The sequence below is a fragment of the Melozone crissalis genome, unplaced genomic scaffold (genome assembly GCF_028551555.1).
Source record: "Melozone crissalis strain CALT ecotype California unplaced genomic scaffold, PUWL_Pcris_2 ptg000023l_1, whole genome shotgun sequence".
In the NCBI taxonomy this organism is placed as follows: domain Eukaryota; kingdom Metazoa; phylum Chordata; class Aves; order Passeriformes; family Passerellidae; genus Melozone; species Melozone crissalis.
In genome coordinates, this window is record NW_026535801.1 from 11,799,654 (window position 1) to 12,088,011 (window position 288,358).

The 288,358-nt window shown below is 43.4% G+C and overlaps 2 protein-coding genes across 2 annotated transcripts; both read right to left on the bottom strand.

Annotated features, from left to right (window-relative positions):
• Positions 1-12,393: 12,393 nt before the first annotated feature.
• On the bottom strand, positions 12,394-22,719 carry CAVIN2 (caveolae associated protein 2). Its single transcript, XM_054277942.1, has 2 exons — positions 22,327-22,719; positions 12,394-14,926 (listed from the first exon to the last, which is right to left on the bottom strand). The coding sequence occupies exons 1-2, from the start codon at positions 22,717-22,719 to the stop codon at positions 14,144-14,146; spliced, it is 1,176 nt and encodes a 391-aa protein (XP_054133917.1). The 3' UTR covers positions 12,394-14,143.
• A 31,908-nt stretch (positions 22,720-54,627) lies between these two features.
• Positions 54,628-180,072, bottom strand: TMEFF2 (transmembrane protein with EGF like and two follistatin like domains 2). The gene is made up of 11 exons (XM_054277500.1): positions 179,812-180,072; positions 178,345-178,454; positions 172,403-172,532; positions 169,631-169,657; positions 107,557-107,653; positions 87,315-87,463; positions 86,126-86,185; positions 62,722-62,845; positions 61,062-61,220; positions 56,283-56,369; positions 54,628-55,880 (listed from the first exon to the last, which is right to left on the bottom strand). The coding sequence occupies exons 1-11, from the start codon at positions 179,990-179,992 to the stop codon at positions 55,784-55,786; spliced, it is 1,221 nt and encodes a 406-aa protein (XP_054133475.1). The 5' UTR covers positions 179,993-180,072; the 3' UTR covers positions 54,628-55,783.
• Between the last annotated feature and the right edge of the window lie 108,286 nt (positions 180,073-288,358).

The following is a 288,358-nucleotide window of genomic DNA, read 5'->3' on the forward strand; positions in this document are numbered from 1 at the left end:
GGAGGCAGAGCAGTGAGCACAGGCAGAGACTCAGTGTCAGACCTGTGCAGGCTGGGCTGGGTTACAGGGTGTGCTGTGCCATGGCCTGGATAAAGTTCATCCTGAGCTGTGTGACATGGCCCTGGTGCTGGAAGCACCAAAAAAACCCCCAAAACTGAGGATACAGAAGTGATATAATTTATCTACAGGTATTAGTATAGACATGGTCAATACCTAGCTGTCTATTAGTAACAACAAAACTAACTGATGCCTGTAAGTGTGGTTCCTGTAAAGGGGGGGGTGGGGGGGGAATATGATATAATACACTAAAACTTGTAGCTAAAAGTCAAATAGGACACCAGAAATTTGAGCCTTGTGTCACAGCATGGGAAGTTTCTGTATTTTGAGGCACATTTCTGCACCACTCTCTCTCCAAAGTGCAGAATCTTGCTTATCTAGGCTCATGCTGTTTTTGAGGATATAAGTTTATTTTGTTGTCTGTGTAAATCACAATAACTTTACAAATTAAAATTACATTAGCAGGCTTAAAATTTGGGTTTTTTGGTCTGCTTCTAGCTCCTTTTGGGAAGCCAGCTGCCAATGCTCACTCTACCTGTTTGTCTTCTGACCTGAAAAAGCTGGTGCAAAAGAAAGTTTAGCTGGTGTAAAAGAAAATAAGCTTCCTCCTGCTTTCCTGTGGTGTCAATGGCAGAGACCTGCTCCTTCAGTGGCAGAAGGCATGGGGTGAGTGTGCTGCTGGGGCTGTGATATACCTAACCAGCTGTTCATCTTCTCTAAGTGAGGGACAAAATCACCCAGAGGAGCAGTGCCTGTCCCTGAGGCAGCGGCTGATGTGGATTTATGAGCCTGTAGCAGACATAATCAACCTATTTAGTTTTCCCAAAGCAGGAAGCAAAGCTGTCCTGTGGGAGCAGACCTTCTGTACCCTTCAGCAAAATCCATCCTGCTTTCTGGGTGATTCTGCTCCATGGGAGCCAGGAGCTGGGTGTTGTGCTGCTTCAGCTGCAGGAAGGTTATTTACCTGCTTGTGGAACAAGGTCTGCTGAGGATGCTCAGGGCTTTACATCACCTGGCAGCTATCACAGCCTATCCTAAACCTTTGGAAATAGGTTGCTAATGGAACCTTGCCTGCCTGGGGAAAAGCCTGTACTCATCCTTGCTTTTTCACTGCGTTGGGCTCCAGTTAGAGCCAGTTTTTCTGAAAAAGTTTTGCTTACCCCTCCTCAGCAATGACCTGTTTGAGCACTTCTCCCTGAACAGACAGCAGTGTCCAGGCACAGCCAATGCTGCTGAACCTGGGGCTGGTTAGGGAGAAAGAGAGCGCATGAAATCTATGGCAAACAGGGCACAAGTGAGCTGTGCTGGCTCCTACTGTGATATTTCCTCCTTTGAGGGCAGGGCAGGCTGAGCAACAAGGGCCAGGGCTGAGCTGGGGCTAAGGGGAGTGTGTGTGCCTGGAAGTGGCTCCTGAGAGGGAAATCTTCTCCTTTTCCTCTCATGAGACTGGGGAGCACAGGAACTGCTCTGAGAGCAGCACCACTGATTGTTTGGATGCTCACTTATCACGGCAAGGCTGGATGCAACCCTCCTGGGGGAAACCTGCCTCTGTTCCCACTATTTACTCCGGATTGTGGCAGCATCTGAGAGCCACAGGCAGAGTTCAGAGCCCCCTGTGCAGGGAATTGATCCTGAGCAGGGTTGGGATGGAAGGCGACAGTTCCTCAGGGACTGGCTGCAGTTCAGTGCTTTTCTCAAGTTTTATGGAAAAAACAAATTGGTTCTTAAAAGAGTGTTGGAGCTGGTGGTATTTATGGCCAGCCTGGACAATACAGACCCTTTCTGCATCTTCCTTCAGAATGTGAGCAGTGGAAGGTTGAGGCCTGAGAAAAGGAGTTTGTAAGCCAAATTCCAAAGGCAGTGTCGAATTCAGGTGGCATGTTTTGGTGGCAAGTCCTGGCATTTTAGGCAGTACCTGTGTTTTCAGGAAAGTCTGAGGTAAAAAAAACAGGTTTGAGAAGATGTGGAAGTCATCTTCAAGGGGGAAATTGTTTGCTGTCTGTTGGAAGATCTAGTAATAATGTGTTTAAACATTTGCATGGTGCAGGGTAAAGAAGTTGGTAAATACCAACTGTGTGAAAACTTCCACTGTTTTCTGTTAAGTGTGACTTTTTCTTACCCTCCTTTTTCTATTTTATTTTGTTGGCTGAGTTTGGTTTTGCTTTTCTTTTTTACCTTTTTAATCAAAAGAACTCTCTGGGAATTACTGTAGATCTTCTTCAGAACTCCTTTGTAAGACACTGTATTTTTTTGTTTGTTTAATTCATGCTGAGAAGCAGCATAGCCACAGGAAGCACCATTAATTTCAAGGAACCAATCAGCTTTAGTAAGGCTATTAGTTGAGATTACTAGGTGAGAGTTTGTGCAATATTGAAAGTGCCAAGCTATTACCAAATTTTACATTGATTTCTCCAATTGTCATATTTTTTGACAAGTGTTGTAATTGTTTACTGGGAAAGGAAATGAGTATTCATGTTCCTTCTTTTGCTGCCTCTCTGTTTTAGAGAGAGGAGCAATTCATTATCTCAGGGATAGAAAACAATTAAAGTGTTGTTTCCTTAATGACTGCATGATAATGGAGTAACAAAACTCAGACCCGCAGCTCCTACCAGGGTTCTTGGGAGGGAGGCAAGTGCTGTGTGCAGCTGAGCTGGCACCAGGAATGTCTCATTTCTCCTGGGCTGGGGCTGATTGAAATCTCCCTGCAAGCCACTCTGTTAGATATGCTTATGCACCACTGAAAGAAATGCAGGCAGTGGTAGAAAATACCACTGCAAGCACATCCTGAATGTAGGAATACTTAATTTGTAGGCAGAGCTTCAGTTATGTGGCTGAGAGCCAGTTTTTTATGACACAGGCAGCAGTGTTTGTTTAATGTGTCCCTTATCAAATCCCAGAGCTAATATTTGCCTTAGTCCTCTATGAAGATAAACAGGAACTGTTTGAGTGAGAATTAAGATATTGTGTGTCATACTCCTCAGAACTGAATCTGGGTATTTTACCTTGAATCCAAAGAAATGTCTTGCAGATGTGAATTTACACTGCTCAGAGCAGGCTCTCTTTAAAGCTAGTTTATGTGGTTAAGGAGGTTATAGTAATGAGGTTTTCATCAAATGCAAAGCATTCTGGAGTTCCTTTGAATCCATCAACACCTTTCAGGTCAAGCTCTTGGTCCTGCAGGTAGTAGAGAGGGGGTATTTTGAAGCAACTTGTAGAGGACTTCTGCATTCCTGCAAAGAGGAGTTCTGCAATGCCAGCCTGTTCATGTTCATCTCCTGTGCTGCACAGCACAGGCAGAACTTAGAGTTTCCTTGCCTTCAGTGCCTTCATTCCAAAACTGCATTCAAAAGTAGAATTATTCTCCCTCCACAAATTCAGATTTGAAGACAAGCAGCAGCAGCATGAGGGCTCTTACTGTGGCTGGTCAGGATAAAGTAAATAAATGAGTGGTAAAACAAATTATTCCTGGATGCCATTGCTGAGGCTTGTCAGGACCCCACCTTCCCCATTGCCGCTCCCTCAGAAACAACCAGTTCAGTCAGGTGGCTGCAAAGTTTAACACAGCATTGTGAAAACACCAGTGAAAACCAATCTGTTACTGCAAATCATGGTGGCAATGCTAGTGAAATGCAGGGGGCAGAAAAGGTAAGGGACTTAGAAGGCAGAGTCACAGCAATGCAGCTGGGGAAAGGAACAACAAATGATCACTGCATTACAATAATATGTAGCAGGTTTTCCCTCACCAAGCAGTATTTTTGTAGTATTCAAAGCTGAACAGGAAAATCTGAAAATATCATGAAGCTATGAAAAGAGGATTTTTGTGCAAAAGGAAATCTGTAGTAATGAGGAAAAATAGCATCTCATGCTAAGGGCAAGCTTTAACTATTGAGATAAGAACAATAGCAACTGTTAATGCTGATAATCATGAACATTTGAGGTTTTCAGGTTCTTGCCAGGCTCACCACAAGCTTTGTCAAGCTAAATGCTGGGAGGAAGCAATGTAGCTGGAGCTTGCTGGAGTGCATTAGGTGGAGAAGAGGAAACCTTGTTTCCTGACACGTAACTTTTTCAGCTAATGCCTTTTTTGCTGTTTTTGGCCAGCTGCACTGTTGAGTGAAAATAATATTTGGTTGAAGAAAGATGGCAGAGCACCCTGATAAATATACAACCTTCAAGAATAAATAGTCTCCATCCCAGTGGGGATACAGGAGTAAGCTGAAGTCTCTTTATTATCTACAAAACGTAATTATTTTGTGCATCTCAGGACTATCAGGAAAGCATCTTTCCCTTTCCCCCACCTCAGGCCCCTGTGTTGATGTGGATGGCACAGCCATGGCAGGAGAATTCTGCTGGTGATGAATGTGCCTGTGAGCTCTGCCCAGGGCCCCAGAGGATGGGGCTGAGTGCCACAGAGGGGCAGGCACATGCCTTGCTGCTGAGTCCACGGGCAATATTTCATGTGCCTTTCCCTGGGGGATTTAGACTAGAAGAAAACCCCTGCAGACTTTAGCTGATCCCTCCTCTGCTCTCACAATTGAGCGTTGTGCAGAGAAAATGAGAGCAGACACCAAGCTCTGTATTGTAGTGTGATGATCAGGAGCTATAGAACCAAAATAATCTTTCAGGTTGCCCCGCCAGGATGGCATCAGAAGGAGAGTTTTGCCACACTTCTGGCTATAACAAAAGTGTGTTAACAGATTTCTTTGTCCTGTTCTAAATTGTAGCCTGAGGATCCATTTTGGTTCAATACTTGGTGTAGATCAGGCACTAACAATGCAATGTTAGTGCATTGGAGGAGCAATGTTATTCCATTGTTAGGAGCAACAGTGGATTAACTTCCCCTGCAACTGCATTGTTCCTGCAGGCAGAGTCCCTGTCTGCACTGCCTGGCAGGGCTGTGGAGGCAGGGATGATCTCACCCTGTCTGCATTTTGAGCTGACCAGGCACCATATGGATGCAGTTATCCTAATGAGAGACGTGGCATTCTTGCTTGGGGCAGCATCTGACATTTACCATGTCTTCCAGTTGGCTGGAAGCATGGGCACAGTGAGCTGGGGCCTGGCTCAGTGTGAGCACTGCCTCTGCCTCAGCAAGATTGCACAAAACTGGGTGTGCAAGACTCACAGAGTGATTCTGTGAAACTGTTATAAAGTGAAACACTCTCGGTAATATGAAATTACTCCTATTAGAGCTGCTGCTTGAGTAGGTTATGTGTGATCAAGAAGCACCAGTTCAAGTTCTCCTGTCCCTGATTTTCTATAAACACCGATTTTGGTAGTCTCCCACTGCTGGCATAGGTTTTGACTACTGTCACATCTTGCAAAAGGGAACTGTCTGAAATTGTTTTGTTTTCAGGCTGGAGGCTGAATACTCTGGTGGCACAGGCACTTTAAAAAATACCAGGAGGAAAACTTTTGCGGAACTTTTTATTTATTAGTTTATAGAGTGAGGTATAAGTGTGCAGATGTCTTCAAAATCAAGGAGCTTTGGATGCCAAGTATTTTTTTTAGGGTTCAGCACATTAATCCTTATATTAAATAGCAAGGATGGATATGAAGGTGAGCATACAGATGTACGTGTGTGATGTATATTACACAGATGTACACATGAATGAGATAAATTTCTTCCTCTAAATGCACCTCCCCCTTCCTCTCTTCTGTAGAAGATTTTCTTTTCAGGCACTGAAATTTGACAGCAGCAAGCAAATAAGTGAGGAGACATTTTCCACTTAAGGATTCAAACCTCTGTCCGGGTTTTTCCTTCTGTTTCTTCCAAAGCTTTTCATCATTTTCTCCCCATGTGTTCTTCTTCTGTGCAGGAAGTGATCCAAGTATGGTAATTATGAGAACCCCTGTATCTATTAACCTTGCATCCTGTAAGTCATTAACAAGAATTCATAGTACAGCCTTCCATTTTATGAGAGAGTTATTGAGCAAATGGAGAGTTTCTGAAAAAGTACATTAACAAGAATTAACAAGAATTCATAGTACAGCCTTCCATTTTATGAGAGAGTTATATAACAAATGGAGAGTTTCTGAAAAAGTACAATAAAATGACAGGCAAAACCTTATGAGATGTTAGGAGTGTAGCAGGAGAGCTGCCGCTTTATTTTTTGAGGAATGACTGGTGGGAAGGGTTCTTGGGCAGGTCTGTTCTGGAGTTAGAGCAGAACCTGGCTTCCCCTGTGCCAAGTGGCACCACTAAATAAAGAAACTGAGGAAAGCCAGAAGGAACAGGCTGTTTCTCAACAGATCCGTGAGAATGGAGCAACTCCCACGGGAGGCCAGGCACGAAGGAGAGAGAAGTGGCCCAGCCAGCATGGCTGCCTCATATCTTAATATAGCCCAGCTTCTTGGCAAAGCAAGGGGGTGAGGCCCGGGGGAGGAGGAGAGCTGGGTGTGCTTTCCCCAAATCCTGCTTGCAATAGGAGAGAAATCCTGCTGGCTGTGCTGCAGTGAAGCTCTGGGGCACAGTGATGTGCCAGTGAAATCCAGCTGTTGGAGGTGCACTCCTCAGTGCTTCCAGCAAGCCCTGCCTGCCCCTTGTCTGCAGGAGGCCAGTGGGGAAGGACCTAAGTCTCTGGACAGGAGGAGACCCCATCCTGCTGTTCAAGCACCTCTCCTCTTCCCCTGACCTCTCTGCCCCAAGCCCTGGAAGCAAGCAGACATGGCAAATGTGATCTGGGAGCTTGCACTGCAGACCTGGCAAGGTGCTGTCACCATCGTGGGTTTCTGCAGGCTCAGGCTGAGCTATTTTGGTGTGAGATGTTGCTTTTGCTTATTCCAGACCAACTTTTGTCATACAAAAACTCGAAGCAAAATAAAAATGATTGACTACGTTGCACAGTAAAAATCACTTCTAGACCTAATCCTGGGCATTGCTTCAGCAATGCATTTTGGCAGGTAGAGAGATGATAAATATTGAGCTCTTTGCTCACAGTTGCTGTCTCTTACATGGCAGCTGTCCCACAGTAATTTCTGATTCCCTACTCCCATTTCCATCTTATTGAGCTGTAGACCCTGTTGACCCTTGTTTTTCCTTTTTCCCGTTTTTGTTGGTGCCTCTTGGTTCAGTCCCAGGCTTTGTTCTGGGCACTCTGCCGGTGTTTCTCAGTAGCCTTTCAGCTCCTTCCTCCAGTTCCCCACCCTTCCTAGTGACTCCTTCCTCACACATTCCCTTCTCTCATGCACTCCCCACTGTTCCACTCCTTATCCACATTTTCCTACTTTTTTCTCCTCCTACACACTTCTTGTTTAATGCCTCCCTCCACTTCTGGCTGCATGTCAACTATTGTATCATTAAAAATTACTGAGAGCTAATTAAAATAAATATATCCCTGATGCATTGTTTTTTAGGACTAGATTTGTAGGATCCTACCAGTCTACTTCCCTTTTTAGCAGAAGAATTTACAGCCACTTCAAAATCCATTAAAACCTTTCCAGGTTCTCACCTTATCTGAAGCTGTGTGTCACATATATTTCATATCTATGATATAGGTAGTGTTTAATAGGTACAGTATGACATGATTTTGATTCAGTTGAGATCTCTGTGCCTTGAGCCTAGCCCAAGAATGTGTATTTCTGTGTCCTGCAGCTTGCTTTTCCTTTGAAGAGTTGTGCAGTGGCACGCACAGGACACACAGGTGTTGTTCTAAAGAGCCTCAATGTGCCAAAAGAAACCTCCTTCTTTTCAGTTTTACCCAGGACATGTCACCCTTCAGCTTTCAGTCATAACCTGCTCTCTGACTGCCAATCTCCAGCTACTGCCAACAGGAAAGTGGTGAACCTTGCAGGGAAATGAAGGTTATTTAGAGAAAGTGACACAGCTCTCATAGCTTTCACTGTGGCCATGTGGAAGTGACAACCGACCCTGCAAATGCAGGCAACTTCCCTGTGTTCATAATTTGTTTACCACCAGTCAGATGTTCTCAGTGTCCCTTTTTCAGTGTCTCTGGCAGTGCTGCAGTGGATCAGGGAGCAGGCAGGGAGTTAATGCAGCTCATGTTGTCACCCTCATGGGGCTCGTTTGCCTACAGGCATGTCAGAAGGAACAAGTAATATAAGGCCATATATAACCATAGCTGGCAGCACTCTGAAAGGATGCTGAAACTCCCTTTAAATGGATAGTGTAGGACATCAGGAGCTAAGTAGCTGAGGAATAAGATAAATTTCCTTGAGCAGTGCTGTGTTTCTGCAGTTGGGCTGTGCCTGGTACTTGATCTAAATGAGGATGTGTGTGGTGTGCAGTGCAGTCATCCCTCGTGTGCTATTTGTTCCTAACACTGTCTTGCCCATCTCCAGTATCCACCACAGTTCACATCACCTGCACTTCCACACAGCTCAAGCCTGATGGGAGGGAGCAAAGAAGGCAAAGCCAGTGTCTCCTCACTGCAGAAAATGGCATAGGGGTTACAGTGACTTTCTGCTCCCTACCTTCAGGAATTTGAAGGTTCAGGGTGTTTTTCCACAAACCTTGAGGGAGGAGCAGGGAAGCCTGCAGTGTGATTGCTGCTGTGTTGGTTGGTGTTCTGCTCTTTCAAGCCTGAGCCTGCATGTGCAGCTTCACACTGGAAAGGCCAAGAGCAAGCCACGTGTCCCTCTGTTGGTGCAATCTGGGCTTGGTTCATCTGCTGGGGATCACCCTGCAGAGCAGAGAGAGACATGCAAGCTTGTTCTGTCTCTCCATTTTGGATTTTGGCTGAATGTGTGTGTCCTTGAATTTGCTAATTGTGTGTTTCTAATTATTCTCCAGCAACAGGCACTACAGGTTTTCTGAGCACTTTGCACCAGGACACAGCAGTCTGTGTTGTAAGGGAAATGTAGGACAGCCACACACACACACAAAAAGTCATGTAATCTCTTGTGATGATCCAATGTGATTATCTGCTGAGATATTCCAGGGACCTGTACGGACATGTTGTTCCAAGGCCAGATTTACACTGAAGGGAGTGAAGAGTATCACCGTGATTATGGAATTTGGAGGGCGCATTGCAGCTGTGATCTGAGGGAGAGGAAATGTTGGAGAGTTTAAAGCCATTGAGTGGCAGAGGAGCAATGCTGGTGTGCAACCTAGCTGCCAGCCAGTATAACACAGTTCCCAGTTTGGATCAATTCCAGCTCTCCAACCCCAATTTACTAACCTTGGTGGGGAAGGACACGAGTCTTCTTCTGGAAGGTCAGTATTATTTAAGGTTATTGAAAGTGAGTAAACCTGTTTCACCTTTATGAAGAAAACATTGCTGTGGAGTTTTTAGGAGGCACACAGTTATAATGAATAATGAATGTATGATACTTGGTGTAGTGTTTAGCTCAGCCTGAGAGAGAGAAAATAATGGAAGTCTCTTCTTTCTGCCTGGGTGTTCAAATGAAGGAAAATCAAAGCTGTTATACCAGAGCTATATATCAGCTAACATATTTTAGGAACTGTGGAATGATCATAATTACAAAAAAGTCCTCCAGAGAGAAATTATGAGTCATAGTTTATGTTCTCTTTGGTGTTGCTATGGAAAAAGAGGTTAGTGCCAATGGTCATACAGCAATATTAATCTCTGATCTGAAAGAAAAATAAATAACAATCTCTAGCTTAACCCAAAGCAGATTTATTCCCAGTTACTGCAGCACAGTCCATTAAAAGGGATAACCACATAAGAAAAATTAAAGATGACGTTGATTATCAGTTTTCAACATGCAGTTAGGGAGAGCTCCTTATTTGAATTCAGACTCCCCCAAATGACTCGGTGGAGTGAGAGGAAGGGGGGAAAAAGGCAGTTTGATCAAAAGGAGGGCAGGAAAGATCAGCCACCACTGACAGCTGCAAGTATGCTGATTAAAATTTCTTTATGCACGCAGTTAGACCCAGCCCGGGGTGGAAGCTGGTTCAGTGCAAATCCTGAAACAAAACGCTGGCAAGGGGCAGCGTGGGGCGGTGGAAAGCGGCTGAGAGCCTTTTTCCGTTTGTTTGGGTGAGTCAGGGAGCGGTGGATGCCTGGGTGCTGAGTCAGCACCTCCGGGGCTCTGCCATTCTCTCCTGCCCCTCGTTGCCTTGCCGAGGCTAAACCCCGACCAGCACCGGAGCCAGGCAGCTGCGGGATTCGCTTTGCTATGGGGGAATCCTTTTCTTTGCCCCTGGAAGATGACCTGACACCTTCCCCTTGACTCCCAGAGTGTGTGTGTCTCAGTGGGTCACCGTAGAATTTTACCCCTGCCTACCTGATGTTTGCAAGGGTTGTAGCTGTGCTCTCTCTGTCACAGGCAGCTCCCGACAGCACAGATCTTGCAGTCAGAACTTTGCTTGAAATTTTGCTCACAGTGCACCCTGCAAAGCAGGGCAGAGCCTTCCTTTCTGCCATGTGCTGATGGCAGGAAAGCTTTTTGTTGGGTTGATGAGCTAAGCAGATTGGACTGGGGAGATACAGGGATCTCATGTCCTGCATCTGTGCACACACAGCTTACTGATGATCCCAGGAGCTGCATGTGTGGCCCAAAACCATTGTGTGGCTCAAAGCATCTTTTGAGCCAGCTGAAGGCTTTTCACTAACCTTCAGGGTTGGACTGGCCCCTTGTGAAGAGTCTGACCTCGAACAAATTGCCACTACTTCACTAATTCTTCTGAGCTTACCTCTTTTTTAAGTGTGTGACTATCGGTCATCACTTGTGCAGCTGTTTGGCATTACAGCCTGCAGCAACAAAGGGTTTGCACTGCATCGGTGTTAAGGGCTGCCCAGGTGTATTTTACCTTCTGATCCTTTTCTTCTCCCCTTTCTTCTGTTAAAGAGAATATGCTTCACTCAGGCCTGTATGATGGCTTTCACTGCACTCCCTTATTTGCCAGTGAAATGGTCCAGAAAACCCCTATCTGGGCCTTTTCACAGAGGAGCTGGCTCATGGGTTAGCACGTGGGGGTCAACATGGGATGCTCTTTGCTCTTTCCCCTAAAAGGGGACAGAAATGTCAGCTGGTTTTGTGTCGTTGAAAATGGAAGTATCAGCAGCTGCTGAGTGCTGCTAGTTTAAATATTTATACCATAAGGGCTTTATCACACCCTTTTTCTTTGTGCAGAGCTGCCGCCGTTTCCGGTGGAGGTCAGACTCTGAATCTGTGCAGCAGCTTACAGGTCAGGTCTTACAAGGAATTCTGGTACAAGTGGAGCTCACTGTTACTGAGTTAGGAAGTGTAAACAAGCAGTTTTTAAAAAAAGTAATTATGTAGACAAACCTGTCAGCACCATCACAGAATACTCGTGCATATGCCTGACATCTGCCAGCCTGACGAGATCCAGGCACATGCCTGAGATACTTGAAAGAATGCAGGGCTGCTGGTCCCACAGCCTGCAATCCTCTACAATCCCCCCTCAAACAGTAATTTCTGCAGACTGATGTTTGCAGTCAGGCCTTGAGAGTGGAAGGCAAGGGGAAAAAACAGCTTGGGGACATCTTGAGAGCCTGAGCTTGCTTCCTCCTCTGGTTTGTAAGACAGCGCAAAAGCAGACATTCATGAGTTGAGAGACTATTTTTCTCTCTTGCAAAGCATGCTTTCTTTTGTTGGTTAGGATTACAGACCCACCTGTCCTTGTACATGTGCAATTGTGATAGAGAAAACATTTAATTCCAGTCCTGCAACTGCTGGCTGTGTGTGTGTGCTGTATTCTGAAGTGAGTATTTGAGTTAATTCCCCCAGATGCTCAGGATCTGCATTTCCAATGGTTTTGCTGGATAGCATTGTAATGCTCTTAGAACACTGTGCATGGGATTCATTTCAGCATCTCTGAAACTGGATAAAGCATGGCCAGGGGTATTGTTTGAATTAAAGCTTAGCAGGACAAACAAACCAGCATATCTGAAAGCACAATGTAAACATGATGCTGGGGCTCCTGGTTAGCACGTCGTGGCTGTGGGAGGTTGACAGCTGCTGCATAAAGGTTAAACGTGCTTTCTTTGGTCTGTCAGTAAAATTAAGCCTGCTAAAGACTATGTGGCACTCCAGAAGACAAGAGTTTATCTGTGTGCATAAACAGAACATAGTCTTCAATATAAATATGCTTTCAGGACTATTTAGGGTATTAGGAGTATGCTGCAGTACAATAAAAAGATGCAGATTGAGCCAGGAGATTTTGGAAAGTGCCTGAGTATTTTTAGATGGGCTAGAAGTGTCTGGAAAGCAAAGCACTGGTGTTTGCATTGCTAAATAACAGCACAGGATGAGAAAGAAAATTGTATAGATACAACAGGGACATGAACAGAAGTAATAAATACTTGACCTTTAAATTTCATCTTTGCCAGCTTCTCAGACTGCTTTCTCCCAAAGACTGACATGGCTGTGTTTTATATTATGCTTTTATTTGTCATATTCATAGTTAGTTACAAGTAAAAATTATTGAAATCCACTGTAGTTAATACAAAATAAAAATATAGCTGCACGAATTATGCCATGATTTTTCTTAGAAACAGTATCTTCTATATGATACCATGCACTTAAGAGCTTAACTCTTAACAGTACTTGCCTACACTAAGCTCTGACTAACTTCCAGTGTGATTTACTGGTTACAGATATTATCCCTGTGGAGTAATACCTGTTAATTATTTCATAATGGTACTTCTGCTGTAGCTTGTATTTCCCCTGTAATGTGTGATTCTAAACACAAAAGGAAGCAACCTTTTAGTGCAATGTTAAGTATCAGTAGAATTTTTATGTATATAAAAAAATAAAAATAACCCACTGCATAAACAACCAAGGATGTAAGGGAACTGTTGTGGATATTGTGCTTCCCTTTCCTCCCTTGCCCCTTACCTTTAAGTGACAGGAATGAACATTCATAGTGAACAAACTGCCTTTCAATTAATTTTGAAAAATTACAGACTAGTAATTTTGAGAGCAGGTGGGTGACTTTGATAAAAGTTACCAGCAGAGAACCAAATCCTGTGGCTTTGCAGGCTCATACTTAGGTAAACTCATCCCTGCCATGAAGTTCAATCCATAACACATTGTTCCCTTTGGACATGCCTGAAAGAGTATTTCACCTTTTTGAAGAAATTGTCCTTACATCCCTGTAATTATCTAACTTTCCTGTGTAGATATAGCTCTATATATGAAATAATCTGTAAAAAGATAAATTATGCTATTTTCAAAATACTCTGAGATACAAAGTTGTGCAGGTGCAAAATTTGATAGTATATTGCTATAAAGACTATTAATTAATTAGTGTTATCTGAGTATATATACTTTAAGCTGGGAGTATAGATTGAATACTGTGAGGGGTTATTTTTTGCTTGTTTTACATTTCATAGCATTTCATATTTTCTTCAGGATACCTTCATGTTCCTATGAAACACTTTTTTCTTTTCAATTTCTGACCCCTTAAAGGTACAGCAACTGGTCACACATTCATGCTTGTCATTAATGTATTTCCATAACTCTGTTAGATTGAAAAATACCTTTTTTTTTTGCCCCCTCCACTTAAACAGAGTGATTTTTTTCTAAATGAGTAGCAAGTGACTACTGGCAAAAATCTTTCTCCCACTGAAATGGATGGAACTGGGTTTTCAGCTTTGCCCTACAAGTACTCTGCTCTTTTAGTCCTATGGTTCTGTGGAGCAAAGCACCGAACAAACTGCACGTGTGTGCACAATTACTGAGGCTGTTAATGCTCACAGAGCATGGCAAGGCAACTGAAATCAAACATTGCCATTGGTATTCCTACATTGACATACAAAACTACTCACAGTGCTGGGAAATACTGGGGGGAAGAGAAGAGAACAGAAATGCTTGGGTCTTGGCTACTCTCCATGCGTTCCTCTGACCTAACTCTAAGAACACCAGCTGATCAGCTTGCTTCTACCAGACACCCTCTCCTCCTGTTAGTCCCTGACACCAGCTGGCAGCATCTCTAAATTCATCAACACCAGTGACTCTGCCTAAAACAGAGCACGTTGCAGCTTTAGTCGTTGACTTTGCCCACTCTGCATGCAATAAATTATCGCTGCAGAGGAAAGGATGGAAGAGTCGCTCCTCCTGCCTGTGCAGGTGAAACCAGTTCCTCCCCTCAGGAAAACCATGTGTGTCTGGCAGGAGAAAGGGGGGCTTGGGCTGCCTACGCTGTTTGGTCCACCTGCAGGACGGCTGCTTGGGTCGTTTCTTCATCAGACTGCTCCATCTCCCCGCTAAATGGGTTTCTCTCATCCAACAGTTTCTGGCTAGAAGCTTCTAGAGGCACGCCGTACTCTTCGTCATCTTCCACGATGGACAGCTCGATGTTGTTGTTCATCGAGGCCTTCCCTTCCCCTGCGGCCTCCTTCTCCGGGGCGTCGCCGGCTGCCTTGCCCTGCTCGGCCAGGGAGGTGCTGGGGGTCATGTCTGAGTGCATGCTGGCGAAGGACACCTCGTCCTCGTTCTCGGCCTGCTCGGTGCTCGCCGTCTCCGAGGGCCTGTCCTCGGCTTCCGCGGGGCTCTCCCCCTCACGGCCTTTCTTCGTGCCGAATCCCACTTTGAAACCCGGGCCCTTGCCAGAGGAGGATTTCTGGTGATGCACAGTGAGTGACTTCTTGATCTTCTCTCTGCGTTCGGGCGACACGATCTTTGTGCTGATCTTGTTCATCTTCTTCTCGATGTTTTGGCGGGAAAACGCTTTCTTCAGGCTGTCCACCTTCTTGAGGCTGGATCTTTTAAGTTTCTCAGCTCTTGATTCTTCTGTTTTCTCCTCTGCGCTGTCATCCAAGTCATCTCCCTCAGGAAACATTTCATCATCTGAACCCAACTCCACTGTGTGCAAGGTTTCTTCCAGTGTTTTGTTCTCATCCATGGGCTCCTCTTTTCCTTCTGTAATGCTGGGAATGGGCTCTTTTGCAAAAACACTGGCAGGGATCTCATTTTCCTCCTGAAAGAATTGACAATATTTGAGTTTCATATTTCATGGGATACAAATTTAACAAAAAAAGCACAACCCTGAGCAATTATTTTCCCCCTCCCCATGATGAGATGAATGCTGAACGTTTATTGGTTTTTTCAATACATTTAACCAGTAACAAACCACTCAAAGCCCATTGAACCATTAGCTGGTAAAGTTTAAGACTTATGAGCTGTCAGCTGGAAGACTATCCTTTCAAAGTGACTTGGGGTGTATGGAGAATGGAAATCCTATTCTTTTAATTTATATTAGATACTCTTCAGTAAGAGTTTAGCTGTCAAGTGGTACACCTGTCCCTGGGGAGAAGGGAGGGTGTGGTGGGGAGGGAGGTTGTACTGAAGACCTCCAAAAGTCACATAACCCCACAGAGCTCTCAGTTTCTTGAGCCAAAGACTCAGAATATCCCTGCAGAGGTGTTGCATACATCTGGGAAGTATCTCAAATGGCAAACACAGTTAACACTTTTGCCATATTCCTGGAAAATATGTGTTGCTGTTAGAAATGGATTGCTGATATTGAGAAGCCATGAAGTTTACGGTGTTTAGAGTATATCCTGTTTTACAGCTGTTTACAGTAAAAAAACCCAAACTAATAAATTTTGTTGGTAATTATTGAAATTTGGATAGGACAACTGCTTGAAATGTAAGGATACAAATTTATGGTATACAAAAATAAAAAGACACTATACCACATAGAAAATAGGAGATTCTAGCTAACAGGGAAAGTATTGCTTTTTAGAAACAAAACCAAGAAAGGACACAGAAAGAAAGAATCTAAAACCAGAAGCGGCTGAGCAAGGGCAGGAGCTGCAGGTCATAACGAGGGATGTCTGTGCCCACCGAGTGCACCAGCTCTGCAACCCCGAGCAGCTCAGAGGCAGCACAATGAGCACTCTGTTCTCTGCAGGTTCTGCAGGCATCTATCCATGCAAAGAAAATGAGGCTCTTTGCACACTCCCTTCCCCTCTCAGCACTTGGAGCCTTGGATCTGCATAGTCTTTACTCATTACCTTCTTTATCGCTTTCAGACAGAGTGCATGCAATTTCGCTTCCTCACATGCATTGCGAGGATTTTCTTTTCCCTCCTCCCTCCACATTTATCTTTAGATACAAAAAGCAGTAAGTGCTGAGTGAAATGGTTGTAATAGTCTCAGATCTGTCCCCAGTGGGCCTGAGTGTACAGTTAAGGGGGAAAAAGGCCACATACACTTTTCCAAGTTCATGCTCATTATTTCAGGACTGAGCATACAGCTGTGATCACTGCAGAGAATAGTGTCTTGGGTTAAATTTGCTGTCAAGGCTGTTGTACATGGCTGCTGTTTATTCTGGGGATGAGGAGGCTCAGGGGTGAACTTATTGCTCTCTACAACTCCCTGAAAGGAGGTTGTGGCCAGGTGAGGGTCAGGCTCTTCTCCCAGGCAACCAGTGACAGGACAAGAGGACACTTAAACTGTGTGTCACAGAGGGTATGTTGGACATTAGGAAGAATGTCTTTACAGAGAGAGTGATTAGATGCTGGAATGTGCTGCCCAGGAAGGTGGTGGTGGTGTCCCTGGAGGTGTTTAAGAAAAGACTGAATGTGACATTTGGTATCGTGGTCTGCTTGACAAGGTGGTCTTGGGTCACAGGTTGGACTCAATAATCTCATTTCCAGCCTAATTGTTTCTGTTATCCTGTGATCCTATTAAAAACTAGGACTACTTTGGTAGTCCTTCTGGAACCCAAGACTATGCAATAGGCAGAATAATAATACCACATTTATATATATATACACGCAGAGTGATTTGAGTGTGCTGGTTAATATCCCATGTGGATATAAAAATGAGAAGTACAAAAGAAATGGAGCTGGTTTGACAGTTTGCACGTGCTTTGTTCCTGTGTGTTTTGCACAGCTCTCTGGGCCAGTGGCCTCAGTCAGATCCCCTGGCACACAGCTGTACAGGCCCTCTGCCTGCAGGGGAACTTCAAATGAAGCCCACACTCGTCTCCCCACACCTATTCTGTTGCTGCAACTGTCAGCAACACTGACCAAGATAACATAGGAAACCTGCACCAGCTTAAAGTGAAACCAGCTGTTAACTGCTGTACAAATATTTATATTTTCTCTCCACTGCAGTTAATGAAATGTGGATTACATGAGTGGGTGCAGCGTTGAATTATTCCCCAGAGCACGAGAACTCAGGATAAAACATAATTTTCATGTCTAGCGCATTCTTTCCAAACCTAGGTAATCACACGCAGTTTTAGACATCTGAACGTTCAGGTGTAAGTGCCTGAGTGGTACAGAAAGCTCTGATTTTAATGAGTAGAGAGGTTGGTTGTTACTTTTTAAGTATTTTATCTAGGAAAGTGGTGTCATATGAGTTTAATCACAGTGCAGTCGGAGCCAGAGATGGGTCTGAAAGGTCCTTCTCAAGGTCAGTTTGGCTCTGTCTACAGTATTCATGTTGAACTGAAGTGCTGCATGCAGTCTCTAGAATAATAAGGATACAGGTTTGGTTACAATTTTTATCAATTTTTTGACTGAGTAGAAGAAAGAGTGTCATACTACTCATGTTTATAAAGGGAAAAAAAAACCCAAACAGAAATATACTGCATAATAATGAGGTAATGACTGTATTAAAAGCAGATCCTAGGTGGTCCCTGGCTATCAGGCAGTACTGGAATTCAAGTGATCAGCCCTCTGTCTAAGCTTCCTGCATGGCTCTGGAAAACATCAGCTTCTGGGCATCCATTTGTGTGCTTATAAAGTGGGAATGACATGCTTCCTATGCCATGCTTCCCAAAGACCTCAGGATTACAGGAACCATGAAAATGCAAATGAAAATAAATGAAGTAAAATGCTTTGGAAACACGAGGGTGCTATAGCAGGAATGCTCTGTGGTGGAACAGACATTTCTATTTCAAACATGGTTACTGATAACACCTTGTAAGTGGGCTATTGATAACTTTTTGGGCTTACAAGTTTATGTGACAGCTGTATTTTGTTTTTGATACATTTTTAAGCAGGCTGCTATTTCATTTAGGAAGACTAGAACAATACACTGAAAAATGCCAGCTGTTACAAACTGCATAACTATTTTCCATGCCAAAAGAAGTAGAACTTTGATCTTTTCTTCTTGATCTAATCTAAAATTCTAAGAAAGCAATACATCTTTGTATTTTCCACATCTGAGTTCAAAAACAGCCCTTGCATTTTTTCCTCAGATGGGCTTGACTGTAGGTAGCTAGCTCCTCTGAATTTTATTTTTCCATGTAGCAGATGAATAGAACAGTGGAGGTCCTCTGCATAAAACAACTCTTGCTAACACTAGTAATACTTGCATAGTTAAAATCAGTGCCTTCCTTGTGACATTTATCAGCCATCCCTGGGAACTTCCTGCAGGTCAGAATTGCATCCTTATCTTTTACAAAAAGGAATAAGATCCCTAAGAGTCTACTACAAAACTGGGTGGCCTGAGTCAACAGGTGGCTAATTTACTCAGCAAGTGCTGATTCTCTGATGCTGCACGAGGGAAATCAATCTGCTTTGGTTTGGTTTCTTTTGTTATATTTGCTGTACGAGGCCATGACCTTCAAGGAGGAGAGAAGGCATTTTCCCAGCCCTGCTCCTCTGTATGTTGCTGTTACATGCCCAAATGATCAGTAGCCTAAAACTTGTTTTGCTGCACAAAATAGGTCAAAACATGACAAATCCTCCTGAAACCAGCTCTGGCTATTTTCCTTTGGACAAATGCAGCTCTGCAGGCTTGGGTGTCACGGTGGAGTGAGGGAGGGCAGGAGCAAAGTGCCACCAGCCCATTTGCACATCCTGGACAGGCTGGGGTGGTGGCTGCACCATGCCCTGACCTCCCACAGCACAGCTGGACCAAACCCAAACAGCTGTGGGAGGTATTTCTGTCATTAATCAACATCAGAGTATTCTCCCTGCAAGGCTCCAGCGGGGAATACAGCATTATCAGCTTGTAGTTCTTGTGGTTCCCTCGCTTGTTCATTTCGGAGCTTGTAGTTGCTTTTGCAAAAGATTATTGCAGTGATCTGAACAGGAAGGTACAATAAAATGGCTAATTTTTGCTGCCCTCCTCTTGCTTCATTTTAGGATGAAGGATTTACCAACAGCAAAGGTAAAGGACTGAAAAGGACTTGAACATGAGTGTGCTTGACCCCAAGCTGCAATTTTGACTTATTTCATCTGTCCTATTTCCATGACATTTGACCAGTAATCATGATGTTTAATTGAAAAATTAAGCATGAGCCTTTTTTTATCTTCCATTCTGCTTTTGCAGCTAAAAAAGCAAACAAAACCCCCACCAAACCAGAACCAAAAAGCTGGTCATGTGGCGAGAACAAAACAGAGGGGAACAATGCCAAAGCTTAACAAGGATTTTTAAAACAGTCACTTCAGTGTTTTGCTGAATTGCTGTGTCATTTATAATAACTTTTGCATCCTCAAATTCTTGGAATGGAGCTCCCTTAAAATATGCCACCAATTAAAGAAATATATGCAGATGTTCTAGGGAGAGAAAACTAAGAGCATTTTAATGGGAAATATGTAAATAGGTGAACTTTTCTAAACACAGTTCATTCTCAGTGCAAATGCAGAGGGAAAGCTGATGCTGGCACGTGGCAGCACAACTTCATAAAATGCAGAGCTGGAGTCGTGTGTTTTGGCTATGCTCAGTGCTCCCACCAAGTATCAGGGAGTTTAGGGTATATGCTGAATGCAGAACTGAATCACTAATGTGAATTTTTATTTTCATATTGAGGTGTCTGCCTGAGCTGGGGAAGCTGCTTCTAATGAGGAACAGGCTCTGTGAAGTTTGCCATTGTTTTTTTCCAGTGGAAAAGAAGGATCCCCCAGCTGAAGAGGAGTCCCATACATCCAGATTGCCCTTTGTTTTCACAGAGACCTGGCGTCAATATGGCTTCATTATGTGACTTCTCCTTCCTGCAATTGTTTGTCCATGGACTCCTGTGCAAGGCAGGACAGAAACCCAGCCAGCCTGCTGTTTATCCCCTGTGCAGTTATCCTAGCAAGGAGTGGCCCTGCTGACTACCAGACTGTCCCTCCTGCAGCCTGAAAGGAGGGACAGTCCATGCTGCCATTTAACTGCAGGGCACTGCCAGGAGCAATTCAAAGTTGGGGTTTTTTTAAAGCAAATTTAACTGCAATGTTTCTTTTTTTGAGTATTGTGCTCCTGATCTGCACTGGCTTGGGACTGGTTAAGTTCATCATCCTGCACTATGGTGACATATTTTCTGGTGAGAGATGGGAACTGAGTCACCTAAATCCCTGTAAAAGCTGTGGAGAGCAGACCTGCTGTCCAAAGGCACCATCCCAGGGAGAGGCAGAGGATTTTCTTTATCTGCTATACTGGGGCACAGGCCTGTGCTGTTTGCCTTAGGTTTGTGCACTATTAAGGAAAGGTTCACAGGTTTCAACAGGCCTTAGCTTACACTCCTATTTAGTGTCAGGAAACGAGCCAGCAGGACTCTGCTTTCCCCAGGAAGAGTTTGAGGGTATTTTTACTGCTGCTTTCACCCAGTGCCTGCAGACTGCTGCCAGTGGAAGATCCCCACCCAAGCTAACCCCAAATGTCCTGCACACACAGAGCTCTGTTTGTCTTTCCTCTCTGCATTATGTCATCCTAAAATAGTAAATATTGAGTTCTCTGGAGGAGGACGCTCCTTGCAACAGCATGGCCTTAATTCTCACACTCAGAGGTATGAGAAATGTTAAAAATTACCTTCCCCCAGGCCTTGCTGGTGCACCCACCCCACGGGACAATGTCTAGGTCTGAACCTGTCAGTTCATTAGCCACTCATTAGCTAACAGGGCCTGGGAGATGGCACAGCCATGGATCCTAAATTGCTTGCAGAACTGCAGAGAACATGTGTCTTTTAATTTACCCAGTCTCTGGAATAATTTCCACATTCCTTCTGGGGTGGAAACACGCTGCAGCTCCTCCTCTTCTGGCCTGACAAGCCTGGACTGTAATTTGGGAGAACAATAAGCAGGGAGGTGGGGGCTTCCTTTCTGGGGGAATTGCCTGTGCACTGACCAGGCCTGCCAGCTTTTTACAACCAAGCACTGCTCTCTTATTTTGGGATTGTTTAGGAAAAAGCCCCAACAAGCCAAGGAGCAGAGGCAGCGGCTGACAGAGGTAACACCCAGCTGACAAGCTCAGAATGGTGAGGTGCCCAAGCTGTGGCTACCACAGCCCAGCATTTGCTCCCCTGCCCTCCCTCAGTGATTTGTGGAGGGCTGTCTTTATTTCTTTTAAATATGTGAAAGTCCTGTCCTGTGTTTAGTTAAACTCACGGCGTGCTCTATCCAGACCATTGCTTAAAAAGGGGAAAATATGCAAACTGCTGCTATCACTGGATGGACTGCCAGGAAGCTGAGATTTTAAGCTGAATTTTTAGCTCATCCCTGAATGGGCCAGATCAGTCCTGCAGAGTGAAGCAGGGCATGAGGAGATAGGGAGATGCAGCCCTGTCCCTCTCCTGCTTCCAGAGGCAGTGGCAGTTTTTAGGGGCATTTCTACTAAAAGTTTGCAAAATGGGCTCTCGAGAGTTTGGAAAAACATAAGGGCCCTTCCAGTTTACTTAAACCCCAAAACACACAATAAAACAAACCCTTCCCCAAACATATGCTGGGAGTTCGTAAAACACGGCTTTCCCTTCATTTGCAGAGAAGAGAAGGTGGCAGATTTCTCACGCATGCTAAGAGTTAGCAAAACAAGGATTCTTTCCTCAGGTTCCCTAACAGTTAGTAAAAGACAGTTTTATCTCCAAGACTGCAAGAGTTAAAGAGAATATTCTGTTTTATTTCCAAAGTTTGCTAAAAGTTAGCCAAAGAAAGGAAAAGAAAACAATGGAATAAAAGAAAGTGTTTTCCTCATATTCGCTAGTTGTTAGTAAAAGACAATTTTATCTCCAAGGCTGCAAGAGTTAAAGAGAATATTCTATTCTATTCTATTCCTTCACAAAGTTTGCTAAAAGTTAGCCAAAGAAAGGAAAAGAAAACAAAGGAAAAAAAAGTGTTTTCCTCAAGTTTGCAAGAGTAAAGAGAGACAGCTCTTTTCCTAGGTTTCCTAAGAGTTAGGAAAACATGCTTTCTGCACGTCCACAAAGAGGAAAAGCGGGCGTTTCTCCTGCATCTGCTAAGACTAAAAGAGGGCGCGTTCCCCAAGTTTAAGAGTTAGCAGGAGACTACTCTTTCCCCAAGTTTTCTAAGGTGAAGAAGTTTTTCCTTCCACATTTGCCGAGTTAGCACAAAGCCAGCTGCGGTGTCCGAGTGTGCGCAGGGTTAGCAGGCAGCAGCATCAGGGGGCTGTTCCCGGGCCGGGATCAGAGCAGGGCTCTCACCTGGAAGATGAGCACCTTGAAGCGGTCTCGGCGGAGCAGCTGGGCGTGGTGCTGCTCCAGCCGCCGCACCTGGTCGCACTGGCGGTCCAGGCGCTCCCGCACGGCGCGGGTGTGCGCGCACACCTTCCGCGACTTCTCCAGCAGCTTCTCCACCGCCTCGCCCGTGGCGCCGTGGCTGCGGCACAGCTTCACCAGGTCCTCCTGGATGCCCCGCACCGTCCCTTCCAGGCCCCGCTGCCTCTGCTCCATCTGCCGCTGGTTCCCTTCCACCGTCTCCAGCATGGACACCAGCTTCTCCAGCAGGGCCAGCACGGTCAGCGCGTTCACCTGCCCGCCGCCCGCCTCGGCCGCCGGCAGCGGCGGCACCGCGCTGCCCGCCGCGGCCTCGCCCATGGCTGCACGGCCCGCACCGCACGGCCCGCCGGGGCCGCTATAAGGGCAGCGCCGAGCCCTCCCCCGGGGAGGATTCGGGCAGGGCCCGGCCCCGGCCCGCCCCGGGCAGGGCTGTGACCGCCCCGGCAGCGCCGAGCGTGTCCCGGGCCCGGGCAGGGCTGTGACCGTCCCCGCCAGGGCTGTGACCGCCCCGGGCAGCGCCCAGCCTGCCCCGGCCCAGCCCGGCCCGGCCCGCGGTGAATTGGATGAGCTGCCGGCCCTCGGCAGCATCAGTAGATGGCAGGAGATACCGCGGAATGCAGCCCCTCTGAAGGAGGAGAGGGAGAATGTCTTGGTGGTGATGGTCCCGGGGAGAGGTTGTGGGTGTAGACTGGAGTTCAAGCTAGTCTGAAGGCCTTAAACTAATAAGGATAATTAAAAGTGTTTAAATTATTGCTGTAATCAACAATACGATTATTACAGTAATCGTATGTCGACATGCTTTTAAATAAAGCACGCTTTTAAAAAAAGTAAATTACTACTGTAATAAATACATCAACTATTACATTAATCACATATTAATGTGCTCTGACAATATACCATATACAAAATACAAAAATATACAAAATACAAAAATATACAATATACAAAAAATATATCAGTACATTTATTCTTATATCAGCATCCTGATGATAGTTTGTAATAATTGTCGTAATAATTAACAAACTTATGAAACATTTACTCATGGTGAATCGAATCTCCCATAATTCATTTCATCCTGTGCAACACCAGATAGGGTTTTTTCGATATTAACAAATAATAATGTAAATATTTTTATCTCCTCTTTTTTTTATTATTATTACAGGGCTTTAAAAATAATTTAGGTGATGATTATTCTATTCTATTCTATTCTATTCTATTCTATTCTATTCTATTCTATTCTATTCTATTCTATTCTATTCTTTCTTGGTTTTGTCAGGTGTTGCATGGAGTGCTTACTGGGTGGAGGGAATGCCAGGAGCTTGAATTCCCTCTACATCCCTTGGGATGTGGAGATTAGCTGGGCACTCTGATTGTCCTGCCCAGATTCTCCAGGCTTTCTTCAGTAAGAAGGAATCATAAGGTTGAGCGTGGCTGTTTTGGGGGAACAGTGATAAACTGGGTGTGGTGGCAGGGGCACTGTGTTCCCAAAGACCAAAAGGAGCTATTTGGCATGAAGAGATACCAAGCTGTTTGTTTAGAATAGAGCATAACTTCATCTATTATCACCAGGGAAAATGTTGCAACATTCCATGGACTTGGGTGTTTCATCCTGTACTGATGTTTTCGAGCAGTCAATATCTGTCTTCTCTCCTTTACATTTGCTTGGAAACAGGACTTCTTGCTGCAGCACAGATGTTTCCAGTGCTTGGTTATGTAGGATTCTAATATTTGGGTAGCTGACATATAACATTTTCTACTATTTGGCCAAATATGCTTTATGATTTCCCTACATCCTGCAGGTTAAAAGCATCTATTTGGAGTCCAAATGACCATGATTTCTGTCCTTTCCTTTGGATGCAGACGAAAAGAAAAAAGCATTTTACCATGAAAAGGAATAAACCTAATGACTGAAGAGCTATGCAAATGAGTTACCCATTTCAAATACTGTGTGCTTGAGCCCCTGAATGTTCTGCAATGTTACCTTTTTCTGGTCCTTGGTTTTTTTTTCTCCCCAGTCTGCAACTTCTATTCTTCAAGTTGTGGGAGCTTGAAAAATGCATTTGTGAGTGAGTTCACTTTGGAAAAAAAATCACCGAGTCTGCCAGAGCTGTCCACAGGGGAAACTATGCTGAGACTGTGAACTATGCAGGCTGAGAGGGGAGTGGACATATTTTAAAGGCACAACCTAAACAAATCCCTTCTGTTTGCAGGAGCCCTCCCTGGCAGCAGCACCTGATCCGCCCTTCCCTAGGAAGGGCATGTTTGTGTCTCCAGAGGGCTGCCAGTGCCAGCCCCTCGCACACAGCATCCCGCCCGTCTCACTTCCTCTCTCCCTCCCTCCCTTCCTTTTGCCTGGGACAAAGAGGAGGAATTTTTGCAGAGAGCAGTAGCTTACCTTGCTCTGGCAGGGAGCAGCCTGTGTCCATGCCCAGCTGCATATCTTTCCTGTGGCAAAATAGCTTTTTAATTTTCCAAATTAATTTTTTTTTCTCCAGTTTTGCTGGGCTGTAGTGAAGCCCTGGCCTGGCTGAGGTCCCAGCTGCTGGCCAAGCTCTGGCTGCCCAGCCCGTCTCTGGAACCTGTCTCCTCCAGCCTTTTTGCATCAACCTTCTGCTGTACCTGGCACAGATGGATGATGGAGGAGAGAGCTGCCCTGTCTATGGAATCTAAAGAAACACTCTTCTGACTCCTGCTGTGAGCCTTCTGCAAGTTTTTGAGTGTTTAAAACTCCCAGCCATGTGTGCATCCTACGGAAAAGTTGCGGCACCCCAGGGGAGCCAGCACCAAACCCAGTTTGGGTTCCTGGTCAGTCCTCTGACCCAGCAAAGCCAGGGACAGCAGCCCTGATGGAGCTACAAGGGCCATGGACACCCATGGCAGAGGGTTCCTCAGGGTCCCCATGGCTTGGGAAGAGGTGCTGTGCTGTCCCTGTGCTCCATTCCCAGAATTGCTGCTTGGGCCATCAGCCAGGGCTGTGGGGAAAGGAGGTGTGATGGGAACAGGAGGAAAGGTGGCCCCAAACTGGTACCTGTCCCATTCTGCTGCTATATTCCAGCTGAGGGCTTTGACACCAGCTGTCAGCTCTGATTGATGACTACCTGTCACTGTTGTAACAACACTGTCAGGCTGCTGGGCTGCCAGTGCTTGGAGGAATTGGAGAGTTTTTATGCAGGTTTGGGGTTTTTAATTTTATCGATTAATTTGGCAGAGTAGCGGAGGAGGTTTTTTGCCAAGTTTCAATACAGATTTTACTGGTGAGAAACTTTCTAGGGGAAAACATTTTACATTTATTTAGAAAGAAGAAGCATTAAAGAGATTAAATTTATCAGGGTCATCCGATGTAAGTCAAGAGTTCTTTTCATGTAAAATCAATATGCGTGAATTATACGGACAAAAATTGGAGGTTAACTCACTCATTACTCACGTGGTGCTCAGGATAATAAATGTTTGATGCTGGAGCATTACTGATAATTTATTAGGCATGTAGTAATAGGTAAAACAAAATGACAGGAAAGGATGGAGAAGGGAATTAATAGGGGAGGGAAGAACGGCAGGGGCCATACAGGTCATTGTCATCGTATTGAATTTCATGTCCAAGCTACCAGTGACTTAAAGAGATGGTGTGAGGCCATCTGACTGCCCAGGTGAAGGGCTGGCTAATGGGAAGAGCTGTGGAAGGTGTGGGAGGAGAGTCCAGCATGGGAGGGCTGGTGCCTTGAGAGGCTGATGTATGCCTCGCTTGGACAGGGCAGAAAAGGGGATATGGATGGGACATGGCTTGGGAGGAGGTGATGCTGCATCTCATGCACCAGAGCCAGCAGTGTCTGCACCCAGCAAGGGCTGAAGACATGAAACCTGGTTGTCTGCTGCTGAAGGGCTTCTCTGAGGGCTGGGTCACAGTGCCATCTCCCTCCTGTCAGCCTGCTCCATCTGTCACAGTGATGCTTGTCATGCCGCTGGCACCTCTGCTGCTCAGCCAGGGCTGTTGGACACTGGTCAGAGGCTTCTGGGGAAACAGAGGCTGCACTGGCTCGTTTGTTAAATGTTGAATGTGTGATAATTGAGTGAGGTTTATGTTATTAGGCAGTGAGACTAACAATGCTGATGAGACTTATTCCAGTGGAAGACATTTCCCCTCTCAGCACAGGTTGTTTCTTCCAGGGACAGCCCAGAGAAATTGGCCCATGAACCCCTAATGTTGCCTTTTGGTGTTTCTTTTAAAGAAAGTAGCATGTCTGTTATGAGTCAGTGTCACTGGAAGCACCCTGTTTGTGGTGCTCTGAAAGCATTAGGGAAGAAATGTAGTGGGTTAGAGAAGCAGGGACTGATGTTCTGCGTTGTCTTTGGGTTTTGGACCAACACAAAACTCACCCCAGGCTGCTGATGGATGCCAGCAACTGCAGTGCATTGTGGACCAGCCGTCCTCTAGCAGTGGTTACTAGCCCTTGAATTTTGGGAAGGTATCAGTATCTCAGATGTGATGTAGTGTTTTGTGTAGAGGAGCAAGCACTTGAGCTGAGGAGGGGAAACCTCTTACTGCTCCACAGCTCCTGGGGTGAGGGATTCAGCCCAGGAGACTGTATGCAGCCTGGCAGGTCCATGGAATTTTTAGCATGAGGGAAGCCCACCACCCATGGACAAGGTGGATTGGGATCTGGGCAGCATGTGGACTTCTGCTGGAAGAGAGGGAGCTTGGTGGAATTGGGGCTGGAGGAAGAGGATGCAGCAGCATCCTCAGCACACTGGCAGTGTGAGCCTTTGAGAAGCAGAGAGAGGCTGTGGGTGAGGCAGTGCCTGGCAGAGGCTCCAGGAGGACACCACCCCTCCTGCAGCACTGTTCCTGGGGAGCAGGGCCCTCCCTGCAAGGGCTCTGTGTGTCCCATGGCCACCCAGCCTGCTCCCCACAGAGGGAACCCCAGTGCCTGGCTCCCAGCTGGTGCCTCTGTGCTCACAAGAGTAACTGCATTTGGAGAGCCCACTGGTGAGAATGGGGAATCTCTCTCTGCTAGGAGAAATTTTAATATTTGGGGAAAGAGAGAGATGTGGCTGTCTGGCAGGAAATGTATCAGCATAGAACAACATGAAACTGCAATTTTACTCTCTTGTGCAAATGGTATCCGGTAGAACTTAATATGCAATGAAGAAATCCACTTCCACTTTATCGGCCAGACTAAATCATGTTGTGCACAGGAGACTTCCTTTTGCTGTGTGCCAAGTTGTAATGATTCTATGCAGACTTGCAGACAAAGGAAAAAAAAAAGCCACATAAAAATACCATATGTGCCAGGCATTTTCTGTGTATTTCCTCAGACATTCGAGGAGCACAATAATAAACTACGTGTTTGGTTTTTGGTCTTTTTTTTCCTTTGAAAAGCAAATTAAGTTTTGTGAAGGGGGGAAAAATAGTTTCCTTAGCTTCAGATAAAAGGGAATATTTCAGCTGCTGGGTTGGACGTTTCTGCAGCTCGGACAAAAGCGAGGTCAGGACACCAGCAGTCACAAATGGAGCAGCATATGGCCGGTCAGCCCGGCCCTGCCAGCGCATTGTACTCCTCCAGCAGATATGTGGGGCACGGAGCAGGGGGAGCAGCTCTGCTAAAAAATGATACAGATGTGATATTAAAAGGACCTGAAAAATGGCAGGAGCTGCAGGTTGGGCCGTGGTTACCTACAGGGAATGAGCTGTGCCTTTGGAGCAGAGCTCCAGCTCCGTCCTGGACACCTGCTCCCGCAGCCGAGCCTTTGTGTGGCTGGGAGCATCTGCAAGGTTACACGGACCAGGCAGCTTCAGGGAAGGGGCTTTGCTGTTCCTGGTAAAAGCCCTTTCCAAATGGAGGGTGGGCTTTTAGGGAGTGTGACTGAAATGCTCACCAATGTTTTAGCTTCCTTCAGAAGGGCTGTGTTCTTTGGAAGAAAATGCTGTTTGTTTCCCCCAGTTTCAGATATATTGGAAGCTATATATGGAAACAGAACTACTTTTCCCTTTCACTTTTGGATATTTCTGGAAAAAGGGGATGTAGTTTTCAGTGAAAGGCAGGATAACCTGTGGGGATGTAGTTTTCAGTGAAAAGCAGGATAACCTGTCTGCTTCTTCTTTCCCTCTTCAATAAAAGAGAGTAAAAATTAGAAAGCTTTTAATAACTTGAAGCTGAATACACATGGATGCTTTCTTCTAGGATAATTTTTATTACACTATGTTCTCAATGGTTTATTTTCTTCTGAAATTTCTCGAGGAGCATTTAAGAAATCAGCTGTCTTGGAAAGGACAAGAATAGGCCACTTCTGTGAAGATTCACAGTGTTCTTGTGGAGATTGTTTGAGGTGATGCATCCTCATAACAGAGGAGAGATTTTAATAAATAGTAAATAAGGGATTATGATGACTATTGTACTTAAAAGGTGCAGGCACACAGTTTGTGGTGGTTGGGAGTGGGGCTGTGGCCCAGCATCATCCCTAATAGGCTACAGCTGTGAGCAGCAGGTGAAAGCAATGAGCCATGGAGTGCCCAGGGGCACTGACCAACCACCACAGGGAACAGAGGGCACACAGGTGCACTGCATCAACAATCAGAGGTATTAAAGTTTGGGCTAAAGAACAAGCAGGGCAGATGCTTGCAGCCTTCTGAAGTGACATGGTGTTGCTCTGTACGGGCTGATGCCTGAAGCCTTCTGAAGAGGTAAGGTGTTACTCTGTTTGAGTTGAAGCTTTCTGAAATTGTGTGATGTTGCTCTGTGTATTGTGGCTGTCTCAGCTGTGGTATATGCTGTGACAAAAAGGAATTGTGCCTCTATTGAGAATTTTTATTGTTGTTGTAAAGCTGAAAGAAGAGGTTTTCCTACTTTGCACTCAGGTTGTTTGGACTAGGATGATAATGAAATAACATTTAATGGAAGCAAGTAGGGCATTAATTATGTGAAAAGCATGTGAATGGAGATCTGTTTTCTGCAGATAATTGAGGAGACTTGAGTCACTTTTGGCCTGCAGACACACCATCATTCATATCCTTTGAATCTTTTATTTGAGATGAGCTATAATGGACTTGGAATCTAGAGAGTGTCTTTCGCTCATTGCTGAGGCATCTGTCATGTTGTGCTATGCTACTTCATGTTGCTCTGATGACATGGCAGAAGATAACAGCACCATGCAAAGCCGAGCGTGATAAATACGACATGGCATGCCCAAAACAATACTTGCTTTTAGTAGATCAGTTATCCTTTAAAAGCTAGTATTTAGGTTTGTCCTTAGATAATTCAATAGCTCCCATCTCTGGTAGGAATGGTGTCAACCTGAGTTATTGTTTGTGATGAGCAGCGCTGATGGGACGTGATGGCATGAAAAGGATGAAAGAGCAGCAGGCTGCGGGTGCACGTCCCAGAGCTCACTGCTGAGTACCTGGTCAGGGCCAGGTTCACGGGGCTGGGCATGGCAGCAGTGTGAGAAGGAGTCAAACAGGATCTGTCACAGGCCAGCTGGCCTCGCTGACAGCCTCTGCCCACCACAGCACTTTGGGTTTAACGTCTCCTTTTACAGAGGTCACCAACAGAGTGCCTGCATTAAGGCAGTGAGAGAAGGAGGAAAGAAAAAGCAATTCCCCAAAAATATGGAAAAATCATGTGAACTGGTTAAAGGAGGAACTGAAATTAAATTGTTAAAACCCAAAGTTTGATGTAGCTCTTGCCCATGCAAACTGCATTGGTGTGATCTGACAGGGCTCCAGGGAGAAGCCAGCTCAGCCCCTGGGAGAGACAAGGTCAGAGAGCATCCAAAAGTCAAAAGTGGGGTGCATCCTGGACCTCCAGAGTTACTTCCTCTTCACAGAGGAATGTTTTCAAAACTATTTATTCTTATACATGAAAATCAGAAATCTATCTGGAAGAATTTGTGGTATTTGACAGCATTTTTTCTCTTCTCCCTCTCTCTCACCTGCACTCTTCCCTTGCTGGCTTTTATATGCCCTGTGCATACTGCTGTCTGTTCTTGATAGTAATTATTTTCAGTGATTCAAAACACTTATTAACTTAGTTTAAAAAAATGGCATATTTCTCAGAGCCCCTGTTGAGGTTAGAGGAAGAAAAAGAAGGTTAAATCAGGTACTGAGCATCCACGGTGCACAGTATTAATAGCTTATTTATTACTTCACAGGCATTAAGCATTTTTATTCAGAGGTATTGAATAAGCAGAAAGTAATCTACATAGCAAACAGCTAAAATGTCAGGCTGCAAATTAGTTTGTTTAGGCAGCAAGCACTGAGGGTTGCAGAGTTGCCCTCTCGTGTGCTGTCGTGCTCTGTGTCACAGGCAGTGACCCCGCCTTCAAATCACAGCCATGAGCGGGCTGAACTTGGTTTTTAACCCGGGCACAGTTCACCAGGAGTTATTTACATTGCTGGCTGCAGGACTGAGCCCGTGGTGCTGCTCAGGGTTTCACATGGCTGCCTGTTGGTGCCCTGCACAACTTGCAGCCCACCCCAGAGCTGTGAGCCTCCTCCTCTGCCATCCCAGAGAGTCCCCCACTGCCTGCACCAGGAGGCTGCTGCAGCCCCCAGATGGGTGTATGCATAGCCTGGTTTTGTTTTAGCTCATGAGTCTTTAGCTGCTAAAGCCTGACTCTGTCCACAGGCTCCAGGCGGTCTTGCCAGGCTTTCTGGCAATATCTCAGACAATTCAGGGTTGCAGCCACACAAAGGTTACTCCTGCTGTGAGAAAGGATGGTGGAGAGGTTGCACTGGGTGCACTCTGCTACTCCTGATCCTTTGCCAAAGTCCATTTTGTGTTGCAGTGTCGAATGTGTTTGAGCAAGTTCGTGGAGAGAGTTCTGTTCTGGGGGTGACAGGGAAGTGCTAGGGTAGCCCATCTTCCAGGCTGGCCTCTTGCTGTGCATCAGATCAGCCCTGAGATCTCTGTTTAGGCTGCCAACACATAGATCAGTTAGTCCCTGCCATGCAGGGTACCCTGAGGAGGAGCCCAGTGCCCCACAAACCAGTCTGGCCCTGCAGAGCATTTCCTGTCTGCCACCAAGGAGTCACCAAAGAGATGCCCTTGTCACCAGCACGCAGCTGAGATGGATGTGGAGCTATGACCCAGATGTGTAGGACTCTGTCCCATAATTAGTCCTCCAAACCAAGCAGCTGCTGGGCCATTGCTTTTCACCGGGCTCTCACCCTGCTCTCACGCTCACATGGTGCTGCTTGAATCATTTCACTAAAAATTCCCCGAGTGACGCAGAAATCCGTGGCAACCGTACCTGTCCCTGCCTGCTCAGTGCCAGCTGCAGGCAGGTCCCACAGCTTCCCCTCTTCATCTCTTCTGCTCTTCATCACTTAGGAAGGGAGGGCAGGGAGAGCTCGGGGATTTAGGGCACAGGAGGAGTATGTAGGGATCTCACATACCTAAGAGATTTCCTGAGTATAGGATTTTGGTTTTTGGTAGTGCGGGTCTATCATAAAGGGACCTCATCCCTCAAAAAAAACCCCAACCCAAAACAAACACCAAAGTATTTTTTCCCTCTGAATCTTCTGACAGCATTGTAAATTGCTGAAGGAAGGGTTGCGAAAATCAATCTTCATTTGGGAAGGGCTTTTTCTCCTAGCATGCTTTTTCCACAGAATCTCCCTTTCCAGATTCCTCATTGCTTGCCAGGAGCAGTAGCCACAAATCCAATACTGAATGGGAGCAAGAAAGGCCATAGCAGGGGAAAGTTGTAATTGAAGAAATAGAGCAGCATGTTTTTGCTTCTGTTTTTTTCTCCCCTTAGATAAACTCCCTTTCATAAAACCTATAGGCCCGCAGAAATAAACATTTTTTTTCCATTGGCATTTTGCTTTAGCGAAGTTTGTTCTAAAAAGTACAGAAGAACGAAACAAGGCTGTTTCCTTGCTGCTAAACATGTTTGCCCAACCTCAGAGCTTCACTAATAACTCTGTTTCTTAGCACTAGGCATCATAGCAACTATTCTGCAGTGTACAGTGCTGCAGTGGGCTGGTTTGTTTGTTTCTGAGTGATTTCCAGGCATCTGAGGATACCACGCTGGGTTAAGGCAAGCAAGATGCTTTTAACCTTCATGCACAGATTGAAAAAAGCTGGCTGCTCTAAATGAGCTACATGTAGATCCAAGGACTAATATGAATGGAAATCCTGGCTTCTTTATCTGACTTGAGTTGAAAAATACCATTTAAGGGACTCAGAAAAATGTCTTTTCCTCTTGGACAACACCCAGCTGAATGGGAGACACAAGGGAAAGAAAGGCAGGCTAAATTCTGCAATAAAACATAGCACTCTTTCCATCCTCTCTGTTCCTCTTTTCTTTTTAGTGCTGCTAAATATTTTCCCCCTGTTTATCATCACATCAGCGGAGGGCTTTGTGTAGTGCGACAGCACGTAATTCAAGGAGGCAAGCAGCATTCTTTAAAGCTGTGTGTTTTCCCAGGTTCAACATTACTGTGTGCCAGACAGCAGGTCTGCACCTTCTGCTGCTCTAATGAGCTTTGAGAGGAGCGGGCAGACAGAGCAGAGCATGGCTCTCCACCTGAATCCTCCCTACGTCATTTGCCAGATCCGCGTTTGTGCGAGCCCAGTGTCCACGAGAGCTCTCCATCCTGAGATGTGGGAGTGTGGGTGTTAATAAAAATGAAGTGGTTTAAAAATAAAAGAGAGAGAAAACATCCCCCGCTTCTGGCCAAGTTGCACTCAAGGTGTGTGCCGTAGGGATGAGGCAGGAGGTTTGCAGTGGTTGTTGGATGGTTTGAGAACTGCAGATCCAGACTAAAGGAAAAAAATATCAAATTTTCTCCACTTTATACCTTTGGCAAATAATTTCACATCTTCTCCTGTTACTAAATATAGTAATAAAGATTAAGATTTAAAGATTTAAGAGCTGATGGTAGGAGCATATGAAATAGAAGGTTGTGGGAGGTTAAAGAAGTCTTCTGAAGTCCAATTTCCCGGATAACTTTCCTCTCACAAAAACTTGGTTACCTTTTGAATAATCCCCTTCAGGATGTGTTTGCTGATTGCTATCTGCCATCTCTCGGTGCTCCCGGGGCTGGCAGGCTCCAGTGCTGTGCCTGGTGCCCTGGGGCACTGTCCCAGCCCCATCCCACCCCCTCTCCTGTCAGCAGTGCTTCCCCTCCTCTCCTGCTGCTTTAGAAGGACAACCCAAGTATTGCAAGGGCTGAAATCCCTATCTCGCTCTGAACTGGCTGATTTCCTTTGCCTTTTGATAATTAATTAATTAGGAAAAGGTTAATTCTGCACCTTCCAGTACTTTTCCTCCAATATCATTCAGACCATGGTTATTTTTCCTTTCCCCTCTGTCTCTCCTGTAAGAGTGGCTTTTTGGGATTAGTCCATTTCTGGTCTTGACATTTTTTTGTCTGTTGCCTTGCACGTCTCTATTTAACAGCATATTACCCATGTCACTTCATGTGAAATCCATGTAATTATTTTTTGGGTTTGAAAGGTTTTTGCTTTCAAAGGGCAAACACTTTTCAGCAGTCTTTCCAGGTGCATTAAGATAGGTGGGAACTTCCAAACACAGTGGGAGGGGAAGTTTCTCCATCAGCAGTGTCTAGAAGTGCTAGCTGGTGTCCCTTGACACTTTCTTTGTGGAATTTGATGGTTGTCTGCAGAGGCTTTTCAGCAGCTAATTTTAAAAGCATCTTAAATAAATCTCTCCTTTAGTTACAAAGAGAGAATACCAGGTAGGGACAAAATGTTTACAATCCATTGTGTGTGCCCTTCTAGAAAAAATTCAAGGTAAGAAAACAAAGTTTGAGAAAATGTTAAGGCCTTTTTCAAAATATTTTTTTCTGGATTCAGGGTTTTCTTTCCTCATTAGAAGTATTCATCAAATTCAGCATGATGTCACCAGTTGACCAGATCAGTGTCAGGTGTCACCAAAGGCTATTTGTGTCCCCAGATTCTGCTGGGTGTGGTCCAGCAAAATCAGGGGCAGTGATGTGTTCTTCCTTGGCAAATCCTTGCCCTGTGTGCCAGTGTTATTAATTTTCTCTGTGCCAGCAGCATGGGGAGCAGCGTGGTGCAGTCAGTGAGTGGTGCTCAGCCAGGGCAGGACACCCAACCCTGGCTGGTGGCCAGAGCATGGTTGCAGTCACAAAAGATCTTCTGACATACCTGCTCTTTGTGAGCAAATATGACTGCAAAACGTGCCACAGACAGGGGGATAATCCTTGTTTGAGGCTCCTGGTGGGATCAGAGGTTTCACATAGGAGGGCAGGTCTCAGTCTGGTGAAGAGCAGTGCTGTCTAACGCTGTTGGTTTTGCTGCTTCTCTCTGCTATGATTGGCATATTTTGTCATCAGGATATGTTGATATGGCCCAGGATAAAACTTCATCTAAGAACACTTAACACATACATAGAGCAACCAAAGGCATGGGGATGTGGGAGGGCAGGTCAAACCAGTGTGAGGACCATATGTAGCACTTGTGGGGGCTTTGGGGTTCCAGTAACCCACAGGGGGATGATGTTTCCAGTGGTGTGGGTGAATCTGAAGATGTGGAAGGTGTGTAACACAGAGTACCTGTGCAATATGTGATATACAAATACATTCTGCATCTATTAGACCAATCTCTAATAATCTCCTGTGTAGAGCACACAACTCTGCCCCAACCCTGCAGTCCCTGGAGATCACAAGGGTGAGATAAGGACATGGTCAAGAGGTTCCTTCATTTTCTGTCTATTTTTGATAGGAGAGGGTTGGAAGTACTTCAGCTGTGCTGCTGAACTCCTGGGTTTGAGCCTGATGTTTCTTAGTATTCTGGGGTTTTTTCTTACTTTATCCAAGTACTGATTATGGCAACATCAAATACATCAATTTAACACCAAGCAAACCTGTTCCATTTGTGCAGACCTGGGAGAAAGAGAAAGATAAGATCCCCCTTGCTATTCCTGCCCAAAGCAGGGTGGACCACCCAGTGCAGCATTTGTCCAGCCCAGAGTCCCCAGGCTGCCCTTCCCCAGTGCTGATTCATTGGCATGGATGGAAGAGGCACTGCTGGCAGGGAGCAGCAGGTTGTGTCCATCAGGGCAGCCTGCTGAGGGACACAGCGTGCTGAGGGACACAGCCTGATCCATTGGCATGGATGGAGGAGGGATTGCTGGAAGGGAGCAGCACTTTGTGTCCGTCAGGACAGCCCTGCTGAGGGACACAGCCTTGCTCTGCCTTTCACTGCAGCCAGGGGTGAGGAGCAGGGCTGGCTGCACCTTTGGGGTGCCCTGGTGTGAGGGCCCCTCTGTGTTCCTTGTGTGGCCTCTGGCCCAGAAGCTGTGGCTGCCTCAGCAGCTGATTGTGCTGGGGGGAAGAAATTTGGCTCCCTGAGGGGGAAATGACATTGATCACTCTCAACCAGTCTTCTAAGTGGCACTTGGTACAGCAAATACATTTAAAAAACAGTATTTTTGAAACACCAGCACTGTAGATATTGTATTCTTGCCCTACCAGGGTCATTTTGAGGAGAGCAGGGCCAAGGCCCCAGGCCGGCCTGCAGGCATGGCTCCATCCCCTCGTGCTCTCTGTGCAGCACATCCTCAATGTCACTCGCCCTCTTCTGAAGTTACTTTTGCACTTTTAGGCATTTTAAGGATTTTTTTTTTGTCCTTCAGGCTTCCACCTCCAGCACAGGACTTGTCAGCTTCTGGGACATGGGCTGCAGACAGCTCCAGGCTGAAATGCTGCCCACTTCTCCTTTGATCTCGTGCCGGGCTGTCCCTGAGTTGGGGCTGGGCTCCAGCAGCTGCAGCACAGGCAAACCAAGCCATGGCTGGGGCTGGCAGGGACCAAAGGACTCTCCTTGGTGAGCAGGCTCGGTAAGAGCAGCCCTACAGAAGCCTGAAAGGCAAGGGGACACAACTAACCTTCAGGGGAGTTCATTTATTAAAGTTATTTCCAACCAACTCCACTGCTGCTCTTGCCGAGTGTGGTGCTCCTTCATTAGTGAGTGAATGGCTGGGATTTCATTTTGCCCCTGAACTGGTTTTCCAGACCCCTTCTTGAGAAAACAGACAGAATTCAGACAAAAGTGACAGTTTTCTAGATTAAATTACTTCCAACTTCTTCTTTTTTACTTCCTTTAAACAAGAGCAGAGTCTCTGAAGGCATCAAAATGGATACTTTCTGCATTTGAAACCATTTGTCCCTATTAACTAACATAAACATATCTTTAAAAGTCATGGCTGTTCCTGATGGAGTATTATCACATATTTGTGTTGAGAATTTGGATTTTGAGGAGGGAAGGGCATTTTATGCACCCAGAACCTAAGAAATACACCCAAACCCCACCACCCAAACCATGTGTGTTCCCTTGAATACATTTCCCACATTTCCTGCAAGGTCTGTTGTGAAGGGGAGCAGTAGCCAGAGACTGGCTTCATGCACCAGGAAATCAATTTAGGGCAGCCAAATATTTCTTTTTTCCTTGGAAAGTGGGGATGCTTTCCTTCTCATCCCTGGAGAGCACAGAGCCAAGAGAGGGTGAGCAAACTGCTGAGCTGGGCTGCAGGGCAGGGGCTGGACCTGCAGTCCTGGGAGCCTGGGGTCTGATGGGATTAGCCTGCTTATCTGCTTTTCTGCCTTTCAGTTGGGATTTAGTTAAGAATTTCCTGCATCTGCATCAGCAAGGAGAAATGGCTGTTCCTGGGATTTGGAAAGGTCAGCAGCAGGCCAAAGATATTTAAGCACGGAGTTTGAGACTTTCGAGGTGTTGGGAGTGTTGCCTTCTGGAGCAAGGCAGGCGACCTGGTTCTGAGGAAACGGCACGGCAGCCCTCTCACTAGGGCCACTCGGGCCAATGACACACGCAGACATCAATGTGATGGACGGTCAAAAGGCGTTTATTGTCTCATCTCTTGGGTTTTTATAGTCTAAGGGGTCTCTACGTCAATGTGGGTCTGTCTTTACCATCTATGGTTAGTAAGAGGTGGACTGTTACTGGGTAGGGGATGGAAAGTTACTGGAATTTGGTTAGGGGGGTTACATTCCTATGTTAGTTTCTTATCTATGGGAAGCAGATGGTCTTATCTAAGGGGAACAGAGGGTCCTGGCTTTCCGTGACATCGCGAGATCTTCCGCAGCGCCTTTCCCTGTCTACCACATCTCCCCCCCCCTTTTCACAAATGAATGAGGTAGTCATATACATAGGTACTGAAGTGAGGTATGAGGTTGTAACTGGACAAGGGAAAGGAGTCTTGGGAAACTTGAGTAAGCTTTTGCCGGACAAGTTCGGAGGATCTTGTGACTGACGGTGTTCCCTGGTTGAATTCTCTGGTTGATTTCACAGCAATTGTCGTCGGCCTAGGTACCGGATGTTGGTCCGTTCCAGGCGGGTGTGAACGAACGAGACCAGCTTGTTCAGCAGGCATGGTCCGAAGGTGACTGTTAGAAACCTGTCTATATTTCTCTTTTGTGGATCCGGCTGGGTCCCTCAAGTAGATGGTGCACTTCTTCTGAGTGGTACAGGACCCTAGGAACAATCTGAACTTGGACACAGAAGTCGTTAGAGTCATTGAATTTGGCAAGGAACTCACAAGGACTCACTCCGGATCGCTGGCAAACCCACCTCCCAGATGCGGATGGGACTGCCCACTTATTGTTTTTCCTGTTAGGCTTGACCATTTTGGTGCAGATGTTGCCTCCCCGCTTAGCTAGGGTTGCATTGCCAAAGCATCTGCCTCGGCCTGTGACTTGACTCAGGGTGATTCCTTTGCGAGGGGTGTCCCATCTGCACTGGTGAGGGGCGTCGGCTGAGGAGTAACTGAAGGGAGTGTTTAAGGCGACTCCTTCGTAAAAGGGGGGTTTGACATCGTAACAAAGCCTGCAGGATTCGGTTAGGTTAGGGTTGGATTCGTTCGGGGATACAAAGGTAGCTTCTAACATACGAAGGATTGGGTCTGAGTCTGACTCAGTTAAGCGGCTCATCTGAAAGGTTTCCGCTTGACCGGTCGGGACTTTGCTGACCCCTGTGGGTAAGGTTTTGGGGTAGGTTATGTTTCTCCCTTTCGGCACGCTTTTAATCGCTTTGTTGGGTCCGACTGCTCGGGGTGCTGACGGTTGAAGCCTGATAATTCGCACGTTCTCCCTCTCTTTTGACCCTTGAAGGACTACCGTCCTGTGGCCCAGCTAGGGTGATCTGGCTGCAAGACCGTCCTGTTGTAATCGGTGCATGCCTGAAATCTAGGGATTTTATGCTGGTTTCGATGGAAGTTCCTGTGAGAGAAGAGGGGTATTCTGCAACCGATGGGTGCCCTGGTGAACTGTAGGAATTTGTGTGGCTCTTGTGGATCCCACCCAGGCCCCGATGGCCTGGCATCTGTAACTATGGTTTCGCAGCCCCAGTGCCCACAGTGTCCCCACCCTGGGTGATTGCAGTAGCTTTTCCCAGGGTTTGAAGCTGGGCACCAGTAGGATAGGTACGAGTGTTTGACGTGTGGGGAATAGGGGTGTACCTTTGGCTGTCCTGGAAACCTGTCGGTGATGCGGAGCACGGTGTGGCGATTTCTCTGAGTGCTTTGCCCCTACTAAGGTGTCGCATGACCCGCCTGAAGGGCTGATGGGGGTAGTGGTCTGGGCTGGCTTGCCCTCTGGCAACAAGCCCCAACAGCAAAATCCCACAGAAACTCCCTTGGTGCTTGGGTCTCACCCGTGCGGGTCTCTCGGGTGCTGCTTGGCGGCTTGGTGGTCTGTCGCTTTCCTCTGGAATGGGGATGTACGCGTCATGAGGACGTCTCGCGAGCAGGTCCTGTAAACAAATACTCGCAATTCTCGTCAGTCTCATTCTGCTCGCCCTGAAGGTCCGGTTTAATCGACTTAAGTGGACACCACCTGATTTTGCCGTCCTTTTTGACCGCTGCGTACCCTCGCCCTGTGAGCATCAGCCTCCAACCCCGTTCCCACTCGCCTAGCTCGTTTCTGATTACCACCTGCGGGCCCTCTTCTAGCGTTCGAGTGACCCAGTGTTTTTGAACGGGACTGTTTGTTTCATCTCCCCTAGGGGATTGATTCAGTGCCAGCAAGGCGGTTGCCAGTATACGTGCCTGATCTCCTGGGGGAATGGCATTGGCAAAGCCCTCTGCTTTTGCCAACACTTCTATCTTGGCTTTCATGGTCTGGTTTGCTCTCTCAACTATGGCCTGTCCGGTACTGTTATATGGGATGCCTTGCACTAGCGTGATACCCCATTTCGAGGCGAATTCCTGTACTTGTTTGGATTTGAAGTTGGAGCCGTTGTCCGTTTTGATCTGCTTGGGGATGTCTAGCCAAGCCATGGCTGTCAGCCAGTGCTGGATTGTGGCTTTGGAGTTAGTTTTGGGGTGCTGTGTGGCTATGATCGCTCCGCTATGAGTGTCTACTGTCACTGCAAGCCATGCTCGGGGCTTCAGCAGTTCGCACCAGGTGAAGTCCGACTGCCAGATTTCTGAGGGCTTGAGACCTCTCGGGTTGACTCCGTAGGACCAAAGGGGTGACTTCTGGCAATGAGGGCAGGTGGCTACCACATGTCTGGCGTCCGCCGTCGAGATTCCGCATCTCTTCGCCAGTGCTTTGACTCCGATGTGGAGCGACTCGTGCAGTTGACGGGCTCTTTGCAAGGTCCCAACGCCTTTTGCTGCGGCGTCCGCTTTGTCGTTGCCGATCTGGAAGTAACCTTTGACTGGGTCATGGCTGTTGATGTGGATGACTGACGCGGTGCCCTGTCGCGAGGAGAGTGCTTCTTCCAGCATTAGGGCTGCTGCTGATGTTGACACTCCTGGTCCTGCCATGGCTAGGCTGAGCCTTGCCACGAATATGGAGTCCGTTACGATGTTGAGGTGTTCGTCTTGGAAGAGTCCGCACGCCAAAACCACTGCTGCTGCTTCCAGCTGTTGCACTGACCGCGTGGGGTCACACGCTTTGACGCAGTGCCATTGCTCTCCTGCCTGCCACACTGCTGCTGCGGTTGAAGTCGTGGAGGAAGCGTCTGTGAAGACTGTTGGTCCCGGCTGCGGTCTGTCCTTGACCTTCGGCGGCATGCCCATGTCGACTATGGTCAGCAGCTTGGTCCAGGGTGGCTTGGAGGAGTAGGAGATTTCTCCTCTGAAGCCGGAGAGAGCAAGGGCCAGGTACTCTGATTTTGCGGCTGACTCTATGGTCGGCTGCTTGCGAAATGGAAGGTGGATGCTTGTCGGCTCCGTCCCTAGGTGTTTCAAGGCGAGTCTCCTGCCTTTCATGATGAGGTTGGCGATGCACTCGATTCCTGGGGAAAACGCACGAGCGGGTCTTCCGAGGACCACCCATTGGATCGGTCGGGCCTTTTCTGCAAGTCCTTGGGCGAGTGCTCCCACTCCCCCCTTCGGTGTAAAGTGGACGTACAGGTCCAGTGGCACGGCTGGATTCCACCTGGCAAGCGTGCCAGTGGCCATTTGGTTTTCGATGAAGTCGAGGGAGCTCGTTGCTTGCGGTGTCAGCTTCTTGGGTTCCCAGGGGTTCTTTCCTTTCAGGAGGTCGTACAGAGGGTCCATGACCTCGGGAGGAATCAGGACGATGTTGCGAAGCCACTGCAGCGATCCCACCAGGCGTTGCACGTCGTGGAGCGTCTCGATGTCTCGGTCGATCTTCATCTCGGGGGGTGTCACGTGGGAGCTTGTGATGCCTACTCCCAGGAAGGTCACGCAGGGTCCTCTCTTGATCTTTGCGCTCGCGATCTCGAAGCCGTTGGCTTGAAGGGTTTCCGTGACTGTGGTCACCAGGTGATCTACTTGGCTTGTCGATGGTGCTGCGACCAGGATGTCGTCCATGTACTGGATGATGGTTGCGGTGGGGTAGGAGTGTCGGACTGGCGTCAGTGCTTTGTCCACGGTGATTTGGCATATGGTGGGACTGTCGACCAGGCCTTGCGGAAGTACTCTCCATTGGAAGCGAAGGTTGGGCCGCTCGCCGTTCCGAAATGCCCCCGAAAAGGCGAATTGCTCTCTGTCCTCAGGGTGCAGGGGTATTGAAAAGAAGCTGTCCTTGATATCCAGTACTGCACATGGCTGCCCTTCGGGGATGGCTGAGTTCGTGGGTAGCAGTGTCTGGACTGGACCCATGGGTCTGGTCATCTTGTTCACCTCTCTCAGGTCGTGGACGAGACGATAGCCTTGTCCGGGCCTTTTGGGGACCACGAATACCGGGGTGTTCCATGGGCTGGTGGAGGGTTCTATGTGACCCTTTTGCAGTTCTCGATCGACCTGTTCCAGCAAGGCTGCCATTCGAGGCTCTGTCAGCGGCCTCTGCTCAACCCATACAGGGTCTGATGATTTCCAAGTCAATTTGATTGGCAGCGGGGGGTGTACAGCAGTGGCCCTCGTGGTAAATTTGTGATCCGAAATCCGAGCAAGGAGAGAACGTCCCTTCCTAACAGGGGTGGAGAATTCTGCAAAATTGACTGCTCCCTGTGGGGGCATAGGGGTTGAGGGTCCCCTGCCCCACTGGGGGTTGCTGTAGCTGGGCCGTCTCGCATTTGCAGCGGGAGGAGGCTGAGTGTGGCCCGCGCGCCCCCTCCCTCTCCCGTTTCCCCGGGGCCGGGATGCTTGGAGTGAGGGTGCTGCCAGGGAAAGCTGTGCTCGCTGACTAGCTGTCCTTCCCCGGAAGCCTGGGCTAACACGGTCGTCTTGCCATTCCTGCTTAAATGCAATCCGCCCCGCCCCATCAAAAGCATGCGGCTTATTTGCGTAATATCAAAATTGAGCAGATCGTTATTGCTAGAAAGGCCGTCCTCAGGAGTGGGTACTACAACTGAGTTGATCCCTATTTCTGAAATCCCTTTGGCTTCTTTTGGGTTAACTGGGGTATATGCCCTTTGTTGGTTCCCCCGCGCTCCGGCAACCCCCCCTGGGAAAGCGTGCATGGAGGCTGCCGGTGCCCGGTCCCCACAGGCTGCTTTTAATTTTCCCCAATCGGTGAGTTTGTGTTGCGATTGTTTCCCGATATTGTTTAAAGCTTTATTCGGTTTCGCTCGAAACCGCATTAATTCTGCTCTCTCGGTTTCCGAGTCCCAGCCGGGCTCGGTCGGCACTTCCGAGCTGTCTGAGCAGCTGTTACTTGACTCTGAGCCGGAAGCTGAATGCCGGTACACTTCCGGCGCTCCGTGCCGTTTTGTGCGGCTCCGACCCCGCTCCTCCCTTTGGGGGTGGTGCCGCTCCCTCCCCCTGGGGTCTCCCCGCCTCCTGCCGGGGGAGGTCCTTGCCCTATAAGGACCTAATTTGAATAGAGCGCTCTGGTTGGTCTGACACTCTACCGCGGGGACCGCCCCCCCTCCCCGCTCGCCCGCGCATGCGTTGTTAAGCAGCCTGACGGTATTTCCGCCCTTCTCCTCCTCCTTTCTGCCCTCGCCATGTGGTTCGGCGCCATTTTTAAACGCACATGGCGGGGGCGAGTTTTTACCGATCCCGGCAGGGTCCGACCATCCGGCCGCGTTCCGCGCCTTCTCCGCGGGTCCCTGCCAGAAGCATCGCGCGCGCTGCTCTGCCTCTTCTGCTGGATCGGCGACCGGCGGGGAAGGGACGGATAGAGAAACTGCGGTTTTCTCGGATGGTTCCGCGGGGGGGCTAGGACCCGGCGGGCTCCGTGGGAAGGTCGGGGGGTCCCCTGGGGGTTCCGGGGGGTCTCCTGGGGGCTCCGGGGGGTCTGGGCTCGGGCTCGGAAAGGGATGGAACGCGCCCGGCCCCCGCATGTTCCCGCCTTCAATCCGATCGCTCTCTGAGGCGGTTTGTGTCGCGGCCCCCACCCCCAGCTTTGGTGTGGCTAATAAACCTGTACACGCGGCTTTCCGCGTCTCCTGTTCTTCTAACGTCTCGCGTAGGGTCTCTTCTACTTTCCACCACGCTCTGAGGTTTTTACCTCTGCCTGCGGACTTAGAGTCCTCTGCTGAGGCGGCAGTGCACTTCTCCCGCGCTCCCGAATATAATATATTTACCGGACGTCCGATCGTCCCCAGCTCTAGGAGCCTTGCAATAGCAAGATTAGAGTTCCTGAGCTCACCTTTAATTCCCCATTGCTCATGAGCCTGACTTACGACCTTCGCTGTGGATTCCATGGTCCACGCTGGTCCGGAGGCGTCCCTCCCGCCGTAGTCGGACCCGCCGCTACAGCCGCCGCCCTCTGACCAGGAGAATTCCCGTTCCCCGGGCACTGCAGCAGTCCCGGGTTTCGGCACCAGTATGTTGCCTTCTGGAGCAAGGCAGGCGACCTGGTTCTGAGGAAACGGCACGGCAGCCCTCTCACTAGGGCCACTCGGGCCAATGACACACGCAGACATCAATGTGATGGACGGTCAAAAGGCGTTTATTGTCTCATCTCTTGGGTTTTTATAGTCTAAGGGGTCTCTACGTCAATGTGGGTCTGTCTTTACCATCTATGGTTAGTAAGAGGTGGACTGTTACTGGGTAGGGGATGGAAAGTTACTGGAATTTGGTTAGGGGGGTTACATTCCTATGTTAGTTTCTTATCTATGGGAAGCAGATGGTCTTATCTAAGGGGAACAGAGGGTCCTGGCTTTCCGTGACATCGCGAGATCTTCCGCAGCGCCTTTCCCTGTCTACCACATGGGAGTGCATAGGCTGGAGCCAAATCCTAAAAGTAGATCGTTGGCATGAGGAAAGGGCTGGAGGGCTGTGTCTGTGTGCATGTGTGAGCAGCAGGGGTGTTCCCACTCCATTTTGGGCTGGCTGTTTGTCCTTCCACACCACACCTGCAGCAAGGGCTCGGGTCTCACTGGGTGTGTGGAATTTGGGACACCATCCTCCCTCTGCTGCAAAGTCCATGACTTTTCCCTGACTTTTCCCACCCCAAAACTCTGCTTTTCCCACCAGCCAGCATCTGGAAGGTGCCTGCTTTGGAGAGTTCCTGCTCTGCAGGCAGAAAAAGCCCCTCGGATTAATGGTCTGCCTAAGAGCTGAGGAGAAAAAAAAAAAAAGAGAAATAATTTTAAGTGTCACATTAAAATGCCACTCCACATCTGAAAGGATCCATTAAAACTTTTATAGAGCTTTTTACATTTGTTTCTCCTCTTTTACATTTTGTTCTGATTCAGGCACTTCTCTCTTATAGTTCTCCTATGTAATAAACATTTTCGCCTCGGTTGGCTCTGCTCTGAGAGGAACTATTTTTGGTGCAGAGGAAAACATGGCACTTCTGATAGAATAGAGTTTTTATTTCCAAAATCACCATTTGCAGGCATCCAGCTTGGGCAGGAGCCTTGGGCTTGCCCCCTGGAGGTGTTCCTGCATGATCTTTCTTAAAAATGTATTTTTTAAGGGATTTGGAGAATGCACCCAGGCTTCACCCTCTGGTTCTTGTCTTTGTTAGAAGGAAAGGTTTCTAAGGTCCAGCAGAAATCCCTGAAAACACTCCATGGCCTCTGAGGAGTCTGGTCTAGCTGAGGATGTTCCTGCTCATTGCAGGGGGGGTCATCGCCTTGCTGACCTTTGAAAGGTCCCTTCCAACTCAAACCTTGCTGTGATTCTGTCACTGGGCTGTGGGCAAAAAAATAGAACTTTCAGCTGTTTAACCTTTGTCGTTACTGTTAAAAATATTTAAATCCGTAAGTGCTTGAGGGGCAAGGACACAGGCCCTGCTGTCTGCAGGGGAAGCCAGGAGCTGCAGGATGTGTCCTGCACCCTGTCCCCTCCATGGGGCTGGGAATGCTCACTCCCCATCCCAGCTGCCTGCTCCTCTCCTGAACCTGCTCCTCATGCCCAGGGTGCTCAGGGAACTGGTGGGGTCAGTGCTGCTTGGGAAATCATTCTAGGGCCTCACATTTAGACTGAACTCAGGTGTCCCCACAGGGAAATTGTCCCCACAGGGCAAAGCCAGCCCCTTCCCAGGTCAGTCACAAACAACCCAAGGGAGCACAAGTTCTGCCATGTGTTGCCCTTTCCTTGCCTTTTGCTCCTTCTCCTGTGTCCCTGACATTGCAGATCCTGCCAGATGGAATCCCACTGCCTGCTTACCTGTGCTTCCTGACTGGGGGATGTGACAGTCCATTATTTAATCCTTCATCTTGTCCTCTCACACAGATAATGCATTTCTGAACGTTGAGTGCTTGAAGCAAAGCACCTCAGTGCCCTGGGAAGGTGTGGCACCCCCGTGGGCATTTCTCAGGGCAATGAGGGTTTGGCCTCAGCCTTGCCAAGCTCCCTGCAGGGCTCCCCTTCTCCCTGTGCTGCCTTGCTGCTGCTGGGGCTTCCCTGCCCCTGCTCTGGCTGCTTGGCACCAGCACACCTGAGCCTTGCAAACCCAGGGCAGACTTCAGGAATGCAAATAATGTTCCCTGTGCATCCAAAGCATGTCTCTAAAAACCTTTCCCTCTTGTTCCTTGTTGCCCTGGAGGATAGTTACTTCAAAGAGCAGCCCTGTTGCCTGGCATTTCAGTTTATCTCATTACCATTGTGGTTGCCAAGCCAGCCAGCTTTGCCAAAAACAGAATCAAGGTTGTTGGCAGCGCTGGCTGGCTCCATCTTCACCCTCTCTGCTGGCAGAGATGCTAATTTCCCCTTGATTGCAAACCCTGCATTCATCTTTTGTGAATAAGCCGTGCCCACAGCCACACCATAATGGCTTTAAAATCCTGGCCCGAGCCCCTGGGCCCCTCTGCTCTGCTCTGCTGCCCAAGGCAGGGCTGATGGAGGCTGCTGGATTATTCACTTGCCACTCCTTTGGCCCAGGGCAGCAGCTGGCTGGCACCCACAGCTGGCGGGGAGCCCAGGGAGGAGCTGGGGGAGGCACAGCCGTGTAGATGGACAGACGGACGGATGGATGGATGGATGGATGGATGGATGGACAGTGGGTGGGTGCAGGGATGTAGCCACCATTCGAAGGTCGTTTGTCACAGCAGGGACTGGTCACAAGAGCAGAGGTGAGAGCTGACAGTTTCTGGCTCCAGGGGATTCCCTGGGCTTCAGGAAGACTCAGAACAGCCTCAGGACACCCTCAGGATGGCTCTAATACAATCTGATTTCCCTCTTGCTGTCTTGAGTTGGTTGCAACAAGCTCTGTGTAAATTTTTTAGAAGTCTTGGGTGCAAAACGCTGAGCTGACAGTGGTGAGGCACAACCTGAGCACTTTGTGCTCCTGCTGGCATTTCCAACATGGTCAGAAAGGGACTGCAGGCTTTGGGGTTGCTGCTTAAAGTCAGTTTAATGACTGAGGATTATTTTATTGTTTTTAACATTCCTAAAATGATACACACCTCAAAAAAAAATTAAAATAATTAGCAAATCCTGGATCTTTTAACCAGGATGGGTGGGTTGGGGTGGACAGCCGCATCCCTGGGCTTTACACTTCTGTTTAGGATAGGCCTGCCCCAAGTGATGCTCTGGCTGTTGCTAAGCAACAAGTGATGCCTGCTACAGCCAATATTGCCCTCCTAAAGGTGTGTTTGCAAGGAGCAATCTGCTGTGGGCATGGCATCCGTTTGCAGGTGTATGGATGGATTTGCATTAGTTAGTGGCAATAAACTCTGGCAATGCTTCAGAGTGGTGTTAACATGGAATACAATGTGGCAGGAGGATCTTGTGCAGCAAAAGCATTAAGCCCTCCCCTTTGTTTAATTGGAACTTAAAGCTGGGATATCTTACTCACCAAGAAAAATTAACAGTGAATCAGGTTACAGAATAAATTAATAAATTAAATTGGGTTAGTTGGAAAGTTTAAGAAGGAGGAGCATTTGTGAGCTGCTTGCATTACAAACACAACACAAAGTCTTGAGCTGGAAGGGAAGGCTCACACAGAAATAAATGTGTGACTGTCCCAGAGCTGCTTTGATTCCCGGTCTTTATCAGGAAAACACTGGACCTGCTCTGACCATGAATTAGCACCCACAACAGGAAAGGCTTTTGGTTGCTCATCTTCTGGTTTTGTGACTGGTTGCCAGAGATTTGCAGGGGATGGGGCTCCTCTCATGGGCCATCACAAACTCCCTTTTTCATCTTCCTGAGCTTCTTTTCCTTCCCTTGCTGTGCTCCACCAGCCAGCACCTCACCCCCGTGCCAGAGACCTTCCCTGTGCTCCTTCACTCCTCACCCTGGGCTCCTCTGCAGGGCACAGCAAACTCTCATCTGATGGCAGCAGGGAGAAGGGGAGCTGGGGCAAAGTATTTTAGCTGTGTTACTTTCAGGTGGTTGCCACATCTTTTATAATTAAAATAAAATCATCTTAGGACTCCTGAAATGAATATTTGGTATAATGGATTCAGAAAGTGATGAAAATGTTTTCATTAAATAGTGAGAGAGGGAGAGAGACCCTGCAAGGCACAGCATTTTATCTCAACTCTCTAATAACATTAATAAACTCTTTAATCTTTGTCACGTTTATGACTTAATGGCAATCCTTAAAGACATGACAGACAAGTTAGAGCTGCCAGGTTCCTTTAACCTATAAGCATTCATATCCTTCCCAAGATTTTGATTAAGTGGAAAATTCCTCTGCGAGGGGCTTTATTCTCCTTGTAGATCCGTGCTCTGAGCTGCCAAGCCCAGGCTTCACTCTGCCTGCCCCAGTGTGTGCCACGAGATGTGCGTGGTCCAAAGCAGCAGATATCCAGGGAGAAAATAGTATGGATCATGTAATCATGGAGCTGCACAACAAGACAGGCGCAGCTGGGGGCTGACTCCAGCCTTGGGATTTTCTTTTTTATTTTTCTCAGCAATCTGGCAGTTTCTAACCATCAAGTTCCTGACTAGAAAAGCTAATTGATATTCCTGTAATGTAAGGTTTTTGCATTTAATCTCCTTTATTTATTTTGTTTCGTTTTGTTAATGTTACATCAAAGTGCAGCCTTTCTTTCCTCTGCTGCTGGGGCTTGGACCCAGAACATCCATTTTGGCAGCTGCCACCGCAGTGAGTGTTCCCAGCTGGAACAGAGGGATGCTCCAGTGGTGGGGTGGGTGCAGAAAAGGGTTGTCAGTGGCAGCTTGGTCCCTCCTGGGGAGCTTTGGCAGGGCTGTGGCAGCTGCATCCCTTCCCCTGAGGCACCTGCAGCGCCCAAACCCAAAGACCTCAATGTGGGACAGGTGTTATTCCATCCACATTTGGTTCACATTTGTTATCTGCTGCACACACAAGTACCAGCTTGGTGAATTCACTCCTGTAAATGATAAGCTGGAGCCTCTTTGGTTGCTTCTCAGTCACGTGCCAGCAATAAAATGAAGAATCGCCCCTCTTTTATTTGCATAATTTTGATGCTGTCAAAAGGAAGAGACAATACTCGTGTAGCATAAGGAGAATTTTTAAATAGAAGCATTACAGTTTAAAACCCTAATAAAGATAAAAGCAAAATAAACACTGGAATTTGAATTTAGAGAATGAGAGAAGAAAGATTAGGCTGAGCTGGTGGAGTAATGAAGGTAGTGGCTGGTAACAATTTTTAATAGCACATTAATGCTGAATTACTTTGAAATTTCTGCAGGAGTCGAGATGACATCCACATAAACACCAAATGAATTCCAAATGATTGGTATTATCATAAAGAGCACCAAATGAATTAATAATGATGGAACACTTAAACTAAAACGTTATCTTCCCTAATCTGTTTTCTCTTTTACACACTGCACAATTCATTTTTAGCCAACTATGACCCTTTCTTTCATTTGTCTTTTAATTTAAAAACATATATATTTATTTTTGCATGGGTGTTCTGCTCCTGCACTGCTTCAAGTGGGACTTGGATTGGTCCATCGTCACAACAGTTTTGTGTTGGCCTCAGAAAATTTCAGCAATGCATGGGAAGGCATCTGGACACGAGCCTTATCTCTGGGAAAATGACTTTGACTAATAAGAACAATGATAATAATAACCATTCCCTCTTGATGGTCCCACATGTGCACAGACCTCAGGGCACCCTTAGCAGCGTTTAATAAGCTAAATGGCTCGCTTTACAGCAAGGCAATATGTCTCCCCTCCCATGGAGGAGCCCAGCAGGAGAAGAAGATGAGCTCGCAGCTGAGATCAGTGAGCAGAGGTCTGGGGCTGGTTTTGGGTGTCCCAGAGCCGCAGCCCTGCTGCCTCACACTCTGTGTGGCCCTTTGTGGTGCTCCATGCCCGTCCCATGTGGCTCCTTGGCACAGCCTGGGCAGGCACAGCACCCCAGCATCGCTGCCCGGGGCAGGGCTGGCCCCGGTGCCTCCCCACGGCCGGGCCGGGTGCGCACGCTGACATATTAGCAGCCAAATGACATTTAGAGAGCACAAGTCTCACTCTCTCCTGCAGGCCAAGTAAATATCATTAGTAATGATATTAAATCTCAAATTGTGCTGCTGCACTATGGCAACCACTCAGCAATTTGCTATTGCAGCTTGTTCCTAACAATTACTTTCATAGACTTTATTTCTTGGAAAACTATTACTGACCATAATCTTCCGTGTGGCATGCTATGAAAAGAAATAATAATAATAATAAATTAATTAAAGGAAAAAAGTCAACCCAGCTTCCAGAGTGAGGGTGTAATGCTGCCACGAGGCTGGCAGGGCAGGTTTTGGATTTTTTAGGAAGCTGGCAGTGCTGGGAGCTGCACAGGGAGCTTGGCAGGGCACAGCTCTTCTGCCCTGTTATTCTTTGTGGCTTTGATGCAGGAAGTGGTGCAGGGAAGTCAGCTGGAGTATCCATCTCACAAATATAATTTTATTTTTCTGTACAAAATGAAGTTTTGAGTATATAGGCATATCCATGTGTGTGTATAGGGTGTGTGTGTGTATACACATATATAGGTGCATATATATTTCTCCATAGATGCATTTATACATCCATTTGTACATTTACACATCCCAGGCTGTCCATTTATGCATTTACACATCCCAGGCTGTCCATACCCGTGTGCACTCACACACAGAGCCCCTGAGCTCCTGGCAGCTCCTCCCTGCAGTGCTGCTGGCTGTGCCGTGCCCCTGGCAGGCCAATGGCCCCACACACGGGCTGAGCTCCTGTGTGAGAAGAGGCAACATATAATTACATTACAAATTAACTTGCAAATGCTGGCGGTGATGTACTCCACAGGAAAAAAAAAAATAAAATCATTGGTTTCGTCTTCTCTGGTGTCTTGTAGCCGGTCCCTCCAGCACGCTCTGCATCTGTCAGGATCCGTGCCCTGGGAGCACTAATCATTTTTATTAACCATTAAACAAGAAGATCCTTTTTATTTGAAAATGTAAAACATGCAGGAAGCACTATCTATAGCCGCTAATTCAGGTCACATTACACGGCAGTGCCTCACCTCTGTGCTCATCCTGCTCCTCCGAAGCAGCGCTGCCGTCGGGGCTGAGCGCCCGCGCCGCATTTCCAGCCCGGATCCCACCCCTAATAATTGCACTTCTTTTCCGAGTGACCCCACGTAAACCGAGCCCCTTTTAAAGCTTCTCTCGTGGCAGGTTTATGAGGCGTTCCTGCACTTTCTGAACGTTTTTTGTGGCTTTTCCTTCTGGCAGGGCGGTGATGGCAGCGCGGTCCCGCAGAGTGGGTGGCGCTGGCTCGGTCACCTCCGTGTGCGGGCACTGCGGTGACAGCCCCAGCCCGGACCGCGGCTCCCAGAGCCAGGGAAAATCCAATGGGAGAGGCACTGACCCCAGGATCCTCCCGGGGTGTCCGTGCTCCCCGAACTGAGCGGAACGGGGTCTCGATTTATTGGCAAAGCGGCGGTGGCGGTGCCACCTCGTTAGCATTATAGAGCGGATTCCTTACATGGTTTTTTTTCATTCTGCAGCTTGGCTGCTGCTGTGTGAGACTGCGGAATATTTTACTGCCTTGTGGCTCGCATTCAATACGGCAAATAAAAAGGAGGAAAAAAAAAGCAGCAAAGTTGACAAAAATCCTGCTTTTTTTTTTTTCCTTCTTACATGCATCTCTGTTTTTAACAGCCCTCCTGCTGTGACAAAACTGTTAATTAAACTGAAACTAAAATAAATTAAGCTCACCTAATATGACAGGCATTTGAAAGCAAAGCATCAGTGGAAGGGCTGGCAGGGTAGGAGCTGCTGCATCTGTTCCTTGTGCCCCTTCTGCTTGCAGGTGCCTGCATTGGTGGCACTGTCAGGGTGCAGCATCCCAGGTGCTGTGTGTGTGTGTGGCAAAAAAAAGAGATTTTTGGCTTCCACGTCAGACAGAGCATAGTGTAAGAGGCTCCATCAGCCGGGCCGTGGCCTGTCGAGACCAGAAATACAGCGACAATATTTGTATTATTTATATTATTAGTAATAATAGTTTTAAGTTACTCTAAAAACTTAATGTGTGATTGCCAAGTGTTTCTCCATCGCCCTTCAAGTTCAGCTGAGGTTGTTGATTATTCTGGAAAAGCCCCACCAACAACAGCGCTAGACACCCTCAGCTTTCCTTACAAACCTGTGGGGGCTGCAGCTGCCTGACGAGCAGAGCTGCAGCCTGGCCACGCACCCATCAATTAAAGAAAGGGCCAGGCTGGCCGAGGCACAGCGCTGGCTTTGATGTGCAGTAATGAAGCTCGCTTTTAATTCGGGCTGTAACTTCCATGCCGCCGCAGAAGCGGGAGCTGGGAGAAGCCGCATGCATAATCAGGGGTGAAAGCAAGGATGCGGCTGCGATGTGTCTGATGTTGGATGAGAGGCAAGATAGCCTTTAATCATTTTGTTTTCAAAGAAGCTTTAGAGAGCTCTTTGAAGATGAGGCTTTTTTTGAGGGCTGCTTCTGGAAAAGAGGAGGCGGCGATAGACGGCACCCGCGCCCACCTGCCCGCTGGGTTAACCTGGGCACGGGACACACCTGGGCATCCCTGCCCTGCACGGCTGGCACAGAGAGCCTCTGCAAAACCAGGGCTGCCCGTGCTGGTGGCACCCTGATGGAGCAGGAACACCTCTGTTCTGAGCTGTTAGAACAGGGTGTCCGGCCTCCCTTCATTAATGATAATATTTTTGTAACGATAATGTTCTGTAAATCATGTCTTATTATCTTTGGATGAAGGGGACTGATAATGAACGTCTGATCAGGCTTTAAGGAGAAGCACCATGGTGGTGAGGTGTCCTGTAATGCAGCATTTGGGATGGGAAAGGAAGGGTGAGGTGTGTATCACACACGCCTCCAAAACGCCTCAGCACTGCAGGCAGTCAGGCTGGTAGCTGCAGGTGAATTCCTTATGGGCTGGGATCCAGCCCAGCATCCCAAGGCATGAAGGTGTTGGACACATCTGACCACCCCAGGCTGGGGAGGGTGAGGGGCTCTGCCAATAGCATGCTTGGCTTTATTTTGAGGACTGAGGTCAGGATGCTGTTGTGATAAATGCATCACACACAAAATAAAAACACAGTTTCTTGCTACAGGAATGTTACAGGCTGTTCCTTAGGGAATGGGTGTGCCAACACTCCTATTTTTACCTCTTAATTTTACCTTTTATACCTTTCAGTGTGGCTTGTGGTAAAACAACAGCCAGGAAGTAATTGTAGGCTGTTGGGCCATGTGAGCTGCTCCAAAGCCATCACACTGAGTGTGGAATACTGGTATTTTCAGTGTTTTTGCACATTTGGTCATTTAGTGTGGTTTTTAAAGTAGATGAATGCTGGTAGTTGAGGTTACTTGCAGTTGTCATTGTGCCATGCAGAGAAAGCCTGTGAAACAGCCCAGACAGATGAATTACTGCCCTCCCCAAGCACTGAGTCTGTCTCCATGGGCATCACAGGCACCTTGCTCTGTGCCCAGGGCTGCTGAAGCGCGCACTGAGGAGAGGAGAAGCAGCACCTCATTTTCACCCCTGTGTGTGACTCCAGGTAGAGGAGCTGGGCTCTGCCTGGGTGCATGGCACAATCCTCGCAGCCATGGCTTTGCCCATGTGCCCAGCCCACCTCCCTGCATCCTCTGTTCAACTGCACAGACATTGCCACGTCTCGAGTTCTGGCCAGCATGGGGGTCTAACAAACACACATTTTCCAAACCCTTCAGAAAAGGAAAAGTCCACATCTCCAAATTTGCTGTGTTTTGTAGTTTCTGCAAATCTCTTTAGTAGAAATCTCCATTCCTGTACGTACAACCCCAAGGCACTGTTATTGTCAGACTGTGTGCCCATGCCAGCGTTCTGACGGTTAAGTTTGAAAGACCAAAAGAGGTGGGACCTGCCCTGTGTGTTAAAAAGAAAATCCCTTTCTCCTCTCTGCCCTCCTGTCTGCATCAGGTATTTGAACACTGGCCTTGCTGGGGAGGTGTGAGGCTTTGTGACAGCCCTGCAGTTGGGGATGCAGCTAATGACACCTGGCAAATGCTGTTTGGGGATTAAATGTGCCACTGCTCCGTGAAAGGCAGGCTCATTATGTTGGGAAGTTTGGAGACAGTGTGTCGGACTCCTGTTTTCACTCCTAAGTGATGCTGTGCTATTTTTGTCCAGGCCAAACTTTGCCTTTTTAAATGAGGTTTATTGATTTAGCTCCATGGCAATGTGTATGTGCTAATGTTGGATTTTTGTATTTAATGTAAGCAATTGAAATAAACAATCCAGACCTGATATTCCCAGTGTGGGGACTGACACTGACATTTGGAATGGGCTCAAAATACGTGGTTTTGATGCTTGTTAGACTCCAACTCTTTGCTTAGGAAGCACAAAGGGAGGGTGTCAGCAGGGTAGGGCTGCGTTTGCCTGTTTCAGCCTGATCCTCAAGCTGCTGCTGAAGTGCTCCTCCTGCAGAGGAGCTCGCTGCCATGGCTCTGTCAGGCTCAGCAATGGAGGGGTCTGAGGAGGGACAGTGTAATGCCACTTGGGCATGAGTTACAGAGCTTGCAGAGTCTCCCTAGAGGGGGTCTTGTGCCACCAAACCTGTGCAGTGCAGAGCTGCTGTGCCTGGCCTGTGCCCCTTGTCAGACCACCCTGGCTGAGCTGAGTGTGGGACACAAAACCTGCAAGGACCGGGACAGAGAGGAGGAGTATCCTGCAGTGGGTTTGAGCCTGGAAACGTCCCTGTGGTGCAGCCAGCCAGGTCACATCTGCTCTCAGCCTCTGCTGTGCACTCCTGCCCCACCCTATCACTCTTCCAATCTGAAAACAAGGATCCAATATTGGAGAGCTGGGGTGAGGGCTGAGGAGCAGGGAGTGGCTGCATGGCCCCCTCTCCTTCTGCCTTGGCCCAGCCTACAGTTCCAGGGAACAGGAGGTCCCTGCAGGGCCAGCACCCCAGTGCCAGAGAGCTGCCCTGTGCCATCCTCTGCCCCTCTGCCTGTGCAAGCACCACTCCCACTCCCATCAATCAGCACAGACCAGGTGTCTGGAGGCATCTCTTGCCAATCACCTTTTATTACCTTTAAAAAGCCAAGAAACCCAGAACAAGACAAAAACTGAGACCGTGTGAACATCATGCAATGGATTCACTTTAAAGCAGGCTGGGGTAGGGAGGGGAAGACCAAAGTCATGTTAGAGGAGCAGTACTGCTGCACCCGTGTGTGACGGCCAGGCTGGGTGGGCTGTCACTGCTGGGCTTGTGGGTGGCTGCTGTGAGTGACCAGATGGATGCTGAAGCAGGAAATGGAAACACACTCATGAGACATCATCCCTGGTAAGCCCAGGTCTGACTCTGACGTGGTGATGGCACTGAGAAATACTCCTAACTCTTGTCTTGGGCACATTCTGCCTGGGCAAAGTCTCTGTGGAGAGGAGCAGCACAGTAACTGCTCTTACAAGGCTCTTTAGCTCAGTCCTGCTACTCAGCTCAGGCACTCAGTGCAGAGGATCTTATCCAGCAGCAGTGATGTTACCCCACTCTGCCCTGCAGTCTCACTCTGCTGTATTCAAAATTCACAGCACAAACTAGAGCAGAATTACCTCCTGGAAAGGATGTGCTTTGGAGAGTTTCAGCTATCACAGAAATAACTTTGCATCTTGTCCATCATGTGGATGTGACAAAACACATGCCCTTATTTTCCTGAGGTATAGCCAACATTTGGGTTCATTACATTTAATGGAGTGGGGTCACCCATAAAGTTATTCATAAGGTATTTTCTGAGTGTTTTTCACCTTCTCTTTGAAAAAATAAATTATATCAGCATGTTCACGAGGTGCAAATGGGACTGGCATTTCAGCTGTTATTATGTTATTAACTTTTTTAACCTAATAATTTTCAATCAAGAGTGAGAAGCAATTTTCACTCACTCCAGTGACCAGAGCTGGAGATTCTGCCAAGTGTTCTTGTAGGGTTCACCTTGACAGACACCTAATTCCATCCCAAATGGAAACGTTACCCCCGACACTCTCATTGCGGTTACCGAGAATTTCCATTTCCCCTTCGGTTACGATTTAATTTAGAAGGCAAAGACTTCCTAAGCTATGGGAGAGTAAAGATAGATGGCATGGGAGAAGAAGGCTGATGAAATGTAGTTGACTCCGGATCTGAAATATTTTATCCCTCCTCAATGTAGGTTAAATTATTCTTCACCTTTCCCACATCCATAATTGTCGCTGATCTTGGACCAACTCAAAACCCTACTACTGAGTTCAGTAGACTCAAAATTGCCACTAGAACTGGAAAAAGAAAAAAAAAGAGACTTGTTAGTGTCCATACACAACATCCCAAGACTATACACAGCTATGAGATACAGCAAATTTAAGAAAGGCAATTTTTTTCTCATCACTGAGTATTTATTATATATAACAAATACATGAAAAAGAAAAAACTATATTGTGTGATATAAATAGTTTATTTACATTACAGAAAAACATCAAGACAATGTATACTATTTCAAATATATCCATACATAATCAAATATAGCTGTAGTACATGTTCTCATTGGTGTAGATTACCACAAATGCAAGGCAACATGTGTAGATCTTGTCTTAATCTTTTGTCTATAATACTGTATTTTGTAGTCCAAGCTCTCTGCAGTTAGTTTTGCCATTGTGGAAACATGCGCTCTTTAAATTAACCTTGTCGATGCTCTTGTTGTGTTGTCTGAACTGTAGTGCCCTGTGTTTTGCTTCTGTCTGTGGATTCTGTTGCTCCTGGGACATTTCCTGGAAAAGAGAGTTGTGAGAATACACAGCTCTTAGCAACACATCTGCTCCAGAGGTGGCGGGGGCAGCAGGGACGCGAGGGCGAGAGGGGCATCCTCCAGCCCTCAATGTGCTTCCTCCTCAGTGAAATGAAACCAGCTGCCACAAAAAACCCCCACCACAACCCCCAAACACATACTGTGAACAAAATTATGGAAAGGGAGATGTTTGGATTCCTGAACCCTGGACACTCCTGCTGCATTGCAATGATCCCAAGCACAGTGCGTTGTTCAGCTTTAAATAATGGGTTTATTTTGGGCGAAGTGCAGATGGAAGATCCATGGCAAGGATGGTCCCATGCTCACCTGGCCAGCGTCCCAGGTCTGTGAAGTGCTTACACAGTGTCTGCAGGGGCTGCCTTTCCAAGCAGCTCCCCTGGGTGTCCCTGGCAATGCTCCATGCTCAGCCATGAGCCAACAGCCACTGCACTTATAGGTGCCTGCACCGTGCCACGGCTGCTTGGCTTGCTGTGGAAAGCACTTGTGCTGGAAAGCTCCAAGTCTGAAATTACTTTGGACAGCTGCAGGGGCAAACCCCTCGTGTCTCAGGAGCTCCAGTGTTCCTCAGCAAGGGCACCTTTCAACCTTTCACCTGCTGTGGGGATGCTACATTTCTCCCTAATGGAAAGCTAATGGTGTGTTTCTGGTTTCCTCTCATGGAAAGGCACCCTCAGGCAGGAAGCATGGAGAAGTTTAATCCCAGGTGGAGGCCACAGGATGTTCTAATCAGCTGAAAGCCAAAGGTGGTTATGGTAAAAACTGTGGGCAGCTGCACAACAGAGACTGAAACACTCTTGGAGTGCCAGGAGAAGAGGCCCCACAAGACTCCAGATGACACTGGCATGGAAAAAAATTCTCTTTGTATGGGGCTGACTTGTTCTTCTGTTACAGGAGGCTTTCAGCAGCAGTAGGTGAAATCCTATGGGTTATGCACTTGGGAGAGAACACCTCAGTGCAGTGAGAGCTTAAAGCACTTGCCTGCACCTCTGTGTCAATAACTAAGAGCACAACATTGTGAAATAAAATAAAAAAGGTCATTTTTCCCCCCCCCCCCGTTGAATGGGAATGATCTTATAGTTCTGTGATGTCAACTGAAAGGTTAAACAGGAGCATAAGAATTTAGGAAACATTTTTAAAAATGCTGGAATACAATTATGTAAGTGTCTAGCAAAATATGGGTCAGACTGTCCTGACTTGCTTCACTTTTAAGCCACCAGGACCACCCCCTCATGAGAAGCTGTATGGCTGTGGGCTATATTTTGCCTGGTTCCTTCCTGGGAAGCAGTGAAATAGGCTGCTTTCATTGCTCCAGGAAAAACCAGGCTGCCTCTCCTGCGCTCTCGGGGGCCAGGGCAGAGCTTTCATTACGGAACTGAGGCAGACTTCAGCCGGTCTGGGATCTCATGACAAACTCATTATTCACTGTGAGCTCCCTGGAAAGGCCATCAGCCTCTGGGAGTGAGGCAGGGAGCTGCTGTTGGCAAGCACAGGGCTGTTCCCTGTGCATCCCCTGGCCACTGTCCCTGCGCAGCCCCTCCTGCCCGGCCCGCACAGCCAGGCCTCCTGGGGCTCTGCAGGACATGGCCAGGGACACTTCCACGGGCTGAGACAGCCCCACCAACACCCAGGGCTCCTCCCTGAGCCCCCAGCATCTGGATTTACAGCCCTTCTTTGCCCCAGCACTTTGCCATTTCATATAGGGTTAGGGAACCAGGCCACGGGGAGCACAACCAGACTGATTTTCTATGAAATGTGGAATGGCCAGGTGGCTGGGGGATGATGAGGATGGTCAGCAATCCCAGGGGATGCAGCTGTGCATGGTGGATACCAACTCTTCCAGCTAGAAGCAAGGAGATGAACATCTCACGGGCACTTTCCCCAAACCAACACTGACAGTATCTACATCGTTGCTTCAAGCTCGAGAGAAATCAATTCAAATGTAGAGATTACTCCAATTAAGATGATGAAAAAGCTTTTTTGAACCAAAAATGCCCATGTTTCAATTGTGCATTACCCATGGCTGGGAGCTTGGGAAGGCCCGAGGCTGCTTACACACAATGCTACAGCATTTACAGGTGGGTGGTGTCTGAAGTGTAGCAGGGGTTCTTAAGGGGAACACTGGTGTTTAACCATCTTTTGAGACTTAATCACCTGCTAAAAGCGAGTGATAGGTTTTCCTTGGTTCTTAACTCTTTAATCAGAAGTCCTTTGTAGTGCACTGTGTGGGGGGTACATTCATTTATGAGCACAGCAGTTCCATCGATGTAAACCAAGTACTGGAGCACAGGCTGCCCTCCCTCCCTCCACTGAAGCTTTGCTCCCGAGCTCAAGTTACTCACAATGTGATTCATAGCAGGTAAAACACGTTATGCATTCATTTTTAATCAAGTTATTTCTTCACATAAATAAGCTGCTGTGACTAAACATTAGGGAAGCACTAAAAATGCAAAGCTGTAAAGAAAACTGCTGAGAATCATTATGACACTAGGCCATACCTATATTATTTGCCATTCTCCTTCACTTTAATCACTGCTTCTTTTTTTTGCTTTATCTCTAAGTTAAAAGTCCTTGGGCAGACTGTGCCTTGCTGTGCCTCTTGGCCTTTGGTTCCCTACTCTTCCACCTCAGAAACTTATTCCCATTGCTGGCACTAGTGATGAGTAGCCAAGCACCAAATCACTTAAACCCCAGTCATCATCACTTCTGTGGTTGCATTTTCAGCTGAGTCCATCCTCTGACTCTGCTGGTTGTGTGGCTACAGAAATGGTAATGATGCCAACTTGGAGGGCCAAGTGCCCAGGAAGCAGAGGAAGGGGCAGGGGCAAACCTCAGCTGTCAGCATCCTGTTTATTCAGATTAAAGTGTCTGTGCAACAATAGCCCCAAAAATAGCCAGGACTTGCTGAGAGCCTTCCAGCAATGGAGGACACCCCCAGAGATTTGCACCACTGTACAGGTAAAATTTTAAGAGCAACACCAGTAATGATAGCTGGAAGATTACAGTGGTAGTTTTGAGAGGCTCACATGGATGCAGTGCACCAAACTTGCTTGTTAATTAATTAGCTGAAGTTGCACTGAAATGAGCAGCAAAGAATTTGGCTGCAATGCCCTCTGAGTGAAGTTTCCTTTCTTTCTCCCAGGAGCCTGGCAAGGTGGTTTCAGTACTTTCAAGAATTCAGGGTGTGGAGTTCAAACCAGTACAGTCAGGTCCTCCAAAGCAGAGAACTTCAAAAACTCAATTGCTCATGCATATGCTGCCACAACGCTCTCTTGTCACGTGCATTTCTCTTAGGCCACTTAAGAGCACACTTCTGCAAATGTATCTCAAATCATTATGCTGGGATGGAGCATGCTCTGCAGTAATTACATGCATTACAGAAAAGAGTCAAAAGATCATAAATTGACTTGGTTACAAAGTGTGGGGGGAAAGGTACTGTCTCTGTATGAAAACAGTGTGACAGATAATTTGCATTACAGTACCAGATCACTCAGAGCTCCGTCTTCATTCTTCAATATGAAGTACTTTGCTCACTGCATCAAGGTGACAAAACTAGACTCACTTGACAAAACAATACACATTTATTCCATTATCAGTTAATACACTACTTTCTTTCTCTCACTACATGCTGTATTTTTGGTTGTTTGAATTACCTCTGTGAATACCACCTCCTGTAATCTACTGCCTCATTTGGTAGTTGCCATTCAGGTGATGAACTCTGGCTAAAAAAGGTTTTGTTTTGTGCCTTTAGGCCAGAGAAGGATTTATGAATTTTTTTTATTCTTTTCTTGGAATAAATGCTCTACACTTGTCTTCCAGCCAGGTAGTGCAACATGGGGACTGAAATAGAGATTTTATTATATATGGAGGTATGATACCTGACATTTTTTTTTAATTTTAAAAAGAAAATAATTTTTAAAAGAGGTATTTATCAGTGCTGCTAGCTGAATTACTTTAACCTTGTGATTTCCAAGAGAAGCCTGTAGATGTTTGACCTTCAGAACCCCAAGCCCTCCCAGAGACAGTAACACAGTCAAGTGGGGGAGTAGAGCAGCACGTGGAGGGGAAGGATTGCTTTTACCCCTCTCATTCTGAACTACCCTGGGGCTTTTTCCATTCACACAACCCTCTGCTCCTCACTAAAGAAAAAACCCTGAGTACATCATATATGGAAGACCCTAAAACATGTGCAGTGCCTTTGAACATGCACTCAAGCGTAATGAAATCATTTAATCAGTGGGGCTGCAAACAGGCTTAAAAGTCTGTATGCTTTGCCTGATTAGGACTAAGGGAATGGGCCCTTAAGGAAACCAGATGGAGATATGATTAGTTTTATTAAGTGTTGATCCAGCTGCTGTATTTATATTTCCCCTGTTTGTATGAACAATATTTGTCCAAGCATCTGAATACAAAATAGAGAACTTCACTTGCTGTAGGCACCGTTGCTACCTAACTTTGATTAAGATGGAAGTAAAAAATCAGTCATAATAATGAAGGAGCACTTGCTGGCTGGACCAGATGATATCTTCTGTTTGTTGGTGAATTAAATAGCATTTGTTATCAGTAGTGTCACTGCAGAAATCGGTATAATCAGCGCACATTGCAGGAAAAACAAAAGTATTTTCTCTTTCTACTGTAAAATACCAGAGATACTGACCTTGTAATACAAAGGACTACAACACAGATGATAGCAATCTGGATGGTTCCAATCACAGCTGCTATTAAGACATACTGAAATCGTACTGGACCTGGAACCACATATAAAACGCTGTAGTCCTTTTTTTCACAGTGTTGTCCAGTATAGCCGGCATCGCATCTGAAATAAAACATATTTGTTCCTCATTATACCTGCTGCTTTCAAAGAATACTGGAAAAATGGTATGTGGAAAAAAAAATTAGTGGCTGAAGCATAAGCTTATGTGTTGGGTTTTTTTTTTTTCAGAATGGACTCCCACAGAGAGTATCAGTGAGTGCTCAACCTCTCAGAGGGAAGACTTGTGGTCCTCAGTGCCACCTAGGTCTGTGAGAGTGAACAACACTGTGAGAGTGTCAGGAGGGGCCCAGGGGACCAAGACATAACTGGCTTCAAGTGGAACTACTTGCACGTTGTGATGAGAACCCATTTAGTTCCTTGCACAACATACTTTAGATTTCTCCTTTTCTTTGGGGAGATGGGGGAGGGTGAAAAGCCATCGAGCTGTGGTTCCTTATGCAGATTACCCCTAAGGAGGTGATAAGCAATCATCCAGGCTCCATATGAAATGTGATTAGATGTTCCTGAAAGTAGATACATCATTTACATTTCGTCTGGTTGCTATAAAAAAACCCTTTATTGATGCTGCAGCCATCCACCCCATTGCTGCCTGCTGCACTGCTCACCAGTTCCCCTCCTGCAGCCTGACATCTCCACTCTGCTCGGTGATTTTGCTTTTACAGTTCTAGCTCTTGCCCTGTTTCCCCTTAATTGCCCAAGCAAGATGTGAAAATCCAGGTCAATGGCAGCAGCAACTGTCAGGAACTGAGACAGATGGCTTGGGCTCCTCTCAGGTGTGTTAGTGGAGCACTAACCCTGATGGGTTAAGCCTTGTGCTTCCTTGCTTTTCCTCCCCTGCATTCCCACAGCTGCCAGCACCTTGAGGAAATGACATTTTTCAGCTGAATGGAGCGCCTAAAACGCAGAAGCTGCAAAGAGCAAAATGTGTCCTGGCTGTTTGTGTGAGCTGGGAGAAGCTGGTTTGAGGTTCTGCCCCAGGGAGAGTCTGGTGTGTATCTTTGTGCTCCCATTCCAGTGTCCCAGGAAAATGGTGCTTCATGTGTAACAGTCCTTTTCCAGCCACCTGGCCGCTGGGTGCACTTGAGAAGCAATATCTGCCCCTGTGCAGGGAGGCATTCACTGCAGGAGCACCACAGTGCTTTCACTATATTCCTCCTCCCTGCCCAAACCTCCTCCAAAATCACCTCCTGCTGAAGCCAGCTGCCCCATGAGCTCCACTCCTGCCCCAGCACGGACACACAGTGGTGGCACCCCTCTCCCTCAGGCTCAGGAGGGCACCTAGTGAGGTCTGAGTGCTCTGTGAAGGGATGTTAAAACCACATCTAAATATAACTGAAGGTTACTAGATGGCTTTACAGTCAATTAACATTGTTCATAACTCAATACACTTTTGGGACTTCGTTGAATAATTTAAGTCTGATGGATTTTGTAGCACAAAGGGCTATGGTTGCCATTATTTTCCATAGCTGATCCAGATTAAGTGTTTCTGTAAGTCAGTATTTCCATGTGTGTAGCCTTCCCTTGCTGGTAGGAGAAGGGTTACCTGCAGGACGGTTCCAGCATGTTTGTGGAGTGCTCACACTTGCCATGCATGCAGAAGCCGTTGTAATGCTCTGGACAAGGGATGTAGATCCCTCTTGCACTTTCTTCCAGTTTATTTGCATTCTCTGTGAACACAGGTGAAGGAGAAAGTTAACCTGACCATGTAGGATAAGGTGAAGTGATGGAAAGAACTCAACATATGAGAGGAAGGAAAAGAAAAAAAAAGAGAGCAAGATGTGAAAGATGTTGTTCACACAAAGCAAGAGCAAGGGTTTGCCCCTTCAAACAGGTTGGCTGATTTTGCCCCTTCAAACAGGTTGGTGAGATTTGCAAGGGTTTTCTCAGTCTTTTATAATTCCTGTCAAGTTACAGCAAACGAGACACCTGAGAAAATAACGTGACTATTCAAAATCTGATGACAGAATAGAACATGAAAAATACCTGATTATTTCTGTTTTATTTTATAGACTGTTTTCTCAAACAGAAACAAGGTTAGGAGAGAGACTCTGGACATTTGCATGTAATACACATTGTACATTTCTTAATTCAACAGAACATATACAGAAAGACAATTTTATGGCTGAAGCAGAGCAGGAGTCTGGAGCTGAAGTTTATCAGGGTACTGCACACCCACGCCCCAAAGCCCAGTGGCCTCCTCCACATCCCACATCATCCAGCACTTTAAACTACTCTGATAGTCTGAGCCTACTTCTGCAGCAGTTAAAGAGTCACTGAGACTGCAAATCCTGGGAAATCCCTTCATGCAGCCAGGAAAATGAAGGCTTCATTTAGTTTTGAAGCAAGTATGTGCTCAACTTCACAGGCTGAAACAGAGTGTTGCCACCATGAACTCACATGAATTTTGTGGGCCACCAAGGTATTAATTAATCTGGGTAACTTTGCCAAATTCTTCCATTTAACCAATGCTAACATTCCTTTTTCTGTGATAGTGTCTTCTAGCCATGATTAATTAAAAACAGAAGAATAAATCTCAAGATGGATGTCTGAGGAAATGTAGCTTGCACGCAAATAAGTTGAAGCATTTTTATCTTCCAAAGGAAGTCCCTGAGTGTTATAAAACAATTGCAATTTGTGTTCTGCCTCCAAGCCAGTCATGCCAGCAGCAGGCATGCTTAGGTATTATCCCACCTCTGGGAAAAGTGTGTGCAGCAGATCCAAGATCCAGATTTTCATAATGAATTTCTTTTCTGTCGCTGCTGTCCAAGGAGAGTTGTAAGAGTCTCTAACCACTTGCACTAATAAAGTTTGTTATATTGTCCTTATGTGGAAACAGGCAAGGAGCAGCTCCCAGCAAATGAGAGTGACAGGCAACCTCTGTGTCCCTGCTGACAGCATTAGCTTCTCTCTCATCCTTAGGATTTTCAGGATCTCTGCACTCTGGACCATAAGTGCATCTCTTCAAATGCACATATGCTGAACACAAGCCTGATTCTGTCCTGGAAATCCCCCCAGACAGAATAAATGTGTGTGATGTGTCAGCTATCAAGGGACTTGCCCATGGCACACACAGAGATCTCAATGTGCTCAGGACCTGTGGGACTCCTTACCCATGTAGTGATCACTTATGCACCGTGCCTGATGGATTTTGGGCATGCTTGACCTCTGCTGTGGCCCACATTCAAATTTATTTCTGTCCAGGAAACTGCAGCAAGAAGTATGGGATCCTTATTAATACACTTTTATTTTCCATGGTGGAAAACATAATGCCATTTCCTTCAAATCCTCCATTACCAGAGGAAGTTTGTTTCCTCTCTGAAGAACAGGAGACGGCTCTGTGTGCACATGCATATTTGTGTGTATCTCTGATTGTTCCTTCTCAGGTATTGAGGTACCTCTGCCGTGTCTGTGCACTCCCACTCAGTGCAAGAATCCCTCCTCTCTCAGATCAGCCAGCAGTGTGATTAAAATGGTATGAAATACTTTGGTTTAATTTTTGTTTTTAAAAGCTCACTCCAAGATGGGAGGAAATTTTAACTTTCAGGAAGGCTCACCTGGGACTTGAAAGGGGGACCAGGACCTATGTGGACGTGCAGATGCCCTCACTGTGTGTAGGCTGTAGGGCTGGCAATCATGTGGGCAGAAATCCACATGTTGTTTTCTTTAACAAGGTCTTTAGCACACTTTAAAGTAAATCCAGGATCATGCAGAACTTGTAATTACACCTCTAAACATAATGTTGTGATGGGAAATGCTTTACTGAATCTAAAATGAGATGGCTCAAGCTTTGCTAGCATTTGTAGGATAAACACTTCATAGGGTAAACACTTCATACAGAAACACTTGTCACCTGTCTCAGAAGAGCCCACAAAACTTAGACACAAATTATCTATATCTCATTTTGACTGATGACTCCTCCAACAGAGTCAGGGATTTATATAAAGGCAGAGAGAGGGAAAACCACATTTTTAGTTTACTTGAAATACAGACCACAATAAAAACATCATTTCGTTCAGACTGAACCTGTTTTCCTGCCTCAAAACAGGTTATTTTTCTCACTACAAAATCCATCTTTTTGGAGCCAGTGTAGAGACCCAAACACCCAGGCATGCTCTAAAAGTCCCTTCATGTTAAAATGGACTGCTCCCATTTCTGGGAGGACCTGAGCACTTTTCAGCAATCCAGCTGTTGATGAGATACTAATTCTTATGAATGCATCACAGGGTTTACATCACCATGAACAAGAACTATAAACTGATTCTAAAAAGACAGGATATAAATAAAAACAATGCTGAGGTTATGAAGCAAACAAGAACTGTACATATTTAAAAAAATTAAACCTAAATTAAAGAAATTAAGACTTCCAGCCAAAAAACTTTGGATTATTTTTAAATTCAGTATTGGATGCAATTTGTACAGTATCACTACAATAAGGAGCCCCTCTACCACCCCAACCTCACACCTACAAAGAGCTAAGCTAAACACAAACCCACTTTTTTTTCCAAGCACAGCAGATCTGTATGCATAAAGCAGTAACACAGACCAATTTCAAAGCTACTCAGGTTTCAGTAAAGTTAAATTCAGTAGCTCCTCTTCACACACTACATTTGCTGCATTGTTATTGGCAACAACGTGGGCAAGTTTTATTTGTGCCAGAAGGACAGACTTGTACCTTTTTGTGATGGACAGGATTTGAGGCAGAAGCCAGCTGCAAAAACTAAAGATTGGACTGACTGGATCACTCTCTCCTATGTCTGGACAAAAGAAATTCCTGCCACATCTCTCAAAATGCTTGTCCTTTTTATTTCAAAAAAGAAATACATCCTCCCCCTCCAGATCAATTGTACTCAAGAATCTTTTTCTTGAAGCACTTTTGTGATGGAAAAAGTCACTCTGATGAAGCCAACATCTTTTGCATTTCTGCAGCATTTTTTTTTCATCTTTAGCCTAACATGACATTTCATATTGTTCCCATCCCTTGTTAGTGCCAGCACATGACATGATAGCCTATCAAAAAAGACACACTAGTCAAAACATGTTATTTTTAAGTGCATGGAGGCCAGATGCTACTTTGTGTAGCTTCAAACAGCTTATCATCTCTCACTGGAGAAGTGTCCCAGCTGAACCCTTGCTCTCCAGCCCCTCTGGATGGCAGGGAGATGCTGAGATGATGAGCTATTTCTCTGGGATAAACTGGATCCTAAAAAGATACGCAGCGTGGCTGACCACCCACTCAGTGATCTTACTTTCCCTGATGGATTGTCTTCTAAAATGTTCAATAAATTATTTAAAGCTATCTTGTCTAAATTCCTTAATATCTGTGCCTGTTCCTGTCTTTCATCAAGAAGGCGCAAAAGAATGATTTCCAATATATTTTGTATCATTTTAATTTTAATTTCTGATTTAGCTATATGGCTTTCCTTCAATCTTTGGAAATTGAATGTACACCACTCAGATTCTCAGGTAACTATTTCAGTGAAAGCTGAAATTCAAAAGCTGGAGCAGCCTGCCTGGTGGTAGGATGTGACTCTGCAAGTGGAGAAAACAAGGCAGCCAGACTCTTCTCTGGGCAGCCCTCAATGGTCCCCAGCTCCCATCTGAGCTAGCATGGACCTTATGTTCCACAACCAAACATGTGCACTGGTGCTGCTGACAAAGGAATAAATCCATTAGTGCCCTTGATGAGGATTATATGAAGTACTGTCTGGAGTGCCCAGAAAATTCTTTCCAGACATAAGGTCCTACAATCCACTTTAGAGAAATTAAAATAAAAATCTAGGCAAAAAATAGGATTTTTGTATCCAAGAACTGACTGTCAGGCACTTAACAATTAGTTCTGCAGGGCTGATAAGTCTTTCATTCTTCTTGTGTGAATCAGTGAGACTTTCTAGGTGATTTCAAGCAAGCAAAGTAGAATATACACAGCCCATAAATTCTGATGTTAGCACTTTGGCTGATGTACAGCAGGTAATGTTGGAGCTTTGGAAATAATATGCCCATATGAGAAAATATTGGCTCACATACAATATTAACACCTAGTGTACAGTCATCCCTGGACCAAGGGAAGGCCTTAAAATACATACAGACACATATATTTAATCAAATAAGGGATGAGACAGTGAATGATGTGCAGCAGAAGCTATTTTGACACCTATCTCCTTGGAAAAAGTGGTTAAGGAGAATTGACTTACATAATAATTTAATCTTTTAATACTGCTGAGGTCAGTCAAATTTGCAGACGGAAGCTCTTGCTGATATTGAAGTAGTGACTCCTTACACATCACATTATCAGAGGACACATGGAGGGAAAAAGGGATTTTTGGGTCAAATGTATGCCTTTAACATTTTCAGCCTCTTTTGGAAGCATATTCCCCTCATACCTGCCTGGCAGGTCCCAAAGAGATGCTGCAGAGCACAGCACTGGGAACCTTCTTAAGAAAGCTCTTCTGCTCTGTATGAAAGAGACTTTGTGTGCAATTCTTGTTTGAAATCAAAACAAACATGCAGAGAGTATCCACCTGTGGAGCAAAGGCAGGGATGCTCTGAGTTTTGGGAAAGAGCTGCAGGTGATTGACTACAGGTGAGAATCTGAACCTGTGGATGAGCCTAGGCATATTTATGTTACTCATCTTCAGTCTTCACAGAGTCAGCAACTGCTGCTCTTTGGATGTTAAAGGGAACTTTCTCAGGCCAGGAACATCTGCAGGAATGGTTCCAAGGTCCAGGAGAAGGATGGTAATGGTGCTGCTCCCTCTGAAAGCGCAGAATTGCTTTAGCAGGTTTGCTGGTACTTCAATAGCATCCAACAGGAAGTGAGATCCCACAGCAGCTTGGGGATGAAGTCCTTAGGCAGGCTTTCATTTCTGCCATGATAAATCCCAGCTCAGAGCCAGCTCTGATGAGAGAACAGAACTTTCCCCTGGGTCTTTGCTGACCAGCTCCAAGGCACATTGTCCTTGGCAAACCTGCATTCTGCCAGCTGCTCTGGGCCAGCCCAGGGGGCACCTTCACCCCTCACCTTCCCTTCTCCTGAAACCTGCCTTTACAATTCCAGAGTGCCTCTTCACAATGAAGGAAATGTGTGCAAGCAACTCGCCTGAAAATCACTGTTTGGGTGGGCGTTGAGTGAGAATTCCGAAGGAAGTGCTTGCTGCTGCTCAAGAGGGAGCTCACCAGCCCACTCTCCCTGAGAGCAAGAGGAAAATGAGACACCAAATGTCAGCTGAAAACGTCTGGCACCACTATGTTGCAGCCTGAGCCTAAATTCCTCCTGCAGCCACTCCAAGTACAAACTTGAAGCTAGCTTTTCTACATAAACTGCACAAAAAATACCCTTCCCATATTAACTGCTTCACCAAGGGGAAAAAAAGAAATGGAACATGGTGAAATAAATTACATTCACTTCTTTTCTCAGGCACAAAATAGGCTTGCTGAACACAGTAATTTATTAATTTTAAATGTCCCTATGCAAATCAGTTCCCTGGAATAAGATAAAATCCATTTTCCTTTTTAAAAATAATCTAGGGCTTTTTATGTTTGAGATGATGGCAAGATGTCCTAGTGCACTTCGAAAAAAAATATTGTGCTCTGTCTTTGCAGCAATGCATCGTAATTATTCAGCCTGCTGCCATAATTAATAATAGAAACCAATGAATTAAGACACTAATAATCCCCAGATGTTCAAATGGAGAACAGAATACTTTCAGCTTGTCAGCATATATATGGGGGCTATGCTATATATGTTAAAGCTGTTGCTGAACTTTGGAAATCAAGAAGCACTTTTATTTACAACATCTGTGAATGTATCTTCCTTCTTTGAGAAAAGTGATTGAAATCAAGCAACTTGTTAATCATTTTCCTGCATACATAACAAGAACATTTGTCTACTCAAAACTAAACCAGGACTGGTTTTTATTTTTTTTTTTTACCCTTGTTTTTCACAGTGTCTGTTGTCCCCTTGAATTCACAGATGCCTTACCCTAGAGATTGTACAGGCCCCTAAACTCCAAGGCTCCTGCATGTAAAAGAAGGTTATACCAAGTAATTATTGCAATACAAGGTGCAATACAACCCAAAGTTGCACAGTGATGTGGGTATGTGGCAGCAAGCACTGCTCACGCCTCTGAACGGGAACACCCAGCAATGTAAGCTAAACTGGAAGAGAAAAAACACCACATGGGCTAATGTGTTGCTCCAAAGCAGCATTTTCTCCATGCCCAGGTGCTCACAGTAGGCTCAGCTCCTCCCTGGGGTGATTGTTTCATTCAGGGAGGCAAGGCAGGCTGCTGCTCACCTTGTCTGACCTCCTCTGCTTCCCTGCCACATTTCAGCCTCTCACCAAGAGCAAGGCCACCCCGAAAGCAGCAGTCACTGCTTTTTGATGCTGCACTCCACCCTTGATTCCAAGACATCCAGAGGAGGCTGATGCACTGCTCCCCCTCTCAATCCATCTTTGATTCCAGGGTGTTCAGGGGAGGCTGATGCACTGGGCTATCCCTGCAGCAGCTCCACAGAGGACCACTGTGAGGTGCCCAGCTCTCCGTGTCATCTGTGTGTCACCTGTCCCCAAGCAATCTCCCCACATTTTTGTGGATGAAGTAAACAGAGCTCTTTAAGGCAGCCACTGCCAGGGCCAATCTTGAGGGCTGCAATCATTGCTAGCTTGTGATTTAATGATGTGGGTTTATCAAAGCGCTAGGTAAAGGGGCCCAGTTTGTGCTGCCTTCTTTTGTGTCAGGATTGAATAAATCTGTGTTAACCCCATTCTTAGAATAGATTAAATCCCTCTTCGTGCCAACTCAGCTACTCATTGTTTTTGGCAAGCTGCTGACGTTCCCTTCACTCAGATTCTCCTGCCTAAGAGAGATGCCACCAGCCCTGTGGGAGCAGCGTCCTCCCCCTTCAGAAACCAGCAGTGTAAAGAAATAAAGTTTATCTCTTTGCACATGATCTCCTTAGGCAGCTCATGACAGAGCCCTTAGAGGATGAGTTAACCTTATTATTATTGTAATTCTGTGTTGAAGAAGAGTTGGTGTCAGTTTAGAGATTTGTGAGGTTCCCTCCAATTAGGCTGCGTGCCTGAAGGCACAGGGGCGAGCGCTGGATCCATCACACGGCACTGCAGGAGCAGAGTGGGTGTCACCCTCTGTGAGAAATTCCTCCCAACAGCTGAGCCCACAGCTTGTTTTCTCTCCCATCCACCTCTCCTCCAGCTACTCATTAGAGTCAGTTTTGGAGGGAGTAAAATATGGGCAGGAACAACCAGATCAGGGCTCCTCTCTATGTCCTTCTCTCTGGAGAAGTCTGAGAGTTTCAATTTACTGCTTAATACCAGATTAAACAGAGATGGAAACACCATCCCAGTATGTGGATGTTAGCAGCAGAAGATGCTTCTTTCAATCAAATTGTGTCTCCTTCAGAGAAAGCGGGTGTGGATCTGCAGAGGATGGCTAGGAAGGACGTTACCAGAGGAATATCTACATTTAGCACTGTCTTTTGGGGCACAGCAGACAGACCACCACCCCATCCCTGCTGCACAGCCCCAGCAGCACACAGACTTGATTCTCACTAACCAGCAGCTCTTTACAACCCTTCCCAGACTAGTACTGCAGTGACACAGCACTATTAGTTAACTTTGTTATGTGATGATTAAGGAACAAAACTCCCCGAACTTGACCGAGCGGCATCCTGCTGTTTCTGCTTTGTGTGCTACTATGCAATTTCTATATCAAAGCAGCCCGGCTACTGCAGCACTCCAGAGCAGCTTATTTATATGTAGATGTGGCTATATGACATTTCCAAATGCCATACATTTGCATATGAAGGTTCCACTTTTTTTCCCCAACTTCAAGTAAACAGTCTGCTGTGATTCCAAAGCAGTGCTTTCCCTCACTTGGAGCTGACTGAGAACCATCCTCCTTAAGCAGCTGAAACCCCCCCTGAAACGATTAATTTTCACAATTCAGCAACCTTAGCTATCAATAGTGTCTCTGGGTGGGTCTTGTGATTTATAGCTGTACCTTTGATACCAAACCGAGCACAGAGAGCAAAACTGCAAGACCTTAAGATTTCATATGAAATGGCTACAGATAATCTGCAATACCAATCAATATTTGCAAATAGGCCTCAGACATATGATGGAAGCTTGTGGTCATCCTAAAAAAGCCTGTGGGTCACATTCATTATAGCTATAAAGATGGTATTGATTTTTGTCACTGATTTTCCACTTGAAAACAAGAGCAGGAGCATGTTGCAGGAGCCACTGAGGAGCTCTGAAACTGCAAACCTAACACAAAAACCACAACCTTATGTAACACCAGGAAAGCCAAGTGGACATTATATATTCAGCTTTCTTGTCAAAGAAGATAAGGCTGAAGCAGATGGTATGTGGGCAAAGTTTCAACCTGAATACATTGCCTTCTAAAAACCAACAGTGCTATGAAAACAGCCCGGTTTTGTGGCATGAGGCCCAAGAACACGTTACCTGCACATGGAAGAGCCCAGGCCTCAAGGTGTGTGCTGTGGAGGGGCTGGAAGAGTTTCCTGTTGGCAATGTGTGCATGGCAAAACACGACTCTCAGCACTTCTCCCGTGCCACCTTGCATGAGCAGTATGAATTATGTGTAATACAGACGGAGCTCCATCCTCGTGTACACTGCAGCTGGGATGCACAGGCAGGGTGTGTGCTGAGGGAAGCACTCCTTGGGCATCACCAGGTGGTGTGGGAGGGCTGGTGGGCAGTAGAGCCCATGGTGGTCACCAGACATCAGCTGTCCTCCTCTCCCACAGCTCAGCCCTGCTCCCAGCCTGAGCTCCCTGCTCCCTCCACATCCCCTTGGGCTGGGAAACACTGAGGTGGGGATGAGCTGCTCCCGTGAGCCCTGGGGCTCTGCCTGCTCTCAGAAGACCATGACAGGCTCTTTCTGACTGTGACAACAGGCACAACAACTCCCAGGAGTCACCTTCGCTTTGGTCTCAGCTTATGGAGTTTCATCTACCCGCCACTGCATTTCTAGAGCACCTCATCCTCCACTGCCAACTGGTAGATAGCATCAACTATGACAAATGGGATGAGGTGCCAGAAAGCTGATAAATACTTTTGATATGGCTCTAAAAATAGTGAAGGGATATTTGTATCCTTGTGACACTTTTTGAAAAGTAGATGGATATGCATGACCTAAGTTTGAAGACGGGTGTCAGGAATATTGATGTGTGGAAGGAGCAGGATCGTTTGGCTGGCGTTGCCCCGGGGGACAGTCGCATGACTGATGATGGCTCCATCTCCCAGCTGAGGGTGTGCTTGTGGGGGGCTCCAGCAGAAAAACGGGAGGGAGCCCATCCAGAAAAAGACCAGGATTCATCTTGCCCACGTAGGACATATAGTTTCCTTGATGGGGATGATGAAATTGGAGAAATGGGGTGCAAGTTCTCTCGGAGCAGCGCTACTGTGCCCTAAGTTATGCCCTTGCAATTCCTGCCACATTAACTCCTGTACCATGTATGATTGAGCCTGGCATGTTCCCAGGAACACACCTGTAAATTTTATCTGTTATTTCCAAACCTCTTCTAGAAATGTGGAAGACAAATACAGTTTCTTCCTTTTCCCTCCAATGTCTAGACTCCAATTCGCACATCCAACCCCAGATGTCCTGAAGTTTCCCCTTCTTTGGCACTTATGCAGGATTGGTGCAAGTAGCAGCTCTTCCAGATTGTAAGGAGTACACTGATAGAAATTGCTTTTAAGCAATTAAACTGTAGATTAACAAAGCATGCTTCAGTTTGTGTGGAGATGCACTTAGAGCCTGTATCCACCCGATCACACTCAGAGAACAGGCACATCTTACATAACACATTTTCCATCCATCCTCACCCCTTCAGCTGCCTGCATGGCTTTTACTGGCAGAAAGATCAGGCAGGCAATCAATGAAACAAAGCAGGAACTTCCTCTTGAGAAACTGCTGCACATAAAAGCACACCCTAATCCAATTACCAGGCTGCTCCCTAATTTCCAATAGGAACTCCAGGTCTGAATGGATTGTTTTCCACAGAGAAGCGGCGCTTGAAAAGGTCTCTGACTTATATTTAGGTCTGCCAGCATGGTGTTATGAGGCTTTACTTTCTGGTTTTACACTTCAAACAATCTCAAAAAATTACAGTTGAAAGCAAATATGAATGGCAGAATTGTCAGAGGTTTGATGGAAGACACGGGTAAGAAAAGGTTACCCAGGTACGTGACAGCGCGGACAAGTAGGTCAGGGATGTCATTTTGGCTACAAGGCGTTTCCTTCAGTCCTTCTGACACTCTGAAGGTTTTACAGTCCTAGTTTTGCACTGATTTCATATTCAGTTTTGATTACTAAAAGCAGTCCTTTTTTCTTTTTTCCTTTTTTTTTGGGGCACATGTTGGCAAGATGCTGCCAAGCTGAAGTGTAACACCCACTTGGCTCCCTTCCCTCTTTTCTTTTTTTCCAAGGTAGCATCTGTGCTTGTAAAAACATGCTGCCTGAGAGGATTCATCCAGGAAACTAAAGAAAGAGCTGCAGAATTTTGGGGGAAGTGTGTGTGAGAAAATAGGAGACTGAAATAAAAATACTTGACTCCTATATGTGGTATTTTTGTACACTTCCTGGATCACATGCCTGGCAAATCCCTTGTGAATATCCTGGTTATTTTAGTTGCCAGAGCATGACCCTGAATGGCCTGTGACTACTCAGAGATATGTCTGTTGTTGGCTAAAAGCATGGTTTCAGCCATACTTTTGTTCAGGCTATTCAGAAAAGTTTTGTTATGCTCAGAAACATTTTATTGGCATGTGCAAACCCGTGATCACTCCTCCATACAAATCAAACACTTGCTGAGGGATGAATCCTACATGGTTTGATGCTATTTTTACTCACCCCTTTGCCCTGAGTCCTGCATTGTAAAACTGTGATGGCAATGGGTCCACACAGTCTACAACCTGGCTTTTTGTATCAGTCCAGCCGTATTGTTCAAATCTTTTGTGGCTGCCCAGAGGGCTGGCTTTCAGCAGACTGTATGTTTGACATTCCTGCTTGGTGAACAGGAGAACATCAAGCAGTGTGCACCCCTTCCCATGCCTGGAGCTGGAGAGATATCCCTTACTAGTCCCAATTTTAGGTGTAGGAGAAAATGGATAAAACAATATAAAATGTCACTGCAGCAAAACCTGCTATTTTACCAAAGATACACTCTTTCCCATCTGTCATGAAACCCTGCAATGGAGGGACAGAGCCAAAACCTTTGCGTGTTCTTGGGTTTGCCTCAAAAGGCTCTAATGTCACCACACAAATTTAAGCTTTTTGCCAATTACTCCAGTACCACAGGTCTATCAGGCAGTAGCTGATCTCTGAGATGCAGAGAGGAGCCCACCCAAGGCTGCAGAACACACTCTGTGCCCATCAGAGCCTGAGGGGCTGCCAGAGACCCCTCCAAGGCACACTGAAGACACGGCTATGGAGCTGTCACCTCCCCTTGTCCGCTCACTGCAAACTCTTCTAGTGTCCTCCAGCTGACTTCCCCATGGACCCAGCCCAGACTCTGCCTGCTGAAATGCACCAACAGCAGAGAGCATCTGGTGGCTTATCTACCATCAAACCCTTCCATCCAGACCCCTGGCCATCCCTGAGTGATGGCACAGAAAGCAAGCACAGAGCTCACCCTGCAATTTCCTTCCACAAAGAGTGGAACAGCTCCTGAGGTCCTGGGATTCATCACTGGTCACACAGCTCATTTTGAAGCACAGACAGAAAAGCCTATTAAGAACATATTTTTTTTTAAATAAATGAATACCTGCATTTACTATTTTTATACACCTGTTATTATTGTGTTGCAGCAGTGCCACAGAAGTGAGCTGTAAAGATGGCATTTGTGAAAATAAAGGGTTTGGTATTTTAACTCCGTGCCCACTCCTAGAGCTAATATTGAAAGCAGGAGAAGCTGAATGGAAAAGAAAGGGCAATTCTATGAAATGGAAAATTTACTAAGAATAAAAATAGACAAAAAAGCCATACAGAGAAATCTCAAAGCCATTAAACTCAATGGCCATTCTCCCACTACCTTCAGCAAGGCTGAAATTTTACCTACTGCCTCTTTAAATCTTATTGACTCTTATAACAGTATTTTAAACCAAACAGCTGACATCCTTCTGCCCAGCCAAGGCCTTTTAAATCACTGAAATGCAGGATGGAAAAAAATCTGCAGTGCCAGATGTGTCTAAAAACAGTCACAGTTCTTGTTGAGGCAATCTGCAGAGGAAAATGGTTAGCATTTATCATGCCTGACAAAACACTAATAGTTTATCAGTTTTGATATTATAGACTAATAACAAGCTTTTCCATGGCTACTTCATTTGCAGAGAGCATGGAGACAGGCTGCACTACTGTTACTTGATTTTAGAACAGTGCTTTTTATTTAATCCTTTCCCATCCTAGCTGGATGGAAGCACACTTCCATTATTAAATGAAATTGTAAACTAAATACTCTAGGGAAGGGGTGGTTTTGATGTATACCTGACACAGTTTTAAACCACAGATAAAATAAGAGGGAGATTAAAACCATAGGGAGAGAATTTTATTTTTCTCCCCTGAAAAATATTTTACCATTATGTAATGCTGTCTAAAATGGCTAAGGCTTGTTGTAACAGCAGCAGGCAAAGCAGTGCATTTTGATTCAGTGCTGATAATATTCTGACATGCACTGGCACAGGCACTCTAATAGCACATTTTGTTTACAGCTGTTGTATTTCCAAGAGGAGAGTTTCACAGTCACTTAACACTCATGGGTACAAGGTAAAATGACAGCCCAAGTGTGTAAGAAGTCACCTTTCTAGGCAGGTAAATATTGCTTTCCAAACCTCAGTTATTAAGAGCACTTCTGCCTGCTCGGTGATACAGAGGTGCTCCTCAAACTGCCAAGGCTGGGTTTATCCTGAATGCACAGGAATGTTTGTATAAACAGAAGCATGGGAGAAGGCACAGCTTATATTCAAACTGCTGCATCTCCCACTGAAATTCATGCTTTCTCTACATCATTTCCCTTTTCCTTCAGAAACAAGCTTCTGCCACTCGTGGTTTCATACATTAAATGTTAATAAGGAAAGAATAGTTATGTTGCATTTCTTGAAAAATCAGTGCAGGGTGTGGCTTTTAGCAGGTCTGTTCAATGCAGAAGGTAAATGCACCTTTTAGCAGGTGTGCTCAATGGAAAAGGTAAATTCACCTTTTAGCAGGTGTGTTCAATGTAGAAGGTAAATTCACCTTTTAGCAGGTGTGCTCAATGGAAAAGGTAAATTCACCTTTTAGCAGGTGTGTTCAATGTAGAAGGTAAATTCACCTTTTAGCAGGTGTATTCAAGGGAAAGAAGTGGAACCATCAGCCCAGTGAAATTGTTGTGGCAAAATATTTGTCTGTTTTTACTTTCTTTACCCAAATCGATTAAACCAGGCAAAATTTGGCACTTGTCTCCATCTGGTCTAATTCTGAAGGTCTAATAAAAATAAATATACCAGCTCCTTCTTTTCTTCTCCAACTGTATTTCCTTTAATTCCACCAGATGCATTTATACTCCTGAATCCAGGTGAAAAAAGGCTCAGGTTACCACTGCACGTGTCTAAATGATCAAATTATCTCGTGTTTGTATTGCAATTTGACATGATGATACTCCTTCTAAAAAAAAGGATGTTTCAGTCAGTTCTAAGTAGCAACTTTCCTTATGGTTACAATTTATTTATTACAACTGTCATATGCTTTCATCTTGTGGTATTTTGATATCTAACATTTCATAAAGAATTCCAAAACATCCCATGAAACAAAATTCTGAGGAAATTCAGTTCTATGAATATTTCAAAATAATTTTTTTTTACATTTCAGACTAGATCAAACACAAATATTTAAATGTCGATGTTTCCTGAAAACGGATACTCTAGCATCTCATTATAACTTTAACTCTCAAATCCTTGGAAAGGCAAGGATTCCTAACAGCAAATTCACAGAAATTTGGCCTAAAATAGAGCTGCTGGGCATAAAAATACACTGTGGTGCTCCTTACTGTCTATCTAACTAATTCAAATTAGTGTAGTGGATGGCAAACAGCTGCTGTGCACCATTTTGAATAGTATCCTTCAAGGATGACTCTTGAGATGATCAAAGTGCCTGGAACCCAGAGGAAGGATGGAACCAGGGGTGAGGGAAATTCCTCCCCACATTCAGAAAACAGGGTTAATTTCCCAGCCTGTTCCTTGAGGAGGTTGATAGAATCTTTTCTTTTTTTACTTTCTTTTCTTGTAGGGGAAGAAAGTAAATACCTTTTCTTTTTTTACTTTCTTTTCTTGTAGGGGAAGCAGGGGAATTGAGAAAGGAAAGAAGATTCTAACAAGAGGGAAATACCTTCAGGGTGTCAAAATGCTAAAAACAGTATTTATCATGCTCCCAGCACGTGGATGAAGTGCTGGGGTTGCAGAGTGTTACCTACAACAGCAGCAGAGTGTGAAACCCAGGTACCGCAGCAGAGTCCCCCAAAAGTGACGTGTGACCCTGCATCACCCTAAGGGTCAGACTGTTGGTCCCACAGAGGAACTGGGCTGCACAGTCCTTCTAGACCCCAAAGGGAGGAGAACTTCAGCTTCCCTGTGATTTCTGGTGTGCAGCAGGTCTGTGACTGTCTGCAGTAAATTTAAGTACAGGTCTGTGAAGTCACTTCACGGCCTGCATTGTTAGCTGGAGTTCACACAGAACTCTGTAATTTAATGCTGGTCTATCTCAAAGGAGGAGCCTGAAAATGGTGAAGACGCAGTATTAGCTAGGTGCCACAAAGTGGTTTAGTCAGATATAAAGAGACCTTTTTGGATAATTGTAAATCCCTTCACAATGGCAGTGCTGCAGCCAGGAATTATGGTGCATATTCCATATATCCATGACAGCCAAACACTGGCTGTAGATCATGTTGTTTCATTCCCATAAACTTCAGAAAACAAAGGTGCGGAAAGACAAATTTTGGAGTAGCTGTAAGTAGAACATAAAAACTAGCATGACCATAAATGCAAACCATAAATGCAATTTTTTGAGGGTGCCTACTCTTGCCATTAGAGGTCATATTTAGGAAGTTGGTATGTGGTTAAAGACCAGTTGAGAAATCAGGCACAAATCAGCTTGCATTGAGTTTTGGGATCATATTTTTATGTGTAAGCAGGAAGGTGTCTTTGTTTTCTGCAAGCTTTACCTTCCTTTCAGCTTGCCCATTCCTCTGATCAAAACACAGATACTGAGCAGAGGTCCAAGAGATCAGTAAGTACTGAAAGGTTCAGGTTTGCTTGTGAAGATGGGCTCCTGTGCTCTAAATAACACCAAGTGTCACAGCTGAGATGGCCACAACACACAGAGTATCGCCACACAATTTCAGAAGGCTTTAAGCATTCACCCATACACAGTAACACAACACCACATCAGAAGGCTTCAGGGATCTGCCCACAGAGAGTAAGACCATCTCACTTCAGAAGGCTGCAAGCTCTGCTCTTTCTTGTTCTTCAGCCCAACCTTTTGTTGCCCTCATGTTGATGCACTGCACCTGTGTGCCCTCTGTTCCCTGTGGTGTTGGTCACTCCATGGCTCATTGCTGTCAATGCTGTCACAGCTGTACCCACTGGGGATGAGGCTCAGCCCCACTCCCAATCACCACAAACTGCGTGCCTACAACCAAACATAAGTAAATGGAACCCTGTGTGCTTCTGGAATGGGACACAAATGGAAGAATCTGTAGAAATGCCTTCATGAACTCAGGTCTGCTCATCTCTATTGCACATAGAATTTCTGTTTTTATCCATAACCTTTAGGAGAACAAAATGTTACAGAAGACTGCTAACATGATAGCATAAGGGGAAAATCAACAAGTAAGGCACACAGCAAGTCTTGGGCAAGCAGAAGTGTTTGGAGCAAGCTTCATGAATTTCTCACAGTACTGATGGAAACCCCACATGAAAAAATATACTTGGATTACAACCTCCATCCTCACCCCACATATCATTTACACCTGAATTCACTTCCAGGAGTTAAATGATTCAGAGATGCTGACAGCAGTAAAAAAGCCTGGTCTGGTTTTGTATTTTTTTAGGCTGCCCATGCTAACACTGGTGTTACAAGTTGGAATTGTTTTCCTTGTTTGTATCCTACAGATCAGATTCTTAGCCTGGATTTATTGAATTTTCAGGCTCCCAAGCTTTAATGCAAATCAAATAGCTTTCTTTATAATGTTCACTCACAACAATACTGAATTTGTTTATTATGGGAAAAAAGCACAAACAAATTCTGCAACTTTTGATTCACATTCATTAGTGACTGAATTAAGGGCTAAGCTTTAGAGGCACAAATGGAAATGTTCTTCTTCCTTGAGCTACATCAGTCTAAGGCAAAAAGATGTCTAGCAGTTCACCTGAGACCTAATTTAAGTTTTAATGCTAACAATTAGAGGTTCCACGAGCATGACACTGGGAAATTGTAAGTAATGAAAAGACACAATTTATCTCATTATAAAACCAAAAACCCCCAGAAATCAAAAAGAACAAGGCACATTTTACCAAGCTTAGCGTGTGCAATTCAAAGTTAGAGGAGAACTCCCATAAAAAGTGAGGTATTCTCTTGAGGCTGGCAGATTAAATGAGCAATATTTCTCTCTCCCTCTCGCTTGTTTTTAAAATCTCCATAAGGCTGTTTTTATTTTGCATGCTCCTCAGGAAGAGACTGTTAGGAGTAAGTGCTGTTAAATCACATAGCACAGAGCTCTGGAGTGCTGCAGTTTCCTTCCTGGCAGGGGGCTTGTTTGTGAGGCTATTATGTGACCCCTACAAGAGTGTGTCTCTCTCCCATTCCAAAAAAATTATGGAGATTTCAGCAAGATAGAGCCAAGCAGCATCTGAAGGTAAATTTGAGAGGGTTCTACAGAAGAAAAGCACTTGGGGTAGCCAGTGTTGCAGTGCCCATAGCATGATAACTGCATTGTTGCCCCAGCCTTTCCTATTTTAGAAATAAAACATCCAGTCTTCCTTATGACTCAGGAAATGCTTGAGTGGGACTTTCCACACTCCACCTTTTACAGCCCTGGAGTTAAATCACAAAAGAAGCAGCTGCAGGTTTTCATTTCAAAAACACCCAGGACAAGTGGAGGTTTGGGGGCGACAAGAGTGGTTGGGACTGACTCTGTTGTCTGCAGACTTGAGTTCAGAAGTAGCTGGCAGTGGGATTTACTGACCCAATAGCTGGCATCTATTACTGCCTTTTAGATTTCCCTCTGGATTCCAACAACACTGGAGGAGCTGCAAGAAGGCTACAGAAGGGCTGGAGACCACCAGGCTACAGGGATCTCTCTGAGGTGTTTGAAAACCTCTCAGAATAATCTAGACTGGGCTTTTTTCCTGTGTTTTGCAGAGCTCATCTACCACCTTTTGAGGACTTTCACTGTGCATAAAACTCAAGTATATTTTCATAAAACCTTTCAAAAAATGCAAATAGCAATTTGTAAATGCAAACAACAATTCAAGCAACATTAAAAAGCTTCCCATTTTTAACAAAATGTATGAATTGTACCATTCTTGTTCTTCCACAGGTTGGAGTGTGTGTGTCGGTGTGTGTGAGCACAGGTGGAGGCCGCAGCTAGACAGCATTCATGCTGCCACACAGCTGTCAAAATATTAAAATCTATTTTTTTTCAATTTTAGTGATTTGATGGAATAGCAGGAAGGCTTTCTACATAATCTATTTATTTAGTGTGAGAACCTCTGAGTCTGAGGAATCGAAAGGCAAGCAAATCTGCATATGCAAGGATGTAATTTCCCTTCACATTTTTGCAAAGCAGCAGATGAGAAACAGTTTCTCTCTAGCTGTGATGGTTGCACAGTGTTCAGCTTTGTGTCTCACTAGCTAATTCCATTAAGAAGAAAGGAGTGCCTGGTTCACAAAGGCAGAACAAAAATGCACCACAGTTTATATCCCATAGCTAAGCTCTAGGGCTTTATTATTCTTCAGCAGTTCAGCAAAAGGCTGACACACCAGTGGACACAAAATTTAATTTAAACGGACAATGTCAAGTGGTTTACACTCCAAACTTAACCTACTTTGAAAATGTTATGATCTGGAGAAGGAATCTAGTCTGAAGTTCTCATATTTTAGTCCGGGACAGGGGAGGGTGAATTAGAAATTGTCACTATAGAAATTCAGCACTGCTGTTCTGATTCCTGGCTACTCTCCAGGCCTGTTACAGACAACGAAGATAACTGTGACTCACTTGTATTTATTTTGGAGTCCAAGACTCTTGGACTTTTGAAGGGACTCATTGAAGAGTCAGCGACTCTTCTTTATCCTTGTAACGTGCGATGGCTGTCATGGCCTTCATCCCACAGCCCTGCCCCAGCCAAGGGAAGATGATGTGTTGACACAGATGGATTTTGCCCTTTTTGGTGGAGCTGTGAGTTTGCTTGGGCAACACATCCATCTGCTGGATTACTCTCCCGAGCAGCCCCGGGAGTGCCAGGACGGCCCCGGTGCCAGAAGCGCTCTGACAAAGATCCAAGGCTGTCATGCAGGTTTGAAATCCCATGGGGAGCCAGGAGGGTGAGCAGGGAACAGAGCAGCCATGAGCAGACGTGCAGCATTTTGTGCTCGTTATCAGTTTTGGGCACAGCAACAGCACTGGCAAGGTGGGCCAAGGCACTGCCTGCAGGAGAGTCCCAGGAGTCCCCAAGAGCCCAGAAGGCACCACCTGAGGCTGCTGCCAAGGGAGAGTGCACTGCCCTCGAGGAACCCAAAAATACAGCTCAAACTGACCACTTGTGGCTGCACATTTTTCACCAGAGGAGACTATTTGGGCTGAAAATGCCTCCTTCCCCCTTCCACCAGTTTCTCTGCGCTGCTGGCATTCAGCTGCTGAGACTTGATCTAATCAATGCTCATATGGGGAGGTTTGTCTGGCCTGGAAGATGATATTATGGAATAGGTCTATCAAATTTGTCAGTGTCTTCACCGACAATTTTCATGAATATATAACATTGAAATATGGCACATCCATGCTGACTTATTCCTTATGGTGCTCAAAATGGCTTGAAAAAAACCCCTCTGTAATTTGATAATGAGAAAGGATAAAGTCATTAGGGGGGTAATTGCTAATATCCAGACCTTAAGAAGAGACTATCAATACTGAAGAATACAAATAAATAGGCAAATGGATTAACAAGATGAGAACCCCTTGATTGCCTGGCCTCTGAATTCCAAAATGCCACCAAAACAGCCTTATTTATGCATATAATGGGGAAATTCAAGAAAACATTCATCATGGGACTTTCAGCTCAGACACTACATTCTAAAACACACATTACACTTCAAATGCTTCAAAATGCTCTTTCATGGAAATTGCAAGATAAAGTGCATTTCTATTGGATTTGAGGGAAAAATCGCACCCATTCATTTTTTCAGTAAAACCAAATTTCTCTGCACAAACTTGATCAAGGTCAACGATCTGCCATTTGTTGAGGAGAGTGAAAATCTCCCCAAGTCTAATAAATACCTTGGGGTTTCAGAAAGAGGAGAGACCAGAACTGCACAGAGGCACAAGCGTACACAAATGGCACAGGTACCTGTGGCAAGGGTGGAACGGTGAGCTTGGAGAGGCAGGACACAGTCAGAAAAGGGCCTCCTACAGCTCACTCATCTCAGGTTTGCTTTGTTGTAAAAGGGGGTACCACTTTTTGGGTGATATTGGTCTGGCACTTCAGAGTGCTGGCATAAATCTTGCCTGTGTAAAGCAAGAGCCCCTAGAAACTGTGGCAATGCAAACCTACTGTGAAGATTTACCCCCCGAAGGAACGAGTACCCTTGGCTTTGCAAACCAAAGATTTGTGTGTTTTTGGTGAGCATCAGCAGGCTGGCAAGAACAGGAGGGAGCAAAGATGCTGATGGAACAGACAGTTTGGATAGTTGGATATGGAAAAACTCAGCTGGGTTTTGGGACTTGTGGCTCTTCGCAGAGCTGCTGCCTTTGGGGGCCCCCATGGTGGGCGTGCGGGGGCGGTTATGGAAAAACCCTCACTGCTCAGCCACCACAGTCCCTGCAAAGAGCATGTGGCTGCATTAGCATAATTGACAACATCAATTATGCCCACTGCTATACTCTCCCCTGGGAAAGGCTGTCCATACAAGCCAATGTTCTTAAAAGTGTGTGGTGCTCACAGTCTCGACGATTTTTAGTGCCGTTAAATGGCAGAGAACAAAGGTATTCTGTGGAAAGCTGAATATTTCCAGGCTCGGGGAAATTGCTTCAGAGGCTGAGGAACTGTTGCTTTTTCACACAAAGCTCCCCATGGTTAGGGCAGCATTTCCTGTCTGAGGTGACACAAAGGTGAGAAAAAAGTAGCACATATCACATTCTTATCACAGCCATCACCGTCATATGTCTGCAGCTGAAAGAACACGAGGATGGCACAGAGCTTCCTGTCTGGCACACACTGAGGCATGAATGTTCACTGAGCCTCAGTTTTAGACTGCTGCCTTCCTTTTCCCTGATTATTTCTGGAAGGCTGTTGCAGCTTTTTGATACAGCAGTCCTGTTCCCCTAAGGTCTCCTGATGGGGTTATGCCCCAGACATTTGGGGGCACTGGAGGCAAGTGGATTGCCCTGCATAAACTAGCAATTATCACCCTAAATGCTGTTACTGTATGTAAAAATGAAAAATTCAAGCCAGAGGAAAAGGTGCCCACAAAATTTAACCTCAGCTAGCACAGGCAATTGTAGCTGAAGTTAAATCAGTGAATAGACCCTGGTGAGACTGCCCAGGGAACACAGCCACCACCCTTGAGAAGCCCACTGGGGCCTGAGGCACACCAGAAGCCCCAAGAAGTGGCTTTCTAAGGAGCAACACTGGTGTCTTCCTGTGCCTGAGGTACCTGCTGGACTTCACTGCTGATTCAGGATGCCTCCATCACTCCCACGGCTGTGGGGAGGAAGGTGCCTTGTGTCCTTTCCACAGGTCTCTGTCATCTCTCACTAGACCATCTGTTCCCACACTCCTTCTGACCTCCTGGTGCTTGGAGACAATCTCCACTACAGACCTGCTCCTCTGTGCCTTGGCTCTGCCCTGTCAGGTAACCCAGATTCCTCCCTCCTTGGCTCCCAACCCCTGACAACACTTTGCTGCAGTCAATTTTCTCCTACCCACCACCTCTCCTCTTGAATGTGGGCTGAAATATCACCTCTCCTAAGCAAGAGCTTTTCTCTTCCTCCTGCTCACTTGAGCTCAAGGTGCCTTCTGTGCTCCTCCTCCTCCATGACCCATGACATGGCTTTCTATTGTCACCACTGTGATCTCCTCCTCCTCCCTGCCTTTCATTCCCTTCTTGTTACAACTCAGGTACTTCCTGCTGTCTCCTCTCGAGCTGATGTGGGTCCCTGCCATCCTAAAGCAAATCCACCAGGCAGCAGCAGTGTAGGACAGGCTGCACACTGAGAAGGGGCTCAGGCCTTCATCTCAGCTTGGGGAAGGCAGTGCTTTCCTCAACTCTCCAGCAAGAAAGAGAAAGGATTTAAGGTAACATTACTTGGCCTTGTTTCTAACTTAAAAGAAATAATTTTGGCCTACTTGCCTTATCTCCTGTCCCCAGTCCCCACAGGACACAACATTAGCCTTTCCAGCCTTTTAAGAAAACTGACTATACCTCCCACAAAAAGCTGAGGGTAATCAAGAGTTTGGAGCAAAGACACTGAAGACTTTTTTCTTTGCACGTTCCTGTCTTCACCAATGGAAGGGCTCCTTGGCAGTAGGAAACACCTGGACCATGGTCCACCCTTGATCTTTTAGAAATTCATTCCAGCATTTTCTTTCCATAGCAACTTCTACCCTCCCTGCTTCACGCTGCAGCAACCCCCAACACCTCGCACTGCTCTGCCTGACCGAGACATCATTTATTCAGAGCTCTATGTTTTAATCATCACACACTGTTTTAAGCAGGAACAGAACAATCATTTCTAAGGCCGGGTACCCCACTGTCACAGGGATGGCACAGGAGATGACCAGCTGGATTAAATACTGCCTCAGCACTGTCCCAGCAGGAAACGTTCACACCTGTGAAACCGTCACCTGGCTTTCACCCGAGCCATGCAGCTCAGGCAAACCCAGCCATCCACACCTACTCTCTCCAAACACTTCAAAACCACAGAAATGTCAGGAAACTGAAGCAATGAGTGCATCACCTGACCCATTTTCACCAGACCTTCCCAGAGGCTTTCGTTCTCAGTGTGAGCTGTGAACATTTGCATGCACGTGTGTGCGCACACACGTTCAATTTCTAAATCAATCCTCTCAGGCAAAGGGTGTAAAAAATGTCTCCCCAACCTCACTAGTATTTACATGTTTTTAATTTCAAGTGCCATATAGGGCTATTCAGCCATTATATTTTACTATAGCTTCTAAATAAATTAAACCCATTTATCATTAAACCCCCCCACATTTTAAGAACCTTATTAACTTCACAGTTAAATGCCGACAGGTAATATCTATTATGGCAGCGTTTCATGGTATCCCAGCAGTGCTATGAGCTGGATTTTCACTTCCTTAAACCTGTATATCATGACAAAAATATGCATAATCTAGTGCACTGATTCTGTAATTTTCAATAATGTCTGCTAATTCTGGCAAATAATTTACAGTACTTATTTCCTCTGTCAAACAGGTGTTTTATGGCCAGAGTAGCTGTAGGTTGACAAAAATAGAAGAAGCCAATTTATTAAGAAGAGAGTTTGTAGCAAAAGAAAGAGTAATGGAAAGGCAGTGCTTTTTTAAAGTAAACCAGGAAAATCATGCTAGAAGATGAGGACACTTCACCTCAGCAAATGAAGGAAAAAAGAGACTTACACAGATCCTGTCAATTGTGATTCTCACAGAATAGGAACCGTACCTGCATAATCTGTCCTTGCATAATGCCCATCTTCTGATTTTGTAGTTGTTGTAGTATTGTCTGTGTGAAAAGAAATGTGTTGAGTTGCCTGGGGAGCCTGGACTCACTACAGCCCATGCCCCCACCACAGTGCCCAGGCAGAGCTAACTTCCCTTGCACACACATCATCTCTGCTGGCTGCAAGGCTCTCCTGGGCCTGCCAGGTGAAAACAGCAGGATCTTTTTTCTAACAATATGTGATAACAGATTGCAGCTGGGATAAATATATCAGTCTGAAGCAGGAGTTGTCATTTCTGCTCTACTTGAAGTAATTGGGGAGTTTTAATATGTACCCTGAAATGAACTGCCACTTAGGGTGGTTAACTTTAAAGAGACAGGAGTAAACTGGAATGTATTTAATACACCTGTATACTATGGCCTTGTAAGTAGATGTACTGAGGATTTATGGGTCAGAAGCTAAGGAAAAAAGCTATTGAGAGTCTGAGCCTCAGCAGACACTTTATTTACAGGAGCTATTGAAAGGCAAATTCTCTTCATTTTCATTTTAGAGAAAAACAGGGGTTTTAAAGTCAGCTGAAGGGTTAGAGGTGATGTAGTAGTGATGGGCACAGAGAAGCACTGTATTTATGGAGGAACAGAGAGAGCCTCGAGTCATGATTGGAAAACTTCCTTCCAGGCATATTGGGCACCTTGGGGCTCAGCAAGGGTCACCTGAAGAACCAGCCCAAGCACTGTGTTTGGGAGCATCTGTTCAGAGAGCCTCCCAAGACTGCCTCATGCTGCTCCAGTTAATGGAGCACCAGAGGATCCATCCTGGGTGGCAGGATGTATCTGAGGGGCATTCCCACTGTCCTGCTCCAGCTGCTGCCTGGCAGACAGAGCTCTGGGCAACCTGTTTGGGCAGGAGACTGGTGACTGATGCAGAACCCAGTGCAGGGCTGGGCAGTGCCCTGCTGCTGCTGCTCTGGGCAGGGTTAGGAGTTGTGCCCCCCTCTCATGCCTCACTGTGTCTGCATCATGGGGGGCTCTCCCTCTCACCCACAGCCTGTGCTCTACAGTATCAACTGCAGTAGTCTAATGGAAATATAACAATTACCAAATAAGAAGCCAGCCCTGGTTCTGTTTCTTTTTTTCTCCCTGAACAAAAATTGAAAACATTCTTTGAAATGAGTTTTGTTATGAGAGTTACCTTGACATCGACCCAAAGACATGACTTCAATTTTCTCCTGTTTCTGGCATGATGCCTCTTTGATTTGACATGCATTATCATAAGATTTCCCATCGGAAGCACAAAGAGGATTGAAGTTGGTTTGAGAACAGTCAATGTTGCACACACACCTGAAAAGATATAGAAAGAGAAAAAAGAAGAGGCTAATATGAGAAACTTTTTTCAAGACATCATAAATATATCTAAGAAATATAAGTGTTTGTATTATCCTGACTGTACAATGCAAATCAACATAATGAAAGCAGAAAGTTCTGTCAAGAGGTCATTTGTATTTCTTGATGGAAATGAGATGCAGGGAGAGGCAAAAGGCACATAAAAGCAAGCAAAAAGAAAGATAAAAGAAGTGTGTTTTACATGGAAAACTGTACCACAGCATTACCACTTGTAATCCGCTGTAAACCAAAGAGATATGCAGATAAAGCAAGCTGCTGAGCCCTCCTGCAAACTAAAGAATCACAAAATTCTCCTCTGTTCAGGTGCCATCCATTGTATGGAATACCATATTGTCAGAATTCAGGACATCCCTCTGGCTGTGCTGGACTGCCAAGACCCCTGCCAGGGGGCTCAGAGACCCTGGCACAGAGCCCAAGACCCTTGTGGTTTTGATTATGACCCATGGAGCAAATTACCAGCCTTATATGAAGATCTGCAGAATGATTCTTAAGTAGAATGATAGTGAATTTATCACAGGGTGAAAAATAGATTTTTTTTGGGTTTTTAGAATGGGGGTTCAGGGGGCAAGATGGAGGAATCTGGGCATGTCCAGCCTTTCTCCTTCTTCTTCTTGGCCTCCATCTTTTGCTGTGATGTTGGCACTTACAGATTGGTTTACACACTGTGTAACATAGGTGATAGGTATTGGAAAGGATTTGTAAATATTGTACATGTAGTTTTTAGTATAAAAAGATAACACCACCCTAGAGGCGGGCAGAATACCTCTGACTGTCTTTCTGAGTGGACCTCATCTGGACAGGAGAAAAAATTTTATGGATAAGATACAATAAACAACCTTGAGACTGAGAAATGAAGAGCTCTGACTCCTTCTTCGACTGCCAGACTGGGAAAAGAGACTTTCTAATGCATCTCGGGGTCACTCTGACCAGCTAGAGATCCCAAGACCATATAAATGTGGGTTTATATTGATTTACGATTTAATTCTGAAAATAATTACAGCACCTAGAGGCACTCTGCTTGTAACAGATGTGAAACTGAAGCCTCACTTCACCCACTGGGATAAAACCACCTGCCAAGACTGAGACTGGAGCAGGGATGTGACTGCACTCTGCCTCAGGCTGGTGGGATCTCCCCAGCTCTGGACACAGAGAGGCTACTCACTATTAAAGCCAGGAGAATGCTGGTTTAGGGAAGACTTTGTGCACAAGCACTTTCTGAAGCACCTGGATAACTCAGCAAGCAAAAAGCCATATGCAGGTGTTACCCAGGCAGGTTTTGTGTCCCAGTGTTGTGCCCTGTGAGGGGTGAAGGCTCCCATGTCCAAGAGCACCCTGTGGGCAAATGCAGGCAGGCCAGTAGTGGCCCCATCCTCAGATTGCTTAGGACCATCTCCAGAGACTCCAGAATCCAGTTTGTGAGCTCCTGGGCTGCCCTGTGATGTGAACCAGAGCACAGGGAGGTATTCCCTTCCACAGTCTGCCCTGGATCTGAGCTAACACACTAACATGGACATGTCCTGATCCCAGCAAGCCTCACCACTGCTCCCAAGACGGAGAAACCTAATTGTTCCCATTGACAGCAGGCTGCAGACTCTTTCCTTTAGGTTTCTCCTACTTCATTATCATTAGCAACATCAGACAGCCTTGGGCATCGGCAGGGGAAGGGCACGCTAATCTTCTGCCCCCAACTGTGCCATTAACAGACAGCTCAGCCTCAGCAAACCCAATCTTGCTTGGGGACAAAGCCAGAGGTCTAACCTGGCAGCTGCTCCAGCTCTTCTGAGCACGTAATTGTGCACATGCTGCTATCCAAACTCTTCCTGGCTCCTTCTGACATTAAGGCAGAGCCATGAGATTGATGCTCTATCTCCAGCCCACTGGTTGTGCTGAACCTGGCAGTGCCATCTCCACAGCTCTCCCTTTGCAAAGCTAAGTAATGGAAATGTCAAGCCTCCAGCCTCGCTGCTTGATTTAAGAAAGTGTTTAAAAGTCAGTCCACCTCCCATTTGCAGCAGACATCTGGACACCTTTGACTACTGGAGGTGTAGAGGGATATACACAAAACTTGGGTGGAAAGAGCAAGAAAGCAATTGGAGAGTTTGGGTCAAATGTCTCCATCACCCCCTTTGGCTTTTGGCCTCCAAGAATATGCCCAGGGTGATAGAAAACAGTGGAACCAGCAGCCATCTCTTAGAATTTTTTTTTTTACACTGGGTAGGTCTATTTACCCCAAATGTTCACTAAATACAGAAAACTCCAGTTTAAAAAGAGGCCAGTGGTGAAAAGCTGTGGTTATAAATTAAATTACATGATTTCATAACTCGAATAAAAGCGTCTAGCTCCCTGTGTGTAGCAATTTCCCCACACTGATAAACATACAGAATATAAGGAAAAAAATCCAGTGCATTTCCCAAGAATGTCCTTATCAGCAGAATAAGAATGTTCTGCTCCACTGAAATATTAACCATCATCATTTCTTCCTGCAGCCATTTCCAGCTTCCCACCTTAGTCGAACTCACTTCATTAGGAAACATTTACTGCTCAAGTAATAGCAATTCTTTTCACGTAGCTCTACCATTTGCATTTCAGATGGGACACAATCAGCCATATGCTCCTTTTTTTTGTAATAAACCAGCTAAAAACAGCTTCACTTCTCTACATTTTGCTACAGAAAAATGAGTGAAGGTTAATATATATTATGTTTCCAGTCAAGAGAAGATTAAGCCAACGGGAAAATTACAACAAAAGGGTGCTTTTCAGGGGAAATCTCAGCAACTTTGGATGCAGTTTCAAGAATACCTACGGGATTCAGGAACCTATGCTCAGAGTTAGACACTTTAGAGACATATTTTTAAAGGTGTTTAAATGCTTAAAGATGCATGCAAACACTTTGTGTGGGATTTCTGGTATCTCAGAGACCTATTTCCTACTGATTTCAAAAACTGCTTCAGAGCCCACTAGGCATTTATTTACATCTTCTGATACCTTCCAAAACACAAAGACCCAAAATGACTTTCCTGACCTCTTTCAGCAAAACTGAGAAGAGAACCAAGGTTTTTCTGTACCCCATTCTAAAATTTCAACCATGACACCAGCCTTTCTTTCCAAGCAAACCTCTGCAAACTTCAGCTGCATGAAGAGGACATGTCTTGTGAGCACCACGAGCCACGTGCTGCTTGTGCTGGGGTCAGATCCCTCTGAAGCAGGACAGGACTGCCCCAGGATGACACCATATGCTCCAAAGCCTTATAGGAATCCCTGTGTGAAGCCTGATTTTCAGAGCCAGCCAGAGGGATGCTGAAAAAACACCAAACTTGCTGCCCCAATCTCCTTGCTGCAAGGATCATCCACTCCTTGCACACTTTTCAGCAGACAACTTCTAGCTCGCATCCACAGTTTATTACTGCTTTTGCACTTAGACACTCAAATCCTACTCTAAGGCTGCACAATTAAGTCCACATCAAATATATGTCAGGAAGTGCAAAAGGCAGGATTGCATCAGGAAGATTAATGGGCCTGTGTTGCTGGCTCTTTTTAATTTATAGTGCTCCTCTTATCAGGGAAAATTATGGTATTCCAACACATTTTTTCAAACTGGAGGAAGAAAAAGTCTGCCCATTTGGACCATGCAGCCAAATTCCAAAAGGGCAAATTGCAGTGAAAAAGGTGAGGCATGTACTCCAAATGTGTGTGCCCAGGCAAATGCAGCCTCTGAGAACAGCTCAGACTTCAGTGGGATCCACCAGTGAGGTAATAAATGAACAGCACTTAATGCATTTGATTGAATGAAAACCTGTAAAGGTGCCTTCACTTCTTGAAGCATTGTAAAATGCAAGAGTGGGACTCTCTTGTGTTAAACAAGAACCAAACTGTGAATGCCTGCTTGGCTCAGGATGTGTGTTAGGTGACAGTACCAATGGTGTTATTTTCTGGGCATAGAGAGTACCTTCAGCTCTTGTGGGACTCAGAAAGGCCCTACCCTGAAGAGAGCCTCCCCCTAACCCTTGTCATGCACAGGGCTGGCAGCACCCATCCCACTGCCAAGGGTGTGTCCCACAGCTGTCTGTCTGTCTGCAGCTTCCCAGTCCCTGAGGCACTCCAATATGCCTTGAATTTTACGTAATTGGATCATTTGACCACGTTATCATCCTGCCCATGACTTCTGATTATAGTTCTATCAATAAATCTATTTGCTTTCTGTGTTCCTAAGTGTAGCACTGAAGAAAGCCTGGCAATGGAAAGGCTGACTGAGCACTCCTGGTGCTCAAGACACTGTGGGAAGGTCAACGAGGTCTCCTAGGGGGTCACAGAATGAAACTGTACCCAAGAGCATACACAGAATACGTGTGTAAGATTTACCCATGCCTTCTGCAGTCAGAAACACAGCGTTAAAAGCCTCTGTGAGGAAGGAGAGCCTCCAAGATGTCAGCAGATACCCTGCAGCTCCCCTGAGAAAGGAAGGAATGCTGCTCCACAGGCCCTTTGCATCTTCAAGCAATGGGCTCATATGTTAATTGATTAAAATTTGGGCTGCCATCGCAAACAATCATTAAACAAGGCTCATTTTCTTATGTCTTTTCTTCCAGGCCATTGTGATAGTCTCCAATGCATTCCTTTTCTTTTATACTTTATTTTATTCCATTTCATTTCACATGATGATAATCCTGGAGGAGCTGCACATCCAGCAATCAGTGTGGTTACTTTGGTGCTCATGGAAGCAAAAAACACCAAAGCAAACTAAAAAGACTGCTGAAGGGGCAAGCCTAGGCACCTCCTGAGAGGATTTTGGGCTACCTCCCCATGGTGGATCTTGCAACACTGCTTGATGACATTGCTGGATGGGGCCATGAGAATGTCACACGCAGGATGAACCAGCAAGTGTCTGCAGGCAGAGGTGCAGCTCTGCAGAGAAGATGCAGGAGAGGCCCAGGAGGAGGGGGAGAGCTGGCAGAGCTGAGCTTAGCCTGAGGCAGGTGAGATGCTGGCAGGCACCTCCCTGTGCCTCACTGCTGGCTTGTGGGGTGTGTGCTGCTGCACTCTGCTCTGCGAGCTTTGGCAGCTTCCATCAAGGCAGCAACTGCAAGGAGGGTGCTCAGCAGCACAAGGGAACCCACAGGCAATTTGGGATTTCACCTGTTTATCATGCTTCTTCCCTTCCCAGGGAAATGAGAGAGGAGCACAAAGAACTCCTTCCCAGCCTGGATCCTGATCACAAAGAAACACTGCCCAGCCCTCAGTCTGGTCCATGTGCCAGCAGTGGTGGGGATGTGCTGCACCAGGCTGCTTGGCCAAGCTGGAGCAGCCAACTTGGCTTCCTGTTCAATCAGTCTCCATAAAAATTAATGGGGTCAATAAACCAGGCATGGGTGAGTACACAGGCTCCTAACGCCCCACGCTTCTGCAAATAGCATATGGCATTATTTGCTGGGCACAGAGAGTACCTTTGCCTGTGGAGAGCAAGCCACTGAAGGGAGGATTCATGGCTATGAAGGGCTGTCCCTGGAAGGAGGAGCTGCATTTTAAGGAGGAGTCTCAATAAAATCAGAGAATGGTTCTTTGCCCATGAAGGGTAGGAGAATACTATAATTCTATTTCCTTAGTTCACGAATAGAATATAATCATTAGTGACACAGTGATGACAAAAATAAACGCACTCCAAACTTTATATTTACTCCTAAGACAACTATTCAGTCTTTGTTTCCAGCAATTATTTATCCAGCAATTCAGTATTACTGAAAAATAAATTTAAAAATGACTATGCAGTATCTGCACGTAGCATGAGGAAGGTTTCCTACATAGCTGTGATAGGAAGCAAGGAGGATAAATGAGACAATGCTTCCAAAGGAGAGGTTTCACTGGGAACAGATATAGGCACATTTCTGTCAGAGCGAGATGGCAATGGCAGTCCTTCCCCATTCAGCATCTTTTAATTAGCCCTCTGCTGTCTGGAAACCTGAGAGCATTGTTGGTACTACCTCTGTTTATTAAAGATTCATATTCAGACTTTGCTGGCCATGGGTCATTTGCTTTTTGGAACCAGAGCAACAGAAAATTGTGCCTGAGATATCTGAGAGAGGAGTACTTGATGAAATGACTAACGTCTTCAGCCAAGTGTCTAGTTGATTACAGGGTCTAAACAGCAGAACAGCAATAAATCTGCCACAAAGAGAATTGTCAGTCAAGAAAAAAGGCATAAAACCAAAGAGACAGGGAAGCAAGAGCTAAAAATGTGAACATGCAAATCTAGTGTTATTTTTACTAGTCAGAGCTCTGATATTTGAGCACATATGCTAATTTGGTCAAGTGTGAGATCCCACCATGTCTCAGAGAGCACTATTTAACAGGGAAGGTGAAGTTCCATTCTGTAATAATTTTAAATGTTATATATTTTCTCCAGGCACAAAAAAAAAAAAAAAAAAAAAAAAAAAAAAAGCAATGAAAACCCCAACAAAATATTGCAGCATAAAAAAGCCCAAAGCCCTTTGCCACAAAACAGTGTATAAATAATAACACAGTTGTTGTACGTTTATGATATTTCAACCAGTGACATTTCTTATCTTCCTCTGCTCTGATCAGAACATGGTGATCAGAACCCCAGATTTCTGGATGTCAGCACAGACCTCTCCAAGCCCCCTGCCCCTCCCAGTAGGACACTAAATGCCCATTTAAAGTAAACCTGGCAGTATATATGCCTGCATAAAGAACCTGGCACTCAGTCCCAAATGCCTTCTCTACCATCAAGGTTTTTCTTTCTGGTACACAGGGCATCTTTGTTGACATTACCAGCAGGCAAGCTGAAATGAAGCCAGGCTTAGCATTACACCTCGACACTGGAACAGGCATTGTAGCACGGCTGTCAGGAGGCTGGTGGGAGCTCTCATTTACCCAGGCAGCTTTGGGGGTGTTTCATGTCTCAACACAACATCATGCAGAGACATCTGAATGAGTTCCAGGCAGGGACTGGGCAAGGTGAACCTCTGGGAGCTCAGGTAGCTCGCTCAGACACGCAGCCTGTGACAGCCCTTCACTGAGGAGCAGGGACAGGCACCTCTGTACCCAGCTCAGCACATCACCCACCACAAAGCCACCTGCACACACAGGCAGCAAAACTGGATTGCTCCAGGCTGCTTGGACACACCTTTGTTTTGATGTGAGTGTCAAAAGGAGCACACAATCTGAGCTTCTGACCCTCAGCCCATCTCCAAGCACACCTATGAGCTTTACAGTGGTCTCAGACAGCCCTGCAGCAGCCATGGGCTGGCACCATGACACCCCTCACAGAGAGACAAGGTCCTGACACACTCAGTGCAGTCAACAGGACCTTTGGTGGTGGTCTGGCCAAACTCAGGTACCCCACAGTGGCCCCACAGTCCAAGAGGATGGCACCCAGAACTGCCTGGCATCATTGCCTGCTTTGGCACGCACTGAACATCATATATCCACTGACATACATATACATAAAATATCTTCAGAGTGCACACTGGCACGCAGTGTTTTACACTTTCTATGAATCATAGCCTACAACCTGTCTGTGCTTGCCAGGAGACTGAAATCCTCTCACTGCACTCTTAAGAACATCATTAAGAGGCTTAAAGAATAGAGACTCTGCGTGTCTCCTTCAAAACAAATTTTGCTGTAATTTTTGAGGTTGATGCAAAACTTTAGCTGCAGTGCAGAACAATAAACAATACATATTTTATAATGGCAGCACAAAAATAGCACGCAGTATTTCTTTGCTGGGCCTGCTAGTGCTTCTCTTTTGCTTTAAGATCACAAGAGAAGAAAAGCATGGCTCATTTTGAGTGCCTTCCATTCAGTGTTTGTTATTTACTTATTTATTTATCTAATTTATTTATCCTTTTTGTCCTTTGCAGCCCTGCTTCTGCACTAAGGGCTTTAGCATGCCTACTTTGCACGGTGGCTTCCCTGGGATATTTTACTTATTTCAACTGTTCAAATGTTTATCTTCACCAGGAGTAAAAGGAGAAAAGCTTGATTCCCTCAGGGTGATGCAATGTTTCTGCATGGCATTTCAATAGCATCCTGTTATTCAAACAATTAGAAATCACAGAGACCATGCACAGAATTATCAGCATACTGCATGGAGATTTTTATTATTATGTAGTGCATAATGAAAATGATTTGAAGGACCCCAAAGCATCATAACAGAAGGAAGCGCTGAATAATCAGGTGATTTTTTTTTTTTTTAACTGCAAGAGCACACAATATTGTTTACTGGACATATGTCAAGCTAAAATGCACTAAAGTGGTGAATATATTTACTGATGGCCTTCCTTGCATACCAAATGCAACACACTCTGGGAATGTAGCTGGAAACAGAGCCAGGAGCTTGGGCTACAGCTGCCACACTGCTGCTGCATAGCAGGGATGGACTGGCAGTGCTTAAAAATACCCATGGCTTTTTCAGAGCTTGTTTGGCATGGCAGCTCATGCAGGATGCTCCAAAACCATGGGCTGCTCCTGGAGATACCCTGCTGTACAGCCTGCAGAGAGTCCCTGGGCGCTGGCTGCCTCCCAGAGCTCAGTGAGGAGCTGGGCTCATGCTCCTCCAGCTTTCAAGAAGTCATCCTGGAGACTGCAGCTCATGAAAAAAATCTTTTATCTGCAGTGCAACTTGAGTCCTAATTCCCCTTTAATTTTTGACCTCTAACTTTTTTACTAAATTTTTGACCAAAAAAATTACAAACTCCACCTTTGCGTCCTTTTCACAATTCACAGCACCAATTATAGCATGACCTTCACCTGGCTTGCCAATGCCTCTGGTGCCCTCAACAGTACATTGAATTGTAGGCTAACAACTTTAGGGCAAAAGAAATGTGTACATCTCTTTCTCTCTTTTTTTTTTTTTTTTTTTTTTTTTTGTCCTTCTAAATATCACTCTTATTTTAAAGATACTAAGCTGTATAAAGCAATCTTTGCTACACTGGATGCTTTAAAGCCAAACACAGAATCACAAGGCTGATGACTGGGTTTGAAGAGTCATGGAAAAGGCATTGTTCTAGCTGTGTGACCAGAGAAAAAAATTCTTATTCTGTGCACATGCCAATTCAAGTGTCTGTAGGTATCTAATGTGTAAAGTTTATTTAGAACTTACAGAATAAAATAAATACCTCTCTATGGTTTGCCTGCCCCAGTGTCCTTCACGTCTCTGTGGTCTGTGCTAAAACAAAGCTTTGCTGACTGTTTCTCTCTCTGTAAACATCTGAGGCTGTCCTTCATGAACACTTTATTGCTGTGTGCCTCAGACTGCTGATACTGTTCACTCCTATCTTGAAGTCAGCAGAACAATGAAAATTGTTTCCACAAATCCCACAGTTTCACCCTGGATTGAACAGCCAGTGGGAACACTGCAAGATCCAGCAGGAAGCATGGGACAGTATCTAGCTGCAGGTCCTGGCATGGGCCTTGCCAGGCAGGAAGGATCCATCTGCCCACAAAGAACTGCAGCTCTGTCTCAGACCAACCACAAATTTCTGCTGAAACTTCTGCTAACACTAGAAGTTACTTCTGACAGTGGAACGTGGACTCTGATTTGAAAGTAAAGGGATGATGATGGCCTTTTGGCTAGCAGAGACCAGTGTGCTGCCAGCCCAGCCTTTGCTCACATGAGCTATCCACTGCTGGTGGGGAAGGGAGATAGAGACCTTCCTAAAATGAGCAAAAACTCATAAAGGAATTCCTCAACGTGGTAAAGGAATTCCTCAATGTGAAGTCTGCCTCCACATGTGTGAGCCCAGCCCAGCTCTCCCCATAAACCCCTCTGTGTCCTTAAACACATGTGCCTCTGGCTTCCTCAGGGATTCACAGAGCACTCTGAGGTGGAAGAGACCCACAAGGGTCACCTCAGATACAACAGCCCATGCAGGGGTTGGACCCACAACCTTGGTGTGATCAGCACCACACCCTAGCCAGGGGTACCTGCTTGAGGCAGCATCATCTGAACTGGCCACACATTCCAGGATACCCTGCTTGGTCAGCTCTCCTCAACTACAAAATCCAGTCTGCTATTCAATGAAATTTTAGGAAGCCACTTCCAGGCTTTCCTTCAGGCATGGTTTGCACCTCCTGCACAGGCAGAAAGGTTATCTGTGCTCAGGATAACCTCCCATTACCTCAGCCCACAGGTATGAGCCTGGCACTCAAGCAAATCACTGCATTGGCAAGAAGGAGGCTGCAGTAGTAACCCTCTTTTCCTCAGAGCCTTCAGGGCTGTAGGTAAAAGCTGCTGTACAAAACCAGGCATTCCTGCTGGCTGGGGATCTGCCTCATGATGACCACGTGCTGGCTGCTTTTGGGATCAAGCCCCAAGGGACAGTGCTGCTACCAGGGAAAGGAAGACAGACAATGACTGCAATGTGCCATCTCAAGGACATGTCCTTGCCAGCAAACTAATGGGGTGAGAGTGATCTTCTTAGGGCTGGCACACAGATCAGTGGAATCCACCTGCAGCTCCCTGAAAGGAGCAAGTGCTGTGCACTGGCCAGAACGGGTGTCCCTGGGGCACCTGTGCTGTTCCACAGGGGAGAGCTCCATTACCAAATGGGCAGGCTGAGACACAGCAATTAAATCTGTACATCTGGGGACATCTCACACAGGCTTTTAGCTGCAGCCAACACATGGGAAGGGACTGGGGCAGGAGCTGGGCTCTGTGAGGAAGGGACACCTGCCACTCTGCAGGGGCTGTGAGAGCTGAGGTCAGCCCTGTGCGTCAGCTCCCACTGAGTTTTCCTCAGGCTCATATTTAATGCATGGGATGTATTTTTAATGGTTTAGATGTGTGAACAAACCGTGGCCTTGATGTTCCTACACGGGTGTGTGAAGGAGCCTCCGACCTTCTGCAATGGATGCAGTTCTATTTTAATAGTTAACATAAAGTGGGATGGAAGAGATGAAGCATTCCATTAAGACATTTGATAATAAATTGGTAAGTGCTTTCCCAGTGTTTTACATAGTTATTCTCTCTGTTGATCTATTTAGCCAACACATGTAATTCCGAGCTACAAAGTTGTATTCCTGCTTTCGTAAACATACTTACATAAAACTCAATAACAACACAGTCTATTTATTGCTAAAACGCTAGTAGGAAATTGGAAAAGGTATAAATACAATTCATTGCTGGTGATCTCCTGCCCCCTGAAGGCACTGTAAGGCTCCAAATCTTGCTCAGTTCACAGCATCATAAAACCAAAGCAATAAATGTCACTCTTTTCTTGATTGCGCATTAGGCCAATCGGCTTTTTATTGCGCCTAAATAGGCCGTCAGGAAGGCACCGCTCTCCTTACTGCTGGGGGATGACTCTGCCTAAATGGGGGACCAGGGAGGAAGGGAAGCTTACTTTTAAATAACAAGGCTAAGAGAGAACAGGGGGAGAAGAAAGGTGCAAAAGCACGTTGCTCTGCAAGGCCTTTGCACTTGCTCTTTCATGCTGTAATGCCTTGATGTACGCAGACGATTATGTGTCAATGCACATTAATATCTGATGTGCATTACCATATTATCATCCCTTATGTGCACTTTCACAGCCTGGTGAGCCCAGGCTCTCCCAGCCATGGGGTTACACAACCAACATCACTGTGGGGGCACAAAGCAAACCTCAAACAGCTCAGGGCAGCACCCACGCACAGTGCTGCCCTTGCAGGGCACAAAGGGACCCTCCTATGTCCCTCTCACAAAGCAGCAGGACCTGGGTGGTCCTCACAACAGCAGGAGCACAAAACAGACTGCCAAAGCCATTCCTCTCAATGCAGATCAAGGCATGTGCTCAAAAGGCTGGGACACTTTCCTACCCAGGACTGATTATACCGGTCATAGCTGGTGGCAGAGGAGTTAAAAAAAACCCCCAAACCGTGGGTTGATTTGCTCTCCTGTTGATCTAGACACATGAAATGGTGGCTTTCCACCATGCTGTGAGGTGTATATGTTGTATCTAGACACTTTTCTGCCTGAAAAGAGAGAGGGATGCTGTTGCTGCCTCACACAATGCTGAGCCACACACGCGCACCACCACATCCTCCAGCTACCCCTGGCACAGCAACCTTTAATTCACGTGCTCACACTGGGTGAGCCATTCCAGCCCTCTCAGCTGGGCAGAGGGAAGCCAGGAGAGGCCAACCTCCCTTCCCCCCTTGGGTAGTGTCCCCAAAACCCTCCCTGAACATGGGCAGCCACTGCAGCTCCTCCCCACTCTTCAGCAAACAGCCAACTGGACTAACTGCAAGTCAGCTTTACATTTCCTCCCTGCTGACCACCCACCTCTCCATGTCTCCCATCCACACATAATCAGAGATAGGGATCTTGGCCATGGAAACCTAACAGGAAAATCGGTCTGTGTTGAGCCACACTTTCGAAATTATTTCAGATTTCTTCCCCAACTCTAATGCTGACAGACTACTAATTGCAAAGACAAATGATGACTGTGTTTCTTACAAGCCTTCCTCCCCTTGAATTTCAGAAGAATTTGTTGTTTCGCTCCTACGAGAGCATGGTATGGTAAGACATGAAAACCCCCCCAAAATCTCAGAAATTATTTTTGGCTTTTCACAAATCAATATTTGCTCTGAAGCAACTGAAGCAGTCAGTAAGGCAAATTCTGCTTTTATCATCACAATTTCCAAGTTGTTCCTTTGCTCTGTAAGACTGACAGAGCATTCACACTCCAACTGAGTTTGTTCTCCCTTCTACCAGTAAAAAGGCTCCACAGGCTACTGAGAAGTTACTCCATAGTTATCAAACTGGTAGAGAACTTTTGTTTCACTGAAGTCAGTGGGATAACTTCCTTTGACTTCCCTAAGTTGGAAGTTCACCTTCTGAAAACCAAGTTTGGGTGAGCATCTGAAAAGAGGAGCACAAGGAAAAGAAAGATCTATAAGCTTTATGATTGTGTAGAGTATTATTCCCTGGACACACAGCAGGTTTTGCTGTAATTGCAAAAGATAAAAAATGTCATTTTTATTACAAAACCAAATGTTAGAGATTCTAGTTTTTGGATAAGAGATGGATGTGTCATATAGGGTCCTTAAAAACCTGCTTGGGTGAGTAGTACAGATGGAATACAATGTGGGCTTGCATTTATCTGAGAACATTTAGAGCCATGATATATAGTCTACACGACAGACTTCCTCGATGTATAGAGAAAATATAGCCAATTTCTTTGTGTAGGCTGAATTATTTACCAGAGTGTTCCAAAATGTATTGGTAATAAAACACTATGAAGTATAAGTAACTCCAGACAATCTTGGCTTATGTTAAAACAAGTCTTGTTTTTTTTTTTTTAAAGCATGTTATTAAGAAAATAAATCCTGAGGATCTGGAAAGGCAGGACTTACTCAAATGAACACATGCCTCTGAAGGATTGTGTTGACTCAACAGAGGGAAAGGTCAAATTCTCCCAACCATCATCCTAAAGGAGTTGGGAATCAGTCTCACTTCAAAATTAAATAGGCTATTTTGGCACAGGATGAAGGATGCAGAGATGGTAAAGTGATTCTGTGAAACTCACCTGACTGGGAAAAATGGCTGTTTTTAACTAAACCCAGAAAATATATATGTAGAGTACAACAATTTCACCAGCTGGCCAAACAAGCCATCATTTTTCCAAGCAATACCTTTCTAGCCAGGCCACTAGCAGTGCAATCAGTTTAGAAACACAAGGTGCTCATTCCCTCATCCTCCTCTGGAAATCTGCACCACAGCTTTTTTCAGGGCTGCTGAAGATAAAGACAACTGCTTTTTCCATACCTTTCCTGGCTCTTTCTGCAGACTCCTTCTGAGAAAGAGGAAAGCCACCTATTTTTGGCTTGATTTAGGGTCTTTCTGAAGGCTGTGGGGATCTTTCCCTACATATATTTGGGAACAAAGTCATTTTTACACCTAGGCTAGTTTAGGTTGAAAATGCCCTCTGAAAGAATCCTACAGTACCTCAGCAGCGTGCCAGAGAGAAACCTGACAGGAACCATGGCATTCATGCAATGCTCACCTGGGGATCTTATTTTCTGACCCTAACATGGTCTAGGCATTGGTTTCTAATAAGCCAAATCTTTCACCAAGCTAGAGTTGCTGCAATATTGCTCTTGTTTGGGCTGTGGACAGCAATTCAAGCTACAATTTTGTATTTTGCTAGTTTTCCCACTTTTGTGTCTGTTCATGCGGCATTTTTTTCTCAAGTCCCAAATGAAGAAGCATGGCTGGGTTCTCTCTTCAGCTCTCATACTCCTGGCAGCAGGATCTGGCTGAGCAGCCTCCTAGAAAAGCCTCCAACCTGGCCCTTAGAGCTGGCTTTGTAATTAAAACATAACATACAAATAGATAGACATCATCTTGCCTTTTTAAATATTCCTCTCATTGCAAGTGCTTCATTGACTAATTTCTAGTTGCTTAGGCTAGATTTTTTCCAGTATTGCCGACTCTTAACCCACTGAATGGTGTCCCTACACTTATCTCAACAGTTTCCCTGGAAGTCAGCTGCTTTCCTTTTATTTCAAAATCTTTTAACCACAGAACACACACCAAATGAAACATTACCAGGTAACAGAAGTGGGCTAATTTCTGGGCAGGCACTGGAGGTAGCTCTGCTATCAGGTTGGGGCTAAGATGAGTGACATGGGTGTGAGAGGCTGCACCCTGCTTGGTCATCTGCTGCTGTGCAATGCAGAGATTGTGCTCCAGTGCCTTTAATTCCCTCTGCAAACCCTTGCCTGGACTCTTATTAGACATGACTACTAATCTCCATGTGAAGATTTATGCAGCAGCAGCTTCGCTTCATGCCTTAGGTATGATCTCAAGTTAAGCAGAAATTTAAGTTTTTGCAGTATTGTGCATTTTTAATGATTTCATTCCATTCCTGCGCTTATTTGAGCACAAGTCCAACATGTATGTGCAAGTGTTATGCCCAGCTATGAACACAGATCTATATTTTCACTAGAAGAGAAGGAAAAGCAGCAGAAAACAGCAACATATCTACTGTATAATGCCTGGGACATTGCAGATGTTAAAGCAGCTCGTTGTTTCTGCATCTGGAACAAGTAGGTCACACATAGTTATTATACACACTGCTGAACATGAAGCAGCCAATACCCGTGTAATGTATGTGAGACTTCAAACCACCTTTTAGTATTTGAGAGCAGTACACAGCATCTTGTTTGCAAATGCTCTGCTTGAGAGCAACTGATGGAAGGGGGAAGGGACCCAAAGCTGAGTGACCTAATTGCTGTGTGGATGGAGAAGCTGGCAAAATCATTAGTTTCTTTTATGTTTTCTTTCTATACAATAATAAAGATAAATATTGATTGTTGGGGCACTATTGATTGCAGGGGTCGCTGCAGATGGCAGCTGCATGATTTGCACAGATATCTCCCATTTACAGAGCCACTTATTTGCATGAGAATGTGGTTTCACCCTCCTCACATGCTTCTGACTGTTTGCTTGCCTTATAGGAGCATTTACCCAAACTAAATGTTCCAGTGACTGGCAGTAAAACATGAAATGAGGGACTGAAAGAACTCACCTTTGTAATACCTTTTGTGTATGTGCCTGTCTGCTGTGGGTGAGTGGAGTTTACTGTCCCAGTCATGTGGACAGAGGCACAGGACACAGGGACCTGCTGTAATTATGCTGCAGTGTCACATCCTCACCTGGGAATGCCACTTGGGAATGCCACCCAGGGGCACAGCACACCTGGGACCAGCCCTCCTTCCTTCCCCACTGACCCACACACTGAACAAGCCCAGCTCCTTACTCCAGGCCTGGATGCCTCCAAGTCCCAGTCTGGGGTCATCAGTGACCCTCAAGAATGGCTTCAGCATCTTCTCCTGAGCTGAACTTGCCCAGTGGGATCCTTGCTCACTTTCAAGGAATGGACAAGGCTCCTCCATTGTGGGCCAGGCTTGTGAGGAGGGAAGGAAGTTTCCTACCATGAGCACAGTGCCTATTGCAGAGCATGATACTCCACTGCCAGCCAAGGAGAAGTCCTTGGGGTGAGCAGCACCAAGTTGCAGGAAGCAGCAGGGGCATTCAGGCACCTTTTTATCTCTGGTACAAACCCTCCAGTGGCCCATTCCAGGGTCAGGCACCTCCTGCCAGGGAGCTGCTGCCTCTCTCCTCCACCAGCAGCCCCCAGAGGGAGGAAGGAGCAGGCAGAGGAGCATTCTGGAGGAAGCCTCTTCTCCTCCTTGGACACTGCCAGGCTGTAGGGGGAGCTCTCTCTGAGCACACCACTGTGTGTCTGCCTTCCAGCTAGCAACCTGCACCTTACTGTGGGCATTGCTGCTGGCTGACCTGCTGGTGTTGGAATGCAAAGGGAAAGTATGCATATTTAACCCCAATTCATCATTTTGATTTTGATTAACTCTGCAAGTCAGAGGTTTGCAGGCTTTAATCTCGTTTTAAGAAAATATTCTCATCCTCTCTAACTGTCAGCATTTTCCAACTGGAAACTCAACCAAAGGATCTTTCTTATTCTTTATCTCCTTTCACTTTGGATAAATTAGCGGACCTCTGAAACAGCTGCCCAGTATTTATCCAAACCATGCCTTGCCCAGTGTAGGGAGTGCTCTTATTTCCTCAGTGGCTCCCAAGGAGGAGATTAATGCTGGAGCCCAGGTTTCTGACGTGGCTCTGCACTGACACTGAGCCACTCCAGCAGAGAGCAGGCACTCCATTTGGTGAGCACTATTTATGTACAGTGAGTGTTTCAGAGATGCTTTTTGGAAGAGCTGAGCAATACACCACAGCTCAAAACGTTACGCCTCATTCTTCAATTCCTTTTAAGTATATCTCTCGGGGTGTTATGTTGAGTAGCCCTGTCTTACAAAATCAATTATTCCTTAGCCAGCTCAGAAATAAAACCCAAAGCAAGCAACACCAAATGTCCGATTTACCAATAGATTGCAACCCCGTGCTAAAGAGTGTAGCCACTGCCCTGCTTTAAATATTCATGAAGCCCACTGGTGCAAAATGCATTAAAGGTGGGAATAATGCCAGTAATGCACGATCCTCTTAGTAACAAGAAGTTTTCACATATTAAAGCAGTAAGATGTTAAAGACTTTCAAGTGAACAGTCTTTGTTTTTAACTTAGAGAAAGAGATTCACTAATGGAATGCCAAATTGCATTCACTCTCATGATACTTGACTGCAGAATGGGATAATAACACATGTGTGCTTCTGCATGCCATGGAAAACCTGTTATTACAGAGGTTTCTTTCCTGCCTTTCCTCAGCACTTTCCAGAAATTGTTCACACAAATCTTACCCCTTCAAGTAATCTTCTGTGTGCCAACCCCCCCATTAGAATCCCAGGAGTCAAGCCATTAACAGATTGGTTTCTCACAAATAAAAAGAATTAAAAATAATGGTGACAGAACACAATAGCACAATTTAGATGAGTGACAACTGGCAATGAATAACCAGAAAAAAAAAAAAAAAAGAAAGAGTTAAACTGGAGATAACGGTCTGCAAAATATAGACTGTGACAATGCAGAAGAATGTCAATTGTCACTTTAAATCATCAGCAGCCCAACCACATCTGCTATCACACCTGTGCTCTCTTTTCTGATCTACTCTGGCATCCTAGAAATAGTAGGCAAACAGCCAGCCTTGCATGGCCAGCTCTCTGAAGTCTGGCTCTGCTACCATTCCTCTCACCTGGAGCAGATCAGGCACTGGCCCTGCACCCTCAGACTGCTCCTGACTGACAGGGATTCACTGCTGCAGCTGGGATTGACATCCTGTAGCAGCAGGTCCCAGGACCACCAGGAACTGCTGGCCCCATTTAGATTTTACAAACCTCATCAGTCAGGTGAGAGAGCTAAAGGAGCCCTGCTTACATCTGATACTTGATCCACATAAAAATAGTGAACAAATAATAAATTGACATTTCTTGGCAAGGGGAGTGGGGCAACATGTGCCTCTGGTGCCAAACATGAACATTCAACTAACATATATTGGAAAGAGGGATCTATAACCTCCGTAGTTAGTCCACTAGACTATTAGTCCACTACTTTTATTCTAGAAATAAAAATAATGAAAAGCTGACAGACAGAAGGCTGTCTGGGAAGATTGTTTAGGAAGATGCTTATCCAGGACTAATCAGGGGGCAAGGACAGGAAAATAGAGCTCAGTTATGGCATATGAAGTTGCTTACTTCAAAGCATACCTTTTACAGGCTTTAGATGGGGTTTGGGTTTTTGGATGGGAATTGGCTTTCCTGCCTCCTAACAGTTTGTCTGGGAGCATCTTCCCAGTGCCAGCCCTTTGCTGTTTCCTGCCCCCAGAAGCACCTTCCCCTGCAGGAAGAGTGCCTGTCAATAAAGACTGAGCACCTCAGCTCCTGCCATCACTCTGCTGCTCTGTAAAAGCCAACTTGTTCCAAAGGGGAGGAATTAGATTGTGCAAAAGCTGCAGTGGGAACACTGGGGTAAGTTGGATCAGGCAGTTTTACCAAGCTATTTCTGGAAAAAAATAAACACTGCTACTCAGTGCTTATGATTAATAATGTTATCTTGTAGCTAATTTTATTCCTTGCCCCTCTCTTCTCCTGCCTTCCAATTTGGAAGCACACTTAATTATGAAAACATGAGCACTAGACTGTGAATTTTGATATATTAATTTCACCGTGGTTTTGTTTCTACACTGCACCACCAAAGCTCTCAAGGACAACCAGTCAAGGAGACAATGAAAATCATAACACCTGGGGTAATTTTCTTAAGCAAAGTCAACATTAGGCAATTTCTTACTCACAAATTTCATTACATTACTGAAACCTATAACCATGATGCACCTTGCTCCTGTTTTTCAACACCACAATTCCCTTTGATGACTGAAGCCAGAGCAAGGACTCAGTGGCTTTTTTGCTCAAGGTTTTGTTAAGGACTAGAACCAGAGATTACTCAGAGGCTGGCAAGACCAAACCAAAAAGAGCACAAAGGGATAACCATGACCATATTCCTGAGCTCCTTCACTCAACAGCAGAACTGTTCCTACTTTCATGCCTGATCAGGGTGCACAGATGCCTTGCCTGGGTGGGGTCAGCTGCCCAACACTGGGCCCAGCTATCATGTTCACCATCATTTATTGACTCATCTCTGCTCCATTCTGGTTCTCTCCACTGGAGCTCTGGTCTCAGTGTTTTACTGACACCTCTCTGCCCAGTTTGTGCACCCATCCTTTAGCCACCACTAGCCCACAGCTTCAGAAGCAACATCCAGACACCAGCTCTGATATTTGCATGGTTATTTTGTTGTCTCTCTAAATCTGTTTTAGTTACTTAGAGAGAAACATGAGGTTTCTCTAACACTGCATTAAGGCAGTGTTAGAAATACATCTCTGTGAATAGTGACCTTTTTGATCTATTGGCTGTTCCAAAATCACAATGAAATTATTAGCTCAGAGTTGGCCTAATGTAAATTTGCATATATCCTAGGCAAAATGAAAAATAAAAGTCTGAGTTGATAGAATTATTTCCCTTCAGCTTTTGTAATTAAGGTTTAAAATAAAAAAAATCTGAATAATTTTGAAACTCCTTTTAAAAAATAAAAATTAAAACCATTTACATTGAGAAAACATCTAAATGTACACTCTCATTTTTTCAAGCAATTGAGGGCAAGGTTGTCAACTCCAACAAAATAGGAAAAAGCGAGACAGATTCCCCAGCCTTTCTAATGCCACACATGAATTAACATGATGATAATACTAATGATACTTTTTAACTGGAAAAGCTTTAGGTCAATTATTTTTCCCAATTCTATTTTTTACTGAAGTATGAAGCTATAAAACCCCAGATGGAATAACATAAGTTATAATGGAAACAAAATGGATAACTGTGTTTCTAAACTTGGTCTAAATCGTGCATGTTCCAAAATACATTTTTTCAGAGTGATAACCACCTTAGTCACTTTGAGATGAATCTCTGTGTGCAGAAAACAGAGTATCTAACATTTGTAATGCTTTCCAAACCACAGTACCTTTAAATAATACAACATTCATTAAAATAGAAGAGTAGAGCAAATTACTGTACCAAACATCCTCTGCATCTTCATCGCACTCTGCCCCAAACTGGCAAATGTCACAGGTCGATGTCTCTTTTTGATTGGTTTCACCTGAGCCTTCATTGACTGTTGGATGGAAAGCAGAAGAATATACATTAGGAAAGACAGCACTGTAGCAAAGCACTTCTCTCTCTCTAGAAAAATCTATTCAGTGCATCAGCTTAATGCGCTGCTCACAAAGCCGATGGCCGGCCAACAGCGCTCCTGAGCGGGCCAACAACACAGAGATTTCCATGCTGGCCTGTGACAAATCCCCTCAATTACACACTTAAAAGGAAAACCAGAGAAAAACCCTTCCTTTTCCCTCCCCCCTTAATCAATGACCCCTTCAAGCTGCAGCCCAGGAAGGTCGTGTCCCCACTGAGCCTTGCTGCTTTGTTCCCTGGGAAAATAATGGAGGGGCATTGATGGCATCACATGCTGCCTCGTGTCCTTTACCCATGAAGGCCTTGAGGTGGCCCCAAGGGGATGCTTTCCTTGAAAATGTTTTGAAATTACCTGCCTTGTGGTGCAATCTAGTCCACTCCAAAGGCAAAACATTTTTCTCTGCAGAAGCACAGCTATGAGCCCCAAGGACTAGTTATCTCTGGCAGGGAAAATTTAGTGCTGTCCAGAGGAGAGGACAATCTCCAGCATAGGTTAAATTTGAAACCAGGGGGAAAGTCAATGCTGATGTCTGCAATTGTGTAAGGTTTGTACCTGCCCTGTAAGCCAAAAACAAGAAGGGACTAAAGGGAAAAATCAAAATTTGGGTGTAAGAGGACTGCAAAAAAAAAAAATACTGATGGCTGAGTACTGAAAAACAGAAAGAGACCACTAAGGTAGGCATCAAGAAGAGGGTTTGTTAAAAGATCCAAAAGAAACATTATCCATGTTTCTACTGAAGTGTGTAAACACCCTTTGGTACCTTTTGAAAGATGCCACACTCCAGCAAGGCACTGTACCCAGTGATATCCTTCTGCCAGCTGCAGAGTTATTAAACCAAGGCAGACTTTAAACATCAATCAGCTCTGCTCACACTGATGTTGTTATCTGCACCTCTGCAGTGTCACCTCTCGTGCATTTGGAGCCAGCACCGTGGTGCAGCCTTCTGCACACCTGGGTGCAACCCACCAAAGCTGCAGTGTGTTGGTAGCCCCAGTGACACCCACTGGACAAATCATCTGCCTGATGTGCATCCTGGTTGTTCCCAGAGGCTTCTGTGTCAGGGGGCTCTGACTGTGAATAAGCTGCTTTTGATATTTACTCAAAAAAGGATGAGAATCCCAGGCTTTCTGAAAGCTGTTTGAGGAGAGAGGGCTTTTGCCCCTAGAAGAGCAAGGGTGACTCCAATGCCTGTTTTTCAATAAATTTGCTTCCCTATCCTGGACAAGTTATATAACCTCTGCCATGCTTCCCACTATGTGATAACAGGAATAATATCATTTCCTCCCAACAGAGAATGTGGAAACAAGCATATTAAAATATTGTGATAAGCTTAGATATTACAGTGATAGAAATCACAGAAATACCAAAGGTAGATCTTATCTAAAATGCTTTTTTCCTGAGCCTTAATATAGTCAAAGGAAGTGCTGGTATTTTTAGGTATGGACTATGCTGCATTAATTTTCTATCAGTCATGCTTGAAGTTAGACTATATTAAACTGAAAAAAATTCACCTATGAAAAGCATTCTGATTATCCCGAAAGGAGGAAAAAAAAAAAAGGTAGCTTTGCTCTATTTGTACAAATTTGCTCACCTTTATATCCATAAAATTCATGTATGAAAAAACAAAGGGGAAACCAGGAAAAACACACTCTGGATTTTTGTTCTACTGTGTTGCCAGGCTTTACAGCGAAGGGCTGAGCTGTGTTTTTTCTGTTTCCTTAAATGACTGGTAAACTCTGGAGGCTCACATGTTATAAAAGCCAAGGCATAAGGGTGGACAAGGAGTCCAGGTGCCACATCCTCACACCATTACATCTCCACGTGCTGCCCGTGTGATTCTGGCCCCACAGCATCACGAGGCTCATGTGAGATCCTGCCCACTTCCCTGCAGCTGCATCCACGCCTGCAATGTTTCATTTACATTTTAAATAAAGAAATCTCTTTTACTGAGGAGATAACTCTGACAGCCAACCCAGGCAGGGGATTTCCAGTGGTTAAGATATTAGGCAGGATATGTAATGAGTGACTATGGCACCTATGGGCAGACGTCTTCTTACAACAGCCAAGCATTCCTCACCTATCAGAAACATGACAAGTGCTCCAGTTCAGGAGGGTGAGAATATATACTTTATGGAATGGAGCTTTAATTTCTTTATTTTGTTATTCTGCAAATCACTTCCCTTGCATTTCCTTTTAATTTAAAACATATGCCCTGCTCTCTTCCTCCCTGCAATGTTTCCATTCATCACTGCCCAGTGCGTGGCGCTTGGCTGGGGACCTCACACAGCTCTGCATCACAGAGTAAGTGAAATAGCTACTTAAACCATTAAAAAAGGCATTTGAAAGACTGAGCAGGTTGAAGAGCAGTAACTGATTTGGAGAAGATCACCCACTCTACGGCACATTGCAGTTCTGAATTTGTATTTGAAAATAATAAGTCACTCCTTCGTATTTTTCCGAAGGAGCCCTGTGACCAGCTTTCCACCGTCAATGTGCATGTTGTCATTAAATGTGCAAATGTGCAGCAGTCCTTACTAAAAAAGACAGCTGTTTATCTCCTGTTTATGCTCTTTCTGTTGTCAGTAATACAGATAACATTATTCTTTACATTCCTTATAGGTGTGTTTTCTCTCCCTACACAAACATACCCACTGGCATATGCACCCGCACCCAGAGCTGACACACACAGGGCTTGTTTTCTCCATGCTGTGCAGATAACTGCTTTGATAAATCAGACATCTTACAACGAGTTATTTTCCCAATATTTCCTGCTGCTTTCTAGCTTGAGGACTAGTGGATGCTTATTTTCTAAGGTGACTCTTTTTTCTTTTTTTCCCTTCACTGCACTTGCTGATTTGCACTTCTTTTCTAACCCAACTGGAAAAAATTGTTAGCAAAAAATAATCTAGTTTCTGGATTCCTCTTCTAAAACAGAGAATGAGTCTTCTTCTCATGCATGTTAGGTAGTTTCCATATTAGCAACTATTGAGGTTTTAACACCAAGGCCCTACAGGAACATAGCAGGGTTCCATAGTAGCCTCCTATTAGGGAGGCTAATCACTGAAGCCCACCACTTATTGCTCACAGAAGTGAGAAATTTCAAGCAAGATTATCAACTCAGAGTCCAAAGAAATGTGCTAACAAGGGTTAGAAGGTCACTAACATTACTTGAAAGTCACTTCAGAGACTATGTCAATCTCCTAAGCAATATAAATTCTCAGCTGTGAAGGCACTACACACAATTTACAGAGGCAATGGACTGTGGGAACCACAACAGCTCCTGTTTTAATCATTTGGTCCTTCTCTGGCTTTCTCACAGCGCTCTGATGAGATAGCTGTGATTTCAAGAATGTCTGTATTGTTTGCAGGTCCCACAAGAAAGAAACCATTTCTGAGGCATTTTACTCTGTCTCCCTAGCTGAAAAAAAACAGATTGAAAGTATCATCAGTAGATTGGTTTGACCCTGTGCTTATTTCCTGTAACATCAGGAGAAAACTAAAAGCCCCAAAAACGCCCACTGCCACTGTAGCCACCTCTAATTTCTCTTTACATTCAATCTCTTTGAATAAAGTCTTCTGTAGGTACAGACCTACAAAATGGCTGCAGCTACAACGCCAAAAAAATCATGCTAGGACTTTAGCCACACAGCTTCCCAGACTCATGTTCTATTAGGAGCTGGATCGGTGGTTTAGAGGCTTTAAAACATAGACATCAAAATCTCTGTGCTTGAGCTGCTGAATAACCTTTGCTCAGTGTCTTCCCAAGGTGCTTGATGAGTGGCAAAGCCAGGATGGCAATGAATTCCTGCCAATTTCCAGAAAAGCAGCTCCAGTGGGATGGTGAGGAGCATGCACAGCACCTCGGTCTGGTACACAAAGTGCCACAGGGGACATGCAGGGGGTACCTTGCCCCACAGACCATGTGAGCAGTAAAGGGGTGTGGGAAGAGTAGCTGGGGAGCCATGGGAGTGAAAGACAATCAGGTGGCAACACTGGCTACACACAGATCTTTGAACCTCTCTTTGCTAACACGACTCTGAAGGTAGTAGGGCAAACTCAAGAAAGCCTCAGCTCAGGCTTCACGTGGCTTTTTAGGACTATTACAACAACCCTTGTTCAATATGTTTCAACTACACAGGAGAACACAACAAAGAAACAATATAAAACATCACCACATGCTTGAATATACAAAATATGACTATAATGAATTATGAATTATGACTACTCTGATGTAGTCTTCCTTTGATCGATGTGATCAGACACGTGCTTATCACAACCCCTGATTCTGACTTGACTCCTCATAGTGGGATATCTTTGCTATTGTTGAAAGAAAAACTTCAAAAAAAGGCTTGCTCTAGCTTGTCCTAACAGGATACATGCTTGTTTTCAGCTATAAAATCTAGGTAAAAACACAGATCACGTGGGGATGAAAGTTAGTGGCCATTTCTGTATTGCAGAATGAAAGACAATGTGCAAATTAAAATGTAGTGGAGGAGGATGATCTTCAGACCAGCTGAATGATCTTGCCACAGGCTTCAGTCCTAACAGGAGTGCTCTGGGCAGGTGAGAAGGTGAGTGGATAAAGTGAGAAAGGTCTAAGCAAGGAGGGCAGAGAAGCCAGCAAGAATTTACTAAATGTGTGAGAACAAGCACTACCAGACAGCTAACAGCACCTCACAAACTGCACCAATAAAAGCTCAGATGCTGCAGGCGACTTCACTCTAATCAATAAGCCTTTTTTCCTGAAAGCATTAGCTCAGTCAAAACCTGCAAAGCGAGAAAAATGAAGGGTGCAAAGCAGGGGGTCAACTCGCCAATGGCTCTGCCCTCAAAGTCTGGCAGAGGCTCAGAACGGCATTACCGTCACAATGAAAGGAAAATGGCCTACAGGATTGGTAATAAATTCAAACTCTGACGTGCCTTGCCCTGCTTTACTCCTGCCAGCTGGCTCCATCTCAATAAATACAAATTTGCCTTCTCTCACACCCATAAACACTCTGGGGAAATCACTTATTGCAGGGGAAAACGGTGCCTGTGCCCAGCTCAGGACCCAACACAGAACTTCTTAATATTGAAATGAAATATTCTCCTTCACACCAGCATGCCTTTGATGGCTCCTTCATAGCACCACAGGTGAGTCCTTGAAACTCCCTCTCTGCTGTATGGGCAGGTGATTTAAACAGCACTGGGGCTGTGCCATACCTGAGTTGGCTGCCTGGGGAATCAGACCCCCTTCCTCAGCGTTTATCCTGCCTCAGGTCCCATCCTTGGATACCTCTGCCTTGCCATTCTCAGCCAAGTGCTGGAAAAGGTTAATGGGAGGACTTTAGAATGATGTAAATACCTAGCAGGGTTTTTGAGGGGAACGAGATGCACCCAGCCAGCTCAGATTGCTGATAAAATGTGCTCTTATCTTATTGCTAAAGACCATGCAGATAGAGCCTGGCACTGCTTTGATGCCAGTCAGACTCAATTTGCAGTGTTTTTCAGCTCTTGTGATTCTCAGCTTATGTTTTTTTTTTCTTAAAAATCATAACCAGTGGATTATCTGAACATATAAGGATCTCAGCTTCCATGTATATATTTGTTTTGAAAGGTATGCCTAAGCTTTAGAGCAGTGGAGAAAATGCTTGTGAGTATAACACCAGGACCTCTCATGTTTATAATTTTTAAAAACTGCTTTTGCAGGGCTGATTCATGATTTTTCAGTGCAATGCTGAGTTGATGTCAGGAAAGTAGCACTTCTGGAGCAGCTCACCCCTATGCACAGCCCTGTGCTGGGCACAGCCACCCCTTGTGGGTGAAGGCTGTGTTTCTGCCCTGGATATGGAATCTCATAGTGCAAGAAAACTGTCTAGGAATGCCCCGAGTTTGGGGAATAAAAAATACAAAAATTGTTTCCCACTACTACAAAACGCTGCTGCTCTCTCTTTACTTTTTACCTCCTGTCTTCCTTCCTGGCATGCCTTCTAGTTCTCTTGGGTCTTCTTTCCTTTTCCCACCACCCCCATTTTTCCAGCAGCATTTTCCCAAACACCTGGAGCAGCTCTGTAAGCCCAGCTGGCCCCTTGCTCTGCCCAGCTCAACATCTCTGGAACCTCAGGAGCCCTGGGGGCTCCAGGGTCTCCCCTGGCAGCATTCCCACTCTCTAAAGCTTGCTTATTGTGGCTGAAAGTGGCTGGGATGGGAATGGTTTCCCAGGATCAGTGCTGCTTCTCTGCACCTGCCTGCCTGCAGCTCTCTCCTTCCAGCAGGTGCTCCTGCAGCATCCCTGTGTGAAGCCAGGCCATGACCCTCCACAGACCTCTGCAGGGACTTGTCTGCACTTCGACAACCGTGGCCAGGAGGGAATGCACTCCATTCTCACTCAGAGTGCATTTATTCTAAACAAACACCACTTGCTTGTTGCTGTCTCATGCATATTCCTGCAGCTCCCACAGTGCATTTGATAAAAAATTAAAAGCAATTAGTCGAGGCCAGTTTCTTCTAGCAAATAACTCTAATGGTGTTACAAAAGGAATGGCTCACTGAATAAAACCCTATTGTAAGCTTTCTGAACGCTGACAGGAAACAGCTGTGCTTATTGCACCATTGTGTGGTCCCCCTACAAAATTTGATGTTTGCCTGGTGTCTGTGGGCTGCCAGCACTGCAGATTTGGGTGCCAGCACCTTTATGAAGGTGTACAATGACCAGCACTGACAGTATTTGCCAGCATGAGGAAGAGTAGGCTCATTTAACTTGGCCAAGAGCTTCCCCTCATAAACAGCTTTGAGTAAAAAGCCAAAATAGCACATGGGGACTATTCATCTCTGCCTTGCATTAATTTAAAGAGAAGCCTCACTTCCTTGGATGAGAGTTTTCAAGAAATAGATACATCTTTTTGGAAAAACATGCCTACAATACTGCCAAAGCTTTGGTGGCACCAGTCCCTGCTTTCGTGTATTTCAATATGCACAACAGGATGAACAAAATAACCAAGTGGACATGGCCACAGCTCAGAGGATGCAATGCCACGGGTCACCAATCAAGGCAATTATTAAAGAGCCTGGAAGAAAATTACTGTAGCCCAAATTGCAAGGACCAGAAGATTTTTCAGGATCAAGGAGAAATAAAAAAAGATGATGTGTGATTCCTCCCTCAGGCTGACTTGCCTGGCCACACAGATCATTAACCTCAGCACTGTGTCAAGGTGGGTAGGGAGCTGCAGCCCAGCAAAGTGCCCAATGTCTTAACGCTTTTCTTATTTGTCAGAAAATGGCCATCACAGGCTACCCCGAAGCACAGTCACGTGCGAGCTGCTTCTGGCTGGCTGGTCCTGTGTGTCAGAAACTCTATAGATGGAATGTATGGACTCCATACATGCTGGAACAACAGAACCTACAAATTCTGTGAAGAAATACTGCATGAGGTGTGGGCTCAGTTAGAGGAATACGAGGCAGCGCTGCCTTCTTCTGTAGGAAAAGATGTTACAGTTGGATATAAACCACAGAAATTACCCATCTGTGCTTTCCCTGACCTCTGCCACGAACTCACATCCCACCTGAGGTTCTGAGCATTTTCATTCATTCTAGGCAGAGAGAAACTCCTATCACCAAATTTACAGTAATTCAGTGAAAAAAAATAAAATATCCAAAGCCATGCTTTCACAAAGCCTAAAATAAGCCAGTCCCAAACGGGTGATGTGACTTTCCAGGGCTTTCCACAGTGAAAGGGTGCTTTTGCCAGCTTCCTACCTGGTGGAAAGATTAACAGAAATCTTAAATGTGAACCCTTACAGCTACTCATCTTTCAAGAAACAGAATGAAAGGAACAAAGATAAAACCTGAAAGAGCTGTCTGGCATCCACTTGGTGACTACTTCAGTTTTAAGATCTTTGTCACTTTGCCATTGATTTAAGTCTGTGTATCCTTTTGAATATTAGTATGGCTAGCAAGATAGCAACATCATACATAAAAATGTTCTTTATTCCAGAACAGATGAAACTCCCAGTGGTAAAAGAAGATTTAGGTATCTCTGAAGATTTCTTATCACTGTGCAACATAACTCTCTAATGGTTCAGTGCCTTGGAGGGTCATCTGAGATCACTTATCACATAAATCAAATAGGTGGCAGGCTATAAGAGTGGAAGCCTATAGCAATTTCATGTCTTTGCTTGCAGACATCAAATCTATCTTTTAGGCAGACTATAGAGGAGATAATATTCCACTCCATTTAAGCCAGTGAAGAAACCCAAATCTGGGTATTAACCAATTTTTGGGAAGCTGCTTCTGGTCTAGACTGCACCACAATTATCTTGGGAAATGACTGGTTTTAAATCCTAAAACATGGATGGCAGACACTGCTCCTGGTTTTAATTTAGACTAAAGCTGCTGTAAAATCACTCTGGCAATGGAAGGGAGTGCCAGAGCAAGTGAAAGTCCAATTTAGTTGATGTCCCATTTACATAACCAGCAGTGTGTAAAGTGGATCCACTATAAAAATGATGCAACAAGAGGAAGAGTTTTCTTCCCCCTCTCCACTTTTCTTCCACATAATACTCCTTTCTCTTGATTTCTGTGGTGTTAATGCAGGTTACACACATGTAACAGAGAGCTGGAGCTGCCTTGGGGCTCAGGAGCACCAAGCTTGCATGCCAAGCTCATTTCTAGTGGTGGGATATTCAGCGGGGTGCCAGAACTGACAGTCACAGCCCATGTTCAGCCAGGCTGTCACCCCATCACTGGGAGTGTTGAGATGGCTCCTGAGCTGCCTCCTCCTCCATCAGCTCAGTGGATCCCCAATCCCCCTTCACAGCTCCTGCCCCAGAATTTAATACTTCTGCAGTAGCACACCCTGATCTCAGCCTCTAAACTGTACAACCAGGGCTCATCCCTGAGGTTGCTCCTTTCCCTGTGAGAACTCCCTCTAAAAACAAAACCAAAGCCAAAATGCATCTCAGAGCTAGTTGTTAAGACATCCCTCCTGACACATGTGAAGGTATTTCTGCCTTTCCAGTGATGTAGGTAGGGAGTCCTCGGGTCTCTGCTGCAGCTGGGGGTGCACAGCAGTGCTGGCACCTAAAGAACGTGCCAGAAGCTGAGACAAGGGCAGCTGCAAACCCTCCAAGTCTTGCTGGAGGGGGTACAATATTTATGCAACATAGATCATATCTTTTACATAACCCTACTCTTCAACAAACATGAAAACATATGGCATCAGTTAATTGCATGAAAATATTTGGTAGGAAGACAATCTTTCAGGACAAATTGGAAAAAAAAGCCAATCAAGCCATTTTCCCCCTTTTATTCCCATTATTAGTGGGCAGGTTGAAGCAGTGCATGAGTACTTAAAGCACTCCTTGATTTATGGTTTATGCAGTGGAATAGTTGTGTCCAGCACAAAATCCCTGAGAAACACCAGCAGCACTGCTGATAGCCTTGCCAGAAAGGCAAGAAGCTCTTGAATGAGTAGCACAGCCACTCCTGCAAGGGTGGCCAGGATTTAGAAGCAGGAGCCTCCATGAACCAGGTCTGTGAATAAACAGGGGATCTAATTTTGTGCTGTCACCCAAAATTTACGTGACTGGCAGAAAAGCCTCCCAGACCTCCACTAACAGGACAAACAGGCTGAGTGTGACACTTCAAACTCAGCCTTGAGTCTGAAGCAGGAGAAAAGTGTGGATTTGAATCCATTTACACCAGAACAATGCTGCCCTTCTGAGTATAATTTTACAGACGTGTTTATGATATAGAGGGAGCCACACGGCACAAAAGGTTTAAACATTTAATCTCACTTAGCTTCAATACACTGCATATACAGAAAATTGGAAGCCCAGCAGGAAAATGCCAGATTTCATTCTCACTTAGTTGTGATTAACCTTTATGAGCTCGCTCAGGGTTCTGTCACCTGTGAAGTCACTTGGGGCACGCAGGCTGCAAAAGCCCTGGCTTGCTGCTTTGGCCAGGGGACCACAGCTGCTGAGCTTGAGCTCTCCAGGAGCTCTGCTGCCCAAAATGGGGGCACTCCCCTGTCCCAAACAGCAGTGCACCCTGCCCCTGCATTCCCTGAGTATGGGAAGTGTAAAAGGGATATAAGGATAGGGAATGAATGACCTGGAAGGGACTGTTCCCTTTTTCTTCCTGCAGCTGAGCCTCCTTGGCTGAGCTGGGTCCAGTTGAGAGCAGCCTTACCCCAGCAGACAGACACAAGGCAAACAGCTGATACATATCACACTTTGCAAATATGCTCTTTCTCATTAATACTGATTCGCACACACAAACACTTTAGCTATATTCACTGATTGCATTACCATTGCAGAAGTGTAATTAACAAATTAAAAGGGAGGATTGTGATTCAGTTTAATTTGGGGGAAATCTTTAAATAAATAAAATAAAAAAAGGAGTCTGATGAGTCTGATGTTTGAGGATCGTTACCCTCTGCTATTTGCTTTAATTCTTTGGACATGCTCTAAGAGAAATGCTTTCCTTGGAACAAACATGCCTGAGTAAGCTGCAGTGGTGGCTACCCAGCCACTTAAAGAAAAAACAATGACAAAAACCTCACAGAAATTACAGAAATCCTGACAGATGCTAGATCCAGATACCAGATTGCCCATGAAGGTGCATCATCATGGAGAAAGGAAGGGGGGAAATGCCAGCTGCAAGGTGGTCAGACTGATCTGAGACTGACAGATTATTCACCCAAATTTATGAAAAGCAACACAAAACGTGCACACTGCCTGCCCACAAGTATTTGTGGAAGAAGGGAAAGCAGAAAATCCCCCATACTTGCTGCCCTTCCAGACCCTTGCATGATAAAATAATCCAGTTCCACTGAGTGAATCAATGTTTGTGAGAGCAGTCAAAACTCCTGAGCTAAAGTTAAACCGAATTTCTCTCCAAACACCAACTGAGCACTTCTGGAAGAATGGCTGCAAAATGATACATACTGCCCCTCACATTTCTGCCAAAAACACCTTTCAGGTGATCTAATATTATGAGAAACCATAATCATTAAGGATTGATCATGCTAATATAATTTTCTGGATGGCTTATTAACCTACTAAGACATGTTTTTCTCTACTTCCCTTCATTAGCAACAGCAATAATTAGGTAAGGACAGAGTAGCAAAATTGATCATATGCTACTGCCAAGGGGGACAGAGAATGTATCATGGACATTCAGTATAATGTTCTCCAAACTTGAGGTACATTAATTTTAGTTAGTACCATAGCTATTTTCTGCCTTTGATACAAGGAATCTGTTAATGTAGATATTGTATAACAGGGGCTTATATCTCTCATATGCCAAAACAGAATTTTCTTTTTTCTTTAAAGATCTTAGCACAAAATGAGATGAGACAGGAAAACATCCAGTCTCTGTTACAGAGTATGGCACAGACAAGATGGCCATGATGGACAGAGTAGCATCATATCATTTCAGAAGGCTTTAAGCATTCACCCACATTCAGGGTAACACATTACCTCTTCAGAAGGCTTCAGGCATCAGCCCATACAGAGCAACACCATCTCACTTCAGAAGGCTGCAAGCATCTGCCCTTCTTGTTCTTTAGCCCAAGCTTTAATACCTCTGATTGTTGATGCATGGCACCTGTGTGCCCTCTGTTCCCTGTGGTGGTTGGTCAGTGCCCCTGGGCACTCCATGGCTCATTGCTGTCAGTGCTGCTCACCTGCTGCTCACAGCTGTGCCCATTGGGGATGAGGCTGGGCCACAGCCCCACTCCCAACCACCACAAACTGTGTGCCTGCACCTCTCAAGCTGTCCTCTCCTTATTTCAGTCTCCTCATGAAAGCAGAGCAGCTGTTTTCCCTGGCTGGGAAGCAAAGGAGTGAGTTATACTGTCCCCTCCTGGGCAAGAACCCCCAGAGCTGCAGCAGACCTGCAGCATCAACTTTCCTCCACCATCTCACTGATGCAGCAAGCGCTTCTAAAACCCTTGAGAGACAAAGGCATCACAGCCATGGTAAACTTTAAAATATTGCTCTAAAAATGTGAGCAACTGGCTTTCCCTGAGCTCTCCCCCATGTGAGCAAGAGGCAGCTTTCTGTAGATAAATGCATTATAGGGAGCTGAAAAGAGTTGACATTACAAACTTGGCACTCTGATGGTGTCCTGCATGAACACGGAAAGGGAGGATCTGCCAAAGCGAGAGGCAGACTTAATATAAAAAGCATCAACCCAGCATATTGACCTTATTTAAGCTCAAACAGCATAACACTAGAATACTTAATGCAAAAATGTCATAAATATTCTTTATTCTACATGCACATTAATGTTTTCTTTAAATATGTAATTCACTTGATATCTGCAATCCCCCCCTTCTTCAGATGCAAAATCCAAAATAATGATTATATCAGTCATTGCCTAATACATTCAACTGTGGCCCTGATTTTCATGCATGAATGGTCATTTACATATCATTACCCATCATGCCATCCACTCAGATTTTTCTTTCTAAACAGAGTAATACATTTAAAGTTATCATTTTAAAACAAAAAATGCTTTAAAAAGGGACTTCCATTTCTCGTTATCTTATCTGTGCTCTTAGCAGCTAATAGAGTGGAATATTAAAATGGAAAATTCTCAGTGTGTGTGACAACTGTCACAGTGAGAAGATCTCAGAGAAGAGGCAATTATCAAGGGATTTTTCTCAAATTTGGAAACACCGATAAATACGAACAGAAAAGCCGAAGCAAACCGACCAGAAGCAAACCAGTAATTATAGTACATTCTTGCATTTTCCAAACACAAGTCCTTGTTAGGGGCAAAGCAAAATCCATGTTAGCAAAATCACCGTGGACATGAAGTGCAGTTAGAAGATTTGCATGAATAAATTACAATTTTTCAATTAATACTGCCCATGCTCACAATAGAGGAAGGATTTCTGCCCCCCCCCCCCCCCCACTACTTTTAAAGTAATTTTCTGCTATGTTTAATTAGGAAATTTCTCTACAGAAGGCAATGTGATAGAAGATTAATTCTCTATTTTCTCACCCACTGTGTCAGTAGACTCAAGTGGACACTATAAACCCCAGTTAAATACGGCGAGGATGATCAAGCACGGGGCTCCTTTTGAGAGGTCGTGTCCACAGACTGTGGATCTCATTTCAACCCAACAGAAACGAGTCAGGAAATGGTGTCTCTCCGTGGTGCAGAGCCACAGAGGAGCCATTCCAAGAGCTCCATGGTGTGAGGGTTCACCATGCCAGCTGAGAGGGTTTGCTGTCATGGCTAATGACACCGAGCACCACTGGGTGAGAAATGGCACTGCCACAGCTGTCTTGGGTCTGGCTGCTCCCCCTCACCACTAATAACTATTCCTCCAGCACTCCCAACCTGTTTTACATCTTTTATGCCAAGTATGAAACAGCAGTTAAACAATAAATAATGAATTATTCGCTGGTGGGGAATATAGTAAAGTTTGGTTTGGTTTTTTGTTTTTGTTTGAAGGGGAGAGACAAAGGGTGCAAACTGTATTTGTTTTTAACGAACAATGAAGGGAACGAGCTATTTACCCGCAGGACATAAAACCCCATGAGTGGTCTCTTGCTGCCAATGCTGATTAAATATCAGGTTAAGGCTTTTTTAAATTGAAATCCAAGGCAGAGTAAGAACAATTACTTAGGGGAAACTCAGACCTACAAGATGCAGAACATGCAAGATATTACCCTTTGATGGAGAGGGCAAGCAATTTTCTCAGAAGTTTTACTAGTGGAGTGGCTGAACACCAAAACAGAGAAAGCATGAATGATTTAGAGGAGGAAACACAGGCATGTAGCTGAGTAGGGACTGAGAGCTTTGTACATTGATTAACCAGGACCAGATTGTTATAATACAATAGAAGTTGCCAGTACAAACCTCCTGGGGACAGGAAAGGTTAAAACAGGACAACTGGCAGAGAAAATATGTAAGGCAGAAGAAATTTAGAAGCTTCAATTCCAGTTTTATTCTGAGCTTAAAAAAAATAAATCAATATTTTGGCTAGTCTGATGCCTATTTATTCCCCCACATTTTGACACATTTATAAGGCATTCTTATCCCACTCAGCTTGATGCTGCTCTGGTTTCATGTAGAGAAACGCTCCAGCAGAGCATTTAAGAAGGGACAGCCACCTTTGCAGGGTCCAAGGGAGAGCTGCAAGGATGACAAGGTTTAGAAAACACAGTTCCGTGGTGAGCTTAGAGGAATGGAAATTTTTTACTTTGGAAAAAAGGAGACTGAAAGAAGACTGCTCGTCTGATACAAAAAGGAATGTAAAAAAGGCTGCTATAAAAAGAAGGATAGTCCACTGTTCTCCACATTCATTATTCCTGAGACAAGAAATAATTGACATAATTTACCGCAAAGGAGATTTAAGTTAGATATTAGGAGATTTTGTCCCCTCAACCTCTAATAATTACCGTGGGCTGGAACAGGCAGCACTGAAATGAAGCTGGTGTGCTCAGAGGTGGCTTCTGAGACTGCTCCATGCAAGGTCTGAGCAAGGGACAGTCTAACTATAGTTGTTCCCATCAGACTGAGGAGGATGGATGAGATGATCAGTTGAAGCTACTTCCAGAACTATGTGCCTATGACTACACCTTTCCTACAAGCCAGGGAATGGCTGGGCTCCACACTGTGCACTACTCAAATCCTGACTTGCACAAATTCCCACTGAAATCATGGCATGATTGGTAATGTAATTAAAGCATCTTCATTTCATTTGGGTGTGTGATGAATGCCCATGTATGGGGCCAGTATAAATTTTTGCATAATCTCTGAAAGTTTCTGACTCCTGCAAATATGGAGGATTTGGTCACACCTAAGACCTTGTGGTGAAGATTTCAGCTCAACTGATCCTGAAGAGGTAGGGGAGCCTACCTACTTCTTCCTCTCTTGGGAGGGAAGTTTATTTCTTAGACACAGTGGTATGAATATATCTGTTCCACTTGACCAACATTTTGTTCCATTATAATAAAACACCTTTTAGAGAAAAAGCATAGCCCTCTTTAAAATGAAGACACTTAAAAAAAATGTTAAATGGACTGCAAAATCTACATTAATACAGAAATACAGGTAATGCATTTCCCAGAACAGTCAGTGATGAGTTCCCAGTGTTAGCGCTCAGCTCGCCACCTTCGTGCCAAAATGATGCTACCTGTGGTGACTGCGCCCTGATGCGGAGATCAGGAGGTGACAGAAGCAGTGAAGCTCCTAATGCCAGCTCCAAATCTGGGGACAGGAAAGCTGGGAACCTCAGAGAGCCCTACTTCCAACGAGAAGTAGGGCTCAACATTCAACTGACAGTGAATGTGCGTCAGGAGCCTCGGCGGCCCGCACGAGAGCCGCACAGCACAGAGGGCTCACAGCCACCTTTGTTCCCTGTCCCTGGGGCTGCACTTTCTGCACAGCACCTGCCAGAGGCACAGCACAAAGTCTGTCTCCTCTGCTCCTGCTTCCAGGCCCTGAGCAGCCCTTCCACAGCCAAGGTAGACTCTGGTGATTCCTCTGGTGCCCACTCCATGGAGCTGCTGGGGGCCACACGGGGTGTGCTTTTGTTCCCCTTCTTTTCCTTGGAGAGCAGTCAGGCCCAGGGCAGGATTCCACCTCATTTGCACAGTGATAACATAGCCTTCCAGAAAGGAAATCCAAAGCAATGGATTGGGTGCAGGCACATCCATCTGTCATCTCCAAAAAGCACACGGGTGCCCTGTGAATGCCTGGTCACTCCTGTAATTACCTGTTAAAGCTGAATGGGCAATTTTTAGCCTGAAGTACATGAAATGTGTGAACATTTTAATGATGCACAAAACAATTAAGAATATTACATGCACGGTTCCTGATCACCTTGAGATTTTCTCTCTGCTTAGCGCTGGGGAAACTCAACCTCTATAACCCTGGTAGAGCAAGAGGGCACAGCTAGAATCAGGAAACAGTGAGCAGAATAAATTGCAGCAAGGCAGGCACTTTTTAAAATGCAACTTTTCCTTCCACAAACTCTTAGATAATGATAGAAAAAATGTCCACAGTGAATTCTGATGTAAGAAAAGAAAAAAAAGAAAGGCCAGAACAATAGGTGTGACCCATGTGACAGCCAGGAAAAATGAAGGGTCTGATTCAGGTCCTGTTCTAATCAACGGGACTCTCTCCATTACCTCTGCTAACAATCCCACTAAACCCTTTATGTCTGGTTGAGTGGATAGAGCACAGAGGTAAGAAGAAAGGAAGCCTAGCCACTGAAATGGCAGCTAAGCATCAGGTAAGGCAGTCAGATTCTCCATGCATAGCCAAGCAATGTAAGCAGTACAATTTGATGTGTACGTACAGATAGGCAGGAAAAAAGGATCTGGCCCAGTGTGCTAGGGAAAAATCTTCAGTTATCACATTTAAGTATTTGCTAGAGAAGATGCAATGCTGTTCTTGCTCAAGACACTGTGAAAATTTGGCTTCAGGAAAAGCCCTGGGGATAAATTCTACCTGGTATGTGCCTGCCGAAAATGCAGGAACTGCTGTGGCCCCAGACACACAGCACGATGAGGAAGGAGGGTGTGCCCCCTAGCTCATGGATGGCAGGGCAGCTTTCAGCTCCTCTCAGGTGGGTGCCCACCAGACTTCAGGGGAGCAGAGCTGCCTCCTAACATGTTGGGGCCAAGCCCTGTGTGCTCACCATGAAAATTTCTTAGGAAAAGCTACTTAGCATATGGGAGATGTGAGTACATTTCTTTTCAAATCCTGTTCAGAGAGAAAGAAACGTAAACATCACCTAACCCAACCATTGCTTTCAAGTATCTTATTTTCACACTGAGTTGCTATAAACTATCCCCGTAGAATTTTGTTGTAATTACATGCAGTAAAAGGAACAACCAGGTAATTACCTCAGACTCTGCAATAACATTTCTACATTAAAATGTAAGTGCAAGGTGCATAGCTTGTATCCATGTCTCAGCCAAAGGAAAAACAGAAAACTACTAATTTGAGGGGAAAACCACGCATTAAAAACCCTCTGGCAGCTACCAGCACTGTCCCAGTGCAGGCTGCTCATAACCCCACTGACAGCAGTGCATGGTTTTGAAAACAACCATGTGTGTTTCCAAGGGGTGTTTTATCCTCCTTGGGAGCCTGGCACCCTGAAGCACACACAGGAAAGCTTAAAAGAGTCCATTTATATGTGGAGAGAGGTAGTGGAGAAATCAGCTTTCTGACCCTGGTCCCTGAGCATGCCACAGGCTGGATTAACAGGGGTTGCCAGCTCCTTGCACTGCTCTCAGGCAGCACTCAAAATCACTGGGGGCACAGTGGTGTTGGATTAGCCACATTTCACCTCCACAGGCTTGTCTTCCACGTTGAAGAATTTTCTGTCTTTCATGAGCTTTTGCGCTTCATTTGAGCCCTAAATAAAGCACAAATAGCCTACAGGAGTAAACTTTACTCTCTACCTGTCAGAATAATTTCCTACCTGAATTAACTTGTGAATACACCTTAAAAAAACCAGACACATTCTTCTCTGTAGCCTGATTATTTGCCTGCCTTATTTTCCAAATGCCTTCTTTAAGCTGCTTTCCTATTTTGGGTGCAAGTGGAATCATGTTAATACACTGACAGAGTGAAGAGCAAACACAGGCTCAGACTTTATGTGGTGTGTGTGATCTGGTTTATAGACTGGTTTACACCCCAGGCATGACCCACCCCTTAAGAGTACTCACATGGGCTCTGTGCCTGCCTAAAGTCCTAGCACCTGAAGGTTTTGAAGACATCCTACTATGAGCTCTCATCATGGGAGTTGAGAATTTTCTCATCCTTTTGCATCAGCAGCAAAAAGCTCCCCCAGAAAGTCTGGCCTGGCTGAGTGGGAGGAGTAACTTAGGGATGCCCCATCACAAATCTCAGGAAGACACTTCAAAGAGCAAAAATGAAAGAAAGGAAGAAAAATAGTTGGTTAAATATCACTACTTGAAATGCCAGCAGACCCGACAAGCTGCAGCCTTCCAGACAGAGGTGATACATAAAAGACCTACCATCTGATAAGGCTTTCTTTCAGCTTAACAAAACTTGGTGTCTGCATCACATCTCTTATTCTGGGATTTCAAACAGGCAGCCCCTGGTGCTGGCTCCCCCTGCCCATTCCATGGGGGCTGGCATTGTGGTTCCTGCAGCACTGTGAGAAGGTGGTGGCAAAACCCACTGCCCACCACCAGCTCCGGGCAGTGCCGCCTTTCTGATCACGCTGGTCCAACAAACCAGAAACAATTACCCGCTTTGATTTCTGCTTCCAGGTTTCTTTTGAATCTGAACACTCATGGAGGACAGCACAGGCTTTTGCATCACTGCCCAGAATGTGGACAGGCCAGAAAATCCCAGCCGTCCAAACCAGAGCTGGCAGCCCTTTTTTTCCCAAGATAGCCGTGGTTGTAGGAAGTTCACTGATGGCCTTGCTTTTGAGCAGAGCAGAACTCATCCTCTGCCCTCCAGCCTTTGGTGGGAGCATCAGTGGCACGCCATGGACAGCTGCAGAAGTCAGGAGAGGGCTGGAAGAAGTCAGGGTGGGGAGCAGGAGCCCATCTGAGAGAATCCCAGCCGCACCACACAACCAGCACCCACCAGATGCTCTCCTAGCTCCCAGTTACCACTTTATTAACAAAAACACAGATTCCCTTTTCCGGTGTTACTATCACAGGTAGTTTAATCAAAGAGCTAATGAAGCAAGTGGGAAAAACAAAGCCATGCATTGTGCTGGCTGCAAGAGAGATGCTTTAGAGGAACAGAAACCTCCAGTGACCTGACAGTTGGCGGCTGAGCTGGCTGCAAAGCGGGCGACCCAGCTCTGCCAACACAATGGAGCACTTCCAGGAGCTAAGCCTGCAAAGAGCTCCGAGTGCCCGCCAGCATATCCAAAACCCTGCAGCAGAGCACAAAACACAGTTCTCTCTTATCTCAAAGAACCTGGTATTTATCACTCTTAAATCAGGCACAGCCTTCTTCATCACATCCTTATCTGGATCTGGGTTCACTTGCTTCACTATTTCCCATCTCAGAGCCCTCACTGGCAAAAGCACCACATCTGCCCCTGTATGGTTTTGGTCTGCACATAAGGAATGGCTCTTCTCAAAGACCCCATTCCAACCTGCAAATTCCCACTTCTTTCTTAGTTCATATATCTAAAATAGGATTATTTTATGGGAATAATCTCCCTAATGTCTGAGCAGCTTCATGGTCTTTCACTGTGCCTCTCTGATTCATTAATGCTGTTGTTTTCCTAACAATATTTCCATGCTAAAATGAAATTCACACACTTTGCATCCCATGAACATTAAAGACTTTTCAGGGAATAAATATAATTGCTCAGTGCATCAAGTATGATTGATCCCTCTGCATTTCCTGGTAATTACCCTCAAGAACAGTGTGCATTAGACACTCTCAGCTATCAGAAGTAGTGTCTAGAGACTTGTGGTCAGGTTTACTAAAATACTCCCTGCAGTATGTGACCTATAAGACATATATGCATATCCTACTTAAGTGGATTCCATTTTGCTCTTGGACCTGCATCCGGCCAAAGGAAAAACATCCATTAAGCTATTCTACCAAACTACCATTATTTGAAACAAAGAAAAAAAAAATGCAATCACTGAATCACAGAATGCTCTGGGTTGGAAGGGACCCACAAGGATCATTGAGTCCAACTCTTAAGTGAATGGCCCATACAGGGATCAATTCCTCAACCCTGGTGTTATTAGCATCATGCTCTGACCATCTGAGCTAATCTCAGTGGCATATACACCATTATGTTTTTCTACCAGCTTCTACATTTTTTTTCTTACTTATTTTATTCCTGCCCTTTACAAAATACATTTGCAAAGAGAAGTTCAAACTTAGACTGGACTTTGAATATTAACATGTACAGATCATCTATATTCCCTCTGGAAGCATAAGATTTTGTGCTGATTTTAGCTGAGGTACAGTTAATTTTCTGCACAGTGACTCATAGAGGGCTGTATTTTGGCTGGTTGGGATTAAACCACTACTGCTCTTTCAATGGCTACTTTTTATTTACAATATAAATAGATTAACAGAAGTTATGCAGTATCAGAAGCTTCATCTCAGCCTGTGGTCACACATACCTGTGGGAGAGGTACCTGTCTATTGTCCCTGTTCTTTCAGTAAGTACTGATTGTCTCTGCCTCCCTGAAAGGTCAGAATAGGTTCTTCCTCCTCTGAACCAATCCCTATTGAAACACTGATGCTGAAATACACTCCTACTTCCAAGCAGTACTATAACTTTGGCTTTGAATCATGTTATTTCTCATGCTTCTAAAACAGTGGCAAACCTAAGCATCTGAGTAAATGCTATCCCAAATAATTTGTGGTCTTTCACCACTGCCAAGGTGAAATGGCACACCTGCTATAAACTTGCTTCTCCAGTGTTTGGTTCAGAACACTTTCAAAGCCAATGAGGACATTAAGCAGTTGAAAAACATTATAGTCAGCTTCAAAAATCCTTGCCAGGGTCATAAACACCTTGTCTCTGTGAGCTACTCTTCTCTCTTGCTACCAGTATCCAAATGGATGGATCTAAATAGTCCAACTAGCTGAGCTCTAAATCACATCAAAGGTATCATTAACAAATGGAAAAAATGATACAGGTCATTCTCGGAGACATTCAATTTCCTGCAGCCTATCTGCATTCCTTCTTCATATTCTTTTGGCTTGAGATCCCTGAGACTTAATCAGAGCTCAATGATTTATTCCCAGGGAGTCTTTGGTAACACTGTTCCCTTTTTTATTTATCTTCTGCAACTGCTCTAGTGCCAGCAGACATTCCCCAGCACCTATATAATGTTTCAGTGCACTCCCCAGCACTTGAATAATATTTCAGTGGATTCCCCAGCACCTATATAATGTTTCAGTGCATTCCCAGCACCTGTATAATATTTCAGTGGATTCCCCAGCACCTATATAGTGTTTCAGAACACCGTTCCCTGGTGTGTACTTTGCAAAAGGCCAAGTCTCCTTGATATTCCTCCTTTCCATGCTGTTGTGGCTGAGCCTGTTTTTCTACACTGTCCAGCTGGCCCATAAACCAGTCCTGAAATCCTGGACAGGCCTCATGACACCAGGGCTTTTTCCTTAATTGCTTCCACAAATTTTGAATGTCACTTTGCCTCTTACTTTGGAGTTAGATGGGAAGGAGGGAAAGAGTTAGATGGGAAGGAGGGAACCATAACCTCTGCTGTCTACTCAGATCATTATATTGTTGCAGATCTGTTTTTTCAAATCTTTTAAGTACACTTGAATTCATAGCAATTTTGCACCCTGCTCCACTGAAAAGGCTGAGGGGTGCAGAGAATGCTTTCAGACTATTGCTAATACATTTTTCTTATCTCTAGATTCTTTAGCACCCATCCTCATGCTTTAATTGAATTTGGGATTTTAGGTGTTGAAATTATTGTTCCTAGGACCATGCAGCGATCTGTAAGCTTCAAAGCTAACCTCTCTGCTACTAGATGAAGAATCTTCTAGAAAAATTCTGCTAGAAGAGAAACAAAGATGCCACCTTTTGATCACATGACAGCAAATTCCACCATTAGTATACAAGAGATAAGTGCTACCCAAAAAACTCCCACCAAAGATCTCATCCTGTGATGAGTTGTCCCTTGAGCCTGAGGATCTTTGTTCTGGTGAGATGATTACAGTAACCAAAATATAGCTTCCACATTCTCATCTACCTGTCACCTGCTCTCAAATCTGTTGAATACCCTAGAAAAACTCATCAGTATCATCCTGGAAACACCTACTCCCAGCACATGTTAACCTGCAGGAGCAGCCATGTGAGCCCTGAGCTAGAGAAAAGGGGTGGCTTTGTACAGGAGAACAGTGGTTGCTGGATGCTGAAGGCAACAGAAGTAGACAGGATGGTTTTGATGTCCATTTACAGTGTCTCACTGGTCTTAGTTGCCCTTTTTAGACCCTAGCTTTCTTTTGCAATGTGTCTGTATCTGCATGGAACGTTTCCTAGACAGAAAACCACTGCCCACATGTCACATGAAGAGACCTAAGCATGGAGTTTGTGCTGAGGCTGCTCATTGTGTGGACACTTCAGAGCTGTCTGTTCCCACTGCCCAGCCATGGCCTGGCAGACTTGGCCTCATTCTGGGGCCACAAAACTGCATTTTCTCACTTTGCACATGCTGAAGGAAGGAGCTGGGATTATGCACCATATGCCTTCCTTGTATAGGACCAGAACACGGCCACTCTCAGCACAGTTTTAGGGAACAGAGTCTGAGCTCAGCTTGGCAGAAGCCCAGGCTTACATTCTCACTGCCAGTCAGTGCTCCTCTGGAAGCATCCCTCTGTGGAACAGAAGGCTTTGAAGGCTTTGAAGAAGACAGGGCTTGTGGCAATGAAACAGGGTAGACATTCCACAGGCAGGTAAGAAGAAATTACTATGGCAACACCACTCTTTGTTAGAGGTGGAAGAGCTGCTTCCAGTAGAGTAGTGTGTTCCATACGGGCTAATGTAAACTTGTCTTCACAGCTGGAGAATACCTGAGAAAAATGGCTGGGTATGTAGATAACTAGAAAATCAGCCTGTACTGCCAGAACACGTGGAAAGCATGGAATAAAATTACAAAGAATACTAGGGCTCCCATCACCAGGCTTTGGAGGAGCAATGCTAACTACATCAACATTTGTGCCTTGCCCAGCTAAATAAGACCATACATCTTCAGCTGTTAAAACTGGCAACTCATTAAGTTCAACTATAAAGTTCATATTTCTATGAATTTTGCATTTCTAAGGGAATCCAGACTACCAGAAGTAATTTAATAAATTTATAATAAGCACATTCAGTCCTACTGTAGCAACAATGTCTGGGTAGCAGTTCTGCATGCTCTGAATGCAAGTGGATATTTAGAGAGCCAAGAGCAAGGGTTAATCATGGTATTTAAAAAACAAAACCACCTCTGCCTATGATTCATTTCACAGACTTCAGTGTTTCATGAAGCAAGGCACGTAGATGAGTAAATAATCCTTGTGGGCTCAATTTGAACCATTTGTAGAAATGAAGAAGGGTGGGTACAGTATTTACTTGGGTAGGGAAGGAAAGTCATCACATTAAGGAAGGGGGCTGGCTCTGTGTGAATAAAACCAGGCTGCTACTGAATATATTGAAACATGATCTGAAATCAGATTTGCAGTCGGGCTGCCAGGAGACTGAAGAGGTCAGCTGTTTGTTTTATAAACTGCCAATGTTTTCCCCTCTCCCTGCCTGCTCCAGCCTCACTGGAAAGCAGCATGATGGATGGGAGAAGGTCTCCCTGCTCCCAAAAACCCCAGCAACAGAGGCTGTGGGCAGGCTGTCACCTCTGCCTGCCACTTCCACCAGGACAAGGAACTACAAAATATGCTTGGTGCCAAGGGTCCCTGATTAGCCCCACATTCAGCACAAAGCCATCGTTATCCTCGCTCCTTGGGCCATAATTGTTACACCCATGGCCCTCTAATGACATTTATAAGCTGTGTCTCAGATCACATAACACTGCTTGTTGAGTGGCAATGCTGCACAGGACAGGAGACAGCCCAGGCAGGAAAATGCCTGTCCCTTCTGCAGGCAGCAGCTCTGCTGGGCTCTGTAAGCCCTACAGAAAGTGCTCTGCTCGGACAGATCAAGCACCAGGCAGGTTATCAGCCCATGAACAGGGGCCACAGGCTCTCAGCAAAAAAGGGAAAAAATCTTCCCTGGTCTGAGCACATGAAAGCCTGAAAACTTTCAGGCTTTTTGGTTGAAAGGTGGCTTTAAGCATCTCCCCTCTGAAGAGACTGGCAGAATAAAGACACTGTTGGAGCACTTGAGCTTTCTGCTCTCAAACTTCCTGAAGTCCACAGGGAGCACTGTGTTGCCTTTGGTCAGCATTGGATCAAGCCACAGATGCCAGCAAAAGCCATCCCAAGAGCAGAATTTCCTGTGCTGGCGAGGTCTGTCTGCATCCCACAGGAAAAAAAATCAAGGAGAAATAAAGAGAATTATCTGAAGGGAAAATAATCCTGAATTTACACATGGGCAAAGCACAAAGCTTTGTCTTTATTACCTCTCTCCCTAGGCAGATTTTTTATTTCCTCTTTCATGTTCACCCTTGAATTCTCTGCTTGCTTTCTGGGGACATGGGCAGGTTTTGACTCTCACAGTAGATACCACCAAGAGAACAATAAACAGGTGATTTTCACCTTCAGGTGCCTGAAACCTCCTTTAATGTTTCATTACAAGCACATATAGCGGGCTGGCAGTGCACACAGTGCAACTTGAAAAGAACTGCGGGTCGAAGTATCTCACAGCAGAATATTACTGTGGATTTAGCACTAATTCCAGCTTTATTCCCTTCCTAATTCCTGTATCACATAACCTTATCTACAGAGATAAAGTCCCTTGAAGTGCAATTGCTTTGATGCATGGATGGAAGACTTTTGTCAAAAATATTGTAAGATTTGCTTAGAAAACAATCACCACTGTATTCAAACCACAGTCCACTCCAAACTCCCCTGACAGGTCTCAGTGCAAACAAGCAAAAGCTTCCCTTGGCTGCCTACAAAAGTCCCATTTCAGACAAGGCTGTAGCAGGACACTGACCTCATGCAGTGTTTGGAGCATGGCCATGCTCTCTTAGAGCTGAGACCATCCCTACCAGCACAGCACGTGCACACCATGCAGGTAATTCCCTGAGTGCCTCGGAGTATCAGTGTCCCTGAAGGGCACTCTATTGATCCACAGCTAGATTATGTTACTTGCTTGGCTTTGGCATCCTTGCAGCAAAGGGATGTGTTTAAGGCACACTCTGCCTGGGCTTTCAGGAGCTCTTCAACTCAAATCATAGTGGTGCAAGGCATCGATCTTTTGATGTCAAATCCTGTATGATTTTACAGCTGGCAACAAAGAAAATTTACATTTACAGCTGACAGCAAGTTTCAGCCAGAAGGATTTCAAAGCACTTTAAGAACTATCATTCAAAACAAATAACGCTGAATTAAGATATTTCTGGGTAGAAATATAGAAAATATTGAACAGAACTACTCAGCAGCTTGGGGTAAAAGGTGAAGAACACGCCATCCAACTGAATGAGTGCAATGCAATTTTAGTTAGGCAGGATGCAATTACAAAAGCTGGAATCTGGCCAAGCCACCAAGGTTAACTACTCTACTTTTTCTAAAAGTATCATGGGATTTTTCTAATGATCATAAGTTAATGATGTTGTGTCTCAAAGTCAGCACCTCTCCCCTTACAGTGGCCTTTACAATCATTTAATAGCAATGGCCCAATACCAGATCCAGTGAGAAAACCCCAAATCACCATTCCTACCATCTCAGAAATGAGACAGTGAGACACTAGGTCCAGTTCTCTAGAATCTCAAGAAAGATCACGATAGTGAGTCTAGAAAGTTTGATAAACCTTTAAGATTTACTTCAAAGTTATGAACACCTTAAACTTAGTACCTATCACAAAAGGAGCTCACACATAACTTAAAGAGGACTATTAGAATATTAGGCATGATGAGCCAAAGATGGGCATTAACACAACAGAAACTTTATGTTGTTTGAACTAATTTTCCTATCTTCAGATATTGATGTTGGTGTACAGGTCATTGGCTGAAAAAGGTGGCAAATAAATAACCTACAATTTTTAGTTTGCATACATGTCTTTGAATTTATCTTGGTCAATCCATTTCTTTTAAATGAACTTTTAGACCACTCAGTCAGAAGGCAGCCTGTGTTTTCAACTATCTGCTAGACAAATCATTAAAAATAAAATGCAGAATTTAATTGTGATAACAAATGAAATGGAAAAACTAGAAATAAAAAAGTTCTTTATAATGTTCCATTCAAATCTTAAATATTGCTCATGCAGACTAAACCATCCGGAATCACTAGTTGATGAACATGTACAATATTCTCTTCTACCAGATACCAAACCTGCATGTGTCATAAGCCCTATGGTATGATCTACCAAAATCAACAGAGGTTTTTAGGTTGGTTTCTCTGTGCTTTGACCCTCACATAGCAGATTACAACAGCTTACCAGCTGCAGAACAGCATTTGCACAGCTCGTTGGCTCACACCCCTTTGTGGAGTGTTGATCTGATTAGGTAAATGAGATATTATGACTGACCTTCTAGGAAGTTGTGGCCTATGCTTCTCTTGTGCAGGATATAAGATAAAGAAATCATAATAGCCTGTGATTGCCTGGTCTCAAAAATAATGGTATTCTAAATAAAGCAAAAGAAAAACAAATCCAGCTCACATTTCTCAGAGAGCAGCTCTGCCAGCCATGAAGATCTCTATTGCCATCAGTGAACTGAGCACCTATCTTAGAGGATCTATATTGTGTTCATTCATTAAATTCTAAGCAAACCACACAATAGCTAAGTGTTATTTTTAACACCTAGCCCATTGTACCACCATTTGCCAACAGTTACTTTTTCCTGGTGCTAACAACTAACTTGCAGGCCTAGTGAGAACTTAATGGAACTGACACTCGCATCAAGTTTGCCAGAAAATTCAGGTTCTGACACATTTTAAGGATGCTGCTGGACAGTTCTTTGAGTTCTCACTTCTTTAATTGCTTACAGGTGAAACAGCAAATCTGATCTTTGCTCTTATGCTAGCTGGAAGTGAGCATACATTTGAGAGTAACTGGTGAGAATTTTTCATCTGGGATTTCATTTCCTGTAGATGAAAAAGCTATCTTCTGGTCCTAACACTCTGATCTTTATTTGATTAAAAGGATTCATTCTGATTTCTTTCCCTGTGATATTGCATAATATCATGGTGCCCTGTCTCTTTTGTGAGACGTCTTCAGAGGTCACTGCTTGGCCCTTCTCTGAGTCCCTCACCTCAAAAGTACCACTGTAGGCACAGGGCTGATTTTGCTCAGTCTTGAAATATGTGAAGATGTTTAAGTATGCAGGCAATGCAGCCAAGCTATATTCAAAGGTCTCTTCTGTCATCTGAACTGAGAATCTAAAACCTGGTGTTAATATTAATCAAAACCGGTTTATGAACATAAGCTCCTGCTGAAAACAGAGGGATGTGCATATTCTCTTAGCTTGGATCAAACCTTTGATGGCTGAAATATTTTTCAGCTGGAGACACCAAACAGAAACAAAAAGACATAGAAGAAAACGTCGTTGTTACACTGCCTTTTCTCTCAGCAAGGAGGGTTTTATAGCTGTGCATTTGGAGAAGGAAAAAACCCAAACCCCACAACATTTATGTGCCTTGGTATGAGTGCAATAACTCAGTAATAACCCAGCCCATAAAAAAGGAGCACACAAAAGGCTCCAGGTGAAACTCTCTGCTGTGCAGATTGCTTGTCTGCTTTGCTGGGTCACCCTCCAGCTCTCTGCAAGGCCTGGGAGAGGGAAGGGATCTCGCTCAGGCTCTGCCCATTCAAAGCAGCACTGACAGCTGTCTTCAGACACAGCTCTGTGCTCAAACCCAGACCCGAACACAGCCACCAAAGGCAGCACAGACACAGCTAATGTGCTTCATGGATGGATGGATGGATGGGTGAAAAATAAAACCACAAGAAACTAAATTTCACTGAAAATTTAACGTTTCTCCAGTAAAAAACGTCCTTAACGCAAATATAGCATTCAGTGCAGAAGTTTCTGCTTTCAATGAAAACTTTTGGATCTTTTGTGCAAGAACTCAAGCTTATATTCTTATTTTGGTGACTCTAACTGTACATTACACAGGGGTACAGGCTCACTGCAAACACCTGACTTTTACAGGGGCTCTTCTTGGGGGCAGTAGACCCTGCCATTCATCCCCAGCTGCTACAACACATTTATTCTGTGTTAGGAGCAGGTGAACAGGCATAAGCTGCAATTCACCAGGCATTTTTCTTATATTAGAGATACCTGGGATCCAATTCTGTGCTACATATTATCCTAGTGTGGCAATGCCAGTAGGGCTGGTGCTTCTGTATCTCTACAGACTGTGAAGGTGAAGCAGTACTTACTCTCTAAAAAAGAATATAATTACAGAACTGTGAAGAAGAGCAAGGCAGAAGAATTAAAGTCTTTGTACTTAAAAACTAAAACTATCTGGGGATGGCTGAGAAGCCATGTTCATTAAGATTATTAAATATAAAACCAGGTTTTTTGGGAGCAAGGAACTGGAATAATTTTTTAAAAATGAAAACAATACCAAAAGTCAAAGTGTAACTTTACATCTGGAAAATAGTTTTCCCTTTCCCATCTTTTCTTCCTAAGCAATAGACTGACATTTGTGGAAGCCTTGCTTAGCAGAGCTTTCTAAGAATCACAGATTGTTCTGCTTCTGATTGTACCATAAACATTTTTTTCCTAGTTTTTTTTTCCTTAATTTTGGAATGTAAGCAGATGATCTTAACAGTGAAGTGGTTTTGGCAGCACAAGTTTTAAACCTCCCAGCAAACAAAACATTTTTGTCACTGCACCTCCTTTCAGAGGTGGCTGGAATTGATGTGGCCCATGCCCTCACATCCTGAGCAGTCATTCAAAGTGTGTGTATCTTACATTGATGTGTATAAAGTGAGATTAACATGCCAAAATGTCAACTGAGCCACCCTAAACATGAAGAGCATGCAATCAGAAATGGAGCTGTCAGCTGGCTCAACAGTTCTTCAGACACCAACTTAAGGAAAAGCTAAGATTACAAAAAATTTAATAAATCTCAGGGGTGTCTCACTTCCCCAGAGGGAACAAACCAAGCCCAAGCCCACCACTGAGTTCTCGTTGTCTTGCATCATACAGTGGGGACCTTCCTCCACCTGCCATTTCTTGCTTCTAGAAGTTATCTGCCTTATTTGGGATTTGATCCTTTCCATGCTGTCTTACAGCCTGTCTCACCTTGCAAACACACACAACACTCTCTGCCTGTAAAAGCATTCTCAGAACAGCGTTTTGACCAGCCTTTCTCTCTTCAGGAGGGCAGTATTGCTTTAATACTACATCTCCTCCAGCAGCACAACACTTTTCCCTCGCTCCCCCCACTGTGTGTTTTCATCCCTGGTACCTTCCTGGTGTCCATCCCATCTCTGTGGCTCTTACAAACACTACAAACCCAAACATCCATTGCTTTCTTGCTTTCATAGAAGACCTATAAAGTATATAAACCTTCATGACACCTTCCTGAACATCATTTTCTGCACCATACTTGAAACAGGAAACAAAATCAGCACGAAAGGAAGAGGGAAGTTACTACACTAAGGTGTGACCACAAACAATTTTTACAGCTTTGCTTGCATCCTGTAGTCTTTTTGCAAAATCAGTCTCTACTCACTCACCTTTCTGCTTGAAGAATTTGAACTCTCAGGGTCTTCTTTTTCCACCAGGAGGATTTTAACACAGTATGGATATTACCACAGTAAATAATAAAACAGTCATCTGGACCAGTAGATAAGCCCAGATCTTTTCCAGGTGCTCCTAAAGAGCATTTCTTCTTTAACTCTGGACTGGGGTCTACCAAATAATGCAAGTTCTGATCCACAGACACCACCATTTTAATGGGAGTTTAACAGTCTGGTGCATTATTTGATTTCCAAATGCAGTCAGCGCCAGCCCATCATTAGAATCAAGGCAATCATGTGGCCCCAGGGAACACTTCTCCCCAGGCCTTAGTAATCACCACTGGCCCTTAAATTCAGGCCAAAGTGTTAGTTCATTCAACATTTTACTCATTTTTGTTACAGCTTAAAGAGAAGAATGGAGGGTAATTTCATACACAAATGTACAAGAGATTTGGTGCTCATCTGGTGTGAAGAAGGTAATTTAAAAGCTCTTCTATTTAGAAAATCTAAATATAAGAAACTTTGGCCTTCATTTATTGAGATTCTGAATCAGATCTGGAGACCAATAATAGTTCAGCTCACAAACCATAAAGAGATGCAAGCCCCACTAATTTCATGCTCCTTTAATCTGCTTTCATCAACTGTGTGGATTTTGTAAAGCACTCAAAAATTAGATGTTACCATTTAGTGAAAGCATTGACTGATTTCTAAAGGGTTAGCTTGCAGCTACTGAAAACATTCGTGACATGACAAATAGTCCAGTGCTATGAGCTCCCCTGCACTACATGAGTTTTGCTCTAGCAATGTATATATAACTGTATGAAAGTTATTTCATGGTCTTAATAGAGAGAGAAAAAAAGCTTGGCCTGGACATTGATCTGATTCCAATGAGGTTATAAATAAACTGTTACTTGTAGTCCCCAAGACAAACAGTTTGGATGTGCTCAAACATCATATTCATTAGCATGGATTGTATTTACACAAATGGAGAAGAAAGTGAGCGAGGCCATTGATTTCATTGTAACGAGCAATGCAAAGCAACTGAATGCTGCTAATCAACAGTGTGAGCAATATTGCTTTTACCAGCTTTTTACTAAGTTTTTTCAACATGTATTTTCTTCATTTCTGTGATCATTGTTATAAATAATTGCATTAAGAGTGCTGTTTCATCAAGTTATCTTACAATTGCAATAACCTTTCATGAAGATTTCTAGGACAACAGTTACTGTGAGTATAGAGAGGGCTGAGTTCTGAGAAAAAAACCCCAAATAGCTTACTGCAAATTAAAACACATTGTGTATACAGCAGGTCTTGGCACTGTGCTGTGCAGTTACAGAGAGCATTAATAGAGAACAAGCCTGATGCCAACCAGCTCATCAACTATCATCAGTTTCTTGACTAGAAAAACCAACATCATCTCCATCCTTCTACTCCCAGTCAGCAAAATGCTGAAAAAGCTCCTGCGAGCAACAGCCACAGTGCACATCAAAGTACAGACACTGTTCATGTTATCCATCAGGAAGTACCTGTGACAAAGTGACCCCTCTGCCTGACCTGCATTCCTTGCCTCCTTGGAGAGGAGTGATGCAGAAGACAACTTGCCACGAGCTGAAGTGGTAGATGGGCACTAATAAACTATCTGAGCATAAAAACCTCTCCAGGAAATCAACAGGGAAGTCACTTCCAGCACCAACTTCCAGTGATATCCGAGCATCCAGGACTTTGGAGTGAAGTTTAGATGGCAGCAGCAATGACCAGAACTCCTTTAGTCATGAGAAACACAGCAGATATAGCAACACCACAGGGGCAACGAGGCAGTGATGGACAGACCCGAAGATCTGATGCCACCGTGAGAAAGGCAACAAAACCTTAGAGTTTCTGAGGTGACATGTTTTCCCCACCAAGGAAGTGCCATTCCTCTTTCTGGAGTGCTGTGCTAAGCTCTAGTGGCCATGCTGAATGAATCCTAATTTCTCAACCTAGTTTCTGTGCATAAGGGGAAATAGGAAAGGTACACAGAGCTTGGCTTGTTTGACCTAAGGCAGAGGCTGAGAAGAAGTGCAATGGCTATCACAGGATACTGTTGGTCTGGAGAGACAGGACACGTGTCAGGGAAGTGGAAAGAACTGGGATCAATGGACCATTTGGTCTCTGACACTTCTGTATGTAGCTGCTCAGCTGGCTCTCATCAGAGAAAATCTGCACTGTGAACTTGGACAACTTCTTTCCTGGTGGAAGATCCAAATGCAGGAATTACCATGTGATCCAACTATTCTGTTGGAATTTATATGTTAAACTTTTCACCTCTATGGAAAAAGTGACAGCATTTTGGTAAGATTTTAAAAATGGGGGGAAAATAAAGCACAAGAGAGAAGGAAATGCACATGGAAATATCATTCCTTACCTAAGTCAATGGATACTGTTTCTGATAACATTACATTGTATTTATCATGTCCCCTTCCCTCCTCCTGAATGCGGCCTGTGAAATTCTGACATGAACTCAGCTGAAACCCTACTCTGATTACTCTGTGATCTCTGCAAACCCAGGCTGTGTTAATGTTTTCAAAGGAAATGGAAGGTGTTTAATAACTTTAACTCAAAGGCTTCTGTGAAAATTTAGTAGTATGTTCATTCTGATTACTTTGGTGTTCAGCGCAGACAGGCTCCGGTGATTTTATCACAGTCCTGGTATGGCTGAAACTCACTGGAAAGAAAGATCACCCATTTCACTGCTCCTTCGAGAATCAATTGGTAAAGCCCTTTATCAACAGAAAGCAGGGGAGGTGAGCTAAAGCACTGCTTGTATTTGTTCAAAGTACAAAACGTGCAAGTCAGATCTAAGGAAAAATTATATGACAACTGGGTTAGAACTATGCAAGGCCAACCTTTTCTGTACTGTCTAGAGATCCCTTGTTCATAACCTCAGGCTACTATCAGCACTGTGATGCTTGCAACAAAGTACTATGTGCACATCAGTACTTGATGAACTGAATGAATAAATGTTAAATCCCAAAGCATGATGTTCCTTGTGATCTCTGTTAAAAGCCTGCAACCCTTTAAAACAAGAGCATTAACTTCATAATCTCTGTGGCATCTAAATCATCATGAGAAACGAGTTCATTTTCCATACACCGTGTTCTGCCAAGTGAAGTTATTTTTCCAAACACTTATGTAACTGTTCAAGGGGAAAAGCAAGACTGGAGCTCACCCTGAGTATGCTCCGTGCTCAGCTCGGGCTGATGAGATGCCTTCTGCTAACTGGAGCAAGTTCCTCCTCAGGTCCCACCCTCCTCTGGCTCATCATCTCCCTTGTACTCTCTTGTCAAAGTGCTGGCAGAGGCCCTGAGCAATCAGCAGCTCATCCACAGCTCGGGCAGCACTGGAACAACTGCCTTGTACTGGCAACCTGCTGTTTATTCCCAGAGATCCATTCATGTCAAAGTACTTTATCAAGGTTCAGACTCAAAGCACAGCAACAGCACATCTGTGTTCGGGGTCTGATCTGCAATTAAAAGATTTCTGTTGAGCTGGGTATTTGGACTGAATCCTGGACCTGCCTTTCCAGCCTCTTCTCCACTTTAATCACAGGTTTTCTTTGGGCCTCTTTAGTGTTTTCACTCTTTGTAGTTACCTTGGATGACTGTAAACTGGGTGAACAGGATAAAACACCTTAATACCCAGCGCTGTGAAGAGGAGTGAGAAAGCAAAGCAGCATGGCTGCAGAGCAAGGGTTCAGCAAACAAGGACGAGCATTCAGATTGATGAGAGAGGACCCAGGAACCATGAATCCAGCTTAAAAAATAACTTTCATCAAAAAATGATCAATCTGAAGCACACCTTTTCCCCCTTTGGTTTCTAGACTGCATTGCCAGCTTGCTTTCTACCACAGAGTGACAAGACAAACTCCTTAAAAGCAATCAAAGAAATCTCAGATCTTCAATAAATCACATGTAGAGGATCCTAAGCTTGTGTATAAATTCAAAAGACCACAGAGCCCATGATGAAACCACAAAACTTGGCAGCAAATGCCACCCCTTGCTATGCACAGTTGGGAAAGGAGCCATCTTGCCAAAGCATTTATTTACAGCTCTCTTGACAATATTTAGCTATACAGGGAGCCATTAAGCCAATATCAGCATTCCCAATGCTTTTAATGACCTCCAGAGCAGGCCTCTAGAGACAGGCAGTCTGTGAGCCATGGCAGAGAAAACCAGCAGTGTGGAGATGAAGGTTTTCTCAGGCCCCAGGGACAAGATGTGTGGCAGCTCCCAACGGGTTTGATTTCCCTGCTGCACACCCAGAAGGAAGCCTGTACTCAGAGTAGACCAGTCAGACTGAAAGCAAGCTCTGATTCTGGCATAAATCAAGAGGAGACAGCACGAGGCCTATGGGGAGCAAAGAAAAGATGGAATCAGGAAACCACAATTCATCATTTATCTTCCCAGTATCCTGCTAACAACGGAAACTTCCAAACTAATGACTATTTGAATGCAGCCTTACATGCAATGCATCATCCCTGAATGGAGTATTGAAACATCAAATAGAGAGTTCTAAGATTAACAGGATGTTTACAAATAATTATTAGGAGGTGATTGCCTAATTTTGGTCTATGGTTTGGTGTATTTACATTCTTATATTCAAACATATCTGTACTTTGTAATATTTACATATCTCTAGTTGGAGGCTTCACACAGTAGTACTATAAAAATGCTGATTTACTACTTATGCAGACACGGTACACATTTTACTGTGCTGCAAATGCAATTTGCCAAGCTGTTTCATTCCTCCCTTTGTAGTTGTATGATTAAATATTTTGATTTTTCTCTATTTAGTTTGCTTAATAAACTTTCATGTATTTTGTTTAACAAATACTACAAAGTTTGGCTCTTGCTTAAAAAAAATATAATTTCAAAAAGGAAAAAAAATAGGTTTTCCCTATCAGTCTTTAGGTTTACCACTTGACTGAAATATTATTCCATATACAATGAGAATTACTGTGCTGAGCATTCATTTTTGACCAAAGAAGAGCATTAATAAACACCAATGCTCTCTACTTCACTGTAGGGAATTCTTAGAAACCAAGTTCCAGGTACAAAGAATGACATCTCTCAAAGCACCAGTCTGAGGTGGTTATGGATGTTTTCTCACACCCAGCCAGTGATCTCTGTTTTCTCTGTTCTTGCATAAATCTTTCTCCATTAGCTGATTTGATCAGATTTATGAGAGATGAACTGGCTCTCTCAAAGCTCCTTCTTATGATCTCAGTAAAACTATTATGCTTATTTATATCTCAATTGCTTATTTGTAAAATAACTCTACTCTTCCCAGAGAGGAACACAGCTTCATCACAAGAAGACACACACTGACTGCAAACACTGTAATATTCTTCTTTAAACTGTAATAATGCTGACACTTCACTAGTGTTTTGTTCTTCCCCGCTCAGAACTGTCAGAGCTAGAACCCAATGCTTCATACCACACACTGAAGTGCCAAGGGAGCGTATGATATAAATATACAGATATGAAACAGCATTTAGAAATGATGAGTTTGATCTTTCAAAAGACAAGTCACTAATCTCTGGCTCTAATAAGATATGGGATGATAAAGGTCACACTGAGTAAAGGACTAAGCTGACGGATCAGTCCAAAAGTTTCCAAACTGATATTGCTATTCTTTTCCCATTGGGGGAAAAAAGCAATCCTTTGTGTGACCTGCAGCAGAGTGTTACAGATACGTTGGAGAGACCCTTTCACTGTGCTTAACACAAGGGCAATTTTAAACTCACCCAAGGATGTGCAGGCTGAAGCGTGGCCCAGTGGTATTTTAAATGCCACAAAATTATTCCATTTATTCTTTCAAAAGACACTTTCAGTCTGAAACTGGTAAAAGCTCTTTCACCTCTGCACATCTTTATGAAGATGATTAATGTGATTCAGTAGAAGTTGCCAGGTGACTGTGAAAGGACCTTTGGTCAACAGTAACTTGAATTAGCTACTGACATGAAAAAGGAATTGCAAAGTAACACGGCTTTATTCAATTTGGGGCTTAATGTAACTCTGATCCACAACTGCCAGCAAATAAGAGCCTCAGCAGAGCACTACCAAAATCCCTGATTTACACCTTACATCCCCCAAGAGTGAGCATTTCATGGTTACTCCCATTGGGGTGATAACGGATGTCTGGCACTCTGCAAAGAGTGGAGCTCCATTTCACTGGCTGACTTTTCTTTGATTTCTTTTGCTCAGGTGAACTGGGTGCTGCCTTAAAACCCAGCCCCTGGTGCTTGTCTCCACACTAAAAACAGTAAAGATCTGTGGCCTCTTACAGCCACAGAAGCTGTTACAAAAAGGCTGGACTTCACCTGCTGCTCTTCTGCTTAGTCACCAGTGAACTGGCTGGTCCATTGCTTTAAAGATCTTTGAGGAAAGCTAATGTCCTAACACTAAATAAGCAAGGAGCCTGACAAAACAGACTTTTTCCATTGAAAAGTTTATTCCTCTATGTCCCCAGATGAACAAATGCTGTAAGGTGTAGCTGAAAAAATGGAAAGTTCTCTACTTTCCTTTCAGAAGCCACTTTGCACTTATTCTGGGTTGAATTTGCAACTGTGCTCTCAGGTAAAGATCAGGTTGTACTACACTGATCAAGTTCAGCAGACTGTACAGACAAGGAGCAAGAGAAGGCAGAGAGGAAGAAGAGGAAAAGAAAATGAGAGTACATTTTTGGGAAAGCTGTGAAATGAGGCAACTTCACTCTTGCGTTTTCTCTGCCACCCAAGTGAGCTCATTAAAGCCTGAAAAATTTGAGGGAGATTGATTAATTGCACAAGGGCCCAGAAAGGACATGGTTATTGTCATTAATTCTAAATAAATACAGTATCATACAAATTGCATCTAAGGGGAACAAAAAAAGCTTTTGTCCCTCTCAGCAGTGAGGAAAATACTAAGTAAACAGTGTTAATTATAGAAACAAAAGGATGGAGTCAGTCACAAAGCTTTTAGGTCACTGACTCCATTCATAGAAGGGGAAAAGAAAAGAGGGTAAGGTACAATCTAACCTAATTATAGCTTTGTAAAAATTATTTTCAAGCCATTAACTGAGATTTGGCCTACTTAGATTGCAAAGACTTCTAGGGGCAAAGACTTGCTCTTCTCAGTACTTGCCTGTCTTGCAAAATGCAGACTGTGTCCCTGACCAGAGCTCCTGCACCCCAGTATATTAATCCCCCAAGCCATGAAGGTGAGCCAGCCTTGGCTGGACACGTGCCAGGAGCTGTGCCTGCTGCTGAAGGACTTCTGGAGCTCTCACTTGAAAGAAGTGAGCTAGAGTGGAAAGAAGAGAGAAAGGCTGTTCAATCTAACACTCAAGTCTTCCCATCAAAGTCAGAATAGACAACCATCCTCTCCATTCAATGATCAGCAAGAGCCAGAAGCCAGGCCAGGAGAAGCTTTTCCTGAGAACTCAGGGATATACCTACAGTCCTCCCCAGAACCAGTTATCCAGAATCTGGGTCAGTGTAAAAAAGAATTGGAAGAGTTACAGAGTTGAGTGGGAGAGGACCACTCGAGGACTGATCCCAAGTACCTTGCAGGCTGAAAGCACTGTTCACTGAGAATGAGCACATTATTTTTGATTTTCTATTTCTTCCAGGTCAGCGCTGGCATAACCTGCTATCTGCAGAGAACCACCTATTGTCAGGGTTTTGCTGTGATATGTATGATACCTGCTGGTTTTCTTCAGGCCTTGGGTGCTGGAACCAAGAAAACACAGAAGTGATTCCATGGAGTGGGTGCAGGAATGTCTGAGGAGATGTCTTACCCAACTCTATGACTGCAGAGGAGAAAACCCTTGAAAATATAAGTGCACTATTAAAGATCCTGAAACCAAAATGCAATAACAGAACTGAAACATTTTTTTAAAACAAGCTGATTTAGAGTCATTCCTGATTTTAAAATGTGCCACGAGGGATGGCACAGTGTAGAAATTCAGTGCTCTTGAATGGCCCACACCTCCCAGCACCCCGGCGATTACTTTTCAATTGCAGGTGAAGAAGTTCCACAGTGTAATTTATAAGTCACCTCCAATCTGTGGAAAGCTCTGATATATTACAGGTAAAAGTGCTTCGCTTCTTACACGGCAATCAGTAGATGTCAGGAGTACAAGTGCCTGCTTCTGCTGGTATTCAGCCTCATGCATAGGTTTGAAAAACACGTGCAGAAGAGCTGGCCAGAAGCATTATTTTTTAATTAAGAGGGAGAAAAAAAATCTTTACAAAGCACCTTAAAGTGACAAGGTGAGGTGTGTGGAATGACCTAAGACAGACAGGCACTGATTGAAAGCCATTGAGGTAATTCCCGAAGTAATTAGATCTTTGGACAACAAAGTGATGAAACAGGACAAATGACCTTTTCTCATTCGCACACCACCAGCTTATTTTTCTGATTTGTTCCACTCTCCAGGAACAGTATTTCTTTTAAATACTATCAGAAGAAAAAAATATGGCTACGGCACTGAGCTAGGATGCAGAGTATCTGGATTCAGCGCCTGGCTCTGCTGCAGATTTCCAATATGACCTTGGGCACATCCATTAATCTCTTGCATCTCAGTTCTTTAGCAGTAAAATGGAAGGAGAGCTACTACTTTTTCCTTGCCCGCTTGCTTGTCTTCTCTGCGGAGCCCGTAAGCGTTTTCAGAGCAGAGTTTCCTGGCATAACCACCTCTATAAATTTAGCAGAGGCCATGAAAGTCAAATGCTGTGCTAAAAGTCAGGCAGAGGGAGGCCAAAGGCAGGATTTGGAAGCACTCCCTGGTGCCTGCACTACCTGTACCTGTGTCTGGGCTGTATCTGGGACACTCCCAGGCTGCTCCCTGCCCAGCACAGCGCTGCTGGCGTGGGCAGGAGTCGAGCCCCTGCTGCCCACTGACCTGCCCACCACAGGTAACCCAGCAGCCATGCATTTGTGAGGCGGCTCCCTTGACCTCAAAACCCCACTTGAAATACAGAACTTACTTTTAGAGCACAGGAGGAAGACAGATTTAAGCCTAAGCCACATGGAAACTTTTATGTAAGACACTGCATCAGAGAATTACATGTTGGCCGTACAAAGTTATTGTGAAAATCTACCTTTCTTGGCATCTAATCACCTCTTTGCTGCATGTGTGAGAGAGCAAATACATAAATGTGCACCCAGGCAATGCCATACAAGTTCTGTCTGCGTATCATACGCAGACACCTATGTGTGTATAAATACACATCATTACACACCCACACATGATCACATTTCATCCCAGAGAGCAATGTCAGAGTTGGTTTACCGTTGCAGTAAACATCCAGCTTGACACATTTTTCAAAGACCTCTGTGAATTCCGCATAATTACATTTTTGAGGATGTATTTTGCCAATGTGCCAGATAATGCCAGAAGCACAGCTTTGAGTTGACTGCATTCTTACTCCCACCAGTGTCCTTGCTATGACAGTTTTGATACAAACAGTGTGTATTAGATCATTAGTACAGAGACAACCCTCTCTCCCTGACACGCTTTTGAAGCTCAGGCTGATGAATGGGAACTTGCTACTTTTGTGTGCAGTTTGGCCAATACATCACAAAGCTGCATCCAGGGAACGACACCTAGATGGCCTCTGGCCACGCTGCTGGGGTGTTCCCTATCAGCAGAAACAAACAAACAAAAACACACAACATGCCTGCAATCAATCAAGATATAATTTTCTGTAAGCACACGGAAGGTCACTTATTGACTAATAAGGCAGCCAATTATCCAAGGCCCATTAAGAAGTATGAGCACTCAAACCTTCACCTGCTCTTGAGAGATTTCTCAGTGCCATGTTTGCAGTCCCTCTTAAAAAGGTCAAATAGGTCTAACTTATGGAAATGTGCAATGGATAATAGGTCTAAGATTTCTGTGAATGAACCAGGAATGAGGGTAGGCTTTTTGTTTGTGTGTGTGTGTGTTTGTTTGTTTTTAATTTTAAACATAAACTCCCTCAAAAGATGGAACTTGTAAAATTTCTCCCTGACCTGGAAGACCATGAAATGACCTGGAAGAGGTGACAGTAATTACAATCAGAAGTTGCCCACTGATCCAGCCTTACTCTGCATCACCCTTTTGCTAATCAAGTGGCTGTATTGATCCCCTCTCCTTGGACGCTTTCCCTGTTACCCCAGGGCACATGCAGTGCTCTGCATATGGGCTGCAGCTAGAGCTTTCACAGCTCTGTTATAGCCAGGCATTGACTCTGATTTGGAACAGAGTGGGGCAGCCCTGCACTGCAAATACAAAAATGTTTTAGCTCTTCTATAGTTAAATCTGCCCTCCAGAGATCACATGCCACTTTCCATCACTGCTAGAGAAGCACAATAACTTTTTTGATTTTTCTCTTTCCGTCAGTCTCTGCATGACTCCCACAACTTTTGGATCAGATTTTAAAAGAATACTAATTCCCTACAAGCCTCACGAGAATAGGCAGCTTCATTCAGATGAGATACCCAGCCGGAGCTCCCACTGATGGAAAGGCTGTGCTAGAAATCATGCTGCATTAAGGACCTTTGGAGGAGAGAGCTGCTGTGAACCCAAACCACAGGAACTGCCTTTATACATTCTTCTGACCATGAAAGCATTCTCAAATCTGAATTTTGGCTATTTTTGCGAAAAGCAAAAAAGGAAGATCTCCTTTACATCCATATTTATGGACTCTGTTATTTTTCATTTTTGTTCAAGATCAAATTCTGGCATAAACCAGCTCTTCTCTGTTGACTTTGCAATTACACACAACGCTCTCACTGGGCTCTGCATTGACCCTGCTGATCCTCCTTGTCATTTCTTCCTGATGTGCTCCTGTACAATCTCTCCTCTGAATACCACAGTGATGATCAGTTATCTCTTAGAATCAGTGGTCTAAAAAGATTTATTCCAACTTTTCATTAAAAAAAACAGTGATTACAGTCATATTTGAAATTCAGCTCTTAAAAAAACCCCAACAAAACAAACAAAACAATAAACCAACCAAAAAAACCACATGCAGTTACTTTCCCTCTATACTAATAAAATGGAAAAGTTCTGCTGGAAAATTCTAAAGATAGTGTTGTACACTTAAATTTCAAGACACACTAAGTTTAGAACAAGATAATGCGGCATTTTAATTATGGTTTTTCTATTTATACATTTCCTATGTGGCACAAGCCCCCTTTAATGAAAGCATGTTTTAGAGTAGCTTCAACACCCAGCATTATTACAAGTTTTTGAATGCACCAGAAGCTTATCAGCTAAAATATGCTAATTTCTCTAATAGGGTAATGAAGTCTAAATACTTTCAGGAAGACATTGCTATGATAATGGGTCTACTTAAAACACAACATTAGGAGAACCTTGATTACAGGTTGCTCAGTAGTTTCTGACTTCCTTAGGAACCAGAGTTTGTTCCATTGCTAATTTGCTGCAAGAGCTGCTGGGAAGGAAGCTCATTTCCATTTACTTAGTCAATCACCTTTGACAACAAAACCAGAGTTAGATTCTTAGGAAAACTGCTAATACAACTGCATTGCCAAGGCTTTAAGACTGATTTAGAGCTGCTAAGGCTTTGGTGATGAACTGAATCCAGGGGAGCAAGTGAATGGGTGTGGTGGTGGCACATAGCTCAGAAGGCGATGGACAGTCAAAATGAAGTGACAGGTTTGATGAAATGAGAAAAAGGCAGGGGAATGGTGGTGAAGGTGGCAAGCCCACTAAGGAACCACCTGGCTGAAGTCTGTGCACCTCTCTGGAACAAGCCTCTGCACTTCTACTCATGTAGTGCTTGGTAACTTGGGATGTTCCCCATCAGAGCCTCAAGACACTTGTGTTCCCTGGTATGGGAGCTCCTCTTGGCTTTATAAACCTGGTGACTTCCCAAGACTTGAGCCTTATCAACACATGTTTCTTTCACCTTCAACACACAGAGGCAGCCCTCACTGCCAGCTCTTAAATTCCCCTGTATTTCAGACCCATGGGGAGCAGGATAACATCACACAACCTGTGGCCAGGAAGGTGCAGGAGCAGAGCTGTGATGTCTGCTTTGTGTCCCCCAGTCAAAAGCACCACCCATCTAAGCCCTGGACACCCCAACTCTGCCCCTGCCTCACTTCAGGGCTGCAGGATGCAATACTCCCACATCCATGCATTTACTGGAACGTTCTCCTGAGGGGCACCCTGCGTTTGCCAGGCTGCCAGCTGCCTGGCCTGGCTACAAACACACACTTCTTTATTTCCCCACGTGTCCTCCCAGCTGCAGGATCAGGCCACTACAGGATCAGCCCAGCCAGCAATGATTTAGCTTCTTGTGGACGGAAGAACAGGTATGTGGTGTGTACCTGGAAGCATCTTGGCAAGCAGCAACCCAAGTATGGGCTTGTTGTACAAGCTAACAAGCCCATACTGAAAAGAAGATAAAAAACTACTAAAAAAAGAGACATTTTTTAACAATCACACCTAATTCTGACCCCAGACATCACATCTGATTTCCATAATAGGAAAATAATGAAAGTATGACCATGTTGTACAGACAGACTCCTTGAAATGAAAAGGGCTTGGTATCTGTCTCCATGTGTTCAGCTGGGGCTGTGCTCTCTCTTGTTGTGGAAACAAATGGTGCTGTAAATCTAGCAGTATTGAGCTCAGCGTGATCTAAGTGAACTAAATAGTCTAGCTTGATTTCTGCATTTCCTTTTTTATCAAAACAAATAGTAATCCACTCATTAAACCCAGTATTTCTGTAATTAATTTGCAGTCATTACAAATCACCTTTAATTGGATTAGCTATAATTACTATAAAATAATTTCCTGAAATCATGTTATATTTGTGGGATTTCATTTTTTTAAATCTTATTTTTAGAGATATGAACTTAGGTGAACCTAATGAGAGACAAGAAACACTTCAGAGGTGAGTATCAGAACTCCCTCTACTCTTTTTTTGCTGAGCTCATCTGCATATTGCTCCTTTTGCCCCCAGTGATCCCATTTTGTACTTGAACTCCACAGGCCCCAATTAGCCAAAACAGTGACACACTGCTGCTCCTCTGTCACCCCACTGGCCTCCTCAAGAGTCTGGTGCCCACCAGGACTCTCCTTTTCCATTTCCAGTCTGTGCCTGGCATAAATCACCTCCTCCTGATGCAGAGGGAAAAAAGCCATGCCCATGTTTTAAAAGCAGACAGGCTTTTTCCTTGGGCACAGCATGACATGACTTTAGGGAGCCAATTCCTCTGAAACATCACATTTTCATGGCAACATAAAATGTCTCAAGTCAGGGATCCACAAACTATTTACCATGCCATGCTCTGGGATAATCTCTGTGCTAATAACACATCCTGGGCTGTCTCTGCTGTACACAGTACCACAGGTTTGGTGTTCCACTTTTGGGAGGAGCTATTTCCCAGCCAAGATTGCTTCAACTCTTCACCTCTTGGGTTATGCTCTTCCACTGCTGACCTGTGCTAACACAGCTCCAGTGACTTCAGTCAACACTGGCTGAAGATGTGGAGCACACCTCATACAAAAGGATTGTTCTTGTGCACTGTACCTGACTTTACAGCTGCAGAAGGCACCTTTTTCTGCTCATATCCTGAGATGAAATCAAATGTTGTGTAAGGAAGAAATCAAACATAAAGGGGGCAATAACCTATGGGCATAGCTGACCCTAGACAAATGGAATAAATTTGCTGGAAATAGAGGGTTCTCATTCAAGACCTTTCATTCTTAAAATAAAATTACATGGCACATTGGCAGGAGTTCTGGCACTGCTCTAACACCAGTCACAATTTCACATTTAATACATGCTGTAAAAATAGCACATTTGATTCACATGAGCATGTCACGTCACATAACTGTAGCACTGTGCTGCAAGTTACATTTTCCACCCCTCCTATGAGTGTGCTGCCTTCCTTTCCCACACTCCAGCTCTCACAGCTCCCTGTGAGCACAAGTCCAGCAAGATTTAATCAGGCTGAGCAATCTCAAAACTCATTTTTCAAATAGGTGGAGTCAAACCAGCTACTACCGCATGAAACAAAGTCCTCTTGGAAAAAAAAAAGAGGGAGTACAACCACGTGTTATATTAAAACAAAAAACAACCACCAAAACTCATAAATGATGCTCATTTTATACAACCTGACTTTACCTACGGCTCTAGTGTTTCTGTTTGAGTAATCCCTTAAATAGAATGCAACTCTAGGGCTTTCAACAGCATCTCCCCTTCCACTGCTGCTGCTAATACACACACCTCTGGCCTGATCTGTCTCCTGCTCCCCATTTTCCACAACAGGCACTTGCTCCTTTTAAAAAGTGAATTCTTCCATAAGAAGAGGGCAGTGGGACTGCCAGCCAGGCTCCTTGCTGACTGCTCCAACCATGTAGCATCACACACTGGTTCACCCTCCCTGGCTCCTCTGCTGAGCCAACAGTGGGCAGAGGACAAAGCCATGGACACAGGAGCTGTTTCCTGCTGGGGGCTGTCCTGAAAGGGGCTGGGAAAAGCGCCAGGCCAGCAAAAGGCAGGGCAGGACCTCGGCAGCCCCCGGCGAGCTGAGCCGAGACTGCTGCGCTCGGCAAAACAGCCGGATCAATATGTAAAGGAGAAAGAGGGGAGGCAAAGAGCAATTACAATGAAATGGAACTTTCCTCAGTTTCTCTCTGAGTTCCATGGCATAAATCACGCAGAGCTCATATATTTAGCATCTTTGTTGAAGACATTGCGTGGCCAAGTAATTTTGCTCACAGTTTATGTAATTCTTGAAAATACAGTCTCTGACTTGATGCGCAGACATTAGGCAGACATTAAGTATGTTAATATTGCAGTTGTAATTACATGTTTTTTTCTTCTAATTTTGGAAGGATAACTCTTTGAAATAATTACATAGAGGGTGAGTTAGGTTCTGGGAAATGGTTGAGTCACCAAGAGTCACATCTGCACTCATGCAGAAAGGCTCAATGAAATCCTAAACATTTTTATCCCTTATAATTAAAAGAGCTGGGAAAAGCAAAAAGTTGGTTTATGCCTTTTAGGAGAAACACACAAAGTCTATTTGAGAGATGCTATAGGGATTTCCTCTAACAGAAACAGTGTAGCTGCTATGACCAGTTTCTGCTTTGGACTTGCTGAGGATTTTCCACTTCACAATTAGAACAGTATTTTATGCTTATCCAGTACCTCCATACTTAAAGAGCACACAGCCAAACTACAAACAACATCTCTCAAATCTTAAAAGATTCCCACACAGAACTCCCACCTAGAGCCAAAGATGAAATGGAAGAGGACATGCAATCCACTGTACACAGACAACTCCAGTTTGTAGTACAGTCACTGCATAATAGGACACTAAAATACTCCCAAAAGGACTGAAGAAGGAAATTACATACAACTGAAACTGCCATTTAAATGTCAGGCTTGCAGAATTCTAACTCTGAAGCTGCTTATTTTGGAGCAACCAAGGACCCGTGGAAAAAAAAAACAAAACCACAAGTGAAAAGCAAATGGAACTTTTCAGTCTTCAAAAATGGGGTTTTAAAACCTGAAGGTCTAACATTTTAACAAATTCATCAGCAGCAAAAGTAAGTTCAAGTGGACCTGCTGCACCTTATTATCCTCTTTCCTTGCCCAGCTGTAATGCAGATTTATTTCAGCAGCCCTGGGTCTCTCAGTAGTGTTTGTGTGCTACCCGCAGGTCTGTAGTCCTCTATTCATTCACGTTATTTAAATAATAATACATATGTATAATCCTCCTTCCTTCTGTAACTGTTCTACTTGAAGAACCAATTAATTCCATTTGTTACTTCCTGGTGTATTATTTCTTCTCTACAAGCTGGAATCCCTTTAGGAGCCCTGTCTTGCCCTTGACTACTGATTATTTCCTTGGCTTTTCAATCATCAGAGCCTCTTCCTGTGGATTTTAGAGCATTATTGTGATTGTCAATTTTAATAATGCAGGTTTCCATAGTCTGTGCCTGCTGCAGGCCTTTTTAAAAAAGACAGAAAAAAAGGACAATCCTGCTTTAAAAATAAATGAACCAATCGTTTTGATTTTTTAAAAATGTAAGTAACTTGGTCTTGCTTATTATAAGCTCATATATTATGTGATGCATTTGCAAACACTTACAGACACACAGCTCTTCTCTCCTTCTGTTCTGGTCTAAGATATAGCCACAAAATGCCTTCGTATTTAGAGAAAGGGAGCTTACAGAAGAACAAAGCAGGAAAAGGAGCACCCATTTAAATGCCTGTAAGCAGAAGGCACTAAGAACCTTTGAATCCTGACCCCCATTGAGGAATGGCACAAGCCATTGTATCTGCTGAGGTTACATTGGCTTTTTTTCAAGACATTATAGATGAAAAACATTTAATATATTCTCAGGAATGTATTTGTTTTGTAAGCACCTGAGTGAATGATCCTTAAGTGCTTGAATAAATACTTACATGCAGAAAATTCAGAAACAAAGCCATTTCCTGAGGCATCAGGCTTCAGGAAGCAAAGTTTCAGATCACCTGTACTTCCTTCTGCACTGATACATGATTAGGGGAAGCATTAAATGCCTCCACACTGCTGTGGCTGGTTTAATTTAGCTATCAGGCTTCAGGCAGAGCTACACCACCACCAGATTCACTCCTCCAGCTGCAGCCTTGGAAATTAGAAATCTCCAGCCAATGTCACTGGTCATCTCTATTTGCCTGCACCCAGCCTGCTCTGGAATGGAGGGCACAAAGGGTATTAAAACTCTTCCAATTCATCTGCCAAAATGAAGAGCACAGTAATGCCTCCAGTTTCAGAGGGGCTTCTGCTGACGGTTTTAATAGTTGAATTAAAATCATAAATGGAAACAACACTTCATCTTAATACGCTGCTTTGTACTGCTACCACCACCTGAAGTGGTGCTGTGGAGCTGAGAGCAGGAGAGGAGTCAATGGCAAGCTTCTCGGGTGCTACCTTGGCCAAGCCCCACAGGATGTGTCTCCTGTCCTGCTGCCTGAGGGATGGCAAGGTGCCCACACAATTATTTTAGAACTCTTCACTGTGGCAGAGCAAAATTAGGCAGATCTGAGCTTCCAGTTACATCTGTCTGTAAATAAACAGTGCATCTGCTCTCTGAGCTGCACAGGCACCGAGAGGCTGATGTTTGTGAGGTTATTCAGGACCAGCTGAGATGCAGCTCTGCCCCAGTTTTGTCCAAATAATGATTTCCAAATTAAACCCACCATAAGGCTGCTGATGAGAGCAAGCCAAAGCTCACAGCCGTACTGTATCTATGAGCTTTCAAATGCTGCCTTAGCATCTTCCTTTTAGTTACTGATCAACATAGGCACAAGCTCATCTGGTTTCAAAGAAGTGCTATGAAAAAATACAACAAACCAGTTATGTCAGGCTGTGGGAACACACCACAGTCAATCACCTAACAATTAGTAAGAGTATTCAACAGAGGTATAACTAGTAAAGACCTACTAGCACAGAAAGCAGTGTGCAAAAAGGACAGGGGGAAATGGACAAGCTGAAATGCTGGGAAAGAAAATGCACTCCCCCCCAAAAACCACCTATCTTTTACCAAGGAGTTAGAGCTAAGAGGAGCAGACAGAGGCAAACAAAGTAAGGGGCAGCAAAGGGAAAGGTCCTCAGTGGCCAGAAGGGTCTTGTGTTCAGCTTTTAGAATCCAAGGAAAACAGAACACCCAGTGAAATTGGTTTCATTCCAGCCAAGGGATCACTATTGAGATCATTATCGTACTCCCAGACCTCAGCATTTAGGTTTATTCACAGCTGGTTCTCACATACAAACTCATTTTTTATATGAGACCGTTCATGTTCACATTTACACTCCCATCTTGTGTCACAAGCCAAACATTTGTTGGTGGTTTTCAGAGAGCCATTTCCCACTAGGATAGCTCAAGGATGAAGCTTTCACCTTCTTTGGGAACAGCTGCTCCTGGCTATCTCCAGTGACATGATTTGGAAATACACTGACCCCAGTCTGATTCATGATGAATATGCACATAGAAACATAAAAATTGTGAGTATGCATTTATGCAGAATAATGCACACAAATTATGCATTAGGCTCCCTTGTAGTGCTCATACCTACAAAAGGTTAAATAGCCCTCAGTGAGAGAGAGCTATTTAAATGGACTTTTTTATAATGGCAAACAATAATGCATTCTGATTACCTTTTGACATGGCTTACTTCCAGTCAGCATTAAGGAAAATTACTACCTGATTTCAATACATCTTGGTTCAATTTCATGCAAGCTTATTGTCTTCTAATTATCAACACAGCAATTTGATCTGCATCCAGATAAAGGCACTGCGCTGACTTCTAACACCAGAGCAACGCCCGTGGTGGTGTGCTGATTTCTCAAGCAGTAAGCAGTTTGCTGTTGTCTCACATCCCCAAGGCACAAATAAGCAGATGCTGCATTAAAGCTTGTTTTACAAAACTGCTTCAGTTGTGGTATACATTTTTAATATAATATACTGAGTGCAATACAGCAAAAAATTCCAGGGCCAGTAAAATCCTACAAATTCATTAGCAAAACCAGCTTCTCAGTTAAATCTAGCTGAAGACTAGATCTAGTTGAAAATGACTGTCCAGAGGAAGCTGAAATGAGTGAAAAGCTTGATTGTGCTTGCTCCATGTGAGCATGGCTCAGTTTACCACCTCTTCTCAATGTCAGGTGGGATTGCTTCTCATCAAGGATAGGCTTCACCAACCTTTCTCTTCTTCTTCTCACAAGGATACTGTGGTTGGCCTAAAAACTCACATTTTTTTTACAACATTACAATTCTGAGTGTAAAAGCAGAGGTACAGCTTTTCATAGTCAGAATGGCTTCTACACAGAAGGCACTAGTAGGGAAATGTGTTGGAGCACGCTGTGACATCCTTTCATTCATGGGTGGATTTAAAGGATCAGAAATTATTACCCTCTGTTTTTGAAAGAAAAGCCAAAGGAAAAAGCAACATTTTCACTCTCCTTGGCTTATTTGCACTTCTTACCTACATTCCTCTCCCTCAGATGACATTGTGAGCTGCAGGATGACAAGGGAACAGCACCTCTGGAGTACTCTCTAGCTAATCCTCTGCAATGCCTGTAAACTACCCAGTGAGTTGGTGGTTACAACAGGAGCTCTTGAAAAGCACAGTTTGCTCTTCCTCCAAACAGAGGGAAATCTTTGTTGAGCCCTTTGAAGAAACTAAAGCTAGGAGAGGATCATTATTCTTAAAAGTCTTTTTTTAATGGCAGTGTAATGCAAAATATTCCAAAAATTAGTCTAGCCAGCAGCAGACTAAGATTAAGATAAATCACGTGGTGGCTGCCTCTGGTAAATGTGACATTTGTCTCGATGGTGTTTATGGCATTACTGGCTGCTATTGCTGAGAGCCACGTTCCAGCAGCCTTGTGTGACCACCTGCCTTAAAGGAAGAGAAGTTCTGTAACACAACCTGCAGGATTACTGTCTTTTATGAAACCCTCTGGCATTAAATCTTTCCAGACAATAACAGTGCAACCACAGCAAGGAGGATGAAATAGCAGAAGAGCTTTCCCTTCCTCACCACTTATTTCTTCAGTGCTTCACTGTGTTCCCTGCCCACCTCTCTTGGATGTATTAAGCCTGGGTCCCAAAGGGCCACAAGGCCAGGCTGCTCTGCAGTGTCCCCTCCCACCCCTCTTTATGCACAAATATAACTATGAGAGTGAGCTTAGTTTTGTCTACATGAGATGATGCCACCTTCAGCACCATTTTCCCCCTTATGGGAGGTAATGAAGATGAGGATTGCTAAAACTGCTTATAAGATCAGCTGAGACATTCAAGCTGAACCAGTCCAGCCCCTTATGAATAACACTAAAAGTTAATACTAAGTCCTAAAACCAGAAAGAATCTCACTGCCTGCCCCACTCTGAGACATTGCCATTTGACAAGTGACATGACTAAAGGAATGCTCCGTGCCATTAATTTAAGACTGGAATTTGCAGGGGTTTATGTGGTGACACTTGTATCATACATGCTAGCACCAACTACCACTGTACAAGTAATTGGGCACTAATTTAACCTGGCCTTAGCAACTTGTGCAGCCTGACAGCTCCCCGTGCAGCTCACTGCAGTCAGAGCAGAGTCTGCTGGGGATCTTATGCTCCTTCCACATCCCTCCAAATTAATGGCATTTCATCAGTGAGTTCTACAGTGCCATTAACACAGAAAATGCAGAGATGACAGAGATGGCCCTGATCCTGAAGGCACAGCACTTTTATGGGAAGGGAGAAAGCTCAGATTATGTGCACAGCCACCACGTGTTGTTTAAAACAAATGGGAGTATGTATTCCTAATTATACAGATTGCACCAGTAATCTCCTCAAGAAAGGAGATACATCTCGTATAATACGATCAAAGATTGATTGCTTGTGCCACCATCTTTCCTGCCCCTAGCAGCTGTTTAATTCCCTAGTTAAGACAAAGCAAAATCTCTCCTTCCTGTGAAGCTGAAAAGTAATTTAGCAGGAAAATCTAGAGATGGAGACAAGAAAACATGGTGAAGTACCCTGATGACTTCCCAGGATACTATGTGTAGAAGTTTCTTCCCATTTGTTTATTTACTTTAAACCTTCTTGTGTTCTGCATTTATAATTGTTTGCAGATAACTGAAATGCTCTAGAAAGTTACTTCAGATATACTTTCCAATGCATAAATCACTGACAGATTTTCTCAGCATTACTTCCAAATTAAGGGTACTTGTTTGTCCCCAGTACTGGCTTGAGACTGTATCAAGCCATGGATTATTCTCAGTATAGCTGATCTCTGTAAAACAGATCTACCTGACCCTAACTGCCCATGGAAATCAACAGGTTCTCTTTTAACCAACAAATGTTGTAGCACAGGAGTTGAGATGGAATGGAAGTACCTGGACCTCAAGTACAGGTTAGATGGATAGGCACATAGGAAACCAGAAAATGCTGTGGAAGACAGCCCAGTACCAGCTCATGCCTGTTAAAACCACTCTTTTCAAGTAAGAATAAATGCCTCAAACCCAAAACTTTTCCCTTCCTATGTATTATTGTCAATTCAAAAGTGGCTCATGGTAGCGTTTTCAAATAAAAAGGAATCCAAGAAAATCCTCCTGACAATAGAAGGAAAATTTCAGACTAAAATTTTGCTGTTATGCAGCAAAACATAACAGCATAACATTCTGCTGTTATGCAGCTAAAGGCATCCAGAAAAGAGTTCCTTAGAGCAGAGGTGCTAGTACATGCTGCACCTTTGTATCCTCAGCCCTTAAGTAGCACTAATGGGTTCAGATACAGATTTACTCCACTGGCTTAAAAGAGTTCCTCCCCGTGTAAAATGCTCTCATTTTAACAAAAACCCAAAATTACTGCTGCTGCCTGTAGACACTGCTTAGTAATTTCTCATCCTCACCTTCAAGAGACTGATGAAGCATTGGGATTGAGGGCCTCAGATTTGATGAAGCACATTTTCCAGCATCCCACAGCACAGGAAAGATGCAACCTTTCCCTGCTGACACAAGGGAACCCCCAGCAAGGGACAGTCGCATGGGGGCAGGAGGAGAAAAACCCAGGAGGAAATCAGAAAGAACTCCAACAGCAAGGATGGAGCCAGGCTTGGCATGGGCCCAATCCCTGGAATCTCATGGTGTGACTGTGTAACCTGCTTAGTGCCCCCAGCTCCCCTCTCCTTCTGGGAAATGTAAGGGGTCTGAAAGCAGCTATGGGCAGCGTGCAAGGGAGCTGGGTCAGGAGGGGCTCTTGATGACAAAGGTGCTGGGTGCTGTCACCAAGCCATCTGCAGAGCCTCTCCAGTGCCTGAAAAGGCTTCACAGGGCACTCAAGGCTGTGAAGCCAGCTTTCAAAGGTCCCCTGCTGCTCTTTCTGGGCCACCTGAGGGATGGCAGGACCCTGCCCGTGAAGTTCTGAGCACTTTGTTGAGCTTTCATTTCCAGCACAGACACACAGGTGCACCAGCACCGATCCTGGGACCAGAGGACACCAGGACACTCCTGGCACAAATGGGGAGAGGGGACTCATCGCCAGCCCATGATGTCCTGCACTGTGGGGCTGATGTCCAGCTGAGAGGGGACAGCACTGCTGTGCCATGCCACAGAATGCTGAAGGCAGGAGCCAGGTGACAGCCCCCAAAACTCACAACGGCAGAGTCACAGTTCTGCAAACACTCAAATGCTCGATTTCTGGGGATTGTTATACAAGGGCAGGGGATTGCTCTGCACATCCCTAGCAAAAGCTTCCAGAGAGCCAAGAAAGAAAGAAAAGACTAACAAAAACTTTCAAAAATATTTGAGAAAACCTGTGCCAAAATCTTCTTGGATGTGTATCCATGACTAAGCATGAGAAGTGAATTGCTGCTGCCGTGCAGAGGGTGCTGCTTGCTGGTCATGGTCTAAAAGCACTGATGCAGCAATAAGCACAGCTTAATTGCCAAGAAGCTTCCATATTAATAGCAGAATTTTTGGTCAGAAACATGTGAAAGCCTGTAGGCTTTGGAGCAGTCAAATAGAACTGGGGCCGTATGGTGGCAGAACAAAGTCTGCTGAAGAACGTTGTATTTTCTGCCTTTGATAGGGACTTTCCAGAGCTGTCAGCTGTGCTGCAGAATTAGAAACCTGACATTGCAGCAATCAGTTTTTAGATTTCAAGCTGTTCGAATGACTTGTCTCCAGGGAGGAATATGCAGCAGGCAGGAATCAACAGTGGAACAGGTAAAGATGCCAGGGTACAAGGGCAGCCTCCCCAACACCACGCCCCAGCCAGCCAGGCACATCTGCCAAAAAGGAGTCCTGGGAGAGGATGACAGCAAACCTTGCTCTCTCTCTGAATCAGTACCAGAGAGGTGCTGTAGACAATTCACTGCATTTGTGAGATTGCAGCTTGATTATATTTGCTTCCACCTTAGAGACAGATCTTCCACACGCCCTCAGTTCACACCATGCCAGTGCTCCAAGGCACTTGCTGGAGAGATTATAAAAAAGCCTCTTTTATCATAACCTCACCTCTGAATGCATTACAGGTGACACCACTTAATTTTAGCCAATCTGAACAGCTAATTAGATGTAAACAGATTGAAAAATTGTACACACGAGACAACTCATTTTTCAAAAGGCCACTAATCTAAACAAACCTGAGTCCATCAATTCACTTCAACATTTGTCTAAATGAATTACAGCACAGACCTGTCCTGCACTGGCCTTGTGTGGCCAGTGCCATCCACTGGCACTGGCCTCCATCATATAAGATGCTTCCTCCTCTTTTGATGAAAATTTCAGGCACTGTACAAAAGAAGAAGTTATTTATTTATTTATCAAGGCCCTATTATAACAAATATGAAGATGCCTTTCTGTCTGAGTCTTGTGGACAACGTGTTGTGAGCCAAAGCAATTCCAGACTATTCTGGTACTTTATCTCTTGCCTCCCAAACACATCACACACACCACATCAAACACAGGAAGGTTCTCTGCAGCAAGAGATAAAAATCAAATTATATTCAATCATGATCAATACTGGTTGGAACTTCAGAGCTCCTTGGGTGTGATCCTCCCCTGGAGAAATGAGAGGGAAAAGAATCCTGGACAGATCCTCCAGAGATATCTGGGGATCCTCCTCCCCTTCTGGACTCCCTCCAAGCACCAGTTGGGACAGAGCAGTGAATACAGTGGGAATCAGGGAAGCAGTGCAGGACAGAGAGAAGCTCCAAGGGGTCTGTCACAACTCACATGAGATCAGGAGCTACTGAGGTTATCCAGTACTGGCAACACAGAGAAGTGTTAGGATGCAATGCAGGGTAGTCTGGCCTATTTTTTAATACAGAGCAATTAGCAGAGCATTATGCATGAAGTTTTCCACTTGCTACTAAAGCCCACATTGCTTCCCCACGTGCAGATGTAAATGTACACAGTCAGATGGGAGAGGGCAGAGAGAAACATGCTTGTGTGGATTCTGAAATGAACAAATATATCCACATAATCAATCCCTTTCTGGACTGCTTAGCACAGCAACCTTGCTGAACAAAATAAGCTATACTCTGCCTAATTCACATGTAAACTAATTTATGGTACCTAGAACTAAAAGCTGCTGAGCATCTGTTGTGATCTTCCATGTGACAGAGGCCCTAGACTTTCAAATTCATCCCCATTTGAACAGAGCAATCCAGACACCCAAGGGTCAAAACCTCAGGCGCTGCAGAATCGTACATAACTTTTAATCACTTGCTTCATTGTGCCATTGCCTTCATTTACAAACACACATATACTTCACTCTGAGTTTGTCTAGCTTTAATTGCCAGCCCAGCATCTCATTAGACCCTTGTCTGTCAGCATAAAGAGCCTGCTGCTCGTTTGTGTTCCCCACACTGGTACTTACTGATGGTGACCTGAGCAACCCTTTCCTTTCCCGACAGAGCCTAAAGCATCCAAGCTTCCAGGGCTGCCTTTGCTTGGCAGCCACGCCCTTGGCTGCACACAGCCTGCTCCCCTGCTCTCAGGGCCTTTGGAGCCGCAGTCAGCTCCTCTGGGGAAGGTGGAGAATATCTGACATCCTTACTCCTGCTCAAGAGCCTGATTCTTAAACACACCAGCAGCCCTTGGCCCTGCTGTGTGTGCAGAGCACTCTCACACAAGCCCACTACCAAAACTCAGCTTTCTCTGGAGCATCACTGTTTCCAGCAGTGTTTCCCCACTCACTTTCTGCTTTCTTGTCTTTGCTCTGTGGTTGTGGCTTTATGTTTGGCCACATTAAAGGACCTGCTTTAGCACCAGAGTACCACATAAATCAGAGGCGGTTGTGACAGTGAACCACTCGTTTCTTCGTTCCCCAGATATAACTTTTGAGAACCTGATCAGTGAGAATAGTATGTGCCCACCTAGGCCACTGGTAAAACAAACCAACAAATAAACAAAGAGCACAAGGCAGATCCTTTTGCTGTCTATCTAACAATGATAAATCCACTTATAATTACATCCTGAAAGGCAGTTTTTACTCCACTAATTGCGTACCACGTCAATTTTGCACGATTCTTGTTCCTTAATCAGTGTCATGTAGCAGCATGCCAAACGCTTCACTGACATCCACGTACACCACATCAACCAAACTTGGAGCTTCATAAATAACATTTCAATTAGTTGACAGAATCTATTACATCAGCCCATATTGCTCAGCATTAATTCTCATTTATTTCTTTATTGAGCAGGTCCGGGACTGCGTGTCCTGTTCTACCTCAATCAATGCCAGATTGGCAGGCCTATAAATATCTGATGTTTTTTTTCCCCCCCTTACCCTTTTTAATACCTACACATCTACATTCTCTCAGACCTTTAGAACTCTCCCATGTTGTTAGGTTTATGAAAAACCAACACTAAAATTCCTCAACCAGCTCTCTTTACACTGCTACCTGCAAGATATGGGGCTGTAGAGGTTAAAAGAGCCCTGCTTTGATATCTGCTTTTTCAATGGGCTTAAATAGGCACCATCACGATCTAACTACCATGCAGCTAGAAGAAATTGTATCAACAAGTCCAAGGAATTAAAAAATTAATGTAAAATAACATGGAATGGTTTTGACCTCTTCTTCCCCGAGTTGTGATATTTTCAAACTGCAGTTTAGAGATCTCCCTGTTGTTGAACACTCTGGGCTTCTATTCAAGTATTCTCCTGAGCAACAAGCTGTGTGCTTGTTTTAAAGTAGAAACTAAGCATTTTCTATAAAAGCTATTCAAAAACCTGGGCTAGAAGACTCATGGCAAGATCTTAAGAACTGGTAGTGCTCTCCCATAAAATTCTAACTCATCTGGATTTGATTATGAATTGCTCTGGATTCCTGGGCTTGAACCACACTCATGAAACTGTGTGTGCATTTACATAAAGGAGGAGGCTGTCTCCAGTTTGCTAAGTGTCTAGGAATCAGTTGTGCCCTTCCCGAAGATGAACTCCCACTGACTTCAAATATAGCAGGCAAAATTTCTGATTTCATTTCCCAATCTCTGAAAGGAAAGAAAACCTCTTAGACAAAAGGGAATTTAAGCATCAAGTGCAGAATACATTAAATTTGCCACATGCAGCTGAGATCTGAAATGCAAGAGTTGGAGAAAGCGAATACACAAAGCTTTAGAGAGAGACTTGGCAGTTTTCATCCCATTTGTTCTTTTTAAGATCTCATGAGAGCATCTAACAAAATCCTGTGTCACACCAAAACCTGCTCAAAGCAAGTGCACAGTGAATCAGCTTCTTCAACCACTAAACTACAGAATACATAATGGTGAGATGCATGAGGATCTGAAGCAGTTCTGGTCACTCCCAGACTGCCTCAGATCCCACTTGTGCAAGATATCCACATTCAGAGGAGAAATTTAAAAGTCAATGGCATTTAAGCATGTGATAAAACCAAAGCATGTGCTTGAACACATGCTCTTGCCCCATGATGGAAGGTGTTTGTAGCAAGCTTGGAAGATCCCTTTGAAAGCTTAAAAGCCATTCTTTTCCTCTGTGGAAGAAATCCCTGCACAAAAAAGCAAAACAGTGGGCTAGATTTGCCTCTCACTGTCATCACGGCTAATCTCTAGCGACTCCACAGTTGTCACAAGGAAAATTAATCCAGGTTTACAGAGATGTAACAGACAAATCTAGACCACTACATCTCTCTCTTGCTGTGTTTACAATAACAGTCCAATAAATGAGTATTTGTGATCGGGCACTGCTTTTTTAATCTGTTTGCAGGAGTATCATAGGATTTGTTTGATGATTTGATGACTTAGTTATTAGTGGATTTACAGATTGCCTATGATTAGCCAGCATATTTTGGATTTTTTTTCTCTGTTTCTATGCAGAGAAGCAATTTTGACTTCTAAAGCAAAACCAGGGCATCGTCAGTAGTTTTTAATGTAGGTGAACATCTTCCATTCATAGAATCCCTGTGTAGCTCTGAACTACTTACACAAAGTGCCAAAAACCTAAAGGATTGCATAATGCAGGAAAGAGGCTATGAATGAACGTCATTCATACTTCTTGCCTACACAAGTCTGTGGATCTTCATGGCATCTCCTATTCATTTTCTTCAGTTTTGCATGAATGGCTGAAAACGGGCCACAAATCATTCACTGCCCGTCAAAACTCTTCCCCGTGGCATTTCTCAGTGCCTGCCTGATGGGACCAGGAGCACAGCAAGGACTGCTGCCCATCAATTACACAGCAAGCACAGGTAGAAAACACAGCACTTTTCACTGGGTGTTTATGCCTTCCAGCTTCAGAAGCAGCAAGCAAAGCACAGGCAAGATCCAGGTAATGAAATCCAAGCCCACCATCTTCCAGGGCTGGTACTTTAACACCCTGGAGAGCTTCTAGGAGCTATGGGGATTTGCTCAAGCATCTCAGCCTAGCAGGGTTGATGAGTACACTTAGCTTAAATGACAGCCTAAGAGGAGTCCAAAAAATGGTATTCCTGTCATCTCCATACTTCCTAGGATTTTCCAAAATGGCTAATGCATCCCACCCAGCACAAAATGCCCTGGCAGGGGTCTAGGAGCCTGGCACTTGTGAATGCCCAAGTGCTTCTCTTCTAGTCAACAAAAACATATGGGAACTTCATCCTTTCCAAATTTTTAAAGGCCAAAAAGAGACATGAACTGCCTTTCCCTGACCTAACTCTTATATAGGTCAGATGAGCACCAGCCCTGAACTGGAAGGCATGTAACCATGTTAGGACAACGAAGAGCCTGAGCTAATAAACCTGGCCTTTCCAAGAGCTTATTGGTTTGGGCTCAGTGCCATGCTGAGGTTAACAAGGTAAAAACCCGTTTAACAAAGGAGACATATTTGACCAACCACAGTCAGGTCAATCATTTAAGATTTAAACATTCCCTCCAGAGGTATTTACCCAGTCGCTGCACGTTGCTATAGTTGATTCTGTACCTTCTGATGCTGCTTTAAATTATATCTCCCAAATCAAATTAGAGTAAAAGAAGCTTTCCTATTTCCTTATTGCAGTTGACAATCGCACGTGGGGTCAGCAGATAGTCTGAATTCACATGAGAGAAGCTTGAATCACCTATTACACCCAAGAAAAGAATCTGTAGCTCAAAATATGAATTCCCTTTTTTTCCAAGGTTAAACTAGAACAGTCAGAATATTCTCCCCTATATTGAGAATATGTGTGTATGTGTGTGTTTATCAGCACTGCATTTTATACACTGCTTTGTTCAAACCAATATACACACCAGGTTTTATGGTGTATTTTGGCTCAAGCGTGATTGCCAGGACAGTGTTTACAGCAATATTCAGCTTGTTCTGCATAGCCCTGCCCATCAATCAACACTGTAATAAAGCAGAAAGGGAAATCACTGGAAAAGCAGCAGAGCTGCTGAATTCAAGTAAGCCATTCAAAACTAGTACGGAGAAAATGCAAAGGCAATTGGGTCAAAGTAGCCATTTACCTGTTGTTTAAAGGAAAAAAAGAAGCATATACATGCTGCATTATGGTTTGCCTTAAAAAAATAACATGGACTGCAAAGTGTTAATTTTTTTCCTGCCTGTTTTCTCTGGGTTAGTGTTTCAAGATGACTGCTGCTCCATATAGATTTATAATATGTATGTGTTTATTCACACATCTCTAAGTCAACAGGAAAGGCAGACCAGAATACCAAATCTATCGTTAAATCTACATGTTGGCACCTACAAAAAGCTGCAGGGCTTCAGTTTTTTCTGGCTAAGATTGAAGGGATAAATTGAAAGAATGAACAAACAAACAAGGCACGCTCATCCTTAAAATACACACATGAAGCAAGAGAGGCAGACAGAGGGGGAAAAGAAGGTGTCTTGTAAGGTTGTTGCCTTTCAGGTTTGTCTAACAGATCAGGAATAAGTTTAAGAGTACCATAATCTCTGATTCTTTCTGGGTGTCACATGGGCTTGCTGGCAAACACTGGGGGTATAAAGCCCCAGCCCTGGGCTGGCTCTGAAGCAACATGTACTATTCCCAATTCAGACATGGAATGTGATGCAGCTTCCAGCCCTTGCCCAGCTTGAATACCCAGGCTCTGCTTCACAGTTTTTATTCTCTCCCCTACTGTGAAGAACTGCTTCACAGTGTCAGGGTGTACCATCCTGGAATCCTAATCTTAGAATTAGCACCTCTAGATGCTACTGTAAAATAAATGGTGATGATGATATTGATGAATTATCACTCGTTTGGTTAGTTTATTTTTATTTTGCCTTAGTCTAGATCATAAAGAATTAACATAAAAATCAAGCTAGGATAAGATCTGTGTACCCAAGGCCCCACAGAATTCCCACTGAAGTCATTAGGACTTGAATGGAAATTGAAGAAGGCTCTGAAATGGGTTCAAGGTAGGTGCTTATGCACTGCCCTGCCAGGGGTCACAGCAACACCCAGGGTGACAGTCACCTTCAGTGCATCCACCAGACTGTGAATGAAAGCCAATCAACAGAGCTGGGAGTGCAGACAATGCAGGCAGGGCAAAGGAGTGCTCAGCATGAAAATGAAACCGAGGAGGAGATGTTCTTACCCCATTAAGAGCTATAATGAAATACTGCATCTTGAGTTTGTTGCTGTTAGAAGGAAGCCAGGAAACGAGCAAGAATTCATTATAAAGCTGCTCAAGACCAAAACATGAATCATTGGGTTCTAAAAAAACCCAGTTGTCTAGAGAACGGCATAGATGAAAATGAATGGAATCTCTTTAAATTACTCTCTGTATAAAGTCTTTCACATTCATCCTTTCTGCCTTTCTGATTAGTATCTTTCTGGGATGTGGGTTTTTAAATAATTCCACACCACACTCCCAGCTTCTGCAATCAAAACACTGAAATGGCTCTTGATTCTGCATTTTTCATCTTCATTTACAGGGAAAAATGTCTTCTGCAGTAAGAAATTTGAACACCTACTGTCCTACCCATCTACTGGATATCCCCAATGGTGTATGCTGAAGGCTCAGTAATCAAATGTGATTAAGATTCCCTCATCACTTTACAAATAAGGGGACTTTTGTATGTTATTGCTGCATAAAGGAGGATTAAATCACCTCTGGAAAGCCCTCAGGATCATTTAAGTGCTGAAAAACTGGGACCCCTCTGATCTCAGCATCCATGACAGGAAAGCAAAAAAACTCAAAATCCTACATAGTGAATTGAGAAGACTTCCCTACAAACCCAGATGGGAACACCTACAAGGAAAATATGGCACCAAAACACAGCCCCTGGCTGTTTTGTTCATGCTCTGACCAATTTCCTGAGAAAAGGAGGCTTGCATGACCACATGGTGTGCTTATCTACATCTGTCCCTCACACCAACCCCTTCCCAGCTATTTCTGAGCCCTCTAGCAATTACACTTTCCATGTGACAACTGCACTGAAGGAGGAGCAGCACTGGGAGTTGAACTGGTGTCAGTCATGGGGGAAACACCTCGAAGCTGGAAACTTGCCATGTTCTAAGAACCAGAACAACACAACTTGAGCTCATTTCTTGCTAGATGTACCTCATCAGAGCAAAGAAATCCAACCATGAGATACAAGTCTGTTGAAAATTTTGTTCCCTTATCTCACAGCTGGCTGGCTGGGACCATCCCTATGGCAGGAGTTTTGCTCAAGAAGGATGCTGCACTGGTTATTCTGTTAACCAAGACTCCTTGGAAAGGCATAAGAAAGAAAAAACAATTCAAGAAAAATCAGAAACCACAGAAGATTGACTAAGACCTCGGGCTTCTCATAGGAACACGTCCCACTCATGACTGTTGGAGTGGATTTCACAAGACTTACTGTGATGACATCCAAAATTTATTACAGCTTTTACAACAAAACCATGTCTAGTAAAGAGTGATGTAGTGACAACATTTACTTGTCTGGATTTAGCTTCTTGGGGCACATAAATATACTTTTGTGCTTCAAGAACAGCCACAGCTGCCTACTAAATCATGAATAATACAAGGCAGCTTTGTAGACCTTTAAACACATGTACCAACTTGGTTCTGTCTCCTTCCTAAATCTGCTTCCTTACTACCTGCACAGTCATCCCAAGGCCCTGCTCTGCTCATTGTCTGTCAACCTGAGTTTCTGAAATGAAAGTCTTTGGAAATCATGCCTTTAAACTCCTATGCTTTCTGAGAATGGAATTCATTACTTTCAGAAAGTGGCCAACTTTGTTTTCCCATCTCCTCAGTTACAAAACAAACAGAAAACTTCATCTGTCTTCCTTAGTACATGCATGATGAACTTAGTGCAACTTCATTTGAAAAACAAATTTATTGACCATAGGTGTGAAAACCCTATTGTACATATAAATCAAATAGTAGATTTCTAGTAAGCACTGAACAAGGTATTTTTCTGGTATAATGGTTTAAAAAGAATCTAAAAGAATGTTAGAGTAAAATAGGAATAGGTGGAAAAACTAGCAGTATTTCCCATTGCAGTTTTTGGGGAGCCAGATTTGAAGCATCTTGAAGTGTCCTGAGTTCCAGAAAGCAGCCCGAGTCTGATGTCAGAAAATCAGACCCTTGAAGTGCCTCATGCTCATGTTGTTGGCCACCTCACAGGAAAAATAATACCTTCCATACACACTGCACTCACTGATTCCTGGTTACCAAAATCAAACAAGCACTAGGGGATACTTTGCCAAGTAACATGATTGTTTTTGAAAAACCTGAATCCAACCAGGAGTAGCCATAAAACCAGGTCTGAGCCCAGCCCTGCTGTCTGTGTCACACCAAAAGCTGGTCCAGCTCCTGGTGGCTGCCCCAGCAGCCTCCCAGCCTGATGCTGGCCTTGCCCTTCCCTGCCAGGGGAACTCTCCAGGACAGCCTTCCCAAGCTACCCACACTAGCCCTGACCCCCAGAGAAGGACCTACCAGCCCCAAAATCACACTCCTACCCCAAGGCAGAGCACTACCCAGACCCAACACTTATATTTCTAAGAAGGACTGATGTCAGACAAGCTAATCCATCATGACTGCACCAAGAAATAAGGGAAAAAAACCCCAAAATCCAATAAAACAAGCCCCTACTTAAATGCTGCTTTGCCTACATTTTACAGTATCCCCGTATGCCACAAAGGGCTCAGGCTATTTCCACGTTCAGTTGTGCTGTTGCTGTTCGTATCAAAACACATTGTTCTTTCCCTGTGATATTTCTTCATATCTTTGAAAGAATGCTCTCTTCTACCACAAAATATTTGGCTTGAATCCTCCAGTGAGGAGCAGCCAAGGGTTTGGCTCATGTTTTAAAAACAAAAGAAATATTATCCTAAACATAAAACAAATGAGTGCAACTGTAACAGTAGATGGAGATAGAGCTCCTAGCACAACCTATGAATAATTCCAAGTTCTGTTAGAAGTAACACAGCTTTCTGAATTTCCCTAGAAAACAGCATGTCATGATTAGGTTCCAGCTTGACTGAAATGCATAATACCACTTTTTTCAAAGACAGAGCTGAACAAAAGACAGTATGTAGTGCAACAACTTAGATTGCAAAGTATATCCACTTACAATCTGAAATTGTGGAAGACAATGTGTGCACACATAAGAACAGAGATATTAAAAGAAGGCTCTTACCTCCGTCCCCAGATCCTGAGCCAGCATCTGAGAAAAGAACAGAAAGGAATTTATATTCATGTGCTCCAGTATGTGCTGGGAGCATGCAAAGCAAGGCTTCAGTGAAGTGTACTACAGTGTACCTCGCCTTTGATGGCATCCCTGGGTAAATTATTGAGATCTAATCTGAATGTAATTCACTCACGCCATCTTTCTCGTGTCTCTGTTTTTTTTTCTTTAAAGTCTCTCTATCAGATGAAAATAAAATAAGCCACAGAATGCTGCAATGCCTTTAGAAGTCTCTACCTCATTTTGTTGTACTTAGACTGATAAATCTTTGTTCCCAACAGCAGTACAAAGTTACTCCAGTTGGTCACTACTAAATCCTCATCAAGGAGAAATTTTAAACCCATTTGTAAATTTGTATCATTATCTTTAGGAAACAGGACATCTCATCAAATTCTAACTAGTTGGAATAAATCATTACATTACTACTATTCAAAGTCTTCAGATAAATTATTAAAATGCCATTTTTCTCAAGGTTGTTCCTGAGTTTCAAAACTGAGTGCTTTCTTTTTCCTCTACTTGACATTTTGTTGCCTGGAATGATGAGAGCCACAAATTTAGAAAGTGCAACATCACAAAATCGCCAAGCTCAGAGCTTCAGTAAGAAACTTTCTAAGCAAGGCAAAGCATGGAAATGCACACACACAGGGCTACCAAAAACAATGCCTAGGAGGAGTTTCTTCTGCAGGGAAGGGAGGGAGGCTGCCATCCTATCCTTCCCCTTGGTGGAACAGTTACACATTTATCAGCATCAAGATGAACAGAAAGAGTTTGGAATAGTTGCTTTGGGATCAAAGTACCCTGGGAACTGTTAGATCTCATTTATTGACAGGGAGGTCTGGTGGATCTGAACTTGCACATGCCATCACTCCTCAAAACTAAGAAAGAAAAGGAAAATCTTTGCTAAATAACTGGTTGCAAGAATTGCTTCAAATGGTAGATTTATTCAGCAAGGCTGCAAAGGACAGCTGCAAAAGGTGGCTGAAAAAGGGAACAGAAATAACAGTGTTTTCCCAGTGACCATGTCCTGAATTCTCCTGATCTGATCCTTTGTCCTGATGCTCTTTCCCAAATGAGCTACTGAGGAAAGAGGGAAGAAAGGTCTGCACTACAGTGCCCCCATGGCTCTGGGAAGCTTTGCTTGTCCAGGTGTGCCACATGTCCCCAGCACACAAAAAGAAAGGAGCAGCTCCTGCCACAGTGAGCTCCCGTGGTACCCGGCTCTGCACAAAAGGACTTTGTGTCCTTCCTTCTCCTCTGCCCTTCAGGGCCCAGAGCCCACCAGGCAGGGCCAGAAGGGTGCTCACTGACACTTCCCCAGAAGCCCAGGTCTCTGCTGGGGGGTCTTCAGCACCCTCTCTCTCTGCCCCATCCCACTGGGAAAACCTAAGGAAAATGGCTGTTCCCTTCTCCACTGAGCTCCTCCTTGGGAAAAGGAAAAAGAGACCAAAGACCTTGAGCAAGACTTCAAGAAAATATCTTCTCTTTACTTCTCTTCTATTTCTGAAATCCACACTGTGTTTCAAAGAGAACTGCCAACACAGTCATTGCCAGCAGGCAAATAAGTTTCAGAAAAGTTGTAGTAATGTGCTGAAATTTTCTCTTTAATCAAAAAGTTTGAACCAAAAAGACCAGTTGCTGTGCTGAGAGAATTTCCTAAGTTGAACAAATCCTACACCACAGTAGGTTTTGTCAGCCCAGGCTCCATTTAATACCAATTTATGGACAAAAAAATTGCAGCATATGTTTTTTTCTTCTGGAAAATTGTCAGGTAACAGCTTCAGAGAAGAACAACATTTCCAGAGAAAGGAGTTTATTTTCTCTCAGGTGTATGAAACATGAAATTACAGCACTGAAAAAAGTTTGTCTAATGTACTTTTTATTGACTCCTCCATCCTCAGCCAAGAAAAAATTCTGCTTTAAGTTTAAAGAACTCTCTCAAGAACAAAGGCTTACTCCTGCTCTTTTCAAGTTAACTTCACTGCCCACCTCTAACAGATACCGAGCACGAAAGAAAAACATCAAGAACTCCTGCACATAAGCAACTGGGTTTTCCTGGCAGATTTTGCTCATTCACCTTTCTGGCTGTTTTCATACAAGCTGAGATATAAACAGCTCACAAGGCTCAGAGTTGAGCAAAGCTGTCTCACATGCCAGTCAGTTTCCTCAAGCCCAGAACAAAACACCTGTGGCACAGACCTGCTCATTATGTGTGCTTTGGACTAAATCCTCAGCTGGTATAAATTGGCAGGACTCATTACAAGCAGTGCTCTGTTGAATCATACCAGCTGGGGATCTGGGCCTACAAGGATAAGGAAAAACCTAAGGAACTGGATTGCAGGCAATAATGCTCCAGCTCTCTCTCTCCAGATTATGGAGAGGTTTGTGGTAATCCAGATGCCCATTTATCAGACATCTGCTCACTTAATCTGCTACCAGTTCACTTGTCCTAACAGCTCAGAAGTGTAGGCAGGGCACAGGATGATCAGGAGCACAAGACACAAATTAAAAACCAAATCTACTTCTGTGCTGAACTCTTCCAAACAGTGCCAGGGGTACAGTGTATCAGGAACTGTGAGCTTATAGTAAGTACTTAAAAGGAAAAGATGGCAGCAACTTTTCATGTCCCCCAAAAAATTAACCAACAATGAAATCAAAGCAAGAATGCAAATGGTTTTTGCCATTTTCCTGGGGGCATGGCAGGCAGGCTGGGTGAGTTATACCTACCAGTGGCACACGATCCCTCGGACACCAGCAAGATTTCACTCTGCTGCTTGCAGGCAGCCTGTTTCAAGTAGCATTCGTTCTGGTAGGTGTCACCATTGGAGCCACACACGGGCACGTAGTCATTGTTGCACTGATGGGAAGGGACAGAGAGCAGCAGCGTTAGTCACATGAGCACAGGGGACACAGCACCCATTGGGGTGCCCCCACACACACCCCCTGCTCCCTGCCAGCATTAAAACCCTGGGAAAGCAACAGAGAGGGACACTGACAATCCTCTCTCACCTTTACAGCTACTGGGGAGAGGGAGGGGTACTTAAAAAAAAAAAAACAACATATTTGAAGAGATTAGCGGAAAGGTAATCTGAATAGGTAGTGTTCAGTAAGTGCCCCAGAGAGGTCTCTGACTGCCAGCAGGAGCAGGGGGCATTCCCAGGGAAGGAATATAGGCAGGGCAAATGACTCCTCACATCTGCAACCACAGCTGCCGTGTTTCCATTGGATGGCTCCAGACAAACAGTAATGAGCAGGCTCTCTCTTCCCCTCCTCCTGCACACACCCCTGCAGTGCTACGGAGGTCTGCACACACAAGTGTGTGTCTGACTGTTCAAGTACTGACTGGCAGAGGGAAATTATTTCTGAGACACCAACGATCCAAGTCCACCCTTCTTTCTGCATAGACATTTCAGTTCCTGGCAGGCTGCAGCTGGGATGCTCCATGAAGATCCAAGCTCTCCCCACGGTGGCCAGTGGGCAGGAGCAGCAGCCCTGCAGCGAGCCCAGCCAGTGCAGAAGTTTCTCACACCACACACCCCTGCTTTGGCTCAAACTCCTGCTGAGCTCTGCCTGATTTCCTGTCCCACTGGAAGACAGTTTTGCCCCTTCTTGTTCATTTAAAAAAGATAATCATTTCATTTTAGACTGAAAATTGGGCAACCTACGGGGTGCAGTTATCACAAGATAATCATGCTTGGAGGCTTAGAAATACTTGGATGTGCCCAGTACATGGCAATTATACCAGGGATATGATTATCTCGTGATTACCCTACTCCTGGTATGCCTCATTGTTTAATTAGAACAAATGGAATGATCACAATTATTATTTACAAATGCTCACCTCTGCCTAAATCCAAGTAAAAATTTAGAAGAAATCATACATCCTATTTAGCTGTATCGTGCCATTATGTATCTGAGGTGTGTTTGTTGGGCACAATGTAACACGCAGAATTGAAATATCAGGAATATTAACATCAAAAATGCTTTAAACTGAATGACTACAGAAGTGATTAACACAAACAATTGTATAGATTGCATTAATTGCAGGCCTCCACACAGAGCAGCTGCCAAGAAATTATTCATAGTTGGTCAGAGTGACATTTTGATTGGGCCAAAACAAATGACATTTTCCTTTTGCATTGTATTCTCTTCAATCTTCCCAAGATGTTGCCCACCCCCAGCACCCTCTTCCCGCAGCACAAGGAAGAAAAACAGCAGCCACAACAGTAAAAATCCTCTCCTTCTGCTCCTCACGAAGGGTTCCTCCATGCAGAGATTTTAAACTGTTGATTAAAAATGTTTCTAGGCTATTTTCACCATTATGTTCCAAATCTGAGCAATGTTTCAAGCCTAAAATGCCAACTTCATCCAGAAGCTCAACAGCAATTGCTAGAGGCTGATCTGGAATACATAACTAGGACAATTAACACAATCGTGCATATTTTTTAAAGCATGAAGCATCAAATCATGCTTGCCTTAGGTGTAATATCTGCTTGTCACCCAAGAATTTGTGAGGAATTTGGCCTGGAGTATCTCAACAGGCTTTCTTACATGTAGAAACAAGGTTGGATTCTTTGCCCAAGAAACAGAGAGGCAACTTTTCTGCCCAGGAAACACAAAGGCAACCCCTCTGCTGCTTTCACCCAGAGCAAGGGATGATCTTTGACACGGACTCAGCTGCAGATCTGAAAGGGCAGACAGCCCCACATAAATGCTGAGATCCCAATCCACACAGAGGAGTGTTATGAGCTAGGCTGGAACTTCCTCCAAAGGTGGCCCAATTTTAAAGGGCATTTGAGAGACATCAGGATCCCAGGAAGTATTAGTCCACTATTGCCACCAGCACCTTTGGAAAACTAGGATTCAGATGGGAAAGGCATAAGGAGCAAAGGGAGAAATATCTTCCACATGGATCCTGCCTTGGCTCTGAGCTGGAAACTGTAATGTAAGTTACTCAGGAAATAAAACAGGGCCACCAATGAGAGGGCAGTGATGTTGGTCACCAGGTGGTTCCTAACCCACTAGAGCCAGACTCCTGTGTTTGCCCATGCTGAATCCTGTGCTCATAGCTCATCACAATCACAAAATACCTCCCTGCTGGTGCTGGGGAATATCAGGTGTTGAATGTCAGTCTAGTGACATATTTTTGTCACTGGTTTAGGGCTCACTAGATCAGGCCCTAGATGTAGGAATGATCATTCATCCCCAGGTAAGGACTGAGCAAGCCCTCAGGGAAATCTATGTTAAAACTCCCACTAAACCCAGCAGCACAGTTCCATACTGTTCACTGTTCTCTCACACATGCCAGATTTTAACATACAGCTGTAGAGCAGGGAAATGGACTCATGCAACTCCATCAAGTGTCAGTCAAAGGCTGCCATCCTCAACACCTGCAGCCTCGAGTGCCTGTTGTCACAACCAGGGACAAACCATCTTTGGGAGCCTTTGGATCACTGCTGTGCGCTGAAAGCAGGTGGTTTGTTTCCTAAAGGTAATTGTAACCTGTGTAACTCCTCCTCCTGGTAACACTGTTAAAAGCTTGACCTTCTACTTTCATGGATCAACTAGTCCCAAAATGCCGCCCACATCTTGAACCAAGCAGCACAAAAATATATTCTAGAAATATAACAAAGCTGGAAGTTGGACAGGTGATGTCCAACAGGTCATCAGGACAGGTGATGTTGCAGCTCCACAAACACTGAAGCATGTGGAATACTCGACATGCATGAAAACAGGAGTCCTTCCTCCCATAAAAACCAGTGACTGTCCACTGGCTTGGTGACTCAAGAGGAAAGACACTGATGGAAATACCCAGTATATTTTTCATACTTTCATGAAATGTAAGAGGGAAGAGCCCACCTGCCAGACCTATGGCTTTGGGCAAACAGGTACAGACCCAGCAAGCCATGTCTCCAAGCACTTGCCTGCTGGCACAGCTCTACAGCCCTTCTGTTGGACCCACTGAGTCTGAGGGAAGGAAGGGCTGGTGGTTTCCCACATGCTCAGCCCTCCTGCAGGAGCCAGCACTGTCCCAGAGCCTTCCCTCCCTGCCAGCACCAAAGACTGGGCTTGTCCTGCACAGGGACTCTGCATCTCCTGATCAGAGCGGGACACAGTGTTTTTCAATAAAATACATGTCTCACTGAGAGTTGTCACAGTATACCGTGACAAGGAGAACCAGCCAATATGAACCTCTCTCTCAGTGCTTGCCTGCTGGCTCTCCACGGTTGGAAGCCTAACTTGGATGTTCCAGAGCAGTCTCATCATATTCATCCTTTCAAATAAAAGTAAATTCATTTTAACTCCACTTGGGCAGATATGAAGCATCTGTAATTCTGGTTTGAACAAACCCAAACAAAGACTGCAGAAGCCCTGCTCTCTGCTTCCAAGTTCTCAGCCCCTTAAGACACAGGCTGGTCAGCCCAGAACTCTTCATCAGTACTGAGGCAAAATGAGCTCTCTATCCTTGTCTATTCTCTCAAATTCATGAAGAAGACACAAAACATACAGTGATGAGGAGCCTGCTATCGATTTGCTCACTATCACCACAGAGAGTTGTCACTGAAATGGGAGCCCTGGATTCTGTTTGGGGTCCCCGTTATTCGTGACATAAGTTACCTGGCCATCTCTGTTTCACTTAGCCAGCCTCAGACACCACACTAGAAATTAATTTTCTACTCCAGTGGCATATCCTTTTGGCTTGTCACAGTGTCCACTGATGTTACAAGAGCAGCTAACATCCCCCCAAGCTCTGCCTGTATCAAAGCGCTGCGTTTCACTACAGAAGCCCCCGGCACCACAGCCCTTGGCAGTGCTGGCACAGCATCAGCCACAGGTAATCTGCCCTCCAAGGTCACAGTCAGCCCTGCAGCTCCACACAGGGCTCACAGCAAGACAAAGAGCTCTGAGGTTTACAGGGCCTGATCCAAAGGCCACTGAGACCAAAGACTGCTGTTGATTTCAACCCATTTCCTAGTGATCAGCCCACAATTGCCCAACTCATTATTTTGATGTTATTTACATATTCATATACCAATTGTCTGATTTCCTTAAATCTGTTTCAACTGCCCCCTACAGAACTGCTAAACCCAGCAAATTTAGACTGTTCACCTCTCAAAGAGGGGACCACACAGCCTGGAGAAGTTTACCTACCTCCATTTACCCCAAATCACCAGGCATTAGCACCCTGACTTGGGAAAACAGCGCTCCCAATGCCTTCTTCCCTGCCAATGGCAACATCAGAATTTGCACCCTCCAGGCTATGAGTTCACTGCTTTATTCCAAATGGCAACACCAAACAGGGACCAAAGACAAGACCCCAGCACTCTCAGTGGCTGCTCTAAGCTCCTGAGACTCAGGGCACAACATCTGCCCTGGCTTACCACCAGGCAATGGGTCAAGTCACAGACATTTTACTGCCTTACAGATTTTTCTTAGAAAGATAAAACAGACCAGACCACAACCCTTGTATCACTGCATATGCTGAGCCAAGGCAAATGCTCAAAACAGCATTCTCACGCTGAATATTTGATTGCATGCAAACTCCAAATGTAATAAAAGACTCCCACAGTCAATATGAATTCCCTTCCAACATGGGAAACACAAGCATTTAAGAACTACTGCCTTGCTCTCATTACAGAAAACTTCCTTCATTTTAAACAAGGAAGGAATTATCACTTGGGTTTTATCTCCAAAGGCACTAGTTTGTACTAGTTTGTCTAGTATTTCTAGTTTGTCTCTAGAAATAGAACCTATAGTTGCAATGCTTTAACATGAATAGTCTATGAAAGCTCAATATTAACATAGTCATTACAGATGTGCCCAGTTTGAGCTGCGCACTATTTGGCCTGCTCTACTGTAAACACTCAAATCAGCATTGTAAGTTTCACAACTTCACCAATCCACATTAAAATGCAGAAAAACATTGGGGCATAAACACACATACAACCCTGTGCTGGTACATGCTTTGAACTCCTTTAATTTGTGCAGTTTCTATTCAGGTCATTATTTAAAGACCAGCTGTTCTGCGAGTTAGCTAAAACATTAAATGGAATCCTTCATAATGAAATCATCTGACTTTGAGAAGGGCTGAGGTTTAGATGTAGCTGAGAGAGGAAGAGAGAAGAAATAGAAGGAAAACCCCTTACTACTCAATAATAGCTCTCCTAAAACTATATAAAACCTAAAGGAAGTTCATCATTTTGGAACAGAGGGATTGCTCCTTAATCTGATCAGCTGGGCAGATAAACAGGCAGAAGCATTGTCACTATGCAGCCCTTCCTGAAAATATTGCATAAGCACATTACAGATCCATTTCTTTAACTAGATCAGAACTCCGAATACAATAAGCCATGATCTGTATCAGAAATGAATTTAGAAAGGACTCTAAATCCTCGTTAAAAGGGCAGGGATGAAAAATCAGAAATGCACAACCTGAAACTGCAGACCCAAAGGGACATTTAAAGCCACAGCATCTGCATTTTCCCAGAGAAACTTATGTCTTCTTGACACCAGTTGGTTCTCCTGCCAGCTTTTATACACACAGCCTGGTTTGCCCTCTAACTTCTCTGCACATAGAGAAATAAACTGCCAAGTGATAGGTTATAAAGGCAGATCCTTGAATTGTATTCTCATTAGTGAATTAGAGAACGAAATATCAATCTTCTTACCTTGAACTGACAGACACAAGTCACACTGTCTCCAATCCTTAAACACTCCCCATCAAATTTACAGGTATTGGTGTCGCAGAGAAAGAGATCATTTTCTCTGTCATCATAACCTCAAATGTAAAGAGAGGAAAAAAGAAGTCAGCTTTGGTCTAGCAAGAGGAACAATATGGGATGGTTGCATTTTAGTGCACATAGCACAGTAACCTTGTTGATGAAATTGACAGTCCAGATTTCCTTTTGTCCTTCCCTGTCCTCAGCTTTTCACTTTTCCTCTTGTTTCTCCCTCGGTGTTTCTCTCAGTTCTTATTCCCCCCTACCTCACACATTTTTTTTTCCCATTTCACGGACTCGGTTTCCTCAAAAGTCACCCTGTAATTATGCTATTTCATGGCTCTGGGTTGGAAATGTCATCAACTTATCCCCATCCGATCACAAATCTGTTGGACAAAAGTCCAAATCGGAATTTCTCCAGCCCATGACACAACAAAGCCCCCAATAATAAAGACAAACAGGCTGTGTGTTTTCTGTGATGGTCTGCCTGATCCAAATGAAGATTGATGACCTCTAAGTTAACAGGAGAAGTGCCAGGTTCCCCACGAGCCGCTGAGTGAACCGAGCTCTTCGCCTTCATATTCTCCAGGAAAAACCAACAGATCTGACTGAACATTCAGTTCACGAATACAAGCATGAATTTCAGATTTTGCTAGCTGACTTCCCACTCCAACAGCGAGTGGCAAGACACTAAGCAAAACAGCTATATCAGACTCCAAACCCATTAAGATCTGAATCCATTGATTTTTTAAAAAAAACATCCGACCGCTCTTAACCGTATCGCTATATGTTTAAAACGAAGAGCTCACAGGGCAAATTGCCCCCGATCTAACACGTCATGTGCGATCCACGCAGTACCCCAAATAACGCTCTTCCCCTTAGAAGGCTACCACAGTCTAATTCCCGAATTATTTGCGGTATCGGAGAAGGACCGGCTGCTGACCTGCACAGGAAACCCGTTACAAAGGTCAGCCCGACTTTAAGGCACGGGCAGCGGGTTCCCGGTGTGGCTGCCCCGATCCGCTCTCCGTTGGGCGCGCACGGCAGCAGCCGCCCGCAGGATGCGCACACGCGGCCCCGGCTCCCGCAGCCGCCGCGAGTGCCCCGTTCCAGCGCGGAGCCGCGCTCGGCGGGGCCGGGGCTCTCTCTCTGCCCGGCGAGCCTCCCGCACCGGCGGAGGGCGCGGCTGCCGCGCCCGGCACCGCGGAGCGAGGGGCAAGCGGGGCCCCGGGGGCTGCGATCGCACCGGGAACGGCGGCGAGCCCCGACGCCCGGCACTTTTAGCCTTCGCTATTCCCGTGCATTCAACGGGACGCGGCATCACCCTCTGAAGTTGCATCCCCCGGGCTCGTCCGCGCAACTCCGAGCGCCCGGCGGGGCACGGCGGGGCCGGGCGCGGGGCGCTCCGGTGCTTACCGGAGCAGTTCCAGCCGGTGGGCGTCTGGCAGTCGCTTAAGGAGGTAGGGAAGGCCGCCAGCTTGTCGGGGCGGGCGAGGACGAGCAGCACGGCGGGCAGCAGCAGCCAGCAGCAGCAGTCGCAGAGCGTCCAGCCGCCGCCGCCGCACTGCCGGGGCGGGGAGGGCTCCCAGGGCACCATGACTTCCTAACTCAACTCTCCGGCAGCGGCGTGCCCCCCGGGCGGCGCGGCGGGCGGCAGGGACGGGCGGCGGGGCCGCTGGGCATCCCGGGGCCCCGGCCGGCGGCGGCAGCGGGTCAGCGAGCGGCGGCCGGGCGCTACGCTGGGGCGAGCGGCGGAGCCCGGCGGGGCGGCGCGGGGGTGCGGGCGGCGGCGGGGCGGGGAGCAGCTGCCATAGGGGCCGGGCGGCGGGGAGCGGGGGGAGGGCGCGGAGGGGCCGCCGCCGCGCAGCCGCCGCCGCCGCCGCCTGCCCCGCTCTGCCGCCCGCATCCCTCTGCGCGGGGGAAGCAGCAGGTCCCGGCCCGCCGCGTCACGTGCGCCGCCGCGCCGCCCCCATTGGCCGAGCGGGATGCGGGGCCCGGCGGGCGGGGCCGGCGGAGCCGCTGCGCCCCGCGGCAGCGCCCGGGGCAGGGCAGGGCCGGCGGCGGCGGCGGCGCGGGGACAGCGCGGGGACAGCGCGGGCAGCGGGGCCGCGGGCGGCGCTCCGCACCCCTGCGCCCGGGGCCGCCGTCCCGCCGGCTGCGGGGATGCGCCGGCCCCGACGGGGCGCGGGCCGGGCAGCGCCGCGCCTCTCCGCGCCCAGACATGTGCGCGCACCGCCCCGGCCGGCGCCGAGCCGCAGGTGGCAAGCGCGCCCGCGAGCAGGGACATCCGTGACACCGTGGCACCCTCCGCACACACGCACCGCACACGCCCGGGCGCTGCTGAAGTTGCCCACGGCGCGCCCGGGTGTCCGTGTTTAATCACGCGCGGTTGCTACGTTAGGTAAATAAAACACCGTCACGGCTGTAGGGTCTGGAGCGGGCACAGGGCCGGAGAAGTGACGAAGGGAAGGAACGAGCACTGCGAGGAAAGCAGGGACAAGAGAGAGAGGGAAGATCTTGCCCAGCCTCGGCAGGCAGCGGCCAAGGTCTTCTCGGGCTGCGGCACCATCCCACTATCCCCGCGACGGAGCCGGAGGAAAATGCACCATCACTCTAGCACAGAGCGCTGCTCTGGCCCCACACCTAAGGCACGCTGGCGGAGCGCAGCCCCGGAGCAGCATCCCGCCGCCTCCAGCCGGCGATGTGCCACGGGGCTGCGGGAGCCGCCTCCCGCGCTGCGCCCTGCGCCGCCGATCCTCCTCCCTCCTCCCATCTGGGGCTTCAGTTTTAGCAGCCGGTTGCCAGGACGGTCGCGGGGACTCCGCTCGCTCCCCCGGCGGCGGGAGCACGGCAGCGGTGTTCCCCTCACCGTGCTGGGAGCCGCCGGCCCCGCCGCAGGGCTCAGGGCGGCCCAACTTGGCTGCTCCTCCGCGCATCCCCGGCCCCGCCGCCGCTCGGTGCCCGGGCGCAGCCAAGCCGGCAGGCACCCGCCTGGTAAAGCGGACCCCCGGACCCCACCGGCGCTTAACGTGCTGCCGGCGGGATGGAGCGGCAGGAGGCTTGGGCGACAAGGACGCCTTAGACTGGAGAATAATAAAAAAAGATGGGATCGATTTCTGCAGATGGCAGCAGGGAAGCGCTTTCTAAACACGGGCGCTGGACCCCGTGCCGGGGGGAGCCGCCGGCGGAGCAGCCGGGCCGGGCAGCACCAGGGCTCTGTGCGGATGCCGGGCGTTCGGCAGGCGGGCTGGGCTGGGCTGGGCTGGCCCTGCCCCTCCTCCGCCCCCTCCTCCGCCCGCATCCCCGAGAGCTCCGGCACCGCACGGGCGCTGCGGGAGCGGGCGCTGCAGGCGGGAGCAGGGTACGGCTCCTCTGGGCCTGAGACCCCCGAGTGCGTCCCAGGAGACCCTGCTGGAAGGAAGTTTGCTGTTCCCCAAAGTATGACCTCCTTTTCGACCCCTAAGCTGAGAGTCCACACAAATCCTTTACACCGGTATTACTGCTTGTTATCCCTTCATACAGGGGCACGGTATGCGAGAGCCAAGGAATACTTCACGCTCAGTTAATCCCCATCTAGCTTCTCCCTAAGCTCTAAGCCAGGTTTTCTTCTGGCTCCTTTCTCCCCTGTACATCTGTGTCTGCTCCTGCTCTGCCCACCTGCTGCTATCTGTATTGACCTCTCCTGTCCACCTGTACTCCAGAAGCCTTTGCTACAATTAAAGGGTATCAATTTGCACATTCCAATATGTTGTAAAGCTCTGATGAAGACCCATACAAATCCGTGCCTACAGTTTCCTATTTACTAATCAAGATCTAAGCAGAAAGAAAATACTAATTTTTTACTGCCTGCTAGTGGTTGTTCTGAATCTTATCCTTCATCTTCTGTGGGCTTACAGAGCATCTGCCAGCTGAGCACCTGGTGCCAGATCAATTTTTTTCCTTCCTTTTATCTCTTTTCATGGCTTTTTCATGCCATTCAGTTATTTCATACTCTAGCACGTTCCTTTTATTCCCCCATCCCCTCTTCCTTTTTGTTTAAACTTTCTTCTTTTCTTCCCCCTCATATTCATTATTGCTTGTTAAAACTCAGCTCTCTGCTTGACATATCACTGAGGTGGTTAAAAATCAAAAATGTCCAGGCTGGCCACAGGTACCACAGTCATACAGCCTCACCAGGGGAATGTCCTCCTCTCCCTTCCTATCTTTTTTGCTCCCCCCTTGTTTCTTCTCCCCACTTCCCTGGTTCTTCTGTGTGGTCTCACTCCTCTCCATTCCCCTGGTTGCAATTAGCAAAGCCTGCAGTTTCTATTCCCTTCTTCTTCACTCTCCTCCCTTCTTCCACCCCAACCTGCCTTCATTCCCACATAGCTACAGGTCATAAAGGCACTGCTGGCCTCATCTCTGGACCAGTTTAACCAGACCCCATGGGGAAGGAAACTGCCAGGTCAGTCTTTCCCAGACGAGCAGCCTGTGTGACATGTCCCTCCTGCCACAGTAACTCACGCTCCAGATGATCCCACAAGTGTACCCGGCGTTCACAGAGCCCCATTAAATCCAGCAGCAGAGCCCGGCTCTGGTCCCTGCTGTCCCCAGAGTGTTGTATAACACCGCAGCCACCGAGCTGCAGGCTCACCATGTGACTAACAATTACCCTGCTGCGTTTTCAGCCACTCACACAACAGGCACTGCCTGGGGACACGAAGAAGCCCCTCTCCTTGTATACTGGTTCTCAGACTTTGGGATGTCGAAGTTCCACCAGAGGTCCTGTAATTGCCACAACATGATGAACCTGTGCCCTTCAGACACTTTCAGGTTCAATCTCCTTATGGCACCGTAGAACACTTTTTAATCTGACCAGCACTGGTATCTTCCTTAAAAAGATTTTCTTGTTGATATGAAAACTCTACTTATAAAAACATTTTGTTAAGATAAAAAAATATATCTGTCTGCTCCAAAAGCCCCTTTTCTCAATTATGCTCTCCAGCAATTTCTTTTGAATTGTAGAGACTGAGATACAATCATTTTTTCATGTAGTTCCTAGCTCCAAAGCATTCTACCCTCTTAATGCGACACTGCACACACAATCTCTCAGCAACACATTATTCCCAGCTATACTTCAACACTTAGGCTAGTTGACATCTACAGTCTTGTACTCCCTGATGTGCCCATCCCATCTCACCACTGCACAAAAGCTACTACTTGTAAACCACGCAGGCAGCGCCAGGCTGGTATGAGGTACAAATTGCAACCAGCATCTCCTCCCTGGAACACTGAGGTCGTGCTACTGAGCCACCAGTGGGGTTCCTTGTGGCTGCATGTTTGACTCTAATGCCAGATGAGCAGCAAAAATAATCACAAACCTTCTTGGAAGAGCCCTTCTCGTACATGATGAGGGCAGACTACATCTCGAGTATTAAATCCATCTCTTGTAGAGCTTTTTTGAGGCCTGCACGGTTTTGAGATGCTCATGCTACAAGGAACAGGCTGATGAGTGTGTTTAAGGGTAGCTGATACCAATGCAGATTTATCCAATACACGTGGCCATGCCATGTGTACCTGTGCTCAGAACAAGCAGCTGTTGGAGGTGTAGCAGGCCCTCAAATGTCTCAAAGCAAGGGCAGGGTGGCTCCTGGCTGTGCACTGCACTCCTTGAGCTGGGGCTGGGCAGCAGCAGCTGGCAGAGGGGGCCTGGGGCCAGACTGCACCTGATCCCAGTCCCACATAGCCACGTCTGTGAGTAATGCCTTCTGTTGCTGTGCTTGGCCAGCAGACGCTGTACTGGAGAGGAGTTACGCAACCTCAGTTATTCACACTTGTATTATATCTTGGCTCTGCTGCTCTTGGGAGGCTGCAGATTCCAAAAAGTTTCCCAGAACTTGGGAGAAGCCAAATGGTACAGATGAGTGTATCAAAACCTCCTCAGCTACACAAGCTCTGGGTACACAACACCCGTTCTCTTTCCTCTCTGTCTGTCTATGAAGCTATGACTGTGAAGCTAACTTCATGGATCCTTATCTTTAAAACACTTTATGTCTGATGTCTCTAAAGATCCTAGGAAGCTAACCTGGGTCAAGAATATCAGTGAAAAAAAGCTTCTTACAGTTCAGCTAATATTCATGAACAATGTTTTCTTTGAGCCAGCCGTAGAAGTATGGGCTAACGTTCTACAGCTGCTAAGAACAAATCCCACCAAATTACAAGGGCCGTTTGAGTTTGCCTCTTCCCTGTTGCCACCACATCATAGCCTGTTTATGAAACACACATTTACAGAACGGAAAAAACCCCAACCAAACCCCACTCTGCACAATTCTTGAGAGAATGAGAGATACACATGTGAGCTACTGCAAGCTACCACCACTAGTCATAGTTCCTAAGGAAAAAAAGGTTAATCTATTTAATTAATCTATTTAACCTAGAAGAGATTTGCCCAAACATGGTCACAGCCAATCCTAAAGAAAATGGAATGTGGGGCTCACCAATTTCCATTGGTAATTCTTCTTGACAAAATGTGGGTCTGATTCAAAAGATCCCACCAGAAAAGGCTTGGAAACCCAGTTGCCAGTTGAAAGACCCAAGGCAGAAGGAAAGGATGTTACCTATTCCAGCAGAAGACCAGTGAAGGACACACAACCCTGTATGCACTTTCTGTGTATGAAGCTGGAATTTCTCCCCTCACCATGGAAAAACAATGCTTATTTCAGGTCTGTGTATTTTCAGGCCTGGTTTGACCAAAAGTTGGCATACTTAGCCTAGACACGTGTTTCTGTCAGAAATTTGTGAATCTCTAGCAGATTTTATGATCATCTATTTTTCATGTGTGCAGAAAAAGCACACATGGCTACACTCAAGTGCACAGGCAGTAGAGAGCTCTTTGCCTACATGCAGTTTTACAGATTTTATACAGCTTTCAACTAAATCACATATCTCCATGCAAAGTATGCCACTCTTGGATATCACATGGATTTTTAATGCTCTGAGGGATCCTTTGGGTCTATAAACAACAAGTAGATTACATTCATCTACATCATGACAGACTTCCCCCCCTCCTTGCTTGTGAGACAAAATATGGCTCTTGTTCTTCCCTGGAACTAGTATGGAATCCAAGCACAGCTCATGTACAGTTATGAGAAAACCCTGCCATATTTTTCATTGTAATTAACTGCTTCGGAGCAAGACTTCTCATGTATAAAGATGAAGAAAGGTCTCAGCTTTGCCTGAAAGACAACTTGCCTTTCAGCAATGTCTCACACTTTGAGTTTTGACTGAAACATTCCACTGCTTTGGTGACCTGTTGTGCCAAAAAAGCTGCCTTGTGTTATGCTTCGCTTTCAGCTGAATTTGCCAGCACATGCCAAGGGACAGAACAAAGTATTGCAATTTACACTGGAACACTATTTTGTGCTGCTCCACACATGAAATTGATGTCAGGAAAAAGTGCACAAAGGGCATGGAAAACGTAAATAAATACTGTGATCCTTTTACCTTCAGTTTTAAATAGATGGATTGAAATGCATGGATCCTAAAGATTTATGAATCCGTTCATAGTCCATTCTGGAGTTTTAACATTTCATGCAGCTTGTAGGAGGGAGTGTATTATTTATAAAAAAGTCATGGTTATTCAGCAGTGTTTATTTCTGAAGAGCAACAAAATACCTTCAAGGGGAAGAAGAAATTCATAACTCTGGTTTACTACCAGGGTTAGCCAACTTAAAAGTCTTTTCTCATGACTGATTTACAAAGGCCTTTGCTCTTATGAGCATGTTTGGAACACTGGACATTTTGCTACCAGCAGTAGGAATCACCTCCATCTCTCAGGACAGACAGCACTGCAATGGATTCAGAGAGGTGGTAGTGGGGGAACCTTTACTGTTGGGGAGATACTTGAGCTTTACTTTTGCAGCCCTTTTCCCAGCACAGTATTGAATGGACATTCAGAAGTAGGGCCTGCAGGGAGAAAACCCACAGCAGCTATTCACAGATATCATTTCTGTGTGACACCAGTTTCTTGGCCATGTGAACAATTTCTTCCGTCTGATGAAATGTAACATCCATTTCTTGTTTTCATTTTCTGTCTTTTGGCTCCTTTGCCCAAAGTTGTTTTTAAGACAAAGTGCCTGAAAGGATTATAATGTAAAAGTAAGTGCAGCCTTAGCATACCTTTGGTCTTTCTATCTACTTTACCTCATTGGAATTGCAGTGATTGCTTTTCTTCCTAGCAGGTAATAAATCAGTTTCAATGAAAAAGAAAAACAACTCAGACATAAACCAGTATTTTCAAATAGTGTTTCTCAGTCAACTTTTATCTTCACCCTCTGTGAAAGTGGAGCTTGCAGAAGTTGCATTCGGCTCACCTCAACTAACCACACTGTATCCTTCTTAGCTATGAAAAATTCCTGCAAGCCACCAAGGGAAGTTCATAGTTTAACTGAACAAATCCCAAGCCATCTGACCTGTCCCTCCTGTCTCTGCTTGGCAGTGCTGACAACAGAAACATCTGAACTGTGTCTGTGTGTAGAGCAGATAGCCCAGCCACAGACAGATGCAGCACTGCTCATCATAGGAGCCATTTCTGGCTTGTCTCCAGCAGAGCCTTGAGGACAGGTGGATGGTGCTGCTCAGGGATAAGAGGGAGGCTCTCTGTGGTTAATAGCTCCTGATAGGTTTTATTTCCATGGATTTTCCACAAACCACATGAACATATGGCAGCCAGGAGGACCTGTGGTCACGACTTCACGAGCCGTGTGAGAAGATAACTTTCCTAAACTCAGCACCTGCTAACATCATTTGATACTCCTACTGCATGCATTATGAAACAATAAACAATCATTTTGTATTCAGCACCTTGTGCCAGCCCTTATCTGTAAGCCCTGCTCTATGACTTCTGATATATTGCTAAATCATTCTAACAGATAACATCCTGCCCATGCTTTCCTTTTGAGCAGGGATGGAGATCTGGCACCTGTGTCCCTGTTCATGAGAGGCATCAATGGGCAGTGTCTGACCACTGCATGCACTGCCAGCAGGAGTGTCCCTCCCACAGTCCTGAGTGTCCCTGCTGCTCTGAGCACACGGCACGGGTACAGCGTGTTCCCAAAGACACTGTTACCTGTTAAACACAAGGCTCTGGGAACTAAAGGGCACCTGTATGCTCCAGGAAAATATTGGGATAAGTTCAACTGCTCATGGTATCCTGCCAAAGTGCTGACCAGAGTGGTGGTGTGGTCCTGTGCGCTACTCAGTGAGAGCGTGGTGGACAGCCTTCAGCTGGCCTGTCTCAGCTCAGAGAGTGAGGGGTCATGGCAGCATTGCCAGCTCTCCTTGGGAATGGAGCATCAATGAAAATTAGGTATAACAGAAAAAACACTAAGGCTCTTGAAGGATTTGCATAAAAAGGATTTGCACCTGGATCAGAAGTCAAAATCCTTGGAAATTTTTGCATACACACATACACACTCATACCTGCACACATGCATGAAACATAATGCTTTAGATATTATGAAATCAGATTCCACATCTGAGAAGGGAGAGGCCTGGAAGAGCTATGGTTTTGTAAAACATCATTTGGCACTTTCAGTCTCAGGATCTGAAAGGGATGTTTTGGCAATGCTGACATTGTACACAGCAGGCTCCAACAGCAAGCACAGAGATGGTGTTCTAAGGAAAATTAATATTGCTTCCCATTTAATGTATGGCACCAGTACTTAGGAAGAGTTTCTTAGCAAGCCACACTAATCTCCTAACTGATTTGCAAGCTATCACACATGCATTTAACTTTACCTTAAATGAAACAAAACAGCAATGCAGTGAAGTATTGTTGAAACCTGAAAACAGTTCACTCCACATAATTAAATTTTAATTCAAAATGTCATTGCTTGTGTATGATAGAAACATTTTTTATGATTAGTCAGACAATTTCTACATAATAGTTACCTTTATTTGAAGGCATATTGACTCAAAACAGTAAAAAATGCAAATGAAGATTCTTCACTAGCTAAAATGATGTCAAATTATATATACAAATGGTAACATAAAAGAAAAAAAAAGATTTGTCAAGTACATCAAGTAAAGCTCTGGAATAATACAAAACTCCTTGCTGCCTTAATCAGAAAGTGTAATAGCTCCCATTTAAAGAAAGAGGAATTAAAGGCAGAGTGCAGTCCTAAATAACACTCCCATCTACTCTGAAAATGGTGGCAGAGTAATTTTTCATGGGTCTGTGACACATGAACAGAAAGCACCCTGGGTATTTGCTGCCTAACACACGAAAAGTGGATTTTGCATCTCATATTGGGACACTCAAACTGAAGGTGAGCAAGATACTTCTGCATTTGTAATATCCACAGAATTGCTCATCCCTGTCCACAACCTCTCAGCTGTGTTTTCCTCTGCTGGTGATCCATGCCTTTGCTGCCCCTGCCCTGTGAGGTTTCCAGGCACAGCACACACCCTGCTGTCCCACGCTGCTGGGAGAAGTGAGACCCTCTGGCTCAAGCTGTCTTGGTTCACTGCCCACCCTCCTCCTGCTGCAGCCCTGCTGGAGGATCTCAATCCCAGATGGGTGAGGCTGTGAGGATAGGACTGGCAAAGGCTTTGGCTTCCAAAGGAAATGGCACATTCTGCCCAGAACACACCTTCACCATTTGTTTTTCCTTTACTTCCTAAAACTTGCCCCAGCTTTGGTGCAAGGCAATCAGCATTAAGCTCTATGCAGGAGAAATACACAGCAATTATGAGATGTTCTCTGCAATCCCCCGCCCTGCATTAGCCACTGCTTCACTGCAGGCAGGGCATGGTGCAAGGAGGACTCAGAGAGATCCCCTGCAGATGTTTTATGAGCTTAGACCACTCTAAAATGGTTCTTACTTCCATCATAGCAGGACGATGTAAAGCCTGCTCTGTGCCAGCTCTGTGAGTGAACAGGGTGTGTGGATGTGCAATATGCTGATAACAGACGAGGTGCCAGTAGATGGCTCTCAAGATATGAGGCCTATGGCTCTCACAGGGCTGAGCCACCTTCCTGCCTGGGGAGCACTGCTGCTGCATGCCGGGAACAAAACAGACACTCAAACTGCACCTGGGGACAGCACAGGACAGGGGTGGCATGCAGCTGTGGCACCTTCTCCCTAGACATGCCTAAAAATAGCAAAGTTCTTAGCTTTGTTAGTTTTGATAATTCAAGGCAAAAATGCACTCCTCACTAAAGCACGCTTGAAATCTCCCTTTAATTCTTTAAATGAGATTTAAGGGCTGTTTAAATAGGCTGGGAAAAGCTGAGATAATGCTTCTGCAGGAGCCCTGGTAGTGTGCAAGCAGAGGTACTGCCAGTCCCAGGGGGGTTATGTAGTTAATAAGTCAGATTTTCTTAACTAAACAGTTGAGCTATGTCTATTTAGAGTTGATTTTCTCAAGCATACATGAACTAACACCCCTAAGGGGAGGGGGTCCAGGAGGGATGCTCACAGTTAGAAATTCTACAGAGGATTGAAATGAATTTTTAGTGCTGTGTAACTACAGTAGATAACATTTAATTGGGAGAGGAGAGGAGAGGAGAGGAGAGGAGAGGAGAGGAGAGGAGCTTTCATTCTCAGTTTAGACAGCAATTGATATCTCAAGTCTAAATTCAAATGAATGAAATTAAATGAAAATTAAATGAATGAATGAAAGTCAAATGAATTGAGTAAATAAAGAGATAACAAAAGCAACCAAATTCTTTTTGCCACCCAGTCATTCTTAAAACAAGGAAGAGGGTTTGTACACTACAACTTTATACAGACAACTGGTCATTTAGTGGATATACTAGAAATTCTGCTGGAAATGTTATTAAATTTTTAATTAAATTTGGTTTTATTGTTACTTTAAATGCAATTTTCTACAAAGCATGTCCTGAGGCCTTTGCCAGTCAACTGTGATACATTTTCCTGGTCAGTAACCCCAGCCTATATATATTACACTCCTTCTCTTTCTTGGTTTCATGTCAGGGACAGCTAGAATGAGTGCTGACTAAATAATTAGCAAAGGGAATACCACCTCTGTATGTTTCTGTAGTCACTAGGTTAGCAAGAAAACAAAACTAACTTTCATAATCTCTTTCCCTTTAGGTACCTGGCACTTTCCAGGAGCAAAGTAGGGAGAAAATGTAATTGCTAAAATCTCACACATTCATTATTAGACTAATGATACCTTTTTCTCTCCATCTTGTCCCATAAAGGCATCTATAGGAGAAATGCAGGCTTGTATTATTTCAACCCCATCAAGCAATAGTGTAAGTATGTAGAATATTAGAGTATTATGTAATAAGGTAGAATAAGATAATGAACATAATACAGCATTATTAGACAGTGTGCCCAAACCATTTCCAGCCACAAGAAAAATAAGGGTGAGGGCAGGGGGCTTGCACTGGCACTAGTGAGGGTGAGGAGTCCTGAGTGAGCTGCCTTCCTTCTGTGCCCTCCAGAGGAACAACACTTCCTAATTTCCAGCTCTGCTCCCAAGTTTGTGTATGTTCACGTTGTTCCTCTTGCCTCCTCCTACTCCAATCCAACCATAGGCTACAGAGGGAATTTAAGGAAGGTAGCTGGGTAAGTTTTGTCAGGTAAATTAGGTCTGCCACCTGTTTTGCATGAAGAGTATCTAGTATTTCAGACCATTAAAAAAAAAAAAAAAGGATAAATTTTCACTGAGAAGTTGGGCTGAGTTGAGGTAGGAACAAACTTTGGTTTTCTGAACCTCAGCTTTTTACAGCAGATGAGTGTCATTTATTCCATGGTACTCTCCAAAGCCCTGCATGGAACTCTGCTCTCCAGTTTGAGAAGGAACTGTTGAACTCAAACGATGTTAAAGTAAGTTACATCACTGAATTGTAGCCTTTCTGGTATTAATAGGGGTACCAGAAGCTGTGTGAGTCATGTAAAAAAAGCTTCCATTCTTATACAAGGTCATCATTTCTCTTTTCCACCTCACCCCAGATTTCTCCCATATGAGGAGTAGAGGCTGGTATTAGCATTGGAAGGAAGTTGGCTGACATTCTGATCCCACAGAAATAAATGTGAGTTAGTTATTTTAGTTAGCCAGGATTTTTTCCCATCAGCTTTCATGACTAATATAGTTAGTCCTTGATTTACATGCTATTATCTCCCTCTGAACTTTAGAGAATCTTGTGCTCATTTCTTTTTATTACAGCACTAGAAACTATTAAAGAAAAGCTCACCTTGAAGTGTAGAAGGAAAGGTGGTGGTTCTGCAAAGGCAGGCTACCTAATGAATTCATGGCTTCCCCTACAGAACTCTTCTCGTACTGGTGATGGGAATTTTTCAAGATAAATTCACTAAAATGAATTTCACTTATTATGCTTCTCCTTTTATGGACCTGTGCCCTGATTCAATCTCCCAGTCTGAACATCTGGTATGCCTTAAAAAGATTCTTCTATGTGGAGCCTGGTTCCCGATTTCCTCAGCTATTATTTATTACATCGTTTGGGCTTTAGAAGGGATTGCTGAACCAGTGTGGATAATCTAAAAAATAAACTTAATCTAAAACTAATGCAAACTGTACAGCATAGGAGATTTAGAAAAGCTTACTTAGCAGTCAAGTAAAACCCTTTTATTTATCTTGGTACTTCCTGAATCCACCTCTGAACAGACATGGGACCATGAGGGAAAAAAAACCAAAGTACTTTTTGAGTGACCAGAAGGCAGAAATTCCTCACACACTGGAAACAATTGTCCGAGCAATGTTTAGGGATCAGAGAGGTTTGAACTCCCTCACATTGCCCCCATCTCAGCTGCCAGGTGGCATCAGGAAGTTTCAGCCCTTGTTTTGAGAACAGTGTCCATTACCCACATTTAAGCCAAAGCATCTTTTTCAATTTAAATTACGGCTGCCTTAACAGCCTGCTGCCTGAAATGTTCTTTGATACTGAGGCAGAACACTTTCCAACGGTGCACAGTCAAATCTGTGGGGCCTGTTAATGCTGTGTGCTGGCAAAACCCCTATTTGGGACATAGAAAGGTGATTATCACCTTCTAAGCTTTGTCCAAATAGAAAGCTAAAACAATCTGGATTGGATGTGAACACTGCGTACAAAATTCTTTAACATCTCATGTCTCCAGAGTCGAGCTTAGTGCCAATGGCTTCAGCAAATGAAGCAAAATAATCCCAGATCCAAGGCCTTCAGGAGTGAGAAAGGCAGAGCTGTTGGTAGCAGCAGTGCTGCTCTCACAGAGTTTGTTAAATGTGGTGTGGAAACGTGAGTGCTCAGGAGCTCATGAACCCAGATGGAGGAATTTTAACGTGTTCTTGCAGGAACAGAGACGAGCTCTGCTCAGGGCCAGGTGACGTACTAGGTGTTGTTCAAGAGACCTTCTGGCACTCTTGGGGATTTTCCACACCTCAAGCAGCCAGTTTTAGCTAGAAAAGTTTTAGGTTTTTTTCCAGAGAAGAAGGCTTCTCCTTTTTCATGTCAATAATACTTATTTTCAAGCACAGATTATTTGTATATAATTCTTGTCTTTTTTCTCTGGCTTAACCATTGTTAAGGGTTTGTGTTGCCATAACAGCACATTTTTCAGTGATACTGATGGGGCAAATCCAGTTCAAACACCCCTCCCAGTCATAGTCATCTGTTCTGATACACATATGACATATCTATCATTCTGAGAATGTAAAATGACCCAGAAGATGGGGGGAGTGAGCTCTGGATGGCCTGGTCAGATCCTCTTTACTATTGTCATAAACACATCTGGGTTATTTTGCTGAATCAAGATTATCTGTTTCTTTGTTTGACCTTCAACAGCAGTTTTAAACACCTTGGCACCTTGAAATATAGAGAAAACAGTTTCTTAAAAGCACCAGTACCTGTGCACTACTGCCTTTCTCTCCAATACCTAAAACCAGCACACCAGCCAGCACTTTATTGCAGAAATTTGTTCTGTGCTGGAAAGCAGCCCTAGTATGGACTTAAAAGTCAATGTCTCCTTTCCTTGTTAGCAGAGCTGCCCAGAGCAGAGCCCAGCTGCCCACCACAGCTCCCCAGCCACATTTGCTGCTTAGAGCTGACCCACAGAGGTGGGGAAGCCGTGGCTGAAGCTAAGCTCAGGAGCACTTCCCAAATCCGAGTTCAAATGCATTTCTGCCTTCCTGCTGGGGGAGGAATTGAGCATGTGCCTGTCCCTCCCTGTGCCAGCAGGTCCTGCAGCAAGCAGGGCGTGAAGGCCACCAGGGCTGGTGCTGGGGTCTGGCTGGGTGCCCAGCCCAGCAGCCAGCAAGGGAAGGTGTGAGCCTGAGGAGGAGCAACAGAGCCAAGGCTGCTCATCCAGAGAAGCCCTGCCTGTGAGAGATGGTGCTCCAGAGGCAAATGCTCAGCTGCATTCTGCAAATGATACCCTTGTTAAAGACTGTCAAATGGCTCAGAAGTAAGGTTTCTGGAAAATGTACAAAATGAAAACAAAATTACAGCACTGCTGCAGATAGTGACAAAGCATGAAGATACATCAGCATTAAATAAATAGCCAGCTTGGGGTTCTCAATTGCAATTACCACATACTCTCTGTGTTTGCAATACCTAGGAGACCCACAGCACATTACAGAATTTTGTTAATTACTTAGTAAGTGAAGAAGGAGAGGAAAAAACACAGTGACTAAAATGTATATTGTGTATTGATTTAGAGAACTGTAATTTAAAATTAATAATTTATCATTCCTTTTAACAGGCTATAGTCTATTTTATAAAAAGTAATGAAACCTTTGGAATACAGAGGAAATCACTTCCCACTCTGTCATTTCATCTATGCTGAGAAAGGAGAAGGAGTGGTTTGTCTTGCTTTTGCCACATTTATAAAATGTGCAGTTTGGCAAAGAGTAGATTAGCAAGATTACAGACTTCTCTTTGCTGTTACTAATCATGAAAAACAGTGGACAAAATAGTAACTAGTGTGTAATGTTAGGAGAGTCTCCCCAGGTAATACCCTCAGGAAGCAATCACAGGGGCACTCAGAACAGTGACAGTGATTGCCCCACCAGTTTCAGCAGTTCTAACCAGCAGAAGTTGCTTGGCTTATTGAATGATAATGAGATCATCTTCATCTCCCTCTTGCTTGAAAAGCTAAGTCACTCAGATCAGGACTTCCACAAGAAATAGAACACTGCAAGCTATTAATGAAGTCACAGTTGGTTCACATCTAACTAGAGGAACAACCAAAACAAAAGTAACTTGTCATGAGAAATTATTTAACCCTGCTGCAGCTGCAACCTTTGTTTTGAGTGTATGTGTCCATTTGGGCTAAATAATTTCCTACAACCACACTGTGAAAACTTTAGGGCGAAAAAGCTTCACAGAGAGCTTCAAACAAACCCAAGTATTAAGTTCTTATGTGCGCTTTCTTTATAGAGGCATTAATAATTTTCAGTTATTGCTCATTTTTAGTGCAGATAGCGCATGCTACATCCTTGCTGTTAGAGACGTGAAAAGCTTCACAGCACGGTGAGGAGGTCAGGTCCCAGCCTCCTCTCCAGTGGAAACAGGGCTTATGGGATTACATTGATTATGAGCATGCAACTCTTTTCTCCCTCATACATTATTTATTTAATTGGCTGCTTTCAACCAAACTAGAGAATCACAGATTTCTCCAAAGTAATTAAATTCCTACAAGTTTCATTGAAGCAGACAAATAGGAAAAGGACAGAGACCCTAGACATGCTCTGAACTGAGATTCTTTTTAATAGACACCAAAGAACCTCAAGAGGAGATTCAGCTAATGATACCAACTACAAGTAAAATCCATGTGAAGCTCTGACCCCTGTTAAGGGTCTTTAGAGACAAATTAGACACAAATTTAGTGCTGATGAATCTGTGCCAGCTGCCATCAGCTGCTGCATGCACCTTGCATTTGGCATGGGTGCTCAATGTGTTGAAAGTGTAGCCCAAAGTTAGGATACTGTCCTAAAATCTGGAGAGACATTACTGCTCTGCCATGCATTTCTGTGTGATTATGGATTAGGATTTGTATGTTGGTGCTAAAATGAGGACAATGCCTTTGGTCTCTACAAAGAAAGATGCAACAGGTAGTAAGGCACTCACACAATGTGGGGACACAAAGAAGGAACGTCAAAAACCGTGGAGAAAATTAGGAAATTATCATACAGCCTCTCCTTCTCCCACTTAATGCATAACTTGTCTTCTAGATTTTATTTTTACATATCTTGTTTCTTGTATATTTTTTTTTCTGACCAGTTACCCTCTGACACCAGTTGGTTCAAGATATGTAATCAGCCTGGGAAGAACTAGAGGAACAGCTCACAGCTTCAGAAGGAGGCCTCAGGAAGAGAATCCAAAGCATGTGAAGAGGCAGCATCCCAGGATAGCTGGGATTTTCAGAGAACTGCTACTCTGCCTGCAGTTTGCTTTACATGTCCTGTTGATTGCAATAATATACCCCCAGTAACTTTTCTCTTGAGACTTAATTATAGAATTAACATGCCAAATTTTCAAAATTTCAGCAGGTCTCCAAACAAAACCATCGGAAGTAGGAAAAATGCATACATGAGGCAATCAGCTGTTAAGAGCCACAGACATAGGGAATTGCATCTAATCCACTAGTTCCCAACAGCTGGAGAAAAGTCATTACTTGTAGGCAAGGTAAGCCACCATGCCCTTTCAGAGCCACACTCAATTTTCATGCACTCTTTCTGCAGGGATGGGATTCAACAGCAGAACAGAGGTAGCTGTTCTGATGGGGCACACACATTACAAACTTATGTCTTCATATGAATAGTGTACAGGTTTTTTTCTAATTTCCCCTCCCAATTAATTAATTTTTCTTTAAAGCTCAGTATTTTCAATTGGTGGAAGTTCTGTTCTACTTAGGATCATTTCACTTTCTCTTCATTTTTTTGCAATTCTCAAAGCATCTCCCTTTCTGGGGGGAAAAACCCACCAAAAGCAACAACCATAAAACCAAAACTCCCAAATCTGATATGTCAAATGCTAAAGTAAGGTTGCTTCTATTTATCTAGATGAAAAGAGAATCACCCATTTCATATACAGTAGGCACTCCAGGACAAAACCAGAAACTAAGTGGTTTATCTTTATGTCTAGTCCTGGGTCATCTTACTGTTGTGCAGATGAAAGGTAACAAAGGCACTGTCATACTGCCAGATCACTTGACTTCTGTTTAAATTCATCCTTAAAGATACAACTACCCCAAATCTCATCCCCAAGCAGGTCTACAGAATACAGAGATAGCAAATATCTAAGTGGCTCTTAGAAGAATGTCCCTGGTGTTATCCCTGGGCAACATTGTCTATTACACTGCCAAATTAATGAGGACCAAACCAGCAAAAAATTCTGAGTGACAAAACAAAGCAGATCTCCTAGCTCTGAATGGGCCACTGAATGATCATTCCTCTGCTCACAAAGTTTGGTTCCAATTACACCTCTGAATTGCTCATTCCTTGAAGACATCTGGTGTAAATTGCTTTCTGAAAAGTAGCCACAAATTTCACAAAGTTATGCAGATACAACAGCTGTTGTATATATGCTCACCCAAAAGCGAGAAGTGGCATTCTGCTTCTTCCCCATCTTGGAACATAAACTCACTTCTTTGCATCTACTGTGCAAGCAGAATTTGGGGTTTTTGTTCTTGGATTTGAGGGGTTTTGCCTTGTTTTGTTCTATTTTGTTGGTTCTGTTATTTTTCCGCCCCTTTCCTGCTGGCTCCATTCCTTCCCCATAAACCTATGCCTGCAAATTACAATTGCTGTGTTGCTAAATTCTGGCTTTATACCTAGAAAGTGCTGCAAAATCCTGGCTGAGGTTGTGCTGAGTGCTCGGCGGCTGTTTTGGTGGCAGCTGTTTTCTCTGAGTCACCTGGAAACCAGCTGTTCTTTAGCTGCCTTCTCCTTGGTTAGAGGATGCTCACTGGAGGCAACTTCTGGGATTTGTGATTCATTTGCAGGAGATTGCTGGACAGATCCTGCTTTTCCCATATGCTGGAAGGCCACCTCTGCAAACAGCTGTGCCATCTGGAAAGGTGTGACAATGCTCTTGCTTTTGAGGGTTTGATTAATCAATATAATGTGAATTTTGTTCAAAACTGTATGGGTCCAACCTAAATTTCAGTTATCAACAGGAATGTCTCTGCACACTTCACTAAGCTTTCAGTTAGATTGTGCTAAATTCAGCATCTCTGTTTTCCCAGCAGATGATGATTGGAAACAAAATTCCTGTGTGTGCAGAGAGATCAGAAAAACAAAATCTATACCACACTCAAGCAATGAATAAACTATATCTGAGTTAGGGATGTGGTTTGATTCATCTGTCATTTAGACTGGCTTAGTGTCAATATCTCCTGACCTCAGCCAAATGATTCTGGCAGTCCCCTGAAGAGCAGGGACAAAACAAAGCCCCAGTATCTTGAAATAGCATAACATGAGTTATTGTGATGGAGCTTTTAATAATATACAAGAGACATACAGTATCCATGTTTGGAGTAAAATAAGGATGGCATTTACTCTAAAATGAATGGCTGACTTGGATCCTGGTCCTACAATAGTGAATGGCAAAAAAATCTCCACCAAAACAACTCCACTCATATTTTTTAAACTAAAATTTTAACAGGATTCTTTTTCCTGTGAGAGATATGAAGAGGTATCTTTGCTTACATTATTTTAAGACCTTTTAATAAATCCACATGAATTGTCAGTATATTTATCTGATTTGATTTTATATGATGGGAAAAGGGGAAATAAATGTGTTTAACAGAGAAACCAAGCAGGCATCTAAAATGATGAGATTTTTCCCAGCATTTGCTGTGATCATCTGATTCTACATCCCCCTGCCCTCACTCTTGTGTTTCTGTGCCTCTGTTCTTTCTAGATTTTATCTGACTCTGAGACTCAGCTCCTGTCTCTGGAACAGAGATAGCACACCTAGGTTACTGCCGTCTAAGTAATGAAAAATGGTCATTAGTAGGATTGCAGGAAAAGAAAATTTTGAAATGCTCTAGCTATATAATAACTGCCACAGAGTGCTACACACAACACAAATTACGCCTAGAAATGGACAAACCTCCATGGACCTTTCCAGTTTTTCCCAGTTTCTTGGGGTGGTTTTTTTTTTTTTGTTTTCCTTTAAACTTCATCAGTCCATATCACAGAAGAGATATATGCTGTCTAAATAATACAATAAGCTGTCTAAATATTTCTAGTACCAGGGGATAAGGAGACATTTTAAACTTAAATGTTTAAACAGACATTTAAGAAGCTGAATACAGGAGCCAACACAGGTACCATTCCTCAATCCCCCTGGGTTAAGGAGAGGGACAAATATTAATATAATGAAAAGCAAGCACAGCCCCTACAAAAGCTGGATCAACCCTTCTCCCAGGGCACTGCAATCAGCAATTCCTGATGAAAGATGTTAAACAGGAAAATATTTCCACATGGCCTTGTAGACAGGTCTGCCCCTTCCCTGGGCTCAGCCTCCACAAGTGAGAAATGGGCTGGTGTCCTGCTGCCCCTGCCTGCCTGCCCTCCCTGGTGTGGGGCACTTCAAAACACTGCTCCTGGTAAGGAGATGAGGCAAAGGAGGTTGGAGAGGAAGGGAGAGCTTGTTCCTAAGGGAAAAGGATTCTTCCAGTGGTAGAAACCAAATGTCACGGATGGGTACATGCTCAGCTCCTGCCTGCTCAGAATGGTTTCTGCTCTCTAACACCTCCTGTTGCCTTTTTCCTCTACATCATCAGCAAGGATCGAGTCTCTTGAACAGGGATTTATTTTGGAGAAAAAGCAGAAGCTGAAGGCCTTGCAGAAAACATCAGAACTACTTCTGAATAAATTGCCACTGTGACCACACTCTGATACCACACAAACACGGAACTAACACTGCTCCTGTAAAGGTTGCAGGATTTGTCTTGTCTTTGTTGAACCTTAGGCTGCTGTTTCATATTCTAATAGAAATTAAAGAGCTAATTACATACAATTTAGACTACACATGAGGGACACAGGCTCAGCTTCCAGCTGAGCTGGGAAAATTTTAATTGTTTAGTTAGAAAAGCAATCTATTTGGAGATGTGCGAAACAACTTCTGATTCTAGGTTAAAAGTCATCAGAGCAATTTATGATCTTACAACTATTAATTTCCTAATTTAGATCAAGGAATAGCAACTGTAAGGAAAAGGCAGTGACTGTGTAGATTAAATCATTAGACCCACAGTCAGCAGAACTAATGTCCATTAACCCAAGTGGCAGCATTAACACCCTTCTTCCTGGCACGGACCCACGGCCTCCCCCTAATCTGCTTTTCTGGAAGAACACCTGGCTACAACAGAGTGAGGCAATTCCAGGAAAAAAAAAACCAAACAAACTAAGCAGAAAGGCAGCATCCATCTTATTTGGCTATGGGATTTTCCACAGTGATATGGAGTCCATCAGTGACGGGCACAAGGGGAGAGTGTCCCCTCCTTCCCACCAGACTGCTCAGGACACTAAGGATCGCAAAACCACTTTATTGGGAAAGGACTGTGGGAAGCTGCAGGGCAGAAGGAAGGAAAAGCACTAGTTTTCTGGCCAGCATCAATGTCACCTGCCTCTTCTCTCCTGCCTGGTCAAGTCACCCAAAAACCTGACAGACAGCTTCCAGCAGAGACTGGCTGTAGTGCCACTGGCAACCATAGGACATTATTACACTGAAGGAAAAAAAAAGAGAAGAAGCAGAGAAATCTCAAAGGCATTTTATTTTTATCATGATGAAAAAGTGTCCTCATGTTCCAGTAATGAATGTGAACACACGCATTTTAGGGATCTTTTAGTAATATTTACTCCTTAGCTATTCTCATTTCCCAAAAGCGCCCCTTTCTGGGTCTGCTACCATCAGTTCTGTACAGTCCACAGTCAGCAAGGAATGTCATTTAAAAACTGCTAATATGTAGGATTTAAGCAGCATTTATGTGGCTGACAGATTCTGTCTTACTGTGCAGAAGGGATAAGTAACAAAAACCAACAATAAATTAAAAACTTGCAACAACAGTGAGATTTAACGAGAGCGCATTCACAGAGAGCTGCCGAGGGCAAATTAAACGAACCAGGATGGATTGCCATCTGTTTTGGGCAGTGGCACTTGGCAAGGACCTAAGGCCAGAAGGGACTGGTGTTATCTTTGCTGTCTAGGTCACCACACCATGCTGCCTAGGATAGGCTCAAGCCAGGGATTCAAACAAAATAGTTGCCTTCAACTTCTCCTCATGCCAGAGCAGCACAAAGCAAATACATTTTGCATAACCCTTGACAAGTTATCTGCCATATTAATCTGGTGATTTGCTCAGTTGAGTCTCCAGATTTATCTGCTCTCTTTTAATTGTGGCCATGATTCAGTCATCGCATCCATTTTTGCTGATATCACTGGAAGTGTACCTCATTTGTTCAGTAATATGCTCATTTTATTAAAAAGATAAGGAAGAAATATAAAATGAAAGACATTAATAAACATTGGACTGACTTAGTACATCAAACCACCACATGAGTACTCATAATTTAAGAAGAATAACCCCGTCAGTCACTGAATTAATAATACAACTAAAGATCTGGGCTCTATTTTCTAGGGTCTATACAAATCTGTTATAAAAAAAGAAATACGCAGCCTCTGTTTTGAGGCAAAAATATTGGGTAACTCTTTCAACACCAATCACTAAAGAGATTGCCTGATATATTGGCAGAAAATTCAAAATTTCAGGTCCAAGAACATCAAAATACAGAATAAAACACTGCTCCCCTTCAACCCTTCCCCAGCCCTGACTGAACTGCCACCGAGCTTCACTGCTAGGGCGAAGATCTGTTTGGTGAGAAGGGGCTGGGCAGGTCTAGAGCAAGGTGCTTTTGCCACTGTGCAGAAAACTGCTGGAGGACATGAAGGTAAAGCACTCTGTGTCCCCTGTCCACCTGAATGACATGGGCTCATGCTGCATTTTAGCTGCAAGTGCAGTCTATGGATTAATGGTACTGCTCAGACAGGGCAGTGGTGACTCTGGTCCCTCTGTTCTGTGGTGGGATAGTAAAGCTGGATTTTCTGGGTTTTTTTTTCCTGAGTTCAGGTGCAAGGAATACTCCTTGCCTAGAGTTTTCTATTTCCTACCCATCACAAAGAGGGCAGAGACATGGAAATCTTCAGGGTGATGTTCCATGACCTCTGAGGTCATGTTAGAATCTATCAACAGCTCTCTTTGGAGATAAACTGCTGGAGCTCTTGACAGCACTACTTAATATGTACTCATACAGTCCACTGACAAAGACCTGTCAGGGCAATAAAAATAAGAATTCTGTCTTCAGTCTTTCCAGTTTCCCCAGCATAAGTGTCATAACACCATATTCCTCCCTCTCTCTTAAATAGCAGCAAAGCTGTTCAATGTGTCAGAGCTTTTGTTTCTTACCAGAGAAAGAAAATTATTGTGTTGGGGTGGATTCTTTCAGTCCTTGTTACTACAGAGTTCAGATACTGCCATGGGAAGGGAATATTGCTACTGGTAATATTATTTTTCTGGCCTCCTCTGGGCTCAAAAGTAAACATGAAGCCTTTACTAGATGCATATTTTCAAGAGACATTTATGTGGTACTTTAGATCACATAGATACTGAGGTGAGAGGTGACTCTGCACAGGAGAGTGAATCCTATCTAACTCCAGCATGTTTGGATGTGAGATCTTGATTTTGCTCTTTGTAGATGCAGAGAACAGCCCCTTCACCCAGCTTTACGGACCTCCAGCTCTAAACCACGTGTCACGTTGCCTAAAACCACAAGGCTGATCAAACCCCAAGATATCAATAAGCAGAGAATTGCACCCTTGCTGCCTTCTGAGCCTCTGGAGAACATTTAAGTTATTTTGCAAATTTTTCTTCATATTCAAACAAAAGTCCATAGAAATACTTCTTTTAAACAAAAACAGCTTTTCACATAATCCTTAGATTCCTGAGCTCTGTCTAGAAAAACACATCCAAATACCACAGGAGTCTGAAGAAAAGAAAATATGAGGAGTCAGAGCCAGCAATACTACCATTTTAAATGAGAACATGAATTTCTCTGACATGTGGGGAGAGTCAAAGAAAAGAGAAGGTGAGAACTGTGATCAGGGCACACAAGGGCATTGCTGGAAAGGAAGATGGACAAAGAATTTGGCAGAATTCAACTCACAGTCTGCCTCAGCTGAAGAAGATAAAACTTGCCTTTTTCTTAGAGACCTGTTGTTATGGTTTTAAAACTTTTTTTTTTCCCCCATCCAGCCTCCTGCCTATCTTTCTACTGCAGATTTAAAGAAATAGGAGGCAGGTGCATTGTGAGATGAAGGACTGAAAAAAATTGCAAAAAGCAGCAGCCCTTATCATTGTCTGCTCTCTTTCCCAAATCTATGAAGCAGGCTGTGAAGGAGCCGCTCTTTAGCCATCCACAGAGAAGCTCCTGCTGCAGCCCGTGCCGCGTCTGGCGCCTCGCAGGGAGCAGGGTCCTGCTGTCCCATTGCACAGGGCACACTGGGCAGCACGTCCCTCCTCAGGCTCTGCGGCATGGCAGGGAGGAAGGCTGGCAAGGAAGCCAGGGAACAGAGTGCCAAGAGCAGGAAAAAGGAAGCAGGAAAACTACCAAGACAGACAGAGTGGAGGAGGCTGGATGAGAATTCAAACAGTCCCAGCCAAAATGCGAAGCTGAAGCAGAACACTATATTTAACAGAACTGCTCAGTTGAATGCTGCTGGAGAGCTCAAGCTTTGAAGGATCACAGAATTAGGGAGTAACTTTTAGGTTTAGTGTTCCTTATCCCCTCTGTGATGACCTTCATTGCTCACATCCCATTCAGATGTAGGTAGGAACTTCCCCAGATGGCATCTTTGCACCTGTCATTTCCTGGAGCGGTCGTACATACCTAATAAACCTTTTCAAATATTATGTCTTGCTTAATTTAACACCATTGTCCTGATGTAAGTGCACACTATGGAACACGTTTTAAAAACTACATCAGATTTGGCTTCAATAAGCTTGGGGAGCACTGAGGGTTTAGCAGCAATCTAAGCTCACTTTTAAGGCACTGCTTGCAGAATCAAGGAGGATGGAGAAAGATCTTGAAGAAAAGTTAGGAAAGGGGAGTTATGTGGAATTCCACTACTTCTCACAGTTTTCTGATTGATGATCCTTTCCACCAATTGCAAAATAAGAGAAATAATTAATATTACAACATGGACTGTTACAACTATGAATATATTCTGGTGGAGTTGCATGTAACTTCAGAAAACTACTCCATGTTACCAGCTTCACCTTTAGATTCAATAGCAAAACAATGATCAAGCCTTATTTGATACCAATATTCTGTTTGTCCTGGTGGAATTTATCTTGTTGAATATGCCTCTGCTTGGTCAAGTTAGATCACATATCAGACAATACAAAAAATTTCTGACAGAGTTTTGCTGCACAAGATTGCAGCAAAAGCCATCAAAATAAAGCAGCGTGATAGGAAATACAGCAGTTTAAACAAGGGTTCAATATTTAATACTGTATTCAATTTTGTATTTTGAGAGGCTGGCAAGGACTAAGCTTGAAGAATTGAAATAATTTATTTCATAGGTCCTTATTCAATCCACACAGTAAAAACCACTGTCCATCGTGGCCTCAAAACCATGACACAGATGAATTGCTTCATTCTGTTTCCACACAAGGAATTGGATATTGTTTAATTAGGGAGAGATATTTTAAGATGCCATGAGATTGACTGGAATATTTCTGAGACCTTTCTACTTTGCTGTTAGGACTGAAACACAACTGTGAGTGTAATGAGAACAGAACCTGTTTCTTCCCTGGGAATTTGCCATCATGAAAATTAGTCCATGTTACAGAACAATGTTCTTGTAGCTATATGGCCTAACCAGAGTCCACTGAAGCTGGCATGTTTGGGGGTAGATTTGACCTGCTTAAACATCAGAACACTGGGGCATGTGCCTCACCTTGTCCTGCTTGCTTTGAGGGAGCTGAGCCAGCCACAGCAGTTCAAACACAGCCTGGTCCATCCCAGGCAGCAGGGCTGAGTGCTCAGAGCACAGACATACCCAGCACTGTCTGACACACGGTGCAACTGGAACTAATGATTATTTTCAGGACTTAATCACACTTAGTGCTCTCCTGGGATGGAGTGAGGTGACAAAAGAAACTCCCATACCTGTTTGTCACAGAAACACTAGAGCTAATAACAGTAGCCTCTAATAAATTCCAACTTGAACTTCAGAATATGACCAGCTGTCCTCTCCTGTCCCTGCCAGGAGACAGGGACAAGCTGAGGAGCCTGAACGCCCACTATTAATTATTGGACAAGGAAGTTGCCATGACACAATTGTTACTCCCCTTATGTCAGTTTTTACCACGGTTTCCAGAATACCAGGATCTGATTTTCCACACAGTGACATAGGTATAGACTCTTTCCAGACCCTGCAGTAGCCACAACCCTACTGCTGAGCTGCAGGATACCACACTGGCTACACACACATTTCAGCATGTGTGCACAAGAGAGAGAGGGTGTGCACAGAGTTTAATTCATGCTGCTTGGTTTCCATCCTGAAACACAAGGAAATGTGTTTGGGATTAATTCCTCTGTCACTTAACGGAATGCCAGACCTAATTTCCTCCTTGAACAGCAAAATGAAACAAAGTCCTCCACTTAATATTGGAAAATACAAAAGGTTTAGATTTTAAAGCTGGGCAAGGCTCCCTTATTTGCAAATTCCACTGCATAGTCAAGAATAAAGCTGTTCTGAAATACCACAGAAAATGTGGAGCACAGCCCAAGAGGTGTCTGAGGAGAAAGCTTGGATTAGCACATCCCTAACATTCCTCTTAAGTGGCGGTGTCCAGCAGATCCCTCCCTTTGTTTCCACAGTGCAACTTGAACTGCACAGCCTCAAGGGACACTGCCTGAAGGTGGAGGTTTATGGACACACAGGGCACAGCCCTCCCAGAGGAGGCAGCAGCCTCCAGCCAGTGTGTTTTTGGCACAGTGGCTCAAAGAGGTGACAGGAACACCCACAGGTGTGAGATTTCCTGGCACTTCCTACCACTGAACAGCAGACAGTACCTGAACTCCCCAGTGTAGAAGACTGGAGCCCCTAAAATGCAAACCCACAGAAAGATACTCAAGCTGGACGTGACTAGCACTTCTTACAAGAGAAGTCAGAAATCACAGACTTCCAGAGGCTGTAGGCTGTGTGCTCCACATGCAGAGGGAAGAGAGAAATGCAGGACCAATAATTTTCCTACTGCTTTTTTAGGAGTATCTGCACAAGTGCTAAAAAAACTGCCTTCCCCATTCCAGTTAAATAAGACTAGCATTTTCTTCCAGTAATTTCTAGTAGAGTACACATTTGGTTTCCTGTAAACTGTAAATTCACAAAGACAAGCCCCACAAACCAGTGTGAGTAGAATCATCCCAAGATTTATGTGTGTGTGACATTTTCAAAAAATTCCCACAAATCATTTATATGGCAGGATGTGAGCAAGTAATCAGCAAACAGCATTTCACATCCCTGGGCTGGCACTTGAGGTGGAGCCTGGAATACAGCTGGGTGGAGAAAAGGGGATTTATACATCTTGTAAATGTAGCAGAGCTCTCCATGTACGACTAGACAGCAGTCATGGGGGAAACAAGCTTTGCCCATGGATTTGTTGGGATGTGAGCAAGAGCTGCTGCATCTGCTGAGATTTCTCTCCAGGAACCTGCCTGGGTCTGTTCAGTTATGAGCTGTGCCAGCAAGGAAGGAGCAAGCTGGACTTACAGCATATCCTCAGTGTTCTCCTGCTGACATTTCTGGGCTGCATTTCTGGACCCCCTTACTCACAGATTCTCTGGTTACTCCTCATTGCTCTCTCACAGTAACTAGTTACACACCCCTTGCAGTGTGTAAGAAAAGTGCAGCTACTGCTGGAAGCCACAAACACCTGAATGCTTCAGGATGCTCAAGTACCACCAGGAGAACTGAGATTTGAAGGGAATCCTCATAGTGGTGTCACTTACGTTTCACAAGAGCAAGCACACCTCCTGTCTGCTCCTCTGAACACCAGGTTGACAGTGAATTCATGATTTTGTCATTTCAGGAAATTGTCATCACCTACTCAAAATCTGCAAAACTTTAAATGCATTTTTAGTGGGCTCAGAGAGAATTAAACCTAATTTTGTGTCAAGAGTAACTAAAAGCTCACTATCAACCAGGTTTTACTATTAGCAGAAGGAGTCAGAAGCATAAAACCAGCCATCAGTCCGCAGTGAGCCTGCTGAAAAAGGAGGAGAAAATATTCCTCCTTTTGCCAGAGTAAACCAGATTTCAAAATCAACCTAAGTAAAGAAAATCTTCAGCCACAGTGGAAAAACATAGCTGAAAAGCCAACAATTAGCCCAAAGTGAAAAGGCTGTTTGTGCCTAGGGTTGCAAATTGACATTTTTAAACTCAAGGGGCTTTGCAACCACCTCACAACAGCCTAATCAGTGGTGTCAAGATGGCCACAGTGGCCATGACTTAAACCCAGGATTTAAAAAAACAAAAATCAACTTCTCCAAGCACAGGGACTGCCCGATCTCTTTCAAGCTAGGATGAATAATACAGATATGTTTAAATTTGAAATACTCTTCTTGTGAGCTTTATCTTCCAGCAGCAAATTCCTATCCTCTTTCCCCAGCTGAGCCAAGATATTCCTAAATATTTTATAACTAAAAATCTTTTTCTCTTTGCCCTCCTATGTAGATTCTCACACCCTGCAGCCCAGCATGACAAGTTCTTCTCTTTGAAATACTGAGCCACTTTCAGTGGGTCTTGTCAATCCTTTACACCTATTTTAATTGAATATTTCAAAGTGGAGGGAGATCAGAGCACTCAGCCTGGGTGGGCGCTGGCTGATGGTGCCAGGCTCTCTCTGCTCATCTCCAGCTGAAGTGATCAGATCCCTTGCCTCTTGGGGCCAAGGGGATGATGGATGTCACAGCCTAATGGGTGCAAAGTGGTGATGAGGGAGCTTGAAAAAGAGTAGATAAAGCATGCTAAATTTAGAAGCTGTTTGTTTTCAAGAATGGGTTTGAACTTCAACTCACACAAAAATTATGCCTCGCAATTCCACTCTTCCGTGACATCTTTGTCCTTAGCTAGGGCCACAAAATACAATATTCCTCTATTATTAATAGCAAGGCTGTTGTTGGTTTTTTCCCTCCACCTCTCCAAGTGTGGATGCCTGGATCGTAGAGGCAGATGCAGCACCCAGGTCTGCTCTAGATGCAGTGTAGCAGCTGCATCCAGCCCAAGTTCTTCCCAAAGAAAATTAATGGGAAAACTGGAGGCGTGGTGTTATTCATACCAGAGTCAAACCAAAGGATATGTAAGCTTCCATTCTGGTCTAATATTTAAATCTTAAATAGAATCTGAACAACTACTAAATGACTATTAAGTTTCTCAAGAAGCTTATTCTACTGGATAAATTAGAAGGCAGCATAAAATGGGATCTTCTGTACTTCAATGACATTTCTTTGCTTACATGAAAAGCAGCCTTTTCACATGGAAGGACTGCAGGAGAAATGGCTGTCTGCACCCAAAAACTCTTACCAAGACATTTTAAATATTGGGGACCATGAGTTCCATTAGACTCAGGCCACAGGTAGAGAACCAGACGCTACAATGAGAAAAAGTCCTGAAACTGGGTACAAGCCAAAGGGGAACGAGAGGACAGTATTTTATTGAGAGTAAGACAGTTAAGGAAATACTGGTAAGACATTTTGATGTGAGAATTACTTTTGCTTATTTTTTTTTTCTTTAAATCATCTGTTTGTTTCAGCAGGCAATGATACTGCAAAATTAATTATTTTTATTTGTTGCCCCAGGCAGAATCCCCTGCAATTCCTTGATAAACTCCTATCTCATGCTCATGTCTTCATCAATTTAGAGTCTTTCCTTCCCATTAGAATTAGTGGTTTACGGTTGACAAATATTATCTGTATTTTCCTTGCTAAAATGATCATGGGGATAAAACTTCCATTTTTATATTCACAAATAAAGCTGAACAATTATATGGCTTTTGGCATAAACAGGAGCATAACAAGATTTCTTTTCAAATATTTTTCCTCCCTTAAATTCTCTATTGTGGTATTTTGGATCCAATGCCCGAACATTCAGCATAATTAATTAAGCTTTTTATTCTCAAGAGTAATTTAGTGGGATTTGCCAGGAAATGCTTGGGAAATGGCTATGCATTTAATAATACGTGCACTGACTACTGTTCCAGCACTCTGTAGGAGTGGATAGCCACAATAAGCATAAAAACTTAGTTATGACTGGGAACTGTGTCCCTGTTAGGTAAACACAGCTTAAAAACAGGAGGTGAATTTTGCATTATTCCAAATTATTACTACCATATCAGAGTGAGAACCCAGTTACAGGTGAAATTTACCCAGATTGCCAAGGGTAGAGTGAGACATCTTGGTCATCAAAAGGTTGGGGCAAAGGATGGAAAAGCAAAGAGTAAATAAAGGTGTGGTGGAGCCATCTGAGGAAGCCTGAGCACTGAAAGAACAGGCTTCTGAGACCAGAACAGCAAACCAAAACATGTCGTCTGCTGAAATAGCCTCCAGCAGGTCTCCACTGTTCACAATCATCTGGGCACAACCTCTGTCTCACAAACTCTTACAGTCACTTTTCAATTTGCTTTCGTCCTTACATGTTAATTCCACTGCCACAGTCACTGGAAATTAAGCTGATGAAAAGGGCTTCAAACCCAAAGAGGAAATGCAAGGTGGCTTCACACTGTGGCCACTAAATATGGCCACTTTTGGTACTCAGGGTACCTTGGTTAGAGCTTACTCAGGAGTCCGAGACCTGCAACTCAAAAAGCTTTTACCCATCATCACTGTGAACTGAGTCTGCCTCCAAAAATCTGTTTGCATTGGAGCTGTTTTGTTGTAGCTTTACTACCTAACTCCATGTCAATAGCAATGGAAAAATAATAAATCTGCTCATTGTGCTTGCAGAGGTTTCCAGTCAATGAAGACATCTGGGTTACTGGTTTAGCAGCCCTTGAGCCTGCTTAAGGTTTCACTTCCTGGGCCCCAGCAGAGAAGAAATCAGCGCTGCTAATGCAATACAAGAGCATTGTCTGAAGTTGCTTTGAAAGGAAAACCAAGATGCACACAGCCCTGACCACAACTTTTCTCTCTGCTACTTATAAGGCATGATAAACTAATAATTAAAAATCTGAAATCCTTCAAGTACCATATGTGTATTTTCAAACAGCTTCAATTTATATAATTCTTTAATCAAATGTGCAGGAAAGGAGCACAATGAATGCTGACACATTTTTCAGCAGTAGTAAAGGGGGATCATATTGAGTTTTGATGCAAGCATATGCAGCCCTTGCAGACTGCAGCCTGACACTGATAATTGTTTTACCCCGTGAGTTTGGAACTGTTGGGAAGACTCTACTAGCAAGATACCCTACAAAATATGGGCCTGACCCAGTGCTTACTGGAGTTAATTGGATTTTTTTCTATGACACTGGCAGAGATAATTTTAAGCCCCTAGAGCAGAAATTGGCTTGCAATTGCCCATTTTCTCTCGTTATTCACAAAGAAGAAATTCTACTGTGCCTTTTCAAAGATGATAGCTGAGTGTTAAATTCATGCTTTTATTTTGCTTAAGGAGAATGAATTTCTTTCAAATAAAATGTCATTTTTCATTCTTTTTAACAGAGTTCTGGCACATATTTTCAGGGTCAAGATCTAATAATAGCCCTTACAAAACCCCCACAGTTGTGACATTCACTCTTTGGTGCAGCAAACAATGAGACTGTAATGATGGTGATAATTGTGTTTATTTTTGATTCTGGACAAATGTCATCTATTCTCCATCCAGTCCCATTGTGAAAAGACCTGAGCCACGACCTCCAGCAGGATCAGCTGACACAGTTCCACTTGGCCCAAATTTGTGACAATCTGCTGAAAATGGCAATCTTATTTTTTTTCCTCTGCTTTTCTCACTGCTGAGGAGATCTCCAGTAAGAAACACTACCTTTAATTTACATTAAAATATTTCAGCTAAAGTTAAGCCAAAATAATGGGTGCTAATGATGCACTTAAGATCCTCACACTGCAGATGACCTCCTGGTGTCTCTTACAGAAGTCCTTCACCTACTCAATGGAAATTTGCCTTCAAAAAATAAACACACCTGCATCCTCCTGCATCCCTCCTGCCTGCATCCTCCTCTCCTCTACCTGCACTACTGCTCCATTTTAAGGGAGACCATCTGCATTTAGGGTCTAAAGAGGTGATTGTAGCTTCTTCTGGAATGTATTTCTCTGTTGCCACTAAGCTGATGTGTACTGCACTCTGGGGATGAAGGTAAAAGGAAGGACAAGAGCAAGGGGGAGAAAGGGAAATAGGGGAGAGAAAGGAGGGACTTACAGACATCTTAGGTATGGGATAGATTTCTTCCAAGTAATTCTGAATTTGTAAAAAACCAAACTATTTGAATATCTTTTGATTGATAGTTCAATATATTTTAAATAGATAGTGGAACATATTTTTTGAATGCTGAGGTAATATGAAAAATAAAGGATTACCAACTGCCTTGGAAGCGTATTATTAGAAGTAAATATTTGAATAGTTTTAAGTATTGCTTTGTAGCTCAGCCGTCCAGCAGAGCCCTTCTTTATAGCAGGAAGAGAATTGAAGTGATTCTCTTCCTTGCCTAATTTCTTGTTTTCCCCTCCTTCTTTCATTAACAGACTTTGATTCAATAGTTTCCACTGGAGACATAGTTCATCATCGTACCAAAGATGGTAGCATCCAGCAATTTATCTGTCAACTTCTCCTCAATACACCAGCAATTTTTCATAGAAGAGAGTAACTTACTGGAGCAGCAGTCTATTCTTATGGCATATGGACCTATTAGCGTAGTAAATTTATCATTATCCATGACATAAAAGATGCATTACCATCCATTAAGTTCAGGTGGAAGCAAACCATTGGATGCCTACCACTGGATCTCTCCCACACCACAATATCCTTTCCAGTAATGCCTGTGTGGTCTTTGAGGAGAGTTTCCCTTCTAAATGGCACCCTACAATTAAACGTGCAGGGCTTTCAAATGTAGCCAGCTGTAAGGTATTGGCATCAACATTTACTGCTGTGTAATGAGGTGCACCCAGTTAAAAGTGCATCAATTATTACTTGTTTTATATGGACAGGAAGCCTGATTTTGCATTTATCTTCTGCTACACCTTCCACACCCGTCAGATATAAATTGAAAAAAGGCTCATTATCTTTTTTTCCCCTTTGTGTTGAAATGCGGCAGGTAGGGAGGGGAAATTTGCACAATCCTGTGCTTCTGCAGCAGAGGAACAGGACCCCCAGGCAAAAAGCCACCATGCCCCAGAAGCACAAGGGGGGCCCCAGAGCTTTGCTTATAGTCTCAAACCCCCTCTGTTATCAATTAAATGATCTAAATATCAAAATTACTTTGTGCTGTCACAAACTACATTGCTGCCCTAAGAGAAGCATGATTTCATCTAAGTTTACACTTGTAGCTGACTAGTTACAGGAAGATAATTTGTCTATTGAGTTTTCCCTGTTTTCATCCTAATGATGCTCTTTGGCAAACCTAGATGTCTTTTTCTCTTTTTTTCATTCTGTCTCCAAGAAGTAAAGCCCAAGACAGGATTGGAAAGGTCATTCTCCCTTTTCCTTTCTCTTCTCCTCCACAGTGAGGAATGTTCCAAGATAAACACACCCCTCTACCCATTGTACTCGGCCTCAATTCACCCATTGAGATCTGATGGGGTTTCACACTAAAACTTAAAAAAGAACAGGAAACTCTGAGAAGAGAAGAACATTTTCATTTAAAGGGTGATAAAATTCATCACAAATTCTCAAGACTGATCTATAAAGATTGAGAGCTTTCAAGTAGTTTGTACTGCTGGGTCATTTTCCAGATATTGCCACTACCGTAAAAAGGAAAAAAAAAAACCAAACCCCAAAACAAAACCAAAAACAGGAAGAGAGAGAAAAAAAAAAAAACAAAAAAAAAAACAAAGAAGAGGTAGAAGAGGACTAATTTTACAGGGTGATGAAATTGAGGACACCAAGAACAAGCATAGAAATCTTAGTGTTTGATCAAACTTCTGCATGCCTCCTTCCCTCCTCAGGAAAAAAAGGTAATTTTACTCCACACTGATAATGATGGAATGATGGTAAAGTCCCAGGAAGTAGCACATCAGCAGTGGGTAGTTTTCTTTAATTATTTGTTGCATGCAAAGGCAAAAATTATTCTTAGATACATTGCTTCAGCGTTGACTACTTGAGAAAAGGCTTTTACTGAGCAAGGTAAGAAAGCAAAGAGGGAGAAAGTAACTGATATTGTTTAAAACAATCACACTGACAAAAAATGGTGTTTGGTGGACTTTTACACTTGAAAAGTCATTGAAAAAAAACCCCCACCTTCCAACAATATTAACAGTTAAGAATCAATTGTCAATCCCTCAGTCAGTGCAGAAGAGATGCACAGACCAAATACACTAAGCGTGGGCCCGCATCACACACCTGCAGTGCTGCAGCCAAAGTTTTTTCAGGCTCTTTCAGCCTGAGCAGAGCACACGCAGAGGGGTGCCTTGGAAGAGTACTGGAAGCTGCCCCGGGTGTGCTCAAAATCGGTAAAGGAGGTCCCATGGAGTGATCACTTAGCAGAGAAACACATAACAGCCCTCTCACAGTGTTTGCCCTGTTGGCAACCATTACAAACCAATTATTTCCTCTGCTCTCTTAAAAGGGATGGGAATATAGGCTTCCTAAGGACTGCCATCACCCCGGAACGGCATCACATCAGTGCTTCAAAGGGAGCTGTGCTGAACACGGAGGCACTGTCTGACCTACCCTCCCACCACTGAGCGAGCCCACGAGCTATGGCTGCAGGAATGAAAGGTGCTCCCCAGGTGCCTTGTCTTATAAACCGGTAAAGGCAGGGGAAAATTCTCTGAAATCTCAAAGACCTCAATTCAAATGTGCTTGCAGAAGCATCTTTTTATCTATCAAATGCTTTTGGACTCCAATTAAGCAAAGTACAGAAAGGGCTGGAATGGCCCTGAATAACCTTTGCACAAGATGATGCTTGCATGCCAAGTGCACAAAAAGCCATACAAGTTATTTAAACCTATATTTTTTTGTCCATTTGCAGTAACAGCTACCACTGCATGCTGTGTATCAGTGTGCTGACTTGTCAGGGGCTGAAGCCTGCTATTAGCCAACGAGTAAACATGGCTTCACGCCCTCAGACCTTGGGAAGGATTAGCTTTTGCTGTGAAACACAGACATATTGGCAACGTTTGAGATGCATTCTGAAACATTACTGGAACAATCTGGTACACTTCAAAAATTCTTTACATTTTCCCACAGTGGCAGGCCCTGCAGGGAATATTTAGCATTAAGTGTAATTATTTTGTTTTATGCAGAGAATATTTAGCATTAAGTGTAATTACTCCATTTTATGGAGCCTGTCTCAGGCTCTAGATGTCTGTACATTGTTTTTGTCTTAGCATAAATACATACAGATTCCAATAGGTATTGATCTACACTCAAGTACCAAAGTACTGTCACTCCAGACAAAATTTCCAAACCATCCTTCTCCCAGTCAGCATCTCTGCTGGGGAGGACCAAGTTTTAAGCCTGCTGTACCAAATTTCACCTGAATAATAGAGGGAGTAACTAGAGAGCATTTCAGAATAAGGATAACTGAACACTAGGATGCCAGTTTGCCCTTCTTGCTCATTTCACTGCTGCAGGATCAGTTTCTTGGGCTATTGTGGCAAGTCCCTTCAGCACAGGTCCTATCATCCTTCTCCCCAGCACAGGTCCTATCATCCTTCTCCCCAGCTTAGTACATTCCAGTATTAGAGGTGTGATCAGAAACACTTGGATTTTCAGCTCCACACCTTTGGCTAAACTCAATAACGTGTAAATTATCTACCTGCAATTTGTAGCACAGCCTGCTCTAAATACATTTGAGTAAAAATGCTCTTCTACATTTGAGTAAGAATGCTCTTCCTTCCCATTCTCCATTTCATTTTTCAGCTGCACGTTGAGAACAGCATTGTCCTTCAGCAGGGCACATGAGAAGCATTTGGGTACAGCAGCAGGAAGGTTGGCAAGAGGTGCCCAGGAATCCTAGCAGAGGACACAATGCAATGATCTCAAGCCAGAGGGCTGTGTACATTTTTGTAATTACTGTATTTTACCTCTAGTCCTGTGAAGCGTCTTAGAAAGCAGTCCCTGGTACTTGTTACCAGACTGTGTCTAACCTAAAGCACTCTGGACTGAAACCTCATTTTAAAAAAACAAACAAAACACTTGGAATTCAACATCATGTATTATTCCAAATAAGAAACCAAATGAGTGCTCTGCACCTCGCAGGGAAGGAGGGCCAGAGGGACACTCATCCATATGTTTAGAGTGCTAAATATCAGTCAGAGTTAAGGATTTATGATTGGGCCCATCACAGTCAGTTTCCTCAGGTAGTTTTTATAATTTGCTTTCCAAGAAGAGCCAGCTGTTGTAACAAGGATTGCCCCTGTCAGCACTGCTCAAGGCAGTTAAACATAAGATGTTATCACTGGGGAAGAAAAGCTGGCCCTTTATTTTTATGGATGGGAGAAGCAGCTTGTTACCATAGCAATGTTGCATTTTCACATGTGGAGGCTGCAGTTGAAAGGGGCAAGCAACCTCTAAACTTTAGCAGTGATGACTGTGGGACAAAATCGAGGGCAAAATATTTGCTTTTCTGTTAAAACAATATTTGCAATTTGGGGAAAAATATGCTTAAGGTATCTTGTGTGTGGTTACACCATTGTTTTTCCTCACTCTTGCCTGCATAAACCTCATCTTGATCGTGATTGGATAGAAATTTTAGTGCTGCTCTATCACCTGTCTTCATTATACACAACGTTAAGTGGACATGGGTGAGATAACAAACATGCAAAACTTATTACTGCTAACTAATTAGCAGAGGTTCTTACTTTTATTTAAATATAGATATTTAAAACCTTCCCTCTGGGAGAAGGGAAAACATTCCCCAGAGTGGGCTTGCATTTTAAAATCTAAAAAGCAGTATGCACTCGTGCATGTGTGCAGATATTGAAAATGTACACGAGAAATCCTCATCAGCTCCATGGGCATTTAAGCACCAGGTGAGGCACTGTCATTTGGGAAGGCTCATTTGGCCAATTACAAGAGGGAATTTTTGCCCAATAAAATGAGGGGGGCATCAGCAAGCATGCTAAGGTAGAATCCTTTTAGCCAGAAAGGATTCTAGACAGTTACTGTAACTCAGTACAGGGAATTGTACCAAAATCACCAGCACTCTGCTTTCACTGTCTGCTAAACACAAGCAGGAATCTGACAAAAACAGGAGGGTGGGCACCCAGGAGCATTAACTCACAGCTCCTTGCTTGGCAAACAGAGTAACACTTAACACTGTGTCCTGGAGCACTGCATTTGAGACTGCTGTTCATAATGAGCAGGCTCAGTTTGTCCAGAGTGGGAAAACCCAGAGTATTTTGGTATGGAGTTTGCTGATTGAGAATGCAAGCAGGACAACAGCCACTGGTGGAAGAAATAGAGGAAGGGAAGAGAGAAGTAAGGATGATACGAGAAGTTCTTTCACTGTAGTCTAAGAAAGAGCTTATACCACAAAGCCTCAGATGTCTTTTAAAGAATTCTATTTTGAAAAAGTATTTAAAATATTATTAATACTTCAACCACTTTCATGGTTTTTATTAAATTTCTAGCTAGAATGAAATCATGTGGCACTGACTTTCACAGCATAGCACACATCTTATGAAAGACTCATTGCCATCCAACCTTTAGTTGCCACTTTCTAGTTTAACTGAATTTAACAAAGACTCCTGTGTTCTCTCAGTCACTTAAGGAGCGGGGAGGAAAATTCCTCAGGCAGCTTTTTTCTTTGCTTCCTCTCTTTACTCTCTATCCAAAAGAAATCAAAACTTCCAGATACAAAAAATTATGGTTTTTTAAAACTCTTTTTAAAGAAAGCTGGTCCAAGGCAAACAGCATTGCTTGAAATGTTGGTCATGAAAATCTCTTGCATAGTGAATTACCCATCTGCGAGCTTGGAACAGAAACAATGCAGGCTTCGCACTTGGAATCCTGTTGGTATTTAATGCTCTTTCCAATATATCATTCATAAAATCCCTGGATATAGATGATTCCAGTTATTCTGTTTCTTTTAGCACATCTGTCTTGGGAAGTCTGTCCCACATCTTTACCAAGAGGTGTGCAGAAGGGCGGGGATGGACCTACAGTGAGCTGAGGCCCACGCTCTTATCTGCAGCTATCACACTGCAGCAAACAGCCAATTATGCAATTGCTGACAGAGCGTTTGATGGTTTTCCATTTCTCTTCATCTCCAAAACATGTATCCTAAGAAAACAGACAGCTCTGTGGGCTCAGCATTCCTTCTCATGCCTTTGCAGGAAGTGGGAGCCAGGCCACTAATTTCAGCAAGAACAGGGATGGATCCAAAGGCAGAGCTGGATGAGACTGATCTCCCCCATTTCTGTGGGCCCTAATTTCTAGCTGTTCTCTCATAATTTTCCCCTTTCTCCACCCTCACTTACCCTCATTGTTCCTCCTAGAGACAAGGTAACAGCTTTTGCCAGTAAGATCTAATAAGAGCAAGGCTGCTTTAATTGTGATTTTAAAAATGAGACTACTCCATTTTTGAGGGAAAATGTCCAACTAATGGCTGTTCCTCTTCACCTTCAAGTAAACAGAAGCCAATACCTTTCTAACATGCTTCCATTTAAAAAAAATATCTGAGAGGGAAAATTTAAGAGGGTGCTTGAATAGCTGCAGGAAAGGACAGGTCTCAAGTAATTTCCAAGATCATGCATCTCAGCATGTCCATAACATGAGAAATAACCTTAAAGGTGCACAGGACACCTAAGTAGTACTGAGCAAGTTTTTCTTTCTGATGCCTTGGGTAAATTTTGTATGAAGCACTATTATGTTTCTGTGCCTACATCCACTGAACTTATTTGGTCTTGGGACCATCAGTGGTTTACTGAAGAGAAGCTGAAGACCTTGAGTCACATCTGAAAAGCCACAGTACACCTGTAAGGGAGCAGCTGTACTGTCACTGTCAGGTATCCCCTTGCCTCTCCATCACTTCCACTGTGTCAGGTAACAGCTTATTTAAGAACATCACACTGTGCACCAATTAATCTGAAACAAAGGAAGATGGCATTGAAATCAAGTTGGCAGAAAATTTAATTTCTCCGCTTTCCTTGGAGCCTAAAATAAATGGGTTGTATGACAGACATGGATGGATAAATGGGAGATGAGAAGAATGTATTGGTAGTGTTCTTTGATCCAGTTTTGAAAAGGCAGTTTTGCCACACTTCTGCTGGAGGAAGATAAAGGACCTTCTCACAAATAAAGTCCTGGAGGCTATTCCATTGCCCTCCCACACAGTACACCTGCTTTTCATCACATAGCCCATCAGATAGTTCTCATTGCTTAGACTGTTTTGCATTTCCATATGTCTTCAGAATACTTCTCTGCTACTTAAAAAACAAACAACAACCGTAACAAAGTCATCAAGAGTTTTGCTATTTGTCATGCCATATTCTTCACACACATGCACAAAGACTCAAACCCTTTCTCCTCCCCTTAAAGCAGAGCAGATTAATTTAGTTTGCCTCCATATCTGCAGAAGAGCATTGCCATGACAAAAATTTAAATGTCAGGAAGAATTCAGTAATGTATTAGAAAATGAGACATCTGCTATGGTAGGCTCTGGCAAGGAGTGATGCTCTCTAATTGAAATGCCCAACCTCTAGTGGGTTTCCACTCAATAAACATCCCCATTGTTGGTGAAATTGTTACAGACAGAAGCTTCCAAGTTAGAGAAGCCAGCAATAAGCCTTGCTTCTCTACACACTGAAAAAAATCTGTCCCTCATACATATAAGTTCATAGGATGAGGACAATGAGGGAGACAAGAAAAGACAACTGTATTTATACAGGGGGAATGGATGAACATCATTGCTCTCCTGAAAACTATTTCCATTTCCAGTGTGGATGTTGGCTGAGTGGTTAGATCAGAAGTGTGCTGTAGCATCTGGTTTGCAGCTATGCACAGCTACTTGAGGTTTGTAATTCTGTTTCCCTCACCAAGACCAATAGTACCTTTTGGTTGAAAATCTAATCCTTGGCAATGATATTCTTCAGTGACCTAAAATCTAAAATACAGTTTTTCCTCTAAAATACAGGTCCACAACTTTTACATTTGATATGTTATCACTAGGAAAGTCTACTGCTGGTTTTGCTGAAGTACCTAAGCAAACTTGTTTTTTTCTTTTCTATATTATGCTTGGTTATTTCTAATTTTAAAAAGCGTTACCTGTCCTATTCTTCCTTTTACAAAAAATCCAGTGTCATGCCAAATAAAGTCTTATTTAAGAATGATGTGGAGCCGTGGAAAATTAAAATTAGAGAAAAGTTGACTCTCTTACCTAGCAGCAAACACATGAGCTGCAGCACATTGCAAGTGAAGCAAAAAAGAAAAAAAAAAAAAAAGGCAACATGGGAATGGCACAAAGAATCCACTGACGTAGCAGACAAAACTACAGAGCTGCTCTGTGTACACCAAGGTTTGCACTTGCACAATTCACAGGTGAAACAAAAAGCGTGTTGGGATGCAGCGGTTCAGAGATGTGACTGGTGAGTGCCCAGGGCTAATTCCAACAGGAAGGCTGCAGTGGAGGGAGAGAAAAGCACTCGCTCTTTGACAGAGATCACGTAACTCGTTCCAATGAAATAGAGTAAACGTTACCTGACATCAAAAGCTTCCTTCTGATCAAAACTCACCCGTGAAAGGAGGCAACAGCAGTGGAACGAGTTATTCTCCATATGCACTTTAAAAAGGGAGATGAACCAAAAGGGGAAAGTCACTTTACATAAAAATGCAGTTTTACCACTCCACTTAAAAAGAGCAGCAGCAGAATTGGATCATACTTTGTCATCACTGACACTTCAAATATCCTTTTATTTCTTTGTAATCTCTTTCCCAATCATGTTCTGCTCATGCAGACTGACAAGAAGGGAAACTTGCTCCTGCATTCTGAGTACTTAAAGACCCGTTTCCCTTAAAAGAGAGGAAGTGCTTTTTGAGTACAAGCTGAGAGATACAGATCTCAGATTAGAGAACCTATTTGTTACTCTGATATAAACTTGTTTCTCAGCAGTTTTATGCTCCTAATATCACCTTATGTTCAGTTTAATGATCTTTTTATTCACTCAGCTGTTTTGTTTTACTACTTAATTTGCACTTAATCACACATCATTTTATGATTAGCAATATTACTGCAAGAAGAATGTTTCACGTTTCTGTGGCTCTGCTAACTCTGGAATGGTTTAAAAAACCCCATGAACACCCACCCCGTGTGACCCAGATTTTTGCTGATGAAGCAACAAACGCACAAAAGAGTAGAAAAGGAAAAAAAAGAAAACTTGAGTTTCTGGCTATGAGTGGTGTGATTACCACAGGATTATTCTGACTTCATTGTCCTGTCTTGCATTGTCTTGTCTTGAAGCATCTATGAATACATTTAATTTGCAATCATGTTCTGGTTGAGGGTAAGGGCTTAGGGCTTACAATAGAAAAAAGAAAGCTCAGAAATACCTTTAACTGAAGTTGTTTCACATGGAACTTCACAAGCAGTTCACACCATTTTTTTAGGTACTACATTTTAATGGCCAGATATGTCCTTCTGATTTAACTTAAGGGGAGATTCACGAGGTGACAGTAATGCTTCCAACACACTGCCTGTACAAAAGACCCTGTTAAGCAATTGCCCATCACTGAGGAAGCTTTGACAAGGTGAGTGCCCCTCCACAACCTTAAACAGCACAGTTTTAAAAATCCCTTCTATTTTGCAAGATCCTTTTACAACCCATGGCAGGTACTCAAATTCAGAAAGAAAGAGAAGCAGCACATTGATATAAATTATCAATTACTTGAAACAGTGTATTTTAGAGCTCGAACAAGGATGTTGAACTGAGGGGGCACAAAGAACTTTAGCAATTCCAAACAAATTAGACCCTAACTTTGTCATCTTTAAGTTCTTCAAACACCACCTTTTAAATTACAGTCAGTATGAGACCACAGTGGACTTGGGGAGCCTCAAAGCTGCCATAGCCCATGATCTGCACGCAGTAATGAGAAATCTAAGTTACTGATGCATTCACAAATCCAAAGAGCAAAGTTCAGCATTCAGACCAACCTGTTCCCTGGCCTTCAGAAATTCTTCATTTAAGGATAACCTTGGTTTTCTGGTTATTTTGCAGTTAATATATCGGTTTTTCTAGCTACAATTAGAAAATGGGGCAGAATTTCCTTTAACTTCATGGTATCCACAAAGGGGCACAATGTGAGACTTATGAGGCTACCTACTTCTGCTTCTCTGGTCTGCCTTGAAATAAAACAATTAAAAAATCTTCATATGTATAGTGAGGTACATAGCAATTATATTAAGATACGAGCCCACATAGAGGAGAACAAGTAGAAAGAGATGGTTAAAATAAGAGGTGTGCTTGGAGGTGAGAACTGCAGAATCTAGACAATATGAATATAAAATGTAAGCATGGGGATAATAGAAAAAAATATCAAGACCTATAGAGACGTCTTGGTAAATGTCAGTGCAGAATTTGACCTTTTGGTATCTATCATACATTCACCTGTCTTTGTTTGGGGCTGGTATCTCCAATGTCATTTTGCATTGCCTTGTATGCTGTACAGGGAAGATCCAAGAAGTAAGACAGACAACTTCAGAAACTACAGGGACAAAAGTCACATCTTCAAGTGTCTCAAAACTTAAAAATTGGTGTCCTTCTGCATCTAAGGCGTTGTGTGTGCATTAGCCACAATTATATTTCCCAGTTTTGAACACTGGGATCCACATTGCTTGGATTCAGGTGGAAAGGAATATGCTTACTTAGCCATGGCACATGGAAACTTCCCTTTTCTTCATCTGATTTCATTGTCTGAACTGACATGTTTTTGGCAAAAGTAAGTTGCTGTCAGCTACTCCAAAAAATTCCCCTTTTTAATGTTTTTTTTTTTTTTTTTTTTTTAACTAGCAGTACACTGATAGTGATCCTAAGGCAAACTTGTGCACTGAACCCCACCCCTGGCCTCTGTCCTCTGTCACCCTGCCCATTAAAACCACAACCTACAGACACCAGTGAGGGCCCAGCATGGAAAAGGATGATTCATTAGCCTCGGCTTTCCACCTGGTAACAGGAGGAAGAGAATGTGGGAAGAAGATTAAAGGTGAAGAGAAGTTATATTATTAAAAGATAGGATCCAGAGGACCTGGCTGTGCCCCAATGTTGTTGTGACAGAATACTGAAACACTGGAGTCACCAAAATGCAGCCAGATCCCCGTGAGAGAGCAGATGATGCTGTTCAGACAAGCACTCAGATGGCACCATGTTCTCACCCAAAATTACCAAGCTCATCCCAACCAATGGAGGGTGAGGCCCACATCCAAGGCATGTATTTAGGACTATGTGACAATCCAAGTGAGTATTCCAGAGAGCTCTGATTCTCTGCAAGGCACCAGAGCTGCAGCCCAGCTGTGCTTCTGGACTGAAAGGATTTTTTCATCCTGTTTTTTGCTTTGGCACTGAGTTTTATAGGGGCATACTGAATTGTATAACAAAGCACCACTGAACGGTGTTGTTTCATAAAGCAGATTTTTTTTTTTTTAAATTGAGTTATTAAAAACTCCTCACCCCCTTTTTTAATTAAGAGAAAAGTGCATGACCTTCTGACACAGATGAACAGCATACACAAAGGCACTGTTGATTGCCCCATCTGCAAGCAGGTCCTATACAAACAGCAGGGTAACATTTCCAGAGAAGCCCAAATCAATTTTCCATAGGGGAATAAAAACACATTCTTTTTGTTTTCTGTTCAAGGGAGGGAAGAAAGCTCTGAAGGAGACAGAAGCTGCTACAGATATGATCAGTTGAAGCTAATCTTGTCTCCAACGAGCGAGCTGCCTGATCAGTGCTCTAAGTGCTTGGTTATTGATGCTGAAAGAGGCACCACTCCTGGAAACCAAGCAGTGCTGCAGCACTTCACTGAGCCAGGGCTTTGGGGTACATCTTCCTGAAACCCTCTGGAGGGTGTGGGTTTAATTTTTGGGGGTTCAGTTGGCTTTGGTTTGTTTGCTTCTGCTTTATTTTGTTGCTTTGGTTTTGTGTTTTTTAAAATTTTCCTCCCTCCAAAACAAGATATTCCTCCTATAAGGCCTGTAGGTGGAAAGTGGAAGTCTTTTCTCTTGTTGAAACATCTTTAATTCAGATTAATATTTGCAATTTGAATTTTCCATTTAGTTAAGATCAAACAATGAAGAGATGCCAAGAAAAGCTACCAGTTATAAATTACAGCACCTCAATAGCAAAACCACTGCAATATTGAAACGTAATAAATTTATTTCCTTTCACTTTAACAAATCCCAGGATTTTCATTTTGAAAATAACCTTGTAAGAAAATGAATGCAAACCTCCCATAAAATTTCAAAGATCAGCAGACATGAGAAATATGGAGAGAAAGAAACACTGGACAGACAGCATGTTCTTGTCTTGTTCTGTCTGCCCAACATCTGTAGCCCTTACTCCTTTTTGGTTTCCACTAACTTTGCCCAGTTTAGTTCCTTTGCTCAATTTTCCCTTTCTCTGCAGCCTGAATGTGGTTTACCTTTCTCAACAGATGATTTCCACAGGCTGTGGCTTAAACCCCGTGGCTGGCTGGCAGTGTCACCCCTGTGCCCCTCAGGCAACTATTGATTTATCCACTACTGAAAGCCTGTAAAAAACAAACGCGCTTTATTCAAACACTCTGAAAAAAAATTAAATCTAAACACCCATATACTGAGGAACCTGAGGAAAGAGTGGAAGGGGATGATCAAACATGCCAAGTACTTTTGTGGCAGTTAATAAATTGGGTCAGCTCCAGCTGCTGCAAGAGAACCATATTTTGACTGAGAGCTTCTCCCTCCTGCAGCAATCCATCTGCAATCGATGTATTACCTGACAGCAGGCACCCCTGGGATGCACTGCTCAATACACATGTGCAAGGAGGGTTTTCTCTCTGAGCTAACTGGGGATAAATTCCTGCTGTCCACATCCACCTCTGCACCCTCTAACAACTGCCCCTTATTCAGAGCTCCCAGGCTTGACACCACTGACACACACTGACACCAATCCTCCACCCCCCAGAAAGAACTCACATGTGCTCAGCTTGTATCACTTGGACATAAACCATTAATTCAGAGAAAATAAAATGCCTTCACATATATTTAGGTTATTTTTCAACCTGTAAAAACAAGTGGGATGTATTCACTCTTCAAAACTATTCCTATTTAGAAATTTCCCCCCTACCTAGAGGGATGGAACAGTTCACTCTGTATATTGTGCATCCTCATACCAACATTTGGACTAAAAACTACTTGTGGTCTAGTACTTGAAAACTACCTTTCACTAGATAGAATTTTACATTATTTTATGGGAAACAGGTGATATGTTAGGATAAAGAAAATCTGAAAAAGCTCCAAAAGGAATAATAAAAAGACTCAGGCTGCCAGAGATCTCCTGATGGTAATTAGTCAAACAAAAAGAGCAAATTCTTGTTTCCTGATGCCCAGCTCAAGGCCACCCTCCCTCCCTCCCCCAGACTCAGAGACTCTCTCTGTCAGAAGGGGCATTTCAGAGTGTTCTGCACAGATCAGAGCACTTGCTTCCCTGACTCCCTCTGATTTCTCCCCTCTGTCCCTCCCTTCCCTGTGCTGCAAGGCAGAGAAAAGCATCTGCCTCTGGGATAGCTCAGGACCTAACAGTAGCCCCATTCTTGCCTTTCTGGCAAGGAAGGAGAGTTAGGTGCTTAACAACATGTCATGCATGGGGAGTGGGAGGAGGAAGGGATGAAAGAAGGCAGTGATTTCTGACAATATGTGCCATTTGGGTGCCTGTCTAACACCAGTTTCAAGATAGAATGATAAAAATTTACCACTAACACAATTTATTATCTGTTTGCATTTCAGGATCTTAAAAATAGAGCAGACAGATCATAATACATGATGTCCCCAGTGATTTCTATTCCCTAATTGCACAGATAACTTGCTTGATTAGTGCTGTGCTTTGTACAACAGGACTAGCTGGAACACAACGAGTCTATTTACTTCAGAATGCTCTGGATATGATTAGCAGGAGTGCATAAATGTACATTAGTGTATATTAATGCAGCAACTAATCTACACTGTGGACAGAAACAATACATATTGTATTTTTCCACCCACTATGTTTCTATTTGAAAATTCCTTACACAACAAGTGCCTCTGAGGTACTTACTTTAATTTTCCTAGTGCAATTTGTAATTACCTTAGACTGATATGTCTGTTTTTCTAAATAAATTGCTTTACTGGCAAAAATATGCCCTCTTTGTAAGCAGATTATATCTAGTGCCATGCAGCACAGTTAACTTCTTTCTCATTGGGAAAGGAGGGTTTGAACTCCTTGCTGTGAGGAGTTTTTTTATTGTGTTTTTAAATACATCAAGGACATTTTCTGTCCAGAAACAAAGCTGCCCTGTAAATGATGGGGATGGTTCTGACATCCATCTTCTAACTAAGAATATTTGCATTTCTGGGACTTCCACTGTGCTCTCTGCAGCAGTGAGAAGTAGCTTTTGTACACAAAAACTGGCACCAGAAGAAAGAGATGGTTTATAACTCTGGTGTCAAAATCATACATTGGCTGTGACCTTTCCTATGACGTACATGCGGATTACTCACCATGACAAATATTTACCAAGTAATATGGGAAATACAATAAGTAATATTTCTGATACAATGGGAAAGTCATTAAAAACCAGAAAATGGAGAGGAAGTTCAGCCCTTTTGTCTGTGGTGCCTTCAGGCCCCTGCACAGCACTACAGCTGAACTACAATCTACAGGATATCCACCAGTATTTGGCAGAAGAGGGACACCCCACAGCAGGACAGATGAATTCATGCTCCTGGGCCACAGACAGCATGATTCTTTCAAGAGGGATGAAAACTAAACCTCTCCCCAGGACCAGAACTTGCAGAGATAGATGGATTTCAGTGGCATGTTTCACTTTACACTTGAAATTGCACCACATCCCTCAAGGCTTTGGAGGTCCTGCCCTCTTCCCCACATTCCTTTCACCCTTATCCATTGTCAAGAGAAGATTCAATTATTACTTTAAAGTTATCTTTTGCATGTAAGTCACTGTGTTTCCATGTTTCTCCTAGTGTCCAGAGAGCTCCTGGCTATGCTATTGTGACATTCAGTGATTAATAGTTAGCATCAGGATCACCTCCACTAGAACTTTCTATATAAACATACAGGACTTGAACAATCTTCTGTTCAAAAAGCAAAAAAAAAAAAAAAAAAAAACTTAAACCCTCAAACATAAATCTCAAGAAAAGGACAAGATGTACTTGGTAGTTGCTAACTGTACAAACTAGACAGGCAAGTTTTCTCTTCCCTCCTGTCTCAGAAGGAATGTGCTTACCCTCCTTATGCTGGCATCACAGAATATCCTGGGTTGGAAGGGACTCAACTAGGATCAAAGCTCAGCTCCTTGTTCTGAACAGAACAGCCCCAAAAATCCACCACTTGCCCAAGAATGTTGTTCAAATGCTCTGTGAGCTCTGGCAAGGTTGGGACTCTGAGCACTTCCCTGAGGAGCCTGTCCCAGTGCCCAACCACCCTATGGGTGAAGAACCTCTTCCTAATAACCAGGCTTAACCTTCCTGACACAACTCCAGGACATATCCTCGGGTCCTGCCACTGGTCACCTCCAGGCCATTCCCTCAGTCCTGCCATTGGTCACCTCCAGGCTATTCTCTTGGGTCCTGTCATTTGTCACCTCCAGGCCATTCCCTTGGATCCTGTCACTGGTGACTACAGAGAAGAGCTCAGTGCCTGCCCCTCTGCTTTCCCTAGTGAGGAAACTGGGATAAGAGAGAGTTGTAAAAAGCACACACTTAGCAAAACCACTGCATTCCTCCTAACCTGGTTTCAGTGAGCCATGTTGTGCTGTAAATTCTCAGATATATTCTCCTTGTCTCTTGCTAACCAAGTTTCACTGCTGGTGGCCAGATGGATGATGCCCAGATTTCATGAGATGTGGAGCCTGGCAGATTCCTGCTCTGGAATCTGGGTACCTGACCATGTCAGCTGCAGCCTTGCCAACACTCAGCTGAGCAGTTTCACAAAGCAATGGCCAGTACCAGACCACCAGGAGGTGACTGATCACAAAGACTGTGCATCATGTGCCAAGGTGCGGTGCTAAGACAGTAGGGGGAGGAATGGTCACAGCAGCTGAGAGGAAGGAGGAGCCTGTGAATGGGATTGTCTCTAGGACAAAAACAAACACTTGGCACTTTGTTTAACTGTAACCAGATGAAAATGTCTCACCCTCTGCCTACAGAACTGAGTAGTTAGATTAGACACTAGAAAACTGCATAGATTTTCTGATGGGATGCTACTCTGCAGCTTCTATCATTTTGTTCTCAATTTCTTTCCAAGAGTTATGGGTCAATGGCTGGAGTCAAATATAACCACTTCCTCATGCTTATGGTAATTACTAACTCCCACTTCATCACAGTGCCTTTTATCTGAAGTATCCCAAAGCATTTTACAAATTCAGCAACACATCAATGTTGGACCTGATCCAAAGCGCATTAGGGTTAATGAAGTTAATATACAATGTATTATATGCATGTAAACATTTCATAAATTGCTTGCAATAGCATAATTACAGTTGAGGCCATCCAAACAGCCTTAACTGTGCCCTATAGTGATGGAAACAATGAAAAAGAACAACTGGATGAGTCTTCCAGAGACAAGTTGCATTTTTTTGCAGCTAATTCAAACTGAGACCATATTTGAATACTTAAATAATAATTAATGTGTACTATTGGCAAAGGACTGGGTTTAGGTTATGTGTGCCACTTAGCTGAACATTCTCATTCTTGAGATTTTTACAGTTTAACTATCAGGCTGAATTTCCTAGATTGACTGCAATTTATCAGATAAACTTTGAAAGAAATTATTAGGGTAGAAGAGATGACAAACACATAATTTTACTCAATTTTAACACCATATTTATCTAACTAGTGATCAAAATGAGTCTAGGCACATCAGTGTGCCATCTTGACACCTTCCAGAACACTTGCTAAAGCATACTGCCCCAGGGAGTCTTTAAATTGCAGGTGTACTAGGAAAAATATCATCCTTTACTTCACACCTTTTTTAATGCTCTTTCCTTAAGTAGCCTCAAATGCCCACAGTTGGAAATAAGACACAAGCTGGATGGACACTTCACCCCACCTAGTGCAGCAACAGCACTGGGAATACCACATTTTAAAACAAACACTCTGGGCTTCACACTAAAGCTTTTAAAGTGTTCAAGCCAGCAAACCTATAGATCCATTTCAGTCATCCTTACATCTTCACATATCCTAACAAAGATCCACATTGAAATACCTCACATCTACCCTACAGCTGGGCTGGTGTTTCAAATGTGGACACTGGTATTTTAAAGTTGCTATAAATAGTAATTGCAATTTGAAGCTTGAATAGTTTGAAGTCTACCATTATGAGCAGTTATCTGCTATTTGGAATTTGGCTCCATGTCTCTGAGTGACATTGCTGGACCTCTGCTGTGTAAATGACCTACCAAATATTGTCCAGCCTGGACTTGTGTTTACCTCAGCCCTAGAAGGAAGAGAAGATTGAGAAGAACTTAAAGAGCTGAGGGATAAATGACATTTAATAAACCAAAGCACTCCCTTAAGTCTGCTCTGGGAGACAAAGGGACAACACTTTAGAACACTGTGTTATGATCAGTGCAGGAGTCATTCCCCGCACTCGGTATCTGCTCCTAAAGTGCTTCCACTAGAACAACACAATTCCCATCTTTCTTCCCAGTAATTCACTCAGAGTGTGCCTCAATTCACATGGGAGGGATTACAGGGAAATTGCAGCGCTTGTGAGGTTGGGTTGGCAGCCTTGGATGCCAGTGCAGACGGCATTCAGCAGAGACTCTCAAAACAGGTATAAAACAATGCAAGCAGATGTCATTTCCTCTACAGAAAGAGCTCAGCCCGGGAAAAGCTTTCCTTCTGCCTTGGATCAGGCTCCCCAGGGACAGCACAGCTTTTCTGCCAACTGAAGCACAAACTGATGCTGTCTAACCCAGCGTGCTTTCTGTGATAACTAGACTTGGAGCATCTACACTGCACAGAGACAAGTGCCATCAGCAGCAGCAACCTTCAGCCTCTCAGATGTCTGTTCTGAAGATACAGAACGCTATCTTTTTACAGAACAATGTATTAAAACATTTTGTTTGTCTGGAAAACATCACAGCTCTTTAGTTTAGAATGGAAGATATTTTTGCAACAAAACTCTCTTCTGTGTCAAAGCAGAAAGTTTGTACAAAACCTTTTCTGTTCAGATTTGCATTGATTTAATAACTGTATGTTGTCCCATCACTTTCTAACATTTTTAAAGTAACAACCTAGGCCAGCTTAATAAAAATGATGAAAAATTCCCTTAACTTCAAATGCTGCAGATGTTCGTAAAAACTGTGAAGGTGAAAGGGATAATAGAAGCCTTTTCACCATGAAGACAGAGAAGGGGAACCCAGACAGGCTGTGCAGTTTCCACACTTGAAAGTTTTCAAGGTCTGCCTGGTTAATGCCCTGAGCAGCCTTGTTTCACATCTAACACTGCTTGGAGAAGGTTGGAGTAGGGGTCCCTTTGAACCTGAATTATCCCACGATCCTGTGGAAGTAATTGTCTGACATAAATACAGGACAAAATAACTTCAAAGTTAGTATGGGATTATCAAAGTATTTGATAACAAGTACATTTGAGTTGGAAAAAATCTCCCTCTGCTTTTCAAGTGCAGAAGGCCAAAGACCTGACCAGTAAGGGCAAAAATAATGATACAAGCTAGCCTCTTACCATGGGATTATCTCAACTCAGATGTTCACAACATAATTAAAGATCTTTATAATGGACTCATTAATGAACTACACAATTCCTTTCTAAATTTAAAGACTTAACAGTTGTACAGCTTCCAGCAGATATAGGCACCATCAGCAAACCAGATCTGAGTGAGTGGGGTGCTGAAGGGATCAGGTTTGGTGCAGCTAAATAACGAGGCACATATAGCTGGAAACACTTGTGAAAGTGCTGAGGGCACAAAGATTATTTCAGCAGTAAGATGAAAAAGTGAGTAGGTAAACTGGTGACAGTGCAGTGCCCTGATAAACTGGCAATAATCTGAGAATATGTTTAACACAACTATATGGAAAAAAAATTACCCTGTCTGGAACTGTGAAATGAGTTAGAGAGTGTTTAAGGATCGGAGTTAAGTTGTTCAAGAGGAGCTCTTGGCTGACATTAAATTTGTGGGGCTAATGTCACCTTGAGTTGCACACCAAGGGAAATGTATTTCTAAATATTGCATTCCAATTTAGGAACCCCTACTTCAGGAATGTGGAAATAACAGTAAGTCATAAAAGTAAGTGACCAAAAAAAGAAAAAGAAAAAAACGACAGTGTGATTTTAACTACATTGCCCAGTTATTTAATTAATTCATGTAAATTTTAGTGGTAAAATATTAGAATTTTTACGCTTACTGTTCATAATTGCCACAAATAAAGAGCTCTCAAAGCACACCACAGAGGAAGGGTCTTCCAGTGATGTAGACAAAGAAGTAACAGGAGGCAGTGACTGGCCTTACAGCAGCTTCAATTCCCAGAAACCACATTACAACAAAAACCTCCAAGTCCCTCGAACACTCTAAAACCAGACAGATAAAACAGTGGCTGTCACTTTGCACTGATGCTCATTCAAAAATAATTTTGTAAGAGGCATCTGCTGCAATTCTGAATGCAGATACCACAGGTGTGCATGTTTAGAGCTCACTACAGTTGTGCACCCACCATGCCAAGAACCAGCAACTCTCAAACATAAGGGATCCCTATTAGTAGTCTTCAACTGGCAGCCGAACTCTGCTTTACCTTCCTCTATTTGTGATTCTAAACATCTAAAATATTCAGAAGCTATAACCTCATTTGAACATTTCCACTCTTACTTCAATGGGGCTGTGACATACAGCACATAGGATATAAGTGTTAGGAGCAGGCATTTAATTGACTCTGCCAAAGGCAGGAAAAATTTGGATTGCCTTGAATAGCTGGCATTGTGAGTGTGCACAAACCTGAAAGAGCATAATTAAGATGAACATTGGCCTGTTAAGTCTTTTCTTAAATGGTGCTAGTCATGGAGGGGAAAAAAAGAACCGCAGAATAAAAAAGTGATTAGAAGCATTAAATCTGGTCACTTGGCTCAAATCCCACCCTGAGTCACAGTCTAGTAGGAAATACAGACACTTGATCTCTTCTTCCTCCCCTGTCCTTTCCTTTCCCAGTGAACTAAGTGTTATGCCACCCTCTGTCACCCTTCCTGTTGTGCCACTTTTCTGCAGACCTGCTTTTTCTACTCTGATAATGTCACTATCTGCATTTTAGACCACATTATCATGACCACCCTAAAAATTTCTATTTAACAAGGCTGGGATACTTTGCATAAGCATTTTGAGCAGATGATTTTATAGCCACCTTCCTTGCTGCATTACAGCTTCCCAAAGCTCAGGAACGTGTTTCCATTTTTCAACTAATTAGAGCCATCAGACGTCAAACAGTTTTAGAAAGTGATCTGCAGACTATTTGGTGAGGTTTTTAGTTGGTTGGCTTGTTTGGGAGTGGGTTTTTTTGGGGGGGGTTGTTGTTTTAAAATGGAGCTGTTTGTCAGTATTCCCATTGTAAACCTCTCAAAACAAAATCTCTCCTTTCTATTTAAGATAAAAAGTATTAGCAATGCAATCTAGTCAAGATTACAGCTCAAAATATCTATACAGATAATAAATTCACCTATTTAACTTTTTCCCAAACCCTCAAGCCTTCGGGGCGTTGTTAATAATCCAAACTTTGTGGTGCATCCTTCCACATGATGTGGCATTACATACAAAAAAAGAGAGAAAAATTAAAAAAAAAATTTAAACATTGACCTATTGTCTTTGCTAAATGGTCACCAGAAATCTCCACAGAACCTGGGGTGTGGGAAATGGGGCTGTGGAGAAGCAATATGATATTTTAGCATTGCAGCTGAGTGAGAGCACTTCTTTGCCAACAGCTGGGTCAAAACAACCCACAAGGAATGGCGTGTCCTAAACCTTACAGTTCTGCCAATTTACACACCAGGACCCAAATACAGAGCATTGCAGGAAAGAAGCCCTTCCTGGCCACACCACTTGACAGCTGCTGGCAAGGAGTACAAATGTCCTGTATTGGAGGCAGGTGGTGCCAGTCCATCTTTGTGGGCAGCGGTGTGACCTGGCCATGCCCTCCCTGGCATGCCAGGGGAGGGAGATCCATCTCGCCCTCTCCCAGGTGTCACTCAGGCTGAGCAGTTCAGCAGGTGTTTTTGCTCACATTAAAGGCTCGCAAATGGCGCTGCTAATTGAATTACAAATTAACTCATTATCGGATACAGTAAGTAATTTCTTTAAATTAAGTGAAGATTAATTAGAATAGCTGGGCAGAACAACTGAAGCAAAATGGTCCCACCCCTGCCATCAACAGCTAAACCTGTCAAATTATTCTAATCTGACCAAAATTGATTTGGGATTATCAAGCACATCTGTCAAACTAGCATTAAAATACTTCAAAACTTGAGCGATTCCCCTAATATTAAAAGTTAGGTATTTGACACCTATAACCCTTGAGAATGTCCTCATAAATAAGGAGTTATTTAGCTATGTTTCTTGAGAGAATGAGTTCAAACTTTCAGGTGCTTATGAAGGGCACACTTGATAGTTGCTTTAGCAGATTAAAAATCCCAATAGAAAACAGCCCCTATTATCCTTTGAAACTTTATTATTTCTGAAATAGTTATTAGTACCAGAGTAATACTCCCTGATAGCTAATAATTGCAGTGAGCTTTCCTCAGGTTGTACAAATACAGTCATGGTCACCAGTGACACTGCAGCTCTCAAGGTTATCCTTCAGAGCACGACATTGTGTCTATGTGTAGAACAGAACAAGACAATAAAAGTGCTGAAAAAAATCCCAAACCCAATATTTTTTGGAACAGAACATTCAAATACAGCAATTTTTAAAATCTGTTTCTAAAGGAGGAGAAAATGGTCAAGCATTATAAATCATTATTAGCAACTGTAACATTAAGGACAAAGCCAATTTAGAAATAATCCATCAACTGATCAAGAATTTTCTTTCCCCTCCCCTATGTATAAGCAGTGCCACATGAAATCACCCAAAGACTTACAAATAGCATTTCCACCTGCTGAAAAATAATCCATTAAAGTCTTTTCATGTGAGCCACAATAAAGTACAGCATGATAAACTGTATTTTAATTGGAGACTAGAAGAAGGAAATTAATTTCACCAATAACCTTCTGTGATAAGGAGACACAAGAGTAATTTGATGCCAGCTTGGTCTTCTAACATGAACTTCCCAAGGAAAACTGGGATTCAAAACATCCTCATTTATAATCCCAGGAAGGGACTAGGTAGGGTGGGCCTGAGAACCATTTAACAAGCATGTAAAACATTAATTAAGACCTCAAAATACCACCTCTCCAGAAATGACCAATAACCCAGAGGACTGGGAGGGACAAAAGGGCGGTAAAAGGCAACAGTCCTGTCCAGAAGGGCTCAATTTTCTTTACAGTGACCAATACAGAGCTGACAACAGAACAGACACCATCAAAAAACTACTGGAAAAAATAATAAATCCAGAATGTTCCATGGCAAGTGCTGAGCACCCAAAGCGGTTATTTGGAGAAACTATAGGGAAAGGAAAGCAGGTCAGGATTCTGATAACCCCCAAAATCTCGTGCCAGGCTATGAAATAACTAACTCAAAAGGCATATCCAGAAGCTGCAAAAACACTTAAATCACTTAAATCTTAGATTAAACAATCATCATGGCAGAACAAATGTGACTGAAGAGTTGTGGTGATAAATGATGACAAACTTGTTTCTTTCCCTTTCAATGCAAACTAAAATGGCATAGAAACGTGAGGACTGTTTTGATGCAGATACATCTTGGCAAGTCCTCTATGGCCTCTTTATCATTATGGAACTGGAAACATTTAAGAAAGACATTTGCCATCACTCTGACAAACCTGCTGATTCCCATCCCCACATCTAAATAATGGGTGTGCTACAATGCAGGAGTAGTAATGATAAAGCAGATAAATTGGAGTCAAACAGGAGTCCTGCCTTCTGGAAAGGAATCAGGGAAGAAGGGGGTTAGAAGAGAGTTAAAAATGCTAACTCTAAGGCAATTAAAATTCTCTGTAAAACTATCTGTGGTACCATATTAGAAAGCAGACCATTTCCACAGCAACTAGAAGAGGTACCATAAATTAACCAAATGACACACTAAAAAGCTTAGACTTAAAATCTGCTAATCCCCTTAGACTCAGCCTCTAACAATTTTGCAACAGGAACTGCAGTTCCTTTTGACAGAAACAGTAAATCATCCCCTCAAGCAGCATATCTTACTGCAAAATAGGTATGTAAGAAACTATATCTGTCCCAGTCGGTTCAGAGCAGTGTTTTAGAGCAGCTTATGATTATATTTTAGAAGAACTTTTTCCCCATTTAAAAATTACATCAGTTTTAACATTAAATCCAGATATAAATTGGGCACTTAGAGATATTAGAGGCCTTTTCAGTAGATGTTCTAGACATTTTGCTACCTTTTATGTTATTCTAGAGGCTAGTTAAGCTCATTGTTTGAAGTCCAAAAGCTTTTGGAAATTGATGTCTAGGGCTAAGCTTAAATCTTTAAACACTTTTCAAAAGCAAGACTCATTCAGAGAGCCAAACAGTCTTAGCAGTCAGCCTTTTCAACAGGGCCTATTTGCAAAGATGGATCTAAAATAGATTACTTTATCTGCCTGTTCCAAAGAAAGTCATTTTCGGAAAGAAATTCTCCAATACATCAGTCTGTTGTATTCACAGAAAGTAGCAGTTTCTAATTTGTCCTTCATACAGCTGCAAGTGCAGTGAAGATCTTAAATTCTTTATCTCAGTGGGGTGAAGGGCAAAGAAGGGAAATGCAGATGTAAAATACTGAACTCATTTATTTGGACAGTGGATGAAGCAACTGTGATACGTTTATTGATTTGCTGCTCCACTAATTAACATAGTGCTTTCAGTCTTCAAGCTTTCATCAAAAGATTGAGCTGTTTAAGACAGTGTTTTCAAAGTCACTTCTCAGAGATGCCACCTTAAACCAGAGCAAAACCTCTGTAATTTCTGGTTTTAATTGGTAATGAACAGGCCAATTCTCTGAAGATTCCAATCCATGTACTCTGACACACAGGCTTGTGCACAGCAATGTGAAAAGCAAGCCAAAACGAAATGTTGCATATTTGTTTCTAAGTAGCAAACACATTGCAGCAGGATACCAGTGTGGAAAACAATTCCCATTATAAACATGGAGACATCAGACCTGCATCCCTCACCAGACATCTCCCTCTCCTTCTATGATGCATGAATAGCAAGTTAACAAATACTTCCTCAGCAAGTATAAGAGAGGAAGCAAAAAACGGGGTCCCAGAAATTAAAAACATATTTCCATTACATTCTACCATGCTTAACAAGGCAGCAGCTCATTAATTTCCTGAGATCTGCTTGCTCATAGCCACAACAAACAACTACAGCTTGAACAGCAGGAATGGAGAGACAATGTTCTTCATGGTATTTTCATGTCTTCTGGCATCAAGGAGATGTTTATTAACACAAGCTTTTTTTTTAATGACCTTTACACAAGCAGCATCTCAGAAGGCAGAAGAGGAGTGATTAGGGTCTTTATGAGTCTGAAGTCCAGCTTGTTTTCTTAACTCCTGACTTTTCTCAGCAATTACTTAGAAAATTCTCTTTCATTCAGAATATCAGCACACATCCCTGACCTTTGTTCCTTGCTACATACAGATAATTAACCCACCAAAACAGTACTTTCACACCATGAAAGAAGGAAACAAGACCACTGCCTGGGAATTAATCTACTCCCTGGATGGTAGAACACGCAGTCTCAGTTAACAGCCCCAAAAAGGCTTCTAATAATATTGTCTCATTGGCAGCATTAAGTCATGATGGAGGTCTTGCCCTCACAAACACATCTACAGAAAAAAGGCTCAGGGCTCTTGCAAAACTTGGAGGGTGAGAACAAAGGCAAAGAGCTTGTTTTTCCCTTCCCCTGTTCCAAGGAAATAAAGAGGCAAAAAGGGTAATAAATCCACAAGGCTCTAAGGAATGTGCTGCCTGTGAAATGGTGTGAAGTCCAGGGATTTCCAAATTTGACACCTGCTTAAAGGATGTGTATCACTGCTCTTAAACAAACAGACCTGGCACGGGCCTTCAGCTCACTGCTGGATGCAGGGTGGTCCCCATGTGCAGAACTCTTTCTCTGGTTTCTGTCTCTTCTTTCTTATTTTTTGCTATTATTTCTGGCAACTGAGAGAGCTAGAGGACCTGGACATGGAGAGATACTTAAACACTTCAGTGGATACCCACCCAGTACTGCTGCTTGGGTACAAAACTGAGGAGCAAACTCATTCACCCTGGGCTACATGACAATTTGCTTCAAAAGACACTGCATAAAATAATTAGGTGCCATATGTTTAGGGGTACATATTTTAAATTCCAGGTAAGCATCTTCCACAGAAATGTGGAACTGCTATTCATGCCCAATACAGTTTAAATCAACTATACAAGTTTGGTTTTTTCCTCCCCCCGCTGAATTCTAATCATATTTTCCTTGTATTAACAGCAAAATGAAAGCCTTTCCTTGTGTGCCAAGAAGCCCATTTGCAACTAATTAATTCTCAGGGTTTTTATGCTGGTCTTTCTACTTACAATTTTACAGTTCAAAAGAATAAAATGCAATCTCTTTGATTAAAACAATACGGAGAGCCTTTTCACTGAAAATGATGTTGTGACAAGATGGACTATGAGGGTGTTTAATAAAGTTGCAACCTCAGGTAGGATGAATATTATAAGAAGTGTATCAATATTATAAGAAGAACATGCAGAAAAAGGCATGTGGGAGAAAAAAAATCACAGGGATAAAACAAAATAGTTGTGGCCACACATTGGGATTCTACAAAAATCTCAAATACAGCAATCACCTGGGAACTGGTCAACAAAATGATTACCTCTTCCATTTATGTGCAAGTACACTGTAATCAGAAAGAAAATATTGCAAATCTTATTTAGAACAAACTAAAGGAATTCCTTTCTCCCTCATCCTGCTGGATATTTCCAAGGAATGGATGGGGGAGGAAGATGCAACTGCTCTTATAACCATCAAGATTTCTTAATAGATGAACAGTGACAAGTGGATTTCTCCTCTGTCCATTTCACTTTGCAAATAGCAGAGTCCAAAATGGCACAAAAAAAAAAAAAAAAAAATCTCCAGACACTTGAGCATTACAGAGCCTGGTCCAGCCTCTGAATGCTCTGCTTTAGGAAGAGATGTCTGCAAGCTTCAGTGTAACACAACTCAAGATCTTGGTGGCTGCAGAGGAGCAGTGTCTTGGTGCTAGCTCAGGAACCAAAGCTTTACTTGGTCTACCAAGACTTTAGTAAACACACATGTGAATTTAGACCCTGGGACAAACTGATTGTGACCCATCTCCACTTTGGATCAACGTTATCCACAAAGTAGCCAACTGTGTCCAAAAGGCCACTCACCAAAACCTTCAAAGATGCTAGAGGATGAATTGTTCTGCAGGGAGGGAATCTTCTGCCCTGGGTGCCTCAGAGTTTTTTGCCTCAATGACCAAACATCTCACACTGGAACCCACCAAAATTTTTAGGTAAGGGATTTCCTTCCCCTGAAGCACTGCAGGAATGTGATCATGCCTATCCACAGAATACTCACCAAACAGAAGCTGTCCAAAAACCCTGGGCTGTGAAGCAGCTTTAAATTAAACAACTGAAAGAACTTCCTTTTGTTGGGGAATTAGGGAAAAACTCCATCCTACAGCCCCCCAGACACAGGTACCTACAGAAGCTGCTAAGAACATTCCCAGCTGCCTAATGCAAAAGGATTTATTTTCCTGGCTAGCAGCACAGCTCTTTTTCAGGCTATGACTGTGTGAAGATGTCAACTATTTGCTTGTCTGTCCAGCAGACGTGTTCCTCAAGTGTAAACGTACTTGTGGCCATGCCAAAGAGAAAAATTATTTTCCCCCTTCCCAAGTCCTGTTAGTTTTACAGGGCCAAGACAACAGCAGGCAAGGCAGATTTGAGTCCCCTCACACAACAAGGTTTGCTAGGCTGTATTTTGTCACACCTGCACAAGCACACTGAAAAGGCAGGTGTAAACAGAAGCTGTAATTTGTCCTGCTGGTGCTGATGCATGGGGAGGCAAAAAACCCAGCTTGAGCCAGAGCCCCAGTTGAATGCACAAGGCTGCCAGGTAGAAAAACAAAAGCATCTTTTCAGTCCCAACCTGCATGTATTTTATATGAAAATCACTAAGGCACAATAAATATGGAACCCCACAAAGAACTTTTTTTACAGTCAATTTTTCAGAGGAGAGCTGCAATTTCTATAATGAACATGTATTAAGCCCTTCATAAAAAAAGTTAATTAAGAAAATGAGTTTGTTTTTTCTACTCAAAATAAGTATTTTGCTGTTTAAAAATACAGTATGTACAGTAAATATGGTTTGGCAGGAAAGGTTTGTTGCAGAGCTCTACTGATATAGATAACAGAGTTCTTTTCCAGTGCAATTTATAACAAATTTAGACACTCTATGCATGGAAATAAAATATGAAAAAAAAAAAAGCAGCACATGAAACACCACAAGATCATAAAAAAAGCAGAACAAAGATGTGCAGAAATGGCACAAAACCCTTGGGAAAAAGAAAGTTCAGATATTTGCTATTAAAATGGATAACTCAGGTGGATTCTTTCCCCCATCTCACATTGCAGCTAGTTTCAGCAGAAGCAGAGGACCCCACAATTTTTCCACCAGCACTTTGAAAAAAAAAGTCTTTAAAGAACTGAAGGTTTCCTTTTTCAGTCACATAGATCAAAGGGAAGACTTCTGAAACCACATTCAAACAATTCTGTATTGATAGTTTCCAAATTTTCTCTACCTTATCAAAAAAAAAGAAATAATGACAGAGCCCTGAAACAGAAGGCAGTAAATAAGGCTATCACAGAGGTAACAAAGAAAATACTGAAGTAGGTTGAGAGAAAAATGTGTATGGCTTGACATAGAGACAACTTTTATGGAAGAAGAACTACAGATTAAAAGGGTCTTAGTTGCAAGGAGAGAAACAACAGGAGGAAGAATTCAAAGAAAAAAAATCTATTTGTATCATTAAGAGAGGAGAAATATAGAGTAAACCTCTAAAGAGAAAAAATCTTAAGCTTTACAGCAGTACATAGTTAGAAATGAAAGTATAAGTTTTGCCAAAGAGAACAGAAAAAACCCATCAGGTTGCTGGATACTTGGTGCCAAGCCAAGAGGAGGAAAGGGAGCCACAGCTCATCACTGAGGCGGCCGGTGACCAGCAGGAGTGGATAACTTCCCAAGGGATGGCTGAGAATCCCCTCACCCTGGGCAGCCATCACTCCTGCTCTGCAGCACAAGCAATGAGATCCTCAGTGGCAGCTTCAATGGTTGGGACAGTCTCCTTACCAATATCTCATCCCTCAGCTGCAAATAAAACTGATTTCCAGCCTACCCAGCAGCTAAAGATTAGGCTTTTCTCATGTATGGTAATGGTGGAGTGGATTCACCAGGACAACACAAGTTTGTTGGCACCAAAATTCTGTTCCCCAAACTATTTTTTTTTCTTTTTATGACCACTTGAGAAAGCAAAATGAGCCAACAGCCAGCAAACATGATAAACTAAGAGTGTGGAAAGACACTTTTCATCACACCCAGAAAATGAGACATCCTCAGCTGTAGCTCAAGGAGTCCCTGTTACTAACACCTTCAGACAGGCACCACAGCAATGACCAAACCCCAGCCTGCTGCCTGGGACCACAACACACACCATGCTCACAGGAGCACATCACAAAGAACCCTGAAGAGAAACCAGAGCAAAGCCCTCTGACAGGGCTCCTGAACTGCAGAGTTCACCCTTTACACCACAAGTACCATCTCCTCCAAAGGCCCACCATGCAGGCAGCACACAGATACCCACCAGCCCCTTTTCCCTTGGGTTTATTGTGTGACTCTCCAAAGAAATGAGAGTGAGCAGAGCAGGACCTCAGCTAACACCAGGCAGGGAGATACACACTCCCCCCTAAACTGGAAATATCAATGTTACTTGTTTTAGCTGTCTCATTTCACAAAGCACAAAGTTTCTTACCTGTTGGCAGGTGGTGAAGAAGGAGCTCCTGTTTGCTCTAACTCAATGTCCTTTTCTTCCACAGGAAAGAAACCAGGTCTGCCTGCTACTTCCGGGGCCCACCCAGCCCACTTGAGGCTAATTTAGAGTCTTGACCACGGCACAAAGCTACTGGGGTCGGTGGATGCTGGGGGGTTAACTCAGCTCTAAAAAGGAACTTGGTAGGCAAAACACTCATTGCTCATTTCAGAAATGGAGAAGGGGAAATGAATTCCCTCTTAATTTAGCTGTTTTCTGTCCCTTACCCTAACTCTCATTCCTTTCCAACTTTACCTCTTAGCCTGCTCTTCTTTTTACACCAAGCATTTATATAGCTCCAATTTCCTCAACAGGAATAAGCTTACAAGAAAACCTAAACTCACATTTTAGACCTAAGTGAAAAATGCATGCTTTACTCTGGTAAATTAAAGCCCATATGCAGGAATTGTTGATATTTTACCAATTGTCTTTCACAAAACATTGGCTGAAATGAACACTTGCTCCTGAGCTAATGGGAAAGCTTCTCATCAGTGTGCTCTGCCTAATGAGTCACGGCAGCTCCTGCTGGACCAGAGCAGGAATCCAACTTGGCCACATCACCAGCCTTGCTCAGTGGCAGGCTTTGGGGAACTACAACACATGAAATACCTTTCCCTATGCAGAGATTGCAATCCTTACCTGTTAGAAGAGCTTGTTCCATGGTGTTGGTCTCACAGAGTGTTTTAGGATGTTTGTGGGAGCCTTTGGATGCCAGGGCTTCTCCAGATGTGTGTTTATTTGAGTTTTACACATGTTAAGGTCCTAAAAGAAATGTCTCTGCAAACAAGAGAGTTCTTATGCAAATGTTCATAGCAAGTCATAAATAATATAAACTTGATTTAAAAAGAAGTTACTGTGTTCTGGTCTTTCTGCATGCAGTTGCTTTGTAAGTGCAGGCTGACTGACTCCCCTGCAGAGAGGCACCTGAAGCATCACTGAATTCTTCTCTAGAAAAATTAAAAGAACAGGAAAAGCTTGGGCTGATTTCTGAAGCAGCAAGTTCAGTCCACAGATGGAGGTGCACGTGAAGCCTTCCCACCAAAGCTCTTCCCTCTCACATGTGCCTGATCTCAGTACTGGGGTAATTAATTCTTGTGTCCTCTCAACACATCTCCCCCCTCATTACCAAGACTGTGATGATACTGGAAGGTGTCTTGTCTACTCTATTAAAATGCAGATTACATGACAAAAGGACCTTCAGCATCCAGAACTGTCAGCCCAGCACATTTCAGCTCCCGCTGGTGCTGGCTGGAGTCTCCCATACGTAGGGAGCTGAATATCTGAGCAGGGATCTGTGGATCAGGACACTGTAGTCTTTAGTCACTGCTGGCACACAAGCAAATAGAGAGACATTTTTCTTCAGTCTGTTCTGTGGTATCCTGAAGACAAAGCACCTTTACTATCTTCTCAAGAAACTCACCATGTGCTTCACTGGAGGAAAAAAGTCAGGAATAATTAAAGAAGACGTGTGCTGTCCGAACTTGTGACAGAAGCTTCTTTGATAAATAATTCATCTTAAAAATCTTGAGAGGTATGAATCAGATGGCAAATGAGGTGCTCCTCTCAAGCACACAGGCCTTCCTGGGTGACCTCCCCTGGCACATGCAGTTCATAATACCCTGGAGGGGGCACAAAGAGAAAGGAGTTTTAACAAATTTGTCAATGAAGCTGTCAAGTACAGGCATATGCTATAATCAGGTACTTGAATATGTCACAGCAGACCCTACAGTGCAATTCATAAAGTATCAGATAGCTTCTCACAAGGAATTCCAGGAAGACAAGGGAAAACATCAGACAACTCTCACCATCAGCACTGAAAAGCAATGTTACACATTAACAAGGGTTTGCACAGTGTGTGTCCTTCATGCAGGATTGCAGAGACAAATGCCCATGCAGTTACAAACAACATGACATTACACCATTTAGACCTCAGAGAGCATCCTGCCAATTTTCTGTCCATCATTTATTTTCAGATCTGCTGGTGTGCATACTTTGAGTGCTCTTAGCCGAAGGTCACATCCAGTGAAGCTTCAGCAACAAACCATTTTCCATCTCTGGTTTTGAATTGTTTGATTTTAAATAGTTTGTTATACTTCTGTTCAAGGCATGTGTCCATAATAATCAGAAAGGACCCGAGTCTTCCAGCAATGCTATTGTTTAGCATTTACACTTATATACATGAACTGAAACATCTGCAATATAAATTTTGTTGTTTTAACCTTGCATCATTCTTCCTTGTAGCTCCTGATCCCTGTGCTAGAGATGTTTATGACAAATGTATAAAAATCTACTTTATCTCTTCTTGCATTTAACAAGTAGCAATGAACGGTCTTCCTAACGGTAAAACATACAACTAACATTTTAACAGAACCAATCTTTATAAACCAGGGGTCTTAACTGAAGGGCAGCTCTGGATAGGGATATACAGATCAAAAAGGTGCATGTAAAATACAGAGAAATTATATATACATATATATAATTTTATATATATAAATTAATATATATTAATATATATTAACTAACATATACAATATATATATATACACAATATATATAAACGATATTATTAATATATATATATAATATCTATATATATACTAGTCCTAACTAGTTTGGACTAGTTAGCCTATGTGAAAATTCTTAAGGAGAGAGGAGCAGTGAAAAGGTACATTTCTTTGTTGAAGGTATGTGAGTTGATCTCATGTAAAAAAAGTATTTCAAAGAGGTATTGTTATTCGATAGACACTGCATTAATGTGAGGCTCAGCTCTGTGCAAAGTAGGGGCTCCCACATGGTTTGAATCTGACAAATTCAAAACAGCAGTAGGGTGGTTCATCAAGAAATGTGAGATGGATGAGAAGAAAAAGGATCTGAGTATGGCCTGCAGCGAACTCCATGCTCCTATTTTGAGATCTTGAAAAAGTTTTCGTAGTTTTTCTAATTTTTTTCCCTCATTTGTATGTTATATAGGTCAATTACTTTAAACTTTGCATATTTCCTATCTACTTGCCAACCACCATTTACTTTGCATAAATATTTTTATTTCTTTTTGTCTCAGGTTATCAGAGATCATCTGTCAGACTGTTAAGATGTCTATCTGACCCTGCCAAAGGAAAGCTCCATGCAGACCCTGTCAGATTGCCATTACTTTACTGAGGGGGAAATATTTTTGTATCTGATTTTACCTTCTTTCCACATCAGTCACAAGCTGAATAAAAGCTTACCTGAATGCTACAGAAACAGGAGCAAGGGTGTGCAAGATTACTCACAACCAGACTTAACTAGGACCCATTTTGGATAACAAAACTGAATTAAAAGAAGGGAGAAAGGAGAAAATCCAACCCTTACTCAGTTCCACACAGAAGATGTAACATACATATGTATCAAAGTTACTCTAAGGACTAGTTTTGACTTGGAAATAGATGTTGCTTAATAGAGACTTTACAGTGTAGGAAAAAAAAACCCAAACATGCAAAGACACACAGAGACATTTTCTTGTGTCATGTTTGTGCACTTCTGTTATATGAGAAAACAAGCATGACATTTGGGCTGCAGAAGTATTTAACGCTTTACACATTGCTAAGAGGGAAAAAAGTTTTACAAGTTCCTTTGTAAGAGCCTCCAGCAGCACAGCTGCTCTTGTCTCCCTTCAGTAAGATCCCAAGAATCATGTTTAAATGAGTGGTAAGCTTGGGAAATCCTAAGGTGCACCTGGACAGTAACCATTCTTCTGCTGCTTTCAACTCCTTTTGATTACATGTAGTGCACCTTATCCTTAAAAGTCTAAACACAACTATGAAATCTTATGGAAGGCCACAATCCAATTCCAATTTACTTTTATTTATTACCTGACCCATCAGTGAGGTCACATTGGACAGAGATGAGCCCCCTGCTAAATAGGAGGTGATTGCCCAGAGTCAGTGATCAAAGCTAATGTTAAGGAAAAGTTCAAGGCTATTAACAAAGAGGCCACAACTAAGAAGCCTTTTATTGAACACTTTCTAATATTCTGATGATTTTTTTAAATCAGAGACCAGATAACCAAACTTATGAGGGCACTACAAAACTATTACTGGGTGCCGTTTAAATCTTGTCATTTTGCTGACCCCTGTTGTTAGAGGAAAAAAGTAAGGCCAATTCTGGTCCTATAAAACAAAAGCAAATATTTGTTTGCAAGTCAATCCACAGAACACCTGAAGAAAAGAATTAAAAAAAAAAAATTAAAGAATGGAATGTCACAGATACTCTTCTACAAAAGTAACTCATGCAATTTATGGTATCACAATATGAAGTTGTATCTGTGATTCAGACAGGGAGAAATCTAATTTATGTGGACATCCACATCTTAAAAGTAACAATCTTGAAAATAAGCAGGAAATGCATTTTCTCAAAATAAATTAAATGGAAAAAGTCAACTTCTCTTATGACAATGATGAGATTGCTTTTGCACAGTTTATGTAGGTTTTTTGTTTAGTGAAAGAGGATATTCTAAACTAAACCACAATTATTTTACAAAGAAACACACCCTTGTGCCCTTACAAGAATGTACCATTGACTGGGGAGCTGAATGCAATAGACATTATTGAGCAAATAATTGTTTCCTCCAGAGAATGACAGTTTATGTGTCCTATACAATGCAATACAACTCATTTCACAATGCATTTTCACAGAAACACCTGGCTATTCACACAAGTTATGTAATACCAAAGCATCCTATTGTGGAGTGCTTCCATGAGAGGGAAGTGGTATGAATGCAGGCAGATAAAAACTGAGCTACAAAACTTTGTGTGTCAGCACTGAGGCTACTGGGCTCAAGCTGGGAGCTGGCAATGAATAGAAACTCTTCTACTGCAGACAGCACAAGGAATCTAAACTTTCCCAGTGCAACTCCAAAGTGGATGTGAGGAGCCTGGCAGGGTGAGGGGGAACTACTGCAAACAGCAGAGAGGGGAGGGCAGAATCACACAATCATTTGGGCTGGAAGAGACCTCCAGGATCACTGAGTCCATCCTGTGACCCAACACCACCTTCTCAAGCAGACCACCCCCCCACTGAGTGCTGCATCCAGCTGTTCACTGAACTCCTCCAGGGAGGGTGTTTCCTGCACTAACCTGGGCTGCCCATTTCGAGGCTTGAAAACCCTTTTCAAGAAGAAATTCTTCCTGATGTCCAGCCTGAATCTCCCCTAGCACAACTTGAAGCACTCCTCTCTTCCTGTCACTGGTTGCCTGGCAGAAGAACCTCACCCCCACCTGGCTTCAACCTCCTTTCAGGGAGTTGTAGAGAGTGATAAGGTTCCCTCTAAGCTTCTTTTTCTCTAAATAACCCCAGCTCCCTCAACTGCTCCTCAAAGGACTTAATTTAAATGGTCACTGCACCCATCAATACCAGGAGCACAAAAAATTACAAAAATATTAATTCCACTCCACCACTGCAATGGTAATGGCAATGATGCTTCTGGTTCTTGCACAAAATTGGTCTGGAACTTAGGATGGATTTCTATTGTTGTTGTTGTGGATTTTTGGTTTTTTTTTGTTTTTTTTTTTTTTTTTCCTTCTGAACTAAAATAAAAGCAAAATTTCCTGAAAAAATGAAGCTCTGACTTTCATCCATCTCAAGAGACAGTGTTAAGGCTCAAGAATCAATTGCAGGAGCTAAGGCACGGCACAATATCAGCAGCTCAGAGGAGCAGGGTGTGCAGTTTTATGGCTGATTGTGAAGCAAGGGACACTCACTGATTTGCTGTTGCCTCCAGAATTGTTCTAAAGACAAATGAAGTGTAATAGCACATCACACCATGATTGCATGTTGATGCCATTTCCTGAAGTGATGTGATGACACCGTGGTAGGAGCATTAACCCATCTGTCACTTCCTGCATTTGTCTCAATCAAACTGACAGGAGCATTGTGTAAATATGACTTTGGGCAAGGCAAACCCAGTGTTATGGACCTGACATAGGAAAAGGCAGCTGGCATTCAGAGGAGGGACTGACACAACACAGACATGTGTTTGAAAGTAGGACCCTTGCTAGAGGACATTTAAATAAAAGATTTGTCATTCCTCTCAAACAATTTGAGATTATTGTTAAGGCACCCTAAAGATCACTGTGACTTTTTGACAATCTGCCTGCACATATTATACAGAGCAGCACACTGAGCATCAGGAAAAGCAAATTGCTCTGAGGAACAGAGACATGCATTTAACAGCAGGCACACCAGGAAATACTGCTGCTGCACTGGTAGGCTTAGAAATACTCTTCAGGACTATTAGGAACAATGTTTTGATAATACTGTTGCCCATTTCTTGGCCAAAATTCCCATTTCCACTAGCATAAATTCTGGTGGACTGAGGATTCTAAGGCCTGGCTTGAACATGGCAATACAGATCAGAACCAGTCTTCCCTTTCGTATTTATTTAAAAAGATAGAAGTATCATCTATACGTGTTTTCTCTTTTCTTTACGACATGATACATCTTTACCACGTAACTGAATCTCCAAAATTGCAACAAGTGCTATTGTAACATTATCTTTTTTTCTTAGCTAAATAAAGATATAAATATCCAATTCCTGTGTACAGATTACTGTAGAAAAATGAAATAATAAAATATATGTCTGCAAAATTTTCTCCTTCTTTTCTTCCCTTTTATCCTAGTGCTCATGGAACACAATTTTTCTGCTGCCTTCTAACAGATTTTGGTCCGCTAAAGTGTCATCTATCTTATGATGTAAATAATGAATAAGTACAGAACAGCTTCTGGAAGTGAAGAAACACGGAGAATATTTTCTGGAGTCTCAAAAAATCTACAGAACATCTGCTAGGACACTGACATTTAGAACTAGTACATAGAAATAGATAAAAATGAAAACTAGTATTTGAAAGACCTGGGGACTAATGACAGACTTAAGACTGAAAACCAATAGAAATCATACTGCAATGCACTCAGTGAGAATTGCTCTGCTTTGCTAATCTTGTTTCACTACTAAAAGGAATAGAAGTGTTAAATTCTAGAACATTTCAGGATACAGCAGATGAAAAAGCCAGCAGTTGTTTAATAATTACTAACTTAGAGGCTAGAAATAGGAACTAAAAGTCACAGAGCCCACAGTGATACTGCCTTGGGGACATATTTTCCCCCCAGCCTCCTATGTCCCTCAGTGTCCCAAAGTTACTTCTCTCCCTGAGAAAAAAACCCAAACCACTACAAATTTTTCTATTTCCTGCTACTCATTTTTATTCCCAACACCAGAGCTCTTTATTTGTTGATTTTGTTGCCCAAGTACCATTTGATCAGGATCAGTTCTGTGACCCTGGTGACAATGAGGCCACCCCAAGCACCGTGGCCAGCAGGAAGAAGCGATCAGCAGCTGAGGCCATCCCTGATGCCATTCCCAGCTCTGCTGGAATATTCATTTCCAGATCCAGACAGCTGCCTTGTCACGGCTGAGGGAACAGGGCAAAGGGGGATCAAGCTACTCAAGTAGGAGCAAATGGAAGTGCCTGGGCAGAGGGAATCTCCCGCTAGCACTGACACCAAAAATAAACTTCAGCCAGGGCCTTTGGTGCTGCTTCTCCCAGAAGTGCAATCCGAGCGGAAAGAACAAATCGAGAAGGTCTTGTGAAAGCTCACCTGTTTTCCTACTATACCAATTCCCTTCTAAAATTATTACCTCCCCTAAAAGCCTTGTCTAGCAAATAATACGTTCTATCTGCCAAGTTGTCTTTTCTTTTTTTCTCTTTTTTCTTTTTTCTTTTTTTTAATGCCTCAATCATGCAGGGATAAAGAAGCCGCAACTGTATTTATTGTATTTCCCTAAGTGTAATCTCTCTCCCCAGCAGATGTGACAATTTACTGCCAAGTAAGTTCATCACACAATTAGTGGTGTGAAAGGAAAGCCTATTGTGTACCATAATGGTTTTTCTCGCCATTAGCAGTTAATAATTACCGACACCGGCTGCAGGGCAGGCGCTGCATCCCCATCTCTGCAGCTCCGGCAGCGCTGTTCTGCAAGCCTCAGGGACACGGCAAGGAGAAGAAGCTTCCCGGTGGGTCCCGATAAAAGGCAGGGGTTTATTTCCCCAGATCCATGTGCTCAGGTGCCCCGCACCGCTGTGCCCCTGCTGTCACCAGCCCCCTGAAGTCGCTTGACTCATCTGATGCAGGCACATTTCCTCCCCACTGGCGGTGTTTGGGATGAGATGGTGCTTTATGGTTACAGTAATGACTTTCCTATAAACTTTTATCACATTCTATAATAACATTTCATAAATATTACTAGCACAATACTTAGTACAACATTTTATTTGAAAGCCCATAAAGTAATAATAAAGATTGTCAAAACTGGACCTTTAAACTACACAACACATTTTCATACAAATCACATTCTGAGAACTGACCCTGCCTCACTCTTTTGGTGCATTCAGCATTTCCTGTGACAGGTACATTGTGTCCCCAGTGAACAACTGTCTCTGTTACCATTGCTAACTTTTCTGCCTTCTAAAATATGTTTCTATTTTGAGGTGGTTGGGGTTTTGGGTTTGTTGTTTGGCTTTTTTTTGAATGGGTTTGAGGGTTACTTTCTTCCCTGAGAAATCACAGAGATTGTTGTTTTCTGGTAAAACTACAACAAAGAGCTAAAATAAACCCAAGAGAACTCCCAAAAGAGTCAATACATCAGAAATTTATGAAGAGCCAGCTAAGAGTGTAAAGTTAATGAGCATATATTGAAGCCTGTTAAACCACCATGTACAGGCTTCTCATCTGGGAGTAAGGCAGCCTTCAAACTACATTAACCTAAGAGTACTTTGCCCCAAACAAAGGCATGCACACTGTACTTTAAAGGCTTTTATTTATGCCCCTTAACTTTACTTGAGCTGTTTGCATTCTCCTGCTTTTCTCTAGGCAAGTTCTCAGATTGCTGCTTCTCTAAACCATCTTCCATCCGAGCAGCAGTTTCCCAGCCAGAGGGCCACAGCTATCCCTAAACCCTATCCATTATTCACTCTACCTCTCCATCAGTGATTTCAGCAGGGGATGGGGCAGTCACCCTGGGGAGCCTGCCACATTCAGGTCCCTCTGCTGAGTTCTGCTGGAATGGGTGCTCCCTTTCTGATTGTTGCAGTGAGAAATAAGACACATGATTTTGGTATCTGATTCAGATGCATAAGGTGGGTGTTCAAACAGCACATCCTAACTTTTGGGACATGCTGGGGAGCCAGAAGGAAAAGAAAACACTAATGAGAATATTCAGTGAGATGGGTTGAATGCCTTGGTTGATGCCTCAGGACAGCTGATAAAGAACTCTACCTCACCCAATTTAGAATTGAGTAATATTCAGAAAGCATTATTGACACAACAGGAAATTACTTCTGTTTTTCAAATGCTTGAAAATACATGCTCAGTGTGAGCCAGATGCTGGCTACAAAGGCATCTGAATTCACAACAAGCAGCTTGTCACAGCCACATAACTGGCACATCTCCAAGCAGCTTTCACTCCTCTCACAGATGCCCCATTTCTCAGACTAAGTTTGGCTACATCATAGTCAAATCTGAACTTCTTGGATGGTTTTTTGCTGCTTCTGATTGGTGCCTCCCCTCCTTGCTGGACTTTCAGCCTAGATGTCTACATGTCACTTTCCTTGGGAATGTGGTTGCAGAGCTCAATTCTGTCCCTCTTACCATGAATCAGCAATCCCAACAAGTACATCTGGCCAGCTTATCCAGCTCTTATCCCTGCACCTGGGCCCTGCTGGGACCCTGGATTGCCCTGCCAGCTGGGGAGAGGCAGTGCATGAGCAAAGTGGTCAACATGTGCACGTGCATTTATGCCCATCCCAGGCCCAAGCCCTCACTGTCAGCAAAGGAAAGGCTTTTCTTTTGAGAACATTTTGTGATCTGCCAAGAGAGACGACAGAGAAAGTTCATGAAATTGCTGTATTAGCGGTCATTATAATGGGATTGTGTGATATCACAGGTGACTGATCATTTTCCTCTGATCAAGATAACTGTTGTGCTGAGTGGATATGAGAAAAGTACCTCCCAAATTGTGTCCACCTTTTATCCATCTCCCAATCCTCTCTGTGTGCTCAGAAAGTGCATTGCAGGTAGTGAGCAGGGAACAGCTAATCCCCTCACTTTGTAGTGGTTCAGACCAAATCCACTCTCTTGCCCTGTATCACCTCCCCTAAAGCAGCTGCACCCACACCAGAGCTGTTTTCACCAGCTGCTCTCTCTGGTCCCTGTGCTTTGCCTGCCAAGCTGGTAATACACTGTGTTCACAAAAAAAGCTGGTAGATATGGAGCAGGATTGAGGAATAACATTTCATCAAGAAGATTCATTCATCCTAGGCTATTTAGGATCTGAAATTGGCACCAGTGATTCCTCAAAAGATAGATTGCAGAGCTGCAGACAACAGGGTGAAAAAAAAATTGAGAGGTCATCTAATCCCATCCCATCTCCAACGGGCCATCTGTGGCACATTTGTCTGACCTGTTCTCAAAAGCCTTCGAAGACCAAGTGCCTGTGATCGATCTCTCAGGGAGCTTGCAGAGTGACAATCCCCAGGACGTGGAAAGAGGCATCTGTGGCTCCTTGCTGGCAGCGCAGCTGCACTGCACAGCTCCCACTCGTGTCTCCACAGGCTGCCAAGCGCTATCTGGCACTGTGAGGAAGCTGGCTGCTACATTTCCCAGTGCCAGCTTCGTACAAAAGCAAAGAATCCCCTTTGGAACAAATCCTCTCACACAGACAAGCGCTCTGAAGACTTTTTTCTGGCTCCCAAGAGAGTCGCTGCTGAGCCTGGAGCATATTGTAGCATGTGGGAGGATTTCGCCCCATCCTAAGCTTCCTCATAATTTCTGTGTCAATTTCAATACATCAAATTAGGGATTTCTAGCAAAGCTGGATGGAAGAAAAAAGCACTAATTCACACTTTCCTGAACAAAGAGTTACTGGCCAAGAGTTATGCATTAAATATCATCTTTTTAAAATTTCATTTTGTAGGTTCTTCCTCCCTCACACCAACCCACCAGTGCCTGAAGAAGGAACCTCCGTATTTTTTCCAGTCTTTGCACACTGTCTTATTATCTGCATAATTCCATTAGGATATTGAAAAACAAGGCTGCAGCCACTTCCAGCTGATTTTTCCATAAAAGCAAATTGCTGTTTAATGTTTTCAGTCTTCTTGCTCTGCAGTGTATCAGATGATGACTAGGCTGCTTTTTGCTAATCTGAGCAACTAAACTTAATTGTCACTCAGAAGTAAATTCTTCTGTAACACTTCCTTCCCCTTCTGTCATCCTAGGTTTCTCATCAAACTAAAATAGCTTGTACATGGTGATTTGTTTCCTTTTAAATGATGCTGATTAAAACAAAATCCCAGTCTGGTACATACAACTTGGCAATGGCAAACTAAGAGTAGCTGTGTTCTTCTAAACATGGACTATAACAGGAGTGAAGAACAGAAGCATTTTTACCCTTTATTCCTCTCAGCTGCATTTTTTGGTCAATTTTATACATATATATTTAAACACACAAACATATATATATATATATATATATATATATATATATATATATATATGTAAAAGGCTGCACACTTCTTTCATAGCTTCTTCCCTTTTAAAGCAGCAGAGTCAATCTTGCAGATTCTCCACTATTAATTGTTTATAATGCATGTGTCTGAAGGAAACACTTACAATGGTATCTCAGCAAACATTTCATATTATTTATATGAGTAAGTGCTCTAGGAAGTTTGTATGAGCTGTTCCCTCATGGCTGCAATAAGCCTACTTCATACTTACCAATACTCTACTGCCTTGGGACTCAGGGCAGTAGACATACATTTTAAAGTTACATAAGATCAATTTTTTATGCCATTGAAGGGGATTGGCTTTGTAATTAAATTTATTTTCAGTTGTCTTTTTTAATTGTTAATCTAGAATGCTACTTAGCTAGCATTTGCATCTGGAAGCTGAGGTATTACAGGGTATTATAATATGGTATGTGGGAGCTATGTTAAAATATATTTTCTAAGAAAACTAAACATCATAATTTATGGGTAATTACAAAAAAATGTTTTATAATCAAAAGGGCTCAAGAGAAGAGGAATTCTCTGTCTCCCAAATTTTTATCTGTTGATGGAAAGAGAATTCATTAAGGTAGAAATAATATCCATAAGTAAGGAATAGATATGTCTCTATCTCTTCTGAGTGTGAGCACTGAATATAATATGAACTCAGTAATATTAAAAGAACAGAAGATGTGATGACTACATTATGCATGAACCTGGTATAGTTTGCTCCTTTAGACTTAGTCAGCTTACTTGTGCTTTTTCATTCCTCTTACTGCAGAGATCAGAGAGCAAAAGATTCCCTTGGCAGAGAAGCTAAATTGGATAATAATATATTAAGGGTAATAGGAAAGTGGAAGGAAAGAGGGAGGGTTTTCACCCAGCAGCCTCCAAAGATCATTAATGGGAAGTTAACACTGCAAATGCCAGTTGGCTTTCCCAATTCTATTTTTTAAGTGTGCCAATGGAGCAAACAGCACAAGAAAATCTCTGGGGTCAATGAATTGATTTCCCTGCCAGGTAGGAATCATTCCCAAGAAAATGTTTGCTACTATCATATTTTGTTAGCTTAGAAAGTCCCAAGAAATATTTCCCTTGAAATAGCAAAAACCATATTCTGCTCTGATGAAATGTATCTTTTTAATATTTATATCTCCCCGAGTGATGATCTCCCCACATCAGGGACAGGATGGTAGGTACACAGACTGCTGCCAGCTCCTTTCCTTTCCTACTCAGGAAAGCATTCTTATTCAGAGCAGCACTTAAGTAAATGTTTAAGTGCTTTGTTGAATTTGAACCAAAATTGTCACTCTCTAGGTGATATATATTTGGCTTTTTAAAACTCTATATTTTTTTCCCTGCTGTTCTTCCAGTTTATTTGTTTTGTTTTACTTTTTGGCTTTTTTGTTGTTGTTTTTTTTTTTCCCATGTTGCCCATCTCTAAGGCTTCTCTCTTTTTTTTTTTTTTTTTGTTATCAGCATTCTGGTGAATGTGTTTCAAGAACCAGAAGAATTGTGGTCACCACGCTCATATCCACCCACTTAATTAAAACAGTTCAAAGTTTAATTAGGTCACTTCTTGCTTTCAGCCAAAAATTAAGCCAGTAAAAGCATGACTTTGAAGCATCTCTTATTGATACATTCCACCCTCTAAGAGTTATGTCGAGACATGGAGAGCTAAAGCAAGAACAACTTTTACAAGCCTTCTCCTTGGTTATTTAGACTTCAGAAATCCTGACTTTTTTGCATCCAAGCAACTTTTCTAAAGCGGTTCCTTGGCAGAAGTGAGAATCTCAAAACCATCCGTCATTCTGAAGCTATAATTTACAAAGACACAGTATTAGATCCTCAAAAGGAGGAAGTCAGCTGCACATTGAAAGCTTTGGAAACCTGTCTCAAGCATGACAATTAGCAGGCTAATGCTGCACTGTTCACTGTCAAAGTGGAGCCAGGCTCCACGTGTGTCTCCAGCGCCAATGTTTGCAGTGCTGGAAAGAACTGTGTAATTGCAGCACAGATGTATCCTCAATAACATGGATTATTCACCAGCCTCCAACACACAGCTTTTACAACAGTATATGGAAATTGTTAGGGATTATATATAAAGATACTAATCACTAACAGCACCTGCTGAGGTCCTATGACAAAACCCCACTTGCAACAAGGTTTTCAGAAAGGTCTCACCATCTAATTACACACAGGCTTCTGTATGTAAGCAGCAATCCTTGCTGGGAAAAGGAGATGAAGATTCTCTGTTGGCTTCCTATCTGCTGTTCCCAGAGCTGAGCAGGTTTGCAGCAACACACCCCAAAGTTTTCTATTCACTAGAGAATCCACGTGAAATTAACACAGCACACAAAAATAACCTGAACTATCCCTTCAGAAATAAAACCTTGGAAATGAGAACTGGACACTTCAAATCAATTTGACCTGCACAAATAAGTGTCTTTTTAGACAGTAATAGGGTGCCTAGACTCTCATTTCAGCTGTGGAAACTCCAGGGAGCAGTGAGTTCATAAATCTGTAATGCACATGCAGGCTGCATTTGAAGTTTCATTGGGAGAAAGAAAATGACCAGATTGTGAATTTTTTTGTTTTAAACAAAGCCAAAGCACAGATGTGCTGTGCATATCTGCATAGAGAGGGGTGGCTGGGCATCACACACCAGGTAAGAGACCAGTATAGCGGCTGTAATGTGTTTAACCAAGTTGCCCAATAAATTGCTTGTAATTGAAATAAAAGAAAGCAGTATGAAGGATTTTCTGTGTCTAAGTAAGGATGGTGGCTCAGAGTAGGATCCACTCCTGACTGGTAAGAACCATAAGCTTTTCAGCCTTTCTGACTGGAAAATTTGTTAAAATAGTGGTACACAATTCCTATGACAATGATTATACAAAATAGTATAATAAATCCTATTAGGCAAAAAAGCCAAGGTGTTCTGTTTCTGAAATACATTTTAGTTTAGTGAATAAGAAAAGTGATCTTTTGTTTCCAACAACCTGGTGGAAATAAACTGGATTTGAATTAGAAAAGAAGTATGATGAAATTAAAGCTAAACAAATAACAATGCCTTAACAAAACTAGCTGAAGTATTTTCTTAAAAAAGTGTTTTCACTTTTTAATTGTAAATTGAATTAAGGTGCCTATAGTTATTATATAAAGAACATAATGACAGGAAAATATTCAGCTGGAGAAGTGTTTTAGGACTCAGCTGGGATATATTCTTACAGCCCATGGAGCAGAAACATTTCTTACTAGAAAGAAGGAAGATTTCTTGCTGATACACAATTTATAGAACCACAGAAAGGCCTGGGTTGGAAGGGACCTGAAATATCAGCTAGTTCCAACCCCCAGTCACTCCCCTTCTGTGTCACTTCCTCTTCCACAAAAATTGTAGCTGGCAAGTATTTTCCAGCTGGCCATCAGACCTTCTCTTTCACAGCTTCCTTACTTTCATAAGCCACAAAAGCAGGCTCTCTATTGTCTTAATTCACAAAGGTTTTAACAAGTCAGGCCTAAAGAGAAAAGAAAGGCAGGGAGGACATCATCTTGGGCTTACCAAGCTGCAGTCTGCTCACTCATCCTTCCCCAGTTCCATGCTGCTCTCTATCTGATAAACTTTGCTTTGTGAAAGAGATAGGAAAATCAGATAAATCTCTCAGAAGAGAGGCTGAGCACACTTTGTGTCTTTTGCAGGCACCAGCTTGTAAGTATTCACACTCCAAGCCTAAATATTTGCTTCTCCATAATGGCATCTTAGCCAGATTTACAAAGCCAGGGGAGCAGCTCCTGTTTCATTAAACACTGTGTCCTTTCCTTTCTCACAATAATCTCTCCAGACTGTATTGATTCAGACAACACAATTAGTGCTGACTCAGATTAAATACAGTTTCAAAACCCACTTTTTTTCTCATGGCAAAAAAGCAAACTGAAGACCCTTATCATTTGTACTGTAGCAACATAAAAATAGAAAAGAAGATTCTGCAAATGCGTATGGAACCTTTACAGTTTATGTGAATCAAATATGAACCTGAAGTAAAGTCCTTTGGGCATCTGATAATGTGTACAGTAATTTCCAGAAATATAGAAATAATTGATTTATGTTGCTTCAGAGAAGGGTCCTTGGAGCAAGGACCATTTACCCTTAGGGGTTCAGAACTGCTTAGTCAGACAACCAAGTGGAAGCAGAAGTCACATTTAAACTCTGTACCCAGCAATTAAAATGAGCTATGTTTTCTGACACCTTTTGACTTCTTGGGAATAAAAACCCCCACAACAACAAAAACCCCAAACTCAGGGAAAAAACCCAACAAATGCAACAAAACAAATAAAAACAAAGGACCACACACCCCCAAACCCCTCCAGAGCTAGAAGTCTATTATCTCACTTGCGTGGATGGAAGCTCCCCACCTCATGGATTTACTGACTTTAATATCTTACCACAAATGCCTACTGAAAAATAATAGGCCTTTTTCTGAGGGCTCTGTCCTGTTGCCTGTTTTTCTGCTGCCATCCTGACAGGATTATCTGTGCCCTTTAGCTTTGTTTCTGCTAAAATATAAAGACCTCGTGAGAGCAGGGCTCCCCTGGAAGCTGCAGTCACTGTCGGTTGTCGTGTTCTCGCTTGGATGATTTCTGCCACCGAGCACAAACACTGGCCAAAAGCAGCCTCCACAAAAAGGAACACTAGCCACAAAAATGACACCTTCTAGCAGGAATGACATGTACTTAGCACTGCAGCCTGGCCTGCCAAGCCTCTGGTGCTGGGAGCTCAGCTAGCAGGTCTCCCTGCGCTACCAGCACGGGCATTTTTCCTGTCAGGATTTCACGGCTTTCCCAGCTGAAGGGTACGAATGGTTTTCTGCTTCTCCTTCTCTCCACTACAAATCAGCCTATTTTAATTTGTGCAATTCTGATTTTTTCTCAGTGGCTTGTCATCACGTTGTCTTTAGAATATTTGAGAAACATTAATGAAACACAAAAATGCACCAATTTGTGAAAATAATAAGCATTTCACTTAGAAGGAAGGGAGTACGTTTATACTGGTAGAGATGCAGACAGACATCAGTCATTATCCTAGCTACCACTTCACCCAAACTGTGGTCTCCTTGCATAAAAAAAAACATGGAAGATTCACCATCAGATTCATTATAACATGTCCAAAGACATATTTTCATCTCCTCTGAAGGGTCTTTCTCCATTTAACCTCTTGTTCAGCCATTCAGGAAGAAGTAGTGCAACCTTGCAGAGTTTGGAAGTTATGGGGCAAGGACATCAGTGTGCTGTGTATGCCCAAAGAAATTGCTGGAGAACATTTAAATGTTGTTCTAGCTAAATTACAGCTCAATTAAAAAAAAATGCACATAGAAAGGAAGGAAAAGGCTGTACCAACTACCCAGACAGGGTAGCAGATGGGAAAGAACAGAGCCTCTACAAGGTCATACAGAGCAGGTGGCTGCTTGTTTATAGACTCCTATTTTCAGGAGAATATGTATTTTGCAGTGTGAATTATGAAATATCCCCTATTTATTATAAAGGAGGACTAGAACATCTCATCTCCCCAATAATGTTTCATAGAGGAACCTGTGCTTAGGTTTCAGATAGGAAATGAGTCTTTCAATTTCTGTGTTCCTCAAAAGAATCTTAAAAGAAAGGCGCAAGCCTGCAAATCTCCCATATCTGGAGAGATTTTCTCACCACTGTGCTGTTGGCCTTCCCCATGTCCCAAACCCACACACATCCACTGCCAGAAACCAAGCTATTACAAACAGGAGGTTCATGAACCTGAAGCCAAAGTCTTTAAATCAGACTTGAAAATTCATCAAGTATACAGATTAATTCCTTATTAGTGTTAAAATCAGTACATCACTAATGACTCGAGCAGAACAACTTGTATTGCCACTAGTTTAAATTTTTATCATTTTGGGGCCAAAACAAACCAATATGTAGGTGTGTTTATCTCTTCCATTACGTGGCTAGTTGAAGTGCCCCAGGAATCCCCCACCAGGGATGAATCCAGCAGAATGTATTTCAGTGCATCTTGAAAAACTGCTTCATGAAAGTTAAAGTAACCCAATCACAGTGATCAATCCACACCCAGCTCAAATGCCAACTGTTTTGACACAGACCAATATTTTTTGTCTGAGAGCCAGCGCAGAAGCTTTAAATGTTGCAGTATTTGCAGTATTTGTTATATATAACAAGAGAATTATTGCACAAGTAATGTCCATGATGAACAAAAACAGAACGTAGCTGCCATATCACTGGATTTCTCTAACACACATTGATGGAACAATCAATAGGTTATTTTTCAATTTTCCTAATAAAATATTTAATGCACGAGCAATATAGACAAAATTTAAACTCAACACTAAACTGAGCTGCCAAATGGAAAGAAAACCACTGGACATGTGCTACATGATTGTACGTGTGCTGCTGCTGCTGTTCACAGAATGGAGCTCCACTATCTGAACACAGCAGTCCTCCCTTGTCCTTCACTGACTTGGAGCCAAGTGCCTGGTTCTCAAAATACTCATTATTCAAAGGCCTCCATATCCAAATACTGTTGAGAAAATTAAGACAGCAAGACTACAAAAGCAGGATTTATTCTGCTCAGGTCCAAGCTGTGTAGAGGAGCAGAGAGTTCCTCATACCCACTGTCAAAGAGAGCCTTCTTTCCTTTCATCAGCCCATTTTTCACTTCTCACCACCCCCAAACTGGCATTTCCTATCCACAGGCATGGATACATAGCCTGCTTTACCTTCTCATTCATATTGTCTTAAAGGGATGCTCTTTAAGATTATCACTCATCTCTGGCTCCCTTTAAGGATAAATCCTCCCAGCTGACGTAAACCCACACAACTTCACTGAAATCAGAGAGCCTTAATCAGTTTAATCAGATGAGGAACTTACACTTTCTGCCTATTTCTTCTGCTTTGTCCAGAGAATTCATGCCTTTTAAAGGGATGGATCTACCCTGTTTTCTTTCATTCTATTTCTTAAGGAGCCTCCCAGTTCTTCTTGTCACTGTTAGTTTTTCATTTATCTCAAAATGTCTTCTCTAAAGTCTGTTCATTTAATTCAATCTTCTATTCTACCAATATTAAAAAAAAATTAAAAATTCTGAATTATGCAATCAATTTCTCTATTTTTAAATTTTGCTATATTAATAAATTATCATAAACACACTGTAGGAATTATATGTATAAAATTACCTCTTAAACAAAACGGAATATAGCCTGTATTCAATGTTTCCTTTTAGGAGTATTGGAGGAAGGAGAAAGGCTGCTTCTTTCTTAATGTGGGTGGTAGAACTGAAAGAAAATGAGAACTCCAATCTGGAAGAAAAACTTGTTTGCCATCCTGAATGAACACTCATGCTACCAGCAGTTATTTTTACCTAGCCCATCGCTTTGTGGCTGGGAGAGGCTAACAAAATCTCCTGAGAATCTGGGATTTGGGAGACAGGGGCTCCATGCTGAAACATTTCAATACCCTGCATCCTACAGAACAGATCATGGAATATAAGCTACACTCCCTTCTGTGCCTCTGTCAGAGGTAGAGCGGCAGCCTGTCAAGCCAGCACGCTGCAGAACACTTTTACAACCAGGAGCAAATGTAGTTGCACATGCTGGTGCACCCCGGGCGGGGAGCCAGGGGAGCATCCCCTGGCACACGCACGCCGGGAAGCGCGGCATTGACACGTGGCTCAGCGCTCATCTGGAAACACGCCCCAGCAACTCCTGCTGGGCACCAGCGCTCAAACACTTTCAGATGTAGTTTCTGGAAATGCTGTTGTTTCAGTAAATAGTGTGAATTGAGCGCTGTTATTTCCTAAACCACAGGAAACGGTGCCTTTTTAAGGCTTGGAGCTTAAGCTGGCACAACTACATTATGTAAAGATAACATTTTTAAGGATGGGGGCTTTTTGCCTGAAGTTTTTCAAGGCACAGCAAATTTTTAATTATGATGGAAGGGTCTCTGTATCAGGAACCACACAATCATAAAAAGTAAAACCTCTGAAAGTTATTTCAGTACACTGTGCTCTTCAGCTGATGCCAAACGTTTGCAGACTGTGGATTTAGAATTTGACCTCCCAGAAAAACCAGCAGAGGTCAAAGCTGTTATTCACAGGGCCCCAGTGACCAGTGGCTAGCACAGCAAGGCAAGTCAGGCAGGGATAAGGATAAAAAGCAGTTCTCTCTCTCTTCTCTATCTGCCTGGAGGGAACGAAGACACCTACTTTTGCAGCTCCAATGTTCAAATCCTTTTTGCTTTCATGTGGTTACTGTGAATGTTCTCTGGAGTATTAAATGAGAGGAAGGCATTACAATTTTTAACTTTGATGCTCTATTAAGATGAATATGTACCTAATTAGCTGAGAAATTACCATTGCTGCTTTTTTTTTGTGTGCTGCTGTACAAGAGTAGCTAATCAGGACAGGGGCATGCTCTTTGTGTTCCTAACCCAACAGCAATGAAAGTTAGAAGATCATATTCAAACAAATGTTTAATGCAGCAAAAACAAAGGCAATAATAGCTTCTACTATGAAAGGAGGAGTACAAGGGCATTTCTTTTTTATTTTACTTTTTTTTTTATTATTATTTTAAGAGCTACAGTAACTATCTCTTGCAGTTCAGATGTTGTTTGGCATAAAACTTGAGGGATATTATTTGTAAACCAGCTATGGCAATCAAAATTGTAAACATTTAAATGTCCTAAGACAAACAGCAACAAAAATAACCATCACAACTGAATCCACTGATTATTCTGGGAGAAAAAAAAAGTTTTAAGTTAATAGCAGCATTTGAACTCTACTGAAGCTCCTTAATGCAGTGAGTTAATCCTGTTGGAATTTGAAATATGTCCTTATTTCTCAGGTCAGGCCCCCTAAGAAGGAAGCTGTATCTAATGACAACATGAGAAGACAAAGCCAATTATATTCCAGCATTATTGACTAATATTTCCTACTTGTCAGCTGGAGTGTGGCAAGCCTTATTCATATGTGATCATGGATACGAATCTCTGTTTCCCCCTAAGGGAAATCTTGCAACAAACAGTTGACAGAGCAACAAACAATTTCCAAAGTAACAAATTAAAAATCTAATAAATATGATGAAAAAGAAAGAATGTGAGAATTTAGGCATTTTTTTTAGTGCCTAAAACAAAACACAAGTTCTCCTTCCTATCAAAGATACCTTGGTGGAAAGGTACTACTGAAATAATGAAGAGAGCACCACCACCCTGACATCTTGCCCAGGTTGATGTCCTGGAAGATTTCAGTCCCCTGTGAGTCCCACAAATGTTTTACCACGTAACTCAGGTGGTGTAAAGGCCTGAACTCAGTAACAGCTCTGAAGTCCTTGCACAGCTGAAAAGCAGAAGTTTGAGTAATTGCAGCTCCTCTGGCAGGCACAATGGGCCAGGAGCTCTCTGAACCAAACCTTTATAATGGTCACACTACATTCCTGTAAATAAACCACAGGGAAGTATGCTCCCTCTTCCCTCTGCTCCTGCAAGCATTCATTTCCAGTGCTTTCAAAAGGCAAGATGGTGCTTGCTTGGGAGTTCTTCTGTGTTTTAGTAAAGAAGATGTTGCTCTTCTTATGTGCCACATTTAGCCTATGGCAGAGGTGACATAAGAAAAAATTTCCTAAAGTCTCCTTTTAAAAAAATCATCAAAGTCCCAGAAGATCTGGTAACATTATAGAGAAAATAACAGTAAGGATGATTCATCCCTGGTTCTCTTTGATGCTGTTTTGCTTGTAGAAGATGCACTCCAACATTTTTCAAGAGTATTTTCCCTTTGATAGAAGTATTACTGCAAAATGTGGTCCAGAGGATTATGTTTTTAGGTCATGCTAGGCCCTCAGTTCTTCAGTGACATTTGTGCCAGCCCTGTAATTGTAGTTTGAATTTTGGCCACCCTCAGTAATGACTCTGGCCTGGGACTACCCTGCTGTACATGTAGCCACAGCACAGCCTCGTGGTGGGGTTGCCTGGGGAGAGACTTTAAAGGACAACATTTTAACCCAGGTGCTTGGAAACAGCACCCTGAGCCCTCCTTCCACACAGCAAAGGAGCAAAGCAAGCTCTGCTCATTTTGGGCTCCTGAATTCCCCTCACACCGACTTCTGCTGCTACAGCAGCACTCAAAAGGAATCTCACAGGGAATCTGAACAGAGGGAACAATTTTCTAAAGAGAAAATGTCACACAGAAGGAACAAGCAAGGAGGAAGTGTCATTTTAGGGTTGTATTTAAGCTGTGATTCCACTTTGAAGGCAAGACCTGGTAGAATCTCACTTTCCCACAAGTAATTTGCATCCTCCGTGCACTCAGTCACATCAACTGGCTGCACAGAAAAATTAAGTGTGATTACTACTTAATTATCATGAGATCTGTGCAGCCAGGGATCAGCAATAATCCCACCTGATGCATCAAAAATACCTATTAGGATTGAAGGGTCAGGAATGATTTTTAAGGGGAATAATAATAATAATTAAAAATGAAAGAGGTGCATTTCAGATAATAAAAGTCTTATTTTTTGTGATTAAATCGCATCTCTTCCTTTCCCCAGTTAATGGCAAAGTAGAGCAAGGCTAGAAGTAATAGAAAAAGGAAAGAGAATCCAAAGTCTGAGGCTCTTCAGGATGTACTTAGAAGCAGTAAGGTTCAAGTGAAACATGGAGAATTTTCACATTTTATCTTTTGTCTAAGCACACATTATTTTAATATAGCGTTTCAGTGAGCATAAATTTAGGTTCCAGCATGCATGGCTGCTGAGGAGCATGCCACAGTCACAGCTATAATCTGCTTCATAGAGGTATTGCTACAGGTGGCAGAGGAAAAGAGAGCAAAACTATTTTACCCCAATTTACTGGCCTAGCGTGGAGGAGGAGAATGGGAAAAGAGGCACTTTATTCAGATAATAAGCAAAATACCTGTCAAAGTCACAAGATAAGCAGAAAAGCTCTACATCAACCACTTCCAAACCCATTCTTCTGAGTTTTAGTATGCCTTATAAATCAGCCAAAGACTTATTAACGTCATTTAAGAATGTGAAAGAAGAAACAACAGGCTTTGAAGAAGATTGAATTATTTTACATCGTCAGTGTTACCAGCTCAGGAGGGCTGGTTGGTTGCTGGGGATTTAAGAAAACCTGCTTTGTAGCAGTCAGCACAGGGAAATTCAGCAAGCACAATTTAATAAACAAATGCAGTGGAGCACAAGTGTTGTGCCACCATCCTGCTCCACCAGGACGAGCCAGAAGGTCGGGCTCCCTTCCGCGGCTTTGTAGCAGACATGAGATCAGAAGTGCGGCTGTGCGCACCTGCGATAATGCGGTGATTCCGCTAAGTGCCTCGCTGAGAGAGGCCTTCAGGGGCCACCAGCACTCTGCTCTCCCCAGTGGCTCACTACAAACCATCTCCTGCCCCACAGCACAGGGCTGGAAGCTAAAATAAAATAAAAAAATGAATACAGCAGTAATTTCTTTCCGACAGTGATTTGACACCCAGCTGATGGAAGGAGCTAAACCCTGTAACCTCTGCACCTTGGGTTCTGCTGGAAGAGATTCTCTCAAAGCACCCACGGGGTTATGGATTCCTGCTAATAGCAGCAATAGGATGGATGATAAAATTATGGCAGTGTAGAAATGCTTTCTCAATTAATTTCCCATCATGTTAAGGCCATTATCAGTGGATGTCATCTGGTGAAATGGAAAAGAAAAACACAAACCCAGAAGCTTCCAATACCTCTGAAAGTTTCACTCACTTAGCACATGATATAATTGCAGGGTAGAGCAGCCTCTTGAAATAGTTTACCTTCAAAGAGAGCTGTAATGGTATTGATTTAAAGCATTGACAGGCAGAGCTGCTTAAAACATAAGCATAGATAGAATTAAAAAAGAAACAAGTACACAGCCCAGAGGGAAAGCAGGCAGAGATTCATCTCTCACCTTCCAAAAAATGGGCTGATTCAAGATTTCTAGATGTCAACCAGAGTCTTCTTGCACCAGCTTTCAACATAAAGCTCACAGACCACTGTTTTCCAGATCTTTATAATATACCATATTACATAATGCAGCTATTTCTCTAGAGGAGCTGTTTCTAACTACAGGTCCCCTTAGCTATTATCTGCAGTTTTTCAGGGGGAATATGAGAGTTTTAGAAAGGTATGGATGGGAAGAAACACAACTTAACCTCTATGGATGGGCTCTCAGACATTCACACACAGATATAGGCACACACATATTAATATATATGAAGGAACATATGCATTTATGTGTGCATTTATACAAATGCACAGCTATATGTGGTAATTAACTAGAACCTACTCTTACTTTGTCAAAATGAAGACTCTGCAAGAGAATAAAACAGGCAGGCTTTGCTCTCTTTTCTTCACAAGCTTTCTGTCTCCTCTTTTGCTCACAACCTGCCCGTTTTGTCACTCCTTCCCAATGCAGACATGGATGTGTATCAGCATGGAGCTGAGATTTTGGGATGCTGTGGGGACAGCTGAGCCAAACGTGTAAGAAAAGATCACTGGTGTATGGAAGGTTCCTTCTGTGTGTCGATCTGGAGACACAATTTCCCCTACTATAATTAAGGTACAAGACATATGATTAAGAATTAAAACTCAGCCTAAGAGAAAGCGTGTGTGCCAGGAAGAAGTGAGCAGAAGAACATTTACAGTAAGACAGGCAGCAAGAAAGCAATGAGCCAAAGCCAGCTGGAAGGGTTAGAGACTTTCTTTAACATACCCAAAGAAAAATGTACATCCATAAGCGAGAAAGAGGACAGAATCCTCTGGGCTGTATTTTTGTCTCTCCACTTTTGAAAATGTACAGGATATATCAGGGAGACATTTGCATTTACAATACAATTGCAACAGTCTTCTGGATATGCACATGCAACTATTCATTGGGACAAAGAATACATGGCGATTCTTATAATAAAAGTCAAAATTCCTTTTGGCTGTAAGAGAAACTGCCAAAGCCTTAACATTCAAGGGAAAACTTCTAGGCTGATGCACATAAACATGTCTCACAGGGTGCCTCAGACTGTGGTCCCATGGCTTGGTTTCAGCTGAATAGCACCACGAGTGCTCTGTGATGCAGCAAAGAGATGACTGCCTTTAACCACACATCATCACCCCACAGAGTTTACAGCCTGCTGGGATTGTTACTGCTCCCCTCCCCTTCCCACACTGGCTCAGCAATCTGGATGGCACTGATCCTCGAGACAGGAGCTAGTAAAAACTAAAAAAACAAACCAAACCAAAGCACTCAGACATAGTCGTGTTAGGCAATCACCACACAGGCAGATCCAGCAGGGAGGGGCTTCCAGCAGCAGCTGCAATAGGGCAGGACACAGCTTGGTGACATTCTGAGCATGAGGATGACTTCTAGCATGGCTCAGAAAGCATTACCAAAGATGACTGGACTCTGATTCTAGATTTCATAGCTCTGAATAAAAACAGGTGCCCAAATGAAAGAATGCCCTTTAGCAGTGGATACTGCTGCAAATAAGTAATAAACTGAATCCTATATCAAAATTCAGTAGTTACATTGATTTACCTTTCCCCCCCCTCCAACATTACAAGAAACAGCTCTAAGCACAGCTGGCATCTTGGGAATCAGGCAGAGAAAAGCACTGCTCTGTTTGTAGAGATCACCAAATAACCTAAAAATCAGGGAAAAATACTTTTGGAAAGAAGTGCTTCTCCGCTTGCTGAGGTAGAAATAGTTGCAATTATTGACAGCTCAGAAACATGGGATACAATTTGCTCTTTTAGGTCTGATTCCACTTTCCAAAACGAAGCAACTGGGACAGGGCTTTGACTGACACCCCTGAGACTTGGGCTCCTTTTGCCCAGTGTGGTCCTGGCCTGGCCCTGTCACTGCACTTGCCTCATTCCAGATTTTGCCGGCCGGAAGGATTTACTCAATGGCAATAAAATAGAACTTAACCTTATTCCATGGGCAGCTTCCTTGCTTCAGCTGCCAGCATCTATAGTGCCACTGCATTAAGGACTATCTGTTCTAATTTAAATGGGCTGCTTTACAGAGCAAAATGGAGAAATGTAGACTTTATGTCTACATCAGGGGCATCTTCAGCTTTGAAGACTGTGTAAGTCTTTTAAGCATCTCTGGATGTCAGCCATGTGAGATATAAGTGGACATCTAGGGCATGTTAATAGTTTTACTTTTAAAAATGTAACCTGTAACAATAAAGCACCTTTTTCTTAAATGAAAGCTAGAAGAGCAAAGGCATTCAGCAACAGATCCAACTTAGAATCACTGATAGTAGGGGAGGGGAGCCCCACACATTCACCTTGAAAACCCCCTCTAGCCATCATGTCAAGCAGAAAGATGATGCAGTCAAATATTCCCAGCAGTAGTGGATTATCGCTGTGTTTCTTGCCATAGCAATTGATGTTTAATTCCAGCTTTTTGAAAGTTAGATCACTGAAAATGCCTAGAGCTGCTCTGTATCTGCTCCACTTCAATACCTATCTGGTTTGGGAACCAGCCTTTGTAGCTGGTTATGTAACTTCATTTCAATCCTCATTAAAAACAACGCATAACACTGAACTCCTCCCTGCCCCAGTGACTTGCATCTCTTTGTTTCATGGGGCAATTTCAGCCACTTCCAACAGCCTCACTTTTGACTGATATTCTTCCTCTATCTAGATTCTGTGAAGAAAATGATGCCATTGACTTTTTGACGCAGCAGGACTTTGGCTTGAGACACAGCTGCAAGGACCACTCTTGTGGGTGAGTGGTTTCCCTGAGCTCTGCTGCAGCCACAGGATCTGGAGAACATTGGTCTGTGCTGTTACTATAACAAAACATCCCAGGATTTCTGTTAAACTAAAAGTAGAAGCTTTTGACATTTCATCCCAATTCTGAGTGTACAGTTTCTGAAAACTCAGAATGTAATAGAATCAGAATTTGGTGCTCAAGCCAAAACATGTGACATCATTTCAATTTAGCCTTCACTGAGTGGTCAAAGCCAGACAAAATAGGAAAAAAAAAAAAAGCTAAAGGTACAATAAGAATTTTAATAAGAACAGACTCCAGCCCGCTCAGTCCCTGCTGTGGAACTGGCAGCTTTTTACATCCTCATGAGATGGGTGAGGCACAGAATTATACAAATTCCTTATAGGGTTTGACAAGTCCATTACACCTATGATGTCTTTAACCTTGTACTACTTTATTGTACTGAACTTACGTCAAAGCAAATATTCCAGAATAATTGCCTGATAGTGTTTGACTACTGTGGCAAAGCTGCAGAAGACACAGAGCTGAGCTGTTCCTCCAGCTCCTGGAAAACAGAACTCAGCTCAGCCATTAGGAGGAGATCGAGCAGCCAAATTAAGTAGAAGCTGATGGTGATGCTTTCCCAAAACTAAACTGAAAATATTTTATAGTGACTAATAGCTGAAATGACTTTTGATCTGCTAATTTTAGTTATTGCTTGCTTCTGTTTGCCAGTCCTGATAGCAAATGGAAACAAAGAATGTAAAATAGCTGGAAGCATTACCTCTATTTCTGCTTTTATTAGGGACAGAAATTACTGAAATTTTCCAGACATCTTCTAATGCCCCCTTTTCAGCTTTCTGGACAAAAAAGTGTTTAATTTATGGAGCAGTTGTATTCAGTTGCTGCACAGTGCCTTTCTCCCAAGGTGGCAGACTGGGTGGTTCCATGGGTTTGGATGGCACTGCCATCACAAACACCATCTAGGTATGATGAGAGTAACAAAGCCCTAAGAAAGATAAGAGGAGCAGCAGCTACTGTGGTGTTTGCCAAGAGCTGCTAAAAGGTAGATCTGTGGGAGGGCTGTTTAAAAAGCAAGAGGCATAGGCAGGTAGTTATAAAGAGAGCTGTCTGCTACCACAGATGAATCCCTAATCATCAGGAGTCACTGCCATGCACTGCAGATTGCTTGTTTTAAACAGCAGGAAGAGTTACTCACTCTCTACAAGTCTTTAATTTCTTTAATTAGCAGGATGATAACCAAGAAGATGCCAAACTTGAGTCCCTGGCACACCAAACTTGAGTCCTTAGATGATCTCTTTTTTCTCCCTAACATCCTGAATAACTGAAATGGGATAAATCTAACCACAAGCCCACAGACATGCCCTGAATAAACACCATAACACATACAATGTACAAATAAGATCACATATTCTATGTTACATAAATGTTCACAGTTAAAATACTTAAAATGGTAAAACATGATGACAATTTCCCTGAAAAAGACAGAGTCAATAAAAATTGGTACCAAATGGGGAATCTTACTTGAAGAAATTAAATTAAATTGAAGAGAGGTGATGGAATATTTCAGCCCTAATTATTTTTCTAAGATCTTGGTACACTGTTTTATAATGATATTGTCATTCAAATCTGAAGATCTCAAAGGCTTATGTGCACCACAGAAATACAGGATGTGAAAGACCTGTATTGTTTTGAGGCAGGGAAGTATTAAGATAGTCTACATTCAAAAGGTAACACCACAGAAAGATAGAAGAGAGAAGACAAAATCCAAGCTGGAGTCTAACTTTCCTAACTTTCCTATGTGTTTCCCAGAAATCCCATGTCCAGTCCCACATGATTAATTCAAATCAAAGGAAGAGGAACAAAGAGCAAGCAGAGAGTCCTCCTGAATCCCAGGCCTCTGCTCTAATTATTGACCCATGCTCTCCTTCAGCATCACTTTGCTCTCACACAGTTTAATCCATTTTTAAGCCTTGACTAAAAAAAAAAAAAAAAAATAATACAAAATCTTTAAACCATTCATCCCCAGCCTTCATATATTACATTTAACACACATCAAGACAGAACATGGTTATTTTGTGTTTTCTGAATGTACAGTGGTGCTTTCACATCTCTCAGACTCTGCCATTGCTGAATTCAACTTTCTGTATAAAAATCAGAGCCAAAGGCAAGCAACCAGTACTGCACTTACCCATCCTAGATCTCAAAAACCTTAAATAATTTGCCTGGCAATGCTGAAGTGTATAGAAAAAGGATTTAGTGCAGGGACAAGATATGAAATAAACATCTGTATTCAGTCTTGAAATGCTTCAATTTGCCATACATCTCCCAGTTTCCAAGCACACACCCTGCCAAAGGCCTTTCTGATTAATAGCCTGGAATCTCCTTCCATGGCTCCAGGGAAAGGGGAGTGGATGTACTAATCTGTTATCCACCTGTCTTTGTATTATGTAATACAACACTTATTTTATCCAGGAAGATTCATCACTATTGACACCATAATAATCACAGCTTAAATTGCATACCAATGAACTCTCAATGCTAGCCCTATCTCAGCCTGGTAACTAGAGCTGAATCAGACTTGTCTGTCAAAAGCTAACCAGGAAATCTCTAATTATTTCCTAAATAAAACAAAATGGTTATTAGTTCATAGTGAAGCTAAACAGTTAGACTAAAAATAACCAGCTAAAAAGAAAAAAAAATCTTCTGCTATGCAACTGAGCACAGTAAATACAAATAAACAAAATCTATTCATCCTTCACAAACAAATGCACTTTCATATAAACTAATAATATGTCTGTTTTTAATAAGACATGACTGGAAGATTAGTCCTGCTTACATTGGTGCAGAATCAGATCTGCCACAAGTCCAGTGAAAGATGATGTTAAAGAATAATAATTGAGACCAAGGCTACATATTAAGGACCAGGTAGGGTTTGAATTTGAGCAAGCCTAGACTCTGGGATGTGTTAGATTGTATAAAAGACTCCAAAAACCTCTTTGTTGTATGGGAACGAGGGGGAGGTTATTTCACAGCACCTCAGATCACTTTGTCCACTCCCAAAGCGAGAAGAAATCTCTGCAGTTGTGAGGTCCTTTCTGTTATAAAGAGAAGCCTTTGAAGAAGTGACACACATTTCAGGACTGAAAAGTCTTAGACTCAGGTGCCTTTCATTCATTTGTGGGTAAGCTCTGGCTGCCTTTGGTTTCTGAAAGGAAATATGGACTGATGACTGCAATATTTCCTGTTATTTTAAACACTTTACTTTAAAGTAAAAGACTTTTGCACATTTAGAAGAATATTTATGCCACAACCAGTTTCCACTGCTGCAGGAACATATCTGTTCATGTTCAAATCGTGCATAATTGGCAGCTTTTGACCATTTTTTACCCAAGAAAAACTCCCCTAATACACACGTGGGCTAGGGAGAAAGTATCCCATCTGCTGACTGGCTCTGCAGGCATCTGGTGAATCCTGTCTTTTCCTGTTCTTAACGAGCTGCAGAAGCTGGCATGGCCATCACCACGAAAGATAATGTTAATGTTCAAAGAAATCCTCCTTTGCTCTTGCTCAGTCACTTCAGCACAGGCAACGAGAGCACCCCTATCCTGCAGCCCTGTCACCAGAGGTCACTTCTCTCCAGCTGGGGATTCTGTCCACAAGTTCAGTTTGGGAAAAAGGGCATCCTGACTTCATTCAAACATTACAAGTCCTGTAAAACAGCAATCCTACCAAGGAAGGCTGCCAAGAGTGCCGAGTTCTTTCTGATCAGTTTGGGAGCTTTGGGATGGTGTAACCTTCTCTGTCTTTATTGAGCATCACCACCACTGATGAAGATATCAAAACTGCATTATTTAGAGGGAGCTCCACCTTAGAGTGATCTTCCAGACTAAGCACCAGCAGCAGGCCCATTGTACATTTGAGAAAGAACATGTGGAACTTGCACTTCAAGAGATGAACTTGTTTCCTGGAGTTTGACCTTGATAATTGATGAGAACTAAGAGATTGTCAGAAGTCCTGAACCCAGTTTTGTATTTGGAGGCAGCAGGTGCAACTTCCCACTGAAATGAGAGACCTGACTTCAACAGAAAAATTATTTTCATGACTCTGAAATAAGCCTTCTTCCTTGGTCCACTAAACCTAGTTTTCAGCTGTTGCATAAAAATGGAGCACTAAAACCACTTGCTGCAAATTTTTATCAGGTTTTTGTAGTGTGAAACTGAATACTTTTTAGGTGGTATCTCAGGCTAGGGAAAAAGTGATTTAAAGCTTCATTAGGTAAAAGATATACCATCATATCAATGATATTTTGACAAATTTTAGATATTCTGGATACTCTTTAGATTCTGGAAAACATTCAATGCTCAGAAGACAAGTGAAATAAATTGAGCTAATCAATAAGTAGACAGAAAATGTCTCAGTGTGGCATGAGCAGAAAATATTCCAGCATTTTCTATGTCCCTGATTACCAGTGGGCTAAAAAAGGGCTAAAAATATCTCAACATCAGACTCCTTCAGTAGGACTACACACATCCACTGGCATCTGACATTCAAATTCCTGGTGAAGACCAAATGCGTTTCTACTTGCAAGCATCCCATTCCTTAAAGTGATATTTATATCCATGCCTGAGTTTGCTCTGGCATTAAAAAATAATAAAATAGTGCCAAAAATACTGTTTCCTCTCTCCTTCCACCCCAGCCTAGCCAGCACATAAACATGGTGCAAGCTGCACACCACCATGTATTGATGCTGGTGTTTCTCAGCACACAGGATTTTTGCTGCTGAACTACTCACAAGTGACTGTCCTGGACCACGTTGCCTCAGGTAGTCCCATACAGAGATCAAAAAGATCACTGCACCCAAAGCATGTGGTTTTCTTCCTTGTATAAACAGAAATCACTGTATCAGTGATAAAAACTGTTGGGGAAGTGAGGGAAGAAGTCACAAGAGAGATATTTTTGCTCTAAAAGTAAATTTCTGGTTTGTAGTAATATTCCACTAATAAAATGCATGAAAATTTGGATTGTGAATTATTATTTACTGTCCTGATATTTGACTTCCTTCTAGACCACTAAATTAACATTAATAATGTATACATGTGCTTGTGACTTTTTGCCCAAAATGGCACTGTGGGAGTTATTCTGATGCTTTCGTCTATAGATATCTGTATTTGTAGTACAGCAATATCATCATTATGGCAAATTATGTCATACTGAGAACAAATAATGGAATCTGAACCAGGAGAACCTTAATTTGTTTTACAGCACTTGTGGACAGAGGAACTTTCTCCCAAAGTAGCAACAGTTCAGCAAAAGCCCACTCAATGACAAGCCAGAGGTCTAAATTCATCTTTTCTCTGAGATGGACCAAAGGTTTGAACCTGTTCCTCATTAATCTACCAAACATCCCAGGCAAAAGGCTCCCTAAAGCAGGTCTGCTTCTGCATGGTATTGACTTTAACTAAAGCTAGAAAGGAATACTGCATTGTCAAAACCCTCATGGCTGGAGCCATTTCCCATCCCATTCTCTTTTCATAGGGGCAATGGCAGGGTGGCCCTACAAGTTAACTCGAAGATAATATGTGTTACCTACAGTTTTATCCAGTATACTCATAAATTAACTCCTTAGTAAGAGGCATTTCCTTTACCTGAAGACGTCATTTTGCCTATCATAGCTGAAACAATCATTTCTGATTACATTTTCAGCAGTAACCTGAAAAAAATGTTACATTTTCTATGCAGGGTATGGTGTAGTTACTTGCCTTCAGTCTATTTTTTTTTAAGATCACAGAAATAATTAGAGCAATTAGAGAGGTTATTTGATGTGTTTCTGTTAGAGGCTGTCAAGTCTAGCCCTTTCTAGCAGAAAGAAAACATTTTCTGAATCCATAAAACATACAAATACCTGTGTTCTGGTTGAGTTTTTAAAAGTCTGTTCCTGTGTGCAGTTTATGGTCTCTCAACTCATATTAGTCACCTGGGCCTGAAGAAACATTTTGCAGTATTTTATCATCAAGTCCAAGGCAAAACTGTCAACAGGACATACTGCTTGTTCTGTTCAGTCAGATCACACTTGAGTTTTAGCATTACAGCAGTAGAATATCCTGTTTGCTTGACAACAGGGATCCTACAAATTCATTTTGAATGTTGCAGCTCCATCTAAGTAGAGCAGCATCACTTGATGTGGAACATTATTGCCAGTTATGTTAAAGGAGCTGAGCAAATGCCCTGAGAATGAAAGTGCATGCTACTGCCTCTCATGAAACATTTATCAGCAAATGTGGATACTGATACCTGCAGGGAGGCTGCTCAGATACCACTTGCCTTTTTGGACATGCTTCCCAAAAAACAGCGCAGTGCACAAAAGCACTTCCTCAGAGCTTTCCATGTGAGGGGTTGGATTACATCCTCCTACAGCAAAGCACATGGCTGTGCCACTGGTGTTCTCCTCACCCTGGATCCTTCCCCAGCGCCACCCCAAGGGGGATGGACACTGCTGCTCATTTCAGAGAGAACAGATCCTGGCACATATCAGACCACCACTGCATGGGACGGCTGATTTTTTGCCATCTAATGAGAAGCTGCAGCACAGGGCTGTAAGATCTTTTAGTGAGAAAGGTGCAGTCTGTATTTAGGGTGAAGCTAAGAACTATCAAATGAGCTCAAAGTCCTCTCCCACCTTCCAAATAGAAACTTCCTCAATTTTCTCTTTTCAGAGCTTCCTGCTCACAGTTAAGTTTGCCAGTCCCTTTCCTTTGTTCACTGCTGCCCTGAAGGTTGATAAAGTCTTGTCTGCCACTCTACAAAAACTCAGATTGGGAAAATTAGTGCCAGGATTAGGACCATAGGTTTTCTGAGAAGCAGCAGCATTAGCCTAATGAGATTTCTTGGGAGTTTTCCTTCTAACCTTCAAATAGTTCTAGACATGTGCCAGGATGTAGACAAGGACTTGTAAGTTATTTTTTCTCAGTGTCCTTAACTGGTCTGTTTAGCTGGCAAATGCTACAGCGTTAATTACACAGCATGGGGATTTTTGTCTGCAGAATTAGCAAGGCTTTTCACACACATTTCACCTGTAGCCTCAAAGGCTCGAAACTTGATATTAATAAAATTAAACTAAAACAATTTCTGAGGGATTTGTGATGCAGGCTCCTCAGCTCCAGGTCAGTCCTTGCCTGGGGCTTTTTTTTGAGTTTGCTGTTCTATTGTTCTGTTTTGACCATTGCTGCTGGGCTCTCCTGCTTTATCTGAGCACAGAGCAGCCCAATCAAAGAGCTGCTGCCCTGTTTGTCAACCTGCCCTCTGCCCAGCCCTCCAGGCCCCCAAAAACTCACACTCAGCACACTGAGTTATATCTGCTAGCTCAAACACTCTCCAACCTTTTAAGCATTGTGCCAGAATGATGCCCCAACTCTTCTATTTTCATCAGAAATATGACCCTCATCTTCACTGTCTGGAAGAGCTGAAGTGTCTTCAAACATTTCTTCCTACACAATCGCCTTTCAGTGAGGGGAAAGTAATAATGTACTAAAGAGCCTAATCTGTTTTTGTCTGCTACAGGTGAGTACCTTCTCTTCCCCAGAGCCTGCTTTTTCAGATCTGCCCTTTTCCAGAGGCATGTTTAACCTAAATAAAATTAAGGGCTCCTCTTCTGCCATGAACAATATTTTCACTTAAAAAGATAAAGCAAAATACATGCCATCAGGGAAAGATTTAATCAAAGAGGGAAAAAAAATAAATTACTTTCTATTTCAGAAAGCGATTCTTGGAAGCTGTCAAATCTAAATTGGTTTTATTTGGCTTTTGACCTTTCCTGCATCAAAGCACCTGAATTCAGAGGCCAGCTCAGTATCATGTGTACAAGTGGAAAAGTTGACATGTGTACCCTCCAAGCACTTCACAATCAACTCTTGTGATCTCCAGAGAACAAAATAGGCACAAGATGCAGATTACAACACCAGTCAGAAAACCCAAACCAGAACTGAAGCCTTACATCTGACAGACGTTTTTAAAGGCTATGAAGAGGACTAAGTGGCACCAAAGATTTGGTAGAGTGTGTGGATTTTTTTTTGCTCCAGAGAACTGTGGGAAGCTGTGTACATCAGATTACTGGCAAGGCCTTTACACTCAGAGCTCCTCAGACGGTTGGGACTGTGCTTATGCCAAGCTCTAGATAATATCAATGCTCTGGAAAATTCATGGCACGTTATGGGAAGAGATCCTGCATCTCATGCAAACAGCATTATGTTTGATGCCAAGCACTTCAGAGCATCTCAAACTGAGGCACAGGGAGGTAGGAGAAAGCATCCACAGCCACATGCACACTGCTGAAATTCTGATGTTACAAGATATTCCACACTCAGAATATTCTGCAGTTTCAGTAATTCAGGACAGTATCTCTTTTATGCAGGGTCATTTAAGTCTGTTTCATTAATGAAAGAAGATGGTTACAAATCTCATTATTTCAGTTAAAATATTTGGCTAGTCCTTTAGAAGCAGGTCCCTGACCTCTTTTTAACTGTGAAATGGTAAATTTCAATGCATGTATATACACAGATATATGCACACATATAAATTTATATATCTGTGACCTAAGTGCTGAAATTACTAATCTCTTCATATTTGCATGGAAATAAAATATATTAGAATACTGCAGGTTCCATAGATTTGCCTAAATTCTGATACATTTCTTAGAAAAGAAAAAGAAATACAGGAAAGAATCCTTATTCCACTGAACTAACTATACATGCAGAGCCAGGACCTCTAAGCATAAATCAGCATAAATCTGTTGCAGATAGTGCTAATGGAAATAGTGATTTATACCAGCTGAAGTACCACCCCATCTCATTTAGAATTGTTTGCAAAGACTTTCTGTGTCAAACACTGCCTACATTTATTTGCTGAAGCTGTCCTACTAACTTTAATTGAATCAATTCCTTAAATCGAGCAGAGTTTAGCCTGTCTTCTTGTATAACTTATGTATAATGATACAAATGTTCTGCAAATACACCAAATAACAAAATAAACACTGATCAATGTGAACAGAAACATGTATTTGTTGAATTCTGGAGCCAGGTAGTTTGCAGTTTTTATTACCTGCACTTTGTAGTTTATATGATAGCACTTTTGTATATACAAGCTTTTGCTAATGTCTGAGAGTACTTTGGGTGATTTAGGAAAGAGAATATTTAAAAATGCAAACATCCACAACTTTTCTTAATTTCTACACATTTTCTTTTGAAATGATTCACACTTTCTCTTCTAAACTAAACTGTTTATGCACGCTTCTTTAGCAACACTGAGTTCCTACAGCTACAATGTTTCTGAAGCTTTACATGCCTATTTCAGAAAAAGGCTCATTAGCCACACAGAAAAACTTGCTACTCAGAGCTTGTTTCCCAACAGCATCCACAGTTACAGGGCAATAACTTAAATAATCTTTTAAACACCACTGTTCCTGTCTCTCAACTCCTTTCAAATTTGAGTTGTGTTGTGCATTTTTATTCTTAGGATATTAACCTTGAATTGTATGCCTGAACCAAAACAGAGGCACCTAAAAAGTCTTCTTACTTTTCTTTAGACTTTGATAGTCCACAAGAAATTGGAATTTAGTTGCCAGGCTCCAAGCAGCCTAGATCAGAACCTGCACATTTGCCCTGGGCACAGGTTAGATGCAGCTTTCACATCACATTTGTGCTGAACAAAACTCAAGGACCTTCAAACCCCACTTCTCCCACCCAAACATCTGGAGTTGTGCATGCATTTGGCAGTTATCCTCTAAACAGGAAAACCCTTTTGGATCAGGTTTGTCACATGCAGTTTGGATGGTCAGCAGGAATGCACTCAGGATCACTGTATCTGTTACAATTTTAAGTGAGTACTGTAGGAATAGGTGGAGGTTTTTAATAAGAAAATACACTTACATCTAGACAGTCGCAAAAGATGGCTTTGGCTATTCATAAAATTATGTCTCAAAAGTTACAGCAAATTTATGAACCCAAATTGACACCTTAATACTATTATTATTTGTTCAACATAATAATAAACCAGACTGACTTAAACTCATATGAACAAAACTAATAGAAGACAGACAAACCAGAAACAGACATATTTATACACACATTGGGATTTACTTTCAAAATCAATTTTTAAAAGCATCCCCAAAAGACTTATTTTTCAGTGTATCACTGTTAGCCTCAATCTCTTTTCCTACCTATTAGAACTGGAGCGGAGAACGACTGAAATACTCTCTTCAATCACTCTGTTATCTCTTTTGGGGAGCATCCACATCTATACAGCATGATAGCTGCAACCATGACCCCCAATAGTAATATATATTCTCTTTGTTAAATTCTTGTTTCTGGCCTTTATTGACAGTCCTTTGGAGACTGAGTTTCTCAAGCAGCTGTTACGGTGGCACAAAAGCTGGGATGATAGCACTTTATTACCTTAAAGAGGAAATACTTAAAAATATTATAGTGCAAACTTTCTTCTCACTATCTTAGCACAGCACCACTTTAACTCCATTAATATTCTCAAAATTATTCTCTTGACATTCTTTAGCAAACTCCAAGAATTTCCATTTACATCACTGGGTGATCAAACAATGAAATAGATGGATACCCTGGATAAGGAAGGTGGTCTGTCCTCAAAGTTGTAGCTGACCTTTTTGGTGACCTGAGAAAGGTCATTCCATTGCTTTCATCACTTTCTGATCCTGCTTTTTTCTGTCTGTCTCTTACCCTGCTTTTGTACAGTGCTGGTTGCACCGGTGTTTCTGTTTACTAGACATTAAAAAAAAAAATTCAAGCCCATTTAAAAACTAGAAGAGATACAAAGCTGACCTTTTCATTGCTTCATCCAGCTCGTGTGCAGCACCCTGGACTACATGGTTGTGATTTATCTGTGTACATTAGTCTTACAATCAAATATCCCAATTTCATACACACCAGAGCCGTGGGCTCAGAAATAGTCCATCGATCAAGTCCTATTGTAAATATAATATGACACACAGTGCAGATCAATATTCTGCTGTGCCTGCTACTACAATGCAGAGTGCGAACAAATCATTATTTTTAGCTCTTAATAACTAGGGGAGCTTAATTTCCTCATTTTAAAGGTGAAGAGAGGTGTTTGAAAAACAACCCCATTAGTGGCCACTGTGTGAGCCCCAATCAGTGTGGGGATGGAGCAGAAAACAGCCACACACAGGCACTGCACGAGCCCATTTTCTGTTCATGAGTCCAAGGCATGGCCACTGTTCTGCTCCCCCTGTGCAGCCACTCTCTGCAAAGGCAGAAGTGCCTTTTCTGCCAAGATTTCCAGAGCCCCAGGATATTTGGGGAAGGCTGAGTGCAGGTTGGCACTTGCACCCCTGCTGGGCAGGCTGGGTGCAGTCCCCGCCCTGCTGTGTTGCATTCCATACACAGAGCCTGGATGAATTTCTTCTCTATGGAGCTGCAGACAAGATGACACAGGAACAGCTCAGTACAGAGACCCAAATTTGCTCCAAACAATTCGCTGCTTTTTCTCGTAACATCTCCCATTTTCATCCTCTCCTTCCCAAAACTGAGAAAACCCAAATAAACTGACAGGGACTCAGTGAACTGAGTTTTTCCCCTCAAGGACAACAAATCCAAGAAACGAACAAATCAGCAATTTATGAAACAGAGAAAACAAAAAAGCAAACCAGAAAGATAACCAAGATTAAAAAAAAGTCAAATCAACAACTTCAGTAACACTTATGAAACCTTTCCTAATGAACAACTACTAGGACAAATTTCTTCCCTTTAATGAAGTTACCTTCCTTGAAATCTGAGAATGCCAAGGCCCAGGACTCCTGGTCAACTTTCTGAGGCTGACCACCAAGGCATTACCCACACTGCATCCAAACCCAACTTCCCAAGCTGCCAGTAGTTCACTCAAAAATTCATGAGCACAGGAATGATCACCTGTAAACGTCCTTTTAAATGTAGATGCTACTGATTTTATTTAGTTAAAACTGGCCTCAGGTGATTGTCTTTTCTGTTTTCCTAAACAGTAATTTCTGGTGTTTGAACTTCATTTCCAATGTTCTAACTTCAGTAATTGCTGCTTTAATCTTTTGCAGCTTCACATGTTCTTGGTAATAGAGAATAATAAATGTAAATGTAACATTTAGGCCATCAGTAATTTATCCTGGGAGAGCAGTTCAAAGGGAGCATCAGCTTGAAACTATTGGTTCGTTTGTAAAGTTTGAGGCAGGAGACCCAACTGTCATTTGACTTCAAGGAGCCTTTGTACGGGACTAATTATAAGACAAAGCCACTGGACTCGTACTGATCAGTTATTTATATTTTTGATGAAGTTATCTGCAGTTATTTTTTGATCTCTAATTAGAGGTGACCTCTAAAGCACGGTTTTGCTTCATTTTCTGGAAGAGCAGCTCAGGAATCATTCTATCACTCACTTAAAATAAATACCGCAGTGATCTCAACACTCCCTAGAGCCGATTCTTAGTTAACAAGAGAAGAAAAACATCCGATTAAGTTCCCAGAGCTGGCTCTCTGAGTGGCCGAGGACTTTTTTAAAATATGTCACACAGATGGAAAATGTTTTCTAGTAATATCTACAGCAAGCCACGACACTCTCTTTTAGATCCTTCATAATTTGTGAGACAGAATTAACAGCTGTTTTTAAAGTAAAATATAACCCAAGGGAAATAGGAGGAGAGGATGAATCCTGATGCTTCACTTTCTGACATTCTCAGACCAGGAAAGGAAAGGTTTCATTTTTGTCATTTAAATGCTAATATAATTTCATGACCACCTGCCACACCATAAAATGTTTTCCGTTGCCTTAATCACATTCTGCTCTCCTCAGCAGAAAATCAGCTGATGCTAAAATACCAAAAGATTATTAGGAAACTTTTACTTTTATGGGCAGATCATTTGGTATATAAGAATGATCTACTTGGGGCAATCGCTTAATTAAATGCTGATGTGTGCAGCAGTCACTTTCCAATACCGGGGAGAACAAACTGATGTGCTCGATGGCCTCGAGGAGCACTGGGGGAGTTTTAGATTAGATATTAGGAAAAATTTCTTCACAGAAAGGATTGTCAATCATTGGAACAGGCTGCCCAAGGAAGTGGTGGAATCATCATGCTTGGAAGCGTTGAAAGAATGTGTGAATGTAGGGTATGAGGACATGGTGAACATGGTGGTGGCACTGGGTTAACAGTTGGACTTCATGGTCTTGGAGGGATTTTCCAACCTTAATGATTCCATGGCCTGCACCAAGAGTGAATCTACAGCTCTCCATCCCTAACTTCTGCTACTTTTAGTAATGAATGCCACATCCATGGGATAGAACAATATTCCTATGCTGCAACGGATGAGACGACTCTGACTCCCTCCTGTAGAAGCTTCCCCAGAAGTGAAGCACCTTTCTTGTATTTTAGGGACACAACAGACACAAACTGGCTTCTCTATTCTTTCTTCTGATTATAAATATAGTGTATTTTCAGCTGCTTTGACTAGACACTGTTTTCAAGTAATTAAGTTGAAAAAAATCAAGGTGCCTGGCAATATCTTTTTAAAAAATAGGAAATAGCAAAGACACTGAAATATTCCTGGAAGGAAGCAAGGCATGAAAAACTGGAAGGAGCAGTTCAGCAGATATTGAACAGATCTGCTTTTAGAATACAGCAGAAAGGTTTGGTCTGATAAACCCTGATGAGTGGTTTCAGCCACAGAGGTTCATGAATATGAGCAAAACTGCTGTGCTATGCGTTATTACTTCCCTGATTTCTTCCCATTTGAGTACCTTATTCAAGGAAATATTTGCTACCAAATCTTTGTTTATAGTAACTGTTAATAAAATCCTCCAGCAATATACATTTTTGCAACTACAAAATATTCTGGATATTGTTTCCTATTCTTCTTATGTGAGGATATAGCATGGGAAAGTACTTTTACCTTCATCATCTTAGGAGATAACATACTGTACTTAGTATGGTAGGAAAATTATAAAATATCATCATTATTTTTAGCAGAAATAATGACGCATTCAAATTTAGTATTGTAAACAGAAATTTAGTCATATTCTTCCAGTGAGCTCGCTAGCTGGACAGGCCAAATATAACTAAATGGATTAAGTAAATGCTGTAAATTTATTTTATCATTGAGACTAACCATATAATAATAACATGATTAACTTTAATCTATTAACACATACCAAATGCTATTTTCCTAATGTGTACTAATAACAATGGTTTTTTTAACCTCATGCCTTAGCATCATCTAAGATGATGCTCTTTCCTGGAGCAGAGGAACTCAAAGACTGAAAATCTAGCTCTCAGGTTCTCATCCTCCTCTTTTATTCTTCCTACAAGTCTTAGCTAAGAATGACTCTTCAGTCTCCCACAAAGGTTTTTCTGCAGACCCAAGTGACATTAAACAATCTCTATCAACTACAACAGACTTCCCCAAATTCCTCCTAACTCTCTTACTGTCCTTAATGGAACAGCACAGCTCGAGCAGTTATGACTGCAGCCCGCACAGGCACTACTGTGGTCTGGGATTTGATCTCTAACAATTTGATGATCTGGCCTTATTACCAATTCAACAAATTCTAGCTCTTTTTAATCTCAAGCCTACTCCATTACAGTTGAGTTATTTATTAATTTCTCATATAAACTGAAAATAAAAAAATAAGGCCTTCAGAAAGACTGGATTTTTATAGTTTTTTCTAAATTCCTACTCCAGTGCTGAAAGATGCAAATTGTTCCCAGATATTTCTGAACAGGCCCACAGTTTTAACTGTAACTGGTTATTAGGAGTACATTTAAAAATGGCTTGTAATTTTTCATTATGTTTCAGAGGAACCATGCACCCAAAATGCAAAAAAATAAGGTAATTTTCCAGGCTCCCTCATTACCATTGATTTGTCTCCATCACTGCTACAATGAATATGAATTTTTCAATGGAAACTACCCTTTCAAAGCATAGCTAACTATTTCTAACAAAAAGCCCTGATTATGCAAGATAGACGGAGTTTTTGTGTTTTGGTGGAGTTTTTTCAGCATGTTCCAAGTCTTACATTATAACATTATTAGAAAAAGCTAATGGCTCAAATTTTTCAATCGAATTGAACTGTGTGCTTGAACAAGGCTACATGATTCTTGCCATAGGAGCTACACTGACTTTGGAGTTAATATTAGTTTTGAAGCCAATGTGACAGCATTTTGACAGTCCCTTTGACACGCTGGATTTTTTCATTCTAAGAGCTCCAAACAAAACACAAGAAACCACTGAGTGGTGCAGAATCTTGCACTTGCACTTTCAGCAAATGCTGCAGACAGTTTCTTTGGTGTCTTTCACACCAGTAGGAAACAAACAAAGCCTCGTCCATTGGTAAAGCAAAGGTAAGTTAGATTTCATGGGTACATGGGAACTTCTGGATCCTTTGGCAAAGATTCTGCAAGTCTAAGATGAAGATAGTATGGTACTAGTTGTATGACAACAAATCTTCCCAAGTGATAACACAGTGTTTTTCACAACGTGTAACTTCTCAGTATCAGGGTGATCGTTCCACTTTGTTATTTACGTTTGCTGCAGCACTTCCAATCCTTGGGAATGAGCTGGTAGCAACAGAACCTGCACATAAATCATCCAGGTGTCACAGTGGTAGATATTAAAAAGTCAAGGCTTGCCACAGCACTGGAATAGTTATGTCCTATTTTTAAAATACTGGTGCCAGTCTTCTCCCTTATGTGACTGCTGAAGTGTAACCTTCAGCAATTCTGGACCATAACTGTAATTGTAAATTTTAAAAAAATTATTCAGTATACTTTGAGCAGGTATTTATTATGCAGACCAAACACACTTCTATATGTGATGGTGTTGCACATGAAGTATTCATAACTGGGAGTGTCTGATGGCTGCAATATGTAAAGTCACTCTGTTGTACATTACATGCAAAAAAAAAAAATCAACATAACCTATTTCATAATAATCTAAAACAACTTTTCCTTCCCTAAAAAAGAAGCTACAGGACACTGTCCAGCCTTTAAGCCTCAGAGCTAGTACTTGATTGCACCAAGGCCTCTGCCACTTCCCTTTTTACAGTATCAAGCAGAAAAAACTTGTCAAAACAAGCCAGAGCAGGGCATGCGATTGGAGACAAACTGTCGCCTAATTTTTCTCCATCCAAATGGCAATCTGAGGACAGCACGGTTTTAGTGTTTGCATACTAAACAGATGTTGGTATTAATTATTTGGTGAATCCTGAGAGACATCAGCAGCATACAAAGAAATCAACGTATTTACACTGTCAGAAACAGCTCTGAAAGAAAAGACAGTAAACACAGATTAAATTAATCTGAGAGGTCCATCCATGGTAGGCAAATACAACTGACAATTGGAATGGGGATGCCTAACTGAGCAGTATCAAACAATCCATGTTTGCATATAATTTTTTAAAGACCTTCATATACACCAGTGTTGGCAGATTTACAATGCAGTGCTAGCCAAGAGACTGGGACAACCACCTGGATGATCAAGGAAGAGGAATCAGGGTTCAAAGCTTCTGTCACAGTTTGGGGTTAGATTTCCTGAGGTACATTTTCCAAGCTGAATCTTTTGCTAAAGCTTTGCTGCGAGGTCCAGCAGACTTCTAATTGAGGTTGTGAGAAGTTTTTCCTGGGTTGGCAATTAAAATCACATTAATTAAAACCAAGTTCAAAGTTTGAGAAAGGAGAAAGAAATAGATATTTGTTTCACATGATCTACAATAAGGGTTTGTATTTTGCTTCCTCACTGAAGACATTAGGTATTTTTTAATCGGTTTGACTGATCATCAGAGAAGTAGCCAAGTTTGGAAATTGTGAGCAAGGCCTACTCTAAAATGGGGAAAAGCCCCCAAGCACGTGAAACAGTTCCAGATCAAAGGTCCAACTAGCACAGGCAATTCTGACAGTATCCAAAAGTGGATCCCAAGGGCACAGGGAAAAGCACACACCATCTCCTTTGCTCCAGCATCCAAACATTTCCTGTTCAGGGGCTTTTTTAGTCAGGTATAGTTTCTATGTACTGAGTAATTATCTATGGGTTTATTTTCCCCTGAACTGTCCTGAAACCATGCAAACTTCTGGCATTCCTGGTATCCCTTTTGTGGCTTCCTAAACTCAGATGCTTTTAACAGAAAGAATAGTCTTCATCTGGTCTGAGCACAGCTGCAGGATCACTGAGGGGTTCCAATTTTGTATTGGAAGTGGGAATGCAATCCTGCTTCTCCAAATAGCTCACCACTCTACAAACTTCCTTCACTTCCCCAGTTGTTTCTTTTCCAGACTAAGATTTACCTGATCAATCATTCTTTAGAAGGCAGCCTCATGTCCCCGAAAAGTGACTCACTTTTGATGTGCAAAGAAAGATCAGAGGACAGATCTTCCTGTTCTAAATTCCTCAGAAAAACCAGTCTGGATCATTATATCCTGAACTGCTTGTCTGCCATGAGGCACTGGCTTAACAACCGTTGCTTTTCCATGACTCAAAGCACTCAGTCCTAACACCTGGCCAGGCCATTTCACCCTGCTGAAACCAGGAGGGACTGAGTCCCACAGAACTCTCATTTGCACTGGCAGAAATGATTTACAAACTGTCCCTGTTTGCTGTATTGCCAAGCTGTGACAAACATTTTTTCTACCTCATTGCAGACTGTATTTCTAAATTCCAGAGAGCTGAATGTTTCTGCAGCAGGACCTTCAGCCACGGAGCAGCAGCCACAGCACATTCACACAAGTTTTTCTGCTGCCCTCTGTGCTTCTCCAGGGTTGTACTGGCAATGGAACTCCCTGCTCTGCTTTTGCCTCTGTCCACAGCAGACTCAGGCAATGGAGCTGAACCCAGAGCTGCTGCTGGGGTTTGTGTGGAGAGGGAAGTCACTACATTTGACCCACAGGTCTGCACTCTAAAGTGTGCTGGGACACAGACGTGACCTGTGTGTGCCTGCTGCCCTCCCCAGTGACAGGAACCAATAACGGGGCATTTGGAACAAGGTTATGTATTGACTATAAATATTCCAGGTGATGCAATTTTCTTGAAGTTGCCAAATTCTTGTTCTGAACTCAGAAAGGCCATTCAGCATCTGTATGGGAAGGCATTAAAGCATCACGTTCCTCACACGTGGAATTCTACAATTCCAGCTGTTAATTAAATCACTATATTCTCAATTTAAGCTATCTTAGCATAACTGACTCATACTTTTATCGTGCAAAGAAAGATCAGAGGACAGATTGCCTACTCTAAATTCCTTTGGAAAACTAATTCAAATCATAATATCCTAGACTGCTTCTCTCCTGTGAGGCACTCACTTAACAATCTCTTCTTTTACATAAGTCAAAGAGCAATTCAATTTTAAAATCACAGACCTTGAAATTTTACAACCAGCCCAATTATCATTTTAAAAACTGATGATTTAACCATTAAAGTATACCTAATTAGAAGTGTCATATGTGCCTAATTTATATAAATGCTACTTAAATTACAATGCAATGGATTAGTTTTCAAGATAATCATATGTAAAATATAACTTAATAATTTCAAATACTGAAGTTTATCCCTATAACTCTATTTGTCCTCCTTTCCTGGGATGGAGTACCAGTTGGTTATATTTCACCAATCACAGGGTTGAAGTGCAGTATTAATGGAACCTTAACCCAAAATTTCTGGAACACAGAAATGGGAAGATGCTCTGAAGCATATCTGTCCCAAACAACAGGCACTGCTTATCACTATATCCAATACCATTGTCAATATTGGTTTTTTCAGAGAAACAGAGGGCAAAGAGACACCATTTCCAAGACACACAGAGAGGACAGACTCACAGAAATCTATGAATATTATTTTTTTTCCTTTACAGCAAAAGAACCTGCCTGTTTTTTTATCTGTATTCAACTGACTACATTGATAGCTTCACTTTGTAGGTATTGAATGCTAAAACATTCTACATAATTTTGCTGCCTTTAGAATGACATTTATTACAGATAACATTGAAAAACATTTTATATTTTCACGAACAAAAGTGTTAAGATGCCTTCACAATTACTGTGTAATAACATAGCATTTATTCTGCTCTGGGTGATGAATTTGTTCTTTCATGTAATGAGCTGTCATGATTTTCTTTATTGTTTTTTTTTTACTGAGCAAGAAGTTGCAATCAAGTAGGTGCCTAGGCTAGCTTGTCCCCAGAGCAGTATTTGATATGCAAAATACAACTTATTAGTTTTCAATTTGCCACTAGCTTAGTTAAAAGATGCAGTTAAAATTCCTCAGCAGCAGGTAACACTTCAGCATTATAAAACGGTGTTGCAAGTGATGCGTAAAGAAAAAACACAAGGCAAATTCAGCTTCATCAGGTTTCACCCAACTTGCACTTTGTATCACTTAGGAAAGACAGTAGGAACAATGCAATTTACCTGCAACTCCAACACCAAACTGAAAAGGCCAGGACAGTTTATTGTCAGCACATTTAACTGGTTCCAAGGTGTGCAGGGGTAGCTAATTAAAGATGAATTTGTGGTACATCGGTCCTTTCTTACTGGACAGTAATTAAGAGGGAGAAGGTGAGGATGGTTGCTAAGACAATGAAGATTCAGAGCTGGATTCATGTCCATTACAACCAGAACAGACAGTATTTAATGTGCTGCATCAAATAAAATTCCTGGGAATGAAAATTAGAGGTTCAAAGATTTAATGTGAGAAATCAGAGAGAAAAGAGATTAAGGTAGAGGAAAGGATCATCCAGTGGGTGAACAAGCTTGCAGCACTCCAGAACAAGGAGGGAAAATGAAACTTAGCCTTTAAGCACTTAGAAAGTTTTCTTCTAAAAGATGTTGGGGGGGGGGGGGGGGGGTCCATCAATTAGAAATTATAGAACAAAGGGAAGAAAAGATAGCAGATTATACACAAACACAATGACCCTTAAAACCCATGTGAATTCACTCCTGAAATTACTTTGTCAAGATGTTTTGATGGACATAAAGGAGTATTACCATACTGGATAAAATACTCTCTATCATCATTTCTCTAGAAATGCAAACTGGGGAAAAAACAGAAGAGTTTCCATGACAAAGAGAGAATGAAGAGGCTATTTCATGAGAACAGATTAAAAGAGCTTGCTGAAAACAGTTGAAAAGAATTTCTCTTGTTTAGCCAAGCAGAAAGCTCAGAATGCTAGAGCTGGTCTCTCAGAATAAAATGAAGATGCTAAAACCAAGGGAGCAAGAGGAATTATTGAATCTTGAAATATAATGGTAGTTGGAGAACAAATTGTTAAAACAGACCACGAAGAATCTTCAATTAGAAATTAATGATAAAGGACTATCATCAAAGTATGGTTTTGAAAGAGAATATGGCAGCAAACTTAAAGTGGCTGGGGTTTTGATACAGGAGGTCCTGTCTGGATTTAGTTCCTGCAAATCACCTTTAAAGGAAGAGATACAGCTCAGCTGAAGTCCTGAGAATTTTCTTGAAAAAAAAGCATGATTTGATTTTCTCTGATGCTAACAGTTCAATAACTTTCATAAGACAAAACCTTTCTATAATTATGTGGTCTTCTATCCTCAAAACTAGCAAAATACCAATAAAAGCACACCAAAACCATCTTTGGTGCAATCAAGCTCATATATCAAGATTTGGTACAACCCATAACCTCTGCCAAGAAGGAGACAGATTGGCATGCTGATCCAGCCATGCTGTTTGGTTTTGCAGAGCAAAATGCTGATTTTCCCCATGCCCAGGTGCTACCAGGAGCAACTTGACAACATCAATGTCCTAAATGTGACAGAATCATAGAATATTCTGAGTTAGAAGGGACCCACAAGGATCATTGAGTCCAGCTCTTAAGTGAGTGACCCATACAGGGATCAAGCCCACAACCTCGGCATTATTAGCACCAACTAAGCTGATCTCAGTGGCAGCTATCTTGAGGTCAGTGACTATTACTAGCATGCAAAATACTTCCAGAGCCTTTGAGATTATGCCCAATACGCCTGCTGGTCATAGATATACCCTGACCTGTGGGGCTGACTCTATGTGCAGGTATACAACATGACTTTTGTTTAAATGATGACACAATAAGACAATGATGGTAAGATGAAATGATGCTAAACGTTCCATAAAGTCAATAGGCTTGAAAGTGGAAAAAATATGACTGGAGTGAATGACTGTAAGGCACAGTAAATACATTCCTTTTATTAGTTGTTTACAGTCGTGGCAATAACATGGGTATGCTATAATGGTGTATGTGTTTATTTGCTGCATGGAAGATGTATTGCCACAAGCTATTTGCAGCTGACAGTCCCAGCAAAACAACATTTGTAATGCAAAATCAGCATATAAGGGGCTTATCCTCATTAAGTATGCAACAAGGCATGACAACTCAATAAAATATAGGGATGCTCTCAGCAAATGTCAGATCTGTCTGCCTCTTGACTAATTATGATCTCTACTCTTACATGCTTGTGCACCTGTACTGGGTTTTTTTTTTTTATGGATTCACTCTCTGACTCATGTTTTGCAGGTGATTTGGTTCAGAGGGTTAGTCCCAGGAAGAGGAGAAAGGATATTCTAAGGACTATTGGCTGACTGTTTTATTTCTTCTTTGCCACACTGTGCAAGAGACTTTATTTTGAAGTACTTCATGCATCAAACTAAACAATTAAATGAACAACACAGATCTTTCCTCTAATACAACAATGTGCTACTTATTAGGTGCTTTTTACCTCACTCTATAATCTCTAGACCTAGGTGAAGAGCGAATTATTTGCACTAAGTGATTCAGTAAGTCAGTGCTGGAACCAGATGGAGGATAAGACAATCATCATTAATAAGTTACAATTACAATCACTACACACCAGATACCTAACAGGAACATTTTACGGTTTGTGCAATGAAGACAGTAGGCCTAAATTCTAAGC

Excerpts from the sequence above, each read along its gene's own strand:
- CAVIN2 (XM_054277942.1), bottom strand. The coding sequence starts at position 22,719 with ATGGGCGAGGCCGCGGCGGGCAGCGCGGTGCCGCCGCTGCCGGCGGCC. Across the intron at positions 14,927-22,326 it reads TCAAGGTGCTCATCTTCCAG|GAGGAAAATGAGATCCCTGC; the intron begins GTGAGAGCCCTG and ends CAATTCTTTCAG.
- TMEFF2 (XM_054277500.1), bottom strand. The coding sequence starts at position 179,992 with ATGGTGCCCTGGGAGCCCTCCCCGCCCCGGCAGTGCGGCGGCGGCGGC. Across the intron at positions 178,455-179,811 it reads CACCGGCTGGAACTGCTCCG|GTTATGATGACAGAGAAAAT; the intron begins GTAAGCACCGGA and ends TTTACATTTGAG. Across the intron at positions 61,221-62,721 it reads ATGCTGGAACCGTCCTGCAG|ATGCGATGCCGGCTATACTG; the intron begins GTAACCCTTCTC and ends GTTTTATTTCAG.